Source organism: Hesperophylax consimilis, chromosome 24, assembly GCF_061612785.1.
Source record: "Hesperophylax consimilis isolate HC1 chromosome 24, BYU_Hcon_1.0, whole genome shotgun sequence".
NCBI lineage: Eukaryota > Metazoa > Arthropoda > Insecta > Trichoptera > Limnephilidae > Hesperophylax > Hesperophylax consimilis.
The window spans coordinates 19,185,896-19,459,794 of record NC_142859.1 but is presented as its reverse complement, the minus strand read 5'-3'; the positions used below and the strand labels follow the sequence as shown (position 1 = coordinate 19,459,794).

The 273,899-nt window shown below is 34.4% G+C and overlaps 9 protein-coding genes and 5 non-coding genes across 16 annotated transcripts; 3 read left to right on the top strand and 11 right to left on the bottom strand.

Moving 5' to 3' along the window:
- Positions 1 to 14,170: 14,170 nt before the first annotated feature.
- LOC149412036 (uncharacterized) lies at positions 14,171 to 30,183 on the bottom strand. The gene is made up of 12 exons (XM_089646291.1): positions 29,384 to 30,183; positions 27,955 to 28,104; positions 26,362 to 26,457; positions 23,637 to 23,748; positions 21,333 to 21,434; positions 19,531 to 19,716; positions 19,289 to 19,474; positions 18,555 to 18,650; positions 18,362 to 18,457; positions 16,439 to 16,550; positions 15,349 to 15,524; positions 14,171 to 14,953 (listed from the first exon to the last, which is right to left on the bottom strand). The coding sequence occupies exons 1-12, from the start codon at positions 29,644 to 29,646 to the stop codon at positions 14,813 to 14,815; spliced, it is 1,716 nt and encodes a 571-aa protein (XP_089502417.1). The 5' UTR covers positions 29,647 to 30,183; the 3' UTR covers positions 14,171 to 14,812.
- Positions 30,184 to 40,096: 9,913 nt separating this feature from the next.
- Positions 40,097 to 43,472, top strand: mRpL54 (mitochondrial ribosomal protein L54). Its single transcript, XM_089646221.1, has 3 exons — positions 40,097 to 40,278; positions 42,134 to 42,279; positions 42,973 to 43,472. The coding sequence occupies exons 1-3, from the start codon at positions 40,185 to 40,187 to the stop codon at positions 43,135 to 43,137; spliced, it is 405 nt and encodes a 134-aa protein (XP_089502347.1). The 5' UTR covers positions 40,097 to 40,184; the 3' UTR covers positions 43,138 to 43,472.
- A 592-nt stretch (positions 43,473 to 44,064) lies between these two features.
- LOC149412034 (nuclear pore glycoprotein p62-like) lies at positions 44,065 to 46,651 on the bottom strand. The gene is made up of 2 exons (XM_089646222.1): positions 46,510 to 46,651; positions 44,065 to 44,357 (listed from the first exon to the last, which is right to left on the bottom strand). Exons 1-2 carry the CDS (start codon positions 46,579 to 46,581, stop codon positions 44,199 to 44,201), a joined length of 231 nt encoding a protein of 76 aa, XP_089502348.1. The 5' UTR covers positions 46,582 to 46,651; the 3' UTR covers positions 44,065 to 44,198.
- A 205-nt stretch (positions 46,652 to 46,856) lies between these two features.
- LOC149412033 (uncharacterized) lies at positions 46,857 to 54,132 on the bottom strand. Its single transcript, XM_089646220.1, has 7 exons — positions 53,915 to 54,132; positions 52,196 to 53,142; positions 50,806 to 51,046; positions 49,709 to 49,937; positions 48,725 to 48,893; positions 48,290 to 48,453; positions 46,857 to 47,216 (listed from the first exon to the last, which is right to left on the bottom strand). The coding sequence occupies exons 1-7, from the start codon at positions 53,946 to 53,948 to the stop codon at positions 47,075 to 47,077; spliced, it is 1,926 nt and encodes a 641-aa protein (XP_089502346.1). The 5' UTR covers positions 53,949 to 54,132; the 3' UTR covers positions 46,857 to 47,074.
- A 2,918-nt stretch (positions 54,133 to 57,050) lies between these two features.
- LOC149412032 (uncharacterized) lies at positions 57,051 to 59,795 on the bottom strand. Its single transcript, XM_089646381.1, has 2 exons — positions 59,066 to 59,795; positions 57,051 to 58,738 (listed from the first exon to the last, which is right to left on the bottom strand). Exons 1-2 carry the CDS (start codon positions 59,651 to 59,653, stop codon positions 57,071 to 57,073), a joined length of 2,256 nt encoding a protein of 751 aa, XP_089502507.1. The 5' UTR covers positions 59,654 to 59,795; the 3' UTR covers positions 57,051 to 57,070.
- A 3,638-nt stretch (positions 59,796 to 63,433) lies between these two features.
- Positions 63,434 to 80,667, top strand: Mon1 (vacuolar fusion protein MON1 homolog). Its single transcript, XM_089646272.1, has 9 exons — positions 63,434 to 63,804; positions 65,168 to 65,343; positions 69,448 to 69,648; positions 73,300 to 73,470; positions 74,848 to 74,920; positions 76,802 to 76,977; positions 77,504 to 77,624; positions 78,714 to 79,130; positions 79,734 to 80,667. The coding sequence occupies exons 1-9, from the start codon at positions 63,514 to 63,516 to the stop codon at positions 79,872 to 79,874; spliced, it is 1,767 nt and encodes a 588-aa protein (XP_089502398.1). The 5' UTR covers positions 63,434 to 63,513; the 3' UTR covers positions 79,875 to 80,667.
- Positions 67,412 to 69,349, bottom strand: LOC149412031 (small subunit ribosomal RNA). The gene has a single exon (XR_016304735.1). It is a non-coding gene; the product is annotated as a small subunit ribosomal RNA (ribosomal RNA).
- Positions 80,668 to 86,878: 6,211 nt separating the features above from the next.
- Prp38 (pre-mRNA processing factor 38) lies at positions 86,879 to 90,356 on the bottom strand. The gene is made up of 2 exons (XM_089646370.1): positions 89,658 to 90,356; positions 86,879 to 87,576 (listed from the first exon to the last, which is right to left on the bottom strand). The coding sequence occupies exons 1-2, from the start codon at positions 90,338 to 90,340 to the stop codon at positions 87,354 to 87,356; spliced, it is 906 nt and encodes a 301-aa protein (XP_089502496.1). The 5' UTR covers positions 90,341 to 90,356; the 3' UTR covers positions 86,879 to 87,353.
- Positions 90,357 to 100,990: 10,634 nt separating this feature from the next.
- Tmhs (Tetraspan membrane protein in hair cell stereocilia) lies at positions 100,991 to 173,349 on the bottom strand. 2 transcript variants are annotated; one of them, XM_089646472.1, is made up of 4 exons: positions 172,360 to 173,349; positions 126,472 to 126,570; positions 119,591 to 119,761; positions 100,991 to 103,298 (listed from the first exon to the last, which is right to left on the bottom strand). In XM_089646472.1, exons 1-4 carry the CDS (start codon positions 172,760 to 172,762, stop codon positions 103,066 to 103,068), a joined length of 906 nt encoding a protein of 301 aa, XP_089502598.1. In that variant the 5' UTR covers positions 172,763 to 173,349; the 3' UTR covers positions 100,991 to 103,065. The 2 variants fall into 2 exon arrangements, with proteins under 2 accessions (XP_089502598.1, XP_089502599.1); XM_089646473.1 differs by having other exon boundaries at positions 119,618 to 119,761.
- On the bottom strand, positions 143,025 to 143,096 carry TRNAM-CAU (transfer RNA methionine (anticodon CAU)). The gene has a single exon. It is a non-coding gene; the product is annotated as a tRNA-Met (tRNA).
- A 3,409-nt stretch (positions 173,350 to 176,758) lies between the features above and the next one.
- LOC149412023 (uncharacterized) lies at positions 176,759 to 263,271 on the bottom strand. 2 transcript variants are annotated; one of them, XM_089646600.1, is made up of 4 exons: positions 263,177 to 263,271; positions 224,650 to 224,870; positions 183,851 to 184,046; positions 176,759 to 177,696 (listed from the first exon to the last, which is right to left on the bottom strand). In XM_089646600.1, exons 1-4 carry the CDS (start codon positions 263,187 to 263,189, stop codon positions 176,789 to 176,791), a joined length of 1,338 nt encoding a protein of 445 aa, XP_089502726.1. In that variant the 5' UTR covers positions 263,190 to 263,271; the 3' UTR covers positions 176,759 to 176,788. The 2 variants fall into 2 exon arrangements, with proteins under 2 accessions (XP_089502726.1, XP_089502727.1); XM_089646601.1 differs by lacking the exons at positions 224,650 to 224,870; positions 263,177 to 263,271 and adding an exon at positions 186,228 to 186,315.
- On the bottom strand, positions 180,313 to 180,384 carry TRNAC-GCA (transfer RNA cysteine (anticodon GCA)). Its single transcript has one exon. It is a non-coding gene; the product is annotated as a tRNA-Cys (tRNA).
- Positions 210,368 to 210,439, top strand: TRNAM-CAU (transfer RNA methionine (anticodon CAU)). Its single transcript has one exon. It is a non-coding gene; the product is annotated as a tRNA-Met (tRNA).
- Positions 212,247 to 212,318, bottom strand: TRNAM-CAU (transfer RNA methionine (anticodon CAU)). The gene has a single exon. It is a non-coding gene; the product is annotated as a tRNA-Met (tRNA).
- Positions 263,272 to 273,899: the final 10,628 nt, after the last annotated feature.

Here is a 273,899-nt window from a genome sequence, read left to right as displayed (position 1 = left end):
GTATAGTATTTTTTTAATAAATACAGCAGGTTACAACCGTTCTTTAAACCTTTCGTGAGGAATGTTTTAGGTATTAAATATGTCACCATTCGTTATCAACCTTCTTTAGTCTGCCGATATACGAGCACGATATTAAAATATATTTCTAAGTATAACATGCCATACTATTTTGACATTCAGGCTTTTTCGGAGGCTGCCGCAATGTTTGGTAGACGCGTTTCATTCACGAGTATTTGCATTTCGAATACTCGGTGTTTAATCGTTTAAAAAACTGTCATCGCAGAAATATTAGGCTTGAAATTAGAGGACAGGTGAAAATAGTTTAAATTCGAATTACCAGTTCATGCTTTATACAGCCCTTATCAATTTATTTGTCAAACAAATCTAAGTACATCAAATAGATGTACAGAAACAGTATCGTCTTTCATTTAGGTACATCATTGAACAGAGAATCCCAAGAGAAACTGGATTGTCTGCACAATTAGAATTAAGGCGAACAACACATACTTAAGATTGTGTATATTGGTTCACACGCATACACTTCCGACAGCCTTTTGTACTAGTTACACCTAGTCATTTTTATTTGCGCGAAAAGGATACTAAGTGTTAACAAAAATGAAATATGATCAATGCGGTCCCTTGAGGTTAATTTAAAGCAAAACAGTGCTAAATGAAAAAAATAAATATAATGAAAATGGTCTGTATTATAAACATGATTGGTAATATATCATCCATGCAAAAGTTGCGGCAGCCTACCTACGAGACGAGCGCACGTTGCTAGTTCACGTTGGCTGTCCACTCTAGTCTTGTTAGTTGCTTTGGCCGGTCAGCCGCATAGTAATATCACAGGTGTTTGTGCCTTGTTGCTCCGTCCTCAACTAGATATGACCTCAAGCGGATTCAAGGTACTCGTTGTCGGCTCGCGTTTCAGACATTCACCGTTGCAGAATTTTAAAACACAAGTTTTTAATACCATTACAAACGTTAAACAATTGTAGATAATAGAAACATCCAATTATAGGAGAATCCGTGGCATGGCTTTTGTATTGTAGGTATTTTATATCCTAACAGCTGCGCCAATTTGTTGTGAGTGGATCTTGTAAATAATAACTCCTTCTTCGAAACAAAACACAAACCCCCTTACTTATAAACGCAGTGTAAATATAATGCGGCGCGAAAGCTTGGAACAGTGAAAAACTTGACTTATTACCACAGCGATTGTGTGGTTAAAACTGCCTTAAACCAGGCTTAATTTTGAACCGTTGAAAAAAATCTAATTAGTGAGATGATTCATCTCCATTTTGACAAGAAACTCTTATAATCGGGAATGTGAGTAGGACTGCCTGGAGGCCAACATTCTCTCTATTATGTTCTAAAAATCTCTCCGATGCTATAACTAACTGTTAGCCCACCTCAGTTCTCAAAACATGGAGGGGCAAACCTATACACTACCGACATCTGTCGGATAAGTCTATAACCTTTTGATCTGGCTACACTAGAGCCTTAGTCTTGTAGCTTGAACTATCACACTTATGAGATGTAATCATAAATATCTAATAGAAGCAAAGGGGGATATGGCATGGAAGCGTGCTGACTGTCGCCGAGCTACAACCAAACTGCATGGACTGTCATTTGGTGTGTAGGTAGAAACAAAGGCGCCGCTGTACATAGATGCGATTCTCAGAAGTACAGATAAACAATGACAGTGACATGCTTTGTTTTTCATAATAATAATAATGGTTCATGGCCCATCTCCTTTGTTTCTATTATCTATGGAAGATACTTTCGGTATCATTGCCCGGGTAAGAGCACCATTCGGGAATGAAACATTGCTAGAAATGGCTTTAGTTGTATTTAAGTGGTAAATTCTCTCAGTATCGCTCTGGAGTACCAAGATTCAGAATCAAAACGTATCTTGAAATAGATTTAGTAGTGTTTGGAGACCAAATCTGAATAGCCAGGTACTTTCAGATGTTCCTCTTTCCATACTTCTTCTAATTCGATCACTCCCCGAAGGAAGAAATGCTGTCTCGGTCGTTTGAAATAGTCAGAAAGATGACATTCTCTTATTTTTACGTGCTTTAAAATTCTGCAAGCTGTAAATCTCCGAAGTTTGAAGCTATCACATTTTTACACACCACGTTTGTCCTGTGGTGCAATATTTTAAGTTATTGAGAGTGTTTTTTTACTCTCAGCATACGATCCCCTTTCAAATACCTTATGCTATACATACACATACCATCGCGTCGTATGTAACGTCACCAATACCATACGCATACCAATATATTGTCTGGATGATTACAGTTACAATACCATACTTACTGCCGAAATATAACTTGTAATTCCTTTACTGTTACACTGTCAGAAAGGATACAATTACAATATGTATACCATTACAGCATATCGTCAGAATGGTTACAGATTCAATATGCGTACAATTACAGAACATTGTCTGTATAGTTAGTAACAATATGCATACCATTATAGAACATTGTCAGAATGGTGACAGTTACAATATGCATACCATTACAGAACATTGTCAGAATGGTTACAGTTAAAATATATATGTATATAATTACATAACATTGTCAGAATGGTAACATTTAAAATATGAACATATATTATTACAGAGTCTGTATTGCAATACCATTTCACAGGGTGTCATATGACATAATGTTATATACGATAACTTTATAAGAATGGTTAGTTACAAAATATGATAACAGAGTATAAGTTACATTAGGATTTCAGAATGGTTACAGCTACAATGTCTACAACAGAAAATTGTTACAATTACGAAACACATACCATCGCATAGTTCATTTTACAGTACCATTTAACAGTATTTCTGTATTTGCATTAACACTGTCAGAATAGTCATGGTTATAACATGCTTGAGATAACAGATATTTCATACAAGTCACTTTGGAAATACCAGAATTTTATCAGTGTGGTTACAATCTATTATGGTATGCACAGATCTATCATGTCTGTATTTGCAATACCAGAATATTGTCAGAATGGTTAGAGTTAAATATGCGTAAAATAAAATTTTCAGAATATGTGGCTACAATTGCAATAAGAATTACAATATGCATAACCCTTACAATACAAATACTATTAAATACACCGCGTTTAGAGTTACAAAATGAATACCATTACAATGTCTGTACGATGAATGTATACCAATACTCTGTTACATATTGTCTATGTGGTTACATTTACAATATGCAAACCAACTCTGTTAGAAAGGGTACAATTGTAACAGTACACATATTGTCAGTGTAGTAATAATTAAATTGACTATGTAACAGTTACAATTTGGGAATCATTACATTGTATTGTCACAGTATACTAAAATACACATAACATTTCATTGTGTGTTTGGTTATAATAATTACAATTCAATCATCATTAATCTTAACGCCTACATAATCATATATTATATCTGACACCATTAAATCTAATAATTTTAAAAAATGTTCTACTAATTAAAAATATACTAATGCCTGGGAAGACAAAAGATGAGGTTACACGAATCGCTAAAAATAAAAATAATTGAAAAATTGTTGAAAAATTGACACAAATTTTATTTCGGATTATGTGGTATGTTTGATAGTATATCTTAAGCATCCAAAAATCACACATTATTTTTCGAACAGTTTTACAAAAATTATGAAGGACTTGAAAAGTTCGCACCTCGATCATTCTTCCCCCAGGCTAAAATTACAGTAAAAGCATGTAATTACAAAGAGCAAACAGTCAAAACAAAATAAATTTTAAAATTAAAAATAAAAAACAATTTGAAAATGCATCTATTGATACTTCTATAGTTATATAAAGACAATGTAGAAGTGATAAAAATTTAATATGTATTTATATATATATATATTTATTTTTTTTAATCATACCTTTATGATAAAAACAATAAATCACAAAAACTAAACTATAAAACCAAATTTATTTTAATTGACAGTGTATTGAATAACAAAATTTTTCATTTTTAAATATAAAAATTTAAAATCTATAATAAAATGAATTTAAAGATATTGATGGACACGTAAAAATGTAGGCATTCAAGAAAACCAAATACAGATAAAGAAAATATAACAATTGCTTTAAAACCAAATACAGATAAAGAAAATATAACAATTGCTTTTAAACCAAATACAGATAAAGAAAATATAACAATTGCTTTTAAACCAAATACAGATAAAGAAAATATAACAATTGCTTTTAAACCAAATAGCGATAAGGCAAATATAACAATTGCTTTAAAATTAAATACAGATAAAGAAAATATAACAATTGCTTTTAAACCAAATAGAGATAAATAAAATATAACAATTGCTTTAAAACCAAATACAGATAAAGAAAATATAACAATTGCTTTAAAACAAATTAAAGATAAAGAAAATATAACAATCCATACAAATCAAATCACTTTACATAGATTTTTTTTTTGAAGACTGCACCCAAACATCTGGAGCCAGTGAATGGCATCCCCGATCGGGCTATTTCGTGAGGCTGAAGGTAGCGGAAAGAGGAATAAGATGGGGAGGAGGAAGGTTGGAAAGTACCTGGCTATTTAGATCTGGTCACCAAACACGGCTAAAGACCTTTCAAGCAACGTTTCAATTCTGAATGGTGGTCTTTTACCAGGATGATACTGAGAGTATCTTCCACTCTGGAACATGCCACAAAAACAGTATATATTATTTTTATTTAATTAATTGTGAAGCAATAAAAATTAAATAAATAAAATATTAGGCGCACGCCGAGATTTGAGCCCACAACCTTTGGATTTATAGTCGAGAGCCTTACTCCACGATCACTGAGACCATCAAATAATTTATAACATTAATGTTGATGCAAAAATTCACTGATACACGAAAGTCAAAATATGTCATTTAAATTATTACTACACTTTGATTGCTTAATAAACACGCATAATGTTCTCCAACTTTTCCTTTCAAGTCTTTTCAATTATTTACAGTTTTGCATTATTTCTTGATGTTATTTAAGATAATTCAGGGAAAATCTAAATTAATTTTAAGACATTTGCAGTAGTCGGTGTACATCATAAATAATAGAAACATTGGGAGATATAGCACGGAAGCGTACAGACTGTCACCGAGTTACAACCAAACTGCACAGATTAAATAGTGGATATGCAATGGAAGTAATGCATTTTAGAAACAAACGTGAGGAGGCACTGTGAGTTGATGTGATGTACAGTATGGGCGGATGATTAACAATTCTCCAAGCCCGAAGCAATGACATCGATGTTCAACTGCCTTATACGATCTAAATTAGAATACGCTTCTGCTGTTTGGGCCCCACCAGCAAAAATACATAGAATTATTAGAACAAATTCAAAAAAAAATTCTAAGATATCTTTATATGAGAACGCATGGTGAATACCCACAATTTATGCATCACATTGATTTGCTCTCCGAAAAGCACTACGAAAGTCTCCAATCTAGGAGAAATGGGACCCTTCAAGTAACAGCTTTTAAAATCATGAACTATTACATTGACAGCCCATACCTCTTGGAATGCTATAAATTTTTTGTATCGAACAACTACCGTCAATGTCGACGCCACGACTTGCTCTGTATTCCACACGGAAGAATGGACGTTATGGCCCAGCATAGTATGACAAGAGGTATGGTGCTGCTAAATGATACCTCTAGGTCTCTTGACATTTTCAACATTGACCTTAAAGATTTCAAAAGTCATTTTAGGCAAGAACTTTAAATATTGGTTATTGTAAAATGTTTCATTTAAAGCTATGTTTAGTGTATTGTAATAGGATTAGTGATTGTAATAGGCTAAGTGTATTGTAATAGGATCAAATCCATCTGTAATGCACAAAAAAAAATGATGTCGGAGACAATGCAGGCAGTTTCAAACTAATAATGGTTCATGGCACATCTCCTTTGTTTCTATTATCCATGGATTGTACTGTCACAGACATGGAAATATCTTAAGCCGCATACTCATCTGCGAGCTATAACCGTGAGTGACCAGGCTCCAATGTGTACGCTAGTCTGCATGCCGCGATTTTCTCGCAAACCACAATTTTTACTAACGGTAACGTGTTACGATTAGAGTTACAGCTCATAAATGAGTACTCGACTTAAGCAAGGACAAAAGCGGACCTTGGAATTGCATATTTAATTTGCTTAAATAACGTCATTACATTTGAGCCCCAATTAAACATTTCATCACTCTTTTTAAACAACAACCCTCTTTTCAGTGAAACTTTTTCTTACTCTACAAACGCCGATAATTATACAATATATAAATAATTCAAATTAATAAATAAATTATAAAAATATTAGATTAAAAAAAACCTTTCAAAAATCACAGGAAACAAACCACAAAAGTTTAGAAAGATGTCAAATAAATTTGAAAAAACATGCAGATAGTCAGATATGATTTGAGATTTTCACGGCGAAAAGTATTATACTGATTTATTTTTGGGGTATTATGCCATGTTGCACTACCTCCTACTTTATCCATCATCACATCAATGCTGTCCGAAACGTTGGCTAAAGAAGTACGTAGCGCAACACGCCATAATACCCCAAAAATAAATCACAATAATCTAGATAGTCGATAATTTCTCAGTAATACGTAATTTGGTAATACATACATACATAACTTTGAGTGTCTTTAAATTGATTCAATATTGAAATGTTAAACATATTGAATGAAAAATAAAAATAATTTCAGAAGAATGGTTTTCACAACATGAACGATTTGTAATCCAAATTTTAGATCTACATTCCTTTTAAAAACATAAGTACCTACCATCTCAAGAAATTAAAAACAATTTGTGAATATTGTGAAATATTTAAATTTTGACATGTTATATTTGACACGACAGACTGATGTTAAAAATTAGGTTTTTTTATTGTATTATTTAATATGAGATTTGCTATAAAATGGAATTCAAAATGTATTTTTTGAATATGTATATTCTTATGTGCATTAACGGGGAGATGTTATTCTCAAATCTATGGTAATAATTATTTTTAATGTTTAAACATGATATGTTTAACCTAAAACATGCAAATTTAATTTAACAATTGTACAAATCTTTTCTAATAATCATCTTATTTACATCTCTGGTTCTTACACTGTAATAAGCATTGATGTTTTAATTAGAAATTCAAATTTCAGAGTGGTATTTGTCTGCCACATAGATTTGAAAGGTCTTACACATTCAAAATATTATAGAACTGTATTATGTATTTAGAATAGTTGTAAATGAGTGTCAAAATATGCAAAACTAGATCGTGCAAGGAAGGATTGCAATTCATTGTACATTGTTAGTTCATGCATACTGAAGAATGTTAATTCAGTCTTTTAGATTTTATTCGAATAACAAACTGTTAATAAGTACATATAAATTGCAAGAGGACATTAGTACAAGCTCACAATTATTATTCCAGTCTTTAATGGTGACATGGCATTATAAATATTATTCTTTTTAACTCTCTTATTATAAATGTGAAAACACATCATGTTAGGTTTTAAAAATAAAATAAATTATCAACACTTAGTGGGAAGTTTTCTGAGCAACGATTTATAGTGGAAAATGTTTATGTTTAAAAGATTCTAGTCATGTGATATCATTAACCCTTAGAAAGGCATCAGCTATCTAGAATTAATAAAGTAATTCAATTAAGGTAAACATACGCTTTGAAAAATTAGAAACAGAATGCGAAATTTTTTTTATACACTTTAAAAATTTCAAACAAAACTTTTATCCATTTGCCCAATAAAGATCACAAAAACTAAACGTTACAAAAGTTGGTAGTTACTAGACTTTTTGGAAGAATTTTAAGCAATTCACTATAATCGAGGTAGCAAAATCAAGCAACATGAACTACTTTACACATCTGACAGCTGTATCATAAAAAGTACATTACAAAACACCGCTAACTGTGGTTTGCCATATTCAATATTCACTGTTCTAATTTTAAAATATTATGGGATGCCCAGAAGCAGTAGCCCGTTTGGGAATGGCAAAATTCCAGGTGGGAAGCAAATACCGCGGTGCCTGACTAAGGGTTAAATTATTAATTATTAATAACAAAGACACACATAGAAAGAATGTCAGTTGATGACTGCGTGGAAGAGGATTGGAGCAAGACGGGATGCTCTGGGGACTGGAGACGGATGGCGAGGGATGGGAAGCCAGTCCTGGCCAAAGGCCAAATCCCGCCCGCGGAAGTAGCGCTGTGGTTGTAATTATGGTTTTCAATTGACAAAGAATCCATCTAACTATTGCAAACTATTTCCACTATACAAAGCATTTAATAGGTGTATTATAGATTTAAAGAGCTAAACCCCAAAACAAATCATTGAATGTTAAATTTCATAGATGGTGTCAGTGACAAGAAAACCTCCCTATTAATTAATTCACAATGATCACCTCTTAGGGACCAAACATTAAGATTTTGAGCACAACAGTTCAATACCATTTGGTTTTTTTTTTTGAGTTAATATTTCTCGAACATTCTATCCTCTAATGTTACCTACAAAGGTGCAAAACTCTTGTCAGTTTTATTTTACTTTCGAAACATAATCAGTTTCTCTTGAGATCTTTGAACACAAACATAATATTATTCTTTAAACAAAGAAAAACTTCATCTGAAGGTACAAATTTTGAAACTAAAATAAATCAAAATTTCAGTCAAATTAAAAACACATCATTAAAAAAAATTTACATGAAAGAAAGAAGAAAAAATTTAAACATATAATGACATATTATATGTTTTTAATGGTACATATATAAAAAACGGCACAATTTTTGTTTGGAAATTACTATTAGTTTATAAAAATAACTGTGTTTTAAAATCATTAAAATTCTTATGTGGTAGCAATCAAATCAATCAATATATTCATATTTAACAAAGTTCGAGAAAATCTTGAAATATATTGCAGATCTACCTCCAGCCTACAGCATCCATTAAAAGCTATGTTAACCTACTCTTAGAACAAGTAGTTGAATTCAGAAAAACACTACTTTGACCAGATATTTTGTAAGTGAATTTAAAATATAGTTACATATAGCTTAAATTGATTCGTTGAAAAGTATATAAATAAGATTCAACAATATATAATAAATATTATCAGTAAATTACATTATTAATTTATCATAAAAGATAAATATGCGTACATATTTTCTACTTCCTTATTTCTTGATTGACCCCTCAGGCTAAATTGTTTGATTTTGGGAAAAACAGCTATTATCCATTGAGTCAATCTGTTCGCTTTTGGGAACAGGTCATATGGTCTAATAGGAATCGTTGTTTCTCCCTTACCGGCATGGTGAGAAATAAGATTTAAACGGCATTAGAGAGAGAAAACACCAGGCTTTGTATTCAAATCTAGAAGTTAACCACAAAAGGATTGAAACAAGCAGCTATATGAAACCAAACATTCTGACAGCAATTTGAGAAAAATTGATGAAACTATTAATTTTACTAATTATTTTTACATGAAATGATAAAAACGATGACAGTAATGTTTATAAATTATAAAACATGTGTCTAATAAAATGAGTAACTTTTTATTGTTATCATTAATTTTAGTTCGGCGTTTGGATAAAAAAACATGAGGTGAGCAATTTTCATGTTTGCATTCAAAATATTAGTAAATCAAAAATGATATAATTATTCCTTAAAAAATTTGATAGTATATTTCATCACCTTTCAAAAACTTTTTTATTTTTGGAAAACACATTCAGAAATATTCCATTTATTTCTATAATATTGCACAGCAATAATGCAAACAAATTATCCGACAATCTAACAGCGTCTTTAAGAAATATAACAGTCAATATGCCGGACGCCTGAGGGATTAAAAAATGAATTAAGATTTAAAAACAATAATTATTATTAACAAATCAATGGTAATTATGATTTATGATGTTGAAATGTTTTTATAAATGTGATTCAACAACATTTAACAACAATGATTACTATGTAACCACAATACTGTTGCTTTAATAAATAAATTATTAGAAATGTGATAATACACCTTCAATTGCATTAATAAAATTAGAAATTAATAAAAAATACATATTTGCAATTTTTCTAAGAGATCATCTACTGAAGATGACTTGTTTAGTACACAGGTGCACCTTGCATTTTCGCTAATCATTTAAAAAATATACATATATAAATTGACAATAGACGCAGAGAAATTGAGATAATTTTTTTTTAAATGTTCTATTAAAAAATTGATAATAGCCTAACAAACAGTATAACACAAAGTTGAGAAATCTTTATGCAAAATCTTGATTAATTACACTAGCGTACCCCGCAACGCGTTGTTGTGGCTTAGTCTGTCTGAGAAAATCATACAAAAACAATAGCGTATGTTGCTTTTACGTCCAACAGATTGCAAACATTGTTTTTTTTATTTTTAAAAAGCATGTTTGTCGAACAGATTATGCTGTTTTTCATAGTAGGCAAGTTTTTACTTGTCACAGGTGACATCTACATAATTAGGGTAAACACACACGCAATCGAATGCAACGTTGGAAATTTAAGATTTTGAACAAACAAACTTTTTTATTTATATAGATTATATTAACACACTTCGGGGGGGGGGAGGGTACTTCTACCTTTTACGTTGGCCCTACTTGAATGGCAGAAGAGGCATTACTGTCCAATAATTGTATGCAAACATGTTATACCAATCTTTTTGTAAGGGTCCCAATTATATGTATTTGTATTTAAAAATTTGAACCAAGCCTTTCCCATCTTCTAATTCTTGTCTGTTGCGTGGAAGAATATTTTATCAAAGGGAATTATTTAAACCTGTAGAACAGGTAATACATCCTTACAGTTATCGCACGCGAAAGTTTTTTGTTTTTTTTTGTAATGATTTGTGGGAAAACTTGTTTTTTGTGACGTGATATAATATGTACATTTTTTTAAAATAAAACATCACTAAATGGCCCACCACTGACTCGAACTTCAATTTATGGAGTAGTATTACAAAAGTAAGCTTTAATTTTAAACAATAATTTTGTAGTAGGGGTGTGGTGAGTACTACTTATTTTTTTATTAAAATATATTTATTATGATATAGCCGTTTTAAACGTTAACAAAATACATTTTCTCAAATGTGACTTTTATTTTTTCCCGCATCAAATGTATAGGTATAATCATTTATTATATAATAAATTTTTGGATAAAGATCTTGCATAAAGATTTTTCAGTCAAAATGCAAACTTTTTTGTAATCTAAGACATATTACCAGATCACTAATAAACTTTACCATTAGTTTAAATTTCATTTATTCAAAAGCGTTAAACCAAAACAGGTTTACATGCAATAAAAATTGGGATTGCTATTCAGCAAAACATTAATGTAATTAAATTTTCAATTTACAGCAATGATCGGGAACATAAATCATCATATAAGAGAGGTACGCCTGCAATATAGAGCTTATTTAATTTTAAAAGACTCAAGTTACCTATGATAAAACTTTAATATAATTTTTATTACTTTTTAATGTCTAGAATTAACTCTATTTAAATAATGCAAAGCGAATATATGAATTCAAACAATGCTTGTGACAATTAGGCTTAATATTTAACCATGTCACAGAAATAAAACATAATTCCCTTAAAAATATTTTTTTTATATCTTTTTGACTACAATGTGGATTACATTGAATAAGTTAATCGCAAACATTTTGTCTTTGAAATGATGACTAAAAGATGTTATCAAATAATTGTAAAGTTAAAAATTTATGCAAATTTAAATTGCCAAAGTAGTGCCCGATTATTGTTTTGTTGAAAGTTTTTCGGGTGGCTGCCCTGCGATCGTTGTACGGAGCGGGCTAGATAACGCGGGTAGAAAGGACGGGTGACAATACGGGGGGAAAACGAACGGATGTGCGTTTTTTTTTGGAAGACGATTCCGCGGCGCTGAAATTGGCTTGACTATTTTATTAATTAAAACGTAGACTGGTTGAGGCGAGTTCCAAGCGCGCCAATGGGGCGATTGAGTGCGTACGTTGCGTTTTGCCAGACAAATTTATATCAAAAAATGAAAATACCATCAACCGATCCTTCGGAGAATGAAGGATACAGACTTTCCGTGTAAACTAACCAAACATAAAACAAACGTTTTGACTCCTGCGCGAGATCAGCCTGTTCTTGATTCGAGTGTTGTTGTTCGGTGAGATTAAAATATACAATCAGTTATTTGGATTAAAAAAAAAAAAAATGCACGTCCATTCGTTTTCCCCCTGTATTGTCACCCGTCCTTTTTACCCGCGTTATCTAGCCCGCTCCGTACAACGAATAATCGCAGGGCAGCCACCCGAAAAAATTTCAACAAAACAGTAATCGGGCACTGCTTTGGCAATTTAAATTTAAATTTAATTTTTTAACGTTATATAACATTCAATGTAAAATGTATGCTTCTAGAAGAAAAAAGTTTAATATTTAAGCCTCGTAAAATATTTACCAAAACATAAATATAACTATGATTGTGTTAATTTCTTTTGCAAGTAATTCTGAGAATATTTACAAAAAAAAAATCACCGAAATTGTAATGAAATTGGTCAGTGACCGATAAAATTATTAATTGTGCAATTTTCTACTCTATAACTTTTAAAAATAATGCATTAAAAAATGCAGTTCAACAAAATTAATATGAATATTTTATTCACTCGAGCGATAGAGATTTCTGGGTGTTGGGTTTTCGATTCGGCCGCGCTCATTGCAAAAATCATACCTCCAAGTATGAATATGGAAACATATGAATTGCTTACTAAGGTTTAAAAATTGTTAAATTTATAATTAATTTCAATTCATAAAATACCTAATCAAATTTGGGTAGATATCGTTTGAGTGGCTATATCTTGTTACATCAGGAATTATTACAATGTATATTTGTCAAGATGTGTAAATTTGGTTAGCTATCGCTTGAGTGGTTAAACCTTGCTACGTAGAGAAATATTACAATGTATATTTGTCAAGTTGTGTAAATTTGGGTAGCTATCACTTGAGTGGTTAAACTTTGATACATAGAGAAATATTACAATGTATATTTGTCAAGATGTGTAAATTTGGCAAAAATAAATGCTTGATGGAAAATTTTGTTTCGACAAAATTTTAATATTATTTTATCTCACCTTTAACCCCTAGAAACCGGAGCCCTGCATTTGTAGTGTTGAAGAATTGTGCCCATATACGTCACGAAGCCCTGCAATCGCAGTGTCGACCTTATACATTATTTTGTCTTTGGATATTACTTCTACAGGGTTTGTTGAACACAAAAATCAAAATGACCCCTTTTTTAAGTATGGTATTGTCTTCATGTTGGCCTAAACAAAAATGTATTTTTATTTATTGAATATTCTTGCCTCAAATGACTTTGACCTGACAATTTGACTCAAATGTCAAACTCAAATGGCTCCTACGGGTTAAATGTGACAAGAAGCTTCATTCAAAGAACAGCATTAAAGTTATGGACACTATGGAAACATAGAATGCTTTAATATAATATTTTAAAATTAAATAAATTTTACATATTATAAGTTGTCAGTTTAAGTTACTTTTCATTTTCATTTTAGAATATTTTTACTGATTTTTTTAATGTCAAATTAATTTCACAAGATCTATAACTGACAGATCCAATGTCAGACTTGTTTTACATACAAGATGTACTGACGGATTTTATGCCAAATTCATTTCACGAGATCAATTACTGACGGATACAATGTCAGTCTTATTTTAGATACTATATATCTCTATTTGATGAAATCATTATAACACAAAATCTTTGCTGGAAAAAATAATATCTATTCCCCTAAAACATATTCATGCACATATATTAAAATACATTATTGACTCATGTCAACTTTAGTTGGCAGCATTAAGTTACATTTTAATAATATATAATAAATGTAATGTTAGTGTTAATGATCACATTATTAACATTTTTGTTGACAAATACAGTGATGTTGTAACATATTTGGCGAACCTACATATTATAATGTTGTAAACCTTATGTAAATATCAGCAGCATTACATTGCTGATGATACATGTAATGTTAAAATTTTTGTTGACAGAATGTTGTAACATATTTGGAATAAATAATGTTAACCTCAAGTTATATTGTTGACTCAAATGTCATCTTTAGTTAACCGCATTACTTCGCTGATGATACATAATGATAAGACCACATTGTTAACATTTTTGTTGACATACAATGTTGTAACATTTTCTGTAATAGCAAAAGGTCATCTTGGTGTAATTTTGTATAACTTAGACTATATTGTAGACTCAAATGTCAACCTTAGTTAGCAGCATAACTTCGCTGATGATACGTGCGATATTAAGATCACCAAATGTGTGTTGACAGATATAATGTTGTAACATAAATATATTGGAGGAGTATATATTGTATCAAGTTGTTTTCATGTTGTTAACCTTATATTGTTGATTCAAATGTCAACTTTAGATAGCAGCATTACATCGCTGATGATACAGGTACATTTTACATGTTAAGATCACAACATGTATGTTGACAGATTTGATGTTGTAACATATTTGGAGTAATAATGATGTACATAATATACCTTATATTATATTGTTGACTCAAATGTAAACTTAAGTTAACAGCATTACTTCGCTGATGATACATGCAATATTAAGTTCATTGCATGTATGTTGACATATATGATGTTGTAACATATATATTGGAGGAGAGTATATCAAGTTGTTGTAATGTTGATACCTTGTTACTTTGGCATGTTGCAGTCTTCTTAGGTGATGTCACAACGGATGATTTTTAACACATAGTCCTGGACGTGATCGGAATTTTCATCAGGGTCTGAGATCAGGGAGGGGTGAATGTCGTCCCCTTGCACGGGCTTCCAGGGGAAGAGTAGTGAGCACTTCATTTTCTAGAAGAATAAGTTAAATGCCGATAAATTGTCATTCAATCGTCACATGTGAATTTTTGAGAAACAACTAAAGAAATCAAATAATCGTAAGTCATATTCATTCTGATGAAATACTCAGTGCGCCATGCTCAGGAAGTCATCGGGGGACTGCTAATATCTATAATATTTTTATTAAAAGAAAGGCAAACTTTCCCGGGTTACGAATAACCTGACAATATTTGAAAATCTCCTACTACCACCACTGTAAGTGGAAATGTTGCTTGTGTTGTAGTGGAGGACTTAGCCAGCCGTGGAAATGTAAAATTAATATTGTAATTTTTATTATTTTACTCTGTCTGGGTCACCTCAGCCACCGACCGGTTGATTATATTATAAATAAGTATATACGTGTATACCTGCATGTACGCGTCTGTGAGGTGGAGAGGCTCGCTGAGGGGCTTCCACCGTGGGGAGTAGAAGGGCTCGCAGGTCTGTACCCCCGGGGGGATCAGGGCCGATACCTCCAGCACCTTCAGGGTGTCCCCACGCAGGCGGGCCATGCCCAGAATATCATGGGGGGACTGCCAGTAACCTGAAACATAACAAAACATTTTAGAAAGCCACTTTAGAGACCCTAAGGTCCCAAAATTTGGAAGAATTTGAACATACATACATTCCTGTGCAGTTAACTGTTTGTTTATATAAAATCAAATTATTTCCAGAAATTTCTAAGACGCATCTCAACCGCTTGCATGGCAGCATATCTGTAGCAGATACGCTAGAAGCTCACCGGACTTGCCTCAATTTGAACCTTAAAAAATGCTCCTAGCATACTAAAATATATTTTGCAAGGAAATAATGAATCTTAATATTATTCTAGCTTGTCGATTCGTCACTTGGAAGAAATTTATTTTATCTGTGCAATTAATAATACCGATTTTTAAAAGTCATAGTATTACTATTTACAGGAAATCTTATATAGAAATATGTAATAAAACTCAAGAATATTTTCATATCTCTCCCATTACATACATAATTGTTTTTTTAGAACTTTATTTAGAAAAAAACATTTCTCTGAATATAAGCAGCTATCCTGGAGAAACTACATTAGTTAGATATAAACAATTTTTATAAATATATAATCACATTATCTAGTAAGGCAATGTGTAATTTACAAAATTATCATTTAGCAAATAAAAAAGTTATTACTAAAATAGTGTCAGCCGAAATACAGCACGCTCAGCATTTTAGCTTGACATTCCAAGGGTTAAATTATTTTGTTCTAGTGTTCACACATATTCGTACATTTTTAATCCGATTAATGAGAATGTGACTTGTGTTACGAGTCAGTTATCTGCTAGTCTACATTTGCAATCTCTTTACCCATCGTCCCTGAAGAGAAAACTGGCCATTGAAGCCAATGTCAGGGGCACGAATGTCCCGTACAAATGCGTATAAATTAAACAACTTTCATGGTAGATTTTATAAATAAAATATAATAGTAACCGTGGATAACGATCTTTTCCAAGCTGGTGCACCTCCAGCACATCATGATGAAGGGGTTGGTTGTGTGAGGCCTCATGTACTGCTCACGCCTGGCTTCGATTATACGAGAGTTCTGAAACACAACAAACAAATAACTTATATTAGGAGACAACATCGATGGGGAGAGTCTTTTTAAAGAAGGAAGGACAGGAAGTTCAGGGACGTATGTATCCATCCCCCCCACTGCGGTGCAAGGTGGTGGGACGAGAGAGTCCAGCTGGAGAGGTCAAAAGGTCTCCCTCAATCAGTCTCTCTCGCCACGCAGTAGATCTATACAAACCTCACTCCATGAAACTGGACACCCCTGCTAAGTCACCAAACATAGCGATCCACTTGGAGTGATCCTAGGCAGAGGTGTCATTTATTCAATAAATGGTTCCCGGGGCGGCGGTGCCCTACTCAGCTCCCCAAATTGCTCCCACATAAAATAAAAGCTCTTTAACTTCTAAAGCACCAAAAGTACCCATAGGATATTAAAAATTTGTATCCGTTGAGCACCGGCATATCCAAAACATATATATATATATATAATTCAGACCCCCTAAACGAGAGTTTTCAGTGATATCTAAGTTGTTTTTTTATGGTAACCGGGCAATTCAAAATTAAATAAAAATATAAATCGAGACAAAAGGAAGAGATAAACATAAGAAAATATAAGTAAGAAGCCAAGTCAAGACCTCGATAAAAGTCAAAATATTGATAATACACTTATTGGCGCCACAAAAATCACAGACAATAAAGCGATCATCTCTTTCGTATGTGCAGGCCGTTGAAAAACTGTTGAACAGCAAATCGGTTTATGTTTAGTTGCCGAGCAACTTCACACTGTCGCATTCCTGATTGCAGTAGTGCCACCACTTGAGCGGCTTCGTCAGCAGTAGTGTGCATTTTAAGGGTCTGTTTTCTAGCGCCAATTATTCACATGTGTCCTCTTAAACGTTCAGATAATGAATGACCTACATTTGACTTAAACTGCTCCTTTTATAGCCAAGTTTTATTTTATAACAAGTTGTGGCACCTGTAATGCGCAACATTGTTTTAATGTCCCGTACTCGGAAAATTTGTTTTGTTTATGCAATGAAACTATTGTCTGATAAGAGTTCATTAAATGTACTTTCAATAAATATCAATATTGTTTGGGTTAGATGTATTGGCTCATCCCTATGATTCGCTCGGGGAAACTTACGCTTGAAACTTATTTCTAAAGGTGTGCGATTTTTGTGACACCGAGTTTATTTATTCACTTATTTAGTAACCGACGAAATTCATTTAGACTTATACCAAAAAAACAAGGTCTCGACTTGAGTTGACCAGTCTACACATTCTGGACAATGGTGAATAGTATCCATAATTAGTTAAGTGTTGATTGAGAAAGAACAGTTCATTATTTCCGAGTCTAGTAGTCTAAGTAGGTAAATCAATGATACTATTAATTATTTTGAAGAAATATATGAATTTTTTTTTCCTCCGGTCTTCTCTCTCTCTCTCTGGTTCCCCTAAAGGAAAGGGGTTTAGAGTTAGTTCAATTTCATTACATGAGTAATTGTTTCTTTCTAATTCCAGCCTCTTGGCAATCCCTCTTAAGAACCAATGTTGAACGGATGCAATATGACGAATATGGACAGCATAAAAAGGAGACCAAAAGACACAAGCATGCCAATATGGGGGCGAACCAAAGAGCAGTAACGAGTTCGAAGGGTATTTATGTTTTCGAAGTCAGAAGTAATTCCAATGATGAAATCAAGACATTTGAGAGATTTATTACCAATCATCATTTATGTATTCCCAAAAAGAAAGCTTGTTAAAAAGTTAGCTAATATTTGAGGTCCTGGGCAATTGAGTGGATGGATAGGATGAAAATAATGTGTACTATAATAAACTTACATATCTCAGCATATCTGTAGTCATGGCGTCCACCCAAACCAGCTCCTTGAAGGTTTTGCGGTAGTTTACTAGACTCCTCACTATGTCATTGTCCAACTGAATAGAAAAATTCTCTAATTACATTCTTTAAATTCTAATTATAAACAAAAATTAATATAATTAGAAAGCAAAAAATAATATGAATATAACTTACGGCCTTGCAAAACATCACCCTCAGAGCTTCTAAGGGAAGGGTGGGTTTGATGAGGCGGTGACCAAGTTCATGGAGCATTTGACCAGTCAGGTATAACTGCGAAGGAATATAAATATTTGATTAGAACAGTGATGCCAGCTGGCAGGCCGCGACCTCATTTTGTGCACCCCATGGCCTCATTTCGTCTGACCCAGCAGACTAGAAATAAAAACAGTAATTTTTATTTGAAAACTCTGGCAGAGAAAATTTTGGTTGAGAAACTTTTTTTGTAGTCTGGGTAGTGCCTATTTTAAAATATGGATACAATTGCGAAGAATCAGTTTGTACTCCAGGAAATTCCCTGTCATGATTGGTGGGTATGATTTGTCGGCATGTCATTGTAAGTCACCATCAGGTAACTTAAGGACAGCAAAAAGTCATTTTAGGTCACAAGCAAGTCACCATAATATGTCTGCAGGTTGATCTAGGTCACAAAAGGATCGTTTTAGGTTACCAGCATGTAAATGTAGGTCACCATCAGATCCCAGAATAGAGTACTATAATTATACTGTATTGCTAGCTCATTTGGTCGTTATCGGTCAATCACTATCAGTAGCATAGTTAGTACATAGAAGTCATTACAGAACACCAACGGGTCAATGTAGGTTACCAACGGGCCACTATAGGTCACCAACAGGTCTCAAGATATTTATGTAGTGCACTCTGTATTGCAGACTTGTTTGTTTGTTACTCACGCAGTTGATGGTGACATTCAAGTTGGGATGCGACTCGACCCACTGCTGCCAAGCTGCGTTCATGTCCCGGAAGCCGTGAGGAGGCCGGGAGCACACGTTGAGGTACAGCTTCTTCAGGGTGGGCAGCAGGTCACTGTAGGTCAACAGTAAGTCTTCCACTTTGCTGGTGTACTCGATCGATAGCGTCTATAGATATTTATGTAGTGCACTCTGTATTGCAGACTTGTTTGTTTGTTACTCACGCAGTTGATGGTGACATTCAAGTTGGGATGCGACTCGACCCACTGCTGCCAAGCTGCGTTCATGTCCCGGAAGCCGCGAGGAGGCCGGGAGCACACGTTGAGGTACAGCTTCTTCAGGGAGGGCAGCAGGTCACTGTAGGTCAACAGTAAGTCTTCCACTTTGCTGGTGTACTTGATCGATAGCGTCTATAAAAACAAATATAAAGCTGCATTAATAAAGTCTTTCTCCATCGTACAGAATATACAATCAATGAAATTATTCTCCAACACCTAAATCAAATCAAAGATCTAGGAGTTATTTACGACAGCAAACTAACCTTTCACCAACACATCGATGATTTAATAAGCAGAGGATACAGGCTTCTCGGCTTCGTAATTAGAAACTCATATCCGTTTCGTAACACAAAAACACTGACGTTATTATATAACACACTAGTCCTAAGTGTACTTGAATCAAACTCGATCATCTGGGCTCCACATGAATTAACATACACTTTACGCATTGAAAGAGTCCATAAAAATTTTTTAAGGTTTTTATTCTCGCGGCTCTATGGACGTTACCCTTGGCTTTACCCATCGATTTATATATTAGGCATGACCAATTACCACTCCCTAGAGACACGTAGAGGTATTGCTTTGCTTAAATATTTTTTCCAACTAATAAACGGTCACTTATCTAATAATGAGATACTGGCCCAATTAAATTTTTTTGTACCAGAGTCTCACTCTCGAGGACGTCATCACAATCTTCTATATAGTAGAGCAAGCCGCACTAATTTATTAATGAACTCACCTGTGGGGAGAGCTACGTGCTTTTTGAATGCGGTAGATAAGAAATTAGATTTATTTTTTGTGTCCTATAGCGCATTTGCGAGATTTTTGGCATTGCATATACACTGCATAAATGGTACAATTATAACGTCTTAGGCTTTATTACCTGTAGTTGTTATAAATAAATGTACAAATTATATATAAATAAATAAAAATAAATAATAGAAACAAGGAAAATAGTCAATTAGTATGAAACACTACCACAAATCGCGTATAAACACAGTGGCGCCCCACCTGTTTCTACATACACACCAAATGCATGACTTTCATTGGTTTTGCGGCTTTGATACGCTTTTGTCTTAGTTTAGCAACAGTCGGCACGTTTCCATGCCATATCACCTTTTGTTTCTATTATCTACCTCCTATTTGTGCTAGAAACAGGTTGGAGAAAGCCATTTCGGTGGTTTAAAGCAGGACTTCTCTAAATAGTATAAAACAAACTCACTATCCGTGTATGTCCGCTTGTGCTCTTAGTTCTTCTAAACTATGCAACAGAGTTTGAGAGGGTTTTTACTATCATTTAGAGAATTTCTTCCGGAAGGTTTATATATATAATACATGGATATTAAATTTATCAAAAGTAGAGAAAAGTCGTGCAACGCCGGGTACACGTCAGCTAGTTTTAAAATATGGCTGCAGATGGTGAAGCCTGGTTGAATTCAATGAGTTTCGGTAGACTGTTAGATTTTTGGCTTCATTAATTCAGTAATGAAATGTGGGTAGAATTGATAATGCTTACTAAATCAGTATTTTATTATGAAGATGCAAGTAATGGGCCCACACAAATTTCGTAAAAAGTACCAACTTCAAGTATCCATAATTGACACTACATCCGTAACACTTTGACCTTTGTCGTATCAATCCATCGGCGGCTATCCCCGTACGCAGGTATCGCATATGTGATCCTGAGGTAAGGCCAGAGTTGTCGATAGAAAAATAATATTATTCATTTGGTAGTGCAAGTAATTTACCTGCAAGTTAGAGAATCCTTCAAATATTTGTGGGCAGTAGGAGAGCTGCAGATGGGGCCGGAATCCGGCCAGCCCCAGGGTTTCAAAACCTGACTTATTTTGCTGAAATCACAATAATATTTATTAGTTACTCGTGAAAAATCACAGGATAGTCTGAATTCTCGATAAATCAGTTCCAATTTTGAAAATGGCAATAGGGTATTTTCACAAATTAGGGATACCGTTAAATATATGTGGAAGATTTAAAGATTATGGTAGTAAAAATTATGTTTTTAAATATTTTCATTTATAATTAAAGATTTCAAAAACAGCCTGTTGTAAACGGCCCGTGATAAGTTGATTGAATCATGACGTCACGGCCGCTGACTTTCAGAGGTTTGTCACTGTGTTACCGTCCAAACATTCTCGACTTGTTTCTTAGATTCTTGTGTTATGTTTTAATAGTCTTTAAATGTATAAAACAACGTCTTCTAAACTATGCAACGGATTTTGATAGGGTTCTCACTATCATTTAGAGAAATTCTTCCGGAAGGTTTATATGTATAATACACGCATATTATATTTATATAAAGTAGAAAAAATTCAATGTTTTGAAATCAAGTGGTAAAAAAAATATCTCAGGTGCTTAAATTTCTAACGCTGGCTAAACCTTATGAGATGCATCAAAATAATGTACTACAGAATTATATATTTAAAAGATCTACAGAAAAGTCCGCAATGGTATACTTCATCTCCTCAGCATCACGATACACGTCAGCTACAGAGCTAAGAGGGGTGAAAACATTCTTTGGGCGGCATTTTAAAAAGGCGTATTTTAAATCAATGTAGAAAATTTATTTTTCACCACAAAAATAAAATCATCGAAATTTTTCTACTTATTTTTTTCGATAGTAAAAAAACACCATAAAAATACCCTATTAAAATAATTTTCTGTTATAAACATTATTTTTATTCAAGGGCTTTGGATCACAGGGGCATAACTACAATAACTGTTGTTATGAGTTAAGCTTGGTTTCGGTAATGCCATAATCATATTTGTTAGTGACACAAAGCTTTATCTCATTCATACAGCTATTTAACAGATACAGTAGGGCATATCAGTTGGGCATGCAGGTGGGTATATGAGCATACAAATCTTTAATTGCGTTTATCTTAAAACTGTGTTTTTGTAGATACGCCCCTGTGATCCTAAACCCACGTAATTATGGATGAGCATTTTAACGTTTGTCTGAATTTTCCAAACAAAAACTTCCAATTTTAAAAATGAAACGTAATTTCAAATTAAACTTTCTAGAGTTAATTGAACCGGAGTTACAGACAAAGTCACAACCAAAATTAGTATTTTCATTAATAACTAGCTGTACTCCGCCATGTGCTGCAGTAGCTCAGTCTGTCTATGGAGATAGAGAAACAATAGCGCATGTTGCTTTAACATCCAACAGATGGCGCTCTTTTTTTTTAAAGCATGTTCTTACCTTTCACAGGTGACATCTTTATAATGGTAACCGGATAAATCATCACAATGATAATCATCACATCTTTAAAAAGTTAAAGAAAAAAGAAAAAGTCATGGAAAGTGATGAAACAAAAACTTTATTAACTGGGTTATGTAGGTTAGGTTAGGTTAGGTTAAAAAAATAAATTTTTTCATCGTTTTTAATGACTTTACATCACTTTTTAAAAGTGTGTTGAATTGTTATTGTGTTGAGTTATCATGGAACCATCATTATAGGCTAGTAGCTTGACAGAACTGAAATAATAACAGAACTCGAAAAAATCTTTCACAGAACTTGAAAATCAACTTTGAAATTTGAAGAATTGTCAAATTCTCCAAAACAACCCGTCCCAACAGTTTATGATCAAAAGTTCATACATTATTTTATTGGCTGTTTGGTGATTTTTCACAAACAACACTTAGAAAGAAAATATTTTTCCACACCACGTCGCCCTGATCAGACTTCTAGACATCGCGATGGACACGTGTTACGCGCTACATCTCATCTGTTACCATGCTGCTGGAACCAGACGGTGTGTGTGTCACGTGGCCCGCTAGGCTGTACCAAACTACACCCAGTGGCGAGGTATTATGGAACAATATATTTTTTGTTTTCAATTAAAAAAAATAACATCAGACAGCAAAATCACATATGTGTTTTTAAATCCAAATATGGTCAGGAATCAGTGGTAAAAACCCTTCGAGTACATGCTGACACAACCTGTACAATTCTTGAACACTTGCCGGAATGCAACGGAGCAACAATTTACAAAAACATAAAAAGGAGAGATGTAACGAAGTTAACTTACAATCCTCTGAATGAGGAACGGTGCAAAGCTGGTGAGCTCTCCGCAGCCGTGGATGTTGAGGCAACTCAGGTTAGGCAGCTCGCACAACTTCAGAAGATACATCATCAAATTCCTGTTGAACATTAAAAATATGTCATTTAACCCCTAAAATAGCTGTCAGATTGACAGATCAGTTGACATTAATTTTCAAATACATTCGCAGTCTTTTAATGTATTTCAAAATCAAGTACAGTTTTGAAAGACTCTTTTACATATTAAAATTTTGATTTAAAAAATAGAAGATTTTTTCATGATTGTTTTGTCGCATACAGATTGTTTTTTTCTTGTAAACTCTAAAAACACCACTTTATACCAAACTAAAAACACATTTATTCGCATAAACGTATTCCTAAACGTTATTGAATTAATTTTTTTTCTTTTCGAATAAAAATACAGTCGAACTTGGCTATAACGATCACGGCAATAATGAGCAATTACAAAATGATATTTTAGTTCAGCCTTATTTTCATATAGTTGTTGACTGTTATAACGAGTTCAATTCACAGATATACCGAGCAAATAATTTTGTCAACACAATTTCTGAATACACAAATGGGTCGTTGGTTCTGGAAAAATAGTTGGGAATTATCCAAGCATTTCCTATCCCGTTAGGTATGGATTCATATTTTTATGGCACTACCTGTGTAAGATTGTCGGATATGTAAACCATTTGCTATCCATCGGGCACTATGTAAAATTGTCATCAAATCTGCAAAAGTCATGTGACATTTGAGCTTCGTAAATTTGTTCCCTTTTACGTCTTCTCTTGTATTACAACTCATCGTTAATTTTGTTTTAAAAACCTAGTTACGAGTACCTACAACCCTGCACAAGGTAAATTTAGCGATGCACAAATTTTTTAGCAGAGGGGCCGCTTTGCCTATTTTTCTAACAGGCCGCGTACTATAAACGATTTTTATTTGTTTTCGTCGAGGGGGAAGGGGTTGACAGCGACATTCAAGAGTTAAGTTTCTGTTGACTTTTTTGAATTTTGTGTTGGCAAACCGGTTCTTCAACCAGTAATATTAATAATAAATAAATAAAAAATTTGTTTCATTTAGGAAATGCAGCGTAAATTAACCAAAACTCTATAAAAACATGTTCTCGGCCAGGGTTTTCAAGAATTACCTCAAAAATTAAATTTTTCTCCATAGCCAAGTGAGCCATATGAAATTGACATGCACCGCAAGAATGGGGCTGCGGGTTGTGCATCACTGGTTTGTGACAAGTAAAATTTTACAGCCGAAAACTAAAACAATCCCACAAGCTAGTTGTTTATGACAAGTGCGATTTTACAAGCGGTAGGTACAGTACGCACGAGGTAATGATAATAAGATACACAATTTAGTGATATTTTTCTTGGCAGCCTTGAACCAGGTGATGATAGTTATAATGTGTTGATTGTTTTGAAGAGGAAATTGAGAAGCATGAAAGCGAAATCTTTAAAACAATCATTGATAATAAATTTGAGTAATAAAAGTTACAATGAGTTTGGAACAAAGGAATTGCTCTAGCAAGAAATAAAAATAATAAAATAAAAAGTGTATTTTTCTGATTATTTTTTTTAATAAGTAATACCTACTCGTATTTTGAAAATGTACTGTACTTTTGCGAATGTAGAGGCTCGTAGGTAGGTACATACGACTTCTAAAATCTATTTTTGATATAATGATTAACAGCTATAAGGAGCAAATTTAGTCGGTGCCCACGTGCTCGTTATAACCAGGTTTGACAGTAGTTAATAAATAATTCACCTGCACAACATGAACGGTAAATGACTTTTTGATAAATATTATAATTATTAGGAATGTCTGCGGTAAACTTTTAAATGCAAATACACATCATGGTGTTGTCACTTTCAAACACTGCTTAAATCATATGTCTCACAGTAGTACAAAAAGAGATAGAACAACTTTTATGAATCTGTATCAGTTTGAACTGTACAGTGTTCTAAAGGGCACAAAAGACCCAAGGGGATAATTCATTTTATATTTTATCCGAAATCAGTGGGATTATGGCATCCTGAATTGGGATATATTGTGAGACTAGAGGGAGTGGGGAGGGAAAAAATATGTGTTAGAGCAGAGATTCCCAACCTTATCTGGCTCACGGCCAACTTTCCAAGTATATTTTTCTTCAACGCCCCTCTCCTCCGCAATTAAAAAAAAGTATGACAGCATATATGGAAAAAGCGCAGCAGGCAATAATTTAAAAAAAAAAAAGTGAAAGACACACGTTTGCAAGGGGGAGGTCATTACACGTTTTGCAATATCACGAACAACCGGTGTGGTAGATTTAAAAAAAATATTTTAAACCTGGCATTGCGGGCATCATTATTGAAAGAAATATTTTCCACTTATATTGATGAAAGCGGGTGGATTTTCAATATTCTGAGATTATTTATAACTCAAAGTATTTATAAATTACTTTAAGGATTTTAAAAAAAGTATTATCTAAACAAAAAAATAATTAAATAATAATCACTAATGGAACAGTTCATCTGCAAAATTCTTAAGAATTTTTTTTAAATTTGGAGCCTTTCATCAACACCTCGAAGGGGGCAATACCGCCCCCGTTGGGAATGACTGGGTCAAAGGAAGGTTGGGAAGCACCAGGCTCATCAGATCTGGTCAGTCAGTACACACGGAAATTCTGGAATCAATGGCTATGTATACATAATACTTACTGGATAAGAGCATTGTTGTGCTTAGATGACTCTAAAGCAAGATATTTAGCCGTTGGCACCAGTCTGATGCTAGCAAGACGTGTTGAGCTGCAGAACCTGTAAAATAGACACAGCCTGGCTTTATTTTAAATTCATTTGTAAAACTTATACAGAAAAAAAATTCATTATAACTTGTCAGATCATGTCAGTGGGGAAGCGAACCTGAAATTTCAAAGCTCCATAGCTCATGATGAAAATTACTTTGGAATCATAAAAAAAGAAAACAGCACCAATGAGTTTGCTGTCGAAAAAAATTATTATAATGAAGGCATTTTTATTTTTATGGTAATGAATAAATGAGCCGCCAAAATAACATATTCGTTTTTATTCGTAAATACGGCGTTGTTAACGTCACACGGCCACATTGGTGACAGCCTTCTCATCAGCCAGCCACTGTCATTATCAAAATCAGAAATATAAACTTTAAATCTTCCACACATTTTTAGTACAGTGATCGGAATCAGAAACATAAACTTTAAATCTTCCACACATTTTTAGTAGAGTGATCAGGATCAGAAATACATATAAACTTTAAATCTTCCACACATGTTTAGTACAGTGATCTGAATCAGAAATATAAACTTTAAAACTTCCACACATTTTTAGTACAGTGATCAGAATCAGAAATATAAACTTTAAATCTTCCACACATGTTTAATACAGTGATCAGAATCAGAAATATAAACTTTAAATCTTCCACACATTTTTAGTACAATGATTAGAATCAGAAATATAAACTTCAAATCTTCCACACATTTTTAACAGTACCTACTCATAGTTTGTGAAAATATTTTATATACAGGGTGTATCGGCACGTACCCGACAAACTTTAACCAGCTATTCCTTAGCATATTTGGAGTAAAAAATCTTATGGCAACTTTGCTGTCCGGTAACGTTTTTTTTTTAATAAAAAATTTATTATTCATATTTTCACCACATGTCACCACTGTTTTATCCTTTGTCAAAGTTTGAAAACCCATCTGGCAAATATTTTATTCGAATTCTGTTGAATAATGCACGTGTGTACCTATATTGGCGCACTTTTACAATCACAGCGAAATGACACAGCACCATTTGTCTCATTTTTAACTATTATTATTTAGTGTGTGCGAAAGAGGGAAGACGCTTTTTGACATATTGGCTTATAACAGCTGTTGAACACGAAACGCAATGCCAATGACAGTGAAGTAGTGTGGAAATTTTAAATTTTTTTGTTTTTAATTGAAAAAAAAATGCTACCGGACAGCAAAGTGCCCATCACATTTTTTACTCCAAATGTGCTAAGGAATAGCTGGTTAAAGTTTGTCGGGTTAGTGCCGATACACCCTGTATATTAAAATATATCATGTAAAGGTGGCCTCAGCTCTCCTCTGCACTCCCCCTAGTGTTTTTTTTGTTTGAATGGTCCATTTTTGGTACAAATGGACTATCTAAGGATATAGAAGGCCCACCCCAGCAGAGCCCCGAGTTACGGGTTCGCCACACTCCCTACGACAACGAATCAACACATTGGCGACAACATTCAAATTATTTATTATTTAAATGCATAGTCACCTTTCCAGTACGTTTTCTCCGAACTTGGCATAGTCATGGATGGAGCTGCCCAGGATGCACTCTAGCCGCTTGAGATTACGTCCGTGCAAGTTTGTGAGAAAAACATTCTTCTCCAGACTCTCGGCATTGATTTTTAAACGCAGGATACCTCTGAAAAATACGTTACAAATAAAAATTTTAATAACGGGACAGTATTTAAAAAAACTATCATCATTATAGTAGAAAATGTTGCTATACAAAGATGGTAACACCCTCAAATCTTTTGACCAATCAGCTACTAACTGGTCAAAATTATTTTTTTGGGTCATAATAGTAAACCAACATGGATGCATGCAGTCATATAAAAGAAGAGTAACAATTTAATCCCAGAATGAGTTTTCACTACCCAATGCATTATGACTTTATTTATTATACTGTTATACTTGGTGGAATTATATATTATTAAAATAGAAAATAAAACATTTTTTAACTTATTTCCACTTTTTTATTTTACCACTACCGGTTTCATCCTATTATGGACATTGTCCTGCGTGGTATGCAGGAAAATTCATTATTTTATTTACTAAATTATCGATTATTCTGCTATAGTGACCATTGTTATATTATTATTTCTTATTTATGACATATTAACCTTAAAGAGCCATTGTAATTTAATAACCCAATAATATGTACCTACCTTGACATTGTGTACCTAATTTTGTATAAATTCTGTAACAAAAGAATTTCAATTGCCAGCCTGAAGATGTCCATAATAGGATGAAACCGGTAGTGGTAAAATAAAAAAGTGGAAATAAGTTAAAAAATGTTTTATTTTCTATTTTAATACCCAATGCATTGATAAACTGAAAGAAATGTATTGTAGGAGTGTGTCCTACGAACTAGGTCAATTTTCCATTACTTCCAGTGAAATTGACTAAACTGTTGGGATCTTCCGTGCTGAGGATTTCATTCTTTATTATTAAAATTTAGTAGCATGGATAATATGAAGCAATTACTAATATATTACATAGTGCTTTTTCTGGAATAATTACTACACCCATGAAAAACCATGTGATAGTCATATAGGGGATATTGCATACTAATATCTCGTTGAAACGTGTTCCACTATTATCACTCGAGTAGCAGTGCGCGGGGACAGGATTCGGTAGTTTCCAACCATTCGGCGTTAGAGAGTTGAGAGCGTTGGATGTCAAATTGGACTAATTGGAGGAAAAACCAAGACCCAATTTTTTCGCTTTGTGTCTAAATAAAGATATATAAATCAATGGAGATAGTCTGAATTCTCCAAGCAAACCCTTCCAATTTTGATTTTTTTACTAATTGATGTTCCAGGCAAAAAGTTCTTGATTTCACTGTACCGGAGTTACAGACAGAGTCACAACCGAAATTAAGATTTTAATAATAATACAAGTAAATTATTTATATTTACCGCTTTATCTTGAAAACACTGAGGCAGAACCTCCAGTGGCGGCATGCTGTAGAGGCCGCCAGGCAATCATTGTACGGGAGAAATTCATACACTCTGCACAGAGGCAGCACTGCAAGATCTCCCCAGGACATTCTGGAACATTCAAATTCAGTGGAACATACATACATACATACATAAACTAGGGGCCTACAGTCCATAGAGATTGCAAACCTATACAACAATATGAGTCGTGTAATTTCTATACCCGCTATATCAACTTTCATTGATTTGGAGAAAACCGCAAAAAACTGTCACATCTCTAGCGTACATAAGTAAATGCATTACAATTTTTTATATAATGAATTGGAGTAATAAAATTTCGAAAAGCATTTATTTTTCTATATATGTCTAGCAATAATTAAGTAATTTCGATAAATAAAATGGATATAGCGGATTTTGATACTCACTTCGTGATTTTGAAAGTCAACTGAGCCGACATGGCGGGTTTAGAAACTCACGCGTAGATCATTTTGACACACGAGCGTGGCGTCAGAGCGGCGGCCATATTGTATTTTGGCAAAATAACTGCTTGTGATTCGTTGAATCCGATATAGCGGATTTTGATAGTAACTTTCTGTATGATATAGCGGATTTGGTTTCTCACTCGCAGTTTTAACATGGTTTTTGGTCGTGATAAGGAGGGTTTTGAAACTCAATTTTAGGCTCCTCTTGTTGCTCGCAAAAATGTGAACAAGATGTCATACTCAGATCATTTTGTCAAAAAATCGGATATAGCGGGTATAGAAATTATAGGATTCATATAACAAACAAATTTATTATTAGACGGTTATTCTAAAAATAAATACGGAAAACCACGTTAAGAGGATTAATCGCAGGCAATGATGTACCACTTCTACACAGATAAAAATACTTTTCAAATTGCACATCTGCCCTGATGATGGAGGCTGCAAAGGCTGTTTGAAACATTGGCTAAAGAAGGAGGAAGCGCAGCACGGCGTAACACTCCAAAAATCAAACAAGATAAAATTTATTTTGCACAGCATAATCAACATGCAAATCTCCAGTCAACCTCTTCACGTCCAGGAAACCCTTTTGGAATGAAAGCCTTTTGCCACGACACACCCCTGTAGCTGTTCAAGTCCCTGTGTATGTATGGTGGATAAATGAGGTCAGAAGGACTGTGAATTGTGTGATGTGGACATATTCAAACAACCGGAGACATCGTAGAAGAATTTCCCTTCATCAGTTTCGCTATGGCACATCTGTGCTGAACCAAGTGACTCCCGATTTCGGCGACTGGATAAATATGATAACCTCATCATTCCTGTTTGATCTCCATGTGTACCAAGACGAAAAGAAATCTTCTTTTTTCAAATTAATAGTCTTGACCTTACATGAAATCTGGGTCATTTTGACGAGCCGGAGACAAACCACGTAACCATATTTTTGGCACCAGAAAGGTACGAGAATGCTTTGAATATACTATGACGTCAGTTGTACATTGACAACCAAAGAGCGCACATTGGAATAACCAGACCATACGAAGAAAAGTAGAGTTCGCTAAAGTAAGCCAAAGGTAATAAGCCAAAGTGCTCTCCAATGTGGGGCTTTTCTGCGCAGGATCTAAATGTTCATTCTTAAACAAACCGCCTGGCGTAGCAACGTTAAAATTGAGTGAGGTGGCTTAGTTGTAATACATTTGAGGCGTGTTGAAACAAAGACAGCAATCTCCACCATTGGTGTAAAATGAGTTAGATATGGCGATGGATAGAGAATCAAAAATACTATCGACTGCTGCAAAGGTATCGGAGCATGAACGACAAAATCCCATGCAATTTTGAATTTTAATATTTAGTTCCACGACAAACATGGCAATCTCCTTTAGGTTACGGAACAAAAACAGCAGTTTTTGTTTGAGCCAATTAGAGACCCAGAAATATGATATTCAAAATGGCCACCCCATACAAAGTGTGAACAGCTGGTGTGATACATAAGCTTGGTTTTTTAATGTTTTTGTGGTGAAAAAGTGATTTATATTACTGTAAACTCTATTGAAATCAAAGATGGAATGTTTCCCAAGTGAAGTTACACCAGAAATGGGAAGGAAGCGTGCAAAAAAACCATAAATTTCGAAGAGGAAAAAAACAGAGGTTATTAATGCATATAATGTTACTGTAAACATCAAACTTTTGTCCGTTTGGTGAAATGCCCATACATATGTTTTTAGTACCCGTAAAATATTAAGATAAAGTGTAATATTGTGATAAAGAGAGTACTGAAATATTTATCTTACGTTTATTATTTGGTACTAACCTATTTAATATACAACATAATTTTTTTTTCAGATATTCGGCAAAACAATTCCTGCTCACTCAACAACTTTTACCCTGTTACTTAAGGAAATATTTACTAACAAAAACTATACTTTATAGTTAAGGTATTTGAAAAAAAACATTTATTGCATTTTACTCAAAATGAAAAGAAGTGGAGATTGCTGTCTTTGTTTCAACACGCCTCATTTGTAAAAGTTTATAACGAAATAGTGCAACAAATTATTAAATTTTGTAAACATGTCCAAACATTTGTTTACCCGGTTTGGGATATGTAGTAAGTTTTTTACGCAGCCAGCAATCGCGCGCCTTTGTAAAAAGGACTATTAATTTGCAAGTAGCTTTTATTTTCAGAGACAGAATGCCGATATTACAATGCCATTTGCCTGTATACTGTCAGATTCATTTATTGACAAATCATCGAAAGTGGGATGGTCACGCTGCCTCCCGGGCTCCGCGCATGTCGGCTTGTTCCCCTTTCCCTGATTGGCTCGTCTATTAATTTGGATGTCAATAAATGTACGTATATAACACAGACAAAATGTCAGAATCCTCGATGTATTATTATAACCTCATTTCACCAAGTAACGATTTAATTATTTATGACACCTCACAAGAACTCTTTGAATGGAATGTCATGTTTACAAATGAGTCCACTACTAGAAATTTATAACTGCACTCGGAAAGCAAGAATGGTTTCCCTTGAATTGCGTCTACTGATAAGCTCTCAAATCGAATTTGAGAGTAATTCTGCAAAAGAGTCCACGAGCTTAAATAATTGTTACACACGGAACAAGCAAATGGTTTTCCTCAGAATTTTGTAGCGTATGGTATGAAACTAGAATATAAACTCCACTCTGAACATTCAAACAGTTTCCTTCCAAATGCGTCAGCAGATGAATCCGCAACTGAAATTGTAACACATAATTCTGAAGACAAAACTGATTTTAACTGAAGATTGAATCATTGTTTGTGGCCCCAGATTTGATTAAAACTATACCCAGCACATGAAAATGGTTTCCTTCGATTTTTGCAGTAATTAGAATTAACTGCACTCCAAACATGAGTATGATTTTCTTATTAAATTCTTCTGCAGATGAATCTACAACTGTAATTCTATCTGTAAGGGAGTCCCCAGTTTAATTAGCATTACACTCTTAATTTATTGTCACACATTTAATTTCTTATAAGTAAAATAATAAGAAATTTAAATTAAATTAAAAAGCGATGTTGGATCGCCTATTTATTTGTGTCTAAACTGCTTTCTAGTTACGTAGATGCATATGTAAGAACCTGTCAGCTGGGTTTTTTTAAGTAGGTTAGGTTAGGTTAGGTTAAAAAAATAAATTTTTCATCATTTTTAAAGATTTTTTATCACTTTTTAACAGTGTGTTGAATAGTCACTTTTCACAAAACAATTTAAAATTATTATATATCTTGACCGACTGATTACTGTCTCAGAAATAAGCTTTTTTTTTCAATATATCGAAATGTTGCATTGTCAAATTCACACGCAACCGTGTGAAAATATCGCATGATTACGCCATTTCTGGATCGCTACTAAAAAATAAAGATTATATACGTGATCTTGGGGTTCTTTTGGACTCTAAACTCACCTTTGAGAAACACGTTGACCATATTGTCACCAAAGCAACCAAAAGTCTAGGTTTTGTACTAAGAAATGCAAATTCTTCAACAACACTAAGATTTATCTGGTTCTCTATAATTCACATGTTCGTCCACACCTGGAATTCTGTTCACAGGTTTGGAATCCGCGCTACATTGTTTATATTAACAGGTTAGAAAGAGTTCAGGAGCGATTTCTAAAATTTCTCAATTTTAAATCATTCAACATATACAACTCTTACAATGAAATCGAGAAACATTTTAAAATCACAAAACTACTCAACAGGAGGTTTGTCGCCGATCAGATGCTCCTTTACAAAATTATTAACTCAAAAGTTGACTGACCGGAGTTGGTAAACAAAATAAATGTCCACGCACCGCTTCGATATAGCAGATAAAAAACCCTTTTCTATATTGACAAATGCAACACCAACTCCAATCAAAACGAATTTATGAACAGAACCTGCAGTTGGTACAATAAAAAACTTTCAAATATAAACATACATGCTGACATATTCACTGCTAGTTACTATCGTTACAGAAGTTCATTCTATCACATTTTAGGTATGAATAGCACAAAATCATAATGATTAAATCAATTGTACATTATTTTATCTTTAAAATGCTAATTTATTATATTTTTTGCGCGGCAACATTCGATTATCCCTTTCCTCCCCCATCCCGCTACAACGCCAAAACCTGTCTCCCCCTCTATCCGTCCTAACTAACTAACTTACTAACTAATCATCACGCCGTTTCCCAGCAGGGGTAGGCAGAGAGGACGGACCGCCAAACAACTCGGTCTTGGCACACACTCCTTGCCTAGTTCACATTCATACATCGTCTCATACATACTCTTCTATTGTTCTGACTCTTGACATGGCCCGACTCAAGTATCTGATTCACTTGGTCGTGCCATGTCTTCCTCGGGCATCCCCGACTTTTTCTACCATTCATCGTATATTCTCTGTGTCCTGTATACTTATAAACACATATAATCTTGTATAATGGATTATACAGGGTGTATCGGCACTAACCCGACAAACTTTAACCAGCTATTCCTTAGCACATTTGGAGTAAAAAATGTTATGGGCACTTTGCTGTCCGGTAGCATTTTTTTTTCAATTAAAAATAAAAATTTTAAAATTTCCACACTACATCACTGTCATTGGCATTGCGTTTCGTGTTAAACAGCTGTTATAAGCAAGTATGTCAAAAAGCGTCTTCGCTCTTTCGCACACACTAAATAATAATAGTTAAAAATGAGACGAATGATGCCGTGCTATTTCGTTGTGACTGTAAACGTGCGCCAATATAGGTACACACGTGCATTATTCAACGGAATTCGAATAAAATATTTGCCAGATGGGTTTTCAAACTTTGTCAAAGGATAAAACAGTGGTGACATGTGGTGAAAATATGAATAATAAATTTTTTTTTAAAAAAATGTTACCGGACAGCAAAGTGCACATAAGATTTTTTACTACAAATATGCTAAGGAATAGCTGGTTAAAGTTTGTCGGGTACGTGCCAATACACCCTGTATAGGTTCATTACATTTGTTCTACTGCCATTTTTATACTTGTTACTTAGTTCAGCTCTTGAATTTGTTACTTAGTCCTGCTTTTTATATTTTAGTCTACATTCCCTAAATACTTAGTTGTATATTACCAAATCAACCATCTGTGGACATTTATAATTGTTGGTTTCTTTTCCATCCTCCTTTGTACATTAAATTAATATTAAGACTGTTTATATTCCAAATAAATATCAAAACACGACACGAAGAAACAAAGTCAAACAATCCATATTTGTTTTTATGAAATAGCTACGAAAATTCATTATATTCCATTTTCGAAGACTGAAATACTTACTTCTCATTGTTATCTGACTGATACACAGTGGTTTTTCTATTAAAAGTGAGTATTAAGCTTGACCCTATTTTCTGTATATTTACCCCTGTCTATTCAGATTTGGGGTAAATCCAAATCTGAATAGACAGGTACTAATGGGCCCTTTCTTTCTCTATTCCTACTTACTTCAGCTTCTCTGCGTCCAGGCAGTAGGAACTCCTGTGAATATCACATTTTCAACAAGGTGGATTATAAATAACAAAGCAATAAATTGTATTTTTTTGAGTGATTTGAAGATAATAAATTAATTCTCGTGACATTTAGCATTATACATTTACATATTTCACTACACACTATACATATTTCAAGTGCAATAATTAATAATTTATACAATGATAAAATAGTGGAAATTTTCATTTTGTTTACGCAAGTATAACATAACATACAGAGAGAAAATGGAGAAAGATACATAACAGGCCTATCGAATTCATAATGCTGTAGAGTAAACCAAAATGACGTTAAAAATATTATTATTACGAAAACTTCAAAATCATGCAAGTCAGCAAAAAAAATCCAAACGTAACAATTTAAAAACAGATGATTATCACGACGTGAAAGAAAAAATAACATGTATCTAGCTAGGTAAAATACTTACAATATGTCGCGTCAAATTATAAAAACGAAAATGAAATGTTTCGTTTCTTGGAGATAACAACAGATCCTTAATTTAAGTATTACTATTGTGCACTTATATACATTTAAAATAGGTTTTTCTTAAATATGCGCAATACGCTCAAGGGATACCCCAACAAATATTTTCTTCTCCCTAAAATGACAGCTGTCATTCGACTTTCTAAATCCAATGGAGATTTTCTAGAATATTGATACAATTTGACCCTTGGCGCCCTTGCAATAAGGTCGCTGCAGAAACATCATAGTGCACATACGCTCTTATGTAATTGTGCGTGAAAGCTTTTTTGATCTGTTTATGGCTGTTAACAAAATATAAGTCTAACATTTATTCTTTCGCGTATGTGTCTTTGATCGTAGCTACGACTCTCAGCTTAAAATATATAGGTAATTATAACATTGGAAACCCAATAAAAGGCACTCATAAATGGGCAACTTTTGTGACATTTTCTTGCCGGCAAGGTATTTCCTTAAAAATTCTCGCCGGCCAGTGGACCGCATAAGTTTTCGGCTGGTGTCAAGATGTACGCATACGGGTCATTCCGCCGTTTCGTTCAAATTTGCCTGTTTCCGCGGATTTTTTTTTTTTTGCTTTTTTACTATATATTTTTATAGAAATGGGTTCCCGTACCTATCAGATGTATAAAAGTGAAAAGGGCACCTTTGTGCGACACTTGGATTCGAAGAAAATTGATGGAAGGTAATGAAGGTGTGGATGGTAATGAAAAACTGTTGGATGGTCATTTAAACATTTGGATGGTAATGAAGTTTGGTAATGAAATATTAATAGATGGTAGTGAACATGTTTAAGGTTCTTAAAATGTCTGTGAATAATGAAATTTGAATAGAAATTGAATAATAAAATAGATTTCAAATCATGCTAAGTATCATTTGACGTGGTGAGCGGATTAGGAAAAAGAAGAAAAACCTATTATAGTGAAAAACTAAATGCTTTATTCAGACTTTTGAACATTGGAGACAAGAAATACATTTTTTCATACGTAATCACTAATCAGTTCTGCTTACTTATGCTTTTGCAATATCTGTATGAATTGTTAAAAAATAATGGAAAAAAATATCAAAATACAAATTAAGAAAAGGCAGCTGGAACATCAAACCCAACACAACTAAAATTTTCCTATTATACTACTTACCCAGAAATTATAAGTAATAGTCAAATTCTTTATAATTACGTTTTATAAGTAGGTTTGTACACAAGAAATACAAAATTTTCACATTCCTAAGCAAACATTGTAATATTTGAAAAATAGAAATAATAAAAATAATAATTAAAAATAAGAAAAAATCAGAAGTCAATTGAAATGCAGTTTAAAATAAAATCAGAGATACTTAAAACAAACACAACATATGTAACTAATAAGTACAAGATAAAGGTCTTACATCTAAATAGGAACATAATATTTAAGGAACTTGAGATCATTCTTGTGAAAGTTTTTGCTGGAAAACTATTTCAAATCAAAGTTCGGCAAATTTTTGAAAGTGAATTGTCCTCTTTCAATCTCATCTGGATCTTGCAAGCGCTGAAGAATTTGTGATTCCAAAATGAAATCGTCGTCACTAATTGTTGGCCAGACAAATTTTTTGGAATTCCCTTGAGCTTTTTTCAAAAAAATTACTTTGTACTCTAGTGTGTACTCATGTTTTCCAATAATTTTCCCAATGAAATGATGTGTCGTGTTAGTTATTTTATATTGAACCATTATCCAGTCATCTAAGTAGTATTTGAATGGCGCCTCCTTATCCTCTTTGTTGGTTTCCTCGTCAATGTCCATGTGTGGGAGTTTTGGGGGACTGCTGTTTTGATTCATCGAAATCAGGATATTCTACTCTTAGGGATCGGATGAACTTCTCGAACTCACATTGATCGAAAGGATTGAATTCTTGCGTACTATTTTTATAAAGGGAATAATGCTGATAGTCGAACGGGACGTTTTAGAGTATTTTCACTTTACATTTCTTTTCTATAGTTTTAGCAGGCTCTGGCGTTGAAGCAATAGTATCGTCCAAAAACATGGAGCCGTCGAATTTGCTCAATAGCATATTGTCATCAATATTATTGAAAATAGTAGGCGAGTCAATTTGTAGGCTTAAGTTTTCAATATTCATGTCAACTGTGACATCTATACAGGCTTCGTCATTTTCTACATTCAGTACTCCCAGATGTTTGCTGTGCTTACATAACAGATTGCTGTGTTGGCAACTGAAACAGCTGAGGCTTCTTAAAACAACACTGTATGGCAACGACGAAGACCAAATCACCTGATGTACTTTGATTGTTCCTTTAAATCCGGGAAGTTTTTCTGGAAATTTATTCCGATATATTTCGTCTTCTGCAATGACAGTCAATTCGACGTTTTGAACATTTTGACGGACACCTTCAGCAAACTCTTCAAAGGAACCGATGTCTCCGCCAAATTTCACGTAGTTGTCTGCAGATCTCTTCACAATCGATCCGATGCCATCTGGGGCCCCCTTACCATGTCCCGCCTCTTGGTAGTTCCATGTGACCCTCTCGATATTAGGAACTTGATCTATTAATTTCGTTATCATATAGAAAATGTAGCGGTTCCTATATTGACTAGATGGCGAATCAGATAAGAAGTGAATCGTTGCAAGCGATGGAACCAAATCCTGCGCCATATTCAGAACAGGTACTAGATGTGCCCATATAGCTGAAGCATCATGATTGAGGCACCGACTCATCGTGCAAAATGATTTGGTTGAAGGAAGACCCGTCTGGCTGTCTACATAGTAAAGTACTCCTGTATGAAGAGAGACTTGTCCTCGGCTGCCACCAAAATGAAAGGACTGAATTTTTTCATGGTATTTCAACCAATAGTTCTCGCTAAAATCAATAAATATGTATTTCACCAAAATAATTAAATAATAATTAAAATATGTATTTCACCAAAACTGAAATTGTCCGACGCTAGAACGCAAGAAACTGCTTTTATTGATAATATTAACTTTTATGAACCCCCAAACATGGTCCCAGATGCACGTAAAAATAACCCTTACAAATTTATCATTACCCTCCACACCTCTAAATTACCATCCGGCAAAAAATTTTACGATACGGAAGGTAATGAGACGGAGGGTAATGAGGTTTTGACAATCTTTCCTTAATAACTCGTTTAATAATGACATTACAAATCTTTATGTTTCAATAAAAAATAATTATAGTTTATAGGTTCATGATTCGAATTTTTAAAACATGTACTTACTTTAAAAAATGCTGGAAGGTAATGATGCCTGGTCGGTGACAAAGTCGTTTTCGAGCACGGAGATCGCAGATATTTCTTTATTCAGCGACGCACGTCCTCCCCCGTCCAGATATAGCGGTACACTGATTAGTAACGGAGGCGCGGGGTGGGGTACAGCTGACGAACAGTGACAAACACGGTCACAATTTTAATTACCGCTTTGGCGGAAGACGACAGCGATTTTTTCTGGACAAAAACAAAATCTCAATTCTTTCTATGATACAGTAACTTTAAAAATAAATTAAACACCAATAAATATGCAAAATTAGTTGTACATTCAGGTCGATTAATGAATGTAGTGATTTTACTAGTGTAAAATGTTCTTATTTATTGATCAATTTACCGGTCCCTCATTTACACGGGGAAGGTAATGAGATTTTAGCATGTTTTTTGTATACCATAAAGTTATTAAGTAACAAATGCCTAATCCGGTAAATACTACTTTTTCCTTTTTTAAATAACTACATTTTCCAATAAAACTTTCTTGAAAAACATTATTTTTCATATGACTTTTTTGCAAGAACATGCGATTAGAACGAAACGGCGGAATGACCCATACAGAAACAAGGGCGTTCATATCAATATTTCACCTTTCCCTTTCTAATGCATTACATTCCATGCTTGTTAGCTAGGCTGTTATAAGTAGCTATTTCATCTATTCACACATCGTTATTGGTAATTGGTATATTATTTTCTAATGCTTTTCGTTACTCACTTTGCACCTAGAAATAGGACCGTGCTACGTTTTGTTCTTTTAATATGAACATAACGCGTCTTCGTATTCATGTTAATAAGTAGAAAATAACTTTTTCATATAGAGTCTAAGTTCAAGTATGTACGGAAAAAAATTCTGTCAGAGTACCTATTTTTTCTTTCAGTGTAATTATTCAACATATTTTTTTTTTCTGCTGTCAACCCTGGTATGAAAAACATAACCTAAAAACCGCTAACGTCATAATTCATGATTTTGTATTTATAAATAACGTTATTCAATAGTTAATTAATACGGCCATAAACCATGGCATCTTTACTATTTTCTGCCCTTAAACAGAGTTTCTTCGCCAGCTATTCGTGTACACGTAATTATGCCATCAAATCCGCAAGCGGTGGATGTGAGTTTTCCCAATCATTTTACTTGTACTTATTTAATTTTTATGATTTATATTACTGTTGATTCTGATAGTCCTATTCATTTTTAATTTTGGTAAAGTAGTCGAATGCCGCCTCGCGCAAAGGCTCTTAAATATAAACAACACTTTATTTCAACTTAATTGCTAATGAAAACAACTATTTCAGTCAGAAATAATTATACGACAAATTGTTTTTAGTGCAATAAGGAAGTTGAGTCCATTTTTTTTATCAATGTTCGCATTCAAACTTAAATACTGGTATTTTTTTTTTTTTTTTAAGTTTGTTTTCATAATTAAATTAATTCTCAAAGTTTAAATTTTATTAAGCCCGCCAAAACGAGCGGAATCCGAGCGGTAAGAGGCGGGGTGTGGTGTGACGTCATTCGAACTGTGAAAACCACGTCGCTTAAGCATTTTGTATGGAAAATTTTTTAATTCTTCAACAAGGAATTCCAGTAATTTTTTTACCAATGTTAACCGTCTATTAGAATTGATGTTATTAAAAAAAAAAGAAAATTGATTAAGATTTCATAGTTAAATTAATATTTTAAGTTAGAATAATTGCTTTTCCCGCCCGGCACGGTACTTGTACGGTATTGCCGTCGCTACTTGTTGACGTTCCCCGCGCGAATTCAGGACCACCGCGCAGAAAAGTAAAGACCAATAGTAAAATAACGGTTTACAGCCCAGTTCACTGTGAGACTTTTCTGGGCGGCCGGCGGCCTGAAGTGTATCACATGCTATGTGACATGTATAATAATAAAAACTTCTAAGTTATGCAATAAACAACATATTATTATAAAGCACTATACGAATATGTATCTTTAGAAATCCATTTCATATAATAATAACAACAAATACGTTCATATATTTGACAAACCCAAATAAACCTTTGGCCTATACACCTCTCTCATCTAAACCGATCATCTCTCATGTAATAGAAAGAGATGCACCATAGGTGATCCGTTGTACGTACAAGTCACGACACATGTAACGTCAGAATTCTTTCGATCAATCGTGGAGCGTATACAGTCTATTGCTATTGAATGCTTTTTCAAGAACGTTTAACTAATTCTAAGAATAATAATATAGAAATATATTTATATATTTAGAATCGATATTTTTTGATCTACATGAACATATTTTTTATAAGTCAAAATATTTTTCACTCAACTTCCTTATTGAATGATTCGGTTTCAGTCTGCATGTGGTATCAGTATATTTTATATTGATATGTTTTGTATCCGAATTTTTATTTGCGATTTTTATGTTATAATATTGTTGTGATTTAAGAGTGAGATCGTGTTGTAGAGTTTAATACCAAAGTATAGAAAGCTTTTTTGCCATACATAAATCGTTTTTCTCATTTTCAAATAATAGTGCGTAAGAAAGAACTGCAGCATTATTGTGACAAAGAACATACTTTTTGTTTTATTTGTGCCGTTGCAATATAAATGAATACATAAATAAAACACTTTACATAAACCTTTCTCTTCGTCAATCTATCTTGGCCCAGTGACTCTTTGTAGATTACATTACCACTATTCTAACACTTGCAGTTAATTTACCAGTTGGTAACAGAGTGAAAAATGTGGTATCCAATCCTCTGTTAGCTATCTCATCATTTTTTTTTATTGATACATTAGAATCATTTTTATATAATTTGGTAACGTGAGCCTCACTGGGTGCTTTACCTGTGCTGAGGCCCATTGCACAAGCAACATTTTTCCAATGATAGAAGTACGATGTTTCACTTTCGTCTGACTTATTTTACAATTATTATGTCTAACCACAAAGTGATACATTTTCTAGAATTTTTTGTCGTTTATTTTTCCAGCCCTGATGGCCCTTGGCAAAGGAAAAAAGAAAGATAAAGCGGGAGCTGTGGTTGAGAAGATAGTAATCCCGGTGGAAACTGACGCAACTAAACTGGTCTCCTACTGCTGCGGGAGTAATATCCTTATTAATGGGCAAGATGTTAAGGTAAACAATAAGCCTAATACCATTGACATTACAAACTATAGATACATATCTCTAAAGTGGCATGTGAAAGATGCAGTCATTGTTATACTTTCGATGTAGTATAGTATATAGAAAGTGCCCTCATGTGTGATGAGAAAGTGTTTACATTACACGGCAAACACTTAAAATATCCAAGGAATAACATTCCAATTGTAAATATACACATATTATTTATTGTTATAAATAATAATACAATTACTTTTATTGTTTCCCAAAGTTTTTCAGTGCCATTAGCGCATAACGAAAACGCATATGTATAGGACAACCTACTGGCAGTAGGTCGTCTCATACAGAGTTCCGTATTCGTCTTAGTGTAAGCGAATAAGCGTATCTTGTCATCTCAGTCACACCCGTGATGAAGAATGTAGTATTCGCCGCAACTTTTTTTCTTATATCTATTTCGTTCATATACACATTCTTTGAATGTCTATCTTTGTCATGTATATGAGCAACGTTTGAATTTAAGTATTTACTGAAAACATGAGTGTTTGATAATTGCCACATTTTGGGTTAATTTTGTGCAACAATAATGTGTCTATTTGTATTGTAACGTAATTGTTTTGATCATAATGCTAAGTTATATTATTTTTCCTTTCAATCGTGTTTAAATGATAGCAGCGCCCTACATTTGAACATTTTATTTTTCAATTGAAGCTTAAGCCAGACAGTGAGTACCCCGATTGGCTGTGGACTATGAGAACCGGCAGGGCTCCAACGCTCGATGAGATGGATCCAACCACCAAGGAATACTGGCTCAAGGTACGAACCCTGGCACTCCGAAGAAACAACCGACTGAGGAAACTGCGCAAGTTCAAATAGGCCCATCTATTGCAGTGCTTGTTAGTTTTTAGATTTCATTTTTTCTGCGGCAGAATGATTATGACTTTAATAATGTTGTTTCTAGGTATTTTCATATTTGCCTCGTAGTTATGCACCGATGAATTGCACCCATCTTTGATTTTGAACTTTAATGCCGCCTAGTTTTTTACGCATTTTTAAGATTACTGGCTTTGTATGGGGTGGCAATTTTTCACAGTATATACCAAATTGTTTATAGATGCAATAATGATATTATATAATTTGTTTTGTTCACTAATCATTCTACAATAGAATTAATTTGAAAACAATTGATGAAATGTACTTTATTCAGTAGCTATGTTATAAATATTAAGGTTTAATAAAATGCATTTAAATAGCTTCTTGTTCTTTTTCTGTTGCAATGAGAATGCAGTGACCAGGTTTGAGTTATGTTCCTGAATGTAAGCAAGTCTGTAAGACTGTTGTAAGTCAAAATCCTTATAGCCAAAATCCCTGAAGTCAAAATCCCAAATTTTGTGAGGTCCGTCATTCATCAATCAACTGTACAACACCCAGACATGTAGCCAAATGAAGAATTTAAAAAATCAAGATAGCAACATCACAAATAATATATACGGGGGTAGTCCCAGAAGTACCCGACCTTAATTATAGACGGCCATCGTTGTTTGAAAAAAAACTCCTGTGGTCGAAAGTACCAAGCTCATGTTCGAAGTTTGAAGGCGCTACATTGTTTTTGTTTGACAGCCATCAATAGTGAACGCTCTCAGTGAATTGGAATATGGAAGAAATTGGTCATCGTTATGTGATACAATACTTTCAAATATTTTAACCAATATCAAAACCAAGCTAGATTCTACTCTAAGGGAGTCTGTTTACTACGTTTACAACAGTAAAATATCAGGTGGCAGAGTTTAAACGAAGTTATTATAGTACACATTTTAAAAAAGTTTTATACAAAAGCTGTTTTAAATACTTTACAAAATTGAATTTTATTTTTAACATTTTACAGCTTTACAAAGATTAATAATGTGTGTTGAACATAAAAATTTATTAAGATATTTTTAATTGTAGGTTAGGTTGAAGGATCGTTCGTTGTCTCTTCTGACAATATTATGCATTGCAGATAACTGTTCCAGTTTGCTGGATATTTGGGCCGTTGAAGAGTCTATCCACTGCATAGAAGACATGTGCGCGTTTAGTATCTTACCAATTTGCGCAATCTGTAAAACAAAAGTTTAGTTAGTATATTGTAATAGCAAACACCACATTATAAATATAGGGATTTTGTTGTACTGAGCACCATAAAACCATTGCAAGATTCTGTATTGCACAAATACTTGGATGGGCTGGGCATTTGGAAAGAATGGCTGATGACAAGACCCTTTTTCTGAGTAGTAGACACTCTCAATATTGCCCTGGTGAAAGACCACAATTCAGAATAATTGAAACGTTGCTTGAAATGGCTAAATCCACATTTGGTGACCAAATCTGAATGTTCAGGTACTTTCCAACATCTCTTCAGCATTACAACATATACTAATTGGTGATTCCACAGTCCTACTGACTCCGGTTAGTTGGTGCAATATTCGCATTAAAAAAAAAATTGTTAAATTTCATAGATTGCGATAGGTTGGCCACACAGAAAGAATGCCAGGTGACAGGACAATGAAGATCATGACCAAATAGGTGCGTCAGTGGAAGCAACTCCTCAATGAAAATTGAAGGCGAATAGCTAATTCTGGTCGCCCCTAAGAAAATCCTCAATTTCTGCTATCTCCCTTCAGTATTTATATCCAAGTATGTTATGTTGGACTTCACACCTTTCAGTCATCTAAGTTTAAATCCCACAACATTAATCTGTGAGAAATATTTAGGATGCAGAAGAATTCTCCAGTTGACATTTTTATACTGTTTTCTTAATTACTGTTTGTATCTTTATTTTCTCTTTAACCCCTAGAGCAATTTTTGGAGACATTTCTCCTAGAGTTCAAACACCCGTAGAGTCTTTTTGGGAGATATTTCTCCCAGCCTAACACAATCTCAAATGAAAGTCATGCTATCTCCTTTTGTACTACGGTGAGATAAATGACCTCTAAATAACCTCTATTGTGCAGCTGGCTACATCTGCAGTTCAGTAAAATTATGAAATAAGTTTTATATGTGCAGGGTACAGCGTGTAGACCTAGGTTTTAGAAGTTTTTAATTAATTGTCCATGAAAATTCCAAACAGACAAAGTTAATTTTGTACAAGCGCTATATATATTTTCATTATTAAATTTGGTTTTGAGCTATTTACAAAATTTTACCAGACTCATAGGGATTAAAAAGTTTTGGAAAAAGAGAACACCACACTCTGTATATGTATTTAAAAGTTTACAATAGACACTCCCGAAAGTGAAAAACATTTCAAAAATATTTGACAACATTTGCAAATTCATTAATAAATATTTTTTTCACATAAAACGAGAAAAAAAAAAAGTTTTTTAGTCTTGTGTAAAGTGGTAATTACAGTTTACAAAATAAAAACCATTGGTGGGAGACCTTTTAACTGTTTGCTTTTAATATTTAAATGCATATGTCGATTTGTATTACTAAAATCTGAAAGAGTTTTTATCTGCTTTCAAAAACAGTATTTTATTTTGAAAAACGTAAAAAAATAATGGATTTATCCAGAATCGAATGTAATTCGATTTTTGCAAAAATAAATCATAAAATTTCGTAAATCTGAATCTAAAGGACAGCCATGGCGGTAAAACGCCGAAAAATGTATTTTTACGTGGTTATACATCGTCCTACTTAGAATTATTATTATGTAAATCTGAATCGATTAACACTGGAATGTCGTATTTTTTCCAAATTATTTCGAATATTCGAGTTTGAAGGGCCGAGAAAATTAATATCATAGTTTTACGAATTTACACAAAATATCTGAATTTTAAAGGACGGCAACGCAATTTTAATTTACGGGTAAATATATCGTATTGACGAATTACAAGAACAAATTTTCGTGTGCGGACAAAAATAAATTTCGAATTAAAAAACATTTTGTATGAAAAAAAATTTCTGGGGTTTTTTGGTGGAAATTTCGAATTACGCGTTTTTTTTAATTATCGGGGTTCGAATTAACGGGGTTCTACTGTATTTATTTTTTACTTTCCACTGTCCTGCAGGTTGATTATAAATAAGCCTCTTTGATTGTCAGCTATCATTCAACCTTACTACATATCCTGCCCAGCAGATCATTTGCCAATGTATTAATATGTTTTATTGAAAGTTCTTCAAACGGTTTGGTAAAACAGACAGATTAATATTTTATGTTATGTATGTTCATTGTTAATTTGTTGATAAATTAGTAAAAAGAGTTCAACTTACAGGATCATTATTATCGTCATTACGATTGGACTCGTTAATGTGTTCAATGATCTCCTTCAAATCTTCAGACATTTGCTTCAGTTGTGTATCTACGCTGTCAGCCAATTGGTAACTGAAACAAATACATTATTATCGTCATTACGATTGGACTCGTTAATGTGTTCAATGATCTCCTTCAAATCTTCAGACATTTGCTTCAGTTGTGTATCTACGCTGTCAGCCAATTGGTAACTGAAACAAATACATTATTATCGTCATTATGATTGGACTCGTTAATGTGTTCAATGATCTCCTTCAAATCTTCAGACATTTGCTTCAGTTGTGTATCTACGCTGTCAGCCAATTGGTAACTGAAACAAATACATTATTATCGTCATTACGATTGGACTCGTTAATGTGTTCAATGATCTCCTTCAAATCTTCAGACATTTGCTTCAGTTGTGTATCTACGCTGTCAGCCAATTGGTAACTGAAACAAATACATTATTATCGTCATTACGATTGGACTCGTTAATGTGTTCAATGATCTCCTTCAAATCTTCAGACATTTGCTTCAGTTGTGTATCTACGCTGTCAGCCAATTGGTAACTGAAACAAATACATTATTATCGTCATTACGATTGGACTCGTTAATGTGTTCAATGATCTCCTTCAAATCTTCAGACATTTGCTTCAGTTGTGTATCTACGCTGTCAGCCAATTGGTAACTGAAACAAATACATTTATTTACAGTACAACCTTTAAATATACAGAATAAATCTATATAAATAAAAATTTAAATGTTCATTTGTTAAAAATCTTAAATCTCCGAAACCTCTTCACCGATAGCATTGAAATTTTGACGCAACGTTGCTGTGTGTTTTTATATACCTATATTATATACATGTCACCTGTGACAGGCAAAAACATGCCTTTCTGAAAAACAGTGCCATCTGTTGGACAAACATGGTTTTTTTCTTTAAAAAGCGCCATCAGCATGGCGAAGCACAGCGAGTCATTTTTATAAAAAAAAGATTACAAAGCAATTATATATACTGTGTAAACATAATAATACGATTTAAATTAACTAAAATAAATAAATTATTAAATTAAGGAAAATAACAGGTGTTTTTAATAATTTTCAGAGCATACTTCACTTTTTTTTTCTATCGAGGGAATTTCACATAGTATGTACAGTTGATTCTGCCTAATTGGGACACATTGGGCCCAAACATTTTGTCCCAAATAAGCGATGTTTAAGGTAGGTAGATAAAATAAAAGAATACATATTGCTTTTTTCGGATTTTCTCAAATGTGTTTTTAAACTCCATCGCGATACAAGCAACATTACCGCTTACTGTGGTGGTAGTAGGAGGTTATTCTTAACCCTGAAATGTTTGTATTTCTTTATAAAAACATTAAAAGTTTTGTGGCTCACCTTACGTTTTTTCGTCTAAACACTGAATTAAAATTACTGATAAAAAAAAATATACACATTTTGTTAGGGAAATGAATTATAAATGTTGTTACCTCACTTTTTGGCCATTTCATATAAAAATTATTAGTAAAAAATTTCAAAAAAGTTTCATAAATTTTTCCCAAATTGCAGTCGCTTCTATAGAGGTGTATTTTTTTTTTATGTGGTTAACTTCTAAATTTGAATATGAAGCATGGTGTTTTCTCTTTCTAACACCCTTATTTCTCACCATGACAGTAAGGGGACAACAATTTTTATGAGACCATACGAGCCGTTAGTTAATTAACGTAACCCCTCAGGCTAATTTACGTTAGAAACACTCACGTCTGTTCCCTGTCCGGATCGGTAGTCACATTGGCCAGCTCCTTCTCCAGAGGAATCAGCAGCTCCTCAAGTTCCCTCTGCTGGCCGATGACAAAGTCCATCTCGTGGTCCAGACTCTGTTGCTCCGCTCGGGCATTCTGCAGCATCTCACTTAACTCCACAATCTGGGAGAATTCAAAATACAAATAGAAATCTTAACATATAAAAATTAAGCCTGTGTATGTTAGCACTCGCAAAACTCATAGTTTTTATTAGTGCCAGAAGTGTTTAGATAGTGGTTTAAATGGTAGAAGAATACTTAACGCAATAACTCTGCACCGAAATGAGAAACGGAGTCAAGTCGATGTAGTGTAGATAAGTCCGAGACGTCCGAGAAAGACATTAGCAACAGCGAAGCATTGCGGGTTCCACTAGTAATAAATAAAATGTTCCCACCTTGTCCCCATTGGTAATGAGCAGTTTATCCCAGGCGTTGATCTGAGTGGCCTGGTTGATGAACACCTTCTCGGAGTCCTCCAGTTCCAGGCTCCACTTGTTGATGGACTCCTCCATCTGCGCAAAGTTTATGGACTGCACGGCCGAAGGGGCGGGGGCGGCACTGGTCCTGGAAATTAAAACAGTTCTCATTATTGAGACATTGAAATTATTTATTTATTGTTATTGCATTCAATTCATAGAACTCATTATTAACTCCGCAACCTCTCGTTTTTTGAACAAACAGCTACATATTATCCGTAGAGTAAATTTGTTTGCTTTTGGAACAGCTCATATATGGTCTCGTAGGAATCGCTGTCTCCCTCTTTTTTTAAAGTATATTTTATTCAGTTATAAAATTTAACATTATAATAATATTTGGCTAACTTATATAGCGCTGTTTCCTTAACATTTAAAAGGAGTTCATTGAACATTTTGAAACCTTTATAATAAATATTGTTTTGTGTTACTTATAAATTTGTCTTAGGAAGCCTAAAATCGTTGCAGCTTCACTAGGGTATTATAGACCAAACGTTGAAAGCATATTTTATCATCTTTCAAAAACAGTTTTCAGTTTTCGGATAAGATCAGGAATATCCCAATTATTTTGAATTTTATTGAGAAGCAGAAATACACAAAAATTATCCGACTTTCTGGCATCATCTTTAAGAAATATAACGGTCAATATGCCAGAGGCCTGAAGGGTTATTAACCATCGTGCAAATACAATTAGGGTAGGGGAAAATAAAATCATATAAATAAGTCAATGTGACATAACCATAGTTTGACAAATGCTGAAACAGCTGTCCCAATAATAAAACTAAAATATGTACATAATGTTTTTTTGTTACGTACTGAAATTATTAATTATTTTCACATTCACAATAACAAAAAAAAAGACTTTTCAGGTGATCATAAAACAGTTGTAATAAGAGGTTTACTTACGTAGTACTTGTAGTTAGTGTGGCCGCAGTAGACACGTTGCTTGCGGGTAGGCCAAATCCTGGTAGGGTCCCGCTAGAGGTCGGGGGCGCCCCGGGAAGGCCCGAGGTGACCACGGGCTGTCCCGATATCACGCTTGTTGGGGGCTGCTGCGAGGAGGTGATGGGGGCAGGCAGGCACAGCTGGATAGGCGCAGAGGTGACAGGGAGAGAGGGGGTCAGCGACGAGAGACCTAAAAAAATAAACGATAGATTTTGAATTTCGATATGTTATCGTTGTTATAATTGGACTTGGTATAAATAAATTAATCCCTTTAACAAAACCACATATCAGAATATTGTCCATTTTTCAGAAGGATCAAAATCAGCTGACCAGTGGCGTGCAGTCCATCAAGGCTGAAAAGCTGTGCCTACCAAGAAAACTAAAGAATTATTTTTTTAATAAATATGTTATGTAATAACAAAATTTCTGATCACATTTACTTCCCACAAATTTGTTAAGGAACATGTACCCTCATTTATTCAGTTAGCCACAACAATTGCCAGTAGACATTTAAAAAAAAAAATTATATTGAGGAATCAAAAGTTATTTTTATACTTTAATGGGGGATTTACTTTATTGATATTGTACTGTCGCAACTCACTGCACAACCACTCTATTTTCAGAGTAGATCAATATCGCATGTTACTAGTTCCATTTTGTTTAAAAAATGCGGCGAGTGGTTGCCTGTGACCAACCGTTTTCACCTGCCGCATACGATCTGGCACCGCACAGCAAAGGGCGGAAGCTAGTCTACATTGGCTCTTGCATTTTCAGTTTCTGCGACCTGTTGAAACCTATGGTAAAAATCGACTAGTGTAACTCCCCCATGAGATGAACATAATATGAAGAACCAATAAAGTTCCATTAATTATCTACATATATTTTAGCAATTTTACAAACTACAATGTAAACATTTGATGCAATTCATTTAGTCATAGAGCAATGCAAGCCGGGCGGCTGACATTGTGAAACCCGTGATAAATTTTTCCAAGAACACAAAATAGTATTTGAGAAGCAGCTCGTTAGGTAAACTACTATTTTAAGAACACAATAAATACCTGTCGTAACTGGTTTAGCAGCAGCCTGCGACAAAGCTGCTGGCATTGTGAACCCCGCAAAGCCAGAACTAGCCGCAGTAGCGGTGGCCACTGGGGCTGCTGCAGTACTGCTGGGCGCCGGGAGAGCCAGAGCCGCCGCACCACTGCTGGCGGGCACTAGACTCCCGCTGGGGCTGAACGAGGAGGCCCCAAAGCTGATGGGAGGCGGGGCACTGGTGGGGGGAGCCTGGGCTGGAGAACCCTGAACAAAAACACAGATGAAATTAATTAAGTTTTCTTTTAACTTTTTTTTGCCTTCCCGTTGCCAATAGAGTTAAGTAAAAAGCTCTGAAATCACTGTCCTCCATGTGGTTCCATGACAAAACAGAACATTGAAGAAAAATACTTAGGACAGGTTGTTTCGGAGAATTCAAACAATTCATCAAATTTAAATGTACATTTCCGGGATCTGCGAAAGTCCTATCAAGTTCTGTTATTATATCATTATAGGCTAGTTGCTTGATAAAACTGAAATAAAAACAGAACTTGAAAAAATCTTTCACAGAACTTGAAAATGAACGTTGAAATTTGATGAATTGTTCAAATTCTCCGAAACAGCCCGTCCTTATCTAATCTAATCTAAAGTCTATCCGGTTACTCCTATACAATGAATGGATTGAATTGTTTGTTCCTAAAGGTTTTGTTTTGGTAAATATAGTTAAATCGGTCAATATCTCGGTACTACTATAACACTATTTGGCTGTAAGTAACTACTGTAAAATGGTTTATGATTGAGATTGTACTGTTAAAACTGTATTATGTTAGTCAGTCATCAAATTTTTGACGGCTTGAAAATAACAATAATATTTTTTTTTTAAATTGGTAGATTTTAAACAAAATAAGGCGATGACACAAGTCAAACAATGTATAAGAGAAATAAAATAAATTCTAATTTTATCTTATTTAATAAATTAAAACAAAAATTCTCTCTGAAATCATAAGATTGGTAAGTAGGTAAGTACTTAAATACCTACCTACTTAATCATTAATCAATTTCAGTAACTACACTAAAGCAGGTTGTTTCAGAGAATTTGAACAATTCTTCAAATATTAAGTTCTGTGAAAGTTCTTTTCAAGTTCTGTTAGATTTCAGATCTGTCAAGTAACTAGCCTATAATGATATAACAACAGAATTTGAATAGGACTTTCGCGGAACCCGAAAATGAATGTTGAAATTGAAAACATCCTGAGGATGGCTTGTTTCGGAGTATTTGAACAATTCATCAAATTGTAATGTTCATTTTCGGGTTCTGTGAAAGAACACACAACTCCTGAAAATCACAGAGTTCTAATAATAAATAAATCTTAATTATATTAGTGATGTCAAAAACATAAATAAATGTGAAATTACCAAGTTCAATCCATTTTGAGTAGTGGTCGTCGGTGTTTGCTGAACTCCTGCAAGAGGAAACCCTTTATTTGGAGCGGCTGTTGAAATAGTCGGCTGCCCAAACGGCAGTATCGAAGAAACGGGAGTTGAGCCAAAGTTCAGACCAGGAGCCGCAGTCGAGGCGGTGGGCAAACCAAAACTCAACCCGGGACTTGCAACTGCGGGCGCAGGCTGTCCAAAGCTGATCGGCGCTGGGTTTGGTTGAGTGGCCTGTCCAAAAGATATTGGAGCCGGATTCGGTTGAGCCGGTTGACCAAAAGATACCGTTGCTGGGTTCGGTTGAGCAGGTTGCCCAAAGCTGATTGGAGCTACGCTCGCATTGGATTGAGCCGCCTGTCCAAAAGTTATAGGTGCCGGGTTACTTTGAGCTGACTGTCCAAAGTTTAGCGTAGAAGTTGGTGCAGATGTCGCTGTTTGTCCAACTGACCCAAAGCTGAATCCATGTGCCGCGGTAAACGGAGCTGCAAATGCGCCGATTTGTGGAGCTGTTACATTTGGTGCTGGCGTTTGTCCAAACGATAAACCGCCTCCAGAAGTGCCCCAGTTGATCGTCGGAGCGGGAACAGTTCCCCCCGCCGGCTTCGTGGCGAACGAGAAAGCGCTGGTCGCCGGCGGAGAGGCTACTTGTCCAAAACTCAACGGGGATCCCGCATTCTGATTGGGCGCAAGGTTAATGGGTTGGGCAGTCGGAGATTTGACACCAAACGGCGATTGGGAGTTGAAACTGAAGCCACTAGTGGCCGGTTGGGCCGGGGCAGGAGAGCCGAAGGGTGCTCCAAAGGGTGAGGCAGCTACAGCGGCCGGTTGGCCCCCGAAGGAGAAGGCCGTGTTGGACGGAGAGGCACCGAAGGGGGGCGCGGCGGCCGGCGTGGCAGACGGAGAGCTGAATGAAAATGCGGCGGGCTTAGCTGAAAATAAACAGATTTGTTAATTTGTGTTACGATTAAACAGTTTCAAGATATTAATTTGATATTTCATAGAAACTGTTGTGACAAATAGGTGATAACAGAACTTGAATATTAACTTCTAAATTTGACAATTTGTTCAAATTCTGTGAAACAAACTGTCTTATTTCTCTTTTCACAATTTAACAGATTATTTTCTGTTTCATCGCATAATGTATTGTTAATAAAAAGAAGAAGGGATTTGTGAAAAGGATAGCGCTAGTTTCAGATGCGGGGTAAGTTAAAAACAAAATCATTTGAATCGAGGGTCAAAAGACAAAAGGCGGTAACAGGCCAATGGACAATGAGGAACTGCAGTCCAATTTTTTATTATTATTAATAATGGCTTTCTAAGTTATATACCTGCACATATTTTACAACTTTATTGTTTTTAGTAGTTATTGTTGAAATCAATTTTTTTTTTAATTACGATAAAATAAAATGCGTGCGTTAGGTTGAATTCGGAAAATTTACCCCCCGATTTTAATTTTGTTAAGTGAAAGAACTTTTACTGGTATTTACAAACTCAACGAAATGCAAACATAACCTAAATGTCAAACATTTTTCCTAAAAGAGTAACCAGTTTAAAAAAAACGTACTTAAGATAACTTTTCTTAACATTCATTGCTGTAAATAAAGTCGAAACAGAGTTATTAGTACTTGAAGTAACCCTTAAGCATTATTGATCATTGTTGAACTCATGTCAAGTATGTGTTATTGTGATGAGAAACTTTACCTGCACCCGGCGAGGCACTAAAATTAAAACTCATGGTGGCGATAGTTTATAGCAATATACTCTAATGGAAATGCGAAATAAATACAATAACAATCGGCTCGCTTTGCTTCGTTTGTCGTTTTTTTCTCAAAGGCGCAGTTTGTAGTTTAGCAGCTTCGCAGTAAATTCATAAATCGAAAACTGACATTTTATGCCATAGATATCTTTATCCATAGATATACCCGCCACTCATAAATATACCACTCTCCCGCCACTCTACTGACTACCAGTGCTGCCAACGGATCTTGGCCTAATGTCGCCGTTTTTCAAACATTTAGTAGCCTAATGTAGCCGAATTTCAGTTGCAGTAATTCTAATGAACTCGCATAAATTCTGCCCACATATTCCCCACAATATTCTACGTGATCTTGATCCCCCCTTTTATTATTCGAAAACCATGGGGGGGGGGGGGGTTGTTAGAGAATTTCTGTAAAACATAATTCCCCACAAAAATGATTCAAAATGAGTACTCCCCACAAAGTATTTCAAATCCATGGGGGGGTGGGTAATTACAGAACTTCGCTGAAAAAAAATTCCGCACAGCCAAAAACATTATGTGATTCCCCACAACAATTTTGAAATCCATGGAGGGGGGGGGGGTGGCTACGGAATTCTATTTAACTTGTCTCCGAGGTAGCCTAATCGGCGACCAGTCGCCTTTTAGATTTTTTCGTCGCCAATTCTCGTTCTGAGTAGCCTGAATGGCGATAAATCGCCTTCGTTGGCAACACTGCTGACTCAATCGATGAATTATCTTTGATTACTCGATCTTTTTAACCATCGAAATATTTCGATTCATTCCATGCCACAAATCGATTCTGTAAAAATCACTCGAAATCATAGTCCGAGAGGTCCGAGACAATCGTTTTGAAACGTCAACGAACAAGGAATCGATTCTGTCAGAATTCATCGATCTCAAAGCGGTGAATGTGAAGCTTCGATAAATAATTTCGGTAATTATTTACCTACGACTACCGTTTGAGAAAATATTCCGTACATGTTAGGTTAGGATGGATTAGGTAGAATTAAATCACAAACCAGTCTATACAAACCTAGCGTAGCCCACAAACTACTTGAAAACTGGGATATAACTCTAAAGGGGACGCGAGCAGGCGTTATTAAAGGGGCAATTTTTTGTAGTAGTAAAAACGGTAGTCGTAGGTAAATATTTACCATAATTTCTGCCGCTGTACCAATACGAATTTTTAAATACCACCTTCAGTTTTTTAATTGTAGGAATTAACTTTACAGAAATATCCACTTTAAAACCAAATTTCTGAAATCGTGTAAAACGGGTTACCGTTTTTTACGATTCCTTTCATGGAAATTTCCCAACATGGAAAATGTCAACACTTCACATAATATTGAAAATATTGATGTTTTTAAAAAAAAAATTGCGACCCATTTTCCGAACAATTTTCTGAGCTAAAATGTCCGCTATTCCAAATTTTTGTTTCAAAAATAATATTTCCCTTCTTAAAATGTGTATTTATCCCAAGTCTTAAAAAAATTACCGAACTGTTTTCAGACCAACTTTTTTTGAAATTTTTCAGAAAATTAACATTTACAAGGTATGAACATGTTCCAACATAAAAAAATTCCAAACTTCGAATAACAAAATCAAACAGGTAAAGTCTAACCAATCATAACTTTTTCCAAAGTCAAATATAAAAATTGAAAAGAAAAAATCTAACTTATGTACTGATATTCCTGTCACGGCCGTCATGGTTTTCCGGCGACTGCTGCCACTGGATTGCCTGATATATATTTTTCCAAGGAATTTTTGAAATCGGTTCCTTTTGGCTGAACCGCACATTTTTATTGGCAACTATCTTTATGTATGATCGCAAGATTCAACCCGAAGTAAATGCAATCTAGACAGCGTCTTTTAAGATAAACCTATTTTATTTTTTTAATGTGCGACATCTATTGACCTTTCTGCAAGTCTAGAATGAATATTTATTTTTTCGGAATAACTTTATTGAGTAAAACCTCAAATTGAAATATTTAATTAATTTAATTCATTGAATAAATGAAGACAATGTTGGTAGTTCTTATTCGAAGTATGATACAGTTAAAAGTGACCGAGGGGGATAAGGTCCCATTAGCTCAGTTGGTAGAGCGGTGTCCCGGAAAGACAAGGGTCCTGGGTTCGAGTCCTAGATGTGACTGTATCCTTTTTCTGTTTCAGATTTTCGTTTAGAAATCGCTAATATCGTCTTCAATAATTAAATATTACAATTTGAGGTTTTACTCAAGAAAGTTATTCCGAAAAAATAAGTATTAACATTTTAAATAGTAATCTGGAAATTTTAGAACTCTCAAGCTGATTAGATTAAAAATTATAGGCGAGTTATTGGTATAGAGCAGGGGTCACCAAATGGCGTACCGCGGTCCGGATCCGGACCGCCGACCTATTTTGTGCGGACCTTGTGTTAACAGGTCCGCACAAAATAGATTCACAGATTTTAAGAAAATATAGAATGTCGTCGAAATCCTCAGTAAAATTTACTCACTGCATCCCTGTGATGAATGGAGCAATGAAGCTGTAAATATTTTAGGGAGTAATAAAGCTGCTCTCCAGATGGAAATGATCGATTTCCAAGAAAATGCAGTTTTAAAACACCATAAACAGGAAGTTTCTTGTCAAGAGTTTTGGATAAAATTTGTTTGTGGTAATAAATACCCAGAATTAAAAGAAATAGCCTTGAAACTTCTCACTTTGTTTGGGTCAACATATGTTTGTGAAGCAGCATTTTCCAAGATGAACTTCATTAAAAATAAATTCCGGAGCAGACTTACCGATGAACATCTCCAAGATTTAATGACAATAGACTGCACAAACTTATTCGTTCATTGATATTGTATCTACCCATATAATAGTACACTTTATTATTTCAACTGGGCCTAGCAGCAAAAAAACCCACAGCAGCAGTTTCTATCTGCTAGTAATAATAATAATATTATCACATGTGTCATTTTATCCCCGTGTAACATTGTACCCCGTGGCAGCGGGACCATTGTACGATTTGATTAGAATGATGAAAATGGGAAAAAGAAAGGAAATTTACAAATAGATCAGAAACAAAAAGCTCCAAAATATATTTTCATAGTTTTTTAATCAATTTCCACTTCATACTTGACGTCGTCCTGTCCAACGGGTTTTACAGTCTTGGATACTTCCACCGGGAGTTTGTTTTTCCGGAAAGACATTCCACCGTGGACAATGGAATTATGCTGTTGAAGGCGCCCAACACTAGTGAACTTCCTGCCACAAACGTCACAGATCGGAGCTTTAGTACTGCTCTTCGAAAACTTCAAAGTCTTCTTCGGTAGCGGGATGTCCGATGACTCGAGAGTTTCATTCTTGAATTTGCGTCGGCCCTCGTGTTCATCCTGGAAGTGATCCCGCAGACAGAATGAATCTTCAAACTCCCGCTTACAAACGCCGCAGACCAGAGTCTCGTGCGACTTGAAGTGCTCTGACCGCTTATGAAATGAATCGAAACGTTCCTCGCAAATCTCGCACACTATTGAGTATCTGTGGCTCTTCTCGTAATGGATGAGGAGGCGGGCCCCGCCCAGACGTATTCCACACATTTTGCACGAGAACTGGTCGCCTCCGATGACCAAGAACATGTTTTTATGCATGTCGGTGTGGTTATGAAACTCGGTCCTCGATGTGAAACTGTCACCACATACTTTGCAAAGCCCCTTGTAGGGCAGGACCTTGCTTTTGAACACGACATCGGGATGTTCGGCTAAATAAGCAGTCTCCTTATTAAAACCATCATCATAATTATCAGAAGATGCCGGTTCTTCGTCGCCTTTAAAATGGCTCTGTTTGTCTTCCTCATCGAGAGACTCATCAAACTTAGCCGGGTCTCCGTCGCTGTTCTGATCGGATTTTAGGTAGTCACCGTTGATCTCCACCTTTTCAACATCATCCTCATAGACGATAAGGTTTCCCTCATCTCTGTCTATTTTTATTTCAATCTCCCTGCGTTTGTGAGTTTGGATCTCGTCACTTAACAAACACTTGTCGTTAAAGAGGTCCTTGAGAGCGACGGCTTCGTTCAAAAGGTGTTTATTTTCATTTGCGAGGTATCCGCAGAAGATGGTGTCGTCGGGCAGTACTTCGTCCACTTCCTTCTCGAATCTTTTGATCTTGATATCAGCGAAAGCGTCCAAATTCATCCAATCACCGTCCCATATATTCTTGATGACGTAGCGTAGCTTGTCCACTTCAGTTGTGTTTAAAGAATCTCCGTCAGTTTTGATTGGCACTGCGTAAAATTGCAAACAGATTTCGTCAACTTCATGGTCGAGACCTCCAACGATTTCCCCGTCCGATTTAATTTTCCTAAAATCTTCGGTGACAATATTTTTCAAACACACGTCGTCTCCTGATGAAAATCCAGAACTAGCCGATTCCGCATTCAAAAGTTTTCTTGTGGCCTTTTTTCTACGCCGATGTTGAGCTCCGTTTTCTCTACGTTTGCTAGAACGATTCTTGAGTGTTTTTTTAGCTGCGTTGGATTGTTTATGATGCATGAGACTGTTTTTGATACGTGCAAATTGCACAGAAATGAATTTGTCGAAGATGTTGACTTCTCCCAGACCAAAGAGATCCAGATTGAAGCTCTTGAGGCTGGTTTTGGAAGAATTCAACAGCCGGGAGACGGCCTTGTATTTCTTCATGGAGATGAGTTCCTTGGCTGTCGTTTCTATGTTTAGGATGGCCTTCTGCTGCTTGCTGAGCAACACCTCGTACTCTTGCGGAATCTGAAATCAGAGGGAACAGAATTTCAGTAAAGTTTGTTTTTGCGTTTATCTAACAGACAACTTTAATCAAACACTTATTTATAAAAATAAATTATGTGAACACCGCACAAGAGTCTGCCCGGAGTCAGTGAAACCCTTCAGTTAACATGCATTGGCAACCACTTTTGGGGTACATTGAAAGTCTGGAGGGAGTGGGGAGGGGAGGGAAATGAGAATTACTCAAAAGGTCTTACTTGTAAATTTGCCACAATCTTTTTTTTTAAATCGGTGTAGGAATAGGGAGAGGCCACACTACTGGGGATTATTTCTTCAGGAATATATTATTACCTGTGTTTCTTTGTGCTCCTTCTTGACGTGTCCCAAGAGCTCCTTCAAGGTATCCTTCCATTCCGCACAAATACAACATAAAAACAGAGATTCACCGTTCAATTTTTCCTCAGAATGTTGTTCTTCTAGTTCACTTAGTCTCTCTAACATCTTCCTATCGCGTTTCACAGCTGGCGAATCTTTTTCACAAAAACTGATTCTTTTATTTTTGCTTGTCATTTTTAAATTGCCTTTTTCTTTTACAATTTTAATTACAATTCCTTCATTGTTAAAAGATTCATCTGCATCGTTTCTATTTGCAATTATTTGTAGATTGTTTTCTATGTTATCCGATACTGCTTCAATTTGTGATTCAGAATTGTCAACATTTTCCACTTTGGTCAGTACAACCTTCTCGTTTTTCTCCACATTTTCAGAGTTTTCCTTAGAATCTTTCATTTTGTCAACTATCTTTGAAATGCTACATTTAGAGGGGACATCATAATTTTCGGCTTCTAATAAATGTTTTTTACGTGTATGGAGAGTCATTTCCTTCTCCTGTATGACATTTTCATTAGAAATATCGTCCTGGACCTCCATTTCTGACATTCTATGGGAAGCCACCGATTTATCAACTTCTATCGTGATAATGTTAAAATAAAATCATTTCATATTTTGATGGTGGTGTGAGCAAGATCAATAATCAATTTAGCCATATTGTTGCTGTAACATAAATTTGCTTGAAATATCAAGAAAAACCACTCAAAGTAAACAAGGCGATGAAACTAAATTGCTAAATGCCAAATGCATAAATAAACCACTCTCTAGATCGATATCTTCGGGCTTTTTGTATGGCGCCATTTTGTCACCCCCTTAACCACAGACGACCACAAATAAAACGGTCGTTTGGTCCAGACAGGTAAATATATGGTGGACCATAAAGAAATCTCAAGGTCATTAAAAAAAAGAGCAAACATAGACAATATACCTGCACCCAGCTAACATCGTTCATTCACTAGCCCAAAAAAATTATATAATAAAAAATACTGGAATGCAGGAAAAGGAAAATAAAAAAAAAACCCACAGCTATGCACACATCAAAATATTTTTTATTTTCAAAAAGACAATGGACAGTAATACAAAACAGGGTCAGTACAACCGATGTATTGAGCATTGATTTATCATTGAAGTAGAAGATAATACTAATATATCTAAACAAAACATGAAACAGAACAAGACATAAAAAAATAAAAAGTAACAGTCTCAACTAGGAATCGAACCCAGGATTTCTGTCTTACTGCAACAACTTAATAGGATTTAATTTGACCTTGCACAAAAATATAAGAATATATACACAAAATAGCACTAGAAGTTATTCAAGTTCTCCTGCAAGGGTTTCATATAATTTTCACAGCTTTGTCGTCAGCAAACATCATTGAAAATACTGGTACTTACATGATGTAATTCTGGAGAGGTTTAAATGAACTTGTTTGATGTAATCGTGGCTTTGTTTAGCACTTTTAGTCTCCTAATACGTGGTATAAGATCGCGTCAGAATACGGATAGGTCTGAAAAATTAATCAAATTATTAGCCAATGAAGTACATTCAGGAATCATGAACATTGTATCAAAGAACGAGAGGTTAGTACCTGTATTTAACAACGTGATCGGGTTCTTCTTTCAATTGGTGGAGATAGACCGGATATTTTATGATGATTGGAAGATTAAGCGTTGGCAACGCATTATTTTTTAATCCCAAAAGTATCGTATTTTTGATTTCAATCGCGAAATGGCACACACAAACAAACGTATTTCTTGCTGCTTCTTCCTAGCACTGGATTATCGAATCCATTTGAGCAATCTTTAACACAACACGGCATTAATTTATCACCTTGAAGAATTCTAGCACGCAACATTATTTTTAGATGGGTGAAAGAAAATTCAAAATATTTACGCTAAAACCTTCAACTTACTTCAATCTGCGAAATGACGTCTTGGAAATTACCGTTATTTTTTATCGGAGCATAACACATGCTTAGCTTCTCTTTCTGTTACACGAGTCGCTACGGTAGAGAGCGAGAGATCAAGATACAATTTTTGCTCTGAGCCAATGAGATCTGAGCTTTCAGCCACAACAGCTTTGTCTATAAGAATTTGGGTTGAGGATAACTCCTCCCATCAGGGTTACAAGGTTATGCGAGAGTTATACGCCCCTGGCCAAATGCTAAACAAACTGTCAAAGTCAGAAAAGTAACAGAAGTAGAAGTACAGAAGACCCATAAATAAACCACCCACAGAAGACATATGTCAGAAACAAAATAACGGAATAGTATTAGTGTAGGTACTGTTCATAAACAAACCACTCACGCATTGTTCAAAATATTAAAGTTCTCAAGCGGCTATCGGAAACAGGCAGGTTTTTATTCAAATGAAACCTTTTTTGTGAAATCCACAAGCATCACAAGAGAACTGTCTGAATTCAGTGGAACTTTGGCATCTCCAGTGAGGTATATCGTGAAACTGAAAAGACCCACTCCTTTAGGGTGGGGAAGGGAATTTCATTAATATTCTTTGAAAAATTTCACAATGAAGGGTAAAGTTTTTTATATTTATTTCATTTAAAAAATATTTTTAATATTTCGGAAAATGATGATATGTCCCTAGGTATATACATGACTTGAATTCACAGAAAGACCAAAGCGAACACGTGCTCCAGCATTTTACACGCAGATGGAGGCGGCAGTTCAGATTTTATTAGACATAAATATTTTATCAATAGTTTCACCGGTCCCTCAATAAAAAAATAGAAAGCCAACTTGGAAATACACCCATTAGTCGGCAGATTTAGCTCTAGACCCTCATCAAGTCGTAATCCGAAATGGGTGTATCGTTAAGCCAGCGACCCGGCAATAAAAAAAAACCTTCGCCCAAGGCTAAGCTAAATTGTAATTGTTTGAAGGTCTTTTGTACAAATGTCATTTTAGCATCTTTTAAAATAATAATAACGACTACGGTGAGAATGTCGATGCCAGCGCCACGGACTCAAACAACGTACCGAAGTGGTGTAAAGCGGAACCACTTTAGTTACAGCACCCCACGACAGGCGCGCTACGGTCGCTGGATTGCGCAGCTGAAGACAGTCCCGACCAAAAACAGTATCCAGTACCCAGTCAGAGAGTGATCATCTCGCCTCCCCTTGGGGCGACCGCCGAGGCGCCTCAGCCCAGGAGGCTGCCCTCTCGGCGGTCACGATCTCGCCTCAACAGCTGAAGACAGATTCCGCAACCAACAGTCCCGAGTCAAGAGTACCCAGTCAGACAGTCATCATCTCGCCCCCCTTGGGGCGGTCGCCGAGGGGCCTCCGCCCAGGAGGCTGCCCTCTCGACAGTCACAATCTCGCCTTTCGAGAGTCATCATCTCGCCCCCCCTTGGGGCGGTCGCCGAGGCGCCTCCGCCCAGGAGGCTGCCCTCTTGGCGGTCACGATCTCGCCTAGTTCTCGACACTTCAAATTTCCGCACTCGACAGTCATCATCTTGGGAGTCATCAACCTGCTCTCCCTCTTGGAGCGGCGCCGAGGCAGCTGCCGACCAGGGAACTGCCCTAGCAGAAGTTACCGTCTCGCCTCCGCCGAGAAACTTCCTGCTCTCCCCCTTTGGAGCGGCACCGAGGCTCTTCCGACCAGGGAGCTGCCCTAGCAAAAGTTACCGTCTCGCCTCCGCCGAGAAACTTCCTGCTCTCCCCCTTGGAGCGGTGCCGAGGATTTTCCTACCCAGAAGCTGCCCACTCAGAATTCGCTGCCTGCCGACTCCGCCCTTCGGAGCCTTGGCCCAGGTTGAACAACTTCCGCCCTTCGGATCCAACCCAAGTTGCCGCTTGTGTTGTCGGTGATAAGTGCGAACGTGGAGATCCGTGATTCCAGAATCATCGTAAAGGGAAGTGTCTGCACAATTTTTGCATAATTATCTCGTAACGTGACCCAACTTTTAAGACAGTGAATGAAGATAATTTAGGATTAAGAAAAAGGACAATTAGTTTTAAGAATTAATTTTAAGAACTATCATTAAGCCTAGATTAAGACTAACCCTTCTTTATACATTTTATTAAATAAATTTTAAGAGTGTTTTGTAACTAAGTAACTTCTTTTTTTTTGTACTCGTTCCTCCTTTTCTTTTACATGAATAATATTAATTATTAACTTCCCTTGAGTAGAGTTATAACAATGATATGCGTCAATTCGGGCGTCGCTAAACATCAAGTAGTACTTATTACCCAATGATCAGTACGGGGAAACGTTTTTTTGCGACTTGCCACACCTAAAATCTCGGTAACTTGCAAAACGTCAAATATGTTTGTCATGTGGCAACACTTTTTAACAAACGTCAAAATTCGCGTTAGTGATAAAAAATTGATATGAAAGCTATCAATATTTTAATTTATTACAGGAGTTGTTGACTTTTAACTATTTGCAATGGAGTCTAGTGTGAAAGAGACTCGGGAGGCAGATTTTAAGGTGCCATTTGACAGTGAGACCCTTACTGACATAGAGCCAGGGGCCTGTAAAGAGAGTATGCTGGTCACCACTGATTCCTTCGAAGAATTTGTTAGTGAAATGAGCACCAGCATAGTCGATAGGAAGCTGAGCGCGACAACCAATGGTACGATCAGCGAAATACAAGAAGGAATACAAGAATTGGATGTGGACTGTGTACCCAACACTAGTGACGAATCTGTCAAAACAGCGGATGCGAAAACTGAAGATGTAAGTATATATTTGGTGTTTATGAGTCAAGTTGACGCAACGCATTTGTTTTGTATGCTATAATTACAACGAACATTCTAAATGGTGTGTTTTTCATCTCTAATTTATTAACAGCATTGAAGATATAAAGATACAGTAAACTCATTACGGAAACCTTGATGTAATGTTTTTAACAGATTTAGTTTGATGGCCATCGGTTACTCTCACTGTTTCACTACATTGTCTTTCTTTATAAGATCTTTCAGCAGTTAAGCTATACTGATGAATTGTAGGATACGGCGCAACATTTCAATAATAAGAGTTTATTCCAAAATGTATGCAGGGGTAGTGCAATGCAATACATTCCATATTTTAAAATAATAGATAAATAATAATAATACACAGATAGGCAATGCGGAATAGAAATGAAAAATGTGTGCAAGCAGCCGTTTATCGAGGATATTTGAACATCTCCCGTCTCCAGAAAGTCATCGGGTGGGACTTCATCCAGGCAACCATGGCAGTGATTATATTGTTATTTGATTGGCATAGTCTGCGCCATAAGCTTCCCATGTAATGAAAAGTGCACTCGTCCCTCCAGGAACATTTCCGTAGCGCTGCAGTATCTCAGTAGGTGGAATAGTTGGCGATAAGCATTATTGTAAGCGACTTTTAGCTTATGCCATTGGGATGCAGTGTAATCTACCCGCAGTTCTGACGTGTACAGCAAAGTGGAGAATGCATTGAATACTATCCTTTTCACGTTTGTAGTGCAAAAGTGAAAGCGCCTTGACAGCTTACCTGCTCTAACGGATATCGCTCCTCTTTCAGTAGAATTTCCGATTTATTCAATTCCCCAATTCCTCGTAATGTGCACAATATAATACAAAATTTTACAGCATTGACATTTTTGGTAATAACCTAAAGAAATATCGATATGAAGTAATGCGTACGATCGATTATTAATATGAGAGTATGGAATGTATCGGCAGCATCTCCTATCCTCTTCCTATTTTCCTCTTCCTCTCCCCTTCCTTTAACACCAAATTAATTTTAAGATACTAAAACTTCATTTCTAATGCACTTTAACATAAGAAACTTCTGTGGCTTGACTTCAGTTAAGTTGTATATTTATCTCGTATATTATATAAAAGCTGTTTGTTTCTTACAAAATAAATAAATAAATATTAATAGGATAAATGAATATTTTTTTGAAATACAACACCTTTACTCAACTTAATTACCATGAGAGACAACTATTTACATCAAGATAGATGGTAAAAGATTTGAGGCAATGTTTTTTCTTGTTTCAAGTATTTATACTAAGCGTGTAAACTTAACCATTAACCATTATTTATTGACATTATTTGAATCTATTTTTCAGGAAAATCTATCCAGAACAGTAAGTGACACTAGTCTACAATCTGTAGAGGATAAACACAAGGCCGAACTAGAAGCCAGTATAAACACTGGGGAGGATTATCTGCATAACCCGGAGTGGCTTAGCAAAAAGAAGCATGTCTTCATCCTTAGCTCAGCGGGGAAACCTATTTACTCCAGGTAAACATGCGTACACATCGTATCAGTCAAAATGAATACCTATGTTCAAACAAACTTTACACATATTTCCTACTTATTATTATATAAGTGATGCAACATTTATAGCATTGACACCAAAGATGAATGGATATTTATCAGCCCTCCACACTATCTATCAAATTCTTAATAAAGTAGCACAAAATCTGAGATTCAATTGATGATCTAAGCTTTTTATCGCAACAATATCGGGAATGCAGTTCCCCATCATTAATTAATGTTTTTTATTTTTCGGAATAACTTTATTGAGTAAAACCTCAAATTGTAATATTTAATTATTGAAGACGATATTAGCAATTTCTAAACGAAAATCTGAAACAGAAAAATCAGAAAAGGATACGGGGTCAATCCGCACCAAATCATCCAGGCCATGTCACCCACCATCTCAGATTTTGATGAAACTTTAAATTTTTAATGTACATTATTTTGTTGGTGCCTTAAGCTTACATTGCAAGCTTACCAGCATGTTGTAAAGGACCGAATAAGTTTGACTTTTTTTATTTGCAAATACAGTATCTAGATTTTAAAAAACTTGGAACAATTCTGTATGATTAAGATTTCTCATTTTAAAAACGTTTCTACACTGTGAAGCACACAAAATACCAGGAGTTTTATTTTTTTAGGTTGTACTATGTTTATTGTAGATAAGAATAAAAAAAAAATTACAAAAAGTTTGAAAAAAGTTTAAAATGGATTTTATTTATTGAAGCAAGTAAAATGCCATGAATTTTATTTTTGTATGTGATTCTATGCTATTTGTAGATATGAATAAAAAAAAAAATTACTTCATTAACACTGTACCTTCCCGAGATATTGCTTTTTTGTAAAGTACCTTTTCCGTCCCAAAAATTACTTAAAAAATTACTTTTGGTAATTTTTTAAAGTCAAGTAGATAAATGTAAAGGGTTTATTTATTTTTTTCTGCAATCAGCATAGTTTTCTTGATAATATTGAAAATTTTCATTGCATTTGCACTATAAATGACAAAGATACAATTTTTTTTCATTGAAGGTACAAGCTCTTCCGGAGTGCTCGGAATATGTAAAAATGCTTATTTTGCCCAAACTTCAACTGCCCATAAAAAAAAAACGAGTTGAGGTAGGAAGGTAAAATTTGGTATATTTTCTTATCTATATGGAAGGATTAAAAATTTAAAGTTTCATCAAAATCTGAGATGGTGGGTGACAAATCCAAAATTTTCTGGATGATTTGGTGCGGATTGACCCTACGGTCACATCTAGGACTCGAACCCAGGACCTTTGTCTTTCCGGGACACGGCTCTACCAACTGAGCTAATGGGACCCTATCCCCCTCGGTCACTTTTAACTGTATCATACTTATGATCTCCGACGCAGTAATTTAGCATTCGTTCGATTATGGTATATGTATATATATATATATATGTTTTGTTTCATAATAATATTTCATATCATGGAAAGCACAAACACATTAAACACAGGAAATGATCCTTCCGCAGGTTCACCTACGGAAACCTTGTTACGACTTTTACTTCCTCTAAATCAGTGATACTCAACCTTTTTCTTCTGGGGGCCACATTCATATGTTTGTAAAGCTACGCGGGCCGCAACACTACTGGTCAGTGTTGCCAACGGTGTGAGCTTGATTCCCCCTTTTATTATTCAAAATCCATGGGGGGGGGGGGGTTGTTAGAGAATTTCTGTAAAACATAATAATTCCCCACAAAAAAAATTCAAAATGAGTGCTCCCCACGAAATATTTCAAATCCATGGGGGGGGCACTCCGCACAGCCAAAAGCATCATATGTAATTCCCCACAACAATTTTTCGAAATCCATGGGGGGGGGGGTAGCGCATATTTGTCTGTCAAATCTTTGTTTTTTAGAGATCCAAGCTTGTGCAGTTATGGTGTGCAGTAGCAACACTCTTATACCATATTATATTATATAGATAGTATATTATACTTATACTATCCTCTTCGGGTTTCAATGTCTGTACGTCAAAGTCGCAATTAATCTCAACTTAACGTGATATAGAATGCCAGATTTTGTAAATCATGTTCCTGATATTAAATGTATTGAGGGGCGGGCCGCAGGTTGAGTATGACTGCTCTAAATGATCAAATTCGGTCAAACTTTCCGACGCGTCGGATGCCCGTGAGAGCTTCCGCGCACCAGTCCGAAGACCTCACCAAATCATCGGTAGTAGCGACGGGCGGTGTGTACAAAGGGCAGGGACGCAATCAACGCGAGCTGGTGACTCGCTTTTACTAGGAATTCCTCGTTCATGGGGGAGAATTGCAAACCCCAATCCCTATCACGAAGGGGTTTCATCGGGTTACCCGGGCCGTTAGGCCAAGGAGGACACGCTGATCCCTTCAGTGTAGCGCGCGTGCGGCCCAGGACATCTAAGGGCATCACAGACCTGCTATTGCTCAATCTCGTGCGGCTATATATACCGCCGGTCCCTCTAAGAAGATTTTCATTGTACGCCGGTAGTGAAGACCGCGAAACGCACGACCCCGACGCGCGAACGCCGAAGCCGCGCGCACACGGACCCTCGTGATACCGGTTGCACGTCTATTTAATAGGCTAGAGTTACGTTCGTTACCGGAATTAACCTGACAAATCGCTCCACCAACTAAGAGCGGCCATGCACCACCACCCACCGAATCGAGAAAGAGCTGTTAATCCGTCAATCCTTCCAGTGTCCGGGCCTGGTGAGTTTTCCCGTGTTGAGTCGAATTAAGCCGCAGGCTCCACTCCTGGTGGTGCCCTTCCGTCAATTCCTTTAAGTTTCAGCTTTGCAAGCATACTCCCCCCGGAGCCCGAAAGCTTTGGTTTCCCGGGAGCTGCCCACCGGGTTAAAATTATGAAACTTCGGCGGATCGCTGGCTGGCATCATTTATGGTTAGAACTACAGCGGTATCTAATCGCCTTCGAACCTCTAACTTTCGTTCTTGATTAATGAAAACACCTTTGGCAAATGCTTTCGCTTTAGTCCGTCTTGCGACGATCCAAGAATTTCACCTCTAACGTCTCAATACGAATGCCCCCAGTCGTCCCTATTAATTATTACCTCTGGTATCAGAAAGCCAACAAAACAGAACCGAGGTCCTATTCTATTATTCCATGCGTACAATATTCAGGCAAGTGTTAGCCCGCTTTGAGCACTCTAATTTGTTCAAAGTAAACAGCCGCGACGGCCCGCCTCGGTGCGCGGCCGACCGTGAGGCCGACCGACACACGCCGGCGGTGGACGCACCGGCGAAAAGCCCCGCAGACGTGCCTGTCGTACCGCATTCGGTAGACCGACACCGCAGGACACAATTTCAACTACGAGCTTTTTAACCGCAACAACTTTAGTATATGCTATTGGAGCTGGAATTACCGCGGCTGCTGGCACCAGACTTGCCCTCCAATGGATCCTCATTAAAGGATTTAAAGTGTAATCATTCCGATCACGAGGCCTCGGACGAGTCCCGTATCGTTATTTTTCGTCACTACCTCCCCGTGCCGGGAGTGGGTAATTTGCGCGCCTGCTGCCTTCCGTGGATGTGGTAGCCGTTTCTCAGGCTCCCTCTCCGGAATCGAACCCTGATTCCCCGTTACCCGTGACAACCATGGTAGTCGCATAAACTACCATCGACAATTGATAAGGCAGACATTTGAAAGATGCGTCGCCGGTGCTAGACCGTGCGATCAGCTCAAAGTTATCTAGAGTCATCTCGAATGGCGACGGACGGGGCGCGAACCCCGCCGCCGATTGGTTTTTGATCTAATAAAAGCATTCCTCCCGTTACCGGTCAGAACCTCGTTTGCATGTATTAGCTCTAGAATTGCCACAGTTATCCAAGTAACCGTGTACGATCTAAGGAACCAAATCTGATATATTGAGCCATTCGCGGTTTCACCTTAATTCGGCTTTTACTGAGACTTGCATGGCTTAGTCTTTGAGACAAGCATATGATTACTGGCAGGATCAACCAGGGTCAACTCATAATACTATTCTGTTATTTTGACTCTTGACATGACCCAACTCAAGTATTTGATTTACTTGATCGCTGATGTAACATTCTGTACAACTTTAGGTATGGAAGCGAAGACAAATTGGCCGGTTTGTGTGGCCTCATCCAAGCCCTGGTTAGCGTTGTCAACGAGTCCGGCAAAGATACCATCCGCTCCATTCACACTCCGTCCTGTATGATTGTGTTCCTCATCAAAGGGCCTCTGATTCTCGCGGCTGTTTCCAAGACAAGAGAGAACGAGACACAACTAGTATTACAATTAACGTAAGTATTCATTTAATATTTATTCAAATATTGTACTTCCCTGTGAAAAACCATAAAGAAGTTTTAAAAAATTCAATAAAATAACCTATCGTGGAATTCTGGCTAATAATGCAGTATTATGAAGTTATCTCCGCTCTATAAAATGGCAGAACACACTAAGTCGTATTAAATTAAAATTTTCTATAATATAAAAAATAGATTCGAGATAAGTCGAAAACAAATATTTATGCGCTGTACAAAAACTTATATATACTTATATCTGCCCTTGTCATTTCTGGCAAAAAACTTTAACTCAACTTAAATGTTATTGGTTGTAGGCGTTACGCATTTCTTTACTTCTGTAAACGTCACATAACATTTATTATATTTTTGTTTTTATTTGACAGTTTATGTAAAAAAAAATTGAAAAGAAATTGAATCAGTCAATTTGAAAACAGTACCTGGCATACTAATAGCACTTAGGGGGTATTTCACTATGTCGGGCTAAATATCTGACTAGCTATCCGTTGGCTGGCTTTAAAGATCAGAATAACTTCGTTATTCAACGGCGACCGTTTCACCATTGTTTCGAGCTTCCGGATAGATAACACTCGAAATAGTCTGGCAACATCGCAAAATGTTTGCAGTTACTCCATCTACTGCCACGGCTGTCATGCGTCACAGTCCGCACACCGCGAAGTGTGCATTTTTTTGGTTATGTTATGTTGATTATCAGGTCATTTTAGATAGATTCGTGTCGAATTAATACATTGTTTCTATTTTGAACACTAACTAACTAACTAACTAACCATCACGCCGTTTCCCCGCAGGGGTAGGCAGAGAGGACGGACCGCCAAACAACTCGGTCTTGGCACACACTCCTTGCCTCATTCACATTCATACATCGTCTCATACATACTCTTCTATTATTCTGACTCTTGACATGGCCCGACTCGAGTATCTGATTCACTTGATCGTGCCATGTCTTCCTCGGGCGTCCCCGACTTCTGCTACCATTCACATTTGCATCATATATCCTCCTTACACTCCTATCTTCGCTCATTCGCTCTACATGCCCAAACCATCTAAGCGCCCCTTTCTTAATCTTACTCATTACGCTTACATCAGCCTTGCACTCTTTGCGGATCTCCACATTCCTCACACGATCAAACATGGTTTTACCACACATACGCCTCAGGGATCTCATTTCAACAGCATTTAATCTACTTTCATCCTTTCTTTGCCAGTTCCATGCCTCACTTCCATACATCAAGGTAGGTACCAGCACTCCGTTGTGGACTGCTAACTTCGCTTCTTTGGACAATTTTTTGTTAGCGCCTACGGCGTTTAGTCCTCCATTAACGGAATTACCTGCATTTACCCTTCTTTCGATATCTCTGTCAGCCTTCCCATCTCTCGTAAACATACTTCCTAAATACACAAACTCATCCACCTGCTCCAAGTATTCCCCATTCACAATTATATTGCACACTGTTTTCGTACTCTCTCTTTCAAACACCATTACTTTAGACTTACTTACATTCATCATTAACTCATTCTTCATGCATACTTCGTTCATCCTAGACACGAGAGACTGTAGATCATCTATACTATTAGCAATCAGCACCGCATCATCAGCATACAACAGGCAACATACTTTAAAATTATTCAAATTCGCGCCCAATCCCACCTCTTTCAATTCTTGCATACAATTATCCATGTATAGATTGAATAACCACGGTGACATTACGCAGCCTTGTTTAACACCTTTTGTGATATCAAACCACCCCGTGAAACCACCGTTTACCCTAACACATGCAACGCTTCCCTCATACAGAGACGCAATTGCCTGAATCAGATTCGTATTCACTCCATACTTGGACAACACCTTCCATAGCTTTTTCCTGTCGACTCGGTCGTATGCTTTTTGTAAATCTACAAAGGCACAGAAAAGTTTCTGGTTTTTTGCCAGAAACTTCTCAGTGAGCATACGCAATGAGAAGATCTGGTCCATGCACCCCCTTCCACTCATGAAAGCACCTTGCACATCCCATATTTTATCCTTTGTTTCCTTTCTTACTCTTTCAATCAAAATTCTACCATACAGCTTGCCAACTGAACTAAGCAGGCTAATAGCCCTATGATTCCCACATTCCATACGTGACCCTTTACCTTTGTATAATGGCATGATCACAGCCCTTCTCCAATCTAAAGGCGTGTAACCTTCCTTTAAACATTGGTTAAAAAGATTGCACAACCATGTGAGAATTACACGGCTACCTCCTTTAAAATAATTTTGAACACAATCAAATAATTCAGGATGGATCATACAAGCATTCAAATTCATTCAACAAAATTCGACTCATTTCTCAGCTGTCAAACTCGGAATGTTTTGACGCCATCTTTGATTCGAGGAATAGCGCCTAACGTGAAGTTCGAGCACTGATTAGTCAAATCGAACTTTAACCCGAGCGTTAGCGTTATTCAGATATAGTGAAAACGAAAAAATGACCAATCCTTGGATTAGTGCTTAGTCAGAACATAATCAGAGATAGTGAAATACCCCCTTAGTAAGTTGGTGGTTTATGTTAGAACAAAAACGTGTGACAAAACTTATATATATATATATATGTATATTAAGGGCGGAGACGGTTTACACGTAGTTCCCGTGAGCACTTAGGCCATAGGCCCTTTGTGCTACCTCCCATTTTACCTCAATCCTTTAACAACAACCCAGTCCCTGTATAGAAACAAAAAAAAATTGGGTTGATGTTGTGTATGTATCTTCGTCAATGCGATAAAAAAATTATATTTTTGGTTTTAATTCATAAAAAAAGACACATAACATTTTTTACACCAAATATGCTCAGGAATTGCTTGTTTAAGTCTTTCAGGTATGTGTTAATACATCCTGTATAATATTTTCTAAATTAATTTCATTAACACCAACAACGTTTTGAAAGAGCAGGGTTCTAATTGGTCCGGTACCCTTTATGCAAATTTATCAAAAAAGTCAGTATGTATTAGCATTGTATTCTCTAGAACAGCAAAAATATATTACCAATAGTATTTATATGTGGTGTTTACTGATGTATATTAATTTTTTTTATTGTTATGGTTGTTAAGATCAACATTGTCTAATAAAGAATAGGTATTTCAAACAAATATATTAAGGACGGGTTGTTTCGGAGAATTTGAACAATTCATCAAATTTCAACGTTCATTTTCGGGTTCTGTGAAAGACTTATTCAAGTTCTGTTTTTATATCATTGTAGGCTAGTTGCTTGACAAAACTGAAATAAAAACAGAACTTGAAAAAGTCTTTCACAGAACTTGAAAATGAACGTTGAAATTTGATGAATTGTTCAGATTCTCCGAAACAACCCGTCCTAAGAGTTGTTTTTCAAATTAAAACAAAGCTTTTGATTTGAAAAACAACTCGGTCCGTGTGTTTATACTTATCACTATGTTGGTTGATTGGTTATCATTTTGTTTGATTGTGTTCAAATACCACAGGCGTGTGTGATTACTATGACACATCATAGCATAACCCAGATGGGATTTGTAATAATAATTAATAATATGATACAATAGGATTTTGTTGAAAAAATATTTTTTTTGAATAATTGGAAAATTTATACATATAATATTACATGTGCATCCTATTTTCAGGTTCGTGTTCAACCAAATAGTATCTGTACTTTCGCTCTCTCAACTGACAAGAATATTTGAACAGCGGCGCAATTACGACCTGCGGAGGTTACTGTCCGGAGTGGAGAGACTGATTGATCACCTATTAAACTTCATGGAAAGGGACCCTGCATTTTTATTGGGCGCCGTGAGGTAACAAAACATATTAAAAACTTAATACCTTATATTAAATTCTCAGTTAACTGTCTCTCAACCACGCATTATTAAATTTTTACTACGTAACATTGAGAGGTGATGTCTTAAGATCATTGGATACACTCAAGTTTTCGCTAGTAAATAAAAATAGTATGAAATAGAAAATTGTTTGAAATTAGAATAAATTAGTGCAGACCCTTGAAACACTGTTAAAAATATTTTATTATAGTTAGGTACTTTTTATCGCTTGTCTGAATTCCCCAAATAAACACTTTCAATTTTTCTCAATTTCAAAGAAAATTGAAGATTTCATTGAACCGGCTTTACAGACAGACAGAGTTACGACCGAAATTAATATTTTTAATTAGATGCGAGAATCGGGGTCTGCCCTTACTTAGTAGAAATAATATTATACGTACAATGTAGACATCCAAATTGGTAGGGTTGCCCTATTAAAATAAAATACATAAAATCTGGGTGTCGTTTCGACGAGCTGGAGGCAAACCGTGTGACCATATTTTTGGCAGGGTTCGAGAATCTTTGAATAAATTATGGCTATGAATCGTACATTGACTGCCGAAGAGCGCACATTGAAAAACAAACCCTCCTCAGAAAAGTAACGTTCAAGGCAACGGTTTGCATTGCAGTACATTGTGGGACTTTTTTGCGCAGGGTCTGAATGTTCATTTTTAACCGAACCATTTACAAATTAGATTGCATAATTACACACAAATAGGTGAGGTGTGTAAATTATAACACATTTGTAAAAGTATCTAACTTAATAGTCTAACAAAATATTCGATTTTGAAAACAAGCCCAAACTTTTTACCCGATTTGGGAGGTTTTCACGCAACTAGCAACAGGAGTATTTTCATTGTTTTTTACTCTCGAAATAAATTACAATAATGAAGGTATTTTTATTTTATTTTTATGTTGACGAATAAATTTTCTATAATGATTTAAAAGGTGCCATTTTCAATTTGCCGTCAAAAGGACATGTTAGTTTTTATTTGTGAATATGGCGGCGTTGACGTCATGCTGGGCAATGTTGGCGACATCCTTCTTAACAGCCAGTGGCATTTTCTACGTCATAATGAAGTTGTAGCCAGTTGGAACTGTTTCGGAATGTGCGGTTATAGATCATTTTTAAAATCAATATTTATGAATGAAAATTTTAAAATAACACATTTTGGTACAATGATTTTAACAGTATTCATAGTTTGTGAAAGTACAGCATTTGTGCGCCATTGCAAAAAGGACTAGTAATTCGTAAGTCAGTTTTACCTCCCCGCTCTGAGCACGTGGTTTGTTCCCCTTTCACATTATTTTGTGAAACTTGATTGTGTGCTTTATTGTTGTTTTTTACTTCCACAGATGTTTGCCTCTCGCTCCGAATATGCGAGACAATATAACTAGTGCAATTGTATCAGCTTGTAGTAAAATTAAGGTAAGAATAATAATTATTATTATTACATAAGTTATTATATATTACATTTAGTCACAAATGATAAAAGTTCTTTCCAGTTTTAAGAATGTACCTTTAAGCAGGTGAGATTACGCTATAAGTTCAAAACGTTTTATATAACTGTATATTGCTCGCCATACAATTCCATAAGACCTGTCACACCTAAAAAGATGATGTGCTATAAATGTGGGCGTGGCGACGATATGCACTGTGATCTGCTAACCAGGCTATATTTGGCTTACCTACGGCAGGAGAAGGGGTCAGAACAATTTACAGAGCGCCGTAATTACGCGACTGTCATCTGTCAAAGTGACAGATCCCATACAAATAAATTATATTCCGCGGCAGTTCCCTAATTGATGTGACCCACTATCCTGAGGAAAATTATAGTGTTGTGTGTCACCCGACATATAATATGTATAAACCACGGCCATATTATGTGCACATAATATGTCCAAGGCTTTAATGTTTTTATTTCACAATGGTGTATAATTGTACCTAGTGGCGTTAAGTACCTACATATATCATATTTATGTTTAATAAGTTAAAACATAAATTCTTAATTTAATGGAGTGATGTGGTTTAATCAATTGGAAAAGGAACTGAGATTGGAACCTGACTATAATAAATTCAAAAATAGACTAAATAATGATATCTTAAATAGTTTGGCTACCTAGAATTGCATTGGCAATTGATTAAGAATATTTAATTGACAGTTTCTTTTTTTTTAAATTTATTTTTTATTATATATATTTATAAATATTATTATTTTTTATCTATGCACATATATATTGTGTTATAATTTTTTAACTTTTAATTTTAATTTTTAATAAACTTCTCTATGTTCCCGCCTTTACACACGAGTATTTTAACTCTCGTAAAGGTTATATATTGTATACATATATGTGTTTTTACAGTTTTTTAATCAATGTTGCAGGCTTAATTACTCATGATTATGTTACATATGTATGTATACAAAAAACTAATAAATTTTTTTTTTTTTTTTTTTTTTTTTTTTATCTCATTAGTCTTCCAAGAGACTCAATTGAACATAGTTATGCAGAAACCAGCCAGTCTACAATTTTGAATTGAGAATTTGAACAATTCTTTAAATTTCAAAGTTAATTTTCAAGTTATGTGAAATACTTTTTCAAATTCTGTTATTATTTTAGTTCTGTCAAGCAACTAGCCTATAAATGATATAATAACAGAACTTGAATAAGACTTTCACAGAACCCGAAAATGAACATTGATATTTGATGAATTGTTCAAATTCTCCAAAACAACCCGTCCTTGTCCCGTGTTTTTGGTAGCTCTGGCTGTTTTGTGCCGAATGCATATTTCACATAGTAATATGCGAAATAACTACAAATGAAACTAGAACAATATAAGGCAAATCACTAAAACTACATTACCAACGCTACTATAATTTGGAGGATTCGCCAAAGTGCTGTTATAGATTACGCTTAATTCTATAAATGGAGTCAATAAATATATCAATAGTACCCCCAAACTTGTTGCCCAGATCATGCTTCCTATTGGTTAGTGAGCGTGTCTGATAGTTGGTTGTGTATGTATTGCAGAGGAATGTTACATTTTGTCTTGTGTTCCTAGTCGGCAAACTAATATTATACCTAATTTGTATGCCAATTAAAATTCTGTTATAATGGAATGGTTTGTTTTTATGCATGTAGTGTAGCTTCACTCAAATGCGTACATTGTTAATCTCGAATACAGACTTAGAGGGTACAGACTTGTGAGGTTGATTATTATGTGAAAAGTTACACTTTATATTCTGTGAGGAGCAATAATTAATCTACAAAATTATGTATGGAATAATTAACAATGTTCTTTGTTCCGCAGGATTTAGTGTTTGCAATCCTCATGACTGGTAACCAGCTGATTACCCTAGTGCGGATGAAAAAGTATACCCTGCATCCTTCAGATATCCATCTGGTGTTTAACTTAGTTAAGAGTTCAGAATCATTTAAAACGGCGGAGAGCTGGACTCCTATTTGTCTTCCAAAATTCGATCCTAGGTAAGTTTTCTTCATATTCTTTCTAATTTTTTTAGGACGCTGTGTGAGGGGTTTTCTTTAAAGGGAAGTCATTCCACAACCGATCTGTAATGTATGAGGACAACTAAAAAAAAAACACCCTGAAAATCAAAGAAAAGAAAAACGACTACTTCACTTGCTGATTCAATTTGTACTAAGGGAACTTGCAAAAATTTTGATGATTTAAACAGACAGCCATAAATAATTGTCCATAATGATAAACTTGCACGCACTAAATTTTATCAGAACTATTTTGACCTAAAACGCCGCAGCGGAAATTGTAATTATGGAGTTTTGATACATTCACTAGAAAGTAATTGAAATTATACACATATATATTGGATATTGTGTGCATTATTTTTTATAAAAAATGTGTGAATATCACAAAAAGTGACGCTTACATCCATGGTGTAAAGGTTGACCATTACTGCATAGATGTAGGTATTTGAATGAGCCTAAAAGATTAGTTTTGTTGATTATGTAATATTATAATTGACTATAATTTCAGTGGATTTCTACACGGTCATGTGTCCTATCTTTCTGATGATTGCCAAGCCTGCCTTATGCTGCTCACAGTGCAGAGAGATGCCTTCTTCGTTCTGTCTCAAGCCAAACACACTATCACTGAAGTAAGAAAAACGTATTTAACACAACAATAACAATAATTATATATTATTTAAACTAATATCCTTCACTACCAAAGTTGGTATCTTAACCCCTAAAGTCTGTTGTGCCTTTTGGTACACCGTACAGAGTCGATTTGTTCCCTTTCCGGAAACAACTGAGATGGACTCATAAAATTTGTTCTATCTCCTTTTGTATTATGATGAGAAATATGAACTAAGCAGTTTTAGAAAGAGGAATAACCACATTGTCTCTTAGCATTTTCTGTATATGTATACTTAATTTATTTAATTTAAAGATAACATGACGACAAAACCTCCCAGACCAGCAGATTTAAACAAATAATCTTCTATTTGTCATCAAATCATCTTATCAAGAATTTCAGTTGTTGCTTTACACTTAAATACTCTAGCTTTGAATAGCAAAGTTAGTTGACCATTTAGTATTAGGTCAGAAACTGCCTGAAATGGCTACTTAATACAATACGAAAGTAAAATTCTGAGGTGGTGGAATTACTAGAAAGCGCTACATATTCAAAAAAATTAGATACCTGTATATAGGAATGCAAGGAGAGTACCCGAGATTCATGCATCATGAAGATTTGCTCAATAAAACGGGCTACCAAGTCTCCAGTTGAGGAGGAGTGGGGCCCTAGCAGTAACAGTGTATAAAATTATGAATAATTTAATACGTAGCACATACCTAATGGAATGCTACAAGTTATTCTTACCAAACAACTACTGCCAGGGACGGCACCATGATCTGCTATGTATCCCACATAGCAGAATGGATGTACTGGCTCGGCATATGGCGCTATTAAATAATATGTCTAAGACTGTCGACATTTTTAACAGTGGCATTGAAGGATTCAAGGGGCACGTAAATGTCATTCATTACCCAATATGTATTTTATGTTTCTTCTTTTTAGTTAATGTTAAATGTGCATTGTAAATGGACAATTATCTGTTACGCACAAAAAAAAAACTCAAATACAAAGTCACACATTCCTACATCCAATTGTTAGTTTTATGTTTTGCATTTTTTTTTCTTTTAGCATATCTTATATATGTATTTCTCTCATCAATATTTTCCAGAAATTAAGAAGAACCAACTGTCTAGAAGCAATAAACGAAGCCATGTTGCAAAGCCAAACTCTCCCAACCAGCAAACCTTTGAGACACATTGGTATACCGGAAATGCGTCATTTCCTCTACAAATGTCGTTCCACTGCCCAACTATTCAGCTCTGATGTGGCTGACTACACATCCTATAGAACGGAGCCAGGGAACTCAAATGGTTCAGAATCCGGAGATAATTCAAACTGCAGCTTTATGGCTAAAGACAAGGACACTACTGTGAAAATGCCCATCCCAGGAAGCACAGAAACTATGAATATTCCAGAACCGAACTATCTGGATAATTATAGGAAGGTTTGCGGACAGATCCACTGCTCTGCAAGACCTGCCAAACTTATTTTCAGGGTTAACACGGAGTCCACTGTATTAGCTTGGGTATGTAACTTTTTGCATAATTTTTACTGCTACCCTGATGTATGGCAGAAGAAGGATGAAAGTAGACTGAACGCTGTAGATATCTCTGTGAGAAATGCAAAGAAGGTAAGGATGATGAATAAGATTAAGAAAGGGATGCTTATTTGGTTTGGGCGTATAGAGCGAATGAATGAAAAGAGGAGTGTAAGGAGAACATATGATGCGAATATGAATGGAAGAAGAAGTCAGGGACGCCCGAGGAAGACGTGGCGCGATCAAGTGAACTAAATACTTGAGTCGGGCCATGTCAAGTCAGAATAACATAAGGGTAAGCATGAAACAAGGAGCGTGTACCAAGACCAAGGTCAAATAAAATATCAATATTGATCGGTTAGTGGTACAGTCACCCAATTCATCAGACTCCCAACCGGTCAAGGGACCAATCCTCAAATCAATCTTTTCAAAAGTATCATTTTCCCACTGTAATAATAAGTTGCAGGAGGAATTGAAATATTAATTATTCCTAATCTGGGAATGTTTGTCATTCCTTAGTAAAATAAATAAGAAAAAACATTGCTGAAATCGGGTAGTAACTAAAAGTCTCTTATAAAATAATCATTTCAGGTTACTGCCGGCTTCGAGCTCTACGTAACCTTCGACCCCCTGATAGAGAAGAACCTGGCCATCGCGGCCGTGGACAAACTCCTTCGCTGGATCAAGAAGGAGGAAGACCGTATCTTCATCATGAATGCACCCACATTCTAGCACTCGAGGTTCGGGGTGCCATCTCTTGGCAACCTCATCAAGCACTCTGTAAGCCGTGGTTCCAGCGGTGAAGAGACATAAATAATTATGGTATCCTTATTGTGATAAATATTGAGGTTATATTATTATAGACGATTTTTGTTTTTTCAGCTTTTTTCATAATCAGTTTATGCAATATAAATTATAATATTAAGGAGATATGTTCTTCGTCGTGATTTTTTCGTTCACTTCCAATAAATTCTCACCACGGATAATAGAAATCGCAGATAAAACACGACACATCAGCAATGCGTCATCCAGAGCGATCTGTTTTAATTACACCTACCGGTCAGTTCCAATGTTCCAATTACAACGATTCGTTGATTTCATTATTTTAACCTGTACAATTTTTTTTTTTTTTTTTAATTACATATACACATTATCAATGTATTGTGTACTTACACACACAACTATGTGTGAGAGTTTCATATAAGAGATATCTACATGTACAACATTTGTCCGCATTCAAATTTGAAATTACACTAAGAGCAGTAGTTTTCTGTCATGCTTTACTTTTTTTTATTTTATTTAACTATATAGGAAAAATATATGTATGTAAATATCGTGTTCTTTAGCAAAAGAATCACCTGTGACCTTTTTCTCCAAAAATTGACCTTTACGAGTTTTGTCTTTTGATATAACCTCTGCTCATGCTCATGAAAATATATGATTGTAATAAATAATAACCGTTGAGTTCATTCTTTGTTTCGTTTAATTAGATGAATTTATGAATTAATGTTATAAATAAAATATTGTGTTCAAATGTTATACAATTAGTAATGAAATAGATACATAATAAAATCTGCTTCCAAATTATTATTCTTGAATTTATAAAATATATATTTTGAAGTATATTTTAAACTCCTAGTTAATGGTAGGTATATTTTATTGATCAAAGCTTTTTTTACAACAGTCCCTAAGCAGTGGTTAGATAATTATTTATGGCTGTCGTGAGTTTGCCAAAATTAATTTGTTAATAAAGGTGGGGCAAAAGTAATCACCCGATGTTCTTTGGCTGTATTTTTTTTTTTTTTATGATAAACATTGGTACTGCTTGTGAAATTTGTTCAATTGTTTATAAACCGATTCATGTCTTGTCGATTTGTATTCTGCGTTTGTTTACTTCACAAATGTCAAAACCGAATTGACATTTGGCGCCATTTGCAAAAGTTATAGCGTTTTCCAATAGGGTGATTACTTTTGCCCCACCTGTTATACATTTTTATACAAAAGTGTAAAGTAGAGATAAATAATTATGCAATATTCGAGGGTTGTTCGGTAAGTAACCACAGTTTTACTATAAATAAAAAACCCGCATAGATACAAATATTTTATTGTTTCTTTACATTGTATCTTTTTTTACATTAGAATTTTTAACCTCACTATGACAAGACTGTGTTTATGTTAATAATTTAACAAAATAATAAAAATAAGACAAAGATTATATATTAAGAGAACAATATTGTTACATTAACGTTTCTACGAATTGGGTACCTATTAATCTAATTCCAGCTAATTCATTATAGTAAAATGTAATAGTATAATTTATTAAGTGCCTCTTAAAACTACAGCTTTCAACTATTTTTCAACATGGTCGCCATTTAAATTCAAACACTTGTCAAGCAACATAAAACTCGGCCACCTGGGAAGCATCTTACATGCAGAAGCAATTTGTAATGTGGTCGCCATTTAAATTCAAACGCATGTCAAGCAACATAAAACTCGGCCACCTGGGAAGCATCTTACATGCAGAAGGAATTTGTAACGTGGTCGCCATTTAAATTCAAACGCTTGCTAAGCAACATAAAACTCGGCCACCTGGGAAGCATCTTACATGCAGAAGGCATTTCAACATGGTCGCCATTTAAATTCAAACGCTTGCTAAGCAACATAAAACTCGGTCACCTGGGAAGCATCTTACATTTTTTTTTTTTTTCTTCTTTTTAAAAGAAAGACAAACATTCCCAGGTTACGAACAACCTGACAATATTTGAAAATCTTCTACTACCACTACAGTAAGCTGAAAATGTTTCTTGTGTTGTGATGGAGGACTTAGCCAGCTGAAGAGTTGAACACATTACGCCTGGGTGGGACCCAAACGCGATGTCAACTCGGCCACCGACCGGTCGAGAGAATTTGCAAATTGGTGAAATGCTATGACAGGTGCTTGAATTTATGTCGCAACTAGACATGTGGACACGTAATAAAATATTTGTAACCACACGGGTTTTTTTTATTTATAGCCAATCGGTGGTTATTTTCCTTACAGCCCTTGTATTTAGTTAGTGTTAAATATTGTATTAAATAATAACACAAATATGTATCCTGTTAATTACTGATGTATTATAATAAATCAATTTATATTATATATTATAATATGAACTCAGATTTAAAAAAAAGTAAATTGTGTGTTATGTAGCAAATAAGTATAAATTACAGCTCAATACACTTAAATTTGCAGACAATCAAAAGAGTAACTAAAAATGGACAATTTCTTCAATAATTGATAGTTGCCACATGGTCCATGGCTGTTTCGGGTTCCCACCTACGTAACTAACCGGTCACTTACAGTTAAATCCTCTTTGGGTCAATTACAAAGATAAGTGTGTCAAGCTATATTTTGGCAACACTACCCACTGTCAACTACAAAGTTGTGCAGATCTGTAAGGCAAAGAACGAGAGGATTTCCTTTCAAGTCTGTCTTTTTTTTAATCTGTGGTAACATTTTCAGATTTTGTGGATAAGTACTTACTTTCTATGCAGCTGTTTATTAAAATATGAAATGAAGTTAGTACACCTAACGTTATTTTTATTAAAATGTTGTATTTAAAGAGTTAATAACGAAAATAAAATTAGTTTTTCGATTCAAATTACGAGCTTTCGAAATGCACCTTGGTGAAATGTTTGCAATATTGTCCCGTGATGTCACACACGCAGTAAATTCATAATTCGAATGGCTGTGCTGTAGTACTACTGTGCATGTACCGTGATATCACATGCTTTTCACTAGTTTTCAGTTTCATTACACATGAACTACGATATTTATGTCGGGCAGATTGTAAAAGATTCATTAAGGCGATGCACTACGTCGTGTAATATTTTAAATTGAGCCGCTATCAATAACAACCCTTACGTAGATGGCGATAAGGTTTAAATTCCCGTTTAACACCATCAGCCTGTTTTGATTTATGCAAGAAAAAAACATGGCCAAAAAGTGCCTTTTATTTTATTTTGTGGATGTTCAGCCATAAATATTTAATTTTTTTTCGATCATTTTATAAATAACTTAATTTGCCACATTATAAAATAAAATCATAACTGAAAATGGGTTTGTAAGTAGGAGATTTTGAACTTTAAAGCAGTTTTCATAGGCCTTACACATTATTTTTTTCTGGGCTTATAAAAAGACTTATCTAAAAAATACTCGATTATTTCAAAGGCAAAGATGTATTCTACTCGCAGTATTTAATTAAAGCATCTGAAACATTTCTAGGCGACCAAATTTTCAAACCAAAAACACATTTTTTTGCATTACTACGTATGGCATCGCCTTAAAGTTCCATTTTTTGTCAATGTTCAAAATTTTGTGTGTTTGACAGCTCAGCGACCATGTTTTCTGAAGGTTAGAAAATATGTGTAAATTATTTAAATAATTTTTTGCAAATTAATCGTGCAGTGGATTTCGGCAACTTCATCTTATTTAATTATTGTTTTCTTAACTTTAGTGAATAAAATTGTTCCCATTTAAAAGCTAGTTTAAGAATATTTAATCTGTGATCTTATTCAAAATACAAGTTGATCAATTTATAGTTTATTGGCGCGTTGAGATTATCAGTTAATTACAATAATTCCTGCCTAATACGCAACATATTTAGAAAAGAAATGAACGATTAGTCAAGAAAGGTAATATTAAAACTTAATTACTGTAAAATATAATGTATCCATTTAAATTGTATTTTTGGGTCTGCATCACAGGTTATCGTTTTTGTTAATAAAATGAAAACATTACCCTGTAGAAATCTCAAAGTGGCAAGACAATTGCATCGCTTTCGATTTTGTAATTTTAGTACTAAACTGCCACGCATCGCGTAAGGTCGTATGCTATCTCTAAGTAAATTTCATTAAAAAAGACCTTGTGTGTGATGAGAAATTGTTTTCATTACTCGGAAAATACTAATATGTAAAAGCCAAGAAATAAGATTTCATTTGTAAATACATAGAAATTATTTTATTATACAAAATACAATTATTTAGATTGTTTCCCGAAGATTTTCAGCACCTTTTAGCGATTTGTAATCAGGAAACAACGTAGCAACACATAGCAGTAGGTTGTTTCATACAGTATCCCGTGTTCGCCTTATATTGTAAGCGAGTAGCGTGCTTGTTATCTTAGTCACACCCGTGATGTAGAATGTAGTATTCAATGCAAAAACGAAAACGCCGCACGCTATAGTTTATTTCGTTTATACGCACATATTCTTTGTCATACATGAACAACTTTTGAATTTAGAATTTACTGGAAACATTAGAGTGTTTATTCCTTACTTGCCACATTTTATCTTGATTTTGTGAGACAATAACGAGTCTAGTTGTATTGTAACATCATTGCATGTACATGTTTTATTTACTTCACTGTTTACTCATTATTCTCATATCATGTTTTTTTCACAAACACTAGGTCTGATAGTTAATAGTAAGATAAAAAATAATCTTGCTGCAATTGTTTAAAAGATTTTAAATGGCAACACCTAGATGACTCGTAGAAAAAAATTATAAGTTTAAAAAAGCAGGTCAAGTACACATTTTTAAATTTAACTAAACGTGTTCAGAAATTAGTGATAGTTTCCGAAAGGAGATGATTCTAACACAATTTTAAGATATTTATTTAAAAAATTATTTGACAATGCGAGAAAGATAATTTATATGGAAAGAAGATTTTTTTGAATTTCTGAAATGTATGTATCATTTATTAGATGTTAAATCAAATTAAAACAAAATCTAATTCACAGATAAAAATTATAAATTTAAGAAACGTAAAAAAAAAAAATTTAGTTATGATTTTTTCACTAATTGTTAGTTGAATGTGAAGAACAAACTTCAAAGATAAAGGGAGGAGCTTAGTGTTACCATAGTAATGAAAAACAATTGTTACAATTGAACAAATTTTTAGAAGCCGTAGGTCCTTTTCCCTCCAAAAAAAATATTAAAAGAATCTTGCTTTTGTTTAGTCTTCAATCTGTCATTCTTATTCTTGCGTTCTCTTCTTTCAAAAGTTGACTAACATCAGGGTGACTTATGCATTAAACTAACGCTGCGTTTTGGGTGGGAGAAGTCCATGCGAACGCGATTTCATTCCACATTTTGGAACTATTTCAAATTCAAATTAATTGAAATCACCTTCGCATGTCCACATAAAACGAAGATCAGGCTCAAGCAAAGGATACACCGTCACCCCCAGGGCTTAATACACTTAAAAAAAAAACTATCCATTTTTTATTGTAAATGTATTGCATTAAACCTTAGGAGTCCGCAAGAATATTCAATAAATAAAAATATATTTTTGTTAAGGCCATCGCGAAGACAATACCCTACTTGATAAAGTGACATTTTTATTTTCGTGTTTAACAAACCCGGTCGAAGTAATATCCAAAGGCAAAATGAATGAATAAGGTCGACTCTGCAATTGCAGTGCTTTGTCACGTGCGTGGGCACAATTCTGCAACACCTAAGGGTTAATAAGGTCACTTAGCTTGCCACACTGAACTTTGCAGAAGACAAAAGCAGGAACTAACTAATAAATTTACTGTTTTTTAAACTAATAGATTTTCGATATTCAAAATATCTACAGGGGCGGCCATCCAAAGTTAATTGTGTCCGCCTGCAAATTCATTGCTTCTTGTAGTTATCTTTGTGAGAAGTAAGCAATAATTTATAAAAGATTTTTGATGTGCCTAAATAAGGGTTATTATAATAATTAACATGCACAGTATGTACATAATTAAAGTTAAATAGTTGATTTCAATAACTTTAATATTGTTGATAAAGTTATGTTTCTTGTATTATAATCAATATTATCATAATGTATTATATCTGTAAATTAATATATGAAGTATGTATAAATAATGTATTTAATCTTATCAGTTTTGTAAAGTAAATTTAATAAATAAAAAATATATGTTTATTGATTAAAATGCACGACTTTTTAACTTTAAACCAATAATTGTACCTACAGTCAATGTATAAGATTACAATAATAAATCATTATTATTGCCAATTCTAATTTGCGACTTTCAAAATCCCCTTGTAGTTTTAGAATGATTATTTTCATAGAAGACATCTTAATAACAAGTCTCTTATTTTCCATTGAAGAGAAAGGGATGTAAATAACATTGTTTATACATCTACATAATATGATCAACAACCATATCAAAATTTCATATTTCTGCCAGTGAGTTGGAGCTGGAAAGTCGAGTGAAGTATTTTTAGCACAAAAAGGGCAAAGAGGAGTATACGAAATAAGTTTATTTTAATAAGAATGATTTTAGCTTTTACATTAATAAATGTCAACTTTTATATGTCGTAGTTGTATCACAGTAGTTGACCATCTAGTCAATATAATACTACTGCGGAAAGTACTGTTACATCCTTTTAACTTGGCCGATTAGCCGAAATACCTAAACGAACGGAGTTCATACTCGGCCAAATCAGGATAGAAGTGCCAGCCGATTGGAAGAAAAATGTATATCGAACAGGGTCCGGGCATGGCCTGGAAAGTGTTAATAATGAGTGGCACTGGAATTTTTCATTTTGACAGCCTTTCCGTGTACAACTTATTACTGTATTTTTTGCTAGCCACTTTGAGATCTGTGAAACAAGTCTATAAGGTTTGTAATGTCATTAGTCTAAACAAACTTTCATTACTTTTGTTATATTAAACAATAATAAATTAAAGAATGAAATTCATTAAAATACAAATAGGGGGTACCTACACCTTTCATTGCAATATTTTGGCATTTATTTGAGTCCCAAATATTCTGGTATTTCTGTCCTATCTCATATTAAAATCAGCAAAAAAGATCTTCTTTCCTGCTTTCCAAATTATCTTCTTCCTTAAATGTTAGCGTACTCACAACTAATCGAAGGCTTTGTAGTTTGCACAAGTGCAGTTCTGTAGAGTTATTCCGGCCTACATGGTTAAGATTGCCCTGATGATAGCCAACCTCCAGCTAGAAGAGGGCACCAGAAAAAAGAAGTTCAGTTCATAAAGTGTACCATCACAAACGACAGTTGAATCCAGGATATCACGACTTCATGTCAACAGTATGTACAGTTGATGATATAAATGAAATGAAGAATTTAATTGTTAGAAACAACATTTACTTTAATTTTTGTAACTAAAATATACATACATAGACAATATTCTTAGTTCTTAGGTAATATTTAATATCTTCTATCTCGTTCTCTCCGTCTTTGGTCACCTTCGTACCTATCTCCCCTGGTGTCCACGGGCGGCCTGTGGTATCTTTCTCTGTCTCTGTCCCCCCTGTTATGGCGCCTATCTCTCTCCTTCTCCCTCAGCCTGTCTCTGCTCCGCGAACGCTCCCGCTTTCGGTCTTTCTCTTCTTTTCGGTCGGAACGTCTATCTCGTTCCTTTTCTCGGGATCTGAAAGAAAAAAATATTAATAAAATCAATTGAATTAATCAAGTAGGTTCAATTCAAAGATTTGAAAGAATCGTATTTCCAATACAAAGATTTTTTTATTTAATATAGATATATGCAAGTGGGTACAGTGGTGTTACATATATAAATTACATATTGGTAAAAACATGTATATTTAATCTCAAGCTCACCAAAGAAGACACTGGTTCTTGTGCTTGGTGAGTGAGTTACACAAATTATAAGGAAAATAGAATAATATTATGCAATCGATATATAATAGGAACAATTGAAACTTCTGGATCATCTATATGTATAGGTGTACATATATAGGATTCTGTTACATACTAAATATTGAGCGATTAAGAGAGTAATTAGAAACATCTAAATAAAGTACAGATGAATATAGACTGATAATAAATATAAAGAAAGGGAAAAACAGGCAAGATATTTTTTAGTTTTGCCCCATAGAACACAATTCGGAATAGAAAGGATGCTGTTGGTATTCACCAATAACTGACAAAATCTGTCAATTTGGTGAATTCCATTAAACTTTCCAACCAAATTTAAAAAAACAGAAAACTTTTACAAACAACTGCCGTTTATAAAAGGCATTTAAAAAAAAAAAAAAAACAATCTTTTGATTCAACTTAATGACAACAATGAACGACTTTTTGTGATATTTAATATTAATTCTGTGAATATTAATACATGTGTAAAATCCTTTATGTTTGACATAATTTCATCAGAGGTGGATATGGTATGGTGGATATACGGTGAATGGATTGCGCTATCGAGAGATGATTAATGATTTTTTATGCCCGGAATTGGATGGTATTGATCTGGACGTTTACTTTCAACAAGACGGCGCTACGTGCCACACAAGCAACAAAACCATTGATCTTTTACGATTGAATATCAAAATAACACCTCTTATTGGAAAACCCTGTATATATTTTTTCTTTATATAAATAATAAAAAGCCAGGGTTATCTCATATAATATGTATGACGTATTTATATCACCCTGTATTTTTTTATTTACATAATTTGACAGTGATTCTGATCGCAGGTGTGTAAGATATTTTTACAATCCATTAGCATTAATTATTTTTACACTTTCGTACCTAATTTCGAACTAGGTGGACCCTGCATTTATAGCCCCTGATTAAGAGATTTTTTAGGTGGGCAGTACCTACCTATTGAACCTCACATCGATTAGCTTCCACAATGTTATGTCAAATGTAAAGGATTATACTATATGTGTATTTAATATATACGAAGACAATATTAAAGTCACTATTTTCAGTAAATGCAAAAAGTCGTTCATTATTGTCATTAGGTTGAATCAAAAGGTTGTTTTTTAAAAAAATGCGGATAAACTTGTTCAATTCCGCCTCGCGCTAAATACATAAAATTTATTAATAGCACTTGGTTTCGAATTAATTTCTACAAGAAACAACTATTTATGTCAGGGGAAATTGTAAAAGTTCAATTATGTTTTCAATCAAAGTTAGGTTTGAAGGTTAGGAAATACGCTTGAATTATTAAAATGATTTAAACCAACAACTCAAAAACCTATATTTTGTGCATGTTTATATCTCCCCCGACTTAAATAATTGTCTCCACTAGATATTAAGTTCAAATCAAGTAATTTTTTAAAAGAGCTATTGAATTTCGACAACTTTACCAAAATGCGTATTAAAAACGGTAGTTGTAAGTAAAAGTTTAGGTAATTATTTACCTACGACTACCGTTTGAGAAAATATTCCGTACATGTTAGGTTAGGTTGGATTAGGTAGAATTAAATCACAAACCAGTCTATACAAACCTAGCGTAGCCCACAAACTACTTGAAAACTGGGATATAACTCTAAAGGGGACGCGAGCAGGCGTTACTAAAGGGGCAATTTTTTGTAGTAGTAAAAACGGTAGTCGTAGGTAAATATTTACCAAAGTTTACCAAAAGTATATATCGTGACCCAATCTAATAACCTATTTTTGTTGGAAAAATGTTTATTTTATGTTATGATTTGGGTTGACTGTAAATAAATACCATTTCAAAATATACATTGCAATTCAAATTGTACCTGTGCCTTCTGTCTCGGTCTTTATCCCTCGTTCTATTCATCTTTTCCTCTGTCTTGGCGGGTTTATGATTCTCCTTTCTGTCTGTGATATCCTTTTCATCTTCAGACTGGACGTCTTCCATGTCATCTTCCAAAGCTGAAACCTTTGCCTCCAATTCATTATTTTCTTCCAAAACATGTCGCTTTTGTATCCTCGGCAATATTATATCACATAGACGTTCTTCCCTCACTAATTCATCAATAAACTCATCCATGTGAAGCAGTTCGAAGTTAGCATCTCTCTTTTGACGGCGGAGTTTTCTGTTGTCATTATAAAGCGGTTCCAAATACTTATAGCAATCCGTCGAGCTTCCAGTTAGACGCATGTAGAAGGCACCCAAGGCACGGACATATTTGAACTCTTCATTTTTAATAAATTCGACAACGATCTCTTTTTCAGGTTGTATTTGTAGCATTTTCAAAATAAGACACAGAAACGGCGTGGGGTGAATGTGACCGCCGTGTACTCCGCCGATGAAGCGTAATTCCATGGCTTTGTCCACCAAAAGCTCCGAAGTAAGGGCGAAGCATTGTTCCTTCCAAAACTTGCAGTCATAAATTCTTGATCTGATGATCTTTTCTATAAGATATTGCGGATTTGTTCCGCGGACGGACTTCGCGTCTTTCACCGTCCGATTCGCCATTTTTTCCTATTTGACAGGTGTAGTGTCATAGACAGTTTAGAGGTGTTGTATTAGTATTGCCATGGTAAAAATACAACATGTTGAGGTAGGTACTTGTATAAATCTTATACTATGGCTATTATTTTCGGCTTTTCGTAATAATTATTAGGGTACATTGACGTGTGGATAAATGGTTTATTTATGTGTGGATCATAAATTGACAAACTTAACCATATAGTCATTGGAGAAAACAAAAGGCGAATAGATACCTACGATCCGACTTTCAGAGCCCAACATGTTGAACCGCCAACCGAATTATTATTATTCCGACTACCCGAAAAACGGTTTGCCTATACACGATCCGACTTGCAGAAACCCGACATGTTGGGTTTTGCAAGTTGGATCATGTGGAAGGCCTTTTTATTTGAACCAATAAAAACATTCTGTACTATGCAACATCATCTTCTTGTAACCAAAAATAGCTAAACATCACTTTTCTTTTTTATATTATGGTAATGTATAGATTCTATGTCCACAAACTGTAAAATTCACCCGCCATAACACAGGGTCATCCCTAGCATTGAGGGTGAAATATCACAAAAAATCACATGTAGTCTTCTCTAAATCATGTATCAATAAAAATAAAATAAATAAATATGTATTTTGATGGATGGTGCAGGTGTGGAACTATGTGGAACATATAAATTAATAATTTGTACAGCCCATATAAAAACCACACAACTGCACTAAAAAACACTACATAATGTATTTATAATTTTTTTAATAACTTCATACTACTCATAATATAAATGCAATGACATTACAATACATCTAGATTTGTTATTGTCTCACAAAATTAAGATATCATGTGTGACAAAGATAGACATTAAAAAAACATGTGTGTATGAATGAAATAAACGATAGGACCAGACAGCGTTTGGGTATTCAAAAGATGCATAGAATAGTGCTGGCCTCAGCGCCTGACGGATTTTGAGGTGTCAAGTGATCAACTCAGTGCCGTGCCATAATAGAGCAACAACAGTTTGCAAATGGCTCGCGATTGCTGTTGATAATCATTGGTACTGCTGATTTGTATGTTGTTTTACCACAAGCATATAAATAAACAGAGTGATTATACAGTTTATTTATTTAGTTTATTTAGCAACAGCAGTGACTACTTATTTTGTTGCAAGTCCAGACTTGTACTCTAGTCGGCCTTGCATTTTCTCCAACGACGCATAAAATCTTCAAGCGGGAAACAATTGCATTATTTACAATAATCGATAATAATAAGTCATTTGCGTGTATTTGAAAATGAAATGTTATTCCTTGGCTAGTGTCAGTTACTCATTGCACACGAGGGCTTTTGGCAGTTTTTCAAGGCAATTTACTTAGAGGTAGCACACAACCTTACGCAACGCGTGACGGTTTAATACTAAAAAAAAAATTTTCGACTGACCTTTTTCTGACATCTCCCTCACCTGAAAATCTTAGTGCATAGAAGTGCTCTATCTCACCGTGGTCATGTCCATAAAGCCCTTAAAAATATATTTTGTATGATACTAAGCGCGGAGTCAGACACAATAGTGTTTACCTCCTTTGTCTTTAAGGCGAAGAGAAAGAAATAATATCTTTTTCGGTCAAAGTTTAAAGTAACCCATGCTAGGTACATACAGGAGCCCTTCATTTAGGAGCTAGATGGCACTAGACCCGCTAAGATTACGGATTACGAATCGCCGCAAATATTTAAACTTCATTTATAATTAGGTAGTTTGTTGAATCCAATTTTTAATTAAAGCAGCATATTTTTAGGGGGTATGGTCCAAATGACCTCCTTACAAGAGCTGCCACTGGTCAGATGTCATAATCCCGATTAGTGGTGAACAGGTTAATAATATGCAAGTGGATTTTTTTGTAACAAATTAAATACTGTGATTTTAAAAACATAATCACAAAGTGTTTTCGGTCGAATGGGATATGCAAATAAAAACATAATTTTAAAATGCATACCTACTTTATTACATCATTACACAAATATATAATATGGTAGCATTTTACATGGCGAATTGGCTACACACTAACATTATAAATTTAATCTAAAGATTGGAATATTATTATAATATGTATTATTTGAGTTGAGTAATTTCAAAGGCGGCAATCTTTTGTTATTATTTTTTTCAGCAGATCAAAAAAAATCAGAATACTTATTGATTTTTATCGTATAATTTTATTTATTTATTAATAAAACTTTTGTACACAACATAATAATTAGGTTTATAATGGGTCATTTTGTTTCTTACGTTTTATACTGATTTTCCATTTAAAGCTTGTGTATCAAAGAGGAGTGTACATTTGGAAAAAAATATCAGTTTAATTATATATTACAGTGCAAGCATTGTTTTGTGAAAAACATAGTATACATTTAGTGAAAATTTCTGTTTGAATTAAGATTTTTTTAAAGGTATATATAGTTATGGTTACATCGTAAACATGATTATGGAATTAAATAACAAATATTTTTACATATTTAGAGAGAAAAAAAATGATCGTTCAAGATAAAAAGAATAATACAGGATTGTTTGTACGATTTTCAGGTGGGAATAGGGTAAGATTCATTAGATTAGATTCCAATATTTGTACATATTTTACCAATAATGCTTCTGATTTCATCTGGTAATTTATTTTAAAAACCTTTTCCTTGGAGTGTATAATGGTGTCGGGCAAAATGAGTGTTTAGTTTAGGGAATTCAAATATATATTTGAGTCTAGTACGATTTTCAGATATGAATGAGTATTTATCTTTTTATTTTATAATTTGTAATTAGAATTGTAGTATGTATATTTATCTCTGGTTCATTTAAAGGTTTTTTTTAATATTATTTTTAAGTAATTGGTAGAGCACCTGAACGGCAATCAGAAGGCTGCGGGTTCAATTCCCGTTGGCGGCATGTAGTTTTTCTTGGAAGATTTTTTCAATTTGTATAGGTGTTTCAGGCTAATAATGTTATCCTTTGTGCTATGCATAAAAAACCTTGTCTCGTAAACATTAGTTTATCATTAAAAATTATAGTTTTTTTTGTAATTTTGTCCACAGACGAGAGACTTAGCTGCAGAGACTGTTGTTTTGCAACAGTTGCAGACATAATTATAGTATACGGAGACTTACGACGATTTAGAGTTGGGAGACTTTTTGAATTTGTAGAATTTTGGAATAGTTAAAGTGACATTGTGATTCAAAAACAGTGTCATGATTGCAGGTTATGATTCTAACAATTTTACAGATTTCCACTTTTGTTTCTCGTTTGTTATATGTTTATATGAACCGATGCATTCCGCAATTGTATTACGTCACCATAATGGAGCTTCGTGATTGTCGATATTACAGATCGACATATTTCTTTCTCACTCTATAGCAGATTTCCAAGTTTGAAACGAAATCGCATTTTCAAACATTTAGAGTTCGAAATCCTCAATGTTGCCACATTCATTACTCAGTTTTCTCAAAAAAGTCAGATTGCCGCCTTTGAATTTATACAACCCATTTAGGTATATAGTAAGTAGGCACATACTATATATTATTTGTAAGATTCAAATTAACAATTTGAGATATTATTTTTCATGTAGAAATTTTGTAATGGTTTTTTTTTTTTTTTTAAATTATTTCTGGCTTTCACCCTTCAAGGGTGTTCTTGGCCATCATTTAAAATTATTGAGAAATGAAAGGTGAATTTAAATATTAATTTTATTTAAATAGGCAAATTTCAAAATTATAATGAAAATTGGAGTCGAGTTCAGACTTAGAAGAGACGAGATGTTGAATGGAGGGGAGGCAATTTTAGATAAGGCTTGATAGAATAGAGGATATTTGTTTAGAGAGGGACAACCAAAAAATATGTGATCTAAAGTTCCCACTTCTAGACCACAGAATGTACAATCTGGGGAGTCAACAACGTGAATTTTAAAAAGATGGGAAGGAACGGAACAATGTCCGATCCTCATTCGAATGAGTGAAGAAATTTCTTTTTTGGAAAAATGAGGGAATTGCTGAAACCACGGTTTTGATGGAATAGTCCTTTGTATTGAGGCATAGCAGGCTCCCTTGGATTGACTAGCAATGTGCCAATACTCCGACCAAACATTGCGGGATCTATCTTTGATGATGGAAAAAATGTCAGATAGGGGAATGTGGTTTAAGAGGGTAACAACAGGGTTGGACGCTCCTTGTTTTGCCAAGGCATCCGCAATATCATTACCCATGATACCAACATGTCCAGGAATCCAAATCAGAGTTACAGTTTTACCATAGCTTTGAATGGAGGCTATCATCTCTCGAATAAGGCATACAAAGTGATCATCAGGATGAAGAAGAGGACTGGATTTAAGTTTTTGGAGGGAACTGAGAGAGTCAGAGAGAACGAGGGAATGTTCAAAATTATTTTTGATTATATATTTGAGAGATTCTATTATAGCAATGCACTCGGCTGAAAATATTGAAAATTGATTTGAAATTGAATGAAATATTCTGTCATTAGAATTATTGTGGTAAACGTTAACACCTATACCACAGTTAGGAGAGTCGGGAGATTTGGATCCATCAGTAAATAAAAGAGAAAAGTTGGGCCATTTAGATGAAATAATGTCATTGAACATATTATTGACAGTTCGGGCCGGGAGATTGGAATGACTTTTAAGGATTCCGATCCCTTCTATTATTGTTGGGGATAGGGTGACGTGACTATATTTTAATTTGTATAAGGGTAGTAGATCATTTTGGATGATGTGAAGCTCTGAGAGAGACTTAAAATTTTTACAGATGTCAGGAAGAGGTTTAGTTGAAGCTCTGTTTGTAGATGAATGGGTTGAGTCAATGAACAACGAGACGCTGGGGATAACCTGATGACATTTAGAATTTAAACATTTAAGAACAAATTTGTCAGCAAATAGTTGACGCCTTAAATAAAGAGGAGGATCAGAACATTCTACTTGAAGGGAATTGATGGGTGACGATTGCATCGCTCCAGTTATAATTCGCAAAGATTTAGATTGAATTTTGTCTAATTTATCAAGTACATTTTTTGAGGCAGTACTAAAAAGTGGGCAGGCATAGTCAAGATGGCTTCGAATAAGTGCGTTGTAAAGCAACTTAATGCAAGTAGGGTGAGCACCCCACCAAACGCCAGATAATGATCTGATGATATTTAAATTTTTTTCGCATTTAGTAACTAAATTATTAATATGTGAAGACCATTTAAGTTTCCTATCAAATGTTACTCCCAAAAATTTTACTTCAGAAGCGTTGGGGATTGGAGAATTTTTAAATAAAATTTGAACGGGGGGGTTTTTATGGCGGTTTGAGAAGGTGACACACTGAGTCTTTTGGATTGAAAGTTCAAGACCATTTAACGTGAGCCATGTGCAAAGGGCATTCATGGCTTCGTTAAGATATTTGACGGCGAGAGGGATGATTTTGGATGATAAGAAGAAAGCTATGTCATCTGCGAACTCAATAACTTTTACTTGTGGGGGAATAGCGACATGCATATCATATGTGTATATATTATACAGTAAGGGGGACAATACATCGCCTTGTGGTAAACCCTTCCAAATAGACCTACTTTGAGGAAAAATATCTGGAAGTTCAATGAAAATTTTTCTATCTAGAAATAGATTAATATGTAATAGATTGGACAAACATGGGGGGAAGGCCAAGGCCTAGAAGTTTTTTTTTCAAGATTGGGATGGAAACATTGTCAAAGGCGCCTTCTATATCTATAAAGACGGCAAGACAAACTTCCTGTTTAGAAATTGATAAATTAATATCAGTACTGATGATGGCAAGGTTATCTTGAGTGGATTTTTTTTCCTAAATCCAAATTGAGATGGAGAGAGAAGCTGTTTACTCTCGACAAAAAATTCTAATCGGTTTTTAATTAATTTTTCATAGAGTTTACTGAGGGTGGATGAAAGAGCGATTGGTCTGTAGTTGGATCCAGAATTTGGTGATTTGTTTGTTTTTAAAATAGGGATGATTATTTGACAACTCCAGTCATCAGGCATTATACCAGTCTGGAAGATTTTATTTAAGATGCTTAAGAAGTGGTTTAGAACATTATCATTACTATTTTTGATTATGCTGTAAGGTATACCATCTCTGCCTGGAGATGAGTCCTTGACTGTTGATAAACAATTTTTTAGCTCAATTAAGGTGAACGGAGAGTCTAGCCAATGATTAGACATAGGAGTATTATAGATGGGCGTTATTTCATCTAAGTTAGGTACAGAAGGGGGGGCAATTTTGTCCAAAAATTCATCAATCCATTTAGAATGAGACGCTCGAGGAGATGGTGAACTGAAGGAAGATCTAAATCTTCGGATCATAGACCAAACTTCCGAAATTGGAGTGTTCGGAGATACTGAACTGCAGAAGTTGTACCACCCGGATCTTTTTTTTGACCTCAATACCCTTTTGGCATTGGATTCAGCGTTTTTGTATATAAGATAGTTCTCCATAGTCATATTGTAACGATAGGAAAGAGATTTAGCTTTCCGAATTCTTACTACTTTGGAACATTCCTCATCCCACCAGGGAGTTGGAGGGAGTTTTTTGAGAGATTTAGTTTTAGGGGGAGGATTTGATTTATTTATTGCAGTTATGAGCATTGATTTGAAGTTATTATAATCATCTTTGACGGAAAATATATCGGTGGCGGGTGAATTTAATAGGAACTTGTCCATATGAGAGTTAAATTCATCCCATTTGGTGTGTTTCGTTTTAATTTTTGTCGAAATATGAGACTTGTCTGATTGGAAAGAAGTTTGATAAGTAATGGTGATCGGGAAATGATCACTGGAGCAAGGGTCGGGGGACACCACCCACGAGGAGAGAGAAGCCAAACTAGTAGAACATATCGATAGATCCACTGCACTGGGGTTTGTGCTGGGGCGTGAGATCCTAGTAGGAGATCCGTCATTCAAAAGGAAAAGGTTGGATTGATCTAGGAAATTCATCACACTTCGACCATCTCGGTCGGAGAAAGCAGAACCCCAGACGGGGGAATGGGCATTAAAATCGCCTAATATAAAGAAAGGAGGGCTTAGTTGACTTACAATTTGCAACCAAGTTTGTTTATTGAAGTGGGCTGTTGGGGGAAGATAGACTGAAATAAAGGATGTGTCCTTTATTTTAGCTGCAACCATTTGGAAGTCAGCATTGGGGGGTTTGATATTATTTATTGGGGAAAATGATATGGATTTTTTAATAAAAAGGGCAGCACCGCCGCCCGAACCTTCCGGGCGGTCGTCGCGGAGACAGGAATACCCTCCCACATTAAAGTGGGTGGATGGAGTAAACCAAGTCTCCGAGATAGCAGCCAAAGAAATAATGTTGGAATTTAATAGGTTAAGGAGATCAGATTTGTTAGAAATAGCACTTCGGCTATTCCACTGAAGTATTCTGACATCCTGAAGAGTCATTTTGAATAAATGATTTTAATGTGGAAATAATAGTAGCAGCGTTGGACGGTAGATTAGTTTGAGAAGAAATAAGGTCAATTAGAAGCATAATAAGAGTTTGGATAAATGAAGAATTGTCTTGGGAGAGTTTTTCAGAAAGTTTAAGAGAGTTCATTGAGGACGGATTATAATTATTTGCACACCCATTTGTGGCATTTGAAAGAGGTGAACCATTGGGATTTAAGAGTAGTGAGTTGTGTTGTTGCTGATCGTATCCAGGAGCCGGTTTAGAAATAGCGTTTTTGTATGTGAATTTAGTTGAACGAGAAGAAGTTGTTGTAGTGGAGGGAAGAGGGTTGGATGAGGAGTTGCTGGATAAAGCCTCAGCAAATGATTTTTTGACAGGCGGGAATAGTTTAGAAGCCTGCAGAAAAGACAAGTTCTGAGAGGCCATAGAAATTTTAATATTTTTTTGGCGAGATTGTTCTGGGCAAGATGTGTTGATAGCTGTATGTGAGCCTGAGCAGTTAAAACATTTAGGTGAGGAGGAAGAAGGACATTGGTCAGCTGCGTGGTTTTCTCCACATTTAAAACATCTGGGTTGAGATCTGCATACAGCTTTGGTATGACCAAAACGGCAGCAATTGAAACATTGAGTGGTGGGATAAGTATACATTTCAACTGGTAATGAGTTGAAGAATAAATATATATGGGAGGGAAGAGATTGACCTTCAAAGGTGATAACGACAGATTGGGAGGGCTTCCAGGAAATTATACCCTCAGAGGAGTCCTTGTAATTTAGCCTTCTGGCTTTTATGGGATTGCCAATGTGTTGGGGGGTTGAAAGTGAAGACAGAATTTCTTCGATGGACAGATCGGTCGAGATACCTCTGACCAGGCCCATGCGAGTGACATTGAAAGTAGGGATATATGCCTTAAACTTTGAATTAGATGAAATGAAGATATTTTTGATGAAACTGTTGGCAGCTGACCCTGAGAGGAATTCGACGGAGATTCGGAAGCGACCCTCGGCTTTTACACCTCCAGGCTTGATTGAAAGATTCTTGCTATTTGATAGGAATTTGCCAAATTCAAGAGGGTGGATGGTTTTTCCTTGCTCAGTTTTTTGGGCGTATACTATGAATGGGCCACGGGAATGAAGAGAATAAAAGTTTGTTGGAGGAAGTTGAGAAAGTGCTGGTGGGGACTGTGAAGTCGAAGGCGAGTCAAGTTTTATTGGGGAAGAAGGAGTAAATTTCCTTTTTTTGGTAGAAGTCAAAATGACAGAATCACTGTCAGAAATTTCTACATTTTCCCCGTCTGGGGGGTCCGGAGAGGGATCTGGGGGCTTTGTAGGGGGTCCAGGAGGGAAATCTTCCTCCATTATTCACAACAGTAAACAACTACAATAATAGTATGAAAAATGACAGAAGTAAAAAAGTTTATAAATATCTGGAAATCAGCAGCGAAAAGTGACTCCTGGAAGATCAAAAGGGAGAAGAAACCTCAAGGCACAACACACTACACTTTTTTTTTGGCCAGAAAACAAAATAGAATGGAAAAAAATTAATTTTAGATAGAGCAAAACAAAACAACTGATGACAGCCAAATGTTATTGTTGCAATCTTTGTAATGGTTTATTTAATGAAATAATAATTTGAGGAGAAAAATTAATTGTGTACCTAAAAATAATTTTTTATAACACTGCAATACATCACAATAATAATAAGAACTAATAATTTAGGGTGAATTGCCTAATACAAAAAAATAAGAACTACGTATATTTAAAAAATATATACATGCATTTTCAACCATTTCTTGAGTTCTAACTGATTTCATAAGGAAACAGAAATTTTAGCTAGGCGTAATTTAACCTTCCAGCGGGCGCGCTGTCGTAAAATTTACGACAGATGCGCCTTTTCGCTTCCCCCACTCTTACCACTTAGTCGTCAGCATCGAGCTTCGAGCTATGCTAGAGTCAAATCAAATGTCAAACATTTACCGCAAGATTTAAATGTTTTTCTCAAAGTGAATTACGGTCGGGCAGTTGAACTGATAACAGAAGAAGAAAACAGAAGCTTTACAAAATGCAGTGTTTGTCGGTTATGTGCACTGGATAAGAAAAGATCCTCAGCATCAATGAAGTGTTGCCGTTGCCAGTCCTTTACATGCAAGAACCATTCTTCAGTTGAGGTGGTTTGTAACAATTGTAAGGATGAGAATATTGATTCTGACTAAATAGGTCGATAAAATATTTTGTTTTGAAATATTAATATATTTATAGTGTTGCTTCGTTTTTTTTTTAAGAAAGTCAAATAATTACTGCCTATTATCCTTTTTCATATCCTTAAAAAAATTCCCTAACATTTGTGTAAGAAAACACCACTTACATGGAGAAAACTCGATGACGTAAAATTTACGACAAGCGCCCGCTCAAGGGAAATTTCTCAACACGCCCGCTGGAAGGTTAATAATTGGTGTTGATGATATATAATTATTAATAATAAGTAAAAACAATTGAATAATAATACAATTTAGCAGTCGATTAGGTTTAATACAACAAAAATAAAATAACTTATCTATTTTACAAATTTTACATAACTACATAATGTAAAATATTTCTTTATACATAATACAATTTCGTTTGGATTAATTATAAAAACTAAATTATCTATATATATATACAGGGTGTATCGGCACGTACCCGACAAACTTTAACCAGCTATTCCTTAGCATATTTGGAGTAAAAAATCTTATGTGCACTTTGCTGTCCGGTAACGTTTTTTTTTTATAAAAAAATTATTATTCATATTTTCACCACATGTCACCACTGTTTTACCCTTTGACAAAGTTTGAAAACCCATCTGGCAAATATTTTATTCGAATTCCGTTGAATAATGCACGTGTGTACCTATATTGGCGCACGTTTACAGTCACAACGAAATAGCACGGCACCATTCGTTTCATTTTTAACTATTATTATTTAGTGTGTGCGAAAGAGCGAATACGCTTTTTGACATACTTGCTTATAACAGCTCTTGAACACGAAACGCAATGCCAATGACAGTGATGTAGTGTGGAAATTTCAATTTTTTTTGTTTTTAATTGAAAAAAAAATGCTACCGGACAGCAAAGTGCCCATAACATTTTTTACTCCAAATGTGCTAAGGAATAGCTGGTTAAAGTTTGTCGGGTTAGTGCCGATACACCCTGTATATATATAAATACAAATGGAATGTTCAAAATCTTAAATCTCCGAAAGTCTGATTCCATTAAAATTTTGACACAACGTTGCCTTTGAATACACATGTATTTTTATATACCTATATTTTATAGATGTCATCTGTGACAGTTAAAAACATGCTTTTTTTGAAAAAAACAGCGCCATCTATTGGATATAAAAGCAACACGCGCTCTTGTTTCTCTATCTGGACAGACAGACCGAGTCACAGCAAGGCGTGGCGGTGTACAGCTAGTAGAATAATAAAATATTCTGCTTATGAATGACAAAAACCGTTATTTCTATAAAAATGATTATGACTTGTGTTCTTTCATTCTTTGTATAATATCACTAATTTTACAATAAAACAACATATGGGAGATTCATTTCCTAAAATTTTCCAATTAGATTTTTCTTAAACAGTTTTTTAATGGTAAAAAAAAACAAATAAAAATAAAAGTCCAAATTTATGAATTGACTTTTACTTTTTCCTATTGGCGAATAAACTCATTTGAAACTGTATTGAGACTTGATATAAAAAGGTGACCCGCTTAGAATTCTTGGGAAAACACAATTTCAGTTAGTGTTAATTTCACGCATTATATTACGTCAATAATTTTTAAACTATTTACAATTGTCTGAATTTTAGAGATGTTTAAATTATTCTTTTTGTATGACAATTTCACAATCGTAAACGAAATATAAATAAAGTGCCAAGAAACTCAAGGTGTACAAGAAGAAAGGGAAATTTTTTTTGAAGATTGGGTGGGGTGAATAAGGGTCTTGAAGATCATTGATATTATTGGCACAATGTGGGTCTTGAAGATTATGGATATTATTGGCATAATATAGGTCTTGAAGATCATGGATATTATTGACACAGTGTGGGTCTTGAAGATCATGGATATTATTAGCATAATATGGGTCTTGAAGATCATGGATATTATTAGCATAATATGGGTCTTGAAGATCATGGATATTATTGTGTATCCTGGATATTATTGGGTATCATGGATATTATTGGGTATCATGTATATTATTGGCATAATATGGGTCTTGAAGATCATGGATATTATTAGCATAATATGGGTCTTGAAGATCATGGATATTATTGTGTATCCTGGATATTATTGGGTATCATGGATATTATTGGGTATCATGTATATTATTGGCATAATATGGGTCTTGAAGATCATGGATATTATTAGCATAATATGGGTCTTGAAGATCATGGATATTATTGGGTATCCTGGATATTATTGGGTAGCATGGATATTATTGGGTATCATGTAGGTATATTATTGGCATAATATGGGTCTTGAAGATCATGGATATTATTGGCCTGATGAACTTTATTAATGAAGGAAAAAAGTGCAATATAGTGAAACTCTCTTAAGAAGTTTTCCAAGGGACCGTACAAAAAAAAAACGGGAATAATTTTTGAGTGACAATAATTTTTAAAATTAAGTTTTTTTTTTTAGTATTGTATCCATAATTTTCATGGGTAAAATGTATTCAAGATATTTTAGGGTTTATTTTAGGTACCTATGTTGTCACACTAGTTTCGGTTTATTTTGGTTTTACTGCCGAACTTCTTAAACCTCTTTAATGGATGCAGACAATAATAACAAAGTGATAAATGTTATGATTTTCGGAAAAAAAGGGACATTTTCAGGTATATTTCGATACTAGTTTTCGTTTGTGATGGATTCACTACTGAACTTTTTAAACTTCTTAGGCGGGAAGCGGTTTTAGCAAAACTTTATGTGGGAAAAAATTGTGTTTTGTGCAGTTTTGGTGAGGAATTTCAAGGAACGAAAAACAAAACTTCGTGGGAAAACTTCTTAAGTGAGATTCACTGTATGTGAGATAGCACTAATGGCTTATAGTTTGAGATCTTACAGGAGGTACGCAGAAGGTATCCGTGTTAGCAAAAAAAAAATTTTTAGGGAGTTTTTGGAAATGAAACAAAAATGACATTACTTAGTCTTAGAAATAACTTTAAGTACTTCAAGTACACCAAAAATTTGAGACACTTCTTCCTGCAAAATAAAAAAAACCTATTTTTACATATTCACAGCTGGAAGTTATGCATGCTGCTGGAATAGTCCCCCCTGTTGGAGTGTTTGGACCTCCCCGTCCGGTTGGAGAACTGCGAGTACTGGTCGGCGTCCATCTGGGGGTGCTGCATCTGGTGATGTTGCATCTGGTGGTGCGGTTGCATCAGCAAGACCGGCTGTAGCGTCATGGATTTGCGCGAACCCGTCATTGAGCCGGCGTCTGTCACATAGGCGTTGTTGACTTCACCTGGAATACAGATAACGTCAAAAAAAAGAGTTAAAGTCGGGCTCTCGGAGCAGCCTGACGCGTTTTGGTCGGTCTCGTCTTTCTTCGATGATTACAAGGGATATTTCATATATTCCGCCCTTAAAAGTGTCAATAAATGTTCCTTACTGTGTTCAAGTTGCTTAAGTGTACTAAAAACTAATTGTACTGTGACCAGTGTGGACGTATAACGACTTTAAGAATAGGTGACAAATAATATTGTTAATCCGAAGATGTGTGAATTCCAATGTGTATAATACGAGACCAGTGCTTTGAACATTCACCAGATGTGATCATCCCTTCGGCCCTTGCCCCTTGCCCCTCGTCCACCCGCACCAATACTGCAAACCCCGCTGTCCGACGCATACAGTGCGGTTATAGAATGTGGGCCATATGACATTGCCTAGGCCACAGAATCGTCGTTTCTCGGAATCTACCCTTAACCCGGACAAGAAGAGAGTCATTTGGCGACTCATGCAACCCCTGCCGCAACCTCCGCTCCCCACCGCTCGTGCCCTTCCGCGCGTGAAATAATGACATCGGAAATGAAGGATGAAACCGGACTGAACCCGCGCTCTTTGGTTTGCTGTCTACATGGAGTGTTTTAAAACAATTATACAGTGATAAAATATCTATTTTTAGTGGTAGTTTATTTGTTTAGTCATTCTGGAACAGTTTTTTCTTTGGTTGAGTTTAGGATTAAGTTAAATGTTATATTAAGCGTATAAATATGTATTTTTTTTTATGTGTGTAACGATATGTTAAGTTGTATAAGTAAGATGTTTATGTAGTACTTGGAAGGGAATGGCCGACAAAGATGTCGATGAGGTTCGCTATCCATCACATCGCCAACCCTTCGGTGGCGCAAAGAGGAGGACGGAACGTGATCAATGTCGAATTGGTACATGGAACATTAGAGGAGGAATGGAAAGAAAGATGAACGAACTATGTGATACAATGGTGAGCAAATGTTTGGACGTACTGTGTATAACAGAGAGTATGAAAAAGGGTAGCGGTACAATGCAGCATAATGATAGGCTCGTCATTTGGTCTGGGAGACCAGATACGGAGAGGGCTTGTCAAGGTGTTGCAGCGCTACTGTCTCCCAGAATGATTGAATGTATGTTGCAGTATGAATGTGTAAGTCCGAGAATAATGTGGATCAGATTTAAAATCGGTTTGACAAGGGTGTTTCTTGTTATTTGTTACGCCCCTGTCAATTCTGAAAGCGATGAAGTGAAAGATGATTTTTGGACTGGTGTGAATGATGTAATGAGACTAAAAAATATGAACGAAAGGATTATAATGGCAGGCGATTTGAATGGGTGGGTGGGAATTAGACGTGACGGATTTGATTCGGTCTTAGGTATGTTTGGGGATAAAAGAACGAATGACAACGGGAACAGAATACTTGAAGTATGTTTAGAGTGGAACCTGTTTGTGTCGAATACTTTCTTCGATCATAAAGGTATCCACCAATATACGTGGGAAAGAGGAAATGAGAGGTCAATTATTGATTTTGTAGTAATTGACTCTAGGTTGAGAGCTGTTACCGAGGACACAAGAGTTTTCAGAGGGGCTGAGGTCGAAACTGACCACTTTCTTGTAGTGTCAAGAGTAAACCTCTTTCGCGGTTGGCGCTCTAAAGTGAAAACGGTACTAACTCCAACAAGAGTCAAAATAGAAAAACTACAAAATGATAATATGAGAAGTAAGTATATGAATTGTGCAGAGATAAGATTGAATGCGAAGGAAATGGATGGTCTAAGCATAGACGAAACATGGAACCACATAAAAGTGTGTCTTTGTGAATCTGCTAGGGAGGTTTGTGGAATAAGTACGCAAGGTAGGAAGAAAGGTGATGCATGGTGGGATGATGAGATTAAAGCACTGGTCTCAGAGAAGAAGAAAGCATGGTTATGTCTGATTGCGGCTGGCAGTGCTTCCAGCGAAGAGAAGTATCGAGCGAAAGAAGTATATAAGGAATGTAAGAAAAAAGTAAGAGTTGGAGTGAAAGAACGAAAGAAACGCCTGGAAGAGGAAGAAGGAATGAAAATGACAAACCATTTCCAAGAAAACATTAAGTTGTTTTGGAAAGAAGTCAAAAGGTCCCGGAGTGGCCCAGAAAACGGAAGCATGAAAGTGATAAAATCAAAAGATGGAAAAATGTTGACGAATGAGGAAAAAATAAAAGAGAGATGGATGAATTATTTCGAGGAAGTCTTCGAAAGCGAAGTGAGTGACAGTGACTCCAGCGGTGAATCAGATATGAATGACGATGGAGTGAATGTTACCGAAATTAGCATGGATGAGATAGAAAGTTCGATTAAATGTATGAAGAATGGTAAGGCTGTCGGGTTTGACAATATTGCTGCTGAATATTTTAAAGGAGGTAGCCGTATAATTCTCACATGGTTGTGCAATCTTTTTAACCAATGTTTAAAGGAAGGTTATACGCCTTTAGACTGGAGAAGGGCTGTGATTATGCCATTATACAAAGGTAAAGGGTCACGTATGGAATGTGGGAATCATAGGGCTATTAGCCTGCTAAGTTCAGTTGGCAAGCTGTATGGTAGAATTTTGATTGAAAGAGTAAGAAAGGAAACAAAAGATAAAATATGGGATGTGCAAGGTGCTTTTATGAGTGGAAGGGGGTGCATGGACCAGATCTTCTCATTGCGTATGCTCACTGAGAAGTTTCTGGCAAAAAACCAGAAACTTTTCTGTGCCTTTGTAGATCTACAAAAAGCATACGACCGAGTCGACAGGAAAAAGCTATGGAAGGTGTTGTCCAAGTATGGAGTGAATACATATCTGACTCAGGCAATCGCGTCTCTGTATGAGGGAAGCGTTGCATGTGTTAGGGTAAACGGTGGTTTTACGGGGTGGTTTGATATCACAAAAGGTGTTAAACAAGGCTGCGTAATGTCACCGTGGTTATTCAATCTATACATGGATAATTGTATGCAAGAATTGAAAGAGGTGGGATTGGGCGCGAATTTGATTAATTTGAAAGTATGTTGCCTGTTGTATGCTGATGATGCGGTGCTGATTGCTAATAGTATAGAAGATCTACAGTCTCTCGTGTCTAGGATGAACGAAGTATGCATGAAGAATGAGTTAATGATGAATGTAAGTAAGTCTAAAGTAATGGTGTTTGAAAGAGAGAGTACGAAAACAGTGTGCAATATAATTGTGAATGAGGAATACTTGGAGCAGGTGGATGAGTTTGTGTATTTAGGAAGTATGTTTACGAGAGATGGGAAGGCTGACAGAGATATTGAAAGAAGGGTAAATGCAGGTAATTCCGTTAATGGAGGACTGAACGCCGTTGGCGCTAACAAAAAACTGTCCAAAGAAGCGAAGTTAGCAGTCCACAACGGAGTGCTGGTACCTACCTTGATGTATGGAAGTGAGGCATGGAACTGGCAAAGAAAGGATGAAAGTAGATTGAATGCTGTTGAAATGAGATCTCTGAGGCGTATGTGTGGTAAAACCATGTTTGATCGTGTGAGGAATGTGGAGATCCGCAAAGAGTGCAAGGCTGATGTAAGCGTAATGAGTAAGATTAAGAAAGGGACGCTTAGATGGTTTGGGCATGTAGAGCGAATGAGCGAAGATAGGAGTGTAAGGAGGATATATGATGCAAATGCGAATGGTAGCAGAAGTCGGGGACGCCCGAGGAAGACATGGCACGATCAAGTGAATCAGATACTAGAGTCGGGCCATGTCAAGAGTCAGAATAATAGAAGAGTATGTATGAGACGATGTATGAATGTGAATGAGGCAAGAAGTGTGTGCCAAGACCGAGTTGTTTGGCGGTCCGTCCTCTCTGCCTACCCCTGCGGGGAAACGGCGTGATGGTTAGTTAGTTAGTTAGTTAGTTATTTTTGAGAAGAAGACGTTAATTACTATAATGAACGTAGATCAGACACCATGGAATAAGAGTGAATGTAAGTTTCTGATGAATGTACAATGCAAACACAGGATATAAAAGGCCAGTACCCTTGTCAGTACATAGTTCACTTCCATTTTGACCAACATACCAGTTGTACATATTACGATCTTTGGAATAATATAAAATGAGAAGATGGTATCTGGCGAACAAGTTACAGATGCGAGTTTTACCAAGTTTATAAAATGTTAAATTTTATAAATTCTGCAGAAGATTGTTATGTATATTTTCAAAATAGTTGTTACCAATTCCCAATAGGAGATGGCACCGCAAGGAGAAGATCTTGTGTCATGTTTCCATCAAAGAATTTAACATGCATGATAAAATTATAATCAACAAATTATGCCAGCAAATCTCATAAAAATGAAGAAACAACCAACAGAAGATCAACTCTACATAGTGTCATTATTTTTATAATAATTAAACATCAAATTTGCAACATACAAAGACTTAATCACCGAATCAAAATCCACAAAGACGTGGTTTCTAACAAGAACTGATTACGCGACAGTAAGAACAGTAATGACAACAGAGTGCATTGCGTAATCGTAATCTATTACAAAGATTACCACCGTAGTGATCACAATTATCCGCTAGATGGTCAAGTACTCTGTAAGCAATTACACGCTGTGTGATTTTAGTGGAAAAACTCACAGCAGAGTGAATTCATTGTAGCCTAGTGAATTTATCATGCATGATACAAATTATACATGCTACTTGGCCCAACTAATGCTTACTTTCCTTGTGTATTCAGTGAACACGGAGTAAGTGATTTGATATGCCTATTTTAAACTACTGTTTTATTTCTTTAACAAGTAGTAAAAATATGAATGTACATATCAGGTTGTATTGAATTATTATATCAAATGTCTGTCTGAGTTTTCAGATACCTACCATAATTATTGCTTTTAAAAAAATATATATTTTACGAATATTAATATCAGGGTAGGGTGAAGTAGTCCCAGAGTGGTTGAACGTGACATCATCATTCGCGCATTGTCTGTCTTTTTCTTTTTCATTCAAGACGTGTAAGAATAAAAGTAAAGAGGACAATCATCTATTTATTGTTTTTGTGTTTAATTCGTAGAACTCCATTTATTTTTTTTTAATTTGATCTAAAATCAAATTTAATAATGTAATTATTCAGTTCTGCAAGTATTTTTTGTTTTTTGTTATTGTTACAGCTGTTTCGGCTTTCAAGGCCATTTTAAAACTGTGGTTTTAGCCACATTTAGACAACTTATTTATATGATTCTATTTTACCCCTCCCAATTCAAAATGATTTATTACCGGTTAAACCGATTTACTGATAAAATAATTGTGACAATAGATTTCACATTCTGTGGGGGTATTTTGAAGTCTGTTTTCCCCACATTAGTTATCATTATTATAATAAAATTGTATTATAAGGACAATCATCGATGACGTACATACGTCCTCTCTCTGATAGCCTAAAAATATTTAAGTAATTTTATTTTATTTTAACATTAACCTCCAGCGAAATAGCGATGTTACAAATAGTAAGAAATGTTAAATTATGAAAATTAAGACTGAATTCATGGTAAAATGATAACATTAAAGTACGATTTGTTATTAGTTTCATTTATCTGAATAACGCATAATTAAGATATATAAATATTGCATAAGAGTTCCAACTGCGTGGAGATAGTTAGACAATGGCCACCACAAATTGGGGGATTTGGAGAAGAAGGCTGGGAAGTACCTGGGACTATTTAGATCTAGTCACTAAGCATAGCTAAAGTCAATTCAAGCAACGTTAAAATCCAGAATAGTGGTTTTTAGTCTGGACAATAGCGAGAGCATCTACCACTCTTATAAAGATGAAATAATATTGATATGAAGACAACACCGGCCTGAAGTGCCCCAGAGACGATCATTATAGTTTACTGAGGCAATTGAAGCGATTGACAATTGAGACTTCCCACTAACGGGGGGAATGATGTGTATTTTGACTTAGCGCATGCCATAGACAAGCACCAGCGGAATCGTCATTTCGCTGTGCGATTGACAATTATTCGTTCAATTGCTCTATCTATTGAGGCCTTTCGGAATTCAGTATTATTGCGGAATGAGATTTTCTTTTACTAATAATTGAATTGTATCGCGATTGTCCAGAGTTATGGAAAGTAAAATCAAAAGATTATTGTATTCGCACACTTTAGGTTGTTTCCGCAGACGTCGACAAAGCTATGGGTCAATTGAAGTTCCGTCAATGATGTTAAGCACATTGACAATAATTGACATTGATCGTCTCTGAAGCCCTTTAGATTTGTTCTATTCAATTTAAATTGAAAATGAATGCCAATATAACCGCATATTGTTTCAATATCCCATGCAATTAATGTATTATTCGGGTGACTTCACAAATAACAATCACATTACCTAGACCCGAATCCCATTTAAAAATGATGGGAATATATCCCATAACCTTTTGATAAGGAATCTGCGGTTGGTATTTTAATTTCAAACTAATTAGGCATAAAGACTGTCATTGTTTAAGTTGGATACATTAAGTGAATGACTCGTTACACGGTGGCATCATTATAATATGTGAATATCACACAATAATCCCAATTCCTGTAGCCAGTAGGTCCATGGCATCCCCAATTGGGGAATGTTGTGAGGTTCCTCCACTATGAATTTAGAGGTTACGGGTTCGAATCCTGGCGTGTGCCGTACCGAAATGACTTTATCTGTTTTTGGTGACCAGACCTGAATATCCTTAATAAGTATTGTATCCAACCGAGGATGCCATAGTCCCACTCACTCCGAACAGTTGAGACACTTGTGCGGTATTTGCAAAAAAAAAATTGAATGCTGCACAAGAGTCCCAATTGCACCCAACCATCTGGACACAGTGAGGCACCCCCACACACAAGACCATATATTTTAATTACAAAATGAAAGATACGTCACTGAAGCACATGGTGACTTGCAAGGACTTAGGAATTATGTACGACATTCGCTTAACATTTCACGCTCATATTGAAAAGATCTGTAAATCAGCCACTAAGATGTTGGGTTTTGTCATACACAATTCGAAAGACTTGACCAACCTTGCAGTAATAAGGCTGCTTTAATTTAGCTTAGTGCGTAGCATTCTCGAGAATGGATCTCAGGTATGGGGGCCAGAGGACACTGTCAATGTACTAATGGTCGAGAAGATACAAAATAAGTTTTTACGATACCCCTACATGAGAGAGTTTGGTTATTACCCATGGCTGTCCAACAGCATTTATCTTGGGAATGCTGGGTGTATGCAGCCTTAGTTCCAGAAGGGATGTTGCATTACTCCTGATGGCGTATAAGCTACTTAAAGGTTTAGTATCAATACCAGACATTCTGGCTCAAATAGGATTTTATGTCCCGGATAATTTTGCGCGAGGCCGCCAACACAGGCTTTTGATTCTTCCTAGGTGCAGAACTAACTTACCAATGGTGATGCCCTTGGGAAGAATCACTAGGTTAATTAACTGCCTTGCAGGAAATGTGGATATTTTCCACTTGTCCTACAACGTATTTAAAACGTGAAATATTATCATTCAATACTTAAAATTGTAAATCTAAATTTGAAACTTTTTTCTTTGTCCCACTTGTAAATGTACCTATTTGTTATTCACTTTTTTGTAAATGTTAATTATCGATATTGCAATTTTCTGGTTCATACTGTTTTTGCAAATAAACAATAAATAAATAAATAAATAAATTGAGACTGAAGTTAGTGGAGTGGGGAATGGGGATTGGTGAGATGGGGAAGAGGAATGTGGGGAAGTAGCTGGCTACTCAGAGCTGGTCACCAAATATGGCTAAAGCCATTTCTAGCAATGTTTCAATTGCACATCTATCAATCTGGAATGTGCCGCAAATATAAATTTCTGAAAGAGCCCCAACTGTTTACTGATCTCAAATTCCTCCATAATCTGGCACTTTTCAATTAACTTTTCACTAAATCTGTTGTTCCTCCAATAATATGTACATCTGTCAAAGTGACACAACACTTATTATTTTCTCGTTAGATGGCACCTAAGTATGAATTTTTTTCAGATACTTAAATAAAAAATCTACTAAGAAAATACCTACCTCAATTTCATGAAAATGTGTTCAGATTTACGGCCAATTTTTTTAATCCTCTAGTAATGACTCCTCTGACTACACATATAAGTTTGTAAACCTGTTGTTAAATGGAAATATAAAAGACTGTACAGTGAGAACTGATCACGGAACATGGAATATTTAAGTTTTTGCGTAACATCAATACAAAGCCCATAAATAGCATTTCAATACAATTTACCCACAAAAGAAACATTACCATTGCAAGAATTACATCAGATAAGTTTACATGCAAAAGTAATATCTTTGAATAGTAAAATAGGTAAATTAGTGGTAAAATATCATTGTAGGTTGTTGAAACCAATGATGGAAGAATTATGGAAAATGTGTCACATTCAGCTGTGCAATAGCAAACATTAAATGATGCCAGACATGGGTTTAAAAAAGAAGAATGGTAGATGTTGTTGTCTACGACATAAATTTTCTGTCATCTATGGTCATTTCCGGAAACGCACTCTCTGTAATTTTTTTGGTACAAAACTCCAACATTCTTTCCTAATATATACGAACAGAGAATTTTAATGAGTTCAAATCAGTAATAAAAATCTGGCTGTCAATGACAAAACCGACAAAGAAGACAAATTAAATAACTTTAGTCCGCCTCAGGATAAGACGACAGGACTAGAGAGGACCAGACAACCTAGTGAGGAGAACTAATAAATTACTATACTTTCACAATAATTCACTTAATATTTTGTATGTTGAATTTTTTATACATATAGTAGCTAAAATATATATATTTTTTAAATTAAGTTAACAAGTGACTATTTGAATAAAATCATCTCTAAATAGTATAAAATAAAGTCACTATCCGCGTCTGTCTGTTTGTGCGCTTAGTTCTTCTAAACTATGCAACGGAGTTTGATAGGGTTTTCACTATCATTTAGAGAACTTCTTCCGGAAGGTTAATATATATAATACATGGATATTATATTTATTGAAAGTAGAGAAATGTCGTGCAACACCGGGTACACGTCAGCTAGTACTAAAACAATTTAGTGTTTTAATTATTCAGTTTCTAGAGCTTGTATTAATTGTATACTTTCTGAAGTCAAAAATTATATTTTTTATTATAATTTCTTTTGCTTGTATTGTACTGTGTCATCCAATTTTTGTTATCAGTCACTAGCTATGAAACTTAGTTATAAGCCACTAGTAATAAGTTATAATTCTAAGTGATAGGAATAGATTAAATGCATGGGTTAAGTTGTTGAGCACCCCTGAGGTGATTTTCTCACGAAAACGGCGCCATACAAATAATTCAATCATTGCACAAAAACGGCGCTATGCAAGTCATCCAAGCAATCCATCAATATATTATTATTATAAATAAATGAATACTCACAATAAGCATAAAACTTGGATAATTCTAGCTGTACCGAGTCACGCGTTGCTGTGGCACAGTCTGTCTGTGCAAATAGAGAAATAATGGCGTGAGTTGCATTTACGTCCAATGGCGTTGTTTTAAAAAAAAAGCATGTTTGTCCAAAGTCTATTAATTAGATTCTTACACGCCTGTTCAACATTTGTGTGGTAAAGCCGGCCTTGAGCCTGGTTTAAGACCGTTTTAACCAAACAAACGCCATAGTAATAAGTCAAGTTTTTCACTGTTCTTACCTTACGCGTTGCGTTATATTTATACCACGGTTTTAGTAAGGATGATTATATGCAATATATTATATTAAAGTATGATACTTTTCCATCCTCCCAAGTAAAATAATCCTAGTCTGAGATATTTTTGATAGACATTCCTTAAACGTGGAACAATGCCCGACCATGAGAAAGTTTCTTAGCAATGATTGGTGTTGTCAGATTATCTGTAATGAATCTACATGGGAATAGAAGATATTATTATTATTGAATTTGTGGAATTGTATTGTATCCCTGTACTACACAAAACTAGAAGACAAATACATACAAAGAACAGGGTAATGTTACTTTCTTTTCTATAAGAAAACAATAAGCATACATAATCAATTAACAATTATTGACTACACTACAATAAGTATGCTGTTAAGAGTTGTTTTATGGAAAGGTTAGGTCAAACAGAGCCTGGCGCAAGTAAAATTTTGTCACCCTTGTCAAAACCAGTAGATGCCTAGTTAGGTGATCACTGTAATCAATAATATTCAGATGATTTGTATTTTTTAATAATATTTTATGAAATAATCTCAAGGGCGATGTGTTGGGACTGTTACGTATTTTATAAGCGCCTTTAACGATAATTCGGCGCCTGGAGCAGACTGCTTCAATTGCGCCCGCATAGGGCAGGCCCTGGGTGCCACATGCAGAATATTCTAGCTCTAAACAGGAGCTCAGAACTAAAATGTCACAAATTTACTCTTGACTATAGCCGGGAGATCTTTTATTCTTCGCCATCTTATGTGTGACTTGACGACTAGCGATTCTTTCCTGGCATTGACCAAGCTTCAGAATTATTGTGATTTTTTTTGGGGTATTATGTAGTTTTGCGCTTTCTCCTTCTTTAGCCAATGCTTTGGACAGGGTTACTGTATCCATCATCAGGATAAGGGCAGATTTGTAAATTGTGGTGAAGTGTGCTTATGTATACAGAAGTGATACCATGTTGTGCACATCAATACTCTTAGGGCCAGTATGTCAGTATAATAATTAGTTAATTTGGTTTTCAGCGTTTAGTTTCGGTATAGCCGTCAAGTACCGGATACCAAGTATTAAGCCTAACTCTGTCGTCTCTATTAATATTAGTGGGGTTTTGCAGATTTCAATTATCTCCGTAATAAGGGGTGCTCGATGCGTTTTGGGACTTCCCAGGACTTCATGAAAACAAAGGGCGGTCTCAATTACGTGCTCGGCAATTGTCGATTTGTACACGGCATAATGCCCCAACAACAAGTAATGATTTGGGAGTGAAAATCTCAAATCATATCTGAAAGCTTCAGAATGTTCTGAAAAATCTCATATGAACTGTTCTAATGTCAAAAAAACGATCTAGAAACCTCAAAAATGGTATAAGGGAGCATAAAACTTTATTAAAACCTTAGTTTTAATAAAGTTTTATGACCTCTTCTTATAACCAGTAAGAAGTCATATATCCAAACCATATGTACAATGTGCAACCCTTTCTTAATCTTTTCTAAGGCTTATACCAGCTTTGCAATGTTTTCAAATATTTTTACTTGTACATACTATTATTATTATAATAAGAAACTCATTTCCATTGCATTCAATCTACTTTGTTCCTTATTCTGACAGTTCTGTAGCTTACTGCCATTTATCAGAGTTGGTAACAAAACTCCACCATGGACTGCTAGTAAGCTTTCAATGTTCATTTATATCGAGGGGAGAGGGTGGGGTGGCCAGTGAACACCTATGCCTTGCGGTCCTAAAAAGTAACTTGGCAAAATAAGATTTGGTTTGGTCAAAGTCACACAATTAAGCAAAAAATACTGTTCATTGCACAGTGGTAGAAAGTCAGTCGTCTTAATTACAGTCTTAGAAAATCATCACTGAAACTTCACACTTTTTTGTAGTAATCACCGACAGTAGCAAAAACAAAGAAAATGTAGCAGTTGGCACGGAACAATTCTAACAATGTAGAGATAGATTACAAAGACAATAATGTTGAATAAGTTCATTTAAAGACAATTGAATCCAACTACAAACAGTGTTTTATAATTAGACAGGAAAATCAGATATTTTTAAATACGTCTATTTGAATGTGGATTTTGTTTTCTTCATTGAATGAAATGGAATCTTGGAAGTGGAAATTAACGCACTTCCCAACATCCGATCGAGCTAAAACTCGACCTATAGACTTGTGTCGATGAATTCTATCAACTTTTTTTCTGATTTCTCTGAAATCGGATGACATTATAAAAATTATCAGCAGTTAATATACTAAATAAATCTCAATACAATACAATTAGTATTTGGCGTAAGTGATAGCGGTGTTCACTCATTTTAGTTAGTCCCTGGGGAGGAAGGTTAAATCCTCAATCAAACCTGTATTATCGTAACGGTACGGGTTGATTTTTAAACAATGCCAAGCCACTTGAAAGCATTACGTATTTAATTTGATGCAAATGGTTCATTCCCACATTAACAACAAAAAAAACACTTTTAGTAGCAATAATTTTTTCTGCAAACTATTATTTTAAACCGATGAAATGAAAAAGTATTTTGCATTTTACAATTGTAAAATATTGTTATAATGAGAACTTGGCAATAAATCAGCGAAATGAAAGCAGATGATGGATAAAAAAAAGAACACTTTTAGTACCAATCATTTTTCTGCAAACTATTATTTTAAGCCGATGAAATGAAAAAGTATTTTGCATTTTACAATTGTAAAATATTGTTATAATGAGAACTTGGCAATAAATCAGCGAAATGAAAGCAGATGATGGATAAAAAAAAGAACACTTTTAGTACCAATCATTTTTCTGCAAACTATTATTTTAAACCGATGAAATGAAAAAGTATTTTGCATTTTACAATTGTAAAATATTGTTATAGTGAGAATTTGGCAATAAATCAGCGAAATGAAAGCAAATGATGGATAAAAAAAGAACACTTTTAGTACCAATCATTTTTCTGCAAACTATTATTTTAAACCGATGAAATGAAAAAGTATTTTGCATTTTACAATTGTAAAATATTGTTATAATGAGAATTTGGCAATAAATCAGCGAAATGAAAGCAGATGATGGATAAAAAAAAGAACACTTTTAGTACCAATCATTTTTCTGCAAACTATTATTTTAAACCGATGAAATGAAAAAGTATTTTGCATTTTACAATTGTAAAATATTGTTATAGTGAGAATTTGGCAATAAATCAGCGAAATGAAAGCAAATGATGGATAAAAAAAAGAACACTTTTAGTACCAATCATTTTTCTGCAAACTATTATTTTAAACCGATGAAATGAAAAAGTATTTTGCATTTTACAATTGTAAAAAATATTGTTATACATAATGAGAACTTGGCAAAAAATCAGCGAAATGAAAGCAGATGATGGATAAAAAAAAGAACACTTTTAGTACCAACCATTTTTCTGCAAACTATTATTTTAAACCGATGAAATGAAAAAGTATTTTGTATTTTACAATTGTAAAATATTGTTACAATGAGAACTTGGCAATAAATCAGCGAAATGAAAGCAGATGATGGATAAAAAATAGTGCATGAAACGTACATATATGAAGGTGTGAAAAATTCTATTTGTATGCAGATTGAAAAATTACATTAGAGTGATTAGTAGAAATTTCTACACACCTTCAAATATTACCAATTTTTATTTATTCATTTGATATACCTGCCTACAATAAACCACATGTATGCATTATATTTCAATTTTTATATGCGAGTACCGCACAAGAGTCCAAACTGCTTCCAACTGTCTCGAGTCAATGAGACTATGCCATCCCCAATCGGGAGGCTGAAGGTAGTAGGGAGGGGAAGGAGATGTGAGAGAGGAAGGTGGGGAAGTACCTAGCTAATCAGATCTTGTCACCAAACACGGCTAAAGAAATTTCAAGCAATGTTTCAATTCTGAATAATGGTTTTTCACCAGGGTGATACTGAAAGTACCTAACTCTCTGGAACGTGCCGCAAATATACTATATATTATTTTTAATTAATAAATTGTGAAACAGCACAAATTAATTATTAATTTGAATCCACAACCTCCGGATTAGTGGCTAAGAATCGTAAACACTCAACCATAGAAGCCAGCAGTCAAATTGATTCGACTTTTAAAATACTAAGGTACTTATACATTAATTACTATATATTGTTGATAACAATTAATGTTTAACTCGAATTTTATGTACATTTACTTACAAACGGGAAACCGGTGAATCTGCATCACTTATTTATTGTTATCAAGTTTAATTTGTAGAACTCCATTTTAATTTAAATTTTTTATAAATTCAATAATATTATTATTAGATTTATAAAAACAGTTTATTTTTAAACAAGTTCTGCTGTGTAATTATTATTACGCGTGACAGCTGTTTCGCCCTCTAAAGGCATTATCAAACAGTTTGATCTTTAATAATAATATTATTATTAGATTTTTAACTGGCATTATACCTAGCTCTCTCATTAAAAATTTAGGCGTATTAGATCTATAAAAAAATTTATACATAAAAATGCAAAAATCAGTCATTTTAAATACATGTAGGATAACGAAAGATTTTTTAAATATTTATGTTGAGGGATCAGTAGGATTTATAGGCCCTGTTAGGAGTTCTACCGAGCCGAACCCTATGATGTGAACATATCTGGAGTCGGTGAATTATTTTCCCATTTGATCTCTGGTGAGTTGACGTGTTGTTCTTGTATTGTTTTGTATTTATTTTGCTTATGTAATGCACTTGCATAATGTTGATTGACTAGATGATCATTTGTGGAAAAGTGTGTGAAAGGGTTTAGTTTTTCATATGGGGAAGATTTAACTCGGACATAAAATCGGAAAAATATAAAATTTAAAAAAATCTACATCACACTTGGAGACTAGCTTTCGATTTTAGATTGGATTTCGGCTTTCGTTCTCGATTAAATCGAGTCTGAAGTTGGAATTTTTTTGGGTTCTTTATGTCAACCAGTTTTCCGCTAGTACCACTAGTTTTCAGTATTTGGTTTTGGGAAAAAAAACTACCTCGAGGGCGCTTTACATTATATTATGTATGTAGGTATAATGTGGTGTGATTGGTATATCAAATGAAAAATAATAATTCAAGAAATCAGTGAGTGCATCATATTTTAAAGTGGAAACTCAATGCAAATTAATAATTGTCTATCACTTAGATGATAGTGAAGACATTTTCCACTGTGAACAGTGTGTGTTGTGACAGTCTTGCAAAATACATTATTACAATCTTTGAATCACTTATCTACGAAATCTCTAAGAATATGCCAGTACCTTTAAAACACACCACCCAGATTGTAGTCACTGAGGTATAAAGAGAGTCTGTATTCCTTGCAAAATCAGTGTAAAATGTTGTTCCCGTATGGGAAGTAGGAGGGGGGATGTGGCGGCTGTCGATGTCGCCCGAATCCTTCTGACTTGGACTGACATTTGGATTACCGGCGCACCAACTTCAAGGGCTCCTTGAGTATTTTAACATTAAAAACCCAGGATACAAGACTACTGATTATAGTAAAAACCCTTTTTACCCAAGAAAGGTTATACCATTGCTTTCCCTATCCTTTCCAGTACGACTTGTACAGCGTACATGTCGGCATTTTGAAGTTATCGCTGGAAACCTGTGCCTGGCGAGCGCTTGTAACCGACTAAGTCAGTGGTATCTTACAGCAGATAATTAACCTTTGTTTGTGGCACATGCTTCCAACACTGTTGGGAAGTAAGTTAGCTAAGAGCTTCACAGATGCACTCATAGAGGGCAGTGCATAGAGCTTGCTTGGAAGTCCGCAAGATGGCAGCCAGTGGCCAGTAGTCGCCAGGACCAGTTAGAATGCTCCCAGACGAACTTGGTGTTTTCAGATCTCATTTAGCCAGCTCCTAGTTAGGTCAACTATCGAGTCACCATTGTAATACGTAAAGTATTAATAAATTCCTGATTTAACACAAAGAACTTATTCTTCATAATCTCCTTCCACGACGAGTTGGAGAACTGTTTGTGGGAACACAACAAACACCAATGTTGGCTCTCTATATACCTCAATGATTGTAGCATGGATGTTTTTGAGATGTCATGAGAGTTTTATTTGTAATATTTTTCACTAGACCAAAGATTCCCTACCTTTTCCCAATTAAGGACGTTTTATAGGTTAAATCATTCATTGAATCGTAGATTTTGCAACAGAATTTAAAAGTAATTATGCTAGTGTAAAGGCAAACCAAAGTACAGTAAGGAAGTCAGTGCTGTCACTCAGTACACTTCACTTAGTCCAATCACACTGTTTATTAAGCATGCTTGCGGCAAAACAACACACAAATAAGCAGTAACAACATGTATCAACAACAATTGACGCCATTTGCAAACTGTAGTTGCGCGATGGCACTGACTTGATCACAAGACACTTGTGACCACGCCGCCTGTACTCTAGTCCTAATCGACCTTTGGCTAGTGAGGTTGAGGGCATGGCTTAAAAGATCCCGATGTCTGGTAGTAATAATGAATGATGTATTGAGTTTCCACGTGCAAACCATCACCGATCTCTTTTGACCGTAAGTAAACCTTGGTAGGGCATGTGCATGAGTGTACTGGCGTGATGATGATGGTAGGGTGAGGAGTCAGGCTGCAGCTGGACGTGTCGGGTGGCCAGGATGAAGGAGAGCGCGGCTAGCGTGAGAGCGTCCAGCGCCGCCAGGATCGACAGCTGGTAGGCCCAGCGAATGGTGCAACGACCTGAAACCAAACAACAACGCTTCATCATTAAAAAAAAGAAAACAAAAAAAAATAATTACACACACCTAAAAAAAAAAAACAATTTGGTTACAACCAGTGGCTTGCACATACTTTTTAATCAGGGTAGGTAGTAGGGAAAAAAAGCGAATTAATTGATATAAAAAATTTAAGAAACCAACATGATATTATGATAATTATTTTGTTAGTAAAGTTGTACTAATTAATATAGGTACCAAAAGATGGCACTGATTGCTATATTCATAGTTTGTGCTGAAAGGCACGACCTTTTTCGACACTAACACAGACTAACCGTCTCTTGAATGATCATCATGCATACATTTACATTTTTGCGTCGAATGAAGACAACATGAATATAAACGTGCGTCATTTTGCATTCTTAGTTCCTGCCACGAATAACACCTTACATCTAGTGCGGCCAGTGCGGCTTGCGCCCTCATTCATTTCGCGCGTATTTTTGAAACTGCATGTCGATTTATTGCAATAAAGTAACTTTTTTAATAAAGTATATTTATGCGAATAACGTAAGGTAGGCAGTGCTTTTGTGACTATAAAGCGCCATCTTCTGCGACCGTTTCCATAGACATTTCTTCCAGTGATGCCATTCCTACCGAAATTACAGTAGATCTACAAATAAATAGAAAATTTGCGGAAATTTGTGACACTATTAGTCCATTTCGTTGGTTCCATATCTTATGGGACATCCTGATGTAGCTAGAAGACAAACAAAATAAACAAGCATAAAAAACGGAATAAATCACACATAGCCAGTATGGCAAGGAGAAAAAATCAATTACTTACAAAAACAAACAGAAAAGAATAAGTAATGTGTAGTTGAAGTAAAGAAGATAAGATATAATAAGTTTGTGTTTTGATAAAATATTAATTTAGCTCCTGCCAATGAAAGAAACATTTTCGTATCATTAAATAATAATGACCCTTATCCACCAGCCTGCAGGACAGTTTGGAATAGAAAGGCAAAAGTTACAACAATTTTGTAATAATTTCTGTTTAAAACGTTGCAAATTTGTGTTTCGTAAATATCACTATGCATACGTGACATTTTAATTAATACACTGATTAGTTTACCTGATGACTCCATTAATTAAATAATCATCTAGGATCCAGGTATAACTCTAAAAATATTACCACATCTGAGAATCTCAACATTAAAAATGATATAATTATGTAGGTCGGTCCTGGTGATAAATTATATTTTTTATTTGCATTTCTTATTTTACACGAAAATTATTCCCATGACCACTTAATTTATTCGTAGTTGATTATTCCATTTTGTTTGTTGCCTCTGTGATGCAATGGCTTTGTGGTAACTGCGAAATATTTGAAAATAGCATCTATATTATTGGGACGTTAATGTTCTCTTTTAATGTAATTTATATAAATGTTATATTTGTGGGTAAGCCACTTTATTGGAGTAGAAATAGGTTTGGACCATAACAACAAGATAAATACGTAAACTATGTAAAAAAGAAATAAAGTGTTGTATATTTTTTTAACTTGTGGTATTTTAGAAAGCAGGCGCCCAAATGCATACGTGCCTTGTTAGAACGGTTCCATGATATTTCATCAAAATGAAAATTTAACACACCTTTAAAAAGTGATGTAACAAAAACTAGGTTTAATAGTTACCTATGTAACCTACTTACTTTTTGTTTCATCACTTTTCTTGACTTTATATTACTTTTTGTACGTGTGTCGAATTGTCATTTATATGATATACCCGTTCACCTGTTAGGACACGTGTTACAGTACTTACTGGTTTCCCGTCTGCCACCCTTTACTGCCTTTTTCGAGTATACCACACGGTCCCGCTTGGGACCTTTTCTTAAAATATGAAGTTTTCCATTGAGCCTGGTCTCTGATGGAGTGAGAATATGTATTGCCCAGTAAAAATATTCATATAAAATGAATGCATAGTTATTGTTATGTATGAAAAACAGAGCAAAAAGCACAACCAATCGTAAGTGGGTACTGAGTACAACTGAATATAATCATGTGTATACCTGTAAAAGGACTATTTTAGTTTTTAAACAATAAAATGTATACCCCATTGTGTGTCGCCGCTGCGGCGCCATCGGAGTTGTAAGAATCTTATGTCGCCGTGGCGGCGACAACGGAGTACAAAGAGTTAGAGGCACACGGTCTCACGAACCTTCATCAGTTGGGTTAAAATATTCAAGACATCTCAAAAAGAATGTTTCTCAGATTTATATAAACGGTCATCATTAGCAATCAAATTTAAGAATTGCGACATCTTAGTATTTTCCCGTGATTAGCATCCACGTAATCGAACATTCAATCCGAGTACAACCGCAAACACAGGTGTCTTCGATAAAATTATCCAATTTCATTACTTACATAAAGATGGATGCCAATAACGAAAAATATATGATACACGGAGAAATATGAGTAATCCTGATTTATTAAAAATGTCTTCAAATTATTGGTAATCCTACTAAAAACGGGACTGCAAGCCGCTTCCTGATAAAGTATTGGTAAATTCGTAATAATATCGGAACACGTATTCACGCACCTGCGTTTGTCTTAATAATATATAATGACGAAATGCAAAAAAATAAGGAATTTTATTAATATGTTTTCGGACATCGCGTGACAAAACTTTGGTATTTTACTTAAAGTTTATCAGTATACCTATCAATTCATTCGTTAATAGCCTACAATCCCGTTTTTAACAGGAATACGAATAATTTAAAGAGATTATTAATAAATTTGCAATATTTTTTATCAGGAAGTTTTCTCCGTGTAGGAAGGATTCGGTAGCACAGTGGAGAGATGAGTTGGTTCCGGATAGAGGTTAGTTCTGAATTCGAATCTTTTTTAAATCTATTCGATTTAAGAAGAAGTTAATACTAACAAATCTAAAAGAAAACTGAAACAACTGGGGATCGAACCCGGGATCTCTGTCTTACTGCGACAACGTCTTTAACCACTCGACCATTGGGACCTACTTAGTATACGTCATCTTTGTCGACCTCATATTTCAAATTCAGAATTAACAATATTATCTTTCAACAATTTTTTCCTCATATTTTTGGCAGCTACCTTTTTGTTTCGTTAATCTGATGATTTTTTTTGAGACCGTTATCTTTTTATTTTCTGTGTCTTGTTCTGTTTCATGTTTCATTTACATTTATTAGTTTTAAATTCTTCTCCAATGATATATTACATTGATTGGTATAACCTTCAAAATTAAAGTTTTTCCAATAAAAAATTGACCATCTTTTGTTTTCGGGAATTATTCCACTTCCCGACATCCGATCGAGCTGAAACTCAGCAGATAGAATCCTTGCCGATGACAATGCATTCTACGAACTTTTGGTGGCAATCTGAAATTGGGTGACATTACAGCAGTTGGAGTTCTCGACTCCAGTACCTACTTGGGTAGGAAGGTTCAATATTCAGATAAACCATTGTTTAAAGGTTAGACATTTAACAACAGATGTATTATAGCAAAAAAACTAATTATTTTGAAGTCTATTTTATGTTATTTTAAAAGCGAAGCATCATCAAACATATTAATTTCAGCTGTGGTTCTGTCACTTTGTGAGTGATTTTAAATCTGGTTTGATTATTATAATTATTACACTAATAATTAACTATGATTGTAATTGAATTTAAATGTCACTATCGAAATTTGAACTAATGTGTCAAGAATTCAAATTATTCCGTGATTTTTCATGGGTCGGTGCTAGATCATAAATACTAATTTCAGTAATGTGTCTGTGATTGTAACTCTGGTCAATTCGGAAACAAGTCTTCTATCTGAGAGATTTAATCAAGTGGTTGTAATTTATGGTGTAGACCGAATTCATAGAAATATATGCTGAATACTTTCAATTGAATCAGGTTCGATTTTAAAGTGAGGGGACATGCTATTTATTTATTAATTTTCTGGAAATCGACAGTTAACCATTTTATCAGTTTAGATCATTCAGACTTTTAATCAGTTTGTACCAAATAGTATGGATGCTACTTCCATGGTTTGTACATAAGTATTGTATAGCTAAAATAAAACTAAATATGGATTTCCTCCTTGTGGCTTCACTCTACTGAGACATATACTACCTCTACATAGCATAATATGGAATAAGTAAATTAAATTTGTGAAAAAGGAATATGAATTAAAAAATTTATACAAAGCAAAAGATTATATAAAACGAAAACATTACAAAACAATAAATTTATAGCCATGGAGAGAGGTTGTAGATATAAATCAAATCATAATAAAGACATAAACAATAGAGACATAAACATTATTCACAAACTATCAGAGAAATATTCATTTATGGACCTCTATTGTATTGTATTTGGTAATTTCGCAACTGAAAATATCAACCTTGGATAATACGCTATTGTAATTATTGCATAGTCTGTTCAGGCAAGAATTCTGCTTAATAGTTAATTATTACTACAGCAATGTTAATAATATTTAAAAATGAAATTATTTTAACACATTCCAATTTTGAACTGATGTGTAAAGAATTCAGACTATCCCGTTATTTTCACGGGTCTGCGTTGGTTTTAAAATAAATAAAAAGTTTTGACTAAGCCACGGCTAAAATAAGAAATAACGCGGCCTTAGTAGTAACCTAATTTTGTAATGTCACGAATAGAAACCAGTAAAATTACTGTCCCAACTATTGTACCCATAATATCGTAATATCATTTGGTATACCATTATTTATTCCACTGCTAGTTTAAATTTCCCATCGCCGAGAATGCGAAACATCTCTAATATCCACAAATCAACGGAGTCATTATTCAACCGGGGTAATTATTCAAAAATCCCGACAATACGAGAGAAAGTACGTCGATGGAGTGTCGCAAGTGTCGAAGCATTACGCAAAGACTTCAATACAAAATAAATAAAGGCAACCAATGATACTTTTTTGGTTGTATCGGCTTTTGGGTAATCGTTTTGGCTGGAAATTGACAAATGATCAGTAATCTAAATGAGTAATGAAGAATTATTAATGACAAATATTTTACCGACGTCGAGAATGGTAATCTGTATTAGGTTTAGAACATTGTGCAACTTACTGTATATACGTAAAGGGTGTTTATTGGTGTTGTTTATATTTTTGGCTGTGTCATGTTTGAGGATGCGATGCTGGTGTTATTTCAAGGAGTAACTTGATTCTGAAGAGGTTCCTTTTTTAGTGGCTGGAACAACAAAATCCGGTTGGCAAATGTTGGGGACGCATTTGACGTGTCTGACGGCTATGGACCGGTGGCAAAGAATTGATGTATTATATTTAGACGAGATATATATCGACAAACAAGGTTCCACGTTTTTTACCTCCAATTGACCTCCAACGCCCCCAACACTCTAATGCTATGGAATCCGGTCTACGATCACCTCTTATCGCGTTCTAAGAGATGTTAGTACGCACTGGCGCCTCTAAATGTATAGCTATATGTTTCAAAGGGATCAAAGACGTTACGAATCTATTTTCCATTAAAATACCATTAAAAGGGTTGATAAATTACAATCAATCATTTTTTTCGCAGAGCAATATTAAAAGTGGACGTTCAAACGAATAACCAACCTACGGGGTGATTATCACAATATAAAGTTTGTATCTATGGTAAATATTTGCTTATTAAGCAACAATTTCCGTGTATTTTTTCTTCACTAGACACAATTCCGGAAACAATAAAATGAAAACCGCCAATTTTACAAAATAATCATATTCAAAATATGATGTTGTGCAAAGCGATGAGAAGTAAAGTTATTATTCAATAGCTCGGTTCATGACGATTTATTACGAACTGTTTATTCAGCGATTTGCACTTTGCGCACGCCATTTATAAAAACTGGGTCAGTGAAGATGCTTCATAGAATATTAACGATTTAGGATGAAATATCTCATTAAAATATAATATTCTAGTAAACCTTTATTATTCCAAGAGAAATGGAGCATGGTAATCAGTACCTAATACAATACATAACAAAAGGGGAACAAAAAAATAGAATGACACTCCATTTTTAGAACGTATACCTACTATAATATATACGAACGTATACCTACTAGACAATATTACCAAAATGTCATAGCATAAAATAAAAATAAAACCTACACGTAACACACAAAACCAACATAAACACACATCACTCACAAACACACAAGATTATTTTCATTGTATTATTTTTTTAATTTTAAATGTATTATTATGTATTTTTATTTTTAATTTTAAATTTATTATTTTCTTTTCAAATTTACTATCTTCTCTTTAAATGTAATATGTAGATAAGATTTTCATATTATAAAATGAAGGCCTCAGCACGGGCAAGCCACCCAGTGAGGCCTACATTACTGGAAAACATAAATTGTAACAAAATAATGTACCAAATAAAAAAAAAAATAATAGGAATATTTTTTTAAACATGGTCTTATGCGTTTTTATAACTAATTATTGCTGCGATCAAATACATAGTTAGGATGGGTTATACACGATAAAAACCTTGATCAATTTAATTAATACAATTTAGATAAAATGGAAATAGTAAAGGTCCTAATATTGATCCTTGAGGAATTCCACAAATTATAAAATGGCTACTACTACCTTGAATATATGAAATAATATCTTTCATCAACAGTCTAAGATTGTAAACCAAACGTCATTTATTTATTTTCCTAATTCCTTACCAAGTCCATACTGCATAGCCTCTGGTCCGCAGGTGTCTTTAACTACTGAAGTATCCCAACCCATGGGGTATAGAGCCACACCAGCCCCAAGAGTAATGGCTGAAACAATAGAAAACAAAAACATTATTAATACTGCACTGGAATATTTAAAACAAGAACCCACAAAGTTTTTTTTATTAAGAGTTTTATTTTTATTAATAACTCCAAATAAGTCATTTCCGGGGATGCTGTGCGAAGTCTCTTTAGAAAGATTGAGATGTAATCGTGAAAACAATCCGCGCTGATCTCTTTCAACAGGGAAGAAGCATAAAATTTGGCAGGTCATTCCAGAGCCCAGCTGGGTATTTTTATATATTTATTATTTTGTATATACGAGTATATAGTAGAAATAAAACAGTTATTAAAAATAATTATATTGTAAGGTGAACATATTATGATAAACCAATTAAGTTGCATTAATTATCTGGGTATGTAAGCAATTATACAAACTTTAATGTAAACAAAAACAAAAGAAAACATAAACAATCGGATAATACAAGAAAAGTGAAAACAGTAAAAATGAGTAAGTATTTCCTGTTTTCGCAACATGAGATGGATTCAGCAGTTTGAATTCATATGTTTTTAAGGTACAGTTGAAATTGTGTATATACGAATGCTGAAGGGAGCGCGCTAATATTAAAAAAAACGATAATAATTAAGCCAAAATGGTGAAAATATATAATAAAACACGACTCGTGTGAAATAAACCAAAATATCTCTCGACAAATGCTTTAGCTGCATTTAAAGATACACTGTAAATTTTGTCATGCCTATAACATAATAAATAACAGAACAAAACGTGTTTTAAATAATTTTCGGAGCTTGCTTTGCGATTTTTTTTCTATCGAGGTAATTTAATATAATTAACGTTTCGGCATAACAAATGTATAAATATTATCTTCAAAAATATATATTTTTTTGTAACTTAAAAACTACAGTTAACGAAAAACTTACTATAGAAATTGTGAATGCGGGGTCTGTAATGCAATGACATGCGTTTCTAAACCCAATCATTCTTAGATATAACCCTTAACGTAAATCAAGGTCACAAAATCTTTTGTAAAACGCCTCATTACCCCTTTCATTAAGTTTTATTTCAGATAAAATAAAATAACATTTTCACCATTTCCATCTTTCTGGCATTATCAGCTTTGTTTTGCTCCCACAACCATAGGGGAAGAATTCAAACTCCGCGCTTGATTTTGTACATGAAACGGCACGCACCGAGAAAAAAGTGCGGCAAGTAATAATTCAACCGTCATCGACTAAAGACCGGAGAGAAAAGCCGTCGTTTTATCTCATTATTCGTAGCACATGCTCGCCGATTGTGTGCATTAGTTCAAGTTAAAAAGGGTGACTTCTGATTAATCGAAAGTTCTTCCCAAGTGCGGGCCCCGCTGGACATCAAATAAAAGAATCACCAAACCTGGGAAGTGCAGAAATCTGGCGATTACTTTGTGTATCGGTTGGAGTAGCGCAATCTATCTTTATTTCGACTTACAAGTCTCCTGGAACAGAGAAAGGATATCGCCTTTCTCTGCCCCTAATTACGGTGACGCAATTCCAGCATCATCGCACCACTAGAAATAACTAAAATAAATACATAAAACATAAATACATAAAATAACATTATTATTCACTTTCAGTGTTTTGCTGATTGAGCAAAAAAATTATATATTTTTTTAAATTTACCTACACTTTTTCATTTTTAATGTTGTCTGGAAGGCTATTATATATATTACCACCCCCTCGTAACCAATGGATTGCTTGCCATAGTGAGCATGTATGGTGTTTAAATGTATTTTATCGTTTGAGCGTAATTAATTGATCTGACGCAATGTCCTAACTATCTAATAAAGTAATTTGTAAAAAAATAAAATTAGTATTTTATTTTATCACAAAATAAAAATAATCACAGTTTATAAATTTAAAATGGCTCTCGAGAAATGTTACAGTTTTTGCACGATATATTGAAAATTAACTTTCTCGTACCTACCCAGATAGAAATCAAGGAAATAAACATGGTAAAATGTTACGTTGGTGTTATTATGTTAACTGTATGATAACTATATGGTAGTCCGTGTACAGTTGTTAACATTAGAAGCTGTTATGACAAGAATCGTCAGTGAAACAACTATGTACCTGAACGGTGAACTGCTATTAGAAGGTATAAGATTGCGGTTAGATGAAAGATCAGAGATATAATTAGCCTCGCAGCTTCCAACCGGAGCAAAGATTTATTAAATCTCGCGCGATCTGACATTCCTGCGCTGGAAGGAAGATGAAAGTATGGTGATTATTACGTCATTAAGACAGCTTTGTATTTTTTTGTTTAACTTAATTACACTGTTATAACTAATTATTTTTATGATATTAAATTGTAGTAGCTGTCCGCAAAGTTATCCTTGTCAAAATTTAGTTGAATTTTACCCAATAAATAGCAAAATTTATTCGAGTTTAAAATTTTATTACGGTTATATAGTTAAGGGATGATTACTTTAATTAATTGTGCATACAAGGAGTCCGGGGGTAAAATGCGCTAACTTCAGGGTTTGATTCTACATGATGGTAGAAGTAAAAAAGATATTAAAGTTAGGAGATGAGTACATTTTGATTTGATTTAAAAAAATTTAATACAGGAATAAGGAAAAAAATAAATAAAAAGCAAACGGACACGTAGTGAAAGGATCTGGGGACTTCAGACAAAGAAATGGCACGTTGAAGCAATCAAATTGGGCGAGTCATTTATGTGTATTCAATCCTCCCAGGATTGCCCTTACTTCTCACTGTTATCGGAACATCTCCAGACTTCACGAATTCTAAAGCAGTCGAAATACAAACAAAAAAATGTTAAATTAAGATGGGTTTTTACTTTTAACATCTATTTTTACCGACTAGGTACCGATTGGGGTAATATTATCAACCAACTAACTAATAGTACTCTTAACACTGAACTGAAACCGGTCGTTACTTCATATTTGTTCTGAAGTCCTGGGAAGACCCAAAACGCATCCAGCATGCCTAATTACGCATGCAATTGAAATCCACAAAACCCCCATCTGATAGTATTATTATGTAATTACTGTACAGTTTAGGATTGTTGATCTGCTAGTTAATATTAATAGAGACGATGATGGGAGCTTACTAGTTTTGGGCATCCTGTACCTGACGGCTATACAAAAACTAAACGCCGAAAACCACATTGATTTATTGATAAATTATTTATTGATGACTGTATTATTGATAAATCTTGCCTATTTCTTACTTATCCCTTTGGTTTTGCAAATATATTATTTACTTACTTACATGATTCCATATAATTGAGCTAGGATTCACTCACCAAACACAAGAGCCTCGTCTCTTTATGGTGAGGAAAAGCTATTATTATTTACCTTGATAACACTGTATAATATGTATAATTGTATATTTATTGTAAAAAACATACAAATATTAAATAAAAAAAAAAAAAATAAAAAAATTTAACTAATTAAATCTGCCCTGATGAAACCACTGTAACAACAACAACAAGGCATAATAATAAAATAAATCACGATACCTAGTGGAACTCTTTTACGGAAATCTGGGTTTGAAAATCAAGGCAGCAATTTCATTATTTCTTATCCAATACGCAAACCTACATGGTTACAAGAATTATTATCAATTCCACGGAAGTAATGCCAACCAAAAAACACTCAAGGTTTTCATAGGAAATGGTGTTACTTGCTTGAAAGTGTAAAATGATTTATAGGCCAGAGCTAGTTAAGTGATTGTTACCGATTTGATACGAATCAGAATAAATATACAAAACACAATATTATAGAAACCGGCCCAGGAAGCAAAATGGTTAAGGCAAAGAAAGTTATTCCTGAAGAATGCGGATTAAAACTGTACGTAGATAAATGCGTCAGAATAATTCCATTTAGAGATGTGCTTTATTTCAAATGGAAATGCAAAATGGGTATTTTCCATTTTGCATTTTAAATGCTTTTTTAAAAACCATTTTGCATTTTAAATGCTTTTCTCAATGCATTTTCCATTTTAAGTGCTTTTTTGCAACATTCTTCCTACTTTCTCCGCTCATCTTTTTTTCATAAGCCCCAAATATCAGTCAGTCCTCAACCTCGCTATGAGAGATAATTTACATTTATCATGTAGCTCCCTGGTAGGAGCCCTGGCAATTGAGCGATACCATTACAAAAAATACTGATTCAAATACTGAACATGGGGCCATGACGCTGTAATATTAAATGTTAGATAGCAGTTTCTATGTTTTTACGTTGGCAACATTAGTCCTGCGCAATTTTTTTGTGGTTTCATAATCTGTAGTCGTGGTGTTTTTGGATTTACCATCAATATGTTTGTTCTACATTGATGTCCATTATTAAATGACAAAATTGTTCAAAAATTCTATAATTATTTTAATTGTTTGACCTGAGAAACCATTTTGCATTTTCAATGCATTTTGAAAATAGGTATTTTGCATTTTGCATTTGAAATGCTTTTCTAAAAACAATTTTGCATTTCGCATTTTCAAATGGAAAAGTTTTGACCCATTTCCATTTTGCATTTCAAATGGTTTTGTGTACCCATTTTGCACATCTCTGGTTCCATGCTAACTCAACGCAGTGACTATTCAACACCCCTTTAAAAAGTGATATAAAGTCATTAAAAATAACGAAATTTTTTTTTTTACCTAACCTAACCTACTTAAGCTAACCTACCCCAGCTAATAAAATTTTTGTTTCATCATTTTCCATGACTTTATATAACTTTTTAAAGATGTGATGAATTATCATTTTGATGATTTATCCGGTCACCTTAGTAATGATCTAGTAAGAGATTACGTAAGAAACTTAATTATCACCATATGATGTGGGATACAATAAAGTCGCTGAATCCATCCAATGGGGTATTTTCTCAAACTATGTAAAACCCTTCGAAATTTATGAAATTTTTTAATTAAAATTTTCTAATTCTATTGACAGTTCCAAAAATTTGTAATTTAATATTTTCAATCATAATTAAAAACGATCTAAAACTGCACATTTCTTAACGGTTCAAACCGGCTAAAAGATCATTATGATGTAGAAAACGCTACCTGCAGTTACACCGACGTTGGTTGGCGTGACGTCAACAACGCCATATTCACGAACAAAAACGACACTTTTAAAAGATATCGAAAATGTATTCGTTAACTTAAAAATACATTTTTATTATTTTTTTAATGATAAACTAATGTATATAAGACAAGGTTTTTATGCATAGCACAAAGGATAATAAATTTATGTAAGCAATAATTAATAATAAATTGTTATAAAAATATAATAAGCAGTCATAATTTAATATAAAATTGTCCAAAGAAGCGAAGTTAGCATTCCACAACGGAGTGCTGGTACCTTCCTTGAAGTATGGAAGTGAGGCATGGAACTGGCAAAGAAAGGATGAAAGTAGATTGAATGCTGTTGAAATGAGATCCCTGATTCGCATGTGTGGTAAAACCACGTTTGATCGTGTGAGGAATGTGGAGATCCGCAAAGAGTGCAAGGCTGATGAGTAAGATTAAGAAAGGGACGCTTAGATGGTTTGGGCATGAAGAGCGAATGAGCGAAGATAGGAGTGTAAGGAGGATATATGCCGCAATTGCGAATGGTAGCAGAAGTCGGGGACGCCCGAGGAAGACATGGCACGATCAAGTGAATCAGATACTCGAGTCGGGCCATGTCAAGAGTCAGAATAATAAAAGAGTATGTATAAGACGATGTATGAATGTGAATGAGGCAAGGAGTGTGTGCCAAGACCGAGTTGTTTGGCGGTCCGTCCTCTCTGCCTACCCCTGCGGGGAAACGGCGTGATGGTTGGTTATTTTTTTTTAATAATAAGCAGTAATTGTTGATTGAAGTACTAGTACATTTTGAATTATTTGGCGAGTTGGAAATAAGCCGACGTGGCTCAGTGGTGCAGAGCGTCTGACCGGACATCAGAAGGCGCGGGTTCAATTCCCGTCGGCGGCATTTATTTTTACTTGGGAGATATTTTCAATTTGTTTTGATATTACAGGCGATTAATTATTGCTTATAATAATTGATTATACATTTTTATGTTGAAGAATAACTTATGGCATGAATGGAAATATTTAGAGCACAGGCGTCAGGAAATGCTGTCCTTGTTCTACTGGTATGTCAATGGAAGTTGCTCCGAGGAACTAGCGTCATTGATCCATTCAGCACCGGTGAATCATCGGGAAACAAGCCAAACGCGAACCCATTTTTGTTCACGGTAAAAGTTGTCACATTAGAACGGGTCGCTTTTACAACTCGTTCTTGAGTTCAAAAGCTCGGAATAATTTATCGGCCTCTGTGTTACCTCGAAAACACCCTCCACACAGCATCACGAAAGATGAAAAAGGAAATGAAATTGTGTAGAGTTAACGAATGTGGATGTTTGTGTAAAAAAAATAGTCATAATGTATTAAATTTACCAAATTGGAAATTGGAGGGGATCAATAAAACAAACCGCCCCTTTCTGCACAGAGTAAAGAGTTCTACGAATATATTGTTAACCTTCGGCATGCAAGGATGCAAAACAACACTTTGGGTGCCATGAGGGGTGAGTCTGAGACCCCATGCAATTCGTCATTTTAATGCCATCCTTCCCATTAATTCATACATGTTATTCCAATTTATTCTTATGGTTAACACATTTCATGTGTAATCATGAAATAATTAGCATTATATAATAATGACTAGCAGTTAAAAACCCGTTCCGCGGGTTTTTTACTGCTAGGACCTGCGGGCGGCACGTAGTTGGGCTTCGCCCAGTTTATGTGATACTAACAACAGATACATTTAATAGGTAGATATGAGACCAATGGGTAGATATATAATAGTAAGACATTCTGTATTAGTCAGAGCACGGGCAGTGAGAGGAACACCCTTCACCACAACTTTTATATCTATTAAGAATTATTTTATTGCGATAAGTCCTAAATCTCTCCCATAGGACATTTGCAGTGTCCGACGGGACATTTCCTCTGTCCGATAGGACATTTTGCAGTGTCCGACGGGACATTTCTTCTGTCCGATAGGACACTAGCAGTGTCCGACGGGACATTTCCTTTGTCCGATAGGACATTTGCAGTGTCCGACGGGACATTTCCTCGGTCCGATAGGACATTCGCAGTGTCCGACGGGACATTTCTTCTGTCCGATAGGACACTAGCAGTGTCCGACGGGACATTTCCTTTGTCCGATAGGACATTTGCAGTGTCCGACGGGACATTTCCTCGGTCCGATAGGACATTCGCAGTGTCCGACGGGACATTTCTTCTGTCCGATAGGACACTAGCAGTTTCCGACGGGATTTTTTATTTATTTTTTTTATAGTGAATACCTCAGAAGAGTCCCAACTGCTCCCGTCTGGAGCCAGTGAGACTATGGCATCCCCAATTGGGGGATGTTGTGAGGCTGAAGGTAAGTGGGGAAGAGAAAGAGGAAGGTGGGGAAATACCTGGCTATTCAGATCTAGTCACTAAACACGGCTAAAGCCATTTGGAGCAACGTTTCAATTCTAGGAGCAACGTTTCAATTCTGAATGGTGGTCTTACACCAGGGCGATACTGGGATATTTCCTTTGTCCGATAGGACATTTGTAGTGTACCAATGCCCTGCGGGCGGCACTTGGTTGGGCTTCGCCCGGTTTCAGTGATACTAAAAAAGTTAAATATGTTTTTGTCACGAAAGTTTCCTTGTCAAAAATTTACTTTTTTTACTGGCGAACCTGCCGTTTGGAAATATAACTACAGCGGAATTTCTTCGGTGAGTTATGAGAGGTTCCAGTTTTGGTCGCCGTGGGGTCGCAGGTAAATTTTGTAATGGTATTTCTTCTAAGTCCTAATTTTTTGGGTCTGGTCGCCTGCAAACTGAAATTAACCTTACGGTCGGTTAAAATTGAGGGGCAGAGTGGTCGTTTTTCAACCCCCGATTTAATTTTTTTGCGCAAAGGCTATGCAGGATTTATTTATTTATTGAATTCGACGAATCAGAGGGCCGAAAACGTCCAGACGATAGCAAAAAAATCCTGTTCATTCATCATTGAATAGCTTACGATACTGACTTACAACTAGTCGGTACTTTGGTACCTGCTAACAGTCAGCCTGCAACACACTATGCCTTTATCTCCTTACGCAGGTTGAGTAGAATACGTTGTCCCACAAGCGAACTAATGGTGGAACGAGATGGAACATTATTCGACCGCACATTCTTCAGTGGATATGGTTCCAGCATTATTTGCGGAAAGGAATGAAATAAATATATTTGCAAAGTATTTTTTTCTGTTTTAACCTAGAACAATAATTTATTTTTCAATTGTAGATTATTAGTTTATAGGCTTTGTAGAAATGTAAAAAAATACCACCACAACAAGGCCTTTATTTAAAATTATACACGGAGGATAGTAATATTAAAGATTTTTGGGTGCCCCCTTTTTTGCTTTTTATCTTTGAAGCTTTATTTAAATGTTAACAAATTTTTTCATACATCTAGTAATAAAAACTTATAAAATACAAAATAAAAAAGTAAAATTATAAAGAAAAAGAAATATACAGTAAAACGAGAAGAAAACAGTTACCCCGGTTTAAGAAATAGAGTTTGAGTATATATATTTAACCCAATAATAATTGTGAGTGTATACAATTCATATATTTTTTTAAATATAATAGCACATGTTTTACGGAAAGTTTCAAGACTTGAGGCTTCCTGTTATTATAAAGCTTTTATAAAACAAGCTGTTCTGTGTGCACATAAGTTTAGTTTTGGTAAGCCTGAAGTCTCGGCAACTCCTCGTAGGATAATTGTGAACATGTTCATAGTACATAATATTAGTTTGCAGATATTTAGGTAGCATGTTATTTTTAAGCTCATAAATCATTGTTAACGTATTATATGTTGTTTAGTTGTCATCATATTTAAATTTTGTAACATAATTTTAACTCTAGTAAAGATATTACATTTCAAAATCATCCTCATCTCCCTATATTGTATAACCTGTAGTTTATTATTCTGGGCTTCGTTACATAAGAATAGAACACTAGAACAATAATTTAAATGAGGAGTCACAATAGAATTATATACAAGGTGCGTTGTTTTGAGATTCAAGTTATTTCTGATCCTTTTGAAGAAGCTAACTTTTTTAGCAATTTTCTTTGATATGTATTCGAAGTGTTAGTCAAATTTTAATTTATCATCTAATATTCAACCCAAATATTTAATACTGCTAACCCTTTCTATATCTATGTTATCAATGGTTAGTGTTGCATGATCGGTTCCACCTTGACTGTCCACAATCAGAAATTTTGTTTTCATAACATTCAGTTTTAGCGTTACATTATTCAAGTCATTTTGTATTTTCTCAATGGCATCCTGTAAGTTTTTACTGGCTGTGTATAACAATTTATCATCAGCAAATGATTGGCAACGGTAGGGTTAATAGTTATGCGTTGTTTTTAAAGAGTGTTGATTCAAGTATTTCAGTGAGTACCCTCAGTCTAGATATTTGATCTCTGAGTCATCGATAGCTCGGACAAAAGTTGTCACAATTTTAGCTCTCGCAGATTCTGAGAAATGATCGCTTCAGATTTCGAAAATAATAACTTTCCAGGCGTCTCATGATCGCTGACCATGATTACTAATCACGGTGACACCGGCCCATATGCACATGGTGTCCGGAAACTAGTGGTATAAGCGGGGAAATGGAGTCGATTTTGTGGAAGTTTTAACTTTCTTGATTAAAGCTTATGTTTTCAAGTAAATCGAGTCCGAAATTGGAATTTTTTAGGTCAAATTTAAGAAGTTACCATCAGATTTTTGTTTTCTTTTTTAAATAATCGAAAAAAGGAAAAAGTTTTTAAAATAACAGTTTTTTGGGTTCTCTGTGGCCCGGTATATCAGTCAGTCCGTATCCTCGCTACATACGACATTCATCGATCAATGCTAAGCGGCAGAATAGTTACTTTTTGTAGTCGAATGTCAAACTTGACGTTTACATTGCGTACTTATATCTCCTCAAAATGTACGTAAATTGCCTAATTTTATCAGTTTGGACTATTTTATTTTATTTTATTGATTTATTGTGAAAAACAGTATATTCCATTTACATTTCACAAATAACAGTTTATAAATTACAGTTTATAAGAAGTCAGTACATACATTTATTTGCATGGGTAAATACATCAATACTATCTGATTAACCAGATTTGTTAAATAGTATGCTTATCGCCGTCTTAAATTCTCTTTGGTTCAAATTGAAAATGTCAATCACAGAAGAAATGTGATTTAACAAAGTAGTTATTCTCCCCAAAGGCATGATCATTGGTAGGTTGGTCCTGCCCCTTGGAAAAATAAATAATCTGTGCTGTCTAGCTCTGATGAAATTATCAGGGACATAAAAAGAAAATCGTTCCAGAATATCTGGATTGCAAATGTGCCCATTTAGCATCTTGTGCGCCACTAACACCATTGCAATATTTCTCCTAACGTCTAGACGTTCTATCCCCAGCATTCCGGCAAGAAAATCAGAGGGATACAATAAAGGGTAATATCCGAACTCTCGCATGTAGAGAGGTATCGCATAAACTTTTTTTGCACCTTTTCTACATCATTTGAGTAAAGGGCATCTTCGGGTCCCCATATTATCGATCCACTCTCAAGAATGCTGCGAACCAGAGTAAAATAAAGCATTTTTATGACTGCCGTATTCGTAAAAGATTTCGAATTACATATAACAAAACCCAGCATTCGCATTGCAGAGTTGCACACCGAATCGATATGAGTTCGAAAAGTCAGACGCGTGTCAAAAGTGATTCCTAAATCCTTCGTTATCGAAATATGTTTTAGAGAGGTACCAGACATTTTATAGTTAAAATATAAAGTACGCTTTGCCCTTGTAATGCACATAATTGAACACTTACTACTGTTAAAATGAAGTTTATTTTGATGACTCCACTCTACTATACCGTCGATATCGATTTGTAGACGAATGGAGTCTTCATTTGTCGTTATACAGGTGTATAGTTTAATGTCATCCGCAAATAATAAAAATTTTACAAATCTTATAAACATCCCTATGTCATTAATAAACAATAAAAATAATAGTGGTCCTAAATTAGACCCTTGAGGGACCCCAGAATTTGTGGCGTAGAGTTTCGATGTGAACTGCCCGTAAACAACGTATTGTTTTCTGTTAAACAAATAATTATGAAAGAACAAAAGCAGCATGTATGAGAAGCCGAAGCTTTCAAGTTTATTCAGTAATATGAGGTGATCCACTTTGTCAAAAGCTTTCGCAAAATCATTATATGAGACATCTACTTGTTCGTTATTGTCCAATATATTTGAGACGTAATCCGTAAATACCATTAAGTTGGTCGTTGTAGACCTGCCCTCTCTAAACCCATGCTGCTGGTTTATGAGAAATGGTTCTACTTTATAGTATATACGTTTTTGTATTACGAGTTCAAATAATTTGGCCGGTGCCGAAAACTATTATAGTAATCTAGGAATGTTGATGGTATTAAGTGATAATCAATCTAAAATAGTGTGGTAAGAGATTTTAAAAGTTTCAACGCCAGGATCGTTTGTTTTTAGTGGTTAAGGCCCCGTAGTAAGCGTTCAAAGATGGTTTGAAAATGAGATATAAATACTCCATGATGAAGAGACTCCAATTCACCTATGGTGCCAATGTCCTGCCCTGGTGGGAACTAGGCTCAGATATCTGGGAAGACATACAGTAGAACCAGAAGACATTGCTACATACCCACATACCCCTGGTGAACTTTATTAAAGGGACTGGGTTGTTGTTAAAGGATGAAGTGCTCACGGGAACTACGTGTAAACTCCGCTTTAAAAAAAAAATCGGGGGAATTTCATACAGTTAACGTTTCTGCATAACAAATGTATAGATATTATCTTCAAAAATAACTTTTTTGGAACTTAAAAACTTTAAGATTGAATACTTTAAGATTGATAATGAGAAGGCAATTGACTGACCTAATATGTTTGCATAAAATTATCCACGACCATCTTGATACCTCATTATGTCTTAGCAATATTGAAATAAATGTCCACAATTCCCATTGTTTAAGACACCATAGGATTTTTCACCTGAATATTTTCAAAAATAATATCGCCTATTTTAGCCCTCTGACCCAAATGTGTAGACTGTACAATAAGATTGAGTGTGCTGAAGTAGATATTTTTGTCGATAATTTGTTTGGATTCAGAAAAAGAATTCTGCTATTGTTAAATGTATTTTTTTTTAAATTAATGACAAGGAAGTATAGACACATATGAATGTATGGTAAATATACAGAAAACAGGTACACGCTTACTACGCTCATTATATTTAAAAAACACTTTGTATTAGTTAGATAATTAATTCGTCATAATTTCAAGACGGATGCACATATAGCACCAAGCCGATTAAAATGGGGAACGTTAGAAAAATCAACATTGTTGTCATTTTGAAATCTCGTGATATCGCGATGACAGTAGACAGCATAGAAATACCACTCACGAAGACAGTAGTTTAGTTTTACAAAGAAAAAATAAACACATTCCTCTATTAAAATCGTAGACAATTCGTGTAATATTGGTGTTATCTAGGCTTACGACCTATATTCGGATTATGTTCCGAGCCGCGCTAAGTTCGACATTCCAACCAAGCCGAGCTTAAAATCAACTTATATACCAGGCATATGTGATGTAGATTCACGAGGTTCCCGCTTGTACAGCTTGTACCAGTAGTTTTCGGACACCGTGTATAATTAATATAGGGAGAACTGCAAACCAGTTGGACGTCTATGTATTATGCATTTCTCCCGCAGTTAATGGAAACCGGACTGGATGCATTATATTTTTGTAACCTGATCACCGCAAATGTGTGTCAAGTTGCTCGACGTCTCCTTTAGTAAAATGATGCACTTTGTCATGGTCACTGCATTCTTTGTGACTTTATTATTTTGCATTTCTGTGTTTGGTGTTTGTACGAAAGTTTAAAGCTGGACGTGCCTTCATACCCAAGCCCATTTGTTATTGTATGTCATTTTCTTTGAAGTGAATTACGTTTTTTTAGATTTTAGATTCATTACTTTTTGGCCCTATACAGAGGATTTAAAACAGTATAAGGTTCTGATCAAAATCCCTAATTGTCAATTGCTGAAAAAATAATTATAAAGAGTCAAAAGCAATACATATATTTTTATTATTAAGTAATTTTTGAGACCCCTAACGTAACCAAAAACTATCCTACCCAGGAACTGAAGTCAACAACTCCAAATGCCGTTCGGGTGGTTGCTGTTATGCAGAAATGAGTATATGTCCGCGTGTGTGTACATGATTGTCACCAAAAGTTGAAAGGATGCATTGTCATCGACAACGAGTCCATCTGTTGACTTTCAGCTCGAACGAATGTCGGGAAGTGGGTTAGTTTCCGCTTCCAAGAATTGCAATCATTCATTCGTTCATGTAAACAAAAGTGAAATTTAAGTAGACGTGGCCAATGGAAAATGACGATTATGTCAGAATGCGTTTTATTTATTTTTATTAGGTTATTTTGACAAATGGAGGATGTATTGAGTAATGTACTTCCGTTCAATAAAGCCTTATTCACAAATTCATCCCAATTGTGTAAGGAATTTTAGGACGGGTTGTTTCGAAGAATTTGAATAATTCATCAAATTTCAACGTTCGTTTTCCAGTTATGCGAAAGATTTTTTCAAGTTCTGTTTTTATTTCAGTTCTGTCAAGCAAATAGCCTATAATGATATATTAACAGAACTTGAATAGAACTTTCACAGAACCCGGAAATGAACGTTGAAATTTGATGAATTGTTCAAATTTTCCGAAACAACCCGTCCTTAGCGTTACAGGAAAAAGGCGCAAAAAACTCAAGAGGCTGAAACTGATTTTCTCAAAAATAATTTCTTGGTAAACGAAAGGCTTGTTAAAAAATTAACAACTTCCCTAACTAAACATATTGTGGCAGTTACTATTATAGACATTGACATATCTTGCAAATATGGATTCATAGCAGCCAAGAATGTCATTTAGATCATTGTAAATACGTGCTGATGTACGAATACGTAAAAATGATGCTGTTGGTACAATGTTTAATTAAAAACTCGACGTGACCACTGAATGCAATTATCTAGCACAATACAGAGACGAGACTTTATAAAAAACTATTATTTTAATTAAACCTTTCGTCAGTGAGTTAATTCAATTCAGTGCGGCTTTCTATATTTGCGGTTTGATATCTTCAATTACAATATTGAATTACTGAATCGCAATCAATCTTCAGTATGAAATTAATAGCTTAGGAGGCAGATTTTTTACCCATAGCCGAAGAGGCCTACTTGGCCAAAGTTTTGCATTTCTTGCCGATTGATTTTTAAGAGGTCGATTTCTATGGTGGTTGATTATTTAGACCGACCGCAAAAAGACGTTAAAATATGCACAATTAGGGCTAGATTAAACTTCTAAAAGTAGCATTAAAACGCACAGCAATAACAACTGAAGTGTAGTCCAATTTAAATTGAATGATTAAAAAATTCCCTTCGAAAACGAATCCAAAAGATTTTTTTTTGTCGTTTTTTGAAGTCACATTTAATGAGACGTTAGTATAAGATAGTAATAATGAATGTTTTTATAATAAATTAGCTGAATTCCCCGAATTTGCTCGGGTTTTGTAGAGATTAATTTTCCTCTTATTTTGAAAGTAAAGTATGCAAAAGTTTATCAATGTATCAACGATCTTTAAGGTGTGGAAAAAGGAATGGGGTGGTTTTTCGAAATCTAACAATTTGAAAATATCTCCCGAGTAAAAATCAGTGCCGCCGACGGGAATTGAACCCGCATCTTCTGATGTCCGGTCAGGTGCTCTGGACTACTGAGCTACGTCGGCTTATTCCTAACGTCAAATAATTCAATATGTACTAGTACTTCAATCAACAATTACAGAGTATTATATTTTAGAAAGTAAAGTGAGCTTCCGATCTATATACGGATAATTTTACAAGCCGAGCTTTAAATCAACCAATATACCGGACCTAAAAGATGTAATGAGTGAACGAATGGGGGAGTTGGGGGGGAGGTACAATGGGAACCAATTATTATTTATAATATTTTTTCTTCTTTCTTCTTTACACTCTTTCATGAGGTAAGCATTGCTCACAGAACATGTCGGTGGTAACAAAAAAATAAAAAAAAGTGGCCAAAACTAAGTGATTATTATTTTAAATTTAAGTGGTGTCACAAAATGACCTTTTCCACGGAGTGTGTGGATATGTGTGTAATTCATTGTTGTGAGAAAGGCGTCTGAAGTAAAAGTGGTCAGCGATCGCAGATAATCTATGACATTTCGTTAATTGAAGCGTAAAATATGGAACGATTTACTTTGAAATAGAAATTTCCTACGTAGGACGTCGCTTTTGCAACTCTAGCGACTTTCATTGGATTTAATGCTTATGAAATATGAATCAATTACAGATAATTGTCAATTATTGTATATACTCCAGATCTGGCGACAACGACAAACGTTCGAACTTATACGACATATAACATCGTGTTTTCCCCTTTAATGCAATAAATATATAGATAACATCGTGTTTTCCCTTTTTGCAATTAATTTTATCACGCGACCAATAAGTGTGTGTGCTAAAGTGCTGAGATTTATTGGAAAAGCGTACGAAATGAGAAATTGTAAAAGTACCTACCTAGAAAAACTAATGTGTTTATAATGAAAATTCCTTTGTTTGAATTCCTTTGTAGTTAGTTCACAGAAAACTGGCCATAAAAACCCTTTTGAAGAATTAATACTTGACTGGCAAAAAAAAAACTTTTTTCTTAAGTACATACGAAAAAAATATTTGAAAAAATATATTACCTCTTCCTAATGTACAGATCGACACACTATATGCAGTTGAGTTGAAGAGGAATACACAAGCCAAAAATGTGTATATTCTTAGTGTGCTTTATGTCGCCACGAACATATGTTAAATGCATAAAAATCGCTTGGCTAACGATGTCTAGAAACTGTCAACTTTAGCGAAAAAGTGGTTTTTATTTATTTCATGAATAATTTTATAAGAAAGAAAAAAAGTTAATCAATGGAAACTGTAACAGATAATATTAGCCATAAAACAGTATTTTTTAAAGTTGTTTCTCATATGCGTTAATACATTTCTATTCAAAAAATACATTTATTAGTAGTTTACGCTTATATTTTTTTATAAAGTAATTGACCATTTTATTTTAATTCTACTAAAGCAAAACGATAGGAAAAGTCTCAATGTATTCGATGTTTATTTATTGTTATTCCATAATACTTTAAATTACCCACATTCAATAATTATTGAAAATAAAAACTAATATTTGTATTTACTTACATACAAAAAAAAATAATAACTAGTATTCATTAAAATAAAAATAATAGTAATATTAATTTATTTAAAAAAAAAAAGTTAGCAGAACGTGGTTTCGATCCACGGACCTCTGGGTTATGGGCCCAGCACGCTTCCGCTGCGCCACTCTGCTCTTATCTAACCCCGACAAAATAACTTACTTAACCCTGAGAGAGGTCGCAAGTACGTTCCCTAGATGTAGGGTGGAAAATAACACAAGGGGGCGAATATATTAATGCATACAACTGAGATACTGATATAATTCCACAAAAATTCAATAAATGGAAGGCACACATTTTGAATTTTTGTCAATGAATTGTGATTTGTAATGTTATAATATATCAGATGAAATCCTGAGTGACTCGACCACTTTGAAATTATTCTTTCCTTAAATTTGTTTCTGTGAAATTGGATGACATTATAAAAATTCACAGCAGTCAATATACGAAAAAAATCTCGATACCATCCAATTAGGATTTGGCTTACGTGAATCACTTATTTTAGTCAGTCCCTGGGGAGGAAGGTTCAATCCTCAGTCTTATCATTTTTTTAAGTATAAAAGACATTTTAAAAGTTCACGGTAGTTAATAGCCAGTCCCTGGGAAGGAAGGTTCAATCCCAAGTCAAACCATTTTTTTAAATACATCTATAGTACATACAAGTGAAACAAACTTTTAATATTTAAAGAGGAATGTTATTTAATAAAATTTAATTTTAAAACATCTAATTTAAATAGTAAAAAATTAAGTCGTTGTTGGTGTCTGTCTGTTTGTGCGCTTAGTTCTTCTAAACTACGGAACGGATTTTGATAGGGTTTTCACTATCATTTAGAGAATTCCTGGAAGGTTTATAAATAAAAACATGCATATTATATTTATAAAAAGTAGAGAAAAGTCGATGTTTTGTATGCAAGTAGTAAAATATTTTTTTGGGCGCTTACATTGCTAACGCTGGCTAAACCTTATGAGATACCTCAAAATAATGTATTACGGAATCGTATATCTTTAAAAGGCCTACAGAAAAGTCCACGACTGTATATTTATTTATTAGGTACAATATTTTTTACAATTCAAGTTTTTCAGTAATGTAGGCCTCACTGGGTGGCTTGCCCGTGCTGAGGCCTTCATTTTATAATATAAAAAAAACTACATAATACATTTAATGAGAAAAATTATACATTTAAAATTAAAAATACATAATAATATATTTAAAATTAAAAAAATAGTACATTGAAAATAATTTTGTGTATTTGTGAGTGATGTGTGTTTATATTGGTTTTGTGTGTTACGTGTAGGTTTTATTTTTATTTTATGCTATGAAATTTTGGTAATATTGTCTTTTTTGTTCTTTAATCCATTTTGTAATTTTGTGTGTGAATTTATTTATACTTTCCTCAATTTTAATTTCAAGTTTTAAACTGTTGAAAGCTTTTATTGCATGGTATTGGTAGTGTCTTTGTCCAAAGCTTGAATTTACTGTCGGAGTTTTTATGTTTTCTTTGTACGCTTGTCTAACTGGTCTGTTAGTGTTATTTTGTGTATGTTGAAATTTATTTTTTTGTCAAAAATGTAGTTTAGTAGTGTTTTAACGTATAATTGGCGTATATCAAAGATATTAGAAGAACGAGATGTGCTACGCGCAGTTCGTACTGAGTGGAATTGTTTTGCCGAGTGTCGCCGGTTTTGTTCACCAATACTACTGCACACCTTCGCTTGCGCTAAGGTATCCGCACTAATACATAGAACAGATTTCTGTGCGTACACGTCCCGATACCGTTCAAAGTACCCTAATTAGGTAGTACTCCGGCTACGGTCCGGCGGCCAACATAGCATATCTCGTTCTTCTAATATCTTTGGCGTATATCTAGTACGTCACAGCTGTTGAATATTTGGTCTGTATCAGTCAGTCTATGTTTTTTTAGTATTACCTTTTATCGTTTTCTGTGCGGTTTCTATGTAATTGATAGCTGAGTTTGTTGCTCCTCCCCAAGCAATAATTCCATATTCTATTATTGATTGGCAAAGTGCAAAATATATTGTTTTCAATTGTTTTATTTTATATATGTTTCTTATGTTTAGGAAAATGTGTATTGTTTTGAGAAGTTTATTTGTGATTTGTTTGATGTGAGGTATCCATCTAAGGTTATGGTCAATTACGATTCCTATGTATATGTATGTCGACTAAGGATAAGGTCCAGTAACGCTGGGTACACTTCAGCTAGTATGTGTATAAATATTAAACTTGTCTGGTCTGGTCAAGTGAACTGGTGATTTCTTGAATAAATAATAAGTACCTAATCAGCGGCAACAGTAAATAACAATAAATCGGTGAAAGTTCTATAAATATTAATTATCAACCAGTAGCAATAATAATTAATCGTTTTTAACACCAATAAAAATAATAACGATTCATAAACTTTTATTCTGTTTACTGATTTCCATTTAATTTACCGGTTATAGAAACAAGAATTTTTGGAAACACACCGATATATATAGAGAAATAACACGGTAGTGATATGGCAAAAGGTTATATAATATGCTGTTGACACTTGGAGAGGGTATTTATTATTAAAGCGTAGTTAGCATCGCAACACAGCCTTTTTATTATTTTTCTTGATAATTTACTGCTTTACTGTTATTTGTCATTTAAAGCAGATACATCCTTTTGCCATATCTAACTTTTTTAATTAGTCGTTTAAAGTTAATTTTGCCACTACTAATAAAACTCTTTGGCCACACTCATATAACAAATAAAAGTTGGCTGATTGAAACAAATAATTATTATCATTTTTGGGGTTGTTTTTATCAAAAGCAAATACAATCAATCCATTTTTGTTAATTTTTAGTTTGGTTTAGTTACGTACAAAACTTGTAATATCTGTTATGGTTTAGTTACAGTTTTGTTCTTCTGCCACATCACGTTTAATGCATTTTTCCATGGCATTAAGTGGCATCGTTTCAAAACTTTGTAAATATTCAAATTTCTGCTCTATACGTTTGCCACATTAAATAATATACCGTTTGGAACATTTTTATAGAAAATCTTAAAAACAACCCAAACTGCATCTATAATCTTTTGTCATATCACTATCTGGTACAAATCAAATCAACAAAGTGTAAATACCAATATACAGGAAACGCATTGTTAAAAATGTGCGAGCTATTAGCTAAGTTCACAACCAGTTATTTTACAGGTTGTTGCCTAGCACCTAGCGGTCAGAAGCAAAACTAGGGCCTATAGATAAAACAGGTGTTTTAATTACCAATTGGCTTTTCTTTGACAGTGTTTTGTTTTTGATTATTAGCTTGTCAGTGTGTGTTATTTGATTAGGTTATAAAAAGCCTCGCCGAGTGGATTTTTTCTTCTTCTCTCAAAAAAATAGTAACAGTCAGTCATTAATGGTCAACTGACCGTTAGTAAAAGTGTTTTGTCCGGGTCGGGAATAATTTGTATCTCGTAACATTAAATAAATTAAAAAATGCAGTTTGTGCAGTAAAAACGAAAACCATGCGTCTGTTAATTTGAAGACTCCATCAAGCCCCAAACTATTCTCAACACGCATAAAACAAACAAATCACCGCTAAGACCTAATGAATGACCTCCCTCTAATTAAATTCTCCGCAAATTAATTCATGCTTACTTGCTTAAACAGAATGCAATTAGCATAGTTACCTTGAAAAACATAGGTTTTGATGGTTTTGCCAGGTGTTATTAGTGTTCGTGATTAGCTGATTTATTAAAGAAGTACATAAAATATGACTTATAATTTACAAGAGAAAAATAAATGGAAAAATAAAGGGATTATAGTATTCTCAATTTGAGGTTGATAGAAGTGGGGTAGCGAAGGATATTTATTTATTTATTCATTTTCGGGAAATCGACAGTTTATATTTAATCAGTTTGTACATAAGTATTAAATAGTAAAATAAAACAAATTATGGATTTCCTCCTTGTGACTTTAACTGAGACAGCATAATATGGAATAAGTTATTTAAATTTGTGAGAAAGGAATATGAATTACTTAAAACATTTATACAAATCAAAATATTTTACAAAACGAAAAATTTACAAAACAATACATTTATAGCCATGAAGAGAGGTTGTAGGCATAAATCAAATCGTAATAGAGATATAAACAATAGAGACATAAACATTATTCACAAACCATCAGAGAAATATTCTTTTATGGACCTCTTGTATTTGGTAAATTCGCAACTGAAAATATCAACCTTGGATAATACGCTATTTTAATTATTGTTGTTCAGGCAAGAATTCTGCTTAGAGTTCGTTTTGCTTTGATCAACCCTGAACAGGACACAAGAGCGTGTTGGAGATGAAGAAATAAAGGCGGTCGTACAAATAACTGGTCTTCGAAATAAAGTATTATATCAATTAAACCCTCTCGAGGATTGACATCAAACAGTTTACGTATCTACATATTCCAATTTATTACAGTTAGATAAATGAAAATATGCATAGGTATATTAAAATACAAACAAGGACAAAATTACCAACCGGTCGGAATTACCTTTAAACCGGGATAATGCCGGCCAAAACGGGACGCATGATGCATAATTGTAAATTACTGACAGGCTGGACGGAATGCCTAGTTACTTGTAATTAATATTTACATAAAATGTCGTAAGCGAAAATAATTGTCTCGAGAGTATAATTTTATAAAGTGTTTACCCAGCTCTCCAGCAGGTAGGTACTAATATCATATAAGTAGGTTTTGTTGAAATAAGGGATGCATTTTTTTTATAATTTTAGTAACCGGTACGACAATCGATTGATGGACATCTCCACCAAACGGTTTGCTTGAGCCGTTGGTGATACAGGGTTTTCCAATAAGAGGTGTTATTTTTATATTCAATAGTAAAAGATCAATGGTTTCGTGTGGCATGTAGCGCCGTATTGTTGAAAGTAAACGTTGTCCAGATCAATAACATCCAATTCCGGCCATAAAAAATCATTAATCATCTCTCGATAGCGCAACCCATTCACCGTAACTGTTGCTCCAGACTCATTTTCGAAAAAGTAAGGTCCAATGACTCCACCGGACCATAAACCGCACCAAACAGTCACACGTTGAGGATAGAGAGGCTTTTCAACAATAACTCTTGGATTTTCCGAGCCCCAGATGCGACAATTTCGCTTGTTGACGAAGCCACCGAGGTGGGAATGGGCCTCATCACTCAAGATGATTTGCATTTGATTCACTCAAGTCAAGTGAATTTTAATAATTTCAATACGTTGTTGAAGCGTGTATCGTTCCATTTTTATTAATGATGAGATGAGATAAAAAAATGACAGCTTTAAAAGTAACATCTACCGAAATAGCGGGCTATTCAAAATAACACCTCTTATTGGAAAACCCTGTATATAAACAAATTTAAAAAAAAAACAAACAAAAATATAATCTTGTAGAAATATTCCCAATACGAATGAAGTTTGGAACAAGTTGTTATGACAGTTGGAAGCAGCATACATTTTAAATTGGTGTATCGCCATATTAATATGTGTAATATCATATTATGAAGAACATTCCATTATTGAAGCACAATCGTGATGAGATCTCAATCAAGTTCCCAAGAGTTCAATGGATATGTGCGTAGAATACTTAGAAAGTATTATCATGAAAGTAGTGATGGGCGTAATAGAACCATTATGATAATCAAAGCATCCGATTTCGAAACACCAAATCAATCGAATGATGTTTCGAATTGATCACTAAGACAAAAAACAAGAACAGATAAAACAAACGACGCGACGAGAAGTTTTCTGGAAAAGTCTAGAATCCTTGAGCATTTTTTATGTCCTTTTCGCCGATTTGCAGATATTTTGTAAGATACGTTAACTTTAAAAACATCACATCAACCTCACTACTTGGTAGGGCTCATGTTAAATTAAACGAAAAATCCATATATATCTATCGGTAACCGGACAACTCAACACAATAACAATTCAACATACAGTTAAAAAGTGATATAAAGTGATGAAACAAAAACTAGGTGAAATAGAATAAGCAGGTTAGGTTTATAGATGAGGTTTTTTTCATCGCTTTTAATGACTTTTTATCACTTTTTAAATGCGGTTGAATTGTTATTGTGTTGGGTTATAATGGAACATTAACTGCTTATTTATATAAAAGAAGATTGTCTGTGGTGAGCGGATGGATACCGGACGCACCGGAATTTTATATGATTTTTACACAAGTATGCATTCACAGATTATTTAATTCAATTCAATTTCAATTCTATTTGTTTATTCCTTTAAAAACATTACATTGAAAATTGCACTGGGACTTCAGCTAGTATTTATATATTTTGCGTTGTGCAGGATTCGATGTAAATATTTCGATTACACAAATAATCGATCATTTCGAAATGTCTTAATTACGCGCATCACTAGACGGAATCTCCTACTGAAAGTTCTAGAGTTTCCATTGTTTTGTGTAATTTGATCTCGTATTTTCGCAACGAAAGTATTTTTAAATAGATTTGAATAATTATTCTAAGTTAAAATTAATAACAAGGTTGAATGCCTTAATTTCACAACCATCCTGGTACGGTCTTAAATGATGTTTACATAGCAAACCCGCTATTTAAAAGAAATACCATAAGATTTAAAAAATATATATTCAAATTAAATTACCTAAATTAACTATTTGCTGAACTAGAAAACAAAACTTTAGTTACCAAATTAATTATCGAATTATTTATACTGTAAGATTAAAATATTGGTTCCTAGATTTGAAAATATGGCGTAAATGTAGAGTACCTACATAATATAAACACATATTTAGTTAGGTAGTACCTACCCGCATAAATCCAAGGTGAACTATAAATAGGTACCAACTCATTATAAAGTTTGATTAGGTAATTGTTGCCATAAATCCCAAAGTTGCAGTAGGTAGGCATCTAAAACATTCACATTTTTGTCTATGACCTTGAAATTATTACAATAACCAAAGAGATTGGAATATATTGGTACCTAGAGCTAGCGTTTATGGAATCAGGTACCTAAGTCCTCCAACATTGCCAGCTTATAATGATGGTAGTGGAGGTTATTTTTAGATACAGTCAGGTTATTCGTAACCAGGGAATGTTGTCTTTCTTTCAAAAATTAACAAAATCATTTAGTAAAGTAAATGTCACGGAGAAAAATGAGTATTGCCGATTGATTAAATTCCTGTTAAAAACGGAACAGCATATCGTTTCCTAGTAAAATGTTACTACTTTCCGAATATATAGAAACACGTGTCCAAGAAACTGTGTTCGCACTGTTAATATATAATGACGAAATGCGAAAATTTAATGTTTTTTATGAACACGTGTTGCGACGTCGCATTAAAACATTCCTTTTTTACAAACATTTTAACATGAAACCTATAAATTCATTCGTTTAGGGCCTACAGTCCCCTTTTTAACAGGATTACTAATGATTTGAAGCGATTTTTAATAACGTAAGTCGTCGAACAAAAAAACATTCCTTCTCAGACGGCTTGTACGAAAATTAAAAAGACAGAAAATACTAGAACAATGGCGTCACGCATGGGACAAATATTCGAATTTTATAAAATGGTAACACTGATAATTTGCTATTTTAAAACTTTGAGCACGGATCGAAGTTGGAACAAGGTAATTAGAAAACTGGCCTAATCAAATCCATGATTATAACAACATTGCAAAACCGATAAAAACGAGTTAATGACACGTTTTCTTTAATTGAATTTGTGTATTTAACCTGATTTCATAAAATTAAATATTTTTCTGCTGGAGGGTGTTCAGAAAATTACTGACACCTGATACTTAGTTGGTAGTTCCTTGTGTATCGAATGGATTACATTGGAAATATGCATGCAAGACAAATTGATTTGCGCACGCAAGCGAAACATTAGGAAGTCGCACTGTTACACCCTAATAGACCGGAATATCGATGTTACGCCATCTTCCTGCTCTACTACAGGGTTTTCCAATAAGAGGTGTTATTTTGATATTCAATCGTAAAAGATCAATGGTTTCGTTGCTTGTGTGTCGTGTTGAAAGTAAACGTTGTCCAGATCAATACCATCCAATTCCGGCCATAAAAATTCATTAATCATCTCTCGATAGCGCAATCCATTCACTGTAACTGTTGCTCCAGCCTCATTTTCGAAAAAGTAAGGTCCAATGACTCCGCCGGACCATAAACCGCACCAAAAACAGTCACACGTTGAGGATAGAGAGGCTTTTCAAAAATAACTCTTGGTTTTCCGAGCCCCAGATGCGACAATTTTGCTTGTTGACGAAGCCACCGAAGTGGAAATGGGCCTCATCACTCAAGATGATTTGAATTTGATTCACTCAAGTGAATTTTATTAATTTCAATGCGTTGTTGAAGCGTGTATCGTTCCATTTTATTAATGGAGTAGTTTCTAGTTGTCAAATGTCAAAAAATGACAGCTTCAAAAGTAACATCTACCGAAATAGCGGGCTATTCAAAATAACACCTCTTATTGGAAAACCCTGTATAACAATAATTACTAATTATGTGGACTTGCTGATAAGAACAAATAAGTAAATACGGAAGAGCAAGAAGATTTGATTTCACGAAACATAAAAAGTAAATGTTAATAATCAGACCTAAGTAAAACGCGGCAGGATCAACATAAGGAGATCGTCGTGCCCGGCAAGATCTCCTTATGATGATCCTGCCGGGCGCTTTGCAGGGACTTACAGCACGGCGACTCTATTATTTTACAATTCCTTGCTTCGCGCAGGCGACACAAATATTTTTTACGATACGAGTAGCTCGATTATTATTTTTGAAGTTGAAAGAACAAAAATATTTTTGGCTTTCATATTCCTCTTAAGGTCATCAATTCTTCCATACGGCCATATGCCATTATAGCCATCGACCAAAATGTTAGCTTACTTGTCACTTGAATGTCGAAACCGTGCATGAAATGTAGCAAAAAACTGACAGAAGTTCATACATAGCTAATAGGAACTAAGTCACCAGAGGGGAATAATTTTAAATTATAATGGAGATATTGAAAGAAGGGTAAATGCAGGTAACTCCATTAATGGAGGACTGAAGGCAAACAAAAAATTGACCAAAGAAGCAAAACCAGCAGTCCACAACGGAGTACTGATACTTACTCTGAAGTATGGCAGTGAGGCATGGAACTGGCAGAAGAAGGATGAAATTAGACTGAATGCTGTATATATGAGATCCCTGAGGAGTATGTGCGGTAAAACCATGTATGATCGTGTGAGAAATGTGGAGATCCGTAAAGAATGCAAGGCTGATGTAAGCGGAATGAGTAAGATTAAGAAAGGGACCCTTAGATGGTTTGGGTATGCAGAGCGAATGAGCTAAGGAGTGATATATGACGCAAATGGTAGCAGTCGGGGAAGACATGGCACGATCAAGTGGATCAGATACTTAAATCGGGCCACATCATGAGTAAGAATAATAGAAGAGTATGTATGAATGTGAATGAGGCAAGGAGTGTGTGTCAATACCGAGTTGTTTGGCGGTCCATCCTTTCTGCCTACGCCTGCGGAGACACTGCTTGATGGTTAGTTAGTTAGGTAGTCATGACACATCCCAAAGTATCTATAAAATGCAGTATAAATAATTCAATAATTAAATAAAGTAGTTACTAGTTTTCTAGTTCAGTAGATAACAATTTTTTTAAATACTTGAATTTTCTTTTAAATATTTTGTACCGCATTCTTCTTTTCAAGACGTTCGTTATGTAAAAACATTAAAGACCTAAAGGATCGTTGTAAAATCAAGGCTATCAAAGTTGTTATTATTTTGAACCGTATTTAACACTTTAACAAATATACAAATACATTGAAAAATAAGTTTTTGAATTCCAAAATAAATATAAACAGGGTGCGGCAGAGAGGACGGACGGTTTTAAAAAATCATAAAATAGTTAATTTTTACTCAAAAACAAATTTATTGATGTAATCAGGTTCGCCAGGAAAAAGCATTTGAGACAGTCAAGTGTGGAAAATCACATCAGGCATGTGGTGGCCAAAATCGTTGGTGCAGTGCTGGAGGCGTTCTTGGAAATTCCCCTAGACTCTCTCCAACATCGCTCTCTTAACTTGGGCGACTTCCACGCGAATTGCGTCCTTCAATTCGTCCAGTTCTCGTATACTCTAGCCTTGAGGTGTCCCCATGACCCCATTTTCAGGAGTTCGAACTGTTCGCGGAGCTTCTCTTGGTCTTCTGTTGATCAGTTCACCACGCCTGCGAAGTGATTCAACCCAACGAAGGATGGTGTTTCGAGAGGGAACAGCTCTATTCCGATGAATGTTGAAGTGGCGACGAAACTCACGCTCTACGACGGTGACTGACTCATTATTTCGGACGAAACAACCATAGGCAAAAACGCGGTGCTCCACCGTCCACGGCTCCATGATGACAACTGGTAAAACAATGCTAGGAACTAACGAGTCAAGCGACACCCCCCCCCCCACCTCTCTCGTAGACGGAGGGGGAGAGTACTATCCATCTCAAAAACGTCCGTCCTCTCTGCCGCACCCTGTATAATATTTTTAAAGATAATATTTGTACATTTTTAGATCCGAAACGGTAATTACATGATAGTATATCGCTAAATATGCTACGAAAATTATTAAAAATACATTCAATAGAAATACGGTAAAAATTGAAAAGAATGCGAGAGCTTAAGGTTGGCTTAACCAATATAATACACCAATCCTTAGAACGGGAATCCCTAATGAGGAGAGTCTGAGAATAAACTACTATACTTTGTATTTAAATAGTCATTAATAAAGAAATGGCTTTACCATACCAACGTTGAACCGGCGCATAAGAATCTAATAAGTAAGACAGTAAGGGTTTTAGAAAATGATGGACGATTCATCATCATCACTTTTGGCTCTACAACCCCTGGTGGGTCTTGGCCTCCTCAAGAGTCTTCCTCCACTCATCTCGGTCCCGCGCCAGCTCTCTCCAGTTTCGAAGCTCCAAGGCAGACAAATCTTTGAGGACGTTGTCGCTCCATCTTAACCTTGGCCTTCCCAGGCTCCTTCTCCCTATCGGTCTTGAGCTCAGCAGGGACTTTGGTTCTTGATGCTCGGTCATTCTCTCCACATGACCTAGCCACCGTGATGGACGATTATAAATCTGACAATTATCAGCCCCACAGTTTGTTTATTGGGTAACGAACACCCTGCCATAGGTCACCCCAAGAGGTTCGTTAGGTTTGATGATTTAGCGGGGGTGCCCGGGTTCATCGGGTGAGATGTGTTCGTGGAGTGCCAGATCGGGAGAGGCTGGTTTGGGGAGACCCTTTGACCTCTCCAACTGGTCTCCCGACCCATCGCCTTGCGCCGCAGTGGGAGGGATATATCTATATGTCCGTCACTCCCAGACACAATGATCCCTAGATTCCTACCCAACCCTCATATCTTTTACCTTTTCAGAACTTCCTCTCCTTAAAAAAAACCCTCCACACAGCATCACGAAAGCTGACATAGGCCCTGAGGGATTCCTCAGTGCCTCCTGTGTGGGGTTAATGTAAAAAAAAGTTAGTGTAAGAAGCCTTCAAAAAACATAAAATTTACAGATTTCGTTGCTTAGTTTTTCGGCACGTTTTCACTAATTTGCAGATTATTTGCGCTGGTTCATAAAGTATCAGAAATTAGAGCGTAAATTCGCCTAACGACACAGTCAATAAATTCACGAACGTCAATTATTTCCACCAGCAAGTTGTGATGCCATAATGTGATGTTATTTGCCCGCGACGACACTAGCCTCGATACTCCTGCGCTGGTTATGGCTAATTTTCATACTTTCTCCTGTTCAGAGAATAAAATAGACTAACGTTTCATGGCTTTGAGAGTTTGAGTGTAGCTGCTGGCAAACCCTTTCTCCGCCAAGTTCTCTGAAATCAGGGCTATCATTACTTTTTGGGTGTAACCACAAGTTGTTCTAAATCCCAAGATGTTTATTTCAAATATACTTGTTGTATGTGATTTACAAGCTCTACCACAATTACATTATCGTTCTCGTATTACAATCATACTCCGAGATTGGTTATTTGGTTTATTGTTAACATAATACAGAGAATACGGATGCGTGTTTACTACTTGCAAGCTGGGACGTGAAAGGGAGATCAAACTAATGCATGAGCTTTTATACTGCAAGCGGGGACGTGAAAGGGAGATCAAACTAATGCATGGGCTTTTATACTGCAAGCTGGGACGTGAAAGGGAGATCAAACTAATTCATGGGCTTTTATACTGCAAGCTGGGACGTGAAAGGGAGATCAAACTAATGCATGAGCTTTTATACTGCAAGCGGGGACGTGAAAAGGTGATCAAACTAATGCATGGGCTTTTATACTGCAAGCTGGGACGTGAAAGGGAGATCAAACTAATTCATGGGCTTTTATACTGCAAGCTGGGACGTGAAAGGGAAATCAAACTAATGCATGAGCTTTTATACTGCAAGCGGGGACGTGAAAGGGAGATCAAACTAATTCATGGGCTTTTATACTGCAAGCTGGGACGTGAAAGGGAGATCAAACTAATGCATGGTCTTTTATACTGCAAGCTGGGACGTGAAAGGGAGATCAAACTAATTCATGGGCTTTTATACTGCAAGCTGGGACGTGAAAGGGAGATCAAACTAATTCATGGGCTTTTATACTGCAAGCTGGGACGTGAAAGGGAGATCAAACTAATGCATGAGCTTTTCTACTGCAAGCGGGGACGTGAAAGGGAGATCAAACTAATTCATGGGCTTTTATACTGCAAGCTGGGACGTGAAAGGGAGATCATACTAATGCATGGTCTTTTATACTGCAAGCTGGGACGTGAAAGGGAGATCAAACTAATACATGGGTTTTTATGCTACTATCATAGACATATGAATATTAGTAGACCTGCCCTAAGTGATTAAAAGCGTACTATCCCCACTCCCCATACCGGTTCCATTGGAGCCGGCTGTGCTCGCGTATGGCCTCAAGTGAAATTTGAAAACGTGACGTCATCATTCTTGTGCGAACTATGGTCGAGGCATCATCGGTTCATTTTACGAAATAACACGGCAAAATGTTGACTTGTACTATGAAAACTTGTAAAAATAGATGTGAAAAAGAGAATAAACCCAATTGTTGTATTACATTCCATATATAAGCATTATTTTACTTTATTTTAAGCATATTCACATCGTATAATATGAATCAGTTGTTACTATCACATCGAGAAACGTCTGGACGCGAAACACAAAGCTTGTTGGTTGCTGAGAAGTAAATTAAGAACATTTATAAAAGTGTCTTAACTATGCACCCGCAATGAGTTTATTAACTCCTGGGAGTACAATGCTTTATATCAGGGGTGTCCAAACTAGATGGGACCCAGGGCCAATAAAAAAGACTAAATACATTGGTGGGCCGCAAAATATTTATAAAAATAAAATACTGGTAATAATACGTAATATCGTTATTTTATTATCTACTTTTTCATTAATTTGTCTTTTACAATTCTGTCAACATCAACCTCAATACTAGTGGTAGCTAGGCGCAGTGCATGTTTAAGTGAAGTATCTGTCAATGAAGACCTGTATTTCGATTTAATAAACTTCATTGTTGAATATGCACTTTCACAAAGGTAGGTACTGCCCATCATCGAGCCCATTTTTTGCCCGAAATTCGTCAGTTTCGGGAAACGTTCAGCGAGGAGCTTAAAAAAATCAATTCCTGTTTCCGGACTTTTTTTTGAAGTCGGTTAAAAAAAGGTTCAATGGGCCGCAATAATCTAAACCGCGGGCCGCATGCGGCCCGCGGGCCGTGGTTTGGACAGCCCTGCTTTATATAATATACTATATTCTGTATTGTATACTTTTAATAAATAAAAAAAAAAATACTTAAACGAAATATTCGACTCTGAAAATAGAACCGAATTTTTTTGCCGAATTTGGACTTCGCAAATTTGTTCATAACGTGGCGAGTAATTTGCGCTCCCATGTAAAAATGTCTATTCATTCAAAAGCAGATTTTACTTTTAAGAAGTAAATGGTGATATTATAATGCGAGATGCCTATTTACTGTCAGATTGATTTATTGACGAATCACAGTCAGCTTCACTCCCTTCGTTCTTCAACAGTTGATTTTACCCCTCGCCATTATCTTCTCGTCTATTAATTCCTATGTCTGTGGCTACTATAATATCTCTCTCTCGCTATCCACTGAAGGAGTCAAACACCTGACTTTATTGTCCCACAACACTAATTTCGGTTGTGTGTCTGTCTGTGAGTGATTGTAACTCCGTTTTTTAGTTTTTAATGAATAATCCCCAATGTTTGGGGATTTTGGAACACAGTGTATGTGTATATTTTTTTATCAAAACTACGAAATCAAAGAGTTTGTAATCGCGAAAAATCCATTCCATTCAACAACACTTGTGTGTATAAATATATTCGGCACATTTAACACTTGTGTAGAAACAGGACGTCGTGTTGAGAAAAAAGAAGTCGTGATCCACGAATGGATCAACAAAAGCCAACAGTATGTAGACGTACACGAATGACTCAAAATACCGTAATACAATAATATTAATAGTGAATGAGTAATGCGTACTGCGTACCTAAGTAAAGTGATAAATAGTTTCTAAATAATCAGTCGTCCCAGTGAGTAAGATGGTTTATATTGACCTCGCTCAAAATTCAATGTTTTAATTATTACAACGGTAAAGGGACCTACAGACCATTTAATTTATAATTTAGTATCAATTTGGTTGAGTTGTACCGTGTGGAGATTAATTATATGCAATAAGTGGGTGTGGCTATCAAATTTAATGGTTGTACCATCAGAGCATCCAACCACTATCTAACCACCATCCAAAGACCATCCAACCAACCACCCAACCAAGTTTGATCGTCTATAGTCACTTCCTGAGGGATACCTCTAGAAACATTTGAGATTTTTGTAATACGTTCATCAGAAATAATTAAAATAAACCATACGGAAAGATCGATTTTCCAGGCCTTCCAGGGGAAAGTCGACCGTATGTTCATCCAGCATGCCGGGCCGCGCGCCGTATATTATTTTTACACGACTTCATCACTTATGTCTTTAAGATTCACACTTTATTTTAAATATTTGATAGGGAAAATTCAACCGAGTGTAAGGAGAATATATTACGCAAATGCAAATGGTATCCCGAGGAAGATATTGCACGATCAAGTGAATCAGATACATGAGTCACGCCATGTCAAGAGTCAGAATACTAGAAGAGTATGTATGAATGTGAAGGAGGCAAGAAGTGTTCTTTGGCGGTCCGACATTTGTGCCTACTCCTGCGAGGAACCGGCGTGATGGTTAGTTAGTTAGTTAGTTTTCTCGTCTTAACCTTTGGAACACCAGAACCTTTTCGAGGGAAATCAAAAATGAGCTCTAAAGTGTTTCGAGTGGAAGCGATTCTGTTAAAAAAAATTATGCACTTTCTCATGGCATACAGGTTTAAATCGCACATCAAAAAATCAGCTAGGGCGAAATTCCAATTCCAGCAGCGCATGAACGGTCTGTTGGCGGGAAAAAATTCTTGCCACTGGTGCATGAACGGTTTTCCAGAGGAAAATTTGTAGGATAGTGTCCATTTCTTCAAGGTACAGCAATGTTGTAAGAAGCTACGCCAGAAGTCAATTGATTTGCTATACTACAGAACTTTAGCATCCTAATGTAGCTACCATCACTCTCGAACCAAACCAAAAATAAGATATTCTAATGGGGATCCGTTAGAATGAAATTCTACAAAAGGTTTATAACGGAATTTCTTGAGTGAACTTGCCTTTGTAGTGATCTAATGCTGTTTCAGTGTTCGTTGGGTATTTTTCCATAATTAAATTATCCTCAGTGTGGCAAACAACAACAAATTTCCCATAGACAAACCAAGAATCAAGTGTTAAATAGCTACGAAAAAAACAATGTATACCGCTTGACGTAATGTTTTTTATTATGTACCTATTCATTGCTAAACTAGCGATAAAAAATGTCCCGATTATTATTTAATTGCCGATTCGTGAAACGTAAAGTGCTCAAAACTCAATCGGCTGGCAGATAAATACTTATTTACGCAACAGTTGGTGCGAATTGAAACACTTATTTCTGTAAATTCTACAAAATACGAGTACATTTAAATACATGAAAATTAGGAAGACAGCTGCAGTATGATACAGAAATAGAATAGCTGTTTTTAATTTTTTATTCGTGTATCTTACTGCAAATAGGTTATCAATTATCACAAATTCTTGCGTATAAAAACAAGCCGATCTTAATTTGCACAGCCAAAAATACGTTCTTAGCAAGGAAGTCTGCAAAGGAAATACATTGACCCAAGTACATCGTTTGATTTAAAGCTAGGCTTGGTTGGAATGTCGAGCTTAGCGCTGTTTGGAACATATTCCGTATATGGGTCAGAAGCCTAGATATTAGTAATATTACACGTGTTGTCTCTGATTTTAATAGAGGCATGTTTTTAATTTTTCTATTTAAAACCAAATTACTATCTACGTGAGTGGTACATCTGTGCTTATCTACTGTCATCGGGAGATCGAGAGCATATCGAAAGCTTCCGAAATGTCAAATGTTTTAGGTGGGCTAATTTACGAGTTGATTTTTTGATAAAGTTTTCCACTTCAATTAGCGTTGTGCAATATGCGAGGATACTAATTTTAAATAATATTTGCTTTTCTGCGCCTATTATGAATCATTATAATTCTATCCTATCAAACATACTGTAAATTCTCTTTTGCAAATAAGCATTTTGTCGGGAAACAAATTGTCGATTCTCAACACTTAATTTTTTTATTAAAAGGTTTCAAATAACTAAATTCAAAAATTATTGATAAATAAACAAAATTATATTAATGATCTTACGCTATCGTGGTTCCTTGATAATAAACATAATTAATTAATCGAATTCAGTCCTCGGTATGGCGGAAGTTTAACAAATCCTTGGGTATAATCACGAACACAGCTGAAAGTATGTGAAAGGTACAAAAACCGAGGACGATTGAAGAGATAAATTTCAGTTTGAGAAAGGCAAAATATAGAGTCACAAATGGAATAGTTAGTAATAATGTACCTGACCTTTTAGATTGTCGTAAAGTTATCAGTAAATAATATTACGTCTGAACGGAGAAAGCAGGAAATGGCGATCTTGTGGGAAGATTGGCTCGTTAAAAAAACAATTTTATGTGTGTTGTGTTTTATTTAACATCTCGCCAATAGATAGGCGTTATCTTTGTCCGGTGCGAGAGGTTTTGTGGTCACACCAATTACGATGAAAGTATTTTGGGAGAAGAAGGAGAATCTATAAACAATACCCAGCTATTATATTATAGAAACTAATGAGTGTTTTACACGATGCTTTTTTTCATCCACTTTCCTGAGATTTCGTATGGATTCTATGCGAGATCTATTTTGGTACCGGTTTATGTAGTACAGGGTTTTCCAATTAGAGGTGTTATTTTGATATTCTATCGTAAAAGATCAATGGTTTCGTTGCTTGTGTGGCACGTAGCGCCGCCTTGTTGGAAGAAAACATTGTCCAGATCAATACCATCATTTCTCGATAGCGATCCATTCACCGTAACTGTTGCTCCAGCCTCATTTTCGAAAAAGTAAGGTCCAATGACTCCGTCGGACCATAAACCGCACCAAACAGTCACGCGTTGAGGATAGAGAGGCTTTTCAACAATAACTCTTGGGTTTTCCGAGCCCCAGATGCGACAATTTTGCTTGTTGACGAAGCCACCGAGGTGGAAATGGGCCTCATCACTCAAGATGATTTGAATTTGATTCACTCAAGTGAATTTTAATAATTTCAATGCGTTGTTGAAGCGTGTACCGTTCCATTTTTATTAATGGCGTAGTTTTTACGTCAAATGTCAAAAAATGAGAGCTTCAAAGTATCATCTATCGAAATATCGGGCTATCAAAATAACACCTCTTATTGGAAAACCCCTGTTTATCCGTCATTGTTTTGTGTTTCAGATTTAAAATACAAGATTAATGCGTAATAATACAAGACTGACAGACTGCTGTCTATAATGTTCCAAAGTCTGCTAATAATTATTTAGAAAATTAGCCAATTCAGTGGCTACACAGACTGTGTAATAATTATATTTCTATCGATGTTTAACGCCACTACTCAGTGACCAAACTAAAAAACAATATATTAGAATATTTGTATCTGATCCACAAAATGTTCTTGCTGAGTAAACCGATTTATGTTGTGTCGATTTGAATTCTGCGTTTGTTTACTTCACAAATGTCAAAACCGAATTAACATTTGGCGCCATTTGCAAAGGTAATAGCGTTTTCCAATAGGGTGATTACTTTTGCCCCATCATGTATTATTATTTAGGAGTATATCGTAGGAGCGATTACATTTACTTCTTACTAGCTGACATGTACCCAGCGTTGCTAGACTTTTCTCTACTTTCTATGAATATAATATGCATGTATTATTATATAAACCATCCGGAAGATATTCTCTAAATTATGGTGAAAACCCTATTAAAATCCGTTGCGTAGTTTAGAAGAACTAAGCATACAAACGGACAGACGCGGAAAGCGACTTTATTTTATTCTATTTAGAGATGGTAAATTACGTATTACCACAGACATAGGAATTAATAGACGAGAAGATAATGGCGAGGGGTAAAATCAACTGTTGAAGAACGAAGGGAGTAAGGCTGACTGTGATTCGTCAATAAATCAATCTGACAGTAAATAGGCATCTCGCATTATAATATCACCATTTACTTCTTAAAAGTAAAACCTGCTTTTGAATGAATAGACATTTTTACATGGGAGCGCAAATTACTCGCCACGTTATGAACAAATTTGCGAAGTCCAAATTCGGCAAAAAAATTCGGTTCCATTTTCAGAGTCAAATATTTCGTTTAAGTATTTAGTTAAGACACTTTTATAAATGTTCATAATTTACTTCCCAGCAACCAACCAGCTTTGTGTTTCGCGTCCAGACGTTTCTCGATGTGATAGTACTATAATATGTTTCTAAAACTGATCTATATTATACGATGTGAATATGCTTAAAATAAAGTAAAATAATGCTTATATATGGAATGTAATACGACAATTGGGTTTATTCTCTTTTTCACATCTATTTTTACAAGTTTTCATATCACAAGTCAACATTTTGCCGTGTTATTTCGTAAAATGAACCGATGATGCCTCGACCATAGTTCGCACAAGAATGATGACGTCACGTTTTCAAATTTCACTTGAGGCCATACGCGAGCACAGCCGGCTCCAATGGAACCGGTATGGGGAGTGGGGATAATACGCTTTTAATCACTTAGGGCAGGTCTACTAATATTCATATGTCTATGACTTTTCTCTACTTTCTATGAATATAATATGCATGTATTATTATATAAACCATCCGGAAGATATTCTCTAAATTATGGTGAAAACCCTATTAAAATCCGTTGCGTAGTTTAGAAGAACTAAGCGTACAAACGGACAGACGCGGAAAGCGACTTTATTTTATTCTATTTAGAGATGGTAAATTACGTATTACCAACCTGTTCTATTGATTTATATTATTTTTTTGCCATCTGCACTTTTAAAACTGGTTTATTTATTTTTTTATCTAAATGGCAAATTACACGTACCATGTATTATGTTCATTTTTTATGTTTGCGCTTATTTATTTGGTTGTTTTTGTTTTAAAAATAATAAAACTTTCTGTTGGCACTGTATTATGCTGTAAACCATGTAAAATATAACGTAATCGTGTAAAACCTCATCACGGCGTTTAAATTAATAAATAAATAATATATTGATAAAAATACAAAAAAATCATCATAGTTAACTCTTGACAGGCCAAGATGCCAAACAAAACGTCTGTAATAAAGTGGGTCTTCCGACGACCCCATGCATTTTCTGTCTTATGGGATATTAAACTATATAAATCCCAATTATTCGGTCAATTATTAATGGTTACTTATGTGTAAAATACTAAAATGATATGTCAAGTATTTAAGCTAATATAAGGAGGATAGTAATTTTGGGTACTACCTACTCCCCCACTTGGCTGCGGGATAGTTAAAATAATGTATAAAATAATTTATTAGCCAACCAAGTGCAATACATAGGTAAACATAATGACATGTGGACTACATGGCCATCTTAGATCATACGACGCACGTCGTGAATACTTTACGATTAATACCTTTAACATAAGAAGGCAATTGACGGACCTAATTTCTTTGCATAAAATTATTATTGATTTAACCGGGTTTCGTGCTTGCGGGAACGTCTCTATCATACTGAAATCCTGATACAAACTTTCAAATTTGAATCCTTGTGAAACATAGATAGGCCAGTGCAATTAGCGCCAAAAAGGGGGTCGCGATCGAAGTAATTCCGGTAGTCCCAATTTTTTTATATGTTATATAAACTGATCCCCTGATGTAAAATCTGATTTTCCGACCTTGGCGCACCTGTGCTCGCGCCGCCATTTTGAAAAAACTGGCCGAAATCGGGCCAAAATCTAGTTTTTCCCAAATATCTCATTTTCAATGCAAATTTAGGCTAAAGTATCTTAACAAGTATAATAGAACATAAAATAACCTACAACTTTGGTTAACAAAAATTTCTTCTATCTCTAATAGGTACCGAGGTAGAAAGTCGTAAAGGTGCGTATATTTTTGAAAAAACAAGTTTTTTGCGCGACTAAGTTTGTTTTTTTATAAATACCTCGTTTCCAGTGGAATTTCATGAAAATTTTATTGATATCAATTATTTAGAACATAAAATTTCAAAAAAAGCTGTGCCGTTTTTATGTTCATATAGTTTTTTACCGATATAAAGAATAAACAAATCCAAGTACCTAGGTACGCACAGAAAATCTATCACGGTTTATTATCACGTTATTAGATTTTTTTTGCATTTTTAAATACAAACATCTATAAATTTACTAGAGGGCACTTCGGTATGGGGAGGGCTACCCCCCACCCTTCTACTCCTCCACTCCGGTTCCCTTCAGTTGCCGCGTATCACGTCTTGAGCCTGGAGCGGAGCTTGACAGCGTCAGTGTCACAGCAGCGTTCAGTTCGAAATGATTCAGTGCAATCGAGTATGAAAGATTTACAAAAGAGGGCTACTTTACGATCCGACGGTCTCATAAATTTTGGTCAGGGATTTGGTCTGACATGACCATCGAACAAACTCTGATGAGATCGATGAAAACATCTGGAGGTTTGACCCAAGGACGGGGAATCACAGACAGTTCCATCCTTCGTTGGACTGCTGGATTCGTTTATCTGCATAACATTTGTGAGGGTATCGAGTCATTTTGTGGGATTGAATCGGGAACGTCAGAGCAACATGCAGAGATGAGGCCTGCAAGAATTAAGAGGGATGATCGAGACGTTCAAACTCTCATTGATTGGTTTGCTTGCCATGAACCATTTCCTAAAACAAACGTGATTGTCACTTGTCACATGGCTGAAAAGATGGGGAAATTAGCTACGTCTAAAGTTATCAACAAGAACTTTGGAAACCTACACTTAAAACGTATGATGCAATAGTTTCTCTTGCGGCGGTGACCAGCAGTGTCAAAAATCAGGGTGTGACTATGTCAATAGATCCATTAATGCTATTCCATCGTATGTGTATTGCCAAAAAGTCTGAAAGTGAACTTAAATAATATTTTCAATATGAACTCTCTCCTGTACCATTGTCTCTTTTCTCAGAAGAAGGCATGCGCAAAAGAACGAAGTCTATATTTTATTTATCATTAAACCCTCTACCAAATAATACAGAACTGGGAAGCAGTAAAATACAGGTAATTGATGGAGGATATTTACTGCACAAAGTTGTATGGGGCTCGTGCTCATCCTTTTTCAGTAATTTTCCAGCAATATGTCAGATATGTGCATAATCACTATGGATACCCAGATTCTATGGAAAAGAAAAGCACTAAAGGGGTGGAAAGAGCACGGCGTGCCAGAGTTACAACTTCTGCTGAAGTTTTGTTTTTTGAAAGCATGCACCCACAAGTACCACAGGAAAAGTTTCTGGGAAACGAGAAGAACAAGTCTCGTTTTATTTCTCTACTCAGAACCTCATTTGCACGATCCTACATAACGACAGTACAAGCTGAAGAGCATGCTGACGTTCTCTTAGTGAACACAGCAAATTCGTTGTCATCTCAACATGATGTAGTCATAATCGTTGGTCAGGATATTGATCTGCTGGTAGAGGAAAGGAAGCGTATTTGGAATACTGTTGGTAATTCGGAATACCGTCTTATCTTCGGTTCGGGTGGCGGAATCTATCGGTAATAATTATAACTATTGAAAGTCGAAGCTGTGAGCCTTGATTTTGGCCGGTATAATAGTTCTCCTGTGTCTGCGGATGAATGCTGACGTGTTTTGTGAAGTTGCTCCTATCAAAACTTTTTCGGTGAGTTTTTAATCGAATATAATCACCCCATATTCCAAACTATTTTATAACATTACAAATGAAATCACTTCAGAAAGAGTTATATTTTTATAGCATGGCTTTCGTTTTTGCATTTTTTAATACGTTGACATGTGATATAAGAAAGATCTTTTAGGTTATATGTTGCTAATGCGGAATACGGAATGTGATGCAAAATCGGAATAGTATTCCAAATTATATTCATTTTTTTTAAGTACTTTTATTTAATTTTACAGAGATGTCGTCACCAAATTTGTACCAGAAAAGGAAGAAGTGGGATTCGAATGATATGTGTGAAGCCATTAGTGCTGTTCGCAATAAAAAAATGGGATATTTTGGCAGCTAAACACTTTAAAGTCCCACATACTACTTTGTTTCGACTCGTATCTGAAAAAGATGCGGACCCTTTGACTTTAACCTCAAAGAAAATTGGCCGAAAACCAGTTTTTAGTGCAGAGTTCGAAAAACAATTGGTAGACTACGCCCTTGTAATGGAAAAAAAATTCTATGGTCTAACACAAATGGATATCCGACGATTGTCTTATCAAGTGGCTGTTAAAAATAATCATCCAACTCCTTTTAAATCGGGAATTGCTGGCAGATACTGGTTGAAAGGCTTCCTAAATAGACACAAAAATGTGTTATCTATGAGAAAACCTACAGGAACCTCGTTTGCAAGAGCCATCGGTTTTACCAAAGAAAAATTGGACACATTTTACGACATACTAGAAAATGTGTATTCAGAAAAAAACTACCCCGCCGACCGTATATTCAACGTAGATGAATAAGGACTATCTATCGTTCAAAGTAAAATCCCGAAAATCATTGGACGTTGTGGTAAAAAACAAATCGGTGCACTAACTTCGGCTGAACGAGGGTCTCTTATAACTATTGTGGTTTGTATGAGCGCATCAGGCATATATGTGCCTCCAATGATAATTTTCCCCCGCAAAAATATGAATCTACAGCTCATGAAAGGAGCCCCGGCTGGATCTGTTGGAGTATGTCATCCATCTGGGTGGATACAAACTCACCTATTTACCCAATGGTTTTTACATTTCATGGAGAAAACTAAACCAAGCGAGAGCTCTCCGGTTTTGTTAATCTTGGATGGTCATTATAGCCATACAAAAAACTTGGAGATTGTAGATTTGGCTAGAGCGAATCACGTCTCCATAATATCACTCCCTCCTCACTGCACACACAAAATTCAGCCCCTCGACAGGTCATTCATGAGTCCTCTGAAGGCCTATTATAGCGAAGAAATTCGTATGTGGCTACGTAATAACGCACGAGTTTTGTCAGTATATGACATAACGGAGTTATTTGGAAATGCTTATCGCAAATGCCAAACCGGAGAGATTGCAGCAAATGGATTCAAAGTTAGTGGAATCTATCCCTTCAACCGGCATATTTTTAGCGATGCTGACTTTCTTGCTGCAGAAATTGAAGAGTCTGAAGTCCAGCATTGTGCAGAAGCGTCAACAACACCCATGATGGAAGTTGAAGCACGTCCATTAGCTTTAATGGAAAGTCCACCCGAATAACAAAGTCCTTCCTTGGTCGCGATTGAACCCCAGCCGTCGACTTCGCGTGGAAGACCCAATCGCACTATCATTACCCCATTTGATGTTTCCCCGATTCCGCAAACTAGGAAAAAAACATCCAATAGAGGGCGTAAATCAGCGGTTTCAACCGTTATATCAAGTTCTCCATACAAGAAGCAACTAATAGATGAACAGGAAAAGAGGACTGCCAAGAACAAGCCCAAGGGTACAAAAAATTCAAAAAAGAAAAAAACGACAGATATTGCTACTGACTCGGATTCTTCTGCATCGGAAGTAATTGATGACAGTTCCTCTTCTGATATAGTCATCCCTCCTGGAACTAATAAACCAAACGATGAAGACGCAGTGTGCTTTTTCTGCAATGGTCCTTTCAGTCAGGATGTAAGGGGAGAACTTTGGGTCAAGTGCCTAATGTGCAACCTCTGGGTACACAATGAATGTGCCGGATGCGAAACAGAAGAGTATGTATGTGATTATTGCAAATAATTAACAAGACACTATTATATTCTGAAATATTAAAAGTGAATATAATTTGGAATATACTATTCCGAATTACATGCACTTTTAAAAAAACGCATTTTTTCTCATTCTTTAATTTTTTATTTTTTAAAAGCACTGTTATATTTTTTTTAAATTTCTGTTCTCGTTTCCTAATAAACTATTAGTTTCTTAACATTTAAATCGACTTTTATTCGTAAAAACATTTTTATCTTATTTTCTGCACCCTAAAATGTAAATGGTATTCCGAATATGCTTCCTTTCCTCTACTCCTCACAGCTCTCTCACCTCTCAACGTATATTACCAAAAAGTTCTAACGCGTTGTACTCGAAAAAATGTTTTAAACACATCGAAATAGTTGAAAACATTTTATTACTTCATGCCATAAGTGGTAGCTATACAACTGGAGCTCCGTTCGCTAAAGGCAAACACAAATTTTGTAATATTCTTCTCAAGAACCACTCAGTGAATGAACTTGTTCGTGTATTTCAAGACCCAAAAGCAAAGACAGAAACAATCACTTTGGCTGCCGAACAACTATTTGCACTTTTGTATGGCGGCAACGAGAAATCAAATTTGGAAAATTTAAGGTACATCATTTTCGTCAAAGGAGTAAAAAAGAACAAATTCAATTTATCCAGGCTACCACCCACCAAAGATGCAGTCCAGCAACACGCTTCAAGAACATACTTGCAAGTGCAGACTTGGCTTGATCACGATAAAGATCCGACTGAATGGGGGTGGAAAAAGGATGCTGTTGGGTTACTTACTCCAGTAACAATGTTGAAGGAAGCTGCACCTCAGGCCTTGCTGAACTTCATATCAAGTCAATGTAAAAAAGGTTGCGCTGGAAAGTGCACCTGCAGAAAGTCGGGTTTGAAATGTTCCCTACTCTGCATTCATTGCAATGGCAACTCCTGCGAGAATGCTGTAGAAGCCTTCGTTGATGACGATGACAGGAATATGATGACCCAGTCGCCACAAATTTGGGTGATAAGACAGATGAAGAAGCTATTCAGGGCCAGAAGTAAGAAACTATAGTCAAGGGCTCGTACTTCTGTCTAAACTGATCTACCATTAATTTTATTTTTTGTTATGCTGACAACTTAACTAATAAAGAAAAGAATGTCAATAAATGTTAATTTTACGAAAATACCAATTTTTTATCTTTTTTATGTACCTTATCATCTTAATTGTATTAATAATCTTAAATGTATGTTGTGATTACGTTGATAGGCATGTCAAACCAAGCTGCGAGCACAAATGTAGTGGCTTGGCCTATTTTAGTGGTCTTCCCATTGGGAATGTATGGCGACCGATATGCTGAAATAGTCTATCTACTATATTTATAGCTAGGTCTGACACAGGCATGACGATTGTTGTCAACGTATATGTTCTTAGAACAATAATTGTTAAAGAAAAATAAAATCAAGGAATGCCAAGTTTAAAACACCTAACCTCAGTTTCAATTTTTGGCCTGGTTTTGGTGGATTAGAGTTTGGATACGTAATAGAGATAAAAAATATAAATTATATACCTATTTCTTTAACGAAATTTTATTTTCTACAAAATTATTATCAATAAATTTTTCACAAAATTGTACTGGAAACGAGGTATTTATAAAAAACCAAACCTAGTCGCGCAAAAAACTTGTTTTTTCAAAAATATACGCATTTACGACTTTCTACCTCGGTACCTATTAGAGATAGAAGAAATTTTTTTTAACCAAAGTTGTAGGTTATTTTATGTTCTATTATACTTGTCAAGATATTTTAGCCGAAATTTGCATTGGAAATGAGATATTTGGGAAAAACTAGATTTTGGCCCGATTTCGGCCAGTTTTTTCAAAATGGCGGCGCGAGCACAGGTGCGCCAAGGTCGGAAAATTAGATTTTACATCAGGGGATCAGATTATATAACATATAAAAAAATTGGGACTACCGGAATTACTTCGATCGCGAATCGCTAATTGCACTGGCCTAAGAATAAAGAATAACAAAAGAAGTGCCCTGCGTGCGTATTTCGTGAAGCAAATATAAGCCCAATTTGTACCTATATTACCAAACAAAACTGAGTTTCACCGTGATTACAAAATTCACATGGGATGGCGATATACAATATTAGGAAAGTGCACAGAGAAAAATGAGTATTGCTATAAGAATGCAGTTATAAACGGGATTAACTTTAGCTAAATTCCTAATATACCGGAATACGTGTTCATGCCGTGTTAGGTTATAATGACGAAATGCGAAAATACTAGGATTTTTAAGAACACGTGGTACGAAATCGTGATAATATTTTCGTATTTTAGCAATTTTAATTTTCTAAAAGTTTGACCGGAAACCTTTTAATTCATTTGTTGACGGCCTGCTATCCCGTTTTTAAAAGGATTACCAATAATTTGAAGAAATTCTTAAGGTAGGCAACACTATGCCTATAGCGGTATTATCTAAATACCTCGTCGGTCATAAAAATATGTATAATTTTAAGTCATTAGTTAAAAGTCTTAATTGTAAATCACTCGAAATTAATTTTAAGTATAAGTATCTAGCTATGAAACATAGTTATAAGCCAAAAGTACCTAATTAATTATAAGTCCCAATCATTATTATTACACTATACGCATAATGGCTTGGCCTATTTCAGCGTATCGCTCTCCATACACTCACTACCAATGGGAATGGATGGCGAGCGATATGCTGAAATAAGCCAAGCCACGCAAATATAGCGTGGTCTGTCACAGGCTTAATAAATTAGCAAAAACATTTTTCTCCGCGTATAAGAGAAAAAAATACAAATTCAGTGAAACATTTTTATCCATTCAAATTTGTATGGAAAGCACTTTTAGTTTTCTTAATTGTTCTATGCCACATTCATGAGAAATTAAAAAAAAAAAAGTTACTTGCCTGTGATATGCACGTATAGGTAGCCACTTTCGCCACGGTCAACAATAGCTGTGTACCGTTTCCAGTTTTTAATAGTCAATAAAAATATTTCAACATTCATTTATAACTTTTAAGTATAATTAATAAGTCAATATTGTTTATGTATTTGCAAGAAATAAGCTGCTTTTAATACAAAGATAAGTATATAGTTAAGAAGTTAAACAAGGTTAGGTCACATTGTTATTGTAAATTTTTCAAAAGAGTTGATATTTTTACTTTACAAAGATGCAACCAAGCAAAAATTTATGTACTTTGCGAGACAATCTAATATTATTGTGTTTTCGTTCCTTCGCGGAACTAATGTAATAATAATATCTATTGTCTTGCATCTATCAACTTATTGTTTTTCTTTCAATTGAAATGCATAAAATTGCATTTGGTTGCAGTTAAATCATTTTTTTCTTTTGCAAAGATCTTCATGAATATTGAATGATTTATGTTGATAGGATGAATTTAACTCCATAAATAATAGTCCTCCATCATTGCACAAGCAACCTTTTCCACAATATTGATGGTGGTAAGAGGATTATTCTAATATCGTCAGGTTGTATAATTGTGAGGTATCAAAATTGGAATATTTGTCTTATATGTGCGGGTTTGAGCTTATATTATTAACAATTTTATTGTGAACCAGAGATTTACTGACCAGATCTGAGTAGGTGGGCATTTATAATACAAAATTTTACAGCATTGACATTTTTGGTAATAACCTAAAGAAATATCGATATGAAGTAATGCGTACGATCGATTATTAATATGAGAGTATGGAATGTATCGGGAGCATCTCCTATCCTCTTCCTATTTTCCTCTTCCTCTCCCCTTCCTTTAACACAAAATTAATTTTAAGATATTAAAATTTCATTTCCAATGAACTTTAACATAAGAAACTTCTGTGGCGTGACTTCAGTTAACTTCTATATTTATCTAGTATATTATATAAAAGCTGTTTGTTTCTTACAAAATGAATAAATAAATTTTCCAACCTTCCTCCTTCCACCCTACTCCCTTCAGTCTCACAACACACCCCCAATTGGGTATGTATTAGTCCTACTGGCATCGGGCAGTTGGGACTAAGTTGCAGTATCAACATTAATATTATATTTTTTAACTTCAAAGTCTTGCAGTGATGTTTTTTTAGATTCTGATATAGTCAGCTTCATTAATCGTTAATAATGCCAAATCACTATTTATATTAATCTTTATAACGAATTGGTGTACATTATGAATACGAAAAAATATGCTTTAGATAAATTGAAGGTTTTCCTATCGTTTCGTTTGAGTAGAATACAAATAAAAAAATAAATTACTCAATAAAAAATATAAATGTAAACTACAAAAAATATTTTTTCAATAGAAATTTATATTAACGCATAAATGAAACAACTTTTAAAAAATACAGTATTATAGCTAAGATTATCTATGACAGTTTCGGTTGATTAACTTTTTTGCTTTCTTTTAAAATTATTTACTAAATAAATAAAAAACAGTTTTGTGCTTGAAATCAAACGTTTCTAGAATCCGTTTGTCAAGCGATTTTAATGTCTATTACCTACAATATAAGGTATACTAAGAATGTACACATTTTGGCTTGTAGCTTAATAATTAAAATCGACCAAAAATATGTCAATTTATAAACAATTATTACCTGAAAAAATAACAGATGTAGGTAGGATACCTACCTATAATTTTACCGGTCTTACAACACCTGTCAGAAAAAAGAACATCGTTGTGATATTTTCAATATAAACCTTCCCATACCTTCCTAAATTCCTACTTACATCGAGACACAGGTCTCTATTCTTGAATACTTTCAAAAAGCCCATTATACCGGTATTTAGTCAAAAGATCAAATTAATACTATTCATAAATAAACTGTAGGAAAAAAAACTTACCGGATAACATCTGCATCCATCCGCAGATGTGAAAAACGGTTGTAGACTTGCAAAAGAAGAAAAGCAACATTGTGCAGATGGTGAAAAGTGCAACCACCACACTGAATCCAACCAGGACAGTCACAATCTGGAAGATGAACCCTGGAATCGATAGAAAATCTTCCAGTTTTCCTTTGCAGACTTCGCCGCCATCATCAAGTTTGCAGAATTGCCATATTCCGAACCTTCCTGGACTGTCAGACTCCAAGTCTCCTATCCATTCTGGGGTTATGAAGATCACAACGCTGATGATGGCAAAGCAGATTGTGAATATGGCCCACAATACTCCAATCGCCTTGGCATTCCTGACGTAATTCGTCGCATACATGTGCCCCGGTTCCACATATTCGATCTTAGAACCCATTTTAAAACTATTATTTTTATCGGTGAGAGAACAATGAAATTTATAAGAATGTTGCACAACCTTGAAGCAAGATATTCACCAAACAACTTGGGTAGGTAGGTACCTACTTATTTGTTTACACAAAAATGACAACTCAATTAGAAAATATCAAAATACTTTTAAATATGAAGTTTGACACATTTACACTAACTTTGGATTTGCGATTAAACCAGTTTTGCATTGGGAATTTGTCGATATTTCTCTCACAGTTGCACTTACTAACGTAAATGTCACACGTCTATCTAATCATTGTAGGGTTTTACACAACTTGGAAGCACATTGTAAAAAAAAACGCGAGTTTTTTTCATTCCGTACGTCAGAAATCTGTACGTCTGTTTACAAAAGTTTTTAGAGCACTTTGACACGAATCAACAGAACTTCGAATCGTTGAAGTTTCAATTAACTACAAGATTTATCATAATTATTATAATGTCGACTGATTTGTTAACGTTTAACAATGGACCGACCACCGAACACACCTGCGGTACAAAAGGGAATAACTTGCGGAGAATATTATAAACACAGAACTACGACGCCCGTTCGCGAAGAATGTAAACTCGGCGTAAATGCCTATTTCATGCCATCACCTGTGTATTGTCTACGTGTATGTGGGTGTTTGTTTGCATGTGTAGTGTACGTACACCACCTGAGTTTGCATTGCTGTGAAATGGGAGTGTGATAAAGTTTATTTACAAGTAGTCTTACCTGGCGATGGCTGTATAATCGGTTCAAGCTTTCAGTGTCCTACCATAGGTGGCAGTAACGTAAAATAATAACCGCATATTTTATATTTAATTTTATGAATATGAGAATATAGGGGATTCTCCAAGTGATTTAAAAACCGCAAAATTATTTGGTGTGGATAAAATAATTTCCATACAATTTATTTACCGTTGGAATTCATTTATCTGAATGGTTTGAAAAAGTTTTTTGGTTTACTTTGATAGTGATGCAAGTCTTTTCTGTACATTAATATTATTAGAGACAATTTTCAATAGATGGTACTATCATTCATGGTGAGCACTAAGGAGGGTAATTTATAATTTTCCAACTCGAAAAAATATTATTATCTTTAAATTTTGGTAGATGGCGGTAGTACACGAAAGTAAGGTTTTTGTTTTGGTCGGTAGATGGCATAAATGGTATGAATTTATGATGCGTGTAATTTTTTTTGAAACATCGGAATAATGATATGGTACAGGAGTCGCACAACAAATAATGTTCTCTCATATCAGTGTGTTGATTTCTAAGTTAATAATAACCTGGTTTGAAGGTGGTTAGTAGGTAGTACCTACTTTATTAGAATCGCAAAAAAAACTTTTCACATTCTAAATTCGCAAGAGAAAATAAAAAAACGTTATTTTAATTTCCATTGATTTATTTGTTTTTCATCGACACCTAAACAATGTACAAACTATTATATAGTACACAACATGATAACATAGTTTATATTTTAAATTAAATTATTCATGGCTTTTACAATACTGGCTTTTACTTTTTGCATACCTACTTACGTTATTATTTGTTTTTGAACCATTCGTTCCTCTTGATATTTTTTCTACATCAACTGTCACAATATTTAATACTAACTAGAAACGTACATTTTTTAAACCATTTTCAAAAATAACAAAATGTTTAATAATATTAGATGATTATTAGATCGCAAGAATTATTAGGTATGTACTGCGTCTAAGTACAGGATGTTTGGTTCTTGATGCAAAATAATATTTTTAATCTTAGAATGTTTTCCACGAGACCAAGAATGTTCGTGGGAACAAAGTTATTAGCCATAAATAAAAATCATTGGTTTTCATAATCCACAAAGAAAAAAAGCGTTCCAACAAGGTAAGTACATGATAATTGTAACGAAATAGAGTTCATCTTTCGCTTTTTCATTACACTCCCGCTTTCATTGTACATATTCCATAACCTGAACCGTTTAGAGTTTTTATTTGGCATCGAAATAAGTGGTAATCGCACAACTCTACATAATAACACTTCAACATAACTTTAAAAAGTGATATTTACATCGCCCTTGAGGTGATTTCTCACGAAAACGGCGCTTTATAAATAAGCCAAATATTATTATAAAGTGACGAAACAAAAACTTGGTTAAACTTTTTTATTAGACACTATATACAGGTTTTCTAATAAGAGGTGTTATTTTGATATTCAATCGTAAAAGATCAATGGTTTCGTTGCTTGTGTGGCACGTAGCGCCGTCTTGTTGAAAGTAAACGTTGTCCAAATCAATACCATCTAATTCCGGCGATAAAAATCATTAATCATCTCTCGATAGTGTAATCCATTCACCGTAACTGTTGCTCCAGCCTCATTTTCGAAACAGTGATTTGCCTTTGATTCACTCAAGTGAATTTTAATAATTTCAATGCGTTGTTGAAGCGTGTATCGTTCCATTTTTATTAATGGCGTAGTTTCTACTTGTCAAATGCCAAAAAATGACAGCTTCAAAAGTAACATCTACCGAAATCTAGCGGGCTATTCAAAATAACACCTCTTATTGGAAAACCCTGTATATATTTATTAAAACATGTGAAAATGTGGGCCTCAATTGGTGCGTTACCCGTGCTGATTCCACAATTTTAAATTGAAATAAAATAACATACAATAATAAAGGTGGTAATATTATGTATATTTTTAAATCGGTAATTATGGTACCTTCTGCAAGGTACGGTTGTACATAATGAGGTGTGTATTGTAATGGTTTTGTGTATTACGTATAAATGTTTTATTATTTTTTTGTTTTACTGCATTTATTTTGTTTTTTAATCCATAGGTATGTTAGGTTGATGGGTTAGTTTTTTCATCGCTTAGAAAGACTTTTTAAAAGTGTGTTGAGTTGTCATTGCGTCAAGTTATCATATGATACCGAATTTAGTAGATACAGGAAATAATAAATTATTTGTTCACACGGCACGGCGCTCGCTTAGTTTTGATTATCTAGTGAAAATTTCCGTTTATGTACCTACTTCAATAATTCCCACCAACTACCAATAATGCTTGATATTATGTTTTCGAAAGTCGAAATCTATATTTTTAGCTACAAATGGTACATATTTATATATTATTTAACCTCCTTGATACGTAATTACACGACTGAACTAAATTCATATAGAGTCAAATATACCTAGGGTTTGCAAAGATATACTTTATTTATATTAGTTTTACGATTTCACTTACCCCATTTTAAGTAATAAATAATACAGAAGATTTACATGTATCCAATTATTTAGCTATGATTTCGTGGATATACTGGTTCAACTAACTAAACTAATAGTTCACATTTAGCTGGGCTGGTCTAACAATAATAATGTAGTATTTACGTTCAATTACAAAACATAATTTACTATTTTAACTTGATAAGTACAATAATTAGTTGTACGCTACACTCGTTATATTATATGTGATCATAGATGGCGTTAATTCATTTATTTTATTAAAATAAGCTTTTTGTAAGGTACTGCTTTAAAATTATTTGTTTGACCCCGAACAAACGCAACATGAATATAATATATATACGTATAATATAACGAGCCTTAACTCAGTATTATTTATACTGTAATTTATGATGGAAAAATATATACAAATTAAATTAACAGGTTAAAAATTAAATAGGGAGGTACATAGATGAATGTGTTAAACTGTTTTTAAATAATACATTTAGATTATTTATACTGTACAAGAAAAATCAACTTTTCTTACTGATGTATTGACTTATTATAAGAATTTACAACAAATGAAGCAATATAATTCTCACAAATGAAACTGGTTATTGAATTTATAAATGTTATGCCAGTAACGAATTCGGGCTAAATTTTATCTAAATATAGAAAGAAGAATAATAAATATTCAAAGTAGTTTAGTTAACTTTAAAAATAAAAATAAATCAAAGTAACGAAAGTGTACATATACCTACTGGTTCTTAAAATGATTTAAAAATTTGTCTATTATTCTTGGGTTTCTAGTCTACGCTTTTATCGATGCAGAAGACGGTTGATTATTTCCTACGTCTATAATAATTTCGTCACAACTATCCCTTCTTCCATCAGATGGGTAATTTTCAGCGTAACAGCTGTCAGGAGATTCCCTGTAACTTCTTGGACTCAAACTGTGATCTGATGCAAAAGATCTCTCCATTTTGGGCGAGTCTAACCTCACAAATGCGCTTTCTGATTCATTTGAAAGTAAAATTCCACAAGGCTGTCTGAGGACTATGGAATTTGAAATGTCTTGTCTTTCAGGTGATAATTTTATCTGTTTTGAAGGCTTTTTCAATAGTTCTTCAATTGAGTAAGGATTTCTCTTCTTGGTGTTGTTATTGTTACCGCTTTCTGGTTTGACTGCTGGCACTATTTGTACTTCTTCATCATCGTCCATTTCTGATGTTTTATCTAGAGAATCATCGCTTCCGTTCATGGAAGTGTTCATTTGGCTTCCTGCTTCAGGTGCTGAGATTTGTGTTTCAAAGTGACTTGGATGTCTTGGTAATCTGTTAAAACCCGAATCATGATTTGATAACGAAGTGTATGGGAAATATGGTGGTTTTGACTGCTGTTCTTGACTTCTGCAGTTTAGCATAACGTTCTGCCACGGAGATATGGGGTTTGGCTTCAGTAGTTGGTTTCCTTGTGACGCTAGATGCAGCTGATGATGTAACCAGGAAGTTGCAAGTCTGTTTTGTGCAAATGCGTGGGCTTGGTTTGGTTCAGATAGGGATTGAAGTTGAGCATGAGAGAGGGGGTGTTGTTGAAAGAAGGCTGGCATTCTGGGAGGTTGTCCGGGTACTGGAATAGGGTGGTTGAGGCCAGTTTTGATGGGGCTGTAGTTGGTTCCAGGAGTTGGGGAAGATTCAGGGTGGCTGCGATTGTATCCATCTGAAACAAAGAAGAAACACAATTGATTATTGCAATTACAACGATAGGTGAAATTTTCCTCCGTAGACAATCTACACAAAGATAATTTTAAATTAATTAAAATGACTCCTTTCTTTCCTTCGCACTGATATAGGTATATTTACAAAAAACCGTATGAACAATGTTTAATTTATCAATGTTTTTGATTCGTTTTAAATAGAAAACTTGTGTATTTGATTCATAATTATTATTGACTTAGGGTAGCGAAGTCCTGTTTTAATTCGACCATTTGGCATTCATATCTCTGTACATTTGTTTGTGTATTCAGTTTCCGGTTCAATATAGCGGCCGTGTTGGATACTACCCTTTTTATCCCGCCATGGTTCGCATGAGCATTGAACCTACTCTATAATTATTGTACCTACCTGCCCGAAGAAAGTATGAAAAAAGAATTTTCGTTACGATAAAGACTTTTCATCGAACACATTATATAATTCCTTTATAAAAAAAATTAGGCAGATATTTAAGTACCTACTTACAAATCATACGATTTCAGATGAAATTAGAAACACATTATTTTGGACGGGAGGTCTACTGTTCACAGAGGTACTAGTTTAAAACTGTGTTTATTCCACTAATGACTCTCATATAGACCATTGGTTCTGTTCGGTCAATTTAGTTTCAGACCTCAGGCCAAGAACGGATGCAGGTAACAGATTTTATCTTAATTATCTTGTTAAGGGCTTCCAATGAAACTGCTGACCTTCCCGTTAATGTATTCTTCTTCCATTTAATTCTTAGATATAATTTGTTTAGTTTTTTCAAGTTTAATGCGTGTTAGCTTTATTTCTAATGCTTCCATAAAACTGTCCGCTTGAGATGTATAACTCCTGTATTCCTGGTTGGGTTTAAATTCAATTAATTTATTCAATGGGTGTTTAATTATTTTGATAGGTTCATTATTTTTAAGTGTCCGGTTCTGTGTCATGTATCTGCCGACCTTATCCAAATTTAAAAGACCTAAATGCATGTTACCGTAATACGTAGAACGGACTGAGGATTGTTGAACTTTAAATGCGTGTAGTGGAGTATCTTTTGTATTAACAGGTAAGATGTTTATTCAAGCTCAATCATAATCTATCTAGTTACGAAATGAAATTATTTAGTGACGATAATTTATACAGGTAAGCTACAATAACCACTTAAAGGTGATGGGGAAGTGTGTTTCAATTGACCCCATAGTGGGGTAGATTGAAACAGTATGTGGTCAGCTAGTACCTACTAACTAAGAGTATTAGGTATAATCAACATGGTTTTATTGCGGTATTGCTTTCGAGCTGAATAGATCGGTAATAAAATAAGTTTTTAAGTCTCGTACATAAGTACTTGTTTCAATCATAACACTGTTTCAATCAAACGATGTGAAAAATTCAATAAAAAAAAACAAAAGGTGTCTGGTCTCAAATAAATCACTCACTTTCTGGTTATGTCCATAAATAAACTACGTTTCTGGCGTCTTTTCTTCCTCTATGGATCCGCGGAAATAGTGTTGCCATTGCAACCTGAAATCCTTGCTCGTCTTATATTTCCGCTAGGCTGTTGATTGCGCCCCATTGCTGGCCACATATAATTAAATGGGCGTTACAATATATTTAGCATTTATCTTTTTTTGCACCATAAGGTAGGTACTTATAGTTTACAGTATAATACAAGTTATTTATATTCACTGCAGTCCTCTTCGCTAGGGATTCCTGTTCCTAGGTGGACTTTGTGGTCGTGTTGATGTTATTATTTTCTCTTCTATAAAAATAAGAATGACTGTCGGTTTGTTTTTAAACGAATGTACAATTTTATTTCGAGATTGACGAAATCTTGTATACTTGACCCTTACAACAAGAGGAAAGTTACTGTTTTTATAAAATTTCGACAACCACCCCGATGCCCTTTTCCCAAGTCCTTACCTTACCATTATTTACCTGTGGGTGGATTGTTTTTTTTTAATAAAAATCTACAATTTTGTTCCAAATTGAAGATTTTTTTACACATGACCTTGAAAACAAGAGATGCATATGAGATTTCGAAAAACTTCCCCACCCTCTTTTCACACTCCTTAAAGTAGAATTAAGATACTTCTTGATGGAATTTTGCACACTTGACATAAACGGAAAATTACTGTCGTATGTTTTTTGTAAAACTTTGCTTAAAGCACGTACAATACCGGGCACTTCAGCTAGTCTAAAATAAAGTAGTATGAACATTTTATTTCCAGAGGAGGTACGCGTGACGTCATTGTTATGGTATCTTGTATCTTTTTCGTTTTCATACAATACGTGTGAGAAGGAAGAGGACGATCATCGATGACATGCATGAGAACTCTCTCTGGGAATACTTTACGTAAGAATGTGTGATCGGTCATAATTGTAAGGCATTTTCAAATACGACGTAATTAAAAAAAAAAGGTTTATTTTTTATTGTTTATTTATACCATTCATAACAGAAAAAATATATATTACCATGATGTACATCACTGCATAAGATTTGATTATAAAAAATTTGGAATAATTTTGATAACAACTATTATGAGTATATTTCTTATCAATAGATTAAGAAAAAAATTACAAAAAAAGTATATAGTTGAGGGGACACCCGGGTTTGAACCGGGGACCTCTCGATCTGCAGTCGAATGCTCTACCACTGAGCTATATCCCCGAATGTGTTAAGAGGGAAAATTTTTAATCACGTCCTGACCGTTGTTGTGTACAGGCGACAATTTGCATACGTCAGAGTTAGTGTTCATAAATTAATATTATATATTATGTATAAAATATTATTATCATCGAACGATACTTTGGATAATAAGTCTCGATTTTGGGTGTTCCACACGAACTTTAACATTACCCATTTTAGTCATATATACCCGTCTTAGCCCGTGTTTTCTTCCCAAATGCACGTAAAGGAAAGCCTTCAAGCAAAGCTAAAGCGTACGTAGGTACCTACAATATATTTTATTTTTATCTCTATCAGCATATATTTGCTTTTTATATGGATTGGGAATGAAAACGATTCCTGTTACTTCTGATTGAAATACTGATTATAAATATATAGAATTTAGATTTGAATATAAAGCGAGGTGTTTTCCATTTCTAACACCGCTTATATCACATATATCGCCACGACAGTAAGGGAGACAACTGTGAGACCCTGTAAAAGAAATTTTGGTCTTCGGTGACATTTTAAACTTTTTTTTAGTTTTTTTTTTAAATTTTTTAATCAATATTTTTAAAAAATCTTCGACATGTCGTCACTGGTCACTCACCCCAAAAATAAATTATTCAATAAAAAATATAAATATAAACTACCAAAAAAAATTTTTTTTTCAATAGAAATGTATGAACGCATACAGGAAACAACTTTTAAAAAATACAGTATTATAGCTAAGATTATCTGTAACAGTTTCACTTGATTAACTCTTTTGCTTTCTTATAAAATTATTTACAAAATAAATTTAAAAAAAACAGTTTTGTGCTTCAAATTGAACGTTTCTACACTCCGTTTATCAAGCGATTTTAATCCCTATTACCTATAATATAAGGTATATCAAGAATATACACATTTTTGGCTTGTAGCTTCCTCAAGATATGATCACTAAACACGGCTAAAGTCATTTAAAGCAACACTTCCATTCTAAATAGTGATATTTTTCAAGGCCAATACTGCAGTTAGCATGGAATAAAATTTTCTTGATGATGATTATATTAAAAATAAAAATTAAGCCGTGTATGATAAAATACAAACTGTCCTTACGAAATAATACAGTAAAGGTACCTAAAGTTCTCGTATCTTCAAAAGTTATTTCCCAAGCATTAAATATACTATCACATCTTCAGAGAGATTTACATTTTATTACAAATATATTTATTACAACCTTTTATGTATCCAGCAAGACCAATAAATTGGTCGATATGTGGATTTTATTCCGTTTTATTCCCGTTGAAGCACATCAGAAATTCCTCTCGGAAATATAAATTTCCTACTCCGAAACAATAGCTTTATTGAGTTGTTAATCGCTATGAATATGTCTTATTCCGTGTAATTTATGCCTTTCCTGAAGAAATATACCATTGGTGACAGGGGTACGAAACCATTCCAGATATTAAAAAAATTAATTTATTATACTTTAATTTTTTTACGTTATATTTACACAAAAACAAATCTAGCCTTTGTAATCTTTGGGGATGGTGTGTTGAGTGTATTTTTAAGGTAAAGGAAATAGAGGAAGTTCTAGGAAGGAAAAAAGGTATGAGGGGTGGATAGGAATCTGGGGGGGTCAATGTGTCCAGGAGTGCAAGGCGGAGGGGTCAAAAGGTCTCCCTCAATCAGTCTCTCCTGATCAGGCAATTTCAACTCGATCGAATGTCGAAAAATGGATTCTACTTCTACTTCCTACATTCCAATTCATTTATTTATTCAATCAAGAAACGAAATCGACCTTCAAATAGATGTACTTAAAAAAAGGAAGATATTTTATTTTGTTTAAAAATTAAATAAAAACTTTAAAAAAAAATTAAAAAGGAATCTTAGTTTTTATTGAAAATAAAAATGGTAACTAACCGAATGTATTGCGCATGAAAAATAAAATTAAAAAATTAAAGTAAATTTTACAAAGTAGTTTTTTAACTCGGCCATTTTGAATTTCGCCTGTCTGTAAATTTGTTTGTGTTTTCAGTGTTCGCTCAATTCTGTCAATACGGTAGGCGAACAGAATGTAGAGGAAGAGATGTTATGTAAATTATTATTGTTGTGCGTTTTAATATTATATTTGGTGAGAAAGTTTAATATTTGTATTTCAATTATTTATTTATCTACAAATTCACGCCCGACAGGGCTTTTACATGTTATTTTCACAAAATCAAAAAGAAAATAGAAGACATAATAAAACACAACCTCTTAAACAAAAACAATGTCAAAACGAAATAAAGTGGAGCTACTTAGTTTATATAGTTAAATTATATTGTATTTGATATTATTTTTTCTGAAATAAATTCGGTAATGACTTGTTTATATTTGGTGAATGATGTGTTGAATATATCAACAACATCTTTATAGTCATTACCCAAATTTTGTATACGGCGAACGGGGGTATAGAATTGAGATCAATTAATAATAAGATTATATTAAACAAGAAAAAATAAAATATTAAGCGCAGTCTACCATTCATAGAACTACTATTAAAATAATTGTGTTTTATATAAAATTTCAATCCCTAGAACAATGAGTTGGCCATTTCTGTATCGATCCAGTAAGAAGATATCATCTCGTTGGTGAAATGCCACAAAAAACTCTGCACCTTGCAATTTGAAACGTGCAATAAATTGCTCCGAATGACTAAAACTGTTTAGTTTGAAAGCAAATTTTTGGCTTTTTGAATGAGTCCGTGGTATTTATTATGGTGGGGAGATCTGCCATAAATCTGCCGAGGGTACCTCATAAAGCGGGGATTATTATTTCATGGGTTTTGGTTCCCAACTTTCATTAAGTCGTCGTTACGTTACTCTTTAGCTTTATTGCCATGCCAAGGATATTAAAATCTTCCGCCTTGTTCGTATTGGGTGTTTAAACTTTAAACTTTTTTCGGAGCAAATGCCAAACGAACTTGTCAATTTTTGATAAAGTATAGTCAAGTACAAGTAAAAAACGGCGTCGTCCGAATCTCATCAACATTTCGTTATTCAATTTGAGAATATTGAACCAACATGTACCGCGAAAGTTTGTTAAAGCTCCAGTTATTATTATCTCACGTGTTCCGTGAGAAATTCATCTCAACAGTCTCTCGCGACAATGGGCTGTTTCAGACATGTTCCGTGATAAATTCATCTCAGCAGTATCTCGCGACAATGGGCTATTTCAGACATGTACCGTGATAAATTCATCTCAGCATTCTCTCGCGACCATGGCCTGTTTCAGACGTGTTCCGTGATAAATTCATCTCAGCAGTTTCTCGCGACAATGTCCGGAATCTCCAGTTTCGAGCACAGGATATACATTGGGATTCCTTATTGAAAGATATCTTAATTTGGGAGGAAATGCTGTACGGGCCGCATACCCTCTGGTTCAGCAGCCTCTCGCAAATCTCCCACATGAACATGGCCGGATTCTCTATATATGGATATCTCACCTTGATGCTGCGTGAGATCATCCCCCCAGGCGCCGCCACTCCTCAGAATGCGGTTGACGGAGCTGACGGAGGGAATGCTGTGCGGGTCGCACACCCTCTGGCTCAGCAGCCTCTCGCGGATCTCCCACGCGAACATTCCCGGGTTCTCCTGTTTCAGACGCAGGATCTTCTTCACCACGGTTGGAGTGGCTACTTGCTGTAACAATGGAAAGACAATGTGAATTAGGGTCAAATTTCATTTTGAGAAATTTCTATTTTAAGAATGTTACTGCTGTCAGATTTTTTTCGATAATTTGGTTAATTTTTTGTTTTCATTCTTCATTATAATCAATCGCACAACTGCTAAAGCATTTTGTATTTGGGTTAAATTTACAATAATTATTTTAATACTAAATCATAAGAGACAATATATTATTTACACTAAGTCCTATATGTCCATTTGGAAAATCACGATCTTTTGTTTTTCATCTGCTTTCAAAAACTGTATTTGATTGAAGCGTTTCGTCCCACGGGTCGGTAAGCAATCGACATAAACCGAGTGCTGTAAGACCCTGCGCTGAAAATTATGTTCGTTATTGTAACGATCTGGAGCACAGTCCGGTGTGGAACTTTTCTTCGCCGGGTCTTACAGCAGAAATTATTTTGCATAGTCCCGATGGGTTAATTATTATACCTATGTATGTATAAGTTGTTGAAGACTTAATAACTCAAAAATAGGTTGCCATGTTCAAGAGGTATGTGTAAATAACATTAATTACGCAGATGATATGGTTCTTCTAGCATCGTCAGTTAACTCACTAATAAAACTACTACAAAAATGTGAAGATTTTGCGAAAAATCATAACCTTGTATATAATACGTTTTCAAACGTAACAACGAAATCATGCAAACACCTTCAGTATGGCTAGACGGAAGGAAAATGGATGTTAGTCGTAGCGTCAAATACCTAGGACATATTATCACAGACGATCTGAAAGACATCGAGGATATGGAAAGACAAGGATATGGAAAGACATGGAAAGAAGAGCGATATCCGTTTGAGCAGGTATGTTGTCAAGGCGTTTTCACTTTTGCAGTACAAACATCAAAAGGATACTATTCCACGTATTCTGCACTTCGTTGTACACGTCAGAACTCTGGGTAGATTACACTGCATCCCAATGGCATAAGCTAAAAGTCGCTTACAATAATGCTTATCGCCAACTATTCCGCCTACCGAGATACTGCAGCGCTATGGAAATGTTCCTGGAGGTAAGATTGCACTATTTCAAGTTGTAAGGTTATGGCGCAGACTACGCCAATCGAATAACACTGTAATGGTTGCCTGGATGGAGTACCCCCTGATGGTTCGCTGGAGACGGGAGATGTTCAAATATCCTCCACAAACGGCTGCTTATGCCTATCTATGTATTATGGCAAATTATTATTAATTTAAGACGTTATTTCGGTAGCGTCTCTGGCTAATTTTCCGTTAGACCAAATCTAAAAAAAACATTAAGGTACGTACCACCACAAGTTACTAGTTTTAATAAAAAATGTTTTTGATGTAACACATCTTATCGGAAACGGGACTCTTACACAGAACGACAATTTATTCAGTTGTCTCGTCGGCTCTTTCCGCGCGGTCGCCAAAACTCTGTGCGGTATTTTTATTAATATTCTCACGATAAATCTCATGTTCCAAATGACTTATTTTAAATTTGTCACAAATATCTTTGTGAATATTTATTACATAATAAATAATTGGTTTATAATAAAATATATAAAGACTTGTTTACTTTCATATTCACTTCCTTCAATAAAAATCAATTACGATGTTTCACATCTGCCAGGCGTCACATGACAGCTATTTTTACCTTATTATTCGTAGGGATTAATCGGCAACTTCATAAATATTATTTTTGGTTAATTATCTTCATTATTCGGCTTACGTATTCCGCGCGATAACAACTATGGCGTACATAATAATAACGAGTATTAGGCAAGTATAGCACGGTAATCTTAATTTATTTTTTCCATACCACAACAGCCACACTACGGCAGTTAATAAAATCTGTGCACCCCCCTCATTTATATATTCGAACTGATAACTAAGGCGATAACAGCTAGTAGACACATTGTACAACTTATTTATTATTAAGTAAGTACACGTTAAATCATAATATCGTCGGGATATTAAACTATAAGTGGTTTATTTTTGCAAGAATACGAAATAGGTACTACCGATTCGGATAGTTGAAAGGGTAAGTATGAAGTATTAATTGAAGACGTCACTCGAACAATGATGTACCTGAGCAAATTTTGGGCTGTTTCGAGATGAGTGTATAACATTTATTGGAAAACCAACACCCCTGCCATAATTCCTCCATATACTCACAAAAATGGGTAGTGCGCTAAAAATATTGTTCATCACCTTATCCCTTACGCCAGTTAAAGCAAAGCTTAATGCCAAATCACAATTTTGATTAATCTTTATAACGAATTGGTGTACATTATGAATACCAAAAAATATGTTTTAGATAAATTGAAGGTTTTTCTATCGCTTCGCTTAACTTAACAAAACTTAACAATAGAAATGTATGAACGCATAAAGGAAACAACTTTTCAAAAATACAGTATTATAGCTAAGATTATCTGTGACAGTTTCACTTGATTAACTTTTTTACTTTCTTATAAAATTATTCACAAAATAAATAAAAACCAGTTTTCTGCTTGAAATCGATCTTTTCCGAACTCCGTTTGTCAAGCGATTTTAATGCCTATTACCTACGATATAAGGTATACCAAAAATATACATATTTTTGGCTTGAAGCTTCCTCTCAAAGAATATTAGCAATTTTTAACCTGCTGGAATTATCCGTATGCTAACTGTGAACTAAAGTGGTGCCATCTCGGCTCGAAAAGAAAATTTATCGTGTCTTCCGATATTTCCGCCTCGCTGAAAGAAAGTTTCGGAGGAATTTTAATATTCACGCTCTGCGCTTATAGATAATTGGTGTTCCCATGTGACATATTGTTGTGATCTCTCTTCTGAGCTACAGGAAATAAAGTCCGAGCATGTCCACAAGAAAGGTCGTCGGCCGGAGCCAGGGATAGTGACCAAGAAGTCTTAAAAACTTTTTTGAAACCTCTCCAAAATGACCCCACCCCACTCTCTAACCCCACCACGTGTGTTTGGGATATACATACCGGTAGGATTGTAAGGATTAAAAGTCACGAGGCGACACTGTATTCAATCACCGTGGCCTCCCCCTTCAGCAGATTTACTTTAGGATTTTTAACACTTTTAAAATAATCCCATAATCCGGCCCTCACTGAAAGCTCAAAGCTCACAGGGTTTCGATAGGCAGGATGGAACCTTTAATAAACTACTAATCTCGATAATTTCAAGTGCTGGACACATTATTACAGTAAAATGGCTTGTTCAGTTGCCTCACTGTCGAGTGCTCCGGCCTTACCAACTACCTGCTACAATTCCTACGTAACTCCCACAATCTATCATACACACTTCATACACGATAATACATATTAGATTCCAGGAGTAGGTCCCCTAAAAACTAATATTAAACATCATATTTATGTACTTAACTATTCTGGCGATTAAAAAAATAAAGAAAAAATAGCTTATTTAGCATTTTTAGAAAAAGATTTAAAGCTGTTTTTACAATACGATCATAACACTTGTACATGTTTTGAAGTGAAACTTCTTTACGCGCGTTATGCAATTTCGAGGACCGGAGTAAAACCAACTCATGACCGTCATGAAAAACCGTGATCATTTCGCTATAGGAGCCTAGCCAATATTATATATCTACTTTAGGTCACTATCCAAACTCAGCTTTGCGGTCTAGAGGCAGAGCGCCCGATTGTCGTCGTGAAGAACCGAGGTTCGATTCCCGCTTTAACTTTTTTTTTTTCTTTTTGTGATTTTTAAATTATAATTTTTTGAAAAGTGATAAAATGCTCTCGTGCTGCGACTTTTAGATATTTTGACTATATGATATTTTGGTCGAATACGTAATAACCGCGGTCTAGAGGCAGAGCGTTCGACACTCGTTATGCAGGAACCGGGTTCGAATCCCATATTTTAATAACTTTTTATTTTTTTTTATCAACGATTTGTAATAATGTACTAAAAAATTACATAAATTTGTTAATTTACCTTTACTTTAATTTACGGTACCTATATGATATTTTGGTCGAAATGTAGCTTACAAATCGAGCCGGTAAAGTCGCTCGGTATTTTGATTAATTATTTTTATTTTGAATCATTAAAATTACTAATCAAGGCCGATAACGCCGCGTCGCGCGAAATATCTCTCCACGCGGTCTAGAGGCAGAGCGTTCGACACTCGTTATGCAGGACCCGGGTTCGAATCCCATATTTTTATAACTTTTTTTTTTTTTTTATCATATGCTACTTATAAATATGTCAATAGACAGAAAAAAAGAGAGAATGAAATGAAAAGAGAGAGAGAAGAATAATAAAAGTTTCACTTCCGTCGTGCGTAGGCTTGCCACACACTGTATTTTTTTTATATCTGGTAACAAACCAATGTTGTTACTGCTGCCCAGAGGCAGCCAATATAGATAGTACCTATTCATGTTCTAGGAAGGATGCGGATAAAGGATTTGGGAGAGCAGAGAGAAACGGGGAAGATGATGGTTGGGAGTACCTGGAAAATTTTATCTCGCCTTACTATGAATACCGTTTAAAATGATTGAAAGATGAAAACAAATTATTATAAGCAATAATTAGTAGCTTGAAATATCCATACAAATAGAAAATATCTCCAGAGTAAAAATAAATGTAGCCGACGGGAATTGAACCCGCGCCTTCTGATGTCCGGTCAGGTATTCTGAGACCACAGAGCTATGTCGGATTATTTCCAACACGCCAAAAAATCAATATGTACTAGTACTTCAATCAACAATTACTGCTTATTATATTTTTTCATCTGTAAACAACCAACTTTATTTTGTAGATAAGGCTTTGTTAGTGCTAAATTTCCCACTATTTTTACACGGGAGATATTTTAAATTTGTATGGATATTTCAAGCGACTAATTAATATATTGCTTACAATAATTTGTTATCCTTTGTGCTATGCATAAAATTTTTTTTCTTGTAAACATTAGTTTAGACTTTCCTACAAAATAAAGTTGGTTATTTATAGGTAACAAAAATATAATAAGCAGTAATGGTTGATTGAAGTACTAGTACACATTGAATTGTTTGGCGTGTTTGAAATAAGCCGACGTAGTTCAGCGGTCTCAGAGCACCTGACCGAACATCGGAAGGCGCGGGTTCAATTCCCATCGGCGGCATTAATTTTTACTCGGGAGATATTTTCAATTTGTATGGCTATTTCAAGCGACTAATTATATGCTTATAATCATTTTTTATCCCTTGTGCTATTCATAAAAAAACCTGTTTTATAATCATTAGTTTATCATTAATAAATAAGGAAGAATTAAAGTTTATTTTTCTAATTCTGATCATTTTACTGAAAATCTTAGATTTTAAAATTTTCATTAATAATGAGTAAATTTTAAACCGCACATTTCGAAACGGTTCCTACTGGCTACAACATTATTATGACATAGACATTATAGACAACGCCAATGTTTTGTACGACGGCTGTCACAAACGTCGTTCGGCGTGACGTCAACTCCGCTGAATTCATAAATACGAATAAAAACGAATGGTGGTTTGACATATTTTAATTTATTTTAAATCTTTTAATTAATAATTAAAATTTATTCGTCAACACGACACTATAGTAAAAACACTGGACAATGATTTTACATTAATTTTGTATTTCAAAAGTAGAGTTGATGCTTCTTTTAAAAAGACTGGAAAATTGAGGACTCTTTAGGGCTGGAGAATTTTAATGACTTGACCTTAACTAAATTAATAATAAGCAAAAGTCATTTAAAACAAGGTTTAATTTCTCAGGTGTTCTTCGCATAAGGATAATATTGCTAAGTAGCAAAGGATTCTAGGTGCCGAATCGCTAGAACCGCATTCGCAGTTAAGGAAAAAATCGTTCATTTCAATGATAAGGATAATTCTTTGTCCTTAGATAGGAGTGGAATTTTTAAAATAAGCTCTCCATAGGGGACGATACAAAAAAATTATATCAAAGTTTCCCTAATTAAACACGAGATTTCTGCACAGGGAGACAAAAAATCTTACCACTTTATTACTGAAAAGGCGAAAAAATCATAAGACTAACAAACTTCCATTTGACAGTTTTACTAGTCGATTGATTTAGCTAGTCCATGTACGAGTAGTTACACAAGTGCCTAATTAATGTAGTAGAAAGAAAAATCATTTAGTTTTGAAGCAAATTAAAGGTAGATATTAAATAAACAACTAAAAAAAATGGGTCAATATACAAAGTATGGGATTAAATATATGTTTTTTTTAAATCACTCATTACCTGCAAGGTAAAGTTCCTAATCAGATCGCCTTTACTTGAATTAATAAACCTAATTATACTTGTAAAATGGCGGTTTGAAAGTGCCGATAGAACACTAAATTCTCTTTCAAAAACCCCGCCTCAATTTGTCAATTTTCTACAGACGATTAATCAAATTTAGAACAGGTTCTTGATCCGTCCCGAGTTCTTCTGTCGTCATCGCTTAGTTTCGATCCCGGACACTTGATTGGTGAGAAAATTCGTTGACAAAACAATTTGTTAGATTGACAAGATGTAGACAAAATGTAATATTACCTACCAACGCGGCTATTAGCTTTTGATTTACACGAGGGTAAGTTAGATTACTTATGAAAAAACAACCGTCATCAGAAAATTTGTAAATTCACAGAAATATTTTCAGCTCATAATGTAGGTATCTAACCCGTGTTTTGTTCCTTTAAAATTTCTATAGGAAAAAAACGATTTCCAGGAGACTTAGTAAATGTTTTTTGTCTGACAACCACCCAAGTCTTGAACGGACGTTTAATACGACTGGCATCTGTTCTCTTATCTAGTTAATTTTTTGTCAAAAAGTCACAATTGATGCGTCTAAGGCGGTCGTCCCACGGGTCGGTAAAGAATCGACAAAAACCGAGTGCGGTATACCGAGAGCCAAACGATCTATATATTTGTATTATGGTATAGAAACATTGCAGACGGGTCGGGGGGCGAGAGGGATGATCTATGCGAAATACTACTCCCGTAACAGCACCAGGTAGTTAAAAATGATTTAAAAAAATTCTTATGATTTTTAAATGTAATTTCACGAAAAATTCCACAACCCGTTGTCACTTGGTGCTTGATTTATAGTAGTTTGTTATTGTTTACATTTTTACGCACCATTTGGCCGTCTTCTCAGTATGTTATCAAATTATAATTTTTATTAAAATATTAAATTACTTATTAAAATAATCCCCTTAAAATAGTACCTGTGAGCCAATTTGACGATGATAAGATAATGACATTCAGGCGGTAAATGCGAAAACAGAAATCTGCAAAACCGACAGTTTTCTAAACTATACAAGCTACATAGCTTATCTGCCGTGTGCAGAGACACTGGGGTTTTCTTGACTGCCTAAAATATCTATATGCATATATGCTGGCAAGAGTAAATATTTCAGAAAAAAAAACGTTTTCGTCAGCCTACAAATGTGTTAAAACTAGCGATACAAATGGGAACAAATTACGGATAAAGCATGGAATGGAAGCAAGGTAATAATTTTTCTATATATGTTTTTCAATTTGCAAACTCCCGTTTTATCATGAAAAATTCGACCGCGTTTGTTGTATTTTGGAAAAAAAATTGCAAAACCCGACAATTTTGCATCCTAGATCAACAAGCTTTGTCATAAAATCCACTGAATTCGTTCAGAAGTTCTAACTAATATTATCCAGATACTAAGTTCGGTGAGCGTGCTTTCGCCGTGTCAGGACCTAAAGCCTGGAATGGACTGCCACATGATTTGAGAATGATCGCAGACTCGACAGAATTTAGGTCTAAACTTAAAACGCACCTTTTCAGACAGTCGTATCCATAATTTCAGAAACCTCCACTTTCACAGTCGACGGCAATTTAAATTAACAAAATGTAAAAAAATACTAAAAATAAAATAAAATAAATAAAAATAATAATTAAAAATAAACAAATAAAAATGATAACAACTAACAATTTGTAGGCTTTTTAAGACAATTAAAATACAGTTAAATTAAAATAAAAACTATAGCAGACTTAAGGTCATGCGATGACCAGTGTTTTTTTGATATAGTCCTCTGCGTGCAGTTTTATCTTTTATAAGCATAAACTTTTTAATATAAGTGTGTTTGTCGGAAGTGACTTGCCAGGTAAGTATGTTTTGGTATCTTTTCTAAATAACAAATGTAGATCCTAGGAAATAAATTGTACAGCGCCCTTGAGGTGATTTTTCACAAAAACGGCGCTCTACAAATTATCCAATTTTTTAATGCTTCCGATTTTGTTGTCCGGGTTAAATCTGCCCCATAGGAAAAACTAAACCCTTCCACTCACTTTTCCACAAATGATCAGCTAGTCAATCAACACTATGCAAGTGCATTATATAAGTAAAATAAATACAAAACAATACAAGAACAACAACACGTCAACTCACCAGAGATCAAATGGGAAAAAAAATTCACCGACTCCAGATATTTTCATATCAGAGGGTTCGGCTCGGTAGAACTTCTAACAGGGCCTATAAATCCTACTGATCCCTCAACATAAATATTTAAAAAATCTTTCGTTATCCTACGTGTATTCAAAATGACCGACTTTTGCATCTTTATATATAAATTTTTTGATAGATCTAATACGCCTACATTTTTAATTTTAATTATTATTATTATTATTATTATCTTCTGTTCCTGCCAAAATTTGGCACATTCGTTTATATAAACCTGGGGTCTAATAGCAATCCAAAACTGGAGGAAACTGATAATCTACTCTAATGGCTATGGAACCGCGAACCCCATCATTAAAACAAACCCTCTCACACCTTATTTAGGTACTGGCTTACACCGTTTATTGGATAAAATCGTTCAATCGGGTTTTAGGCTAGTTCTGATAAAATTTTGTAAAAATAGGGGAGTGTTCAGTGAAAATCTCACACCATGAAATTTTAATTCTTTAGTGCTTTGGTTTATTTTATTTTAGTTTTAATGGGGCTTATGGAAGGAAATTAATTTGCGGTGTGTAATTATTGTGATGAATAATATAATGTTTTAAGTGCAGGTTTATTTCATATTTGTTTAGTCATCTTTCTTTCAAGCTAAAAGGAAATTAATTTTTATTTTAATAGACTGTTTGAGTTAATTGTTTCAAAGGTAATGGGTAGGCAGGTAAGCGGTTGTGTTTTAGATCTCAAAATAGTTTAAATTGAAGCTTTTACAGATTTTTTAAATAAATTTAAATTTTGTTTTGGATATTGGGTTTAAGGGTAAAGGACCTGTGAGTTGACATTGCGTTTGGGTCCCACCCAGGCGTAGTGTGTTCAGTTCCTCGGCTGGCTAATGCCTCCATCACAACACAAGCAACATTTTCCGCTTACTATGGTGGCAGTAGGTTCAGTAGTTGTAGTAGTTCAAATATTGTCAGGTTATTCGTAACCCGGGAATGTTTGTCTTTCTTTAAAAAAAGAAAGAAAAATAATAAATAGTTTTGTCTGAATAAAACTCAATTCTATCAAGAAAGGCATACGAATACAATATTGGATTGAATCATCGATACAATATTGTATTTGTATGCATTTTTTGAAAGAATTGAGATTTAATACGGACAAAACAATTTATTCATATTCATATTACGTAAGTACAGGAGCAAACAAATAATTTATCATAATATTTTAACCCTTGCGTGATTGGTTTTTTTCAATAAATAATCGTCCAGCTACGATTTTATTTAAACAACCAATAGCTGAAATGAAACGATTCACCAAATTAATCATTAACTTATTGAAAGCTTTGGTCGTTTGTATACTGTCGCTTTCTTGATTGTTGATCTTGTATTGTTCCAGTAATTTAAATTTGTATTTGTTGTGCTGTGGCTTGGTTTATTGGTTGTTACAAAATAAAAAATACTTACATATAAATTCAATAAAAAGTAGATTTATCAGAACGGAAATTCAAATCACAAACGAGCGTAAAAAACTTAACTGTTTCATAAAACAGACGAAGCCTTAAAAACTAATAGTTAATTCACTTGTTGTTTATTTTCCGTCCAGTTTTACCGCAGCTGTAAATTAGATTTAGTTAGTTTCACGTAAAGATACTATAATAATATAGCAGTGTTATCAATCACATTTTGACGTCTTGTTTGATGGACTTTTTCATGTTGAAACATTGTTGAATTAAGAATATTTCGTGTATGAAAAACCGTTAATCTAAAAGCTTATCTGATCAAAGTAAAAAGATGTCCAAGTACAAACAGTGCCCATATGGACATCTGCTGAAATAAGGCTTAGTTCGCAACAGGTAAATGATTGACTGAGAGGACAATGAGGATGGAGTCGTGTAAGGCATTATTTATAGATCTAACACAGGAAGGACGAAGTAAGAAGAAACCAATCAACATAATATATTATAATAAATTTAAACGAAACGTGAAATAGTATAAGACACAGAAAAATAGAAAAGATAAGGTTCCAATGATTAAGTTGGTTAAAAGACGCATTTTCCGGTAAGACAAGAGATCCTTGGTTCGATTCCTAGTTGTGACCGTTATGGTTTTATTTTTATGTTTTATGTTTCATATTTCGTTCAGATTTATTAGTATTATCTTCTTATTAATATTTTATGTCAGTAAGTTTTCTCCGTGTATGACCGTATTACGAATTTGGACATCAGAAAATATTGGGATTTATGCCCAATGAAAATATTAAAGAAAGGGAAACTTAGTTGGTTTGGACATGTCACAACACACATGGAGGAAGGAATGATATTAGAAAATAGATGCGTATTATGAAAGATGAAGTTGGCGGAGAAACAGGAATTCAGGAGATGGAATCAAGTGAATTAAACATCTCTGTCGATAGTAACGGAATAGAGTTTGTGTGACACAATGCATGAATGTGAATTTAGCAATGAGTACAGATAATTAAAAATGACTTTAATGAATGAAAAATTAACCGACAGAAGAGTTTTGTGGGTTTGGCGTGTTCTCACACTCAAATCTTAAGAATGTTCTGAAATGTGAGGATGCAGATATAAATTTTTTTTTCTGATACTGATCATTTTACTAAAAATGTGTAAGTTTAATATTATAATTCATAGTTATTGATTTTAAAAACCATCCATAACCGCATACTCCGAAACGGTTCCAACTGGCTATAACGTCATTATGACATACCAAATAATGCTGGCTGGTAAGACGGATATCACTGACTTGGCTAACCTGGCTTCCGTTAGCCGTTGTGACGTCACCAATGCCATATTCACAAACGAAAATTTCCTATGTTTACTCTAGGGAAAAAAGTGATTAAAATTACAATATCCAAATTCTATCTTGAACAGAAGATACCTAAACGAACGCATAGACTACCTAGGCCAGTTTGTCTATCATCTTTCTTTCCAATCGGTGCAGTGTGTGGAACACATTCTTAGATCGTCTTCTATTCTGTGGCCATATTCTGGACAAGCTAACATTTTAGGTAGGTATGTACATACTTAATGAATTTTACTGAAATTTTATTGCATTTAATGACTTCTACAGCATAAGATAAAGAAACAAAGTTAGTTTATTTAGCAAGCCTTTTTTCCCTTTAAAAAACCTCCCAAAAAGCTATGACTCTTCGAGATCTCCGTTAATTCGAGTTCGGGTGAAGTGGTAATGATAGTGTTCAAATCACAGGCTATTTGTCACGGCTGATAAGAGAGATCCATCACCATTGACAAGCGCGGGCGGCTTGGGCTGGTGTCTGGTGTATAGGTGTAACAAGCACCATGTAACAGTAACAGGTAACTCAGGTGAGTCAGTCTCGCTTTGGGGAACGGCGTTTCGCTTAATGTTGCCGTCACCTCTTCAAAGGCGCCGCCGCAAACAGAAGGCGGGGTGATCAAGAAGTCTGACACCTTCGGTACAGTGGCGGAACGTGATGTTTTAAATTCAAAATTATATTCGTATCTCAAGGCTTATGTAATTATGAAGGATGCTGATTGAAGAGCCTCTGTAAGAAGGGAAACGAATGAAGGGATGTTGCAACAGAGAGGCAGCACAAAAAAACCACCAAGTAATTCCACAGCCGAGCTGTTGAGTGTTAAAGTGACCCTTGTGTAAAAAAAAATAGAAAGGTATAATGTTTTGAACACACTTAAAAGCACACACGCGAAAATTAGATAATTACACATAATATTAAAACTGCAAAGCTCAGCTGAGCTAAGAACCAAATAATAAATATAATTATAATAACAAAATGTGAAAAAATAATGGAAAAGAAAGTTTTATTTACAAAAGAATGATTATAACCAACTAATCGACCAAGGTAGTATTATGTTATATATCGATAAACTGCTGTGATAACATGTCTAACATTTCTTTCAATTTTTTTCTAGTTTTCTATTTTCTTACACGTATATTATTATATACTTAAATGCACCTTTATACCTTCCATTAATTATGTAAATTTTTTTTTGTTTTGTTACTTCAACGTTTAAAACCTTTTTTGTTTTCCGTATCAAGCACTAAATCATGTAAAATCCCGTAGGATCGTTGATAATAAATAAACAAATACTGACTAATAAATTCCGATAAGTTATTTCGATGTGATATTTCAATCCTGGAGAAAATTATTATCTCTATTTTTATTAGGATTTTTTAACTATTTATTAAGAAATTTTAAAAGGTATATCTGTTAGTTATACGACATCTGCCCTACTGACCAGTTTTTACTTAATTAGGTAAACTTTTAGAAATGCTGGCCAAGCTTAATACGAATAGGTGAAATAAGAATGATAGAAAAAATCGCAAAATTTGCTCCGAAAATTAGTGAAAAAACATATTGTTCTGCTATTTAATATGTTATAGGTACGAAAAAAATCACTGTGTATACCTATTTAAGAGGAAGCTACAAGCCAAAAATGTGTATATTCTTGATATACCTTATATTGTAGGTAATAGGCATTAAAATCGTTTGACGGAATCTAGGAACGTTCGATTTCAAGCACAAAACTGGTTTTTTTATTTATTTTGTAAATAATTTTATAAGAAAGCAAAAATGTTAATCAGCTGAAACTGTCACAAATAATCTTAGCTATAGTACTGTATTTTTAAAAAAGTTGTTTCCCTTACGCGTTCATACATTTCTATTGAAAAAATATTTTTTTTAGAAGCTTACATTTATATTTTTTATTGAGTCATTTATTCTTTTATTTGTATTCTACTCAAGTGAAACGATAGGAAAACCTTCAATTTATCTAAAGCATATTTTTTGGTATTCATAATAATCATAATGTTCACCGATTCGTTATAAAGATTAATTAAAATAGTGATATTTATATATATTTCTCCATTTCAAACCATCTTCTTCTTCTCTTTGAACGCTTACTACGGAGTCTTAATTCACAAAAAAATAGTGATAAGAAGAAGAAGAAACGCAGTTTATCTGATCTCCCCGCCGCTGGAACGGCCGCGGCAATACCACAATCTCCGAGACAACTCAATTTGTTCAAATTACTCCACATCTCGGCGGGAATTTCACTTATTCGATACGGATAATCTCTGTTTGCTTTTGACAGATCGCCATGTTGCTCCAACGCTTCAACCAGAGCCGCACGACATATCACCATCAGGCGCTAATAACTACCAACACCTCACTGAGATCAACTGAACACCTCACCACACCTTTACAACACCATCTTTACCAACTAATTTAACAACCAACTGGTACCACTTTATTACCAACTCTCTCAATTACAACGGTGTTATTAACTTTAATGACAGGTTCAACTACCTGTGCTTAAAGTGTTGTGTATGGCGCATGGTCATTGTGATTATTGTTTGCTGAACAAATTTAATATTATTTATTGCGTTTTTAAGTATGTTCGTTTACTGTATCACTAGCTGACATGTATCCGGGGCTGCTAGGGGTTTTTCTTATGAAATATACCACTCATAAGATTTAGTATTATGTATTATTTTTTTAATGATAAACTAATGTTTATAAGACAAGGTTTTTATGCATAGCACAAAGGATAATAAATTATAATATCATCATAGTATAATTATTGCTTTTAATTATTATAATTGACTCGGAAATAAAGAACTACTCTTCCTCAATCAACACTCGACTAATTATGCTTATAATTCACCATTGTCCAGAATATGTAGAATGGTCAACTCCAATTTCCAATTTTCTAATTTTGTAATAAAGAATTTGAAGATTTTTGAGAACTGTTGAGAATTAAAAATACTTTCCTTCCGTTACCCTTTCCTACCCGCATTACACTCGCTCGTTTGTACAATTTTGTCACTGCCATCACACGGACAATAGGGATAAAGCGGGTAAAAATAGAAGAAAAGAACGACTATAATACTTGCCACCACTTGAGGGACCGCAGACCCAGAGATAGCCCGGCGGTGGAAAGCAAACCCTCCACTACAGATCCTGCATATTTGTGCCAGCCAGTCGTTCCAACATACAGAAGTAAGGAAGACGAAGGACGAAACCACCACCGCAATTAAAAAGCGGACGAAAGAGTGCAACCTGGTTAATATGGCTGATTATGCCTGAGCAGTGTACACAGTACGCAGTGCTGAAGTATTTAACCCAATAAGAAAATAGATATTCATCTAAGATTAAGTTGTCGGGCCTCTCTGTATTGCCGCCATATTTCTCCTTCACACATGGCCGATTCCCACGATGTGTGCTGGGGTGACCACGATACGGTGTCGTTTCCTGAATTATTCGGTATAACTTATTTTTCTTGTAATATTATGTCCACAGATTTAGTATTTGACACTGTGCTTACATAATTAATTAGATACCTGAAAAATAACAGTTTGAAACAGTGCGAAATTTTTCGCGAAAAACGCTAATTTGTCATTTTCACGAGAATGATACGAAAAAATAATACTGTGCATTTCAAATATTTCTTTTATATGGTTTTGACATGCTTGAATTATCGAATAACCATTAAAAGATATGCAGTTATACTCGAGAATGTATTAGTTTGTATTTTTTTATTTCTGTTTTCCGATTCTGAATTTCCTAAAAAATTTCGCCAAAAATAAAACAACGCGATACTTTCAGGTCCATAATAATTGCATGAATATATAATTTTGGCATCCATTACTGAACTTCCAAATCGTTTCCACCTATTTAAATACTATTGTGAAAATTTGCTTTCAATACGAATAAACCAATTTTTTGTAGCGAGATATTCATGAGATGTTTCGTTCTTAGATAACTCAGTTAAATATTATTATGAAATTCATTGAGTATACGCAACGTCAGGACATTTTAAATTTGGAAGAAAGTTTTGTACGAAAGTTTTTGGAAATATTATTATTTATTTGTTACATCAAACACACAAATAAATGACTACTAAATTTGTAAGTTTGGAAAATAAACATAAAAATTAACTAAATGGTAGGTATTAAAGTATATTGCCTGTTGTATGCTGATGATGCGGTCATGATATCTAATGGTACGTATACATTTGCGAACTGAAACGCGAACCGAGTCGCGAATTACGGGAAAGGAACGAAGGCACTGCAATTGCTTTGTTCCTTTCCCATAATTTGAAGTTCAGCTCGGCAGTTCGGCAGTTCGACTCGCGTATGTATACGTAGCATTATGTATGAAGGATCTGCAGCCTCTCGTGTCTAGAATGAACGAAGTATGTGTTAATGATGAATGTAAGTAAGTCTAAAGTCATGGTGTTTAAAAGAGAGAATACGAAAACAGTGTGCAATATAGTTGTGAATGAGGAAAACTTGGAGCTGGTGGATGAGTTTGTGTATTTAGGAAGTATGTTTACGAGAGATGGGAAGGCTGACGGAGATATTGAAAGAAGGGTAAATGCAGGTAACTCCATTAATGAAGGACTGAACGCAGTTGGCGCTAACAAAAAATTGTCCAAAGAAGTGAAGCTGGTAGTCCACACCTACCCTGATGTATGGAAGTGAAGCATGTAACTTGGCGAGAAATTATGAAAATAGACTGAATGCTGTATAAATGAGATCCCTGGGGAGGCTCGAAGAAGACACGCCACGATCAAGGGAATCATATACTTGAGTCGGGCCATATTAGAATAATAGAAGAGTTTGTAAGAGACGATGTATGAATGTGAATGAGGCAAGGAGTGTGTGCCAAGAACGAGTTATTTGGCCTCTGCTACCTCGTGATGGTTAGTTAGTTAAAAAAGTTTGGTAAATGAATTCTAAATTTCAAAGTGAATCCAAGCTTTGAAATAATCTCATTGTTAGTCCCACTTCTTAATGTAGGCATTGTCACCACTTGGTTGAGTGAAGCGATTTACAAGAATTTATTGCCACAGTATTGATAGACGATCCGAATGCGCTTGAAGATGTATTGTGTGATCGGCGGCGAAAAGTCGCTCAAACACTTCCTGTGTGAATTAATGTTCGCGGGTTTTTATTGCCGCATTTTATTGGACGCTTGATTTCGCAAAGTGATTAATACATTATTCAAATTTATGAACATTTTCACGTGTGAAAAAAATATTATTTGTATTGGAGGCATTTCAAATTCTTCATTATTTTAATTCGAGAAACTTCACGGATTAAAGTGAAATAGACGTTCGCAGTTGAAAAATCAAAATTGCAAAATACGTACATAAATTAATGTTATCTATTTACTAAAAATATTAAGACGAGACAAAAACCTAAAATAATCGGAATCTTAAGGCGATGCATTACGTAGTAATTTAAAAACATGTGTTTTTGGTTTTAAAATTTAGTTGCCTAGAAATGTTTCAGATGCTTTAATTAAATACTGCGAGTAGAATACATCTTGGCTTTTGAAATAATCCAATATTTTTTAGATGGCCTCTGAAACAATCGAGTCTTTTTATAAGCCCAGAAAAAAATAATGTATAAGGCCTATGAAAACTGCTTTAAAGTTCAAAATCTCCTACTTACGAACCTATTTTCGGTTATGGTTTTATTGTATAATGTGGTAAATTAAGTTATTTATAAAATGATCGAAAAAAAAATATTTATGCCTAAAAATCCACAAAATAAAATAAAAGACACTTTTTGGCCATGTTTTTTTCTTGCATAAATCAAAACAGTTGGATGGTGTGAAGCGGGAATTTAAGCCTTATCGTCATCTACGTAAGGTGTGTTATTGATAGCGGCTCGATTCAAAATATTACACGACCTATTGCATCGCCTTAACGACGTAAGTGAAGAAGTCATGTACAGAAAAATGCAACGCTCGGCCCTGGTGTATTGGACAGACCTACGTTTGGATTTGCCCTAGCAAATCTCTAAAATAAAATAGGAATCATAACGACGTAAGTGATGTAGTCTTGTAAAAACAATATTCGGCGCACGGACTGGCGTAATGGACGGACCTACAGTCGACTTTGCCCTAGCAGACCTGGAAAATTGATCTTTTCGTTAGGTTTATTTTAATTATTTCTGATGAACGTATTGCAAAACTCTCGAATGTTTCTAGAGGCATCCCTCGGGAAGTTACTAATTCATTGTCTAGAAAAATAAAATCTCATAATTTTCGCTAATTTTGTATTATTTTCAAACCGTTTTACATAAAATATTTTAATGGTAAGGTCCTGTTTTTATTGATCTTAAATAAAAATAACTTAAATCCGTAGGGATTCCTCTAGAAACATGTGAGATTTTAGTAATACGTTCATCAGAAATAATTAAAATGTAAGCGTCAAGCAAACCCCTATTATTAAAGTCTAATGTTGCCTTAATGTAGGTATTGAAATCATAGATAAGTTGTAAATGTTATACTAGGTATTGAAGTCATAGATAAGTTGTAAATTTTATACTAGCTATTGAAGTCATAGATAAGTTGTAAAGGTTATACTTGCTATTGAAGTCATAGATAAGTTGTAAAGTTTATACTAGGTATTGAAATCATAGATAAGTTGTAAATGTTATACTAGGTATTGAAGTCATAGATAAGTTGTAAATGTTATACTAGCTATTGAAGTCATAGATAAGTTGTAAAGGTTATACTAGCTATTGAAGTCATAGATAAGTTGTAAAGGTTATACTAGGTATTGAAATCATAGATAAGTTGTAAATGTTATAATAGGTATTGAAATCATAGATAAGTTGTAAATGTTATACTAGGTATTGAGGTCATAGATAAGTTGTAAATGTTATACTAGCTATTGAAGTCACAGATAAGTTGTAAATGTTATACTAGGTATTGAAATCATAGATAAGTTGTAAATGTTATAATTGGTATTGAAATCACTGAGAATCTTTTACAGGGCTAACCGATTATCAAGTGACTAGCTGCTTACCCTATACAAATCTCAAGTATGCCCAAAAATTTGGAAGCCACCTCTGGGCTGGAGCTCCTTAATACTTGACAAGCAAACTTGGTCGGTTTATTTTAATAAAGTCACAATTTAATGGATAATTTATAACCGGAAAATTACAAAATTTAACACTTAAAAAATTTGGTGATAATTTGCAAGGCATGGCAGAAAGAAATTTGTAAGTAAGTAGATACCGATATTGATTAGAACATACGTGGAAAATTCGCTTTAACTTCTGTAAGCATTTTTAAATGTAAATATCACGTGATCTATTAAACCGTACCTACCAGTAGAACCTGAATGCTAGTAATTACACATTTGTGAGGCATTTGCAACAATCATAGCTTGCTTTCCTCTTGTCCAATTAATAATTAATGCAACACGCCATATTATTTTTACATGATTCCTGAATATCAGGGAATCTAACACACGTCCATTTCTTCTCATGACAAAGCTCCATTTTGAAAGGTGTTGAAAACTGTATTTCAATTTTACGTCAGTTTAAATATTTAAAAAAAGAATAAACAACTAAACAATCACTTGATTTGTTTTAGTCAATACATTTAGTTGAACTGTCGACCGGTTTTAAAAATGCCCTTCATTAGTCAATAGTAAAAATATTAATAGACATGTGAATATTTTATTTTAATAAAAAAAAAAACCGAAAAACTAGCTTAACATGATGATTATTACAAAAAACTAGCTGAAAATATATATACTGAAAAACTAGCTTAATATGATGATTATTACAAAATAATATTACGAAAAACTAGCTTAACATGATAATGATTACAAAATAATATAAAGAAAAACTAGCTTAACATGATAATTATTACAAAATAATATAACGAAAAACTAACTTAACATGATAATTATTACAAAATAATATAACGAAAAACTAGCTTAACATGATAATTATTACAAAATAATATAACGAAAAACTAGCTTAACATGATAATTATTACAAAATAATATAACGAAAAAATAGCTTGACATGATAATTATTACAAAATACTTTTATTATAATATACAACTTTTTATTTTTATTACAATGATTCTGTCGACAAAAGGGTCACTGCTCAGCTATAAATTCCCGATAGTCTGCAGCAGGTTGTCAGCAGTGCCTCTAATAAAATATATACATATAATAAATAATTTAATTAAATCAAGTAACCAAAATTCAAATTAAAGCAGGTAAAATTCAATTAAAATAATATTATCACAAACACTAGTAGGTCTCCCTTTCATTCAAAAATTATATCTACTATGTTGTTTTGAAATTGACTGTGCCAATAAGAGGCGGTTATGGGTACCGTCGCCCCGGTAACCATCATTGGACAACCAACATCTCTGCCATAGGTCACCCCAAGTGGTGATTTAACAAGGGTGCCTGGTTCCATGGAGGAAGCATTATTTGGGTCTTGGCGGCGTCTAGGGCCAGATTTGGAGAGACTGGCTGAGGAAGATCTTTTTATCTCTCCAACAGGACTCTCTCGACCCATCGGAAGGGATGAACTCAAACGTCCTCATTTTTTTCCTTCCCAGATCGTCCTCTCGTTCCTTTCTTTAAAAAAACTCTCCACACAGCATCCCCAAAGATGACATAGGTCCGAGGGAAATTATTTTCCACAGGAGTGTGGAGCTATTAAACGTACAAAATAATAATAATTGTATAAAAAACATTATCTTCATCTTCCATGTCATTAAGACAGTATTTATTGGCCTTCGTCGTAAGTCACTAGTTTAAAGTAAGTAGTTATGAGCCTTAGTCGTAAGTCAGTAGAAATAAGACTTAAATGTAAGTCACCAGTTATTATGAATACCAGAGGCGGCTCTAGGGATTCAGTCGTGGTAGGTCATTTGAAAAAAATGTGTGACTAATCTTTATTTGATATTGTGAAAAATGCCCATATATTATTAACTATATCAATTTGTTATAGAGTTTTAGAGTCGCGGACTCTAAATAAATATTATGTTAATATAATAAATTGGAAATAAATACACAATCCATGTACTTACGGCAAATTATTTTTAAGATATTAAGTTTTAATGTAGTTGTCCACAACATTAAAATAAATAAAATCAGTGTTTGATTCTATTTGACAATGATTTTTTACGTTTTTTGTTTTGTTTCATTCTAAATCGATAACAACATAAATAATTATTCTAATCCTTTCCCGAACTATGCAATTGAAAAACAACCATTGTTCCACACACTACAAGCGTGTAAAATGAAAAAACGACATTTGTTTATGTCACCATCTCTGTAAAACATATAATATTCACCGTGTTGTCTCCCCCACGGTCATGACCTAAGCGTCCCTAAACTTTCTTCGGAAGCTAATTTTTACTTCGACGAAAAATATAGTGCCATCTCGTTTATTCTATGGCGCGCGTAGGGACAGAAGATGCCAAATTGGACATTCTTTAAATTGACCCAGCGAATCGTGTGGACTTGAGAATGAAAGCTTCTATTAGAGACAACAGATGTCACTGCTAGTCACTCGCCGCCGCCGCTGTTTCGCGTTACATTTTAAATGTTTTGATGCACATAATTGATTATTATATTTATTATTGTTGTCTTATAATTTTGGGGGGTCAAACACCAATTGACCTAAGGGAAGAACCGCCACTGATGAATACTAGTCGTAAGCCAGCTGTATTTATTATTCAATGAATATATTTGTACAGCGCCATTGAGGTGATTTTTCACGAAAATGGCGCCATATAAATTAGCCAAATATTATTATTCCACATATTTTTATTAGCTCCATAATTTTTGTATGATTGCCAGATTCTCCCCGAACTAAATGCAATCTAGATAGTGTTTTTGATAAATATATAATTTTTATTGAAATGTGCGACATCTATCGACTTTTCTAAAAGTTAAAAGTCAAATTGTAATATTTAATCATTGAAGAAAATATTAGATTCTCAAACGAAAAATTAGAAAAATATCGCATCTAGGAATTGAACCCAGGATTCCAAATAAAATCATTAAATACAAACTTGATAGTAGCATTAAATAAATATTCAAGGTTGTTTTGTTTTGTGTTAGGTTAGGTTAAGTTGAGTCGAATACTAATGCTCGATGTTCACTGCCCCCGCTAACAGCTAACAGCTAACAACCAGCAATAATCGCAATAAGTGCAGCTATCGCCGTACATAATTAATGAAGAGCCTCGTGGCTCATGCGCCAGGGCAGCTACCACAAAGTTCATGTTCGGCCAGTTCAGAGATCCCGGATCAGATATGGCGGCGGTAAACAATATTTACCCTAATGACTGTCCGGACATTGTTTCAGGGCAAACTATCTTGTATTTCGATTCGATGCATCGGGGCTGGGAATTAACCCAACCCTCGGGGACTAATACATCCCTCATACAAACTATAGCGGAGGTCACAGCGGAAAATGTGCAGTTTTATTAAAAAGAGAACATTCTAAAAGGTGGTAGTATTTTGTACTTTATTAAGTGTAATTTATGGTAAAAAGTTGGGTATTCAAGCGATAGATGACACCAGTCAGAAAGCTTACTCCTGAGACCGACAGATGTTGCTTGAGTGTAGCAATTGCTTGTGGGGTATCCTTGGCAGACTTCAAGCTCCCAGAAACAGAGAATAACCAACCCTCGGGTAATGAACAGTGTAGACAAATCCAGACTTAATTTATTACGTAAATAAACATAATTAGAGTAAAAGAACCTTTTACTTTATCCAGAGTTCCCAACACACTAAATCTGCAAGTAAAGGCAGAGATATTTGATATTACAAGACTATTTGTTGACGCTTTAGTGATATTTGTCGTTACCTACTAAACATATCACTGAAGGAGAACAAGAGTTCTAACTACTCCCAACCGTCTGGAGCCCGTGAGACTATGGCATCACAATTGATTTATGTTGTGAGGCTGAATATAGTGGGGAGGTAAAGGAGATGGGGGAGAATAAGGTTTAAAGCAAAGTGGTGGCTTTACACAAGAGGGTCTAGCACAGTGACATCGATAACTTTACAATATCGTATCGATGATATTATACCGATTCCCGAGCACGGTCGCGCTGTTGATACCCATACGGATATTGATAATGCAAATCGATTTAGGCATGCAACACTGGCGCATCTGTCTATGAATTGACATTCCTAAACGTCAGACAGCTACGTAGATGTTAAAAATACTAATAAATTGTCTTAGTACGTGTTATGTGTTTTATTATTATTGGATAATACCTAGTGTGTACAAAAATTTCAAATAATGATAAATTGAAATCGCCTCGTCACGCCGGGCCGCCGTATTCGAATAATGTAAAAAATAACGTATTTTTTAATCTCTGTCTAAAGTTTTGAATTGTTTTCCGATCAGATTTTAAAGAATTAAATTTTTCAGATAAAGCAACAAAAACAATCACAAGAATGTCTTTGGGTAAATAGAAAATCCGAAACTTATAAGAACTGATCAATTATTCAAGACAAATTTATATTTGAGGATTTAAAAACATCAGTTTGCTTAATTATACAGGTGGTCATATTTCTAAAAATAGTAAGTTATTATGAAATGTCTTTGCATTTTGTTCATAATATTCAAAACACTTGTACCTACATCAATAAAATTAATTTCCCCGCATTTGTGCCATCATTTTCCCACTTGAAAAAGTCGCACGAAACTAGGTACCCTATCGAAAGAGCCGTGAGATTGCCATCTATGGACAATGTGACAAAGCATTAAGCACACATGCCCTCGGTCCAACAGAGCGTTTAATATTCCCCCCTCCCGGCCCCATTTTGATTGATATCCATAATACGGTGGTTCTAGAACGCGCTCGATATTTGAATTTGAATCTAGATATTGGCGGCAAATCACATTATCTCCGTCATCAGGCATACTCGAAAGATGGCGGATAGGGGACATGCGATCGGGACAATTTTACAGGAAGAGTAGAAAACTAAATTGTAGTCACTGGCTAGTAGGGTGAATTGGTGTAGGTCATTATATTCTGGACGGTGAACATATCAGCAGGTCGAAAGCTTAAATCGTTTTCGTGTTTTTAATTGGTCTAGTTCGTGTGCTGTCTGTATGTCGTGATTGTAATTCAAATCACTGAGATTAGGTATTGCATTATTTTGACTAATCATTTTTTTTTAAATTTGTTGATACCCAGGGACACATCGAAACATTTAAAAAACACAAAGTAATAAAAAAAAATTAACCAAAGGATCCCACAAAGGCAAAACCTATGCGTGGCATTGTAGAACATTCTCAGTAGAAGTGTCCAGCTTTGCAGTCATTCCTTACGTTTTGTAGATATATCCTTTAATACGTCCCAGGTTTTGCAGCCCTCGTAAGAGAGTAAGGTAGAGGACAAACAACTCCAAAAATGTCCTTATGATGAAATCCCCCAGAGTCCAGATGCAATCATCGTAGCACACTGGAGAATCTAAGCTACAAGCCAAAAATGTGTATATTTTTGGTATACCTTATATTGTAGGTAATAAGCATTAAAATCGATTGGCAAACGGATTCTAGAAACGTTAGATTTCAAGCACAAAACTGATATTTATTTATTTTGTAAATAATTTTAAAATAAATCAAAAAGTAAATCAAGTGAAACTGTCACAGATAATCTTATCTATAATATTGTATTTTTTTAAAGTTGTTTCCTTTATGCGTTCATACATTTCTATTGAAAAAATATTTTTTTTAGTAGTTTACATTTATATTTTTTATTGAGTAATTTATTTTTTTATTTGTATTCTACTCAAGCGAAACGATAGGAAAACCTTCAATTTATCTAAAGCATATTTTTTGTATTCGTAATGTACACCAATTCTTTATAAAGATTAATCAAAATAGTGATCGCCGTAAGCTTCGTATTTTATGTTCTACGTATGTATTATAATACCAAATATAAGAAAATATTTCCTTGCACTGGCACTGGTTGTAAATATTATGCTTTATACGTTGTTATTATTGTGTATTATTGTATCCCGCCACGCGTTGCTGTGGCTCAGTCTATCTGTGCAGATAGATAAATAATAGCGCGTGCTGCTTTTATGTCAAACAGATGGAAGTGTTTAAAAAAAATCATGTATGTCAAACAGATGGCACTGTTTTTAGATAAAGAGCATGATTTATCTGTCACAGGTCACAGGGTGTATCGCCACTAACCCGACAAACTTTAACCAGCTATTCCTTAGCACATTTGGAGTAAAAAATGTTATGGGCACTTTGCTGTCCGGTAGCATTTTTTTTTCAATTAAAAACAAAAAAATTAAAAATTTCCACACTACATCACTGTCATTGGCTTTGCTTTTCGTGTTCAACAGCTGTTATAAGCAAGTATGTCGAAAAGCGTCTTCGCTCTTTCGCACACACTAAATAATAATAGTTAAAAATGAGACGAATGGTGCCGTGCCATTTCGTTGTTGTTACACACGTGCATTATTCAATGGAATTCGAATAAAATATTGTCAGATGGGTTTTCAAACTTTGACAAAGGATAAAACAGTGGTGACTTGTGGTGAAAATATGAATAGTAAATTTTTTATTAAAAAAAAACGTTACCGGACAGCAAAGTGCACATAAGATTTTTTACTCCAAATGTGCTAAGGAATAGCTGGTTAAAGTTTGTCGGGTACTTGCCGATACACCCTGTATAATATAACAGTAAAACACACACGTATTTGAATGCAACGATGTGTCAACATTTCATGGCTATCGGTGAAGATATTTCAGAGATTTAAGGTTTTGAACAAAATAACATTTGCATTTTTATAATTGTACAATTATGTTACATACAAGGTTTTCCAATAAGAGGTGTTATTTTGAATAGCCCGCTATTTCGGTAGATGTTACTTTTGAAGCTGTCATTTTTTAACATTTGACAAGTAAAAACTACGTCATCAATAAAAATGACGATACACGCTTCAACAACGCATTGAAATTATTAAAATTCACTTGAGTGAATCAAATGCAAATCATCTTGAGTGATGAGGCCCATTTCCACCTCGGTGGCTTCGTCAACAAGCAAAATTGTAGCATCTGGGGCTCGGAAAACCCAAGAGTTGTTGTTGAAAAGCCTCTCTATCCTCAACGTGTGACTGTTTGGTGCGGTTTATGGTCCGGCGGAGTCATTGGACCTTACTTTTTCGAAAATGAGGCTGGAGCAACAGTTACTGTGAATGGATTGCGCTATCGAGAGATGATTAATGATTTTTTAGTGCCAGAATTGTATGGTATTGATCTGGACAACGTTTACTTTCAACAAGACGGCGCTGCGTGCCACACAAGCAACGAAACCATTGACCTTTTACGATTGAATATCAAAATAACACCTCTTATTGGAAAATCCTGTATACGCAGATCTCTTTCTTATATTTCCATGGTTCTATTTTATATTCTGTCTCCCTCTCTACCTATCCATATAATACGATGTATTTTTGTTTACTTGATTTGTTTACCCCAATGATACTTGGACTAAGCAAAACAGGTTGGTGAATAAAATTTAATAAATTAGTGGTTAAAACCAAAGTGTTCTTTTCATCTCTAAATAGTATAAAATATAAAATAGTCGCCATTTATGTTTTTACGCTCAGTTCAGGTGTTCACTATCATTAGAGAATTTCTTCCGGAAGGTTAATATATAATATAATGCATGCATATTATATTCATAGAAAGTAAATAAAAGTCTATGTTTTGTAATCAAGTAGTAAAAAAATATTAAAAGGAGCTTGCATTGCTAACGCTGACTAAATCTTATGAGATATGTACAGCAAAATAATGTACTACGGAATTGTATATCTTTAGAAGGTCTCAAAACTTACCCGAAACCATTTATAAGTCCCCGAACAACACCGGGTACACATCAGCTAGTTTAATACATAATATGCCAAACCACAAAGTGATTGTTTTCTATGAAAACTTAACGTCAATAAAGTTTAACAAGGTTACGGGTAATTGAAATGAATCAATTTAGAATGCACCCTTAAACGATGCACCCTTACCACTATTGACTGTAATATGATTGGGGTTTTTGTCAAGCTATGACAAGAGCAGAGTGGCGCAGCGGAAGCGTGCTGGGCCCATAACCCAGAGGTCCGTGGATCGAAACCACGTTCTGCTAACAGTAATAATATTTTTATCGATTTTTATCATTTTTATCAATAATAATCATTGCTTAATTGTTTTTCTGTTACGTTGCTGATCAAATTGCTGACTGCTAAATGCGTAGTATTATAACGTGTCATTACTAGATCTATAGGAAAAAGGTTCAAAAGAAAGATAAAATTGATGAACGAAGAGTCAGTTTCCTCTAAGATTTTTAATATCAGCGATACCGAATAAGATCATGAAATGCAATATGCAACTAATTATTATTTATTATCTTCCGATTTTATGTCCGGGTTAAATCTTCGCCATAGGAAAAACAAAACCCTTCCACAAATGATCATCTAGTCAATCAACATTATGCAAGTGCATTATATAAGCAAAATAAATAGAAAACAATACATAAACAACACGTCAACTCACCAGAGATCAAATGAGAAAATGATTCACCGACTCCAGATATTTTCATATCAGAGGGTTCGGCTCGGTAGAACTCCTAACAGGGCCTATAAATCCTACTTATCCCTCAACATAAATATTTAAAAAATCTTTCGTTATCCTACATGTATTTAAAATGAGGTATAATGCCAGTAGCCGAAATAACAAATGGTAATATTTTTATAGTCTGAGAATTCCAAATTCTTTTTATCTCATTTCCTAAATCTTTGTATTTTCTTATTTTTCAACAGATTTTTGAATATTACAGGAATTTGGAAGAGCGGCATCAAAGATATAAGTTTTTTTTTTAATTTTGTCATGTAAAACTATATCGGGTCTATTATGACTAATCGTTCGGTCTGTTAGTATAGTTTTATCTTAATATATTTTATAAAATTCGTTTTCTAAAAATGAATTTGGTTCGTATTCATAATATGGTATTATATTACGGCAGTCAATCAAGTTTACCAAATTTTGGTGAATTATTTTTAAAACTTGATTGTGCCTAAATGTATACTCGGACGGTGCTAATATAGAACATCCCGATATAATACGTATGTTCTATAGTTTCCGGAAAAGCCAAACATTTTCTACATAAATCATCAATTTGATTTTTATCTTTGATTATATGCTTCCATTAATTTTTAGTATTAATTACTCTATCCTGAATGGCAAGCATAAATTCTTCTATTTCTGCGCTCAACTCTCCAATACCTACTCAACCATTTGTTTGACGAAAATTTGTCAACATACGTTTGGTTTAGATAATTGAAGTGTTTTGCGTGTAAAATTTATTTGACCAGGAATCTAATAATCCCTGGTTTGGATTTATAAAAATGTTGGCATTTTCGGCGTATAAATTTAAAGGTGTAATGTTTCTATCTGCCTTGCAAATTATTTTCTGCATTTCTGAGCTATGAACTTTCCTATGGAAAATGTTCTAAATAAGATTTATATTTAATTGATGATTATTATTGATAATAACACAATTTTACTCTCCATAGACATTAATGTCTATGGTACTCTGCACTAATATATAGTACTAGTATATTTCATAACGAAGTGTGATTTTTAAGAAGATTTTTAGATATTTAAGAGCACGTGCTAGATTTCTGCAAATCTTCGTATTGATTGTTTGGCTACTTTATTTTTTTTCTTGTGGTATCACTAATTTGTAACAGTTGCGTATCACTTAAGACTTTATCTGCATTGTTATGTGATTTGTCCACTCATTCATTGGATTTTTATTACAATTTTTGTTCAATTTATTTTCACATATTTTTGTTCAAAATCACGTTTACATTGTATTTTTTTTTAAATTCATAAATTTAATAAAGATTTATTATGAAAAAAATCAGTTTCAGAATTAAAACAAAAAACAATTCTAGCAGAACGTGGTTTCGATCCACGGACCTCTGGGTTATGGGCCCAGCACGCTTCCGCTGCGCCACTCTGCTCTTGCGGCCTGTTTTCAAAATAACGTACTCAAACTAATGGCAAACTGGAAAACACGTTTTATACGTTTTCTCGTATTACGCATAGCTTTTTTCTAAACATATTATTTTCATACACACATAATAACCTTCTTTATTTTAAAACACAAGAAACTGACAAGTTCACAAAAGATAATAAAAACGAAATTATTTCAGCGACATTACCGCCATCTAGCGAAATATTTATTTTCTCACAAAAAAAATTGATAAATATTATAATATATTTCTTGCTACATAGGAATTTCGATGATTTATAAAATTGATTTAGAAGAAATTGCTTCAGTGGCTGAGTTGGTATCGCGTTTGGGTCCTACCCAGGCTTAGTGTGTTCAATTTGTCGGCTGGCTAAGTTCTTCATCACAACATAACCAACAGTATCCGGTTACTGTGGTGTTAGTAGGAAATTTTCAAATATTGTCAGGTTATTAGTAACCCGGGAATGTTTGTCTTTCTTTAAAAAAAATCTTCCTATGGTTAAAATATTTCAGCAACCGGACAAAACAGAACGCTTTTGAAAAGTGATAGATATAATGTCATGAAAAGTATTGGGAATTTTGTCATGGAATCGTTATTTCAGACGTCTTACAAATCTACCTATCTTAATAATAATAATAATAAGATTGGACAATTTTTATAGCGCCGCTTTTGTGAGTTATCTCTGTGGGTGTCTCTTATTCTCTTGTCTCTATTTAACAAGTTAGGTTAGGTATTAGTACGCTAATTATACGTTAAAAAACTACTAAACTACATTTGTGACAAATAAAAAAAAAATTCAACACACACAAAATATCACTAACAGACCAGTTAGACAAGCGTACAAAGAAAACATAAAAACTCCAACGGTAAATACAAGCTTTGGACAAAGACACTATCAATACCATGCTACAAAACATTCAACACTTGAAAATAAAATTAAAGAAAACCAAATAAGTAAAATTAAAGAACAAAAAAGACAACATTACCAAAATTTCATAACGTAAAATAATAAAACCTACACGTTACACACAAAACCAATATAAAACACACATCACCCACAAACACACAACATATAATATAAATATACCGATTTTAACTTTATTTCATTTTATTTTTATTTTATTTTCCTTCAATTTTAAATCTATATTTTTAGTTTAAATTTATCTTAATCTCATGTTTTTTTTTCCTTCACCAACATCATATATATATTTTCTTTAAATGTATTACGTATATTTTTTGTATTATAAAATGGAGACCTCAGCACGGGTAAGCCACCCAGTGAGGCCAACATTACTGGATTGTACATTGTTATGAAATGTAAAATATTGTAACAAAAAAATAAGTGGATTTATGGCATTGGAGTAATCGTCGACATGATATGAATTGTTACTTCATGACGCTATTTTCACACTGAAGTGTTAGACTGTTAGTTAAATTATACCTTTTCAATAAGTTTAAGAATCTGATAGTATTATTGTCCTAGTATTATTAATTGGTAGACATACATTTGGATACACTTCCAAGAATTCAAATTCCAAGTAGGTATTTATTATTACCGATAAAATAATAATTAACGAACTCTTATGAATTTTGTTATTGATCCCAGTTAATAAAATTATGGATTACAATAATAAAATAATTTTTTCCAACTAACCGGTATTTGATAAACAAAGTGTAGATATTAAAAAAAATCCTTAGAGAGAATATTTTTATTAGTTCCTTCCTAGGTTAATTTATATATATATATATATATATATATATATATGCCTTTAATTTCCCACATAAACAAAAAAATATATATGGTTAATATGTTATGTAGACAAAAAAAGTGTTTGCCAACTTATAACAGAAATAAAACGAATTGCCGATGGATTATCGTTGGTTGTCACCGTCCACCGCTTTTGTAAATAATCATGATATGAAATTAATATATTCCGTTGACCTGATTATTTTTTTTACCGATATGATAATTAATATGAAATTGTTAATAACAAGTACAAAAAACAGGTAATTTATAGTTCCTTCATATTACCTACTTTCTATGCGTTATTTTGTTACTTGACTAAAAGGGGTCTAACAGATAAAAAAACATAAATCAGCCGTAAATACTAACACTGCAAAGAAACTTGTCACTGTTAGATGCTTCCAAATAAATTCATTTTTGACACGGTTCACCATAGAGTTACTCAAGGACAACTACACCGCCAATAATGATTATCATTGACAATATTTGGAGGGAAAATTATAAAGGAGGGGAAGAAAGAATATTCTGAATAAAAGATAAAATAACCATGGTAACCATAGAATAAAGAAGAACAAAAGAAATGCCATGTGGGCGTGTTTCAAAAGTCTGACCATTCGTTGCTTAAATTTCAAATAGAGAACTGTGTTTCGTCATCATTGTGAAATTTTCATTTCGATCAATTGAGATGGCGATAGACGACTAGAACCAAATCAGCCTCCTAACTTGTAAGGGATTTTACAGAAATGTTAGTTTTTTTATTTATTTTTTATTTTTTATTAAATTTAAAAAAAATAATAAAATACAGTTTTTGAGGTTCCATACAAGTTAGGAGGCTGATGTGATTCATTATCACGGCCTTGTGATCTAGGAGGTTGTGCTAGAATGGGCGAATGGATCCCTTTTGGTAATAAGTCATTGGTGACATTCAGTGGCATAGCTATAGCACTCACATGGTGTTCGACCCTAGTGGGAGGGGCAAGGGAGAAGGGGGAGGGGGTTTGGAAATTTATTAAAGAGTTTTGGGCGGTGTTGAAGCTATTTCTAAAAGTGTTATTCGGTGCGTGTAACCATCAGGTTTCAACCCTTTTCAAATATTTTCTCACTACAGGGCGTTACTGAAAGTATCTTTTCCTCTAATCGATGGGCACGAGCTTTTACAGAAGTAATGAACTTGGTTCTTAATGACGTTGTAGGAAGAAAAAGACACAAAGCCAGCAAGACGTTTCTCAGTCAAGATGTTGAACTTAAGTTACATTAGAACGAGTCGTAAATGCGACAAGCTCTCGTGCGGAAAATGAAATGGGAAAATATCTAGATAAACTGAAAATCCTTATCAACAATGAGGAGCAAATAAACCAGTCCCCGAAGAAGTAAAAGGAGTGTATTTAAATGGCATTATGAACATCTCGCTGAGGGAACTGGTAGGACTACTAACGGGACACTGCCATCTCAGGAGACACTTGCAGATATTGGGAGTGGAAAACACCAATAGATGCAGGAAATGTGAAGAGGATGAAGAGACTCCAATTCACCTATGGTGCCAATTTCTTGCCCTGGTGGGAACTAGGCTCAGATACCTGGGGAGACATACCGTAGAACCAGAAGACAGAGCCACATACCCAATAACAATGTTGTTAAAGGATTGAGGTAAAATTGGAGAAAGCACAATGGGCCTATGGCCTAAGTGCTCACTTAAAAAAAAAAATATATATATATATATATATGTATAAATACAAAAATGCCATGTTTTCTAACATGAACATGAATATTTATTTTAAATTAAGGATATCTAGTGTATATGCATACTTTGAATATTTATTGAACATTATTTGGAAACTAACAAATAATAATACTAATTATATTTGGATGATTTTTATAGCGCCGTTTTTGTACAAAATCACATCAAGGGCGCTGTACAAGTATATTATACATTTCTACCATGTTCTATGTTATTACTAACTATATATGGAGATATTATACAGTACAATACTTACGTGGTAGGTCACTTGAGATTAACGCTTAATTAACATTAACTAATTCTTTATTAGTTAAATTTAGATACAGGATTTAGGACATAATTGGATATAACTGGAATTTCTCTCAGGAATGGTATATTTAATTTAAGGGTATGACAGCTTAAAAAGGTAAGTTTTTAGTTTAGACCTGAATTATGTTGGACTTGTTATGAATCGTAGTTCCGGAGGGAGTTTATTCCAAGCCTTCGGCCCAGGTACTCCGAAAGCGCAATCACCAAACTTAGTATTTGGCTTGCGCTTAGGTTCCATCAGTCTGCCTACAATTAGACCAGTGTTTTCCAGGACGCATAGTTCAGGGATGTAGGGTGGGGCCATTAATTGATGGATTCAAACACCATATAGCACAATTAGTACTGGATTCTTTCAGGGCACTTGAGCCAGTGAATGTTACGAAGGTGTTCTGAAATGTGCGAATATTTTGAAACCCCGGTTATGAGCCGTGCTGCTGCATAAACACTGATTGAAGCTTGTCAAATTAATATTTTGGAAGGCTAGCATAAATGCCGTTGCAGTAATCGAGACGTGAGACTACGTAAATGGAAGTTTTGTTAGGACGGGTTGTTTCGGAGAATTTGAACAATTCTTCAAATTTCAAAGTTAATTTTCTGGTTCTGTGAAAGATTTTTTTCAAGTTCTGTTTTTATTTCAGTTCTGTCAAGCAACTACACTATGCAGATATAATAACAGAACTTGAATGGGACTTTCACAGAACCCGGAAAACAACATTGAAATTTGATGAATTGTTCAAATCCTCCGAAACAACCCGTCCTTAGTGTTGCAGATCTGTATTTTCAATTTAGTTTAGTATCCAAGACTCATTGGCGTAGCTATAGCATTCACATGGAGGGGTTCCACCCGGGGTTCGGGGATTGCGCTGGTGAGGGGTAGTGAGGTTGAAAGGTTAGTTTGTAACATCATTTACAAGACATTGTTAAAATAGGTGCAAATAATAGTTTAAAAAATACAAATTTCGGTATGTCTGTAATTGTAACTTTGGTTCAATCAACGCGGATTTGTTTTGAATAATGAGTGTAAAAAATTCAGTTAAACTATAAAGTACCTACCTAAAATGTGAAATTTAAATAGAAAATTATTTTCGTTGTCATTTTTAAAATTGTTTTCAGATTGTCTCGTAATTTTTCACAAGTCTGCATTACTGTTATTGTATTTTCAATCTTTGAGTAGTAATTTTTCACAAGTCTGCATTACTGTTATTGTATTTTCAATCTTTGAGTAGTAATTTTTCACAAGTCTGCATTACTGTTATTGTATTTTCAATCTTTGAGTAGTAATTTTTCACAAGTCTGCATTACTGTTATTGTATTTTCAATCTTTGAGTAGTAATTTTTCACAAGTCTGCATTACTGTTATTGTATTTTCAATCTTTGAGTAGTATTTTTTCACAAGTCTGCATTACTGTTATTGTATTTTCAATCTTTGAGTAGTATTTTTTCCTACGGATTACTGAGGATGATGGGGAGGTTTATCCCCCTAAACGCACCCTGTACGCCACAGCCCTTCTAACACAGGTAGTGCAAACACCCACGCAATCACCGGCTTCTAAGAAACTATACAGCCCTTCCCGATAACTTCGTATGTAAAATAATAACACTTCTATTAGATAATAATAATAATTTTCTATTTTATGTCTACTACCTATCCACCCTCCCCGATAATTACTCGATGCGTGCTAGGTAGAAATTAATATTCTTACCTGTAGAAACGTGTATTAATAAATTAAATAAACAGACAATATTAACTCAGTAGCATATTTCTTGTTCACAGCTCCGCGATATCATCTATATACCAACAAGTAACATACTATTGCATAGGAAATTTTCCAATTAAGCCATAATTAAAGATGGCATCTGTTGATAACAATAATTGAAAAATATTGTCACGATACACAATAATTGTTTTGATGGGTTATTATAGAGTTTTATGGTTTCATCGAGTATGCTACGGTGTAAATATTGAGTGGAAGGAATATTTCTCTGTTTACAAAAGGAGTTTTATGTGGTCGTCGTGGTAAAAAGATATTACATAACCTATGAAGGTGAATAACTTGATAACAGTCATCATTTTGATGTCGTAAAATAGAAGATTAAGGCAACACCCAGCTCAATAATTGAAATATATATTTATTTTTTTGGAATAACTTTATTGAGTAAAACCTCAAATTGTAATATTTAATAATTGAAGACAATATAAGCGATTTCTAAACGAAAATCTGAAACAGAAAAATCAGAAAAGGATACGGTCACATCTAGGACATTCGTGCCCCGGCAAGACAAGGGTCCTGGGTTCGTGTCCTAGATGTGACCGTATCCTTTTCTGATTTTTCTGTTTCAGATTTTCGTTTAAAAATCGTTAATATTGTCTTTAATAATGAAATATATATTTAATTCTATGACGGACTCCGTGGTTGGGTGGTTACGAGCCTTGGCTACGAATACGGAGAAGTCACGGGTTCGAATCCCGGCGTGCAGGCGTAAATTTTATCTGACTAAGCGCATTTTCTACCGATTTATAACAAGTTTCCTTTTAACTCTTTAAGTTTTAAGATACAAAAAAAGTTTATTTTGAAGATAATGTGCTTACATTTATCTATCATTTAGTTATTAAGCTCCGAAAATTATTAAAAACACGTTTTGTTCTGTTATTTAATATGTTATTTTACCATTTTCGCTTGATTGTTATCGTTTTTTTAATACAGGGTTTTCCAATAAGAGGTGTTATTTTGAATAGCCCGCTATTTCGGTAAATTATGTAACTTTTGAAGCTGTCATTTTTTGACATTTGACAAGTAGAAACTACGCCATTAATAAAAATGGAACGATACACAACGCATTGAAATTATTAAAATTCACTTGAGTGAATCAAATGCAAATCATCTTGAGTGATGAGGCCCATTTCCACCTCGGTGGCAATGGGCCGGAATTGGATGGTATTGATCTGGACAACGTTTACTTTCAACAAGACGGTGATACGAGCCACAAAAGCAACGAAACCATTGATCTTTTACGATTGAATATCAAAATAACACCTCTTATTGGAAAACCCTGTATTAGCGCGCTCTCTCTAACTTTCATATTTACATATTTTCCTTTCAAACCAACATTGAACGCTTACTACGGTGCCTTAATTTGTGTTATCCCACGATTTTCATTTATTTATTGAAAAAATAATATATTACAATAGAATCATAAGCCAATAATCTCACTACGGAAACTAAGCAGCTTACAATTATAGTAAATAAAAAAAAATATTCATGTGAACTTAATACAATATTAAAAATATCAACCTTCTAAATTGTTACAATAATAAACACTACACTTAACCGAATTTAAATTACAGACGGGCAGTATATTTAGAGTTTGCAACAATAACATTCTACTGACTAAATAAGTATTAAAAAGTACCAGTGTTGGCTGATCAGCCACAATCATAGGGTGACCATCTGCTCTATTTTACTAAAATAAAGTCGCTATCCGCGTCTGTCTATTTTATGTGCTTAGTTCTTGTAAACTATGCAGCGGATTTCATAGGGTTTTCACTAAGTTTATATGTATATCACATGCATATTATATTTATAGAAAGTAGAAAAAGTTTGTGCAACGCCGGGTACGCGTCATCTAGTTTATCTTAAATCATCTCAGTCTTGGCACACATTCCTTGTTTCATTCACATTCATACTTAGTCTCATATTTTGTCATTCTGTTATTCCGACTCAAGTATTTTATTCACTTGAAAGCTCAACAAAAAGTCAAAACATAAAAGCTCAAAAAAAACTGAAATCTTAAATGGTCAAATCCTAAAAGCTCAAATCTTAAAAAGCTCAAAGCGCAAATTTACTCGATTTATTCTCCTGATTTGCATTCCGGCAATACATAGTTAACCTCACATACTTCTCAGGCACTTTCGTTTTGTGGATTTAAAATAATGTCTACACAATTTTTATTTATTTATTTACACAATAATATTATTTTCAAAGATTGTTAGATAATGTGCGCCTCGCGGAATGTTTTTACTATACCAGGAGCGTATAATAATTGGAGAGGTATCAAATCATTTATGCTTGTGTCTAAACAGTAGTAAATATTTACGGAACCTTCTGCTTGAAAACAAATTTTGATTCTGCTTTCCGTTCGTTCACTTTTGAACGATGAAAGCGACTGTAAATCAAAATTTATTTATAAATATCACAATGTATTATGATGTCAGTAGTCGTGGGACCATCAGAAAGCCACCTATGTCCCACCGTAAAACGTAACAAACAAAAAACACATCTGAAGTTCACAGCTATCGTCGTTTATCATTAATTGGCCCATAAACAACATTATAAGGGAATTAATACGGAGGTGTCAACTGTCAGATGTTCGAAGCGGTTTTTTTGTATCTAACACTACAGTGTACAGTCTTATACACACTGAAGAGATAAACATAATAGAGGTTTGATATGAACTAGAAGTAAGGTCAATATTTCCTTGCTTCTGAGTCTCAGCACAAACATTCAACATTTGCATGGGAGGTACCTAACATATCGATGAAAACATCAAACAAAAATTTCTCACTTGAATTCAATTTTTTACTTCTTTTTGAATGGAGACAGAATTGAACTGGGGAAACGGAATCTCAACAGCTCGACAGCTAGGCCTTCCAACTATACACGGTGTCGGGAAACTCGTAGATACAACGAGAAACTGGTGAATCTACATCACACGAAGAACCCAAATTTTTTTTAAGCATTTTGGTATTTTCTGCAACTAAGAAAGTTTAAGAAAATTTTTTTGTTAAAGAAACTTTTGGAGTCACATTGACATAGAATAAATAACAACACTAGAAGTGCCTTTAATATAAATTAGAATGGAAATAAATTTAATGTTCCATTAGACTCAATAGCCCAGCGCTACACAACCTGATATAATAAATCTCAAACCACATTTTAATTTCGCAAATACAGTGTATTGGAAATTTAAGACTGGATTAGACAAATATTTGGATTAAAACTACGCCCACAAGTCACTTCTTGTGTTATTCATTATTCTATAGCTTTGATGCATTTTAATAGACATTAAACGGTAAATATTAATCCCCTAGCAAAATTTCCCACTTCGGACTCGATTTACTGGAAAACAAAAGCTAAAATGAAAATAAGTTTTACCATAAAATCGACTCCATATGTGGTAACCGTGAGACACAACCAAATTATCTGCGGCTTTTGAAAATATTTGGAAAAAAATATATTTAAGAAAATTTTACAGCAAGTCATTAATTTTATTAAATGTGTAAAAAATGAAATAATTAAAAATAATGAAAAACAAATGTCAATGACTGTTGGATAAACAGTAGGTACGTACTGGACTTACTTTAATCAGATGTTCACTGATTTTTTATGTTCTAAGTTGAAAAAAAACCATACATTTTTTATTTCAGATAATATCAGGAATCACTGGTTAGAATTAGTCAAGTACGTCCTTTAACGTATATGCGTCTCTTAAGCCCCCCCATACCCAATTTCTACTATTTTATAACATGTTTCACGTTAACTCTTTAAGTTCTAAAAAAATATATGTCATTTTTGAAGATAATCTCTATACAATGCCGAAACGTTAATTCTATGAAATTCCTTAGATAGAAAAAAATCCCAAAGTAAGTTCCGAAAATTATTAAAAACACGTTTTGTTCTATTATGTAATATGTTATACGCATGAAAAAATACACAGTGTATCTTTAAATGCAAATAAAGCATTTGTAGAGAGATTTTTGCTTTATTTCAAATGAGTCGTGTTTTATTAAATATTTTCTTAATTCTCGCTCCCTCTAACATTCGTATTTAAACATCTCCCTTTAAAACCATCTTTGAATGTTTACTACTGGACCTTAACACCCTGTAATATGTATTTATGTTTCTACATTATTAGAACATATTTATGATGTTGTGATTTCAAAAGGTAAAACATATAAATATAATGGCTAATGACGATTAATAAAGTCAGTTAAGCAAAGCGAACTCATTTGAATTTGACATTTCAAAAGGACAAACAACTGTCTATGATAAGTCTACGTAACAGATTAAGGCGATGCCATACGTAGTAATGCAAAATCATGTGTTTTTGGTAAGTTTTTGTGTGTGTTTTTGTTTTGAAAGTTTGGTCGCCTAGAAATGTTTCAGATGCTTTAGTTAAATACTGCGAGTAGAATACATCTTGGCCTTTGAAATAATCGAGTATTTTTTAGATAAGTCTTTTTATAAGCCTAAAAAAAATAAAGTAAAGGCCTATGAAAACTGCTATAAAGTTCAAAATCTCCTACTTACGAACCCATTTTTGGTTATGGTTTATTGTATAATGTGGCAAATACTTATAAAATGGTAGAAAAACATTTAAATATTTGTGCCTGAACATCCACTAAATAAAATAAAAGGCACTTTTTGGCAATGTTTTTTTCTTGCATAAATCAAAACAGGTGGATGGTGTTAAGCGGAAATTTAAGCCTTATCGCCATCTACGTCAGGTGTGTTATTCAAAATATTACATGACGTAGTGCATCGCTTAAGCAAAGCGAACTCATTTGAATTTGACATTTCAAAAGGACAAACAACTGTCTATGATAAGTCTACGTAACAGATTAAGGCGATGCCATACGTAGTAATGCAAAATCATGTGTTTTTGGTAAGTTTTTGTGTGTGTTTTTGTTTTGAAAGTTTGGTCGCCTAGAAATGTTTCAGATGCTTTAGTTAAATACTGCGAGTAGAATACATCTTGGCCTTTGAAATAATCGAGTATTTTTTAGATAAGTCTTTTTATAAGCCTAAAAAAAATAAAGTAAAGGCCTATGAAAACTGCTATAAAGTTCAAAATCTCCTACTTACGAACCCATTTTTGGTTATGGTTTATTGTATAATGTGGCAAATACTTATAAAATGGTAGAAAAACATTTAAATATTTGTGCCTGAACATCCACTAAATAAAATAAAAGGCACTTTTTGGCAATGTTTTTTTCTTGCATAAATCAAAACAGGTGGATGGTGTTAAGCGGAAATTTAAGCCTTATCGCCATCTACGTCAGGTGTGTTATTCAAAATATTACATGACGTAGTGCATCGCTTAAGCAAAGCGAACTCATTTGAATTTGAAATTTCAAAAGGACAAACAACTATGATTAAATGTGTTAGTGTTGCCATCGTAGTGGAAGGTAAAATATATAATAAATTAATTATATAGGTAAGGATGGGCGTGCTAGCGAAATTGTTAAACAAAAGTCGATGATTTAGTTTGTCGTATGAATTCTGCTTACTTGTCGACGAGACTGTGCTAGGCGCCCTGATGAAATCGTGCAAACATTTTCAAATATCTACATTCTTTCCAAAACAGATAATCAATTTCACTGACCTTTCTGGGCCTAGGAGTAGAAGAGATCTTACATAAACTGAAGACTTCGGTTTTATTTCAAATCGGTAAAGATCACACTTCTTGCAATTATCTATTCAGTGGTCCTGCAGGTGAGAATTCCGATGTAATATCTCTTTCTGACACACGAGTCGTTATGAGAAAAAGAGAGATGTTATAACGGAGCTATCAGTGGTGTGCCTTTCCGTGTGATGCCTAGCCTCAACTCTATTATATCGCATGTCGAACCATAAATAATCCCATATAAAGTGTATGGTTTTACAGCGCTATAAAGGAATTAATCCTCCAATCTGGGACCGTGTCTAATGGTGGAGATGATTCCGAGTTAGGAACTTTACAAGAGAACGAGAGTTTGCGGGAAAAGAAAATTATGTTTTTTCTGTCGTAGATTTTTGTAATATGTACCTACCTAGCTATATACCTTATGTAACATGAAACGTCTAAATAAGCTGCAAGTTGAATTATTGAATTTTATATTTAAAAAATAATATGTGCATTGTGTATAATGGGCGTTATACGGAATGCTTTTTTTCGTCCAATTTCCACATGGATCTTCTTATCATTTAGATTACTGGAAAAAAATACTTACAATGCGTTTTATTTTTGTACCGATTTTCTTGCAGTTAATATAAGAGCCCTTGAAGTGATTTTCTAAAGAAAACGGAGCTATAGAAATGATCCAATCGTTGTTAATACGGTGGACATTTTTCGCGTAAAAATGAGACAAAAAATTAGTATTACTTGTCAAAAAAAATTTTTTTTTAAGTTATGCCAATTTTTACTGACTGCTATGGCTCTCGAGTATTGATAATAGGTAAGTCCAACTCCAGTAAAATATTGGCAGTGTTTACTTGAATTGGCTGGCAAAAAAATGAAAGTAAACCAAGCCTCACAACTCGTGCCGTTAGGAGGCACTAACGTAGCATAAGGCAACCAGAATGTATGGAGTATTATGTCAGAAGTTTTATAATTATTCTAGGTGTATTTGCCGTTGGTCAATGGGCAACGCAAGTCACTGGTATTCCACCAATGCCATCGGTATAAAGGCCCACATACTGATATCCAAGATGTCCGCCGAACGAGGCCGGAATGGCCTGTTACGCCTGTCAAATAAATAGCCAACTAACCTTCGTCTTGCTGCCACCGATGGACCCAGGCCGTATGGAGCCGGTCTCATAGAAGCGCGTGAGGATCTTAGAGACGCAGCCGTGGGACACGAGCAGCTGGCGAGAGATATCGCAGGGACGCACGCCCATCACGGCCAGCTCAACTATCCTCCTTCTCACGCAGTCCGGTAGGGGGCGCCCGTTGACGAACACGCCGCCTAGCTGGTTCACACCGGCCTGACCTGGAAACCCGAAACAATAATTTATTTATTTATTATTTTATATTACGCTACACAGCAATCCCGATCTAATACTAATTTTTATTGAAAGGTATAAAAAACGTCCCACGTAACACAGTTAAAGGGGTTCCATGTCGAAACAGAACAGTTACAAAAAAAGTAGGTTTGACTGAGGATTAAACCTTCTGCTGTGAAAAATTTAAATGTCCTATAAAACTTTATTCTTAATGGTTGGACTGAGGATTGACCCTTCCTCCCCAGGGACTGGAGTCAATAACGTTAACACCTAAGCCAAATTAATTTACTCACTTCATTTGTTTATTATTTTCTGTAATTTTTTATTTATTAAATGTAATGCCATCCTATTTCAGAAAAATGCTTGTATGCGAGCATGTGTGTGCCTGATTGCCATTGACATCGACATCGACAAGGAGTATATCTGTCGAGTTTCAGCTCGTTCGGATGTCGGGAAGTGGGTTAATTTCCACTTCATTCATTAATTTAATCATGAAAACAAAATCTAAATTCAAACCATATGTATTTAAAAATATGGTGATTATAATTGCCACGGCCGAGAATCGAACCCCGATTAAAGGCTTGGAACGCAATTATGCTGACAATTAGGTACACCAATAACTATTGTAAGAACGGCAGCATAAATTCATTATAATGTGTAGGTGCTGAAAATGTATGAATTACGTATTATTGAATTTTAGAATATTACATACATCACAGCCTAAATTTTCAGCAAGTCGTAAATTGAATTTTACAGCCTCCACGGTCGAGTGGTAATGCTCTCGACTAGCAAGCCGGAGGTCGCGAGTTCAAATCCTGGCGTGCCTAAGTAAACTTTATTTGATTAACTTGTGTTATTTCACAATTAACTCATTAAAAATAATATATAATACGTTTGTAGCACGTTCCAGCGCGGAAGATTCTCTCAGTATCGCCCTGGTATAAGACCACCATTCAAAATTGAAAATTGCTTGAAATGGCTTTGGCCATGTTTGGTGACCAGATCCGAATAGACTTCCTTTTTCACGTCTCATTTTTTCCTCTCCTTACTACCTTCAGCCTCACAACATACCCTCATATAATAGTCTCACTGGCTCCAGACGGTTGGGAGCAGTTGGGGCTCTTGTGCGGTTTCACATAAAAAAATCAAAGGGATGGTGTACAATGAGTTTATATCAAATGAATTCCACAAAAAAATTTATTTTAATGGAAAAATCCTAGAAATTTTAAGAAATTATGAGTATTTACATAACAGTCTAAAGTTGAAAAGGTCAAAAATAAAATGAGTGGAAAAAAGCTTAAAATTGTTAAAATATATATAGTAATTTCTTGTAAATCATTAATATGCTGTAAATTAACACACACATCATATCTAACAAAAAAAATCAAGAATAATCACCGTCATTTTCAAACCGTCGTTGCTCGATGGCACTGACTTAATTCCGTAAAATGTTTTTGTTTTTTATTTGGTACAATTTTTGTTACATTTCAAAGTTATCCAGTAATGTTGGCCTCACAGGGTGGCTTACCCGTGCTGAGGCCTTCATTTTATAATATAAAAAATAATCTATATTATACATTTAAAGAGAAATATGTATAATCTCGTGTGTTTGTGAGTGATGTGTGATTTATATTGGTTTTAGTAATATTGTCTTTTTTGTTCTTTAATCCATTTTACAATTTTGTGTGTGAATTTATTTTTGTTTTCCTCAATTTTGTTTCCAAGTGTTGAATGTTTTTAGAGCATGGTATTGATAATGTCTTTATCCAAAGCTTGTATTTCCTTGTTTCCTTTGTACGCTTGTCTAACTGGTCTGTTAATGATGTTTTATGTGTGTTAAAATTTATTTTTTTGGTCAAAAATGTAAACTTAACACTTCGAAATCCGCTGCGCCCCTAGACGTGTACTATTATTGTTGGCCTTGGATAACAGTATTATGATGACCTGCGTGGCCAAGCAGTAACACAGCTTTATTTTCAGAGGTCTCTCATTCAATATCCCTCAAAAAGGAGAAAAAAAAAATAATACAATCTCCACACTGAAATGTACTTTTAATTGTATAGATTCAACCAAAACCTCCTAGATCACAAGACCGGTACACTCATTCAAACCAGCTTTCTAACTTGTATGGGATTTTACAAAAATTTACATATTCATTTTTTTTTCAATTTATTCTCATTTATCAAAACATCTTAAAATGTTTTAGTTAATTAAAAAAAAATATATATATAGAGGAGATGTACCGAATATGGCATACGTCCCTAATATGAGATGGTCATGTTTCTCAAAATGCATGCGAGAACAGCTTCTATAACCCAGCGTTCCCTATTCCCCACCGAACGATCTTGAACATGTCAGTACTCGTTCGGACGCCGGCCACAACACACGCGCCTGAGAGAGTGATCAAGTTTTTGTGCCACACCGGTATAATATTTATGTAAGTTTCACTTTATTCTTTCTCAAAAGATTTTCTCCACAAAATTGACAATCTTTCACTGATCGACCAAATTATTATTTAAATTTTATGTTTTAAAAATGTTTTGAAGTTAAATTCAAGTAGATTTTGTTCTATAAATATATTTGTTTGAATTGATCTTGTTCCAAATATGGGATTTTTGATGTCCCTAATATGGAATACTCATATTAGGAACAGTGTTTCCAATATGGAATTCTAGTAGAACTAAATGTCTTTTTGGATATTCCAGGTTTATCTATTTTGGCCTACACTAACCTCAAAATGTCGAAGACAAAACAGCGGAAGACGTGGGATAAAGAAAAAATGCTTAAGGCTATGGAAGCTGTAAAGACGAAGACCATGGGTTATCAGAAAGCCGCTATTCTTTACGAGGTTCCTCGAAGCACTTTATTCAGATTATGCAACCGAGCGCTGAAGAAGATGCTGTTGAAGCTGCGCTGGGACGAAAGTCAGTCTTGGGACCAGTTTTAGAGGGACAGTTGCGGGATTACCTATTAGAAATGGAAAAGCGGTATTACGGACTGACAAGGAAAGATATCAAAAGACTTGCATATCAACTAGCAGTTCGCAATAATCTACAGCACCCATTTAAAAACGAAACAGCTGGGAGAAAATGGTTAAAAGGATATTTAAATCGCCACAAGGAAATTATTTCTCTTCGTAAGCCAACAGGCACATCGTTTGCTCGCGTTAAGGGATTTACTGAAAATAATGTTCGTTCATTTTTCGACCTTTTAGAGAAGGAATATGAGAAGAAATCCTTTCCCCCATACCGAATTTATAACGTCGACGAATCAGGCCTATCGGTGGTGCAGTCCAAACTTCCAAAAGTTGTAGCTATGAGGGGGAAAAAACAAGTCGGTGCCATCACCTCTGCGGAAAGAGGATCACTTATAACGATTTGTCTCAGCATGAATGCCGCCGGAGATTTCGTTCCGCCAATGATAATCTTTCCCCGGAAAAAAATGAACGCTTTACTTATGAAAGGAGCACCGGCAGGATCCATCGGAGGATGTCATCCATCAGGGTGGATCCAAACAGAACTATTTACGGACTGGTTCCAGCACTTCATCGAACATACGAAACCAACTGAGGAAAATCCGATTCTGTTAATCCTTGATGGACATTATAGTCACACACGCAACATTGATCTTATAGATAAAGCTCGAGAGAATCATGTCACCATTCTGTGCATACCTCCACATTCTACCCACAAATTGCAGCCCCTCGACAAGACAGTGATGGGAGCTTTAAAGACGTATTACAGTGAAGAAATTCGGCAATGGCTTCTGATGAATCAGAGGCTTTTGTCAGTCTTTGATATCGTGGAACTTTTTGGAAAAGCATACCTGAAAATACAATGTGCAGCTTTAGCCGTGAACGGTTTCAAAGCTACTGGAATTTACCCCATCAACCGGAATATCTTCAGCGAGCAGAACTTCCTAGAAAATGAGGATCAAGAAAATGATTGTCCCAACTCAATCAGTATTCCAACTAGCACGTCTCTTCCATCTGCTGATCCCAAGCCTGTCCTCGTAAGCCCAAATATAATTGCACCCTACCCAAATAAGAAAAAGACAGTTTCCACTAGAGGAAGAAAAGCAGGAAAAACTTGCATAATTTCGTCGTCTCCTTATAAAATTGAGCTGGAAGGCATGCAGAAGAAAAGGGGCATTGTGAAAAAAGGCACGGAAATATGCGATCAGCCCTCCACTAGTGGGGTCCAAGTGAAAAAAGAAGTCTTGAAGAAACCCATCAGAAGGCTACGATACGACTCTACGTCTTCTTCTGAGATGTCACATATGTCGCTGTCATCCCATTCTTCTGAAGACATTTCGACAGCAATCCAACCTCGTGATGTTGAGTCCGATGCGGTTTGTGCTTATTGTTCAGGACTATACAGCCATGATATCAGAGGCGAAGAGTGGATATAATGTATAGCCTGCCGCCATTGGTGCCACATTGAGTGTTCGGGAGCCGAAAATATTGATTTTATTTGTGATTATTGCTTGCAAAATTAACAAAATCCGTGCATCCCATAATAGGAGCACTTTTTTCGAAACCTGTTTTTTCTATTGTTTTACTTTTCGTCCAAAATGAAGACCTTTTTGAGTTTATTTTAATATTTCGTAAACATTTTAAGTTACATAACTATATTTCCAAAAAATTCAATGTGTAATACTCAATAAACGATTTAATTATAATTAATGGGATATTTTTTAGCTAAGCTATCCCATATTCGGTACTTCTCCTCTATATTTTTTCGAGGTTCCCATACCAGTTAGGACGCTGATTTGCTTCAGTTCCCGGCCTTGTGATCTAGGAGGTTTTGATTCAGCTCTGTAAGTTTATCGAAGCTTCTGTAAATTTAATTCTAACCAATGAAAGTTTATTGCAACACGGGTCATAATCTAACGATGAATATTTCCAATTAACATGTTTCGCCACAGTTAGCACCTGCCTAGTAAAGTAACAGAGTTTTTATTATTTTTATAAACGCAAATACATTCACACAGCGAGTCTTTTAACGCGAGACAATATTTGTCATTCTCATTATAACCCAAAACTAACATAGTTTTTGTCTAGATAGTATGTTATAAATTCGTGTTTCAGTTGTTACTTTCAAAAATTACGTAGGCAGAATTGACGGCGGATGTATTTTTGTTATATTCTTGCGCTGTAAACTTTATTATTAATATTTTTTTGGTTTGGAACATTCACAGAGTATTAACTTGATTATATTTATAAAAATAGCATTGGGAAGTGCGACAGGATGCGCAGTTAATCATTAAGCGAACAGCTGTCAATGTAGAGATGATAAACAATAATGGGAAATATGAAAAATATAACATATTGATGTAGCCATCGAACAATACAATTACAGGCTCTATTGCATACTAATAGCTCGTCGAAACGTGGTTTACTATTACGAGCGCTGGGATCGTTGGAGGTCATTTATTTATTAATTAATTAACGGACTTACGTCCAATATATTACAAAGCGACACGAGATTTGGGACAATGTACAATGCAATAGTAAATGATGGTATATAAAAGCAGAGACAAACAGGGAAAACATAAGAAAATAAAAATGAAAGAGAAGTGTCAAGTCAAGTCAACACCTTGCTAAAAATAAAGTGATACAAAATATCCTCAATTGCATAGTGAGCGACATAAAACATTCTGACTTATACCAAAAAAATCAACTTTTTGACGTGATTTTACCATTCTACATATTATGGACAATGTTGACTTATAAGCATAATTAGTCGAGTGTTGATTGAGGAAGAGCAGTTCTTTATTTCTGGGCCTACGAGAAGATATATTGAATGAGATGAGTTCTAGTAATGTAGGTGAGTCAATAAAATTGTTGATAAATTTAAAGAAACAAATGGGATCAGATTTTTTCCGACGGTCTTCTAAAGGAGAAAGGTTTAGAATTTGTTCAATTTAATAATACGAGTAATTGCAGTTGGAGGTAAAAAAGTGAAACTTCTTTTTTCGCTTTATGTCTCATCCAAGTATAATACATCAATGTTTGCATCGCATTAGTTCATTGTGAACACGCTCATTCTGAATTACAGAGCGAGACATTTTCACGGCCGAACATTTACCCCTTAAGTGAATAAGGCCCTACCGCTAGACTTTTTCAACGAGATCCACCCGTTATAAAACATCATAAAAATCATAACAGGTTTTGTACGGTCAAGCCAATTTATGATTGGTTTAAAATTAAATGTTGTGAGTTTCGTTAATTTCAATGTGACTGTGACTTTTTGATTACGGCTCAGTGATTAAAAGGTTCAATTTAATGATTTAATATCTCTACCGTAAGTTTCGGAATCTTACAGAAGCTTATTCTAAGTATATACTTACAGATAAGTACAGTACAGTATATATTGCTCCTGATGAGGTGAACTTTGTATGTAAAGTGATGTAAACAAAGTTATTTGTTTTTTAATATAATAAATAATGACACCACAAAGTGATAAGCTTTCACAGGAAATTTTCTTCGAAAAATTATTCTAAGTATCTACCTACACGTTATATTTAAAAATGATGATTTTAAGCTAGTTTTTTTCATGTGATTACTGCGAGTATTGATTTATGTGATTAACTAAGTATGTATATTAAACAAGTCCTGCTGTGTAATTATTATTATTAAGGTTGACAGCTGTTTCGCCTTCTGAATGGAATTCAATAAATATTAAATATATGTTGCTCAAAATGAGTTCTATTTATGTTATCTTTTTGAGGTCATTTTATAAAAAAATATCTCTTCTAAAATTGAACACAAGATTTAAAAAAAATAAAAATCAATCTTACTTTTGAAACTAATTTTGTAATTAATGTAATATCAAAAGTAAAATAGCGACTTTAAAATCAGACAATATGCAGTGTTTTAATTCATCCAATTTGAGTTCATTGAGCCATATTTCACGAAGGATTATACACACAGCACATAACCGTGAACCGTGTACTTAGACTACACACAAACAATTCCGATTTTAAAAATATCATTTAACTTTGAGTTCATTGAACCAGATTTCACCCACATACAACCGAAATTAGTATTTTTGATTTTATTTCAGTGCAATAATTCACAAAATTAGAGGAGGTAATGTCTTCCAAAAGAAGAAAATATATTTACGCATTCTGTGTGTACCCTCCCTCCATAAGCGTGAGATGAATATTAGTCCTACGTCAGGACGGGCCGAAAAAACTGGTATGCGAATGAAGAATACATTTTGTGTTGGTAGTGTCGCATACCTCGTTAGCTGGCGAATGCCCGAGCGTGCGACTTGCGATCTCTACGAACAATATCTCGACAATATGACATTTTATCACTAATTTCTGTCGACTAATCTCATATCGTTGTTCATTACTACATCTTCATTCATTGGGACTGTAACGTGTTCTAATACACGTAAATGAACCGGAAATCAAATCCACAATAAAAATACGACAATGTAAAGCTCATTCAATTAGTTTTGAAAAATCACATGAAAAGTGAATGTAGGAACAGCCTATCTGATGGACGATGATGATATCGATAGACAAAGGCGAGCTCTCAGCGTTAAAGCAAACATGCTCAGTAGAAGATTTCACCCTTGCAGTACCGCAGTAAAAAGGACGCTCTTCCTTTCCTTCTGCGCAACGTTGTACACGTGCGAACTATGGGCAAACTACAAAAAGAGTAGTATAGAAAGACTACGGGTCCAATACAACAACGCCTTCCGCACAATGTTATGTCTCCCCAGATACTGCAGCGCTTCCCGTATGTTCACGGAGGGGCGAGTTCCTGGATATGCAGCCCTTATTAGATCCAGGGTGGCAGGAATGAGGGAAAGGATAAGAAGCTCTGGAAATATCCTCACTATGGAAGCCCGCCTCACTCTGTCCTCCAGCATTGACGCACACTGGAGAAAAATACTAGCGCCTAATATAGTCACGGCTCCCTAAAGGCTTCAACTTTCTATTATTCTATTATTTTATCATTTTATTCTATTTTATTTTCAATTTATTCTGTTTTCTTTTCTTTGTTTTTCTGTTTTATCTTTTTGTTTTTGATTATATATTTTGTTGTGTCTCTATATGGAATGTATGGGACTGCACTAACCTCCCCACATACCGGAATAAACAATTATTATTATTATTATTATTGAATTCCCAAGAATCCCGGCAATAGGGCGCTCGACGAACTTGCACTGTTCACGGGGTGAAATTCCCTCCGATACGAGATAATCTTTAATATGATTTTGATATTTAGCACAAAGCATGTGAATTATACAACGAAGACACTACGATTGCACCTTCTTGCTACACGACACGAATTCGAATGCTGTATTTGCGACAATTTACAATTCAACAAAAAATCTTCTTATTTTCAAGTGTGGGTAAGGCTGTTTTTAAGGAAGGAAATGGATAGTAGGTATGACAGTAGGTGTATGATGGGAAAAATGGTAGATATTATCCAAAACTGTTTCAATACTAAACAGGGACAATCGAATAAATTATTCAAGGTTACGTAGTGAGCGTACAAAAAGGAAGAAGAAGATGGTTTGAGAGATATATAAATACGAATGTTATAGGATTCACAATAATTTAAAATAAAACTATTATAATTAATAGGCGTACGCGTCTGTTTTGTATATACAGGGTGTATCGGCACGTACCCGACAAACTTTAACCAGCTATCCCTTAGCATATTTGGAGTAAAAAATCTTATGTGCACTTTGCTGTCCGGTAACGTTTTTTTTAATAAAAAAATTATTATTCATATTTTCACCACATGTCACCACTGTTTTATCCTTTGTCAAAGTTTGAAAACCCATCTGGCAATATTTTATTCGAATTCCGTTGAATAATGCACGTGTGTACCTATATTGGTGCACTTTTACAATCACAACGAAATGGCACGGCACCATTCGTCACATTTTTAACTATTATTATTTAGTGTGTGCGAAAGAGCGAAGACGCTTTTCGACATACTTGCTTATAACAGCTGTTGAACACGAAAAGCAATGCCAATGACAGTGATGTAGTGTGGATTTTTTTTTTTTTTAATTGAAAAAAAAATGCTACCGGACAGCAAAGTGCTCATAACATTTTTTACTCCAAATGTGCTAAGGAATAGCTGGTTAAAGTTTGTCGGGCTAGTGCCGATACACCCTGTATTTATTAAAACAAAACTTATTCAAAATACAGCAAACATTTCTCGACTAATATCTTAAGTAGCCATGTTAAATAACAAAACCAACTTTTTTTCTTCCGAGGGAATTTCTTATCACTTTTTCACAAAGTTAGCCATCTAGTCAAAGTAAGGCTTGCTTGAAGGTAAAGTGTAAAAGCAGCAGATTTTCGAAACAGGAAACGTAACATAAATATAAACAGATTTACAGACATCATCAGTCAAGAACCTAATATTTCAGCTGTACATATTTTGAAAGCATAAAAGATATTGCGATACACAAAGAACGAATCAAAAGTACCTATGCTTAAACGGTCAAAACATTGTTTTCGACCACAATACCGTTTATATCAAATTTTATAGCCGTGCAATTAATAAAATTTCGTTTGTTATTCGTTTCTAACGACAGGCGATCTCGTTAAAATAACGCCGTGTTTTTTCGGCTTGGTCATTCCGTACAAGGCAGTTGGCATCGCACAAACTAAATAAATATCTCTGGTGCATTCTTCTCTCGTGTTCTAATTGAATTCCTGGACACAAAATTAGATTTGGATCGTGGAATGACTGTGGTATTCCGGTAGTGCTTTCATTTGGTTGTATTTCAATTTTAATGCTTTTTTTATTAATTACTTTTATTTATTTATTTATTTTTATTTTTTACTAATAAGAACAAACTTTGGAATTTTTGTCTTCTTACGGTAGGCGTCTCAAGTCTCAAGTAGTCGCGACTGAAATGATTTCGTAAAATGTGAGAAGGCAGTAAGTTCGCTAGTTATTTTTTCCTCTTCAGCAGGACTCTCTCGACCCATCGCCTTACACCACAGTGGGAGGGATGAATTCAAAGGTCCGTCACTCCTGGACACACTGACCTCAGATTCCTACCCACCCTTATACCTTTTCCTCTTTAAAAAAAACCCTCCACACAGCATGCCCAAATTTGACATAGGCCCTTTGGGAAATTATTCAAGGTCTCTTGTGTGGAGCTAATGAAAAAAAAACACACAGAATCAAAACTTTGCTTGAAATGGAATTAGCCGTGTATTGTGACACGATGTGAAATGCTAGGTAAATACCTACCTACTTCACAACCTTACTCCTTTCAATTTCCTTAATCCTTTACACTATACCCCAAATTACGAATGCCATAGTTCCACTGATACACAAAATTCCATTTAAGATTTTCACGGCTAAAAGTATTTTTGTTATTTGTAATTGGGGTTTTATGCCGTGTTGCGCTAACTCCTTCTTTAGCCAACGTTTCGGACATCATTGCAGTGTCCATCATCAGGGCAGATGTGTTATCTGACAAATTATTCAGATAACACATTTACCCTGATGATGGACATAACAAATAACAAAAACACAAAATTCCAATACATGTGTTTTATCCAATATTCGTTTGTGCCTATAACGTCTCATTAATTCAACCCTCGCCCAGGGTTAAATAAATGCAACAAGAAACCCAATACTAAATCTTAATGGTATTGTTACTTTCTACAAACAATAAATCAAAAAATTTACTTTTCACTTCTTTAATTTCTTATTTCGTTGGTAATTTGATCAAAGGTTATTTGACTGTTTGCCTCCGCCAAATGCGGAGAGGTCATTACGACCCGCGTCCGTTTCTTGAGACTGCTTGTTACTCAGGGGCGAATCGAGAAAATCAAGTATCTGTTAAAACCCAATAAAAATCATGACTCCAATAAAAACAATTGTTTATACTAGATGCTTTTTTGTGCTCACCATAGTGAGTTTTTTTATATTTAAAACTGGAGCGGAGTTGCGAGAATTTCCCCCATAACCCAACCTTACCACCATATTAGAATTAGAAAAAGAGTGAGTTATCCTATCTTAAATAGCAAAAATCGATTTAGTCATATATATGGACTTCTAAAACAGACCGTGTAACAGTGTTTTAATCCATAGTTGTTAGTCGTGTAATTCGACCCACTTGGTCATAAATTAACATATAACAATTAACATTGAAAAGATTCAACATAAGTTCCTGAAGTATATAAACTATAAATTGCATATTCCTGTAGAAAACATTGATTATAACTACTTACTAGATAAATTGTTCCTATTAAAACTTTCTGAAAGAAGAATAAACACAGATTTAATAGTATTACATAAAATACTTCATTACAAAATTGACTGTCCTGAGTTACTCCAATTAATCAGCATCCACATACACAAAAGATCTTGCCGAAATTTACTACCCTTTTATTTTTACAACACCAGGACACTGTCTTATCAAAATTCCCCGATTCCAAGATTTCACAGTCTCGGAAATAAATATTCTGATCTGGGAGATATATATTATTTCATCTTAAATCAATATAAATATTGTTTATTTCAATTCTTTTATATATCGAGACACAAATAGACATCTTTAATTTCCGCAATATATATATTTTTATTTTTTTATTTTGAATATCTATTTATGTGAGACTTCTTATAATTTTTACTAATTATCTTATTTTATTATGTGCTTTTGTTGTAACATTTAATATTTTTCTTTTTTCGTTGTATTATGTTTCCTTTATTGTTTTAATTTTGTAGAATTTATAATAACTATGATACTCAACTATTTAACTTTGTAGTGTGTAAAAGCCCATTAGGGCGTGTAATAAATAAATAAATAAATAAATATGCACCAGTTAACACTGGTTATAAGTCTCAGTAGTTAGTTGCTAGATATACACCTTAGTTGGAAGTCACTAGTGATACATTTTAGTTGTAAGTTATTAGTTACGAGCCTGAGAGACAAGTTATTGTATTAATAGATAAAGTTGTTAAGGCGAAGCTTACGGCCGCTGTTCCCAACTTTTTAATCGTTATCTAAGTTCAAATCTTTGTTTTTGCTCAGCCAAGCGATTTTTAAGCATTTTGTAGGGAACGTTCGATTTGCGTTGTTCCCAATCATTTTATCTTTGAAAACTTAAGTAGCCCCACACACTACCGCACATTACCATAGACAACAAAATGACATCAAATTAAAAACTTTCTATGTTAAATTAATATGAAAGAGTTAATTATTGTAGCTCTTATTAATACACATTACTTCTTTCAAATACCGTTATTCATAAACTGGTATTTCATATTTTTTTAAACTAACGTATATAATATATTAAAAAATAAAGTGACAACTTGAACGTGATGCCACAATCGGGACTTCCCATTTGATTTGGCAGATCGACGTAAGTTTTTTCTCCGTGCGACAGCAAAACAAACCCAAACAAACCTTAAAATGGAGATCAAAGCAAAGCGTGCGAAGAATAACATTAAACTGATAGAATAGAAAGGTTTTCAGATCTGACATGAGGTAAGGGCAAAATATTTCGCACATTAATCGCAAAAATGAGACTTGCGTAAATAAAATTAAATTCTCCTCAATTAGGTTCAAAATATACAAAAAACACGTTTTCGTCATACGAAAACGGTCAAAAAATTCTTTGTCATTTAATTCATTTGTAGTTATTTTCTATATGTACTTTTTCTATTTTACATTGTCTTTGCCCTTCACATACATGTACTCTCCATTCACTGTCATCTACGTTTCTTATTCGTGTCAATATTATGGTTTTAATGGACATATTGTCCGTAAATTAATAAATAGTTCGATGTAATTGACATCCACACCCTGTCGCCGCCTGTATAACCCGATGTTTTCATCAATTACTTCGGCCCATTCCGCAATATCTAGTATATCTAAAATGTCTAAAACTTCTCTATCCATTTTAAAACGATAATGACAAATGCAACACAAAATACTGAAAGGAGCGCGACTGTCGATTGTCAGAGTAACATTTGATCATTGATTCGCGGTATTTTTTCACTCTGTCGACACTTTTTGTAACTAGCTTTTTCCTTACATATTGCTTAAATAGCTAATCCAGATGTCCGACTGGCTTAGACTGAGCGGCTTGCTTAAGCAATTATTATGTGTTGGAATTACGTAGTGCAGTGGTGATTCGCTTAGAATTTGATTATTAGGATTGGGAACAGCGGCCGAATGCCAAATCACTAATTTGATTAATCTTAATAACGAGTTGGTGTACATTTTAAATACGAAAAAATATGCTTTAGATAAATTGAAAGTTTTTATATCGCTTCGCTTGAGTAGAATACAAATAAAAAAATAAATTACTCAATTTAAAAATATAAATGCAAACTACTAACATAAATATTTTTTCAATGGAAATGTATGAACGCATGAAGGAAACAACTTTTTAAAAATACAGTATTATAGCTAAGATTGTCTGTGACAGTTTCACTTGATTAACTTTTTTGCTTTCTTATGAAATTATCTACAAAATAAATAAAAACCAATATTTTGCTTGAAATCGAATGTTTCTAGACTCCGTTTGTCAAGCGATACCTACAATATAAGGAATACCAAGAATATACACATTTTCCCAAGAAAACAGGGCTCTAAAAATTTACGTGTCTCAAACACATACATCAGATAAATCTATTTCATTTTGTGATTACTCCAGATCCCAATGTCATATTTAAATTGTCTTTTCCTTTTGCTCCTTTCCTCTCCTAAAAGTCTTCCCTTGAAAGAAACAAGAACAGAATAAATAAGACCGACGCTAGTGTTATTAACGGTGACCGGATAAATCATAACAATGATAATTCATCACATCTTTAAAAAGTTTTATAAAGTCATGGAAAGTGATGAAAAAAAACTGTATTAACTGGGTTAAGTAGGTTAGGTTAGGTTATTGTAGAAAGCAATCACTTTGTGGTTTGACATATTTAATAAAATAAAATACTTTTTTGTTTTAAAACCACGATATTTATTAATTTAAGAACCGACCGGTTTCGCTTTACTTAAGCATCATCAGGGTACAAATTAATACTGTATTAATAGTATTAATTTGTACCCTGATGATGCTTAAGTAAAGCGAAACCGGTCGGTTCTTAAATTAATAAATATCGTGGTTTTAAAACAAAACAGTATTTTATTTTATTAAATTAGGTTAGGTTAGGTTAAAAAAAAAAATTCATCGTTTCTAATGACTTTATATCACTTTTTAAAAGTGTGTTGAACTGTCACTGTGTTGAGTTATCATGGAACCGTTATTAACATACACATGTCATTTTGTTTTTGATTCGAATTCTCGTCGTCGTTGAGAGTACACTATATTTCGCTGCTCGGAATCTCCAAATTAAATATTGTTGTGTGGTGAATTTAATCAGAGTCATGAGGTAAAAATATAACAGTAATGATAATTGTATAGTGTGTACATCAATAAACTGTAGTTAAATGAAATGTTCAAGAAACCAACAAGATTCCAAAAGAAACTAACTAAACTTTCCTCTCTCCTCGTATTCCTTATGATAATAATTTCTTAAATGCCAATCGGGAATCAAACAATCAAGTAAGTACAATTTTCTGGCCTTGTTGCCTTGTCCCACCTCTAAAATCCCGGTTACCTGCGAGAAAGTGCCCAATTGCCCGGGGGTCATTACGCCCCTGCGTTACCTGTTGTGACCGCCGTAATTCGACGCGTGCGCTTGACCTAATGTGGCAAATCATTTGTCAAAACTACTGTACGGGTTCTTCAACGGCCTGCGGACCCCTGTGAAGGATTTCACCTGCCTTTGGGACAATCTAAACTTCATTAATTTAATTGCGGATAAAAATAAGGTAGTATCCTACTGCCTAATATGATAAATTGCCACGCGCCGTTACATGTTTGTTTAATTTTGCACATTTCCCAACTATTTGTGGAATTAGTTACCCCTTTTTGTTGACGTTTGTAATCGTTTATAGATAGTACCTTTTGACTATTACAGATGCCCTACCTTCCCCACTGGTCAATTAATCACATTTTTTATAAAAATGCAAATTTGTCAAAAGAGTTTTTAAAATAAACCCTGACTTTTTTTACCAGGTAACCGATTTTTTATAAAGTTTTGCAAATATCGAACATTCTTTAAAGAATTTTTAGTTTATTATTTTAAACTTATTAAAATTATGCCGGTTTTTTGTAGGCTGTATTTCGGTCAGCTTAAAATTAATTAATAGAGGTTATCAAATAATTCACCCAATTTAAAAGGTACGCTTTATTAAAAATGTACAGTTATACAGGAATTCAATTATTTCTTACAGGTACTTTTTTCTCAACTAAACTGTGTTTTTTTTTTTGAAAATGCAGGTACATGTTATTTCGAATTTTTTTTATAATTCGCGTGATATTAACTAATTATTAACGATTTTTTATCAACCACAAGGTGTTGCATGTTGGAAATGCACAAAAAGGCAGTGCTTTCAGGATGCACCATTAAGTCATTAGCCGGTGCGAAAACGTATCAAGGTATGAAAAAGTGCATCAAATGACTGATTATCTCTTCCGGTGATTTGAGATGTATTATTTTCTATATGAAAAAAATAAGACAGTTTAAATTTAATCATACTGACCTGCAAACTTTATTGTATTATAGAAATTTCTCCATTATCCATTATATGAAACTAGCAGTCAACAATGGTCCACAATGGAGTGCTGGTACCTACCCTGATGTATGGAAGTGAAACATGGAACTGGCAGAGAAAGAATTAAAGAATGCTGTAGAAATGAGATCCCCGAGGCGTATTTAATCTGAGGTGTATGTGTATAAATTAAAGTACACTAGGATTTTCATTGGAAATTAAATAACACAATGTTGTCATTGGTATTTGAAGTTCACCAGGGTTGACATTGGAAATTAAAGTACACCAGGGTTGTCATTGGTAATTAAAGTACACCAAAGTTGTCATTGCAAATTTAAGTAAACCAGGGTTATCATTGAAAATTAAAGTACATCAGGGTTGTCATTGGGAATAATAGTACACCAGGGTTGTCATTGGAAATAACAGTACACCAGGGTTGTTATTGGAAATTGTCAGAGCCTTTATCCCATAAGGACGGGACATTGCTACCAAACGTGAATTGGAGTCTTTCATCCTCTTTTTCATCGCATTATTTGTTGGTGATGTCCACACCTAACAACTGCATGTACTAACTACCAGTTTCCTTATCTAACCAACTAATTATTTATGTTTTCACTAGGCCATGTGCAGCTTTCCAACCTCTATGAACTGCGAACCCCAGCTCATTACTATGAAACCATTTCCAAACACAAAATTTTCGACTGTCCACATTTGAAGACTTAGCTAACGACTAATGACCCACAATGTGTACCTTATTTAATTGCTGTGTCCATTAGAGGTGGGCAATCACAGAAATGACTGTATTCAGGCCGGCATTACGGGTAGTGGGCCAGTAGTGCAAGGGTGCGCGCGCAGCCGGCGATCTAATGGGGGGTGCGCGCGCACCGCGAATTCCGCTCCTGGACAGATAAAGCAGAATTCCGAACCCACCTGTCTGATTTTTTTAATGGTCATTATTACGCAATGTGCGAAATTAGGCTTTTGGAACCTCGTTAGAATGTTCTTGGATTAAGATCCCTCCGTACTAGCGATACATACTGTAAAAAGTACTATCTACGACAGTTGGGTTATCTTTTCCTCACCTTTCCACACTGCCTTAAACCTCACAACTAACTTATCTCTTATATTGTAAACTTGAAAGTAATTTACACAATATTATGAATTGAATGTTATGCAAAAAGAAATTCCTCAAATATTATGATTTTTTTTATGTGACACCTCACAAGAGTGTCCCTGCCTGTGCAGTGTACAGACAGGGGAACTATGTCACCACCCGGTTGGGCGGCGTTGTGAGGCGGAATAAGGTAGGGGCTGTAGGAAGGGATTTGTTAATGCGGGCCTTGAAGAGGCTCGGATTATAGGAGGGAGGAAAAACAGATGCCGGTAGCTCGTTGCACATACGAGCCGACTTACACAAAAACGAGTCGTAAAAACGGCCCGTTCTCATGAAGCCAACGTCAACCGTGAACGGGTGTTCAGTTCGTGTCCGTCGAGTTTCGCGCACGTGCACCGGTGCATCAGGAATCAATGCTGCTAGCTCCTTGGAGCAGGCTCTATTGAAATACCTTTAGAACAGACACATCATGCCTACATTGCGTCTATGCATTAGAGAAGGCAATCGGTCTGTTAACAACGGGTTGTCAATCAGACGGATAGCTCTCCTTTGCACAGATTCAAGCAGGTTTATCAAGTATTTTGGGGCACCAGCCCAAAGGTGGCTCCCAAATTCAATAGTTGGGCGGACTTAAGACTTGAAAAGGGCAGCAGCTGGTAGTGACCAGCTGTTGTTGAAGAATCTCCTAGCCCTGTACAAGACGCCCAACTTTTTGGAGGCCTGATTTACTCGTGCTTCTATGGATCCCCGATACTTGAGCTGGTCTGATATAGTAACTCCAAGCATTTCAATGGAGTCTTTATTGGGGAGAGTGATTTTGATTTTAATATTAATTTTCTCTGATTTAGTTTAAAACCTCGTTAAAATGATTCAGAGTCATCTTTCATAAATAAATTAATGTTGGGTTTAAAGCCCAAACCCGACTCTTTAGGAGGAATGTAAATAAATATATATATAAAAATCAGCCCATAAAAATCTTTTTTTTCCTGTATAATGCATATATTTTAAAACATAAAAAAATTTGGTTATGATTGAGGATTAAACGCCGATCAGGTAAACATTTATTTCGTATATTGACTGATGTAATGTCACCCCATTTAAGTGATTTCCATCAAAAGTTGATAGAATGCATTGTCATCGACATCGAGTCTATCCGTCGAGTTTCAGGTAGACCAGATGTCAGAAAGGGAATCAATTTCTGCTTCTAAGATCGTCATTCATTCATTTAGCCCCCACATACCCAAATTCTACCAATTTAAAACAAGTTTCTCGTTAACTTTTTATGTTTTTAAGTTCCGAAAAAAAAGTTATTTTTGAAGATATCTTTGTTATGCCGAAACGTTAACTATATGAAATTCCCTCGACAGAAAAAAATCGCAAAGTAAGCTCAGAAAATTACTAAAAACACGTTTCATTCTGTTATTTAATATGTTATAGGTATGAAAAGATTCACAGTGTATCTTTAAATATAACAAAAGAATTTTTCGAGAGATTTTCGCTCTATTTCAAACGATTCGTGTTTTATTAAATATTTTTACCATTTTCGCTTAATTATTATCGTTTTTTTTAATATTAGCGCGCTTACTCTAACATTCGTATTTACATATCTCCCTTTAATATCATCTCTGAACGCTTACGACGGGGCCTTAACGAAAACGAGACGTATTGAAAAAAAAATAGTACTGAATTTCATCTCATTAAGGGTCAAAGATAGAAAAAGCTCACGGTTGTGGAAATACTCACTTTTGTGGCAATTTACATAAAACAAGACGTAATTTGGTTAACTGTATATAATTTTATTTTCACAAATGATGTCCCCTCCAGCGTTTTAGGGTCATATATGACCGGGCGTCAATATTTTATAAAAATATTTTTATCGTTATTCTATCATGCGGAAAAACTTAATTTTTTGAGGTTAGAAAGAGAAATAAAAAATCTTTCTAATTTTCTTCAAATATTTACCATTGGAAAATTGGAATCCATTAATAAAATTCTTAAAATAGCCATAATGAATAATTCATATTTTGCCCCGTATCGTAACAAATTTCTTATTTTTTATTAAATGAATATATAAAAGGGAAGGTATTTTTTTTCAAATTCCCCATCGATTTACTCAATTTTTCTATGATGGAGTAAAAATTTAAGTAAAAATGTAGTTAGCGTTTTTAACAACATTTTTCACGTTTGATATTAAAATTTTATTATTTAGAAATACTAATGTTAATTTTAAATGCATGCACCAGAAAGATTATTTAATCTTGTTTCTAAAACAGTATTTGTTTTTAAATTGATAATCGAATTACAAGCGTAAAGTGGTAAACAGGATAATAATGGCAATAAATTAAAGAAAAATTAATATGTACACAAAAACACTATTTCTAGTGATGCAGTTATTAATATAAGAGCAGTAAGACAATGCATAATTCAAAAGAAATATATACTGTAACAATAGTTAAACTAATTTATACTAGGCTTGTATAAGATCTGTCATAATTCGAAGTATGAGGTGGGTATGATAGTAGTCCGTAGTGAGTTTATTGTTACCCACAAAATTAATTGTACTTGGAATAGCTGAGTAGGCATCGCAACTTGGCATTAACAATTCAGGGCTGTCAGCGATTCAATTATACTTGAGGATAAGAAATATTAATTTTTAATAAAATAATACACATGTTCACTAACACTATAAAGATATCTGAAGTAAATAATTTAGATGTAGAATATTATCATTCCTGACATTGATTATTGTGTTTGAGGTATGTTATTATAGCCTTCTTATAACTATATTCCGTGCAGTTGAACACATCTACTACTTCTGAGAAAACATTGCCAACTGCATCCAGTCTAGGTATAAGAGAGTATGTAAATGACTGCTGATATTTTTGTTGCAATTAAAAAGAATTTTGGATATATTGGTATTTGAAATACACAGAAAACATTGAAAACTGTACAAAAGTGATGAAAGTAGTTAAGGGTTTAAAGTTTTCATTGGAATTATTGGACCTATCTTCTAAATATAATATATTTTATAATACGTTTTCTCCGAATGTTCATTAATTTTCAGTTGCCCAATTTAGGCGATAATGTGACCGGTTTCCCGTTTGGCAACGTTAGATTTTTTCAGGATGAAGTGAGGCCCAATTGAGTTGTAATGGTTGCAGTTAAATTTAAAGGGAGAAGAAGAATTTATTTCTCTTGAGTTTTTACTTTTTTACTAATCTGCCAATTACCTGCACCTAATTGGAAGGAGAGTAATATCAATTATTAGTCGTGCCTCTGATATGTCGCAATGTCTTGTATCCAATGTTTTTCAGCGCACGTTAAAATATTTACAAATAATTAAGTGTTAATTATGTCAAACACTTTTTTGTGTCTACTTTTGAAATTTTCTATCTACAATTTAAACAGGGGTGACTTGTCTTCATTATTCTTTGAAGAAGTTCACAAGTTTTTGTATATTTACGAATCTAGTCTTTTTAAAACACGAATTAAGATTTCGCTTCCCTCAATAAATTCCTCTACCTCGAGATATCTTAGAAGATGTCATGATAAAATATATCTACACGTGTATTCATTTATTTTATGACCCTCTACGACTGTTGATATTTACCCACATTTAAGCGATTATAAAATAATATTCGTATGTAGATAGGCACTGAATTTATTAATTAACTGCCTGTACCCCGCTACGTGCCCCGCAGCTTAGCCTGTCTGTGCAAATAGAAAAACAATAGCGCCTGTTGCTTATAAGTAAAACATATGGCGCTGTTTTAAAAAACAGCATTTTTACTTGTCTCAGGTGATATCTATATAATTATTGTATATAAAAACACACACGTATCGAATTGAACGTTGTGTCAAAATTGCATCGGTACTTAACAATTATGAATTCATTAACTAATTAGCTGCACCCCGCCACGCGTTGCTGCGGTTTAGTCTGTCTGTGCAGATAGAAAAACAATAGCGCCTGTTGCTTTTACGTCCAAAAGATGGTGCTTAAAATTTAAAAAAAAATATCTGTCGCAGGTAACATCTATATAATATAGATATATAAAATCGCACACTTATTCGAATGTAACTTTGTGTCATAATTTAAGATTTTGAACAAACGATTATTTAAATTTTTATTTATATAGATTATTATTAAACACAAAAACAGGCATTCAAAAACAATTTCTTCCAGTTTCTAGTCCCAACATGCTATGGTCGGAGAAAAACAAAGCTAGTCTTAGAAATTATATGTATTCTGTTACTGTTTGTATTATTTAATTTATAGTAGGTACTTTCATTAGAATTAAATAAAGCCTGAAAAAGACAGCCACATGATTTAAGAATGATCACAGATTCAAAGTTAAACTTAAAACTCACCTTTTGTGTGAGACAGACATATCCATTAAGTCAGACGTCTTTCTCCTTCATAGTTCGCGACGTTGTAAATAACTTAATGTGGACAACTAAGAATTTGTAAGCTTTTTGTGTGAGACAGTCATATCCATTAAGTCAGACGTCTTTTTCCTTCATAGTCAGTGACGTTGTAAATAACTAAATGTGAACAGCAAATTTGTAAACTTTTTGTGTGATACAGACATATCCATTAAGTCAGACGTCTTTCTCCTTCATAGTTCGCGACGTTGTAAATAACTAAATGTGAACAACTTAGAATTTGTAAGCTTTTTAAGGCCATTTTATAAAAATCTCCAGTTCTAAAGAGTCCTAAATTCTTAATCGACTTTTGCAACTAATAATCTATTGCATTTAATAATTTCAATAGTGATGGTGGGTAAGAACTAATGTCCAGTGTTTTTACTAAAGTGTCTTCTGCGAGCAGAGTCGTATACTTTAAATAAATGTGTGTTTATCTGAAGTGACCTGCCAGGTATGATTTTCTGAATTTCATGATAACTTGACACAATGGCAAATCAACACACCTTTAAAAAGTGATATAAAATCATTAAAAGCGATGAAAAACCTGTAAACCCAACCTACGTTACATATTAAATAAACCTGGTTTTTGTTTCATCACTTTTCATGACTTTATATCGCTTTTAAAGGTTTGTTGAATTATCACTGTACTGAGTTATCCGGTCATAGTTTTTCTGTATCTGTTTGTGAATAATAAAATTAGATATAGCCCAGGAACTCGTAATAAATTCTTAAAAACGGCTCTATACAAATGATTAAATTATTATTCAGTACAATCAATCAAAAAATGTATAATTTTTTTTTTTCAAAATAACACATTTCAAAATAATAACAAATTTATAATGTATTATTCCCAGTGAGTTTACAAAACTCATTTCGGGAAAGACAACATTAGATTAAAGGCAAGACAACATAAATACATTAAAAGAAATAAAGTTATTTTGGAGTTCCAAAGAATGAATGTGTCAGTCATTAATAAAATTGCTGAGGAAATAAAACAGCTTAAACCATAATATACTGTAATGATAGAAATTAATTAGAAGGAATATATATGCATCGTAATAATTGAGATCACCTAACACTATTCTGAACACCACAATAAACCCTAAATAAATATCGTTTTAACATAATTACACGTATCACAAATGTTTGAGAAAGGTTGAACACCTTCCCGATAAATTATTATTGAAATAGGATATCATTGAATCTATCGGCTAACTATATAAGCGATAGTTATAAGGTTTATAGTTAAATATTTAGGTACACGTGAACAGGTCGTAAATCCTAATACATCGTGAATTCGCAACGTATTACTGCACCTGTCTCATAGCTCTATAGTAGATATTTATTAATTTTCTAACGCGTTACATCGATCAGAGCCGAACTAAGTTTTTTAATTGATCCATAAATGTGTATTTTTAATATTACATTATTTTTTGTAATATTATATCGGTTTTAAATAATGTAACAAAATGTTTTAATTAAAAGACATGTTTCAAGTATATCTTTTTGACACAAATACCGAGAATTATGATACATTTTTTTAAACTTTTTTTTTTGCAACTAAAAATTAAAATATCGTTTAGAGCCGCGTTTAAGCTTTGATGAATTTTATAATTCATTATCAGTTGATATTAACCCCTGGCGACCATTTTTTTAAATCAAAATTTATATAAATATTAATTAATGTACTCGAAAACGTCCTTCAAATAAATAAAAAGTGCATTAAGATTAAGATAATAGCAATTTTGTGCGATGTCGCGCTGCGTTGACTCGCACACGGGTTTTAAAAGTATAGCCAAGGTACGTATGACGTCACGCGTACGCCAGATTTCGATCGTTTTATTTATTTATATAATTAACGCCTTTCAGCTTTTACATATGATGCTTACATTATATGTTATTGCTATGGGTTATCCTTAGGAGATAGACATATAGCATCATGGATTTTTAGAAGGCATTTTTCAGATAAACAATTCCGTAGTACATTATTTTGATGTATCTTATAAGGTTTAGCCAGCGTTAGCAATGTAATCGCCCGAAAATATTTTTTTACGACTTGATTACAAAACATCTACTTTTCTCCACTTTCTATAAATGTAATATGTATGTATTGTATGTATAAACCTTCCGGAATAAATTCTTTAAATTATAGTGAAAACCCTGTCAAAATCCGTTGCGTAGTTTAGAAGAACTAAACGCACAAACAGACAGACGCGGATAGCGACTTTATTTTATACTATTTAGAGCAGAAACGAACTATAACATGAACTTAGAATTTCGTAAGTAACTATGAAAACGACGTCTATTAAACGAACGGTATGTCGAAAAATATTTGAAAGAGGGCGTATAAACGTTAAAATCCTGACACAAGTGAGCTTGTACTACAAATTTGAAGATTGTATTTTCAAATGTCTTAACAGAATATGGTGGCGCTGCGGTAGGAATTTAAGTAGCAACTTATAAAAATTACTTATTTATAAATCTAAGCAAGTTGTATCTTTTAACCTTTTAAGAGATTTTAACGTTAATATTAATGATAAAATAGAAAATAATAACAAAAATGAATACATCAATTGTATGACTGAACAAAATTTTATATCTTGCATAAATAAAAATACTAGGGAAATAAAAGAACATACTCCATCTTGTTTAGATCACATTTGGACAAATGTAAACATTAAAGATCTTCACAAAATAAAATCAATTGTTTGGAAAACTAACATAACTGATCATCACTCATGCTTACTTCTGTATAATAATAATATTAAACATAGAAAACATAATTTAATAACCAAAAAATCAACAATAGATATGACTATTCTCTCTGAAAAATTAAAAAAGGAGGGTTGGAATAATGTTTTAAACAGTGATGATACTGAGATTTGTTCGATTAACTTCGAAAATATTATGTCACAACACATAAAAAATTCGACAACTGAGATAACAACACACATAAAATCAAAATTAAGATGTTTAAAGCCTTGGATTACCAAAGGACTTATTATATCTATCAGAAATAAAGAAAAACTTTACAAAATAACTTTTAAAAATCCCCAAGATGAAAAAGCATATATTTTCTATAAAAAATATAAAAATAAATTAACATCTTATATTAAAAAAAGTAAGGAAGAGTTTTTTAAAAATAAAATATTATCTTCAGAAAATAACCATAAACAAATGTGGAAAACTGTTAATTTCGCCATAGAAAATACAAAAAAAACACAAAACATTAAGTACATTGAACATGATAAAAAAATTATAGATGCCAATATACAGCCTAAACAATGTGCAAACATACTTAATTCCTTCTTTGCAAATGTTGGGAAAAATCTTGCGAAAAATATCCATAAGCCTTCAAACCAAGAAAACCATAAAAATAAAAATATACAGAAACGTAATATACTTTCAATGTTTGAAACAACAACAAAATGTGAAATCTCGAAAATAATAGAAAATATGAAAGGAGGTTCGTCTCCCGGTTTTGATTCTATTACGACACACATGTTAAAAACTATGAAACCTCACATAATAAAACCTATCACTCATTTAATAAACTTAAGTTTAACAAATGGAATTTTTCCAATGAACTACAAAACCACAATAATCTCACCTATTTACAAATCTGGAGATCCACATCAAGCAACGAACTATCGCCCAATATGTCTAATTTCTAATATAGGAAACATCTTTGAAAAAATAGTAAAAAAACAATTGGTAAATTTTCTAGATAATAATAAAATATTACACAAAAACCAGTTGGGCTTTATAAAATCACTCAGCACACAAGATGCTATTGCTAACGTAACTTAATACATTCACGAATCATTAGATAAAGGTAAAAAATGTGCGGGTATATTTATTGACCTTAGAAAGGCATTCGATAGCATATCCCATGAGATGCTATTAAAAAAATTGAATAATATCGGCATAAAAGGCAACGTGATTAAATGGATCACCGACTACTTAAAAAACCGTCCTCAAGTGGTAAAAATCAATCGTGTTAAAAGTGATCAAGAGATTACAAGCTTTGGAATCCCCCAAGGTACAGTGCTTGGACCAATTCTATTTACTATATATGTTAACGATATTTTTTTTCAACCTTTACATGGTCAAATCACGTCATACGCCGATGATACAGTATTAATAATAAGTGATAAGACTTGGGAAAAAGTAGAATTAAAGGCCACAGAAGACATCAACACTCTCAAGAATTTTTTCGACACTAATTTACTGTCACTTAATAATGAAAAGACATTTGTAATTCCATTTGCAATCCATACAAATGATACTCCTAAAAATTTTAACATTGTCATACATAATAATACTAAAATTCACAGCCAAAACTATTGCAAATCAAACTGTACAGTACTAAAAACAACAAATGAAATTAAATATCTAGGAGTAATTATTGATAAAAATCTGAAATGGAAGGAACAAATATGTCAAGTAGTATAAAAAATTAGAAAATTAATGTATATTTATAATATATTTTTAAGAATTAGAAACTTTCTGTCGATAAAAAATCTATATTTAATTTACTATGCCTTAGTTCAATCCACTTTACAATACGCTATTATTAGTTGGGGATCCGCGTATAAATGTAACCTTCTTCCAATTGAAATTATACAAAGAACAATTATTAAAATTATATTAAAAAAATCCTTTGACTACCCAACAGAACGCCTGTTTGAAGAATTTCAAGTACCTACATTTAAAGACCTATATATTAAAAACTCATTAATCCAAATTATAAAAGAAAAAGATAAATATCAATTTTTAAATGAAAACAGAACGCGACTTAGACATGTTTTTCTATGCCCAAAACTAAATACGTCTTTTGCACAACATCATTATACTTACCAGGGAAGAACTTTTTTCAATCGTCTACCAGAAGAAATCAGAAGCATTAATGATAAAACCCAAATACTGCTCTCTGTCAAGAGACACTTTAAAAATATTCTGAAAAAAAACTACTGTCACTTAATTAATCTCACAAATATCCTTAGTTTTCCATAACTTCCTTTCTTTCTTAAAATTTATTATATTAATATATTATCCTTCCCTACTATCAAAAAAAAATACTACAGCAAACATACATTTATGTACAATGAATTATTTAAGTACTAACTAACAACAACATTTATGTACACTCCACTTCCATACACAAGCAAATGCTTTCAATGGAAGAGTAGTAAAAAAACCCAAGAAGTAAAATGAATTATATACCATGTAAACATATTATTAAAAATAAAATAAAAATTCCAAAAAAAAAAATAAAAAAATAAAATCTTGCGAATTCGGACCTGTTCGCATAATAGTATCGCCACCTGCTTTGCTGGTTGGCTATTTTGATTTAGAGTCCACCTTTAGCCGTCAGTGGAACTTCCATCAGCTACTGCTTTCTACACTATGTCCTACATAGTGTTTTAGTCACCTAGTCACTTGGTGACCACGCAAACCTTGTGCAGAAACACAACTAGGAATACATTTATGATTTACCGTTAACCACCTACGGACTGTTTTAGTTTATGGAAAACGTAATGACGTTCAGAGGTGTTCAACTTTGCCTAAAAGCTTTTGAATACATTATAGTTATCCAGAGACGTAATATAGCTCTACAAATATTATAAATTACAAATACAAACTAAGTTCATTCTAGAACAAATAAATAATATTTACATTACAAGCTGATTTTCTTAACTTTCCACAAATATAATATCCATGTGTTATAATTAAACTTATTTATATATATAAACCTTCCGGAATCAATTCTCTAAATGATAGTGAAAATCCTTTCAAACGTCGTTGCATAGTTTAAAAGAACTATATATTAACCTTCCGGAATCAATTCTCTAAATGATAGTGAAAATCCTTTCAAACTTCGTTGCATAGTTTAAAAGAACTATATATTAACCTTCCGGAAGAAATTCTCTAAATGATAGTGAAAATCCTTTCAAATTTCGTTGCATAGTTTAAAAGAACTATATATTAACCTTCCGGAAGAAATTTTCCAAATGATAATGAAAATCCTATCAAACCCCGTTTCATAGTTTAGAAGAACTAAGCGGACAAACAGATAGATTCGGATAGTGACTTTGCTTTTTACTATTTAGAGATTCATTCAGGAGAGATGAAAAAACAATGTATATTTGTCATGTGAAAAACACTGATTTTGCTGTCGAGTATTTCAGTTTATTCACATTTTAGAGCTAGTTATTAGTCTTGTTTTCAAATAGCAACGAAGTTTTAAAACTGTTCTCAAGAATATGACGCCAGTAAGACTATGGCATCCTCAATTGGCGTATGTTGTGAGGCTATAGGTGGTGGGTAGTGAAAGGAGATGGGAAAGCTAAAGGTCGGAAAGTACCTGGCCATTCGGATTTGGTCACCGGCTGAAGCCATTTCAAGCAAAGTCTAGATTCAGAATGAATTTTCACAAGGGTGATACTAAAACTATCTATCTACTAAATATTATTTCAAAAAATGAATTGCAAAAAAACACGCATTAATCAATTAAAAAATATATTTCGCATGCTGGGATTTGTACCCGTCACCTCCGAATTCGTAGCCAAAGATCATTACTACTCAATCACGTAGACCGTCAAGTCTACCAATATGCACTATTTTGGTGATTCAATTCTACCTAATTTTAACTGAGTACTAAAAAGGTTAATTATTATCGACCAGTACCTAATTGAACCTGTGACGAGTTTTACCAATCGACAGGATTCGTAATCCACTTCTGATTTTTAACGAGCACTCTTCACTACTAAATTTCATACGTTACAAAGTATAATGAATTCTGCATTTTCGAACAAATCGCACCGCATATTTTATTAATATTAATCGACTTCGATTCGCCGTAAAGCAAAATCCAGCGCCCGTTCTAAGAAAAAACATGAAAAATCTCTCCGCAACGTTCTCAATATCATCATTTAATCGTTTTGACATGACTGGGCAGGCAGTTACTTGTTGGAAATGCCGGTCAAGTCGATGGGGATGGGTTGCTTATCAAATATTTTATCATTTTATGACTTGAAAGCTGCTACCAGAGAACGCACGATGAAAAACTGCACCGATTCTCTGATACTTGTAGCGGCGGTAAATTCAACTATTTATTGGCTTGCGTCGTAAAGTGTTGACGGATTTTAATCCGTGCAGTTTAATAATATATGCAGTTAAGTAAAATAACAATATAACGGTAGGATGTATCGCCTTGGAGGAATGTAAGCAGGAGGAAGGATCGTATTCGCTCGTAACGCGCCAATCAACAGAGTGAACAAACTGCATTGACCATTGACATTTTCAACGTCACTTAAGGCGCAATTCCACTGGAGCAACAAGAGGCATGCTACATGTTTTCTAGTCTTGCCCGTTTCTGGGTATGCCACAAATTTTACAACGTCGCATGCGGTTTCTGCGTCTATGCTTGTAGAATGCGTCTAAACGATTCCATGGATGCAACATAATTTTGGTGCAATATGTCTTTAAAAACAGTTGCTTTACAACGGCTGCATATTTGGTAATAGACATGAATCGTAGAAAAAAAAAGTAGAAATCCACGGTACAGGTGGTGTAGAAGATATGTTGATGGCCAAGAAGCTGAATTTTACAAGAAATTGGTTGCAATCGTATTAACTCGCTAACTGCTTCAGCTTATCATTTTTATCCCATTGTCTTTCAGCCTTTATTCATATTATGTAGTGATAACGTTCGCATTCCCGATCGCAGTATTATGCTAGGAAAGGACCATCAAATATTGACCGAAACATTGTTTGAAAATGCCCTCGACCACGGAGAATATTACAAAATTTTAAGTCTTAATTATAAAGAAGCTACAAGCCAAAAAAATATATATATATTCTTGCTATACCTTATATTGTAGGTAACAGGCATTACAATCGCTTGACAAACGGAGTCTAGAAACGTTCGATTTCAAGCACAAAACTGGTGTTTATTTATTTTATAAATAATTTTATAAGAAAGCAAAAAATTTAATCAAGTGAAACTGTCACAAATAATCTTAGCTATAATACTGCATTTTTTAAAAGTTGTTTCCTACTCAAGCGAAACGATATGAAAATCTTTAATTTATCTGGATTTTATTTTTGGTATTCATAATGTACACCAATTCGTTATGAAGATTAATCAAAATAGTGATTTTGCATTAAGCTTCGCCTTAACAATACAAGGACTTCAGTAGGCCATCAATATAAATCATTCGTATACGAGTATAATAGCTATTTTCTTGGATAACATTTGACTACAGCAGAATAAATAGTATTATTCTTAAATCGATATTGGCAGTTTATTAAATATTTTAATAAGATTTAAATGGCCAGTAATTTTTCTCTCTTCCCTTCGGCTTCCCTCAAATTTACATTACAACACTCTCCGAAATGAAGATGGCTTATTTCATAGTTCTGGTTTCATGAAGTTTGGACTCTTACACAGCAAAAAAACTAAAAAAAACAGCACTTAGCTTTCAAACATTAAAAAGTCTGGAATTCGTTAGTTAGCTGCTGTGTTGTAAATCCCGGAGCTATGTCGGAGGCAGTAAAACCTTCTTAAAAGGTGAAGTTATATTATGTAGGCAGAAGAAAGCTGTTTCTCCTTTTTTGTGAAGTGTTAGAGATTGTAAGGAATGTGAGGAGTCTAGGAAGAGGGTTAATTAGACGAAGGTGTAAACTGTGAAGTCATTGGAGCTTTATTACCTTGGTGGCTGTAAATCTTATGGGTGGAGAACTTGAACATTATTATAGGAATGACTTTTAATTATGTCATATATTATTATCGGTAAATGTTTAGATTAAATGGCGTATAACATTTACTTTTTATATTTCACGCATTTAAGAGCTTAGAATACGTTTTCTGGTGAAATCAATTATCCCATTAGCAAATTGCTTTCTCTTTGTATTCACAAATTGATGAAAAACTTTTTCTTATTATTTCAAAATGTTACATAAATTCTTTCTATTGCCAAATTTGTGTAATGATCTATAAATTATATATTTTTTTACACGAAGACAAATGATAGTTGCTGTTTATGATTGTCTACAATCTTGTTAAAAACGGGATAGCATTTCGTTTTTAAAAAAAACTTTAGTTATTAGTAATAGTGATCTCCTGAACACGATGACGAATTGCGAAAATATAAGAATTTTTATGAACACGTGTTCCGACATCGTCATAACACATTTGTGTTTTACTAGGAGTTAATTAGGAAAGCTGTCAATTTATTCGTTAAAATCTGTTTTTTAACCTGAATACGAATAATTTGAAGATACTTTCAATAATTTAGCAATATATTATTTCTCTTTATATTTACAAATAAACTGATGATGTTTTTTCTACATATATCTTTAAATTCTGATATGTAAAGGAGAGTTCCTATTTGTCTGTAGTTTTATTCCGAAGTTGATGAAGTTGAAATTATTCACACTTAACCGTCAAAACAAGAGAAAAGTCAAAGTTTACAAATAATTTTTAAAAAACTCTGTTCAAAGGCCGGGCAACGCCGGGTCACAATCAATACAATGTTTTTCCATTATTTTATTAAGTAAATAAGAATAATTTACATTGCGTTACCATGTAAAATAGAGTAATTTAAATTACCAACTCTAACAAAATCACAACCATCTGACTACACACTTACTTAAATAATATATCGATGGCTTATTGTTTAAATAATATCAATATAGATCATAATATTGAGAAAACTAAAATTGAAATTTTGCAAAAGCCGTACCGGGGGGCCTTACCGGGGGAGCCGTACCAGTGGAGCCGTACCGGGGGGGCCGTACCGGGGGGCGCATCGTGTTCTCGTTTCTCGTATTCTCATTTCTCATACGCTCTGTCTCATGGCTCCCGTTCAATTGAGCCGTCGTTCAATTGAGTCGACTATTTGAGTACAATATATTTTTTTTAATTAACGTTGTACAGCATAAATTATATTTAATTATCGAAGACAATCTTGGCGATTTTTAAACGAAAATTAGAAAAATGAGAAAAGGATACGGTCGCATCTAGTCGCGCCACGGCGCACAGTGGTCCCAAATCCCGATCTAGCTAGACAAAAATATTTTTTCATGTCATTTGACGCAAAAGGGTCACAATGTAATAAAAAAAATACTTAAAAAAATATACATTTATTTTAGCCATTGTTACGGAATTTTTAAAACAAAATTAATTACTAATAAAATGCGTATGGTATAATGGCTCGGTTACGTTATAACGAAGTACTTATTTAAAATTATTAGTTAAAAATATTTTTTTAACGTAATATAAGAACAAAACCAAATGACATTTTTTGTTAATGAACTACTGGCCGAGTCGCTATCATCACTCTTATTGAATGCTAATGTTCCAACAGTGGCTTTGTTAACAGACTTCTGTATTTTCTTCGCTGGAACTGAAGTTTATTATCGATTCTGAATATTTTGTTGATATTTTGGCAGCATCCCGTTTTCCATGTCACCTCAAGCTGATTTGAGTAGCATGAGATAGTTCTTGTGGACTTCGAAAGTTCAGAAGACATTTATTTTTTCTTGTTTTGCTTTTTGACGAGCATAAACCAAATTCTTTTTCTGGTATACCACGGAATCCTTGGTCACGCGTCACTACATGAAGAATAAAAACTGTGTTAAGCCATTTTGCGTGTTTAAACATCAATTTTAAAGTACTTCTCCCGACTTCAAACCATTTTCTATGAAATATTAATAGAAACCAATTTTTTTCTTAAGTAAACTATCCACGAGACTTTTAAAACTGTTTTTCTTCAATAAATATTTTATATGTTCATAAACACACTGCCTTACTGCAGCACAATTCAACTTTGAGGTGCCCTTTGCTTCTAGAATCTCCAAAATATCCAAACGATAGATTGTAGGTACAGGCTCTGTAAATGACAAAAGAGCAAGTTTGAGCAAACAAATTTTATAAGATATTATACATAAAGAATGGTTTTATATGAAACTAGTTTCGTTTGGTGGTACAAATCGGTACACGATTTTGAAAGTTTAACTAAACTTTGGCAAATAATTGTAAATATTGACACTTTTGTTCACGATTTTTAATTAATAATTAAAGTAATGTTGAATAGGCAAATTATAAAATAATTAAATTAATTTGAAAGAACATACTATAGACTTCAATTTCTCTATTTGCGTAATTTCTCTCCGATTTCAAATAACAACACTAACGATCGAACAGGGTGCACACCCGAAAGCGACCGACCGCTGGGCGAACGATTGGCACATCCAAAGTGTCGTGTTTACAACGTTGCCACGTATCGCGCGTATTGTTTTAAATTTTTTATCGATGTGAACATAATACTATGGACATTTTTCAATGTTGTGAGAATATTTTTGTACATAAATAAAAACATCGTTGAAATCTTTTTGTCTAGCTAGTTTCCTCAAAGGGGACCATAGTGCGGCGAGGCGAGGGTCCTGTGTATCGATTCTTCAATCCAGGCCGCTCGCAATCGCAGTCGAAAGTACATAAATTGGTCGACAATCTTATTCTTGAGTCTCGTCGTTTCAATTTTCATTAAAAAATCGCTAATATTATCTTAAATAATTAAATATTACAATTTATGGTTTTACTCGTCAACTTATTAAAAAAATTTATTGAATTTATAGCAACCGCACAATTAAACTTGTAGAGATACTACATTTGGTGTAAATAAGTATAAAAATGTTCGAAGAATTGCAGTTTAAATTACAATTGATACATTTACAATTATATATTTTAACTATGTTTAGTTTTTTCTAGGGGTCTTGGAAAATGTTTTATCTTCCTAAAAAGATTGTCCGTTGGTTATACAACATATTTTTATCTTTGGGACGGTAAGTTTAGTAGAATAATATTTGAACTCATAAAATATAGATACCTCCATTTAGTGGGTACTTAACAATATTTTCGACCGATTATTACGATTTAAACTCTAAACCACCGATATATAAGAATTATTATTTATTTTTTCCAAAGACAAAGAGTAACCGCGGGGGTCAGTTCACACTTAAACTACAATTGTCATTGGCGTCATTTACGGCAGGTTAAGCAACAGAATTGCATTTCTGTGTTTTGTTTTATGGCGTAATTTAAAGTGGAAGTCATCCCACAAAACCCTGGCCTTAGAACCAGGGCCGTGCTCTGTGTCGCCTTAGACATTTATGGAAAATACAATTCCCGGTCACATAATATTTTCCTTTCATCCTTTTCTTCGTTTTCCGTTTCACATTTAACCATATAATATTCCCATTTGGTCACAATCAAAACCAATATCAATCACTGTCTACTAAGAAAGCCCGAAACTTTCCATATTCCTTTCCTAAGAATCATATCCCTTATGTGAATGTGTCCACAATAATATAACATCCACTTCAGTGACGACATATTTGGCGAAAGCCCTCATAATTTTACAAAATTTCTAGAATCTCTTCACATTTGTTGCTTTATTCGTACATATTTGTATACACCGTTATTGGACAGTTGGTAATTATTCTTTACTTTAACCATTTGAGTGTGTGTTAATTATAAAAAAAATAAGTATTCCTAAATTTTTCTTCTTAATTGCGGTTAGTATAAGCATGCTATCCCCAGAATTTATGTATAGTTATGTTAAAAACATTTGATCTTGATTCAAATATAAATTCCTATCAATATTTCATCTTATAACTGCTCACAAAATTTAACGATTTCAAGTCAATCTAGTATCCTGAACAGAGGAATCAAGATTTTTGTCTTAAAATTATGAATAAACTTAATTAATTTTTTAAATTTTCATGCATTTGTGCAAAATAATATGCACCCCATAACTATTGCACCCCTCTAAAAATGCCGCCCTAGGCAGCTGTCTGAGTTGCCTATTCCTAAATACGGCCCTGGCTCTATATTTGATTATAGCATCCAGACAGTAGCAATCATCTGGGGTTAGAGGTGATGTTGTAAACCGGGGGCCGGGAGCCGAGATGGGGTAAAAATAATAACCATTTTATATCGCCTTTCAGAGGTATTAAACCATAAATGCGGCTAATCGAAACAAAGGCGTAAAGTAGGCAAGCGCAAAAGAGGAAGGTACTTTCAGAATCGCCCTGGTAAATGTTCACTATTCTAGTGTGACTTTACATAGCATGAGCCACGTTACCAGATCCGGGACAGAAATTACTAAATATAAAATTTTAACACACGTTGTGACAACTAAAGGGAACTGGTAGGACTACTACACGTACACTGACCCTCTGGAGACGCATGCAGTTGTTGCAATTGGAAATCACCAATAGATGCAAGAATATGCAGTTTTTTTTAACTGCTCCCAACCGTCTAGAGTTAATGAGACTATGTTGTGAGGATGAAGGTAGTAGGGAGAGAAAGATCCGGTCAACAAACATGGCCAAAGCCATTTCAAGCAAATTTTCAATTCCGAATGGCGGTCTTACACCAAGCATCAGATTTGTCAAACATTAAACATTTTGAGTAACGAATTATTAATTCATTATATTATTTATCGTTTGTCTGACTTCCAAGTTTGAAAATTAAAAGTTAATTGAACTTGAATAACGTTTCTCATTATGCAATAACATTTCACATAACCCATGCACCAAAAACCGAATTTAGTTTAATAACATTGGGTGTAGCTACGTTATATGGATAGAATTCACATTCAAAGTTCTGGATAGATTGCGTCATAATGGAACGAAGGAAATTTAACCGCCGCGCGCCGTCAGCTGAAATTATAACAGTACCTCTGTGACGGTAAACAATAATTTCCTCAGAATCTCCTAATTACTAAGAGCTCCATTATTTGGGCCCCTTATGAACTAAACCATATACTAGAAATATAAAAAGTACAACAGAGGTTTATGAGTTACTATAAGTAACTAAGAGAATACAAGTATAATATGTACCATCAATTCCTGTATCCATCTTTGTAACACTTTAGAAGCAAAATATTTTTGACGCAAACCTTTTTCTAAGCTAATCTCTGAAACTATACTGAAAGAGGTTAACTTACACTCGTATGTGCCTAGCAAGTAGTATACTTGTAGGAGATCCCTTGCACTTTTTATACTCCGAAATCAGAACGCGCCAATCAAGAGACCGACTTTTGACCATCGACATTTTCAACGTCACTTACAGACAGTTCAGTAACTATCTTTTGATGTATGTCACAAAATAGTAAAACTACCCGCCATGACCCTTTATACTTACATGTACCTCTAATAGGTAATCTTCTCCGTAAGTTTTTGATGTATAACCGTTTAGTTAAGAACATGAATAAATAAATAAATAATAACGATTCTGCACTCTGACATATATATCATAACGCTTGACGTTATATTCAAAACTAGGAACCGAATTTCATCTAAATTTAACTTACAGCAGTATCGTACAGCATTTCATCTAAATTTAACTTACGGCAGTATCGTACAGGATTTCATCTAAATTTGACTTACGGCAGTATCGTACAGGATTTTATCTAAATTTAACTTACGGCAGTATCGTACAGGATTTAATCTAAGTTTGACTTACAGTAGTATCATACAGGATTTCATCTAAATTTAACTTACGACAGTATCGTATAGGATTTCATCTAAATTTCATTTCATCTAAGGCTGTTACTAATTAGATTCTTACACGCCCGTCCAACTTTTTGCGTTATTTTTTTTCTCTCTTCTTGGTTTGTTAAACTTTCGAGTATTACGCTGATTAATTTTGTTCCCAACTCATTTTTTATATTCTATTGTTTGATTATAGTACCAATGTGGATAAATTGAAAAGCATATATATTCCATTCATATAGCATAAATACAAAATTTAAAAAAATATATATTATTTTCATTTTAAATAAATAAGTCCTGTTTTAACTCAACCGTTTGGAATTTCATCTGTCTGTAAATTTGCTTGTACTTTTCATTATGTAAGGTTCTTTTTTTTCAAATATGAAATCGTCGTGTTTATTTTGGACTTTATTTTCGATTCCCTCAATACTTGGGTCACTGTTTGAAACATCTCTTTTCTGGACGTGATGTCTACTGTTCTCAGAACTACTAGTTTAAGCATCACCCCTGTTCTGTTTATTATTGTAAAAATATCTTAATACCTACAGTAGTAGTGATAGGACATCTTTGAATGTGACAACACCAATGCTTCAAAAAATTTAACCTGATTCATTTCCTTTTCTTGAATGCTATAAAATGATAATTATGTTGTTCTAAACTTATTATTATTAAGCGACTGGCTTTCTTGCGTAGGCCATAACTCCAAATCAGCCACGAGAGGCCAAAGACAGTAACTAGTTGAGTCAGAGAGAAGGCTGAAGAGATGAGAAGAACCTTTTATGTGGTCGTTAAAGATGATACAGGCAGATTCGTTCTGGTTCGTCAATAACGTTGCGAAGGTATAAACAGCCAAATCGAAAATGCTCACTAAAAAGACATTGCCTCAGTTAATTAAAATTCTGCACGTACTAAGTACGCACTAGTGATGTTTAACGACTAGTTAAACTTAAACGAATCTCCATCAAGCCAAACTAAAAAACATAAAATTCAAATATTCGTATTTATCGTTCTTATTAGATACTGTTGTTTTCATTATAATAGGTATTTCTTGAAATTTGCTAACAATATTTCAATTTATTTTCCGTGAGAGACTGAATACTTACATGGATATTCATAGTGATAGTTTAAATCAAATTAGAACGCTTATAAAGTTACTGACAAGTTTATTTACAATCAGCTTAACACTCGTAATTAAATTTTAATATTTTAACTAGAAGGTGGATAGCGAACACGGGAGCACTTCGCGAGCTGTCGAAATATCAGCAATCAGAAATATCAGTGCTGGAGACATAATGCCAATCATCATCCCCGCTATTGGTAGATGAGCCGCCAATTGAAGGTACTCTGCTGTGTTCGCATCCCACACTTGAATATATTTTTGCAAAGCAATAATTCGATGCGAAAAAATTCAGAAACATATGCAAATGGTGTCTTGAGTCCAGGGCAGAGTACTTACTTTCATACACAGGTCTTTGAATTTTAGTTAGGCTTGAATAATTAAAAAAACAATTACTGTGTTTATGATAGCAATTTTTTTTTCCTCGATACTTTAAAATAAATAGATTCATGGCTAGCTATTTTCTGTTCATACGTTCAAATTGCTAAACCGATTTGTGTAAAAAACCAGAAATGTGTAAAATTAACTATTTAAAAACTTTTCAATTTGTGGCGTCGGGGCAGTTAATATGGATTTAGCGCAAATTTAATATAACAAATTAAACCACAACCCTCTCAGTGCCAATGTACATAAAGCTAAAATACCTACCTAATGTAAATCCTGCTTACCGCGACCATAAGAAACGTCTGGAATACTTCAAATTAGAAACATAATAAACGTCGTGACAAAAATTACAGTCAAAAACATATTTCTTTTAAAAATAATTATAGCTAACTAACTAAGCATCACGCCGTTTCCCTGTAGGGGTATGTAAAAAACAGAAACCTTGACGATTATAACGTCGTCGTCTGACATAGGCTTTGCAGTGTTTTGTTTGGAGCGGTCACTGGTCCTCTTTCTTATTTCATTTTGTGCGGAAGAAGGTCTTCTGATATTCTGAGCACATGTCGTAAAACTTAACCTGCAATTTTTCTACAAAGAAAAACAGAGAATAGATGCCAGCATATCTCGGATCGTCGATCTTTTCGCTCGATTTCATTTGTGGCTCTTGCCACTCCTCAGAAAAAACTAAATTACAATTCCAAAAAACCACTCTATCGTTCATCTTATTCATTTGGTGACGGTATGCAAGGTTTACACCTCACCCTTGCAGTTAATCAATACATATTTATTGATTGTGTTTGGATATATAGCGATTTCAATTTTATTTATTATTTTACATCATGTACAAGGTTTCTTCTTTTGACGTTCTTAAAATTTGGCAAGATAGTTACAACACAAGTTTTAACATTATTTACAGATTAATTAAATATATACACTGTATTCGAAACTGTTGCTGCGTTATGATTAAAAATAAGTATTGCAAAATTTGCAGAACATCTGGTTTCTATCTAAACTTATTCGTTGCCTCAATTAAGTCCATATGACGCATGAACCTCGGATAGTTAATAAGATGGGTTCTTACCCGTGTGTGGCATTTTAGAGACAGTTTGTCCCTCCGCAGAGATATCGGCTTCCTGCAAATAAACAAAATATAAGAGTTATTGAACAATAAAATTGTAAAATATCGAATAACTTGAAATCTGTGTCGATTGATTAGATTTCTGGTATGTAGTTGCTTGGCACCTCCTCATCCTTCTTGAGCCAACTTTTCGGATAGCCTTGTAATTTCCATCATCCTGTTGAACTTCATCAATTCAATCATCAATGCAAATGAATAAAATCTAAAAGTTATTGAATATTAAAATTGTAAAGTATCTTTGGGGATCTTGTGAGGAGGCACGAAATGAAAGATGTCGTGAAGGTCACAGTGGTTTATTTGAGTCAGGTTGCCGTATATGAGGTGACTTGAGGACCGATGATGAAGATACCGGATGCAGGCGGTGAAGTGTTAGTCAATGTCATCCCGGCCGATGGCATCAGCAGCTGCGCGAGATCACTGGTAAACTACGGGTCACTCGCTCAGTCTGGGTACTTCTGGTACTTTCGTTGGCGCTAGAATTATGCCTAGGCAATAGGCTAGAACCTTCTAGCGAATGCTCGTAATGTGCTACTCTAACTCGCAACGTATTGTCAGAGGTAGTTCGCTCGCATGTAGGTGCTCGTAGACGGGTAGGTAGCAAGATAGGAACGCTTTGCATTATGTCTGGAGTGTTCGGGTTACGATGCTTTTTGTATTGGCGAAACATTCTAGATGAATCTTGTAGAACTGCTACACATCAAAAAAATTGAAATCTGTGTCGATTGATTAGATTTTTGGTACGTAATTGCGTGGCGCGTGGCAATTCAATTGCCGTAATTAAAGATAAGTTTTCAACCAACTTATATATTATTTTCCGTGTTCAATAGCAGCTCAGTGCAAAGGGTTAAAAAATTGTAGACTCAAGTCCCAATGCCCTTATAGATTTTCCACTCTGTTAGTGTTTTGGTGGTCACTCATGACCGGTGGCTCAATTAGCATAAATGAATACCTAAGGCGGCGTATAATTGTGTTTTTTGGTGACCGCTCGATACACCCCGAGTCGCCTTCGATTCGGAATTCTAAATACATTTTTATGCTAAACAGTCTACAGTACTGAGAAGGCTGTATTCCATACCTTCACGCCAGCCAGCTTTATTTAAATTCCTTGGATTTGACGGGTTTTCTTTCTCCACATTGGCGGGAAAAGAAGTGAAAAATATGGAATAATATTTGAACCGATTGTGATCTTCAAATTTAATCGTCGTTTTAAGAATTGAAGCAAAACAAAGGTTTTATTTTCGAACCTATTTCGTAACGTATTTATTTTTTTATATTTTTAAGTTTGAGATGAAGGTGATAGTGAAACTTTGACAGATTTTTGGTAATGATTGAAATATTATTTAAGGCCGTTAAACATTAAAAAACCGTAACTTTTAACTTTACTTCTGTGAAAGTGCGTCGGAAACATGTTTCCTAAATTTTCGGCTTTAGCCGTATTTTCCTTTCGATTTAACAACTGCACGATATTGGACTTTATCGTCGGTATTTAAGGTCGTATTAATTTATGGTTTTTGACACATAATTTCAACGGCCTAATTTAATGGCGTCAAGTTATTAATTCTTTTAAAATATCCAGTTCCAATGGAGTATTCTTAATTTTCTTAACTCCTAAGAACCCGCATTCCGAATTTCTACTGACGTATGACATACTTCCCTTGAATGCTTTAAAGTTCTTAGAAGATATATGCTATTTTTTAAGATAATGCCTATTCCTTGGACGAGTTATAAACGTAATTACATGAAATTAATGGTATTCATATGAAAAAAGATTAAACTTATTTGAATGTACAAACTAATTCCATTAGTATCACCCCATCTTTCGTTAGTTCCTAACCTATTTTTTACCAGTTTTTAAGCTATTAAAAAAATGCAATATGTTATTTTTGAAGATAATCTATATACATTTGCCTAGTTGAAAAAGTAATTATTTGAAATTACCTCAGTAAAAAACAATTGCAATTTATGCTCTGAAAACTATAAAAAATACATCTGGTACTTGTTATTCAACATGTTACATAGGTATGAAAAATACATCTGGTTTTTTTTATTTTACATGTTACAAAGGTATGAAAAATACATCGGATTATGTTATTTAACATGTTACATAGGTATGAAAAATACATCTGGTTCTGTTATTTAACATGTCACATAGGTATGAAAAATACATCTGATTATGTTATTTAACATGTCACATAGGTATGAAAAATACATCTGGTTCTGTTATTTAACATGTCACATAGGTATGAAAAATACAACTGGTTCTGTCATTTTACATGTCACATAGGTATGAAAAATACATCTGGTTCTGTTATTTAACATGTCACATAGGTATGAAAAATACATCTGGTTATGTTATTTAACATGTCACATAGGTATGAAAAATACATCTGGTTCTGTTATTTAACATGTCACATAGGTATGAAAAATACATCTGGTTATGTTGTTTAACATGTCACATAGGTATGAAAAATACATCTGGTTCTGTTATTTAACATGTCACATAGGTATGAAAAATACATCTGGTTCTGTTATTTAACATGTCACATAGGTATGAAAAATACATCTGGTTCTGTTATTTAACATGTTACATGGGGATGAAAAAAAACAGTGTTCCTCTAAATCCTATTTTAAATAAGCCATGTTTCATTAAATATTTTTACAAGGTCGCTTTCGCCTATTATTATAGTTTTAAACCATTCCATACAATTCTTCAGCGGGAGAGCTTTGATGTTTTTAGATCAAACAATTGACCAAAATCAAATAAATCCAGTCAAATCAAACATCAAAGCTCTCTCTTTGAAGTACATATTGCATGGAGGTGGTTTGAAAGGGAGATTTTATTCTGGTGCCGGTCTCCAGAGCATTCCGTACCATCTATGTATAACACACAATGTATTTTTTATGAGTTTTAATTTGTACCCTGATGATGCTTATGTTAAGGGAAACGGGTCGGTCGTAATAAATTAAATAATTTCGTGGCTATATAAAAAGTTAATTTTGTTTTATTTCATTAATTTGTTAAAAACAGACTGACTGCTTTCTGCCAAAATAATAATGTACTTCTATACTTAATAACCCCATTGATAGCCAATTGAAATTCTATGGTTTGTACGTGTGTGAAAACTTCAGTTGTATTCATCACCATGACTTATTCAAGATACCACACGGTGGAATGGATGTTTTAGCAGTGCAAAGCAAGAGGAATGGTGCTGTTGAATAAAATTTGTAAAGGATGTCAAAATAAGAATGTTGGTAGGTACCTACATACAGAAAATGGATTTTTTTAAAGTTTCAAAATATTACCCTCAGGGTCTGTCCATCCCTCCCACTGCAGTGCAGTGAGAGACCTGCTGAAGAGATCAGATATCCCCTCAACCTATCTAAACAAGCCTCATTCCCATAACCTGGACATCCTTGCTAGGTCACCAAACGAAGTGACTTGAGGTGACGCACGGCAGAGGTGTCAGTTATTCAATAAACGGTTCCTGGTCCGGTGGTACCCATTCCTGCCTCTCAAGTTGTAAATAATCTGACTTACTATAAAAATAAAACAATTGTTAATTGATTGATGACCTCAAATTTTTTTCTTATTTATTAATATGTATTATTTTTTAATACTCTGTTAAATATTCCTAATAGAAATGTATTTGATATTTAGAATTTTTCTACGACTACATTGTGCTTCTTACTATTAAGCCCTCGCAAACCCAATTTCTATCGATTTATAACAAGTTTCTCGTTAACTATTTAAGTTTTTAAGTTCCATAAAAAGGCAATTTTAAAGATAATATCTATACATTTTTTACGCCGATACGTTAATTATTGGAAATTCCCTCGATAGAAAAAAATCTCAAAGTAAGCTCCGAAAATTATTAAAAACACGTTTTGTTCTGTTATTTAATATGTTGTATGCATGAAAAAATTTTATATTCATTAATATTAATATTTAAATGAAACTTAAGCATTTGACGAGAGATTTTTGCTCTATTCAAAACTGGTAGTTATTAAAAAATATTTTCACTATTTTCTCTACATTCGTATTTACATATTTTCATTTCAAACCTTCTTTGAATGCGTACTACGGGGCCTTAAACCACGAAATCAATCAAAATCCTCCACCTACAAAATTTGTCATAGCCTCATAGCCTCCATGGCGTGGCGGCTTGACCTCCGGACAAGGGTGGGTGGGCACCACAGGCTATGGGGGTTGAGGGATGAGGGGTTAAGACCGTGGCCAGTACACAGAGCGGGTGACGTGTTACGGTAGAACTGAATATGATTTGCATAACAAAGTGGAAAACTCGGGCGAGCACGGGATCCAAGAAGGCCCGGAACCGTATAAGTTGGTTGATACTCATAATGAACGAATCGGATGAAAATAATTCTTTCACCAATAAAATTAAAAATTCAATGTTATTGCATATGATATTTCATCTGCTCAAAGCAGGTGAAACTCTAACATCCAGTAATTTATAAGTAGGAGATGACTGGTTTTTTTTGTTTTTTTTTTCCACAATATCTCCCTGGCGAAAAACCACCATCCAGAATAGAAACGTAGCTAGAATTTATTTTTGCAGTGAACAGATCTGTTTTTTTTTGCGAATACCGCACAAGAGTCTTGACTGCCCGGAGTGAGTGGGACGATGGCATCCTCAGTTGGGTTCAATACCTATTAAGGATATTCAGGTCTAGTCACCAAACACAGCTAAAGTAATATGGTGGTCTTTCACGTGCTGCATAAAAAAATAACCATTTTAAAGGTTTTTTTCCTACAAGGGTGAGATACCCACCTACCCATTCTTTTAAATCATTTAACATATATTAGCAATCTGAAACCGAGTTCTAGAAGTTTTTTGGGTTTCCATCCTATTATATATAACTGGCCCATTGCTGGCCATGGAAAGGCTCAATTTGATCCGCTTATATATTTATATATTTACTAATTAACGGACTTACGTCCAATATATTACAAAGCGACACGAGATTCAGGACAATGTACAGTGTAAGAGTAAATGATGGTATATAAAAGCAGAGACAAACAGGGAAAACATAAGAAAATAGAAATGAAATAGAAGTGTCAAGTCAAGTAGTAGTCAATATCCTATCATTTCTAATTTAAAATTCCAGTCAAACTTATAGAACATTTGATATAAATAAAAGCCCTAATACGTCCCAAAGGATCGCCAAATAATTATTCCAAGTTATATGACCGTATCAAAAATATTATGAAATATTACCATAATGCCTGCGCCGCGATAAAAAAATATGCATAAACAGGGGTGGGTGACCACGTGACCACTGAACACCCTCCCCCACCCCCCACCCCCTTACAACACCATGCCCCTACATCAGTCGTCAGGGGAAGCTACACCCTTCTGTCACCTGCTTCTACTTTTAAGAATATACGGTAAACTCTACATGGTTCATTTAGGATGTGAGCTTTATGATATTATTATTTAGTATTAACTACTTTCTTCAAATATAATATGCATGTATTATATATATAAGCTTTCGTTTCTTCTAAACTACGCATTGTTTCATACAAAAATTTTAGATAAAAAAAATCACAGACTTTGACAAAACTTTTGCAAACATGCAAGCAATGGCGGTCGATGATTTTTTATGGTAAACTTTTAGGTGCAAATACAAATCATGGCGTACCTCTATCTAAAACTGCTCATTGTTCATCTGATAATACGACTATCCTGAGTCCGTCTCAGTTTGCGTCGTAAAGGTCACAAAAAGACTCTACTATCGATGTGCTGTGTACTAAGAGGCACAAAAATTTCAGAGAGTTTTTAAAAAGAAGTAGGAAGATACTAACGGAGTTACGACCAGATTAGGTAAGGGAAGGTTAGGTTATACTGGATTTCGATTTCCGACCATAAGCCTTAAATCTAAAGTGAGTTTAATATAGGTATTACCTAATATACATATTTATTAACTTTGTGAACGCCCGTAGCACTTTTAAAAACATAATACAATTCAAAGGCCAAAATACAATATATGTCAGTACCTACCTATCAGTAGCTACAATAAATACTTATCATGTTGTTCACAATTGTAACACAGTCCTTATCTTATCAATCTGGCTTTGATGCAGGACAGAGATGTTTTGAATACGAGAGTGAACTGTATAGCCAGTGCTATCGTTGTCACAGTGGAAACGATGGTCGATGAAATTTAACAGGAACACGGATATTTGTAACACTTGACATTTGAGGGCAGTCTATGAAGTTATTCAGTAATTAAAAAAGAACTCCCCCCAGAGTTGAATCTTTCCTTAGCGTTGAACCCACCCCCATGTGAATGCAATAGCTACGCCACTGAGAACGCTCATAAAACACAATGCTTTATAAAGTTCGTTGTTTGTATTGACGGTTTTTAAATAGAATTACCGACATTTTTGTTCATTTCCAAAGCGTGTAACAATGGCAATCAGACACCAAAACCGGTGAGGAATTCGCACACTTTTTAAACCCTTCGAGAAAGGAGCCTGCGTACAACGTACAGCGTTCAGAGAGCTTTTTGCTTACGCGTGCTTTACCAGTTTAATTTTGTACGATGGGAACAACTTCGTATAGATGGTAAAAACTCCTCGGTATTGTAATGGGATAAACATTTTTCTTCGTGTCTCCAAAGTTAGTGGTTCGATTTCAGATAAAATTGTAATTATTTAGTGAACTTCAAGATACTTTTTTTCTAACGGATGAAAAAAATAATTAAATAAGTTTTTAGCCTAAAAACCAGACGCTATGCAAATCTATTTTTAATCAAATTAACTATTTTGATAGCCCATTCTTCTTGGAATGAAATGGTTGACAACTGTAGAACAGCTGCTCTAGCACAGTATAACATGACAAGAGGAATGGTGCTACTGTATGAAATTTTTAAAACAGTAAATATATTTTATTACACTTTAAACATTTTCGTATATATTCCCAAATACAATAAGAAATCTTATATAACACGTGATAATATCCATCAAGTATTTTTGTGGTTGGTCATGCAAAAGCCCAAAAGGCCGGAGCTATTTTGACTAGCGGAATAATATAATTAAACGAAACGAATTACGAGACCGAAAAGAGAAAGGACCATGGAGAACAAGGTTGTAAAAAATCTGATCTTGTTACTCTATACATGGTGTCCGGAAATTCGTGGTACAAGCGGGAAACCGGTGAATCTACATCACATTGACAACCCAAAAAAAATCGATCTAAGCATTTAATTTTTTTCAGTGACTGAAAGGTAAATAAAACTGTTTAATAGATCGATTTTCTGTTTAAATTTTACTTGAAAATTCCAACGTTGGACTCGATTTATTCGAAAACTAAAGCTCAAACCAAAAAAGTTGTACCACAAAATCTACTCCAATTCGTAATGTAGATTCAGATAAATAAATAAATAAATTGATAAAAAACATGTCGATTATTTTTATAAGATAGTGATGTACACAAAGAACCTTACTAATAAATTACTTTTAAATTTGACACAGCAGATGAAAAATCATTTATGTATCTATCGTAAATGGGAATTATTTTATTTTCTTAATATTAAATTAAACTTTTTTTAACTAAGGTTTTAAATCAATGTTGCATTAATTAATTTTGTAAAATTTCGTGATTAGTGGATAAAAAATAATTTTACAGTATATTTAAAAATGATGCAACAGCTGATGGCAACATGGTTCCCTTGTCTTTACATCGAACACTCGAGGGTGCGTGTAACATAAATAAAATTTAAATAATGCTTTTTATTGAATATTAAAATAAAAGAAAGAAAACAAACTTAAATTTTCATTTAAAGTGTGGGCTACAAACATGTCACCAAATTGTAAAAACATTCTCCTTTAACTAGGCAACGGCCATAAATATGATGTTAAATTGAAATAGAACTCCAACACATCGGAAAATCTTGCTCTGGAAAAACACTCATATTTATAAGGCAGGTAACTTGTTAGTACCTTGTGGGAACCTATGTAAGGCACATTTTACGGTGGCTAATAGCCTCTCTAATGGGCCCAAAATCGTATAATTTTCGTGGTAAAGTGTACGGCGTACATGTGTTAACCTTAAGAAAAATGTTTTGCTTTATTATACGCATGTTACCAGTGGAGTACCAACCAATTTACAAGTTCCAAAAACTTACAAATAAGGAGCTGGTAACCTATGTGTTAAGAATGCGGCAATTGAAACATAACTAACTATACAAAAATAATAAAATTTTATTTCCTAAAACACATTTGGTGCGATGAAATGAGATGAGACGATTGAATCGCAAATATAAAAAAGGATTGCATTGGATTCTGTTGTTTATATTGTAGTTATTTTGTTTTGTTGCTTTGGTGTTTTATAATACTGTTGATTTTGTTATTTTGTTGTTTTATTGTTTTTTTTTTGTTTTATTGTTTTGTTGTTATGCCGTTTGGTTGTTGAGTTGTTTGTTGTTTTACTGCCTACCTTGTTATTTTTTTTCTCTATTTGACTGCTTTTCCTACAAGAATAGCGCCGACAAAATGTTTAAAATTTCAAAAAAGTGTCGCAGACGACAGAGCGTTTCCGTTTTCTTCTTTGCACAACGCTTCGAATAGCCTTACAGTATTCGTCACCAGTGTTGAAGATACAACCAATATTAAAATCTTGGCACTAATGATTCAAAACCATGTCATCAATAAGTTTTTATGTCAATGATTAAGGCGATGCACTACGTCGTTTCCCTTACGTAGATGGCGATGAGGTTTAAATTCCCGCTTAACACCATCCGCCTGTTTTGATTTATGCAAGAAAAAAACTTGGCCAAAAAGGGCCTTTTATTTTATTTTGTGGATGTTCAGGCATAAATAATAAGTTTTTTTTCGATCATTTTACAAATAACTTAATTTGCCACATTATAAAATAAAATAATAACCGAAAATGAGTTCATAAGTAAGAGATTTTGAACTTTCAAGCAGTTTTCATAGGCCTTTACATTATTTTTTCTGGGCTTATAAAAAGACTCATCTAGAAAATACTCGATTATTTCAAAGGCCAAGATGTATTCTACTCGCAGTATTTAATTAAAGCATTTGAAACATTGACAAAGACACATGATTTTGCATTACTACGTATGGCATCGCCTTAATGTATTTTTTTTAATATTGAATTTTTGACAAACGTCCTGCCTTGGGAACGCTATCAGGAAGGTGTTACGCTACTGTCGACGTGTTTAGCGAGTGGATGTAGAACGAAAGAGTGGCGTGACTAGGAACTCGTTACGGTTGGACTGTAACAAAGGCGCGATAGGCGCACTATCGCATCGGCCCAAATGTCCAAATTACAGTCAATTTTCCAAAGGTGACTCTACTTTGCCTACGCTCCACACGTTAGACGGATTGCGAAAAGATTTCCACCCGGAAAAATCTAAAAATAACAAATTTTCAAATCCTACTTAGTTTATGTGTAAAAATAAAATCGAAATTTTAGTAAATGTGGTACATTAGGTAATTTGGGCGACCAGATAAATCATCAAAATGATTATTCATCACATCTTTAAAAAGTTATATAAAGTCATAGAAAGTGATTAAACAAAAACTTGATTAACTGGGTTAAGTAGGTTATGTTAGGTTAAAAAAAAATTTCATCGTTTTTAATGACTTTATATCACTTTTTAAAGTTGTGTTGAATAGTCACTGTGTTGAGTTAGCATAGAACCATTACTATGGCGTTTGTTTGGTTAAAAAGGTTTTAAACCAGGCTATAGGCTGGCTTTACCACACCAACGTTGAACGGGCGTGTAAGAATCTAATTAGTTAGACGGTATATGGTTGTTTATTAATTGTGTAAAATTTCCAAAACGTTAATTAGTAAGAGGGTTAGAATCATATAATTTTAATTTATTTTCATTACTAAATATGAATAGTCAGGTACTTCACAACTAACTTCGATATCACAACATTCCCAAAAAAAGGAATTTATATAGCTCTACGCCACACAAAGGATTATCCCATCAAAACAGTGATATCAAAAATTCATCATTTTGCATTAAAAAAATTTCCTCACTTATTCGAATAAGAAATTTAAAATTAATTTTCTTGACTCCCCAAATTATACTTTCTGTGCCAACAATAAATGAATCTGACAGGATACAGGCAACTCGCATTACAATATCACCATGATCTTCGAAAAAACTGCTTACGAATTACTAGTGCTTTTTTTAAATGGCGCCAAATTACTGTCTGCGTAAAAATCTTAACTATACGAGAATATTCCGAATCGGGTAAACAAAAGTTCTGCCTTGTTTCCAAAATTTAATATATTTTTACACTATTTAGTAAGTTTTACAAATGTGTTATAATTTACCCAACTCACTCAATTTTAGCATCACTACGTCAGGCGGTTCGTTTCAGAACTAACATTCAGATTCTGCACAGAAAAGTCCCACAACGGACAGCGCTACAAATATTTGCGTAACTTTAGCAAACTTTACTTTTCTGCGCGTGGTCTGATAATTACAATGTATGATCTTCGGTGGTCAATGTACGACTGATTTCATAGTTTATTCAAAGAATTTCCGAAACCTTCTGGTGCCAAAAAAAATGGTCACGTGGTTTACCTCCAGCTAGTCCAAATGATACCCAAATTTCATGTTAGGGCAAGTCTATTAATTTAGATCTCTATGGTTGAACCAA

What these genes read in the sequence shown, in the direction of transcription:
- LOC149412036 (XM_089646291.1), bottom strand. Translation starts at nt 29,646, where the DNA reads ATGAAAGTTGATATAGCGGGTATAGAAATTACACGACTCATATTGTTG. An exon ending in TGAATGTCACCATCAACTGC is followed by an intron (nt 18,651 to 19,288) that starts GTGAGTAACAAA and finishes ATTCCTTCGCAG; the next exon opens with TTATACCTGACTGGTCAAAT. An exon ending in TCACAGACGCGTACATGCAG is followed by an intron (nt 14,954 to 15,348) that starts GTATACACGTAT and finishes TTATTCTTCTAG; the next exon opens with AAAATGAAGTGCTCACTACT.
- mRpL54 (XM_089646221.1), top strand. Translation starts at nt 40,185, where the DNA reads ATGGCATCTTTACTATTTTCTGCCCTTAAACAGAGTTTCTTCGCCAGC. An exon ending in CAAATCCGCAAGCGGTGGAT is followed by an intron (nt 40,279 to 42,133) that starts GTGAGTTTTCCC and finishes TTATTTTTCCAG; the next exon opens with CCCTGATGGCCCTTGGCAAA. An exon ending in TTAATGGGCAAGATGTTAAG is followed by an intron (nt 42,280 to 42,972) that starts GTAAACAATAAG and finishes TTTCAATTGAAG; the next exon opens with CTTAAGCCAGACAGTGAGTA.
- LOC149412034 (XM_089646222.1), bottom strand. Translation starts at nt 46,581, where the DNA reads ATGTCTGAAGATTTGAAGGAGATCATTGAACACATTAACGAGTCCAAT. An exon ending in ATGACGATAATAATGATCCT is followed by an intron (nt 44,358 to 46,509) that starts GTAAGTTGAACT and finishes TTTGTTTTACAG; the next exon opens with ATTGCGCAAATTGGTAAGAT.
- LOC149412033 (XM_089646220.1), bottom strand. Translation starts at nt 53,948, where the DNA reads ATGAGTTTTAATTTTAGTGCCTCGCCGGGTGCAG. An exon ending in TAGTGCCTCGCCGGGTGCAG is followed by an intron (nt 53,143 to 53,914) that starts GTAAAGTTTCTC and finishes GTTTATTTTCAG; the next exon opens with CTAAGCCCGCCGCATTTTCA. An exon ending in TCATTACCAATGGGGACAAG is followed by an intron (nt 48,454 to 48,724) that starts GTGGGAACATTT and finishes GAATTCTCCCAG; the next exon opens with ATTGTGGAGTTAAGTGAGAT.
- LOC149412032 (XM_089646381.1), bottom strand. Translation starts at nt 59,653, where the DNA reads ATGTCAGAAATGGAGGTCCAGGACGATATTTCTAATGAAAATGTCATA. An exon ending in AGGAGCACAAAGAAACACAG is followed by an intron (nt 58,739 to 59,065) that starts GTAATAATATAT and finishes CTCTGATTTCAG; the next exon opens with ATTCCGCAAGAGTACGAGGT.
- Mon1 (XM_089646272.1), top strand. Translation starts at nt 63,514, where the DNA reads ATGGAGTCTAGTGTGAAAGAGACTCGGGAGGCAGATTTTAAGGTGCCA. An exon ending in TTTTTATTGGGCGCCGTGAG is followed by an intron (nt 73,471 to 74,847) that starts GTAACAAAACAT and finishes TTACTTCCACAG; the next exon opens with ATGTTTGCCTCTCGCTCCGA. An exon ending in CCAAACACACTATCACTGAA is followed by an intron (nt 77,625 to 78,713) that starts GTAAGAAAAACG and finishes AATATTTTCCAG; the next exon opens with AAATTAAGAAGAACCAACTG.
- Prp38 (XM_089646370.1), bottom strand. Translation starts at nt 90,340, where the DNA reads ATGGCGAATCGGACGGTGAAAGACGCGAAGTCCGTCCGCGGAACAAAT. An exon ending in GACCGAGACAGAAGGCACAG is followed by an intron (nt 87,577 to 89,657) that starts GTACAATTTGAA and finishes TTTTTCTTTCAG; the next exon opens with ATCCCGAGAAAAGGAACGAG.
- Tmhs (XM_089646472.1), bottom strand. Translation starts at nt 172,762, where the DNA reads ATGGGTTCTAAGATCGAATATGTGGAACCGGGGCACATGTATGCGACG. An exon ending in GGCTATGCAGTATGGACTTG is followed by an intron (nt 119,762 to 126,471) that starts GTAAGGAATTAG and finishes GTTTGGTTTCAG; the next exon opens with GTCGTTGCACCATTCGCTGG. An exon ending in CATGCACATGCCCTACCAAG is followed by an intron (nt 103,299 to 119,590) that starts GTTTACTTACGG and finishes TCTGTATTCCAG; the next exon opens with GTGAAGTCAACAACGCCTAT.
- LOC149412023 (XM_089646600.1), bottom strand. An exon ending in TCGGTGGCAGCAAGACGAAG is followed by an intron (nt 184,047 to 224,649) that starts GTTAGTTGGCTA and finishes CCATTGTTACAG; the next exon opens with CAAGTAGCCACTCCAACCGT. An exon ending in TGATCTCACGCAGCATCAAG is followed by an intron (nt 177,697 to 183,850) that starts GTGAGATATCCA and finishes TCTTTGTTTCAG; the next exon opens with ATGGATACAATCGCAGCCAC.